Below are 288358 nucleotides of genomic sequence, written 5' to 3'. Positions count from 1 at the left end.
CACGCTACGGTCATCATTCCATAACATACAGAGACAACTTGTAGGCAACTCTTTGAGTCAAGATACACATTTAGTCAACTGCCTTTTTGGAAAAATCCTTCTTCTCTTTCTGAGGTTGGGGAATAATGAAATAATTCATTTCAAATAATATAAGGCAATATACTTTGACAAAGGGTTGTGAGTAATGATGCAAAAGTCAACTGACATCTATTTGGAGCTTAGCAAAAATAAGCCAAGTAATTGATGTGTTTGAAGTTCCTACGTAAGTAGAGGACTAACATTTACATCAATGGATGGAAGTCATCTTGCCACGGTAAGAAAAAAAGAAAGAAGAAGTAAAGAATAACCATTTGTTGAGAGCCATTATGAGTTGAACAACTGTAATTTATGTAGACTGTCATTTACCTTTCATAACAATTCTATGGTGAAAAGACTTGTCTCCATTTTAGGAATGATGAAAGAAAATGACATCCAAAGAACTTAACTGACTGGCCAGTGCTCCATAGCTATGACAGACTGAGCCACCAGCGAGCAAAACTGTCCATGTTCTTTACACAATGTGTGTGTGTTAGTCACTCAGTCATGTCCGACTCTTTGCGACCCCATAGACTGTAACCCGTCAGGCTCCTCTGCTCATGGATTTCTCCAGGCAAAAATACTGGAGTGGGTAGCCATTTCTTTCTCCAGGAGATCTTCCTCACCCAGGGATGGAACGTCGGTCTCCCACATTGCAGGCAGATTCTTTACTGTTTGAGCCACCAGGGAAGCCCACTTTACATTTAATGTTAACCTGCAAATAGACCAAGCTATTACATACCCATGGACATTAACTTTGAAATAAGTTTAAAAATTATTAATTTGGGTGTTAAGAATGTACAGTGTGTTTTGATATAGAAGTATCCTTGTAAATGACAGACTGGAAGATCAGTTTGCAAGCAATTAATGAAACCAAAATTTCATATAAATGCTTAATCGCTGCTGCATTAATTGTTGGTGATTTTGCTTTTCTTTACTTTCTTGGATTAGGTGTTTGGGTTTGTTGTGGGAGAAGGAAAGCAAAAAACTGCAATTTATAACTCCAGGTATTAGCCAGGGACTATCTGATTGCAAGAAACAAAAAACATTTAAATTAGTTTCAGGCAAGTAGGAGGAACAAGAGCAATGAGGCTCAGATGGGAAGCGAGCAGAAACAGACATTCTTACCCTCCAACACTGAGGGGGTCACTGCTAGCCTTTGCTCTGCTCTGTGAGGTTGCTTCTTTCTTCTCTCTCTCAGGGTAATTTTCTCTGCCTCTCCATACTCAGGGGAAAAAATGCCCTACTTTATATCATGTCCCAGTTCAAATACATCCTTAAAAAAGCAACCTCTGAATAGGTTAGTAAATACTCTCCGGAATATCTGGTTCACTGGAAGCTTGTATTTATTTTCTGCTCCAGCAGCAGAAAGGGACTCTCCAAATTCTCAGAGCATCAATGTGTGTCTTAGTCTGCTCAGGCTGTTATAATGAAAAGCTACAGACTGCCTGCCTTAAACAACAAACATTTATGTCTCACAGTCTTGAAAGCTGGGAAGTCCAAGATTAAGGTGTTGATAGATTTGAAAGATGGTAGACATCTGCCTTCTGTGACATCCATGTCTTCCTATGGACGAGAGAGAGATCTGGCATCTTTATCTTCCCGTAAAGACACTAAATCCCATCTTGGAGATCCACCCTCATGACCTCATATAAATCTCATAACTTTCCCAAAGTCTCACCTCCAAATACCCTCACACCTGACCCTCACGGGTCAGGACATCAACCTGTGGATTTGAGGGTGAGACAAATATTCAGTCCATGACAACTTGTGCCACCATCGCCTTGGCTCTCAGGCACACACACCCCCACCACCATCACCAGCGTCCCCACATTTCCTAGCCCTCTTTCTGATCTTTATCCTGCTGCTAGCACTATTTCTAGAAGTGAAATAGATCTTCATTAACCAATATTAACCAATAGATCTTCATTAACCAATATTAACCAAAAAAAGCTTCAGGAAGAGTTGTTGGCCAAAGACCTTTGGAGAAGAGTAGTCTGGGCCCTGCAAGTTCTAACAGCATCTGCACATCTCCTGGAGGGGTCCCTGATGGATGAATCTCCAAAAGCAGCATTCTTTGGGCAGACTTGGGGATACCCGTTTTGGATTCTATTTCAGGTACAATCATCAGACACAGTGCCATGGAAAAACTTCTTTCTTCTAAACATCAGTTAAAAAGCCTGCAGGATCTGAGTAAATGACCCCTAAATTCTATAGTTCTGTGACATGGACACTATACCAGTTTGGCCATTCCTCCATTTATTATCATTTAAAGTCAACATAAATATACTTGATGCTTAAGCTACATTTTCTCCCATATTCCAAGTTACTTTACCTATTTCTGAACTTATGCTGTACACTTATTTTTAGTTCTTCAAAAACCACGATCAATCACAAAGTTGTGTTGCTTGTATGAGTTCGCCTCTGGTTCTAGCACTCCAGGGGATTCATTTATTCATTCATTCTTTCAACCACTGCTTAGTGAGCACTTCTGCCAGGCATAAGGAAAAGTGCCAGACATACCAGGCCCTCACAACAAGCTGAACCTCAAGAAAACTGATCACCACAAAACAGCAGCAAAGAATACTAGCAGCTTCTATGAAGGCTAACAATATGTCAGGCTAAAATATCTTTAGAGAACAGGGAGAAAATATAACTGATGTTTGTCAAGTACCTCTGTGGCTGAGAAAGCTGAGTCCTTACCAGACTCAAAGCAGCTTCATTAAGCTGTCTTCAGACAATTAACAATGTCACAAAGAACTCATATACAAACATGCAGAAAGGGAATGGGGAGGGGAGCGGTGACGGAGAGGAACTGGTGATTGGTTAGTTCCTAACTTCTATGCGCTTCCATTTTTATTTTCTTGCTAGGAGTGCAGAGGGGTGTGGTGGAGACGGAAAGCATGTCAGACATCTGTCATTCATTATGTGAAAAGTGAAAGTGTTAGTCGCTCAGTTGTGTCTGACTCTTTGTGACTCCATGGACTCTAGCCTGCCAGGCTCCTCTGTCCATGGAATTCTCCAGGCAAGAATACGGGAGTGGGTTGCCATGCCCTCTTCCAGATCTTCCCAACCCAGAGATCGAACCCAGGTCACCCATATTGCAGGTGGATTCTTCACTGTCTGAGCCACCAGGGAAGCCCAAGAATACTGGAGTGGGTGCTCTATACCTTCTCCAGGGGATCTTCCTGACCCAGAAATCAAACTGGGGTCTCCCACATGGAGGGTGGATTCTTTACCAGCTGAGCTACCAGGGAAAGCACACTGTAACAAGGATGGTTCCCTGAAGTCCTAGCCAGCTAGCCAGCTGTGCAGGGTCTTCCTGGGCATTTCATGAACACACATCACCATCATAAGCACAGGTCCAATAACAGAGACCTGTGCTTCACGTGATTGAATTTTTCCCTCCCTGTATTAGTCAGACTTCTCCAGAGAAACAGAAATTGAATATATACATTTTTTCAGAGACAGAGACAGACTGATTTATTTTGAAGAATCCACTCAAACAATTATTGGAGGCTGAGAAACCCCCAAAACCTGTCCTCTATAAGCCCTGGAGACTCAGGAAAGCCAGTGAGGTCATTCAGTCTGAGCCTAAAGGCCAGAAAATAAGGACAGTCAATGATGTAAATCCCAGTCCAAGGGCAGGGAAAAGATGAGATGAGATGTCCCAGCTCCACAGCAAGGCAGGAGAAAAGTGGCATATCCTCCTCCCCTACCTTTTGTTCTCCTGGACAGACTGAATGACAGCCACCCACACTCAGGAGGGCAGTGTTCTTTACTGCATCCATTGACTTGAGTGCTAATCTCATCATAGAAACACTCCAGACACACCCAGAACTAATGTTTAATATGCTCTTTGGGCATCCTGTAGGCCCCGCAAACTGACACAGAAAACTAACCATCACATCACCTAACACATCTCTATGGGTTTGTATTCTACGTGAATACTTTATAAGGAGGGCTAAGGTGAGATGGGGCCCAGAGTAATTACAGAAATGTGAAATAAAAGCAGCCATAGGCTTCCCACAAGCCAAAAATGTGCCAGAAACCTAATTAAGGAACAAGAAGGAAGATCTGCCAGGCTCTGCTTCTCTTTCCTAATATCTTCATGTTCCCGTCTCCTCTCCATTCCCATGCTGCCATCTTGACTCATTGAAACTGGGGTTCCCCGTGGGCCTCCCTCAAGTTATGTTTTCTGTTCTTCAATCCTATTTTCAAAACTTAGATTATCTTCCCCTACTGAGTCCATCACAATCCTCCTGTCTCAGAAATCTGATTCTGTCCATATCAAATATGTGGACCTGGCATTCAAAGTTTCCTGTTCTCCATTCCCGTCAAACTGGTCTCACTCCTACACATGGCATGCTCACTCCTGCCTCTCTGCCATACTCCTCTTCTTGAACACTTGACTACCTTACCATCACAAGCTTGAATCTTTCTGTCCTTTCTACTCCCTGCACGAAAATCAACTGTGACCACTCTGGCCTTCCCCAGTTGAAGGTCCTTTCACTGAACACCTCCAATGCTGTATCAAACAATTTTGCAAGTTATGATGTATTTTAGCATCTTTTAATCTTGTCTTTCCAGTTAGACTGTCAATATCTGGCACTACACGTGTGATATAAACTCTATAGGTTTTCAAGAAGTGAAAGAATAAATGATCATACAGGCCATATCATCTATCTTATTTATCCTCACATATTGAAGTCACCCAAGGTAAGTACCAATGTTTAATCCAAAAGCATTTATTAAATGGTTTCCAATTATAGCACCTGGAAGAGTCCTGGAGTAATAATAATGTAGGCAAACTCATGCCTTCACAGAGCAGAGCACATGAGTAAGAAAGATGGCATCAAAAGTATAAATAGTTAGCTGAACAATCTGGATATATAGAAGATGATAAGACAGCTGCCATGTACAAGCCAAGGACTCACTCAAGCAGGAGAGTGGATTTTAGGGCAGTAAGATGAAGGCAGAGAGCAAGAAGTGTCAATGGATTAATAATGAAGAAGGGCATAGAGAAAATTGTCCATATTTCAGTTTGGACAAGAGAAGGGGTAAAGTAATAAAGAAAACAGGCAAAAGATGTATAGGCAACCAGAGACCCATTTAGCCCTGTCTCCAAAATGAGACTATGTGCCTGTCAAGAGTTGGAGCAGGGGCTTGTTTGTTAATTTGTTGATTCTAACTCTAAGTATCAGCATATATATAGTATCTATTCATTGTTTCCAGGTGTTCTGTGTGGGTTCTCTTGGTGATTCATTGGTTCATTTACCATTTTATTAGGTACTTACTGTTGGTTAGATTTCCTGCCAGGTGATGTTAAAGCATACAAGACACTGGGCTGGCCCTTCAAGTGAAAATAAGACTGACAAACAGGAAGAAAAATGATACTGCAAGAAGAGAATCAGAGTCCTCATGGGTGGGGCAAGAGTAACCCTTCAAGTGTCCAGAGAAAGAAGAGCCAGCTTCGGAAGCAGCTGCTGTTGTGGAAATTGTTCTACGCAATTTCTAAGAGTTGTTCAAGCCAGCTTTTTAAAATGAGTTTAAGGTGTACATTTCAGTTTTACACTTTATTCTAAGTGGTATCCAGATAACAATAACAACAAATACTTAGATAGCACTTACCGTCTGCCAGGATGTACTTTACATGCTCTTCAAATGTTCATTGATTGAATCTTCTCATAACCCTGTGATGAGATAAATACTATCTTCAGCCACATTTTAAAGGTGAGGAAACCAAAGAAGAGTTAAGACCCTTGTCCAACCAAGGTCACAGAGATTGGCCATGGTGGAACTAGCACTCACAGTGCGGAGCTGGGCTCCAGAATCCATGTTCATGAGCAATACATTTAAGGCAATATCACACATGGACATGGAATACATCCCAAACACTACTTAAATCAAAGGTGATTGTACAATCAACGGGTCCTAAAAATCCAAGAACTCTGTACTTTTATTGTGTTACATTGAATTGGGATAGGAATTTGGCTTGATTTAGCAAATATTTATTTAGCTGTGGCGGATTAAGAGATGAGCAAGATGCAGTCACTCTCCTTAAGGAGGTCAATATGTAGTGGGAGACACAGATAAGCAAACAGCTTTTCACAGCGCACTGTGCTAAGTGCTGTAGTAGTATTTCTATTGTGTCAACAAAGCTTGTGGGCTGCTGAAGACAAAGGGATTAATGCTGTCCGCCAGGTTTCACAGAGGCGGTAACCACTGAGCTGAGGCTTCACAGAAGAAAGACTGCACTCAAGTGGGGGGGGCCACGCATGGGACAAAGGACCTTCCAGGGACGGCTGTGCAGAGAGCTGATAAGGAGTGATCATAAAACGGTACCATCGCAGTCCCTAAATTCTGCTTTGGCCTCGCCAGTCCTTTTCCTCAAGATCTCTCAGGGTATATGTGCACAATAAAGGCAAAATCAGGCCAGCTAATATTTCCTACTTAGTTTCCTGACTCCCCTTCCCTGCATCTTAGTAAAAACTCTGAGAAGCTGAGACCCATGGAAAATGCCTTTAAGTCAGAATGGCTGAAACGCCCTAGAATCGCAACACAGCAGAGAAGGCCTGCTTTACTTCACCCCAAACCCAAAGTGTCTGTCTCATGACTCTGGCTGGAGAAAAAGTCAATCCTGAATATAGTGCAGAGTAAAAGGAGCCAGACACAGAGAGCGGGACACAAGGACTTGGGTGGTGGGAGACACACAGAGAGGGGAGCCTCCCAGGCCTTCAACAACTCCAGCCAAGGAAGGGGAAGCCGGGGATGCAGGAAGGAACGGGAGAGAGAACCGGGCTGCGGCAACGAGTGGCCTCAGTGCCCGTGTCCACTCCTGCCTTGTGAGAGCCTCCCAATTGTTCACAATACATGCACTGCTGCTTTTATTTTATTTTTTAAATAGAGTGTACTAAACTCTTCAGCCACTGGCAGTTCTTATAAGGGACTGATGAGAGCACCCACTCCTCCCTAGAAGGAGAATGAGGGTAGTGAGGGGGAGGCTGTGAGAGCAACACATCACATCACACGGAGGCCTCAGGTCCCACCGTGGGTTCAGGGCATGGGTCTAACCGCACTGTGCAGAGCATCCGGCTCATGGGGAAGAGTTAAAGCAATGAGGTCACGTCCCTCTGACAGACTCAGTTTCTCCATGTGAAAGTGAAAGACATTGTTTTGGCATCTCAGTCGGCAGCACTGATTTCTGACATCCTAACAATTTCTGCTCACAGTTGGGGTGACAGAGAAGGCTTAAAGCACGGGATTTCCCTTCCCACCCCTGTGGCCATAGGCTTGTTACAGACCTCCCCAGCCCTCTTGAGAGAGAGACCTCAGTAAGATGGCAGTGATGCCTGCCCCGCAGGGTGGGTGGGATGAGTCAATGAGAGAAGGTCAAGGGCCTCACCAGGAGCCTGGCCCACGAAACTCACTGGTGGTTCCTCTATGAGGACCATCCTTGCCCACCTATTCTATGGGCATGGACATAATTAATGTTATTTATCATAGGATCAACGCAGGATTGAAAACTAACTCCATGTATTTTGAAGCAAAATGAGTTTAATACAGGGACCGAGGGGTTTATAAAACCACTGAAAAGAGTGAGAGATGTCTAGAGCAACCCAGAAACCTAGCATGGGGCCTGCTAACTCAAAGGCACAACTAGAGCCACAGCCCAGAGTCTAATCTGAAGCCCCTAGTGCAGCAGGAAGCAGGAAAATGGACATGAGGAGCAGCACTCAGAGATGAGACACGAGATCAAGAAGGGGCCACGACCCGCACTGCTTCTTGACAACCAGTTAAGAGGGGATCGGAAGTCAATGCAGGAAACCCACGGTCTGGCTGGTCATTAAGACAGTGGGGATCCAAAGGAAGCCCAGCTCTCTTCTTCCAAATTTCCTGGGAGAACTTCTTAAGTGGAACTTAACTTTTAGGCAGACTTTTAGCTGCAAGGGAGGCTGAGAAATATAGTTTCAAAGTAGACAACCATGTGCCAAGCCAAAACTCTGATTATAAAAGAAGGAACACAACTGTGGAATTCAGTACACAATGGGAGGATGAGACATGTGAGAGCGGAGAAGAATATCACTGAAGACCCAGGGCAAAGAAAGAGGAATCAGCAAGAACAACTGGGTAACTGCTACAGAGTAGGGTAAGAAGGACTCTATAAAGCAAGCTAGAAACCAGATATCTGACATTGCCTAGAAGCTAAAATAGAGACCACTTCTGACTTTCCACATTTCCCCCCTTTAGAACAATGAAAACTTATGATCCTTTCTTAAATGTTCCTCTTCCCCTGAAATCCCCAAATCCCGTTTAAAGTCTCATTAACATGTCACTCTTAGATAAAACCTCATTGACTGAGTCTGAAGAAAAACAGAGATCCCCTCCTCAAAAACCTGCTCCACACGGAGCTAGTTCCAACAAAGCCGTATATGTTATCTACTTAGGTTCAATTAATGCACAAAGGAGGGATTAATAGTTACCTGTCACTAGGTTTTATGAATTTCTCTTTTAAATGCACATTTATTGTTATTGTTAGTAGTAGAAGTAATAGTAGTAGTATTCAAGATGTACTCCTTAAATCAAGAAGGCATTTACTAATTGAGCAGCAGGAGAGAAAGCAGACAACAGGTGATAATTACACATTTATCAGAAAACATTTTATATCTCAAAGTGCAGCCTCTGATGGCTGCAGCCAATTTCTCTGCTCATGCCCAGGGTGCAGGGAAGGGTTCTAGTTCTTTACTGTAAAAACAGGGTGGCAGAAACTAACAAAATAGACAGTATTGTTTTGTTTTGTTTTTGCACTCATGTCCCTAGACAGAAGCATGCATTTCTCACATTTGCTTTCTCAAGGCCTTTATTGTCTGAGCTTCCTGTTAGAAAAATCAAGCTAGTGATAGCAGACCCATGCTATCCCATCAGAATACTGAAAGCTGTGTATTACAGTACCAGGCAGAGAAGTGAGGGCCAGACAACAGGCATAATAGGAAAATATTAACACCCAAAGAAATCGATAGTAAGCGGCAGGCCATCACCACTGCAGAGCCCAGGCTACGTCTACAAAACAAAGACACCAGTATCATTGACAGAGCTTCACAAGCAAGAAAACCAAAGAGGCTGAGGGCACACAGAGATGATAGAAAGAGGCTGACGAAAGCCAGCTTTGTCCCTCCCAGCTCAGCCAGGGCGCTTACCGGGTCTCTCTAATTTAAATCAAGTCTGCATCACTAGACACAAGCTTAGCTTGGACACTGAAAGAACAGTTTTGAGCGAAACTGTGTGAACAAAGAAAGCTGGATCCATCAAACAGATAAACATGTTCAGAGTCTTTGATCTATTTTTTGTGCATGCTCTGTGTGCATTATCAACCATAACATCTATTGATAACTCCCTTCTTTGCCGGAGCAGAAGGGGCAAGAAGAGAATGTCTTTCGGAAGCACAGAAGATGAACTTTAGGGTTGGTCCTTAAGGGCTTTCTAGACTCCCTTGACCCTTCAACGCATTTAAGAGGTAGCAGTCAAGAGAAAGATCAGCAAGCAGATAAACAAACAAGGTTAAGGATGAGTGATTCTTCTGCTGGGCCTTGAACATGTACCAACAGAGAAATTATGCTGGAATATTTCCAAATCATTAGACAGTGCATTTCGAAAGATGTAGATACAGAGCACAGATACATAACCTCCACTCACATTAAACCGTGTGCTAGAGAAGGCAGGCTATCACTTGCAGAGAGATTGATCTGAAAGTCTCCATCAAGGTAATTACTCCAAGAAAAGAAAAATCCACCTTACCCCTATCCTCCTGCCTGGAACCGATGTCAAACCTTTTAAGAGACAGAGGACACATCTTAATCACATGGAGAAGATGGAATAGTATTTATAAATATACACACTTAACTGAAGTCACAAAGTAGGAAACTCTAAGGTAATTCAAGTAAAACAAAATACCTTTGCCTTAAGATCTATATAAATAAAAATATAAAACTTTACGGGAGGACATAAAAGAAGACGCACCCCACTGAAATAAATGGAGAGATATGCCATATTGCTAGGTAGGAAGACTCAATGTTGTAACAAAAAATGCCAATTCTTTCTAAATTAATCTATAAATTCACTGCAATCTCAAGCAAAATCCCAAGAGTTCCTTTCATAGAACTGACTAGCTGATTCTCTAGATGTCTAAGAGAAAATGTACCAGAGGAATACAAAATATTTTTAATTAATTAAATGTGTGACTGCGTGCTCAGTGATGTCCAACTATTTGCAACCCCATGGACTGTTACAAATGGAGCCTGCAAGGCTCCTCTATCCGTGGAATTTTCCAGGCAAGAACACTGGAGTGGGTTGCCATTTCCTCCTCCAGGGGATCTTCTCAACCCAAGGATCAATCTTGCATCTCCTGCACTGGCAGGTAGATTCTTTACCACTGGGCCACCTGGGAAGCCCTAATTAATTAAAATAAGCAATGCAGGAGACCCCGATTCGATTCCTGGGTCAGGAAGATCCCCTGGAGAAGGGACAGGCTACCCACTCCAGTATTCTTGGGCTTCCCTGGTGGTTCAGATGGTAAAGAAGCCGCCTGCAATGTGGGAGACCTGGGTTCGATCCCTGGATTGGGAAGAGCCCCTGGAGGAGGGCATAGTTACCCACTCCAGTATTCTTGCCTGGAGAATCCCCATGGACAGAGGAGCCTGGTGGGCTACAGTCCTTGGGGGCACAAAGAGCCAGACACAATTGAGGACTAAGCACACACACACATGCTAATTAAAACAGTGCATAATTAGCACAGGAAAGTCACCTAGAACAATGAATTAGAATAATGTAAGGAATATCTGCTGAATATGTGTATATGGGGTTTTATTTTAAATTAATTGGGAAAAGAGACTAAATGGTATAAATACAATTTAATACCCATCTAGAAAATACAGGACCAATCCCTACTTCATAACATATAAGTTCCAAATGAATTTTAAAAACCAATTAGACATTATCAGAAAAGCACAGAAGGCACAAAATTTGGAAGAAAAAAATAAATTGACAAGTATAACTATGTAAATCATTAAAAAATACTGTAAAATAAAAAAGACAAGGAAGAGACCAGAAGAAAATATCTGGAACATGTAACAGAAGAAGGGATAATATTCACAATGTATGAATATATTGTACAAATTAGTAAGAAAAAAGAGGGAGAGCACTATAGTCAAATGGGCTTCCCAGCTGGCTCAGTGGTAAAGATCCAGCTGCCGATGCAGCAGATACAGGAGACGTGGGTTGGATCGCTGGGTGGGAAAGATCCCCTGAAGGAGAAAATGGCAACCCACTCTAGTATTCTCGCCTGGAAAATCCCATGGACAGAGGAGCTTGGTGGGCTGTAGTCCATGGGGTGGCAAAGAGTCAGACATGACTTAGCGATTGGGCACACACATGCATGCAGTATAGTCAAATGGACAAAAAGCCTGAAAGTCAACCACAGCAAACACCAGGGAAAGAAGCTCCCTTGGCTCCTCTCTTACTCCCCACCTCACATACAAATCATCATCAAGTTCTCTTCCTCCAGCCCCAGCACCGCTACTCTAGTTCACACTCGCAGCAACTCTCTCCCTTCTACCATGACAGCCTCTCATTTAACCCCCGTGAATCTATGCTCCTTCCAATCAGTCTCCACACTGAAGCTGGGCTGAGCTTGACGAAACATGTGCCACCTTCGTGCCTGAATCCCAGCATCCATTACTTCAGGGCCGAGAGCCAAGACCTCCCCGGCATCTACTCTGCCCCACAAAGTCTGGCTTCTTACCTACCGCTTACTTTCTCAGTGTGCATGCTCCTTCCTATCACAAAGGCTCCAATCAAGCTACTCAGCTGCTCTGGATCCCTCCTTCCCCCTCATCCCCATCTTATTTGAAATCTAAACTCAGTATCATCACTTCCCCAGTGAAACCTTTTCTGACATCCTAGATTAAGCCCTCGTTCCCTAATAAATGGTCTCCTATATATACCTCTGCTTTATGGTACTTGTCACATTTGAAGTACTATATTCAGTTACATGATCCTTTAATTAATGTCTCTCTCCTGCAGTAGGCTGTAAGCTCCATGAGGGGAGGGACTACATGTGTTTTCATTCATCATGGTATGCCACGGCCTAGAACTTAATAGGTGTTTGGCAAATAATGTTGACTCGATCGATTTTCACACACACAAAAATGTATTTACATAGATGGGTGTCTGTGATTTATGTTTGTGTCATATATAAAGTGCTAGAACAACACTGTAAATCAACTATACTTCAGTTTTTTTTTTTTTTTAAGGGCTGGAAAAGTAAGCATTACGTTTTAGCAGATTTTTCCACTGGCAATTTTTAGGGATTTTTTTTTAACCTCATTTGAACTTTCAATAGTATCTACTGGACTTCTCTGGTGGCTCAGATGGTAAAGAATCTGCCAGCAATGCAGGAGACCTGGGTTCAATCCCTGGGTTAGGAAGATCCCCTGAAGAAGGGAATGGCAACCCACTCCAGTATTCTTGCCTGGAGAATTCCATGGATAGAGGAGCCTGGTGGGCTACAGTTCATGCGGTCACAGAGACATGACTGAATGACTCACACACATACTGCAGTTAGAGGCTAAGAACATTAAGTTATTGCCATTTGGAAAAGACATCCTTAAAGGTAAAAATTAAAGCTCTATCACTATATAGCAGCTGGGAAACTTTAAAATACACTAAACCTGAGATAATGATGACTGTATTCCTTTATTTTTTACTTTATGTTAGATGGCCAAAGAGCCACTTGTCCAGCAACTCAAACATCTACACCTGCAGAGTTTTCAGGCCACTGGATCATTTACTAGCGTGGCTTCATTTCTGTGACTTAAGTTTTTGCCCACACTTGTTGTTGTTGTTGTTTTGCTATTGTTATTATTAGGCTTTTTTAATTCAGTGAATCCACTTTAATTACTTACTGCAAATACCACCCACTTACCTGGCAAAAGAGACTTCTCATTCTGTTTGAAAAAGCGGCCTAATTAGCAATACTGCCAACAAGAAACAAGAAGGAAGAGGGTGGAACAGGCGTTGGGAAGAATAAGAGAAAGGAGTTTGAACAGTCGAAGGAAGGGGCTCTAGAAAGGCAAAGACCACCCTGATTTCTGAGTGACTGGCAGGTCTCTGGAAGACGATAGGTCTCAAATAATTGCCAGGTGGAACCAGGAAAGATGTTAATTGACTTCCATGAGTACAGCCTCTTTTCACCTTTGCAGAGTTACTCAGGGTAATTGCAAGGCAGCTGTGGGCTACCCTCTTCTGAATCCATCTCTATAGGATCCCAGCAAGGGAATGGGTTGTGACAGATGAGAGTTAATGAAATGAGAAATTTCAAATTAAAAGTTTTAGACTTTGTCTTCAGCCTTTGTAGGATTTCATTCCCCTTGAAACACTGAGCACTGTCAGGCACTGGATCACATTTTGACAAAATTAAACCCATGGACCAGTTTTAAACCTTGGAGAACCCTTAGAAATCCAAACATTTGCTCTGATTTTTAGAGCTATTATGAAATTATTACAAATTTCACCCCCAAAATTAATAATAAGTGACACTCCATGAGCATAATTACATTGTTCATCTTTCCATAATCCATAATTCCTCTGCGTGTAATAACATGTGAGCAGGCCTTCTTGTAACCCAGCTGCTTCACATAATTGCTTGCTGTCCTACTGAGAAAAACTTTTAATAAATGACACATTAAGCAAAAGAGTGCAACTCTGTTCTCATAGCTACAAAATCAGAAATGGTTTTCCCCTAGAATTGAATCCAATGATTGTCTCTCCCTTTTTACAACAGCATTGGGTGGCTGAGGAGGAGAGAAGATTCAAGTATTTCACTTAGAACCCCCACAGTTCTTTATCATACTACCAGGACTTTGCCACTAATTGAAGAAATATATAACATGTGTCTTTCCTTCAGCGGCTCTTATTTCCTTAATAGACTTTTTTTTTAGCAACTTTAAGAAATGTTTCCCTTTGAAATACAGCATCGCATAATGGGCCCCATCTGGAATGGCAACTTTGCACACAAACTAAAAAACTGGAAGATGAAAAACTCTTTTTTTTTTTTGTCTTTGTCTAGAGTGAATAATTGCAATTAACTACTGCAATCTCTATATGTTACTACCATAGAAAATGAGCAAGATTTCCCAATGACTAGGGACTTGAAATTTTGAAAGGGCTGATATCCAATGAGATAATCTAGTAAATTTTATTTATTCAAACTGGAAGCATTTTGCTTTCTGTTTAGTTCCATTTTACCTTCATTTTTTTTTTTTTTTGATAGTTTGACTTTTCAAAAAACATCCATTTGGAATAACATCTGAACTTTCTAATCTCCTTCTTCAAATTTGAATGAATTACTTACTGAAATACAATCATTTTTCTTTAAGTCAACATAGCATGCAGAATTTCAAGGGAAAAAAATGACCTCTGAAATTTTGTATCCTAGTGCTGGGAAAAATGAAGAGCTGAATAAATAAGGGGAAGGATTCAAGACTTATGGAAGGAAAATATTATATTAAAACAGCACTGCTGAATCTCTTCATTCAGGAACAGTTTCCTAGGTCTGCACTCAAAGAAGCATGAGAAGTCCAGGCATAATTTAAAACACTGAACACTCCCGTAATGCATGAAAGCTGGGGCTCAACAATGGAAGGCTATGTATTAAAACCAAAGATGAGGGTTGCAAGGAAGCTGTAGATATATAATGAGGTGATTATTATCTTAAAAGCAAATCGAAAAGGGATTCCTATAGTCCTGTGTGGGAAAGGGCCCCAAATTTCTAATTATGTCAGTGGGATAAAATGCTAGTTGCGTTAAGTGAAATCCTTCATCCCAGCTTTGGCAGATACTCAAAGTTAGGGTCACATTGTTGCCACTTCAACACAATTTGTGTTTGCTTTGTCTTTCTCTGCCACCAGTGGGACCAACTCTGGAGGATTGTTTCAGGCTTAAGCAGCCAGTTCAACCCTTTCCTTTAGTTCTATGTTATGACATGATTCCAAATCAACTGTTTTTTAATCCATTTTTGGCAGACTTTTGTCCCCCAAGAAATTAAGGCAAGGTATGTTCCTTGGCAAATGAAAAAAAGAGGGTTAGTTCTAATTAAAAACAGAACAGGAAACTGACTCAAAAGCATCAGGTTATGAATTCTCCCTGTCATTCTATCTGAAGTCCTTTGTAAACCTAGGCATCATCCATGACAACCAGAATAAGAAGTCTTCTCATTCTTCCTGAGCGTTTCTATCAAACAGTCTTGGGACTGCTGACTGCTGAAATGTAAATCCTATTACAATGCCCTAATGTAGAAATAGCAAATGTCTTCCAAGATAAAACAACGAGTTCTAAGCTCAAGAAGCAGTAAAAGGAAACTATCAGTATTTTCAGACCTCAAAGGACTATGTATCTTTTGAAGATAATGACATTTTGGACACAAAAATAACTACTTTACAACAGAAATCTCTGATATCCAATCTGCCTCTGTCAACATATGTTTAGAGCCAATGCCTGCTGCTTATTTCATTAAATCACTATAAATCTGGGATTGGACTCACCATACTGTTACACTGTAATGCCTTTTTCTAAAGCGTAATGTTCCCCATAAGTGTTTACTTTCATTCTTTATTCTAGCCCTCTAACTTATTCCCCTATTTAAGACAATTATCCATGACAATAAGAATTGCCTGATGGTGTAATTTTGTAATCCAGGAATATACGGGATCATGCAAAAGTTTTACAGTTAACTTCAGGAGATGAGATCAAAGACTCAGCCATAACACTCTGCAACTGAACAAACAGCCATCACCCCAGAAATAAGGTAATAAGTACCTTGGCAACATGGAAGGCTTAACATGTAAAAAATTCCTTCATCTGTGTGTGGCTGGGATCCTCCCAAGATGTTGTCCAGCTGCCAGAATCCACAGGCCAAAATATTACCTTTCCCAAAACAAGGGGTGGATCCCAAAGGGTTCCTTTGAAGACATAGATATTATCCCTTGAGGGTGACCTGCCAAGTCATTCAAACTCAAGTTCCCACTTAACAGAGGTGACCCCCAGTAAAAGTAATGCTCCAGAGCGTGCTTTCAGGATAGGTAAAACCAGAATCTCTGTAATTAACATTTGTCAATGTTTCCTTGGAGAAGAAAAGAATTAGATAAATACACTCTGAATTTTCATAACAGAAAGTGGAACTGGTCTGATTTCTGCCCACCCACCCACCGCATAAACAACTGAGAAACAGGGCACCATTAGTAAGCTCCCCGTGGGCTTGATTAAAGGCACGCTGCACTTCTCCTAAAACCTCATATCATGACACACTTTCCGGCAAACCCTGAACCCTGTCATTACCCTCCTTAGTTCAACAACACTCAGAAACCTTGGTCCGCAGGACGTTGTCATGTTTCACAAAGGGCCACACTGTGTCTCCAATTCCTACTCTCTTCGTGGCTCATTTATATGCTCTGCGTGTGCATTTTGATTTTCAGAACATGACTCATGCCACTTAAGTTTCTCTGCGAACCTACAAATGCAGACAAGGAGTAATGGGTTGGCTGATTAGAAGTGAAAGAAGATGTCCTTCATCCCCCGGACAATATGACTTTTTAAAGAAAGCGCTAAGTGACTTCCTGGCTGACCTAGATCAATAGGATGTGACATTTGAGAAAGGACAGGAATCGTGGGTGTTCTCCTTACATTATTTTTAGACAGATGATCATTTTTTTTTTTTCAAACAGAAATAAAGCTTTTTTTTTTCCCGCTTTTCTCTCAATAGAATAGCAGAGCAACATAGGATGTCAGAGCTCAGCTAGATCTTCAAGACAATTGTGTCCAATCTAAAGCTTTCATAAGTGACCTATTTAAAGTTATAGTCAAAACATATTGGACACATCTTTAAAAAAAAAAAAGAACATACGGGGCATGATTTTGTTATCAGTGTTCAGCCCTGATGGGGTCAAGGATTTAGGTAATATGTAAATATTTTACACTTTTGGAAGGAGATGAAGATAATTTGTTCTCTGGATTCACTTAGGAAGATGTTTTCATTGTTTGAAAGAGCGCCATGTGGAAGAGGGGAGCCCCACCCACCATCAGGGCTGGGAGGGGGGGTGTCCTGCTTGAGATGAGGAAAGGAAATTTGTTATTTGACTCCCCTAAGGGCTTAGGGGGGAAAGGAAATGGCAACCCACTCCAGTAATTTGCCTGGAGAATCCCACAGACAGAGGAGCCTGGCAGGCTACAGTCCATGGGGTCGGACACGACTTAGCGACTAAACCACCACCACCAAGGGGTTATAGATGTGGGGTGTCCAGAGGTAGATGGAAGTGAGGAGGGGGAGGAAAAACAGGGCTTCAAAAACAAGCTCTCAATCTCCCCTGAAAAGAGGTGGTTACTTCAGACAACGCCTCCTGAGCTGATTCACACTGTCTTCACTGTGGCCATGTGAACTCAGTCCCCCTGCACACCCACCGCACTCTCACCCAAGCCAGCAAAATCTACTGGCATATCTGGGATGGATAATGATTGCTGAGATCAGTGAGGAGCTGAGTTTCTCAGTGCTGCCCAGATTAAGCAGCAAACAGACTTCCTGTAAGATATGGAAACCCAAGGACAGAGGAACCAGAGGAAACCTGGGGAGCCTGCAGAAATCTTGCAGGCTTAGGATGACTGGGGCCACCCCTGCTGCAAAGCTGGAGATGGAGGGAAACAGATCCGATCTAGACAAGGAGAGAAATTCCAGCTACTTCTAGATTATACTTTTTTGCTCTCTCAACATTTACACAGCATGTATGTATTTCTTACATGCATATTTTGTATACATTCTTGCCTGGAGAATCCCAGGGACAGGGGAGCCTGGTGGGCTGCCGTCTATGGGGTCGCACAGAGTCAGACACGACTGAAGCGACTTAGCAGCAGCAGCAGCAGGTGTGAGTCTCTACATGTCTAAGAGAAAAAATTGGGGGTAGTATATGACCCCAAATATGAGCTCACTGCTCTATTTCATTTTCTTCCCCCTGGCTAGGAGAGTCACCAATTTTAGACAAATCTGCTAAAACTTGGGTGAAAATCCTGGACCCTGCAGAGAGAACTTGGCTTGTCGTCAACAGCCCTGACTGTCCTGGACTGGAATGCTCTGATGTCATAGCAGTCATAAAACTCTTTGTTCTTTTATTGTTTTGACGTGTGTTTTTATGCCTTTCAAGGGACTTCCACATCTATGAGGCCATCTCATACTGATGACATTCCTGCGAGATAGACAGACAGGTATTATTGTAACTCGGTCACTCTCCTGCCGTTGGTCATGGTTCTTGATGGAAGCCACCATGTCCCACAGCAGGGAAAGCAACCCCATCATTTTCTGGTCCTCTTGGAAAAGTCCACCAAGGCTGAAGATGTGGCCACACTTTGCAAGTGGCTAAAGGAGTCCTGAGAAAAGGGCAGCCTGCCCAGATGGGTGCACCCCAACAGCTCTGTCTGGCAGGGGTGGGTGAGCTAGGGATGAGAGCTGGCCTCCGGTAGGGTCACTTTCTCCTTCTGAGTCTATTAGGATCCCCAGAGTACAAACCCTTAGGGGGACAAGCATGAGTCTTGACTGTCTTCACTCCACCTTGTCCACAGCAATGTAATGGGACTGGAACGAGAAAGGGGGACGCCTCTCCTCTGCTTGGAGCGCTTTCTTTGATGAAGCAGCAAGAAAGCAAAAATCTCCAAATTTCAGGGAAAGACACATACACTCTTTTTTTTTTTATCCTAGCTGGTGATGGTCAAGTTTATGTATGCCAAATGGCTGGATTATTTCATGGCCAGATGAGTCATATTATCTTTTTCAATACGTTTTATGTTAACAGCATGAGGTTTTAAAACAACATAGAGAGTTATCAGTCTAGCACCTGGTACACAGTACAAGTTTATTAAATGCCATCTATTGTAATTACATGCAGAAGATCTACAACAGAGAATATAAATTGGTACATCTGTTGAAATGGCTAGATTTGCCACATAGTACATAAGTGCCTAGGCCTGTATAGATAAGGCTAACGGCTTTAAATGTGCAAGACAAAAGTCCTGTCTGCCCAGAAACAGGGTAAGCCAAGCATGAACGGAGAGACCAACATGAGCAAAATTACCATCAAGCTTTCTCCACCAATCAGCCACTGCAAGTGTTCTTGTAAGCAGAAGAGCATCTTTACCTGGCACTCAGAGGTGCACTAGTTCATTAGAATGAGGGAAGCAGTGTTACTGAATCCAATATGCCTATTGACATTTGTTTAGTAATCTCCCTTATCACACACAATTTCAAAGGCAAGAGCCTAAAATGATTTTTAAATGTATCCAATTCACAGCCAAGTGAAAATGTTTCTGTACCAAGAATAATCTTACATTAAACTTTTTTTCAGCAGCCTAAATTTATCCAGTGGGAATTCTTTTTTTTTTCTTTTTAAGATGCTATTCTATTCAACTTTTAAAAATGAAGTATCTGATTCTAAAGTGAAAACTGTATTTAATCAAAGATGGGACACAGTGTCCTTGGCTTAATTATTCTTTGGAAATTGAACACCTTTACAGGCTTAACAGGTTGCAAGAGAAACAAATTGCAGAAACTGTATTCCAGGTATAATGGCCTGGATACACTGATTCTGTCTGACCTGATAAAACCCTAGGGAACTCACGTTGCACTGCTATTGCTCCTGTGTTGAAGCGGCACGTGGTGTAATAGTCAGTGATAATGTACCACATGCCCACACACATAAGGAGAATTAAAAGCATGGATAAAGTGATAACACTTCACAATTGCATGACACTTTGCTTCATAACCCCCTGTAATATCTATCCCTCCGTTTTATTCTTTATCAGCCCTGGGAGGGACCAGTAAGTAGAATTCAGGTGAGAGAGATTGTGATCATGACCACCAGCTTATAGGTGGTAAAGCAAAGACTTGAATCCTCCCTTTCCAAAGTACTTCATTTTCCTAGTGAATGTTGAGACCCAGTGGGCAGGAGGTGCAACAGCTGTCCTTACGGAAACTGCCTCATAAAAAAAGAGAAGGACAATGGATGGATGAATGATAGTCAAATTCAGTTGGAGCCCTGACCATGTTTTTAAGACATCAGAGTGACCTGGGACAAGGGCCTGAAACACCCAACACCTCCAGTTTTCCACTCTCAAGAGGGAATGTGAATCCTGGTTCTATCTTATGAAGTTGTAAGCAAAGAAGGAGCCAATGAATAGGAAGCTATTTTAAAAGACATTAACCTTTTTCAAGAGACATTAACTCTTGCTCCTTGGAAGAAAAGCTATGACAAACATAGACAGCATATTAAAAAGCAGAGACATTACTTTGCCAACCAAGGTCCGTACAGTCAAAGCTATGGTTTTTCCAGTAGTCATGTATGTATGTGAGAGTTGGACCATCAAGAAGACTGAGTGCTGAAGAACTGATGCTTCTGAACTGTGGTGTTGGAGAAGACTCTTGAGAGTCCCTTGGACCACAAGGAGATCAAACCAGTTGATTCTAAAGGAAATCAGTGCTGAATATCCATTGGAAGGACTGATGCTGAAGCTAAAGCTCCAATACTTTGGCCACCTGATGCGAAGAGCGGACTCATTGGAAAAGACCCTGATGCTGGAAAAGGTTGAAGGCGGGAGGAGAAGGAGATGACAGAGGATGAAATGGTTCAATGGCATCACCAACTCAATGGACATGAGTTTGAGCAAGCTCTGGGAGATGGTGAGAACAAGAAAGTCTGGCATTACAAAGAGTCAGACATGACTGAGTCACTGAACAACAACTCTTTTCAAAATGTGGTAATAGAAATAATTTTTTAAATAAGGTATATTGCAAGTTAACAGAAACACTTGGATTGAATGAATGCACTAAAATCTCTCAGGTCCAAAATAAATAAAACTACAAGGACATACCCCCTTAAAAAAATCTATGAGGTCCAGTGTGCTGCTGGCTATTGAGATGACTCCAGGAGTCAAAAGTGAGGTGGACAGCTGCTTTCTGGTCTGCCTGACTTCCATTTCCCTTCAGATCATAAAAGACACAGATTTACTTTGGGATATGTCTCCCACCAGACACAGACAACAGAGGAGCTTCACTGAGGGACTCACTTTCCTAGGACCAAGTCATACTCCATGGGAATTAGAGCTGTGAGCCAAGGAACATGGTGCCCATGATCACTCAGAGCTCATTCACGCCAGGGCAGGCAGTGAACGAAGTGGCTTGGAAGTGGCTTCCCACCTGCTATATTCCTGGAGCTCCTGGCTACTCGGCCTGCCCTTCCTGGTTCTTCAGCCTCCCCTTTAATTCTGGAAACACTTTCAGATCCTTGCACCTCTCGTTATTATTGGTTTTTCCTGAGTTGGCTCACGTTGGTCTCAGTTACTTGCAAACAAAATACCTTAACTGTGAAAGCAGCAACACAGATCTGCGTGGCCAGAAGAAGGTGAAAGAGGAGAGGAAATCAATAAAATCAACCCATTTGATCACCTATTAATCTATTGCACTAGGAAAGGCAGAGAAGACTAACCAGGTAAATGAGTCAATTGCTATACAGCCATCATACTTTAAAATCTCCCTTTATCCTCTTTTGGTAAGTCAATAAAAGTTGAAAAGTTCAAGCCAAAAATAAAAACACTGGTATGGTTACAATAAAAATTAGTTTTAAAAGCAAATTATGTCACATGCATATTCTACCAAGTTGTTTTTAATGCCACCCTGTAAATAGTACTGTTTAGCACTCATTTATAGAAAATATCCTAGTATTTCATGTTAATGAAGTTCTTAACTTTTGTACGAAAGTTACTCTCTTCAAGACCTAGTTTTTGCTAAAGTGTATTTGATGGCACTGTATCACCACGAAATCAAATCACAAGAACGTGCTGCACTGCAAAGTCTTCATAAATGTTCTGATGAATATCTAGAGATATTTCTACAAAAGAATGTTTAATATTAGGAATATCAAATGTGAAAGGGAAATTCTAATAAAGAAAATAGTCAATAAAATCACCAGTCTCATTTAGTATCACATTTTCTTCGCATCTAAACACTGACTTGGTTCCAATATTCCGTGTTTCAAGAAATCTTCTGTTCTGATAACTACTGCTATTTGACAAATCACTCTAAGACTTAAAGGTGTAAAAAAATCCATTGTATGATGCTCAGAGACTCTTTGGGTCAGGAACTCAGAGAGTGTGTAGCAGGGACAGCTTGAGTCTCCCCCTTTATGTTCAGGACCTGAGCTGGAAGGACTTAATGGCTGGGGGTGCTGAGTAGCTGAGGGGTACTCAGCACCTAGGGGCTAGAATGCTGCGGAGGTGACTCTGTCACATGTCCACTGCTGGTGCTGACCACTGTCAACCAGAGCGCCTACAAGCTGCCTGCCCATGTGGCCTGGGCTTCCTCAAAACATGGTGACCTCAGGGGTAACTGGAGGCTCAGGACTTTTTACATGATGTCCCAGCACACAGGGTGGAGCTGAATCTCCTCTTTTGGCCCAGTCTCAGAAGTTCTATGGCATCATTTCTTCTGTGCACTGTATCGGTTATGAATGAGTCACAACCCATTTAAGGAGAAGACATCCACGCCTACTGTAAATGGGACGAGTATCGATGTCTCAGCTCAGAAGAGCATGTGGGATGGGAGATACTGTGTGGCCACCCTTGGAAGATACAATCTGCCACGTCTTCAGAGATCCCTCATTTCCAGCTAGGAACAAGGTATCCCTCTCTCAATTCCCATAATGTTCCATTTTCAATTTGATGCTGGCCAATTTCCATCTTATAAATGTCATAGACATGTTTCATCTTCACCTCTCCTCTACGAGCATCTAGGGTCTTCTTTGCTTTTTTGTTTCTTCACGGTGCCTAACAGAGCTCCTGGCACTTAGTATGCGCACAAAGTTTATTGAAGAAATATACATAACTAGTCTCAGGTATGATTATTTTATACAGGAGATATAAGTGCTTTTGGAAGGAAGGAAAGAAGTAAGAGGGGGGAGGTGGGGAGGGAGGGAAAGGAGGAAGATGTAGGAAAATTGGTAGACATAATTGTTTGAAGTGGCTCCCTCATTCTCAGAACATTTAAATTGTTGCATTTTTAAAGTTTCCAAAGGAGAAAAGATCCAGTCTTCCACCTTTTATGTACATCAGCTATGCAGATGAAGATCCCCTGGAGAAAACACACGATCATGCTGACAGGCTTCCTTTAAAACCCATGACCTTGAAACTCAATGCTGCCAGCAACTGTGCAGCGCTTTCCTCATTCATTCATATCTCTGCTTTCCCGGACATCTGATTCACACCTTCTCCCCTCTCCTCAACATCAACATCTTCTCCTACAGCCTCATTCTCAGTCGATGACCTTCTTACTTCTCTGAAACAACAGAGCAATTCAAAGAGAGTCCCCATCCACCCCTCACCCTCTCATGTTCCTGGTACCAGCCTCTGCTCATAGGCCCTCTGCCTTCCATGGATGGACCATCCATGCCCCATTCTAAAGCCAGTCCCTCTGCTCTAACACTGGATTCTGTTTCCTCCCACCCCAGTGCCCCCTGAAATCCATCCCTCTGCCCACTATATAGACAACTCCATCAGCACATTAAGATGCTATTATTTCCCCCATCTTAAAATAATGCTTCTCTTGACCACCCTTCTTCCATCAACCCAATAGCTTTCTTCCCTTCCTAAAAAAGAAATCACTTCAAAAAATTGTTTATACTCACCATTTCATCTTTATCTCCATATTCTCTCTTAAATTAATCTTAATGAAGTGTTCATCCTCCCTACCCCATGAAAACTACTGTTGTCAAGGTTACCATGGACCATCTCAGTACTAAAGCCAATTTCTCATTCTCAATCCCCATATTGCTTGACCCACCAGCAACATTTGATGTGGGTGACCTTCTCTTCTCCTTCATTTACTTTCTTTATTTGTTTTCCAAAACACTACATTTCCTCCTACCCCACCCCAACCCATGACCTCCTTGAAACTCCTGTATCTCCTCTCTTGGTTCCTTCTCCTCTTCTTTACCTATTAATGTTGGGTGCCCAAGCTCAGACCTTGAATTCTTCTCTATCTACCCACATTGCTTTGTTAAGCTTTTAGCTCATAGCTCATCATGTGTATGTGGGGAATTACTTCCACAGTATCCTTCCACTAGAATGCTGCCAAACTCCAGACTCAACATCTCTACCTGAGACATCTAAAGGACACCTGTTCTCAACATGCCCAGCTTTGAGGTCCAAGATCACCTCCCATTCCATTGCTCCTGCAGTCTTTCCCATCTCGGATGATGGCAACTCCAATTATTAAGTTGCTTATAGCAAAAACACCAAAACCATTCTTGGCTTCTTTTTCTCTTATATTCCATGTCCATTACATCAGGAAGTCATGTATCCAGACTATGAGCACTTTTCTTCACTACTCGAAGCCACCATCATCCCTCAACCTGGTGATTAAAATTGCCTTCTTATTGGTCTCCCACTCTATCTCACACCCACCAACTGCCTGTTCTCAACAATGCCACCAAAATGATTAGTTAAAATGTAAGCCATAGCAAGTTTCTCCTCTGGTTAAAGCTTTGCAATCCCTTGCCCCACTTCGATCAGAGGGAAAGCCAGAGTCCGAACAACGACAGACAAGCTACTACATGGTTTGACTCCTGGTTACTTCTGTGACTTCACCTTTTATTGTTCTTCTACTCCCTCACTGGTCTTCCACCTCATATTAAACATTCCAAGCATGCTCCTACGTTAAGGCCTTTGCCTTGGCTTGTCCCTCTTTGTGGGCTGCTCTTCTTTCAAATATCTACATAGCTTAGTCCTTTATTGCCTGTAAGTCTTTACTATCAGTGAGTCCACTTAGAACATTCTATTAAACCTGCAGTGACCTGCCCCCAGTATTCCCCAACCTTCCTACTGTGCTGTTTCCCATACCACTTATCATCTAATAGATCATGTAATTGACACATTTATCATTTATAATACTTACTGCTGGTTCTCTATCCCTCCCCCTTAAGGCTCATAAGCTCAGGGACTTTTGTCTATTTTGCTCATGGACGTGCCCTCCCAAGCCTTCAGAACATCATCTGGCACTTAGTAGGTGCTCAATGAGTAATTTTTGAGCAAACAAATAATCTGAGGACAAAAATCTACACAGAAATGGAGTAGAAAGGAACTTACAAGGTATGATTTTTAGGGACATGATGGGGGTTCTCTTGTCCCAAAGTAGCTTTCCCACAACAATACCAAGGCATTACTGTCCTCTACTCTCTGTCCTACAAGTCCTAATTAGATTCAGTAATTATTAGTCCAGAATAGTGAACCAAATAGCTAAAACACATGTTTATCATGAAATGCTGGTAGGAGCTCAGAGAAAACTTGGATTGAGGTTGGCAAAGAGGTGAGGAAGATGGGAGACAGCGTGATGAAGTCAAAGGCCACTGAGCCTGGGAAAAGATACACAATCTTCTCGCCTCATCTGAAAAGTTGAAAGAATATACTATGATCACTACGTTTCATTCATGCCATGGAATAAACAATCACTGGACAGGAAATCAGACTGGGAGATTCACATTCTAGCTTTCTCACTTAGAAGACTGAGAAAACTATCTAACTTCCCCTCCACCCTGAATAATGAGCAGCATGAAGGCCCTCAGAACCTGAAAGATAATATTCAGGGTATATCCTTGGAAAAGATGTTGAAGAGTTTGGGAAGCACATGGACAAACATGACTGCCTCCATCATGAAGCCCATGTCTGTCATGTGAATGTGGCTGTGACAAACACAGTCTTCATCTTCTTTAGAATGCTCTAGTGTTCCACAGAGGGCACATAATGTGGAAAAGAGGAAAGATGCTGTTATTTGGTCATTCGTTTATTATCGATCACTTTGGTGAACACCTAGAAGTAAACATGTCCCAACAGACATTTGTTGCAAAGGAGACGCAGGTCACTACTGTAAAATCCAGCCAGGCCAACATCCTGGGGTCCTCTTGAGGTTCACGGGTATCTGGACCACATGTTCATATCACCACGGTACAGCCAAAGCAAGTCAGTTCAGCCAGATTTTCATTCAGATCCAATTTACTTTCTCACCTAAACAAGGTCTCAAGTAGTCACTAATACAGCTGGTTTATATTGTTATTGTTCAGTCACTAAGTCGTATCTAACTCTTAGTGACTGCAGCACACCAGGCTCCTCTGTCCTCCACTATGTCCTGGAGTTGGCTCAAATTCATGTCCATTGTGTCAGCGATGTCCATCTAACCATCTCATCCTCTGCCACCCCCTTTTCCTCCTGCCTTCAATCTTTCCCAACATTAGAGTCTTTTCCAATGAATTGGCTCTTCTAATCAGGGGGCCAAAGTATTGGAGCTTCGGCTTCAACAACATTCCTTCTAATGAATATTCAAGGTTGATTTCCTTTAGAAATGACTGGTTTGATCTCTTTGCTGTCCAAGGGACTCTCAAGAGTCTTCTCCAGTAACACAATTCAAAAGCATCAATTCTTTGGCTCTCAGCCTTCTTTATGGCCCAATTCTTACATCCATACATGACTACTGGAAAAACCATAGCTTTGACTACACGGACCTTTTCAGTAAAGTGATGTCTCTGCTTTTTAATATGCTGTCTAGGTTGGTCATAGCTTTTCTTCCAAGGAGCAAGCATCTTTTAATTTCATGGCTGCAGGCACCGTCTGCAGTGATTTTGGAGCCCAAGAAAATAAAATCTGCCACTTCCACAGATGAACCACCCACCCCTCAGGTCAGAAGGCATCCAATATGCTACTGGGGAAGAGCGGAGGGCAATTATTAATACCTCCAATAAGAATGAAGAAGCTGAGCCAAAGCAGGAACATTTTTCTTGACACTCAGCTGTGGATATGTCTGGTGGTGAAAGTAAATTCTGATGCTGTAAAAAAACAATATTGCATAGGAACATGGAATGTTAGGTCCCTGAATCAAGGTAAACTAGATGTGGTCAAGCAATAGATGGCAAGAGTGAACATCAACATCTTAGGAATCAGTGAACTAAAATGGACTGGCAAATTTAATTCAGATGACCATTATATCTACTACTGTAGGCAAGAATCCCTTAGAAGAAATGGAGTAGCCACTATAGTTAACAAACAAGTCTGAAATGCAGTACTTGGGTGCAATCTCAAAAATGACAGAATAATCTTGGTTCATTTCCAAGGCAAACCATTCTATATTACAGTAATTCAAGTCTATACCCAACCACTGATGCTGACGAAGCTGAAGTTGACCAGTTCTATGAAAACCTATGACACCTTCTGGAACTAACACCAAAAAAAGATGTCCTTTTCATCACAGAGGATTGGAATGTAAAAGTAGGAAGTCAAAAAATACCCAGAATAACAGGCAAATTTAGCCTTGGAGTACAAAATGAAGCAGGGCAAAGGCTAATAAAGATTTGTCAAGAAAATATGCTGGTCATAGCAAACACCCTTTTCCAAAAATGCAATAGACAACTCTACACATGGACATCACCAGATGGTCGATACTGAAATTAGATTGAGTATGTTCTTTTCAGCCAAAGATGGAGAAGCTCTATATAGTCAGTAAGAATAAGACCTGGAGCTGACTGTGGCTCAGATCATGCGTTTTTTATTGCAAAATTCAGGCCTAAATTGAAGAAGTAGGGAAAACCACTAGGCCATTCAAGTATGACCTGAATCAAATCCCTTATGATTATACAGTGAAGGTGATGAATATATTCAAGGGATTAGGTCTCATGCCTAAAGAACTATGGAGGGAGTTTCATAACATTGTACAGGAGGCAGTAACCAAAACCATCCCAAAGAAAAAGAAAGGCAAGAAGGCAAAGCTGGTTTATACTCTCCCCCAATTCTTCATGGGCTGCATCACTTTCAGAGTAGCAACAGACAAGCGGTACCCTCATACACATTCTCCCTCTCGCTTCCCCATTCTTCCTCCTCCCTCCCCGGCCTGCCTCCTTCCCTTTCCAAAAACTGGCTTAGAAACCAGCACAGCATTATTTGCAGAATCAAGAAACTAGAGTGCTACTAATTGAAAAGAAACCAGATCCCACCAAGTGCCTACGGTGTGACTGCATGTGCATCAAGTTCAAACCCCAGCAACGCTCGTGGATGATGTGAGAGGTCAAAACTGTAGTTTACTAGGTAGGGGCTGTGACTGGGAGCTCTGAGCTCTCTCCATTTGGGTGCCAGTATACTATAATGTACTTTTCTGTATGTTTATTCTGTGATGGTGGTTTAGTTACTAAGTCATGTCCAACTCTTGCGACCCATGGACTGCAGCCTGCCAGGCTCCTCTGTCCATGGCATTCTCCAAGCAAGAATACTGGAGTAGGTTGCCATTGCCTTCTCCAGGGGATCTTCCCGACCCAGGGATGGAACCCAGGTCTCCCACATTGCAGGCAGATTCTTTACCAACTAAGCTACAATTTGACTATAGAATAAATGTTTATTCTACGTCATTTAAAAAACAAACTGTGAGGCATTTCTGGGGGAACAAACTCCATTTCATCAGTAAGACCCAGTTCAATCACACTAAAATGAATACTGTGTTCAATCCATTCCAAAACTGAGCATAGAAAAAAAGTCACAGAAGTGAAAAAAAAAAATCTATTACACCATCACATATTTAAATAACAGCATGAATGCTTATAATATTCCAGTATCAAATTATTCAAATATCTCAAACAGCAAATCTCAAATATTCATATTAATATGGTAACTATTGCCTAAAATACTAGATATATGCAACACATGAGTTTAATTAGCATTTGAAATTTTTGACAAAGCCAATGCATGGTCTGAGAGCAAAGGAGAAACTGAATTCTAATAGATCTTCTGAGGTATATTGCTCAGAAAAATCCCACATTCTAACATTTCAACAAAAATTGTAATATAGGACCCACGTTCTCAGCCCAGATTCTGGACCAGTGAGTACAGGGGACTGCCTCTGCTGCAGTAGAAGAGACCATCTGCTCAGGGTAGCTGATAAGCCCCACAAGAAAGGAGGATGCAAGGAGAAACTCACCAAGTAGGCAATTTCATACCCTCCTCCTCCCCACCCCAAGGGTGGGAAGAAATGAGTGCAGGTTGAGATACCAAAAATAGTCCAACTCTATCCTCATGGAAGGAAACAGCAGGTCTAAACTTCCTCACTTACGGATAACAAGATGTAATTAATAAATCTGAAAGCAACTTTGGGCTTCCCTGGTGGCTCAGCGGTAAAGAACCTGCCTGCCAAAGCAAGACACATAAGAGACGCAAGTTCAATCCCTAGGTCAGGAAGATCCCCTCGAGGAGGAAAGGGCAACCCACTCTGGTATTCTTGCCTGAGAAACTCCATGGACAGAGGAGCCTGACAGGCTACGGTTCATCGGGTCACAAAAGAGTCGGACACAACTTAGCAACTATACAACAACAACAACAAAAGTACCTTTAAATGAGGTGTGTGCTAAGTCACTTTAGTCATGCCTGACTTTTCGCAACCCCATGGACTGTAGCCCCACAGGCTCTTCTGTCCATGGGATTCTCCAGGCAAGAATAATGGAGTGAGTTGCCATGCCCTTCTCCAGGGGATCCTTTCAACCCAGGGATCGAACCCATGTCTCTTACATCCCCTGCACTAGCAGGCAGTTTCTTTACCACTAGCTAAATGTCATGGTTATTGCTGAAAGTACACTTTATAAGCCAAAGAAAACTGTGTTAGCCCATGTCACAGGCTCAGCTTCACATAGAAGTGACTGAACCCCAGTGCTGCTTCTTCCTATTATTTTCCATGTGCCCCATGTTATACTGGGCTTGCCAGGTGGCTCTAGTGGTAAAGAACCCACCTGCTAATGCTGGAGACACAAGAGACCTGGCTTCGATCCCTGGGTCAGGAAGATCCCTTGGAGAAGGGAGTGGCAACCCACTCCAATATTCTTGCCTGGAGAATCCCATGGACAGAGGAGCCTGGGGGGCTATAGTCCATGGGGTCACAAAGAGTCGGACACAACTGAGTGACTTAGCAGGCATGCCTGTTATATCAGACTTTACATCTAAGAACTAGTTAAGGCACATGACTACCCCAAAATGTGCGTGATTATGCTCACTGTACATGGGAAGTAACTGACTTGAGTTTGAAAATTTAAGGATCGTGCCCATGGGTACTAAGCGGTGGGTCCTCTCCTTCTGTGGGACACACCAGCCACTCTGCCTGGCTGCAGCCTCAGCACCACTGTTTTAGGAAAATGATGCAGAGGCACAAAGGAGCAAGGAGCTCCACGTGCAGGGGGGTGGAGAGCATGTTCGTGGGGATGGTTAAACCAGGTGTCTCCACGGGGCCTGCAGGAGCAGCTGCTCAGGAGAAAACTGATGATTCTTTCAAGGACTGTTTCCCTGCCATGAGACTGGCACCTGCACCAAGGAAGGATCAGGCTGCCGCTGCCTGCCTGAGGACCTCCACTCCAAACTGCTGGGTGCAGGGCCTCAACGCAGTTAGACAAACTCCTACATTGCTTCAAGGGACCAACCTGTGTGCCAGTCGCTCAGTCGTGTGTTCGACTCTTTGCGACCATGGACTGCAGGCCTCCAGGCTTCTCTGTCCATGGGATTCTCCAGGCAAGAATACTGGAGTGGGTTGCCATTTCCTTCTCCGGGGATCTTCCCGACCCAGAGATTGGACCCAGGTCTCCCACACTGCAGGCAGACTCTTTATAGTTTGAGCCCTCAGGGAAGTCTAGATAAACTCCTACACTGCTTCAAGGGACCAACCTAGAATACAGTACATGTGCCCTGGCGGAGCCCAGAGAGGCCAACTTGTCTACTGGGAAAGAGATCAGGTTATGAGAGGGCAATGGCTGAAAGTCAGGGACGGGAACAAAGGAAAGACCGTGTGACATCATGGTTACAAGTCAGCCTCGGATGGACTCGGCCCTGCTCCCTCAGCTACAGCTGCACCCACACAGGCGAGATGCTGGAACTCTGCACCCCTCGGGTTGGCCATAGGCAAAATGAAAAAAACAGAATTATCTCAGAGGCTTATTGTAAAGTGTGAATAAGCATATGTATGCAAAGTATTTAAAACACCTGCTACATACAAAATGCTACCTAAGTTTTAGATGTTTATTAATAGGGATCATCAATAATAGGTAATATAAAAGTTAAGGCAGATTTGGAAGCCTAGAAATACACATACTTTGGTTGTTTTGATTTGTTTTTCTAACTTATCAAGGGAGAAAATAAACAGGGATGCTCAGAAGTAGTATTACTTGAGCAATATGAAATTGCTGATATTCAGCCAATTTTTTGTGCCTATGCAATAGCAATTTCATGTAGCTTGAGTTATGATTAATAGGAGAACTAAAAAGTTTTCTTTTCTGGTCATTGAAGTGTCTGGACCTGCCTTGAACATAAGACTAAGAACTGCATGGGGATCTGTGGACCCTAGGCTCATACTCCTTACCCTCAGGATAAGTGTGCACAGTGTGCATATACACTCACTGGCAAAAATACGTGCAATCGGCCACAGATGCCTTGGGAGACACTTTCCTCTCATCTGAGCTTTCCACTGGGCAGTGGAGACTGAGGAAGCTCAAAGGCATTAACAGTGGTATCCAGGCTAGCTGACGGGCTTTTCTCAAAGTAGTTATATTTATACAATTTTTAAGTTCAAGGGAATGCCAGAAGACCTCCTTCTGTCACAAATTCCAGTCCATCGCTGAGAGTGTGGTGGATAAAAGGTAAATACTCAGCCTGTTTCAATGTGAACAGTTTTGTTTTTTTTTAAATATCCATCCATAAAGGTATAAAATAAATACAAAGTCTTTTTCTCCAACCTTCAATAATTGATACCATCCCAAAATAAATAGTCTTAAGAGTTTCTTAGGTATTTAACCAGAAAAAAGTGTTGTTTTTACCAATATTTATGTTGATGCTTTTGAGAATTTTCACAAATGGGATCTTACCATGCATGCCGCTCTTCTGCTTATTTCAAGATGGACGTGGACATCATCCCACTGTGGACACAGGGAACCATCCTGGAGGATGGGAGGAGTGACTCTGAAGAGTCAGACGGACCCGCATGTCTGTTTGGGAAACAGGTGTCTGTTGGGGAAACAGTTGTCAGTTGAGGAAACAGTTGGTCGTGTTATGAGAACAGTGACAGTCCTGTCATAAAATTAGCTAGAAGCTTCAAAGGCCAGAAGAAAAGAGATCTACCTGTGGAAAAATCTAACTGCATAGATGTGCCCCTAATATTTTTTAAACAAAAAAGTTCCTATTCATGACCTTTTTTATCCTCCCAGTCCTTAGTTATTAAAAATGGTGCTGTAGTACTATCTTTGGCTCAGGGATGCACTCTTTTTTTTTAAACCACCTGTTTCTTTGCTGGACATTCCAGTTATTAGAAAATGAACCCTAAAATTGATTAAATATCCAGCACTCTTTGAGTTCAAAGAATTGGTCATAATTTATAATTTTAGAGTCAGCAAGACAAATAAACACGCAAAACGATGTGCTCTCACGTTGTAAGACACTGCCAGTTAAGCATGTCTACATGTATCATGGGTGGACTTAACAGATTCAACAGACAAAATACAGGGAGCCCAGTCAAACTTACTTTCAGATAAGCAATGAATACTTTTTTTTGTATAAATTTGTCTCATGTAATATCTGGGCATAATTATATTTAAAAAGTATTCATTATTTACCTTGAATTCAAACTTAACTGGTGCCCTGTATTTATGTGATAACCATACTTCAGAGTTTCTTCCTGCAGCTACAATTGTCCAATTCCTGTGGCCATAGGATTTTATTCCAAGACCCTCTAGCATTGGAACATTATTTAACCATGATGGAGAATTCTAGAGAGTCCCAGAGCTGCTCCTTCCTGCCATTACCCCATTCAGGACTATGTCAGACATTTGCATCCATCTCATAAAGACTGTGCCTCAATCACAGACCCATGAGGAAACAAGCAGATGTTTGGATCCTCTCATATCAGAAAGAGAGAGAGAGAACCAGAGTAAAGAAGAATGAACATCTCCACTGTCTAAAAAAATGTGTCATCAGAAAACCAGCTAAACCAGCAGGGCTGCTTTGTGACCTCACTTCCTTGGGCCACAATTCTCTCCAATATAAAAAGAAGCCATTAGACTGGAATTCTTCAGGCTACATGTAACACAAAATATAATACTATTGCATTTTGTTTAATGCAAACGCTAGCCTTTTATTATTCAACCCACAATTGAAGTTTCTTTTATATGTACATATTTTTCATAACTTTGTCAAATTGTTGGTTTATCTTTGAAGCTTTTAGAGTAGCCCAAGTGGGCAGGTTTCCATAGACAGATCATGTTGCCCCTCAATTAATTATTCATCAATTCGACCATGTGAGCTGGGGCGCAAGCAATGTATCCATTTATTTTGAGACTTTAACTACCAGTTTGGATTAGCCATGTTGCTCATCAACTGAGTTCAACCGGTTGATAAAGAGAGTAAACAGAAACCGGTCACAGGATGTAGATTTGACTCCAATGTTAACCCGTGAAAAGCAGTGATTAAGAGAGGGGAGAATGTGGAGTAAAAGGGAAGCAGAAATGGTAAAGGAAAACGGGAAGAAATGGCTGAGATAGGCTGGACAGGGAGAAAGCCAACTGTTCTCCAGACTCCTAATCCAGGTCGTTTCCTATTAGGCAATTATTTTAATAACCCAGATAAAACAGAATCATAGTACATTTATCATTCTGCAACTTCTTTTTCATGCCACTATACTTCCTGAAGATTTTTTTCATGTTAGCACTTACAGAGCTACTTCACTGTGTTCACTACTGCATCCAGTGTCAATTTTAAAATACACCACAGTTTATTTAGACCCCTACTAAGCCGCTTACCTTTACGGCTATTATAAACAATGCCGCCGTAAATATCCTTGTTCGTTCTTTCTCATGCGTATTCAAGAGGCTTTCTTCAGTGTAACTTCTGAAAAGTAGAATTTCCAGGTCAAGGAAAAGGAACAACTTTAATTTAAATAGACACTGCCAATTTGGAAAATGTCTGTAGGATAATAATTTGTCTTCTGGGAGGGGACTGGGACTGGTGCCACAGCCAAAAGGAATTTTCACCTTATCTGGAATGCTTTAATTATTTTTTAAACGAAGGGAATGAGTTCACTTATTAATTATACAATGAAAAAATAAATTTTAAAAAGAGATTTTGGATACGAACACATCCACATCTTAAATAACCTTGAGAATCAGAGAGATTCAATCAACCTGCTCATCCTGTCAGGGTCCCATGAGGGGCAGTGCGTGTGGGGTGGGAGGGGAATAGCTGCCCTATTGAAAGGAGGCCAAGCTTGCTAGATACCCTTACACACACAAACACAGAAATAAACACGCAGTCAAAACGGAACCCTTGATCAGGCCAAACACTTGGCTGCTGCACCTAAATCTGGTACAAGTTGCACTCCTTGGGGTTGGGGGTTTCTGAGAGAGCCAACAATGAGTATTTCCCGACTCATGCTCTGAATATGAATAATTTAAACACAGAATTAATGGAGAAGCCAAAATGTCTTAATTGAGTTGATTTTTTGTAGGTTTGAGGATGCAGATTCTACATGCGGGCAGGGGTCCTACTGAGAGTGATCCTCAGAACCAGGCAGACTTACTCACCAGTAGGGGTGTGTCTGGAGCTTGCAGTGGGCCTGTCCCATGTCACTGTGCCAGTCAATGAGGGTCCCAGCAGCACTCAGAGGACACATTCAAATCTGGATAATCCCAAGAGAATCCATCAGAAGGGTGAGCAGGGAAAGTATTCTGAGCTGAGGAAGAGCACTGTCCGAAGTTGGTGCCCCAGGAAAAGGGCTCTGAAAGAGATTTAGCAAACAGGAAGTTTAGTGGGGCTTACACTCAAGAGCTATGCCTGTTGCGGAGGGGAAGAAGTGGAGCTGGGCCAGAGAGGTGCTGAATCCCTAAGAAGTGTCATCTAAAGCCTCATCTGACCCAGAGACTGGGATGAGCCTTCCCAGATGTCCTGCTTGATTGACGCAAGGAAGCTGGGCTTTTACCCTCATCACACACGATGCAGGCTGCCTGTGGGAGTGGAGTGTGACCTGCAGACAGCATGACCTGTGGCTCTCTGTGTTGTTGTTCTTGTTTAGTCATGTCTGGTTCTTTTGAGACTCCATAGACTATAGCCTACCAGGCTTCTCTGTCCATGGGATTTCCCAGGCAAGAATACTGGAGTGGGTTGCCGTTTCCTTCTCCAGGGGATCTTCCTGACTCAGGGATCGAACCTCCATCTTTTGCATTGGCAGGTGAATTCTTTACCACTGAGCCACCAGAGAAGCCCTTCTGTTGCTCTCTTTAGGGGAAACTAATTCCCAGAGAGGCTTCATCTCAGAGGCACAAGTCACTCCCATTCTCAGAAGCCGGGAGAATGAGCTCCTCTTAAAGGGGATCCTGCAGAGTCCCCATCGTACTCACTAGGGTTCAGTGCTGAGCCACCTGGATCCACTGTCTTCAATAGTAAAATCTGGGAACAGCTTCTCCAGGATTCTGGCTGGCCTGTTTTTCTGGGTCAAGTTACCAGAGGAAAGTTAGTGACATGAATTCCAGCTCCTGTTGCTGCAGCTGCTCTCCAGGTAACAGATACACACCATCCCGCCACTCTGCTCCTCGTTTTAGATTTCGCTCCCCCTCGGCTAGCCCCTCTGTTGGTCTAACCTGGTGGGGTCATCCTGGCCCTCAGCAGCAAGATGATCTGAGCCCCTGGTCACTATGCCCTTCTCAGACTACGGATACTCCTTCATCCACTTATTCTTAAAGTGGGCAAGGGGGTTCCAAGAGACACCCCAGTATGTTATAGCAGCCCTACCTCCTGATCATTAGGGTCAAGTACTCCTACTGGGATGGAAACTAGTTCCCTTGCTTGATAGACTTTGGCACAAAGGTCAGTCAGTATGATAGAACTTAAGAGCTTAATGGGACACCCAACTGGATTTCCTGATAGAAATGTTCTCCCTCTGGAAATCAAACCCCCAAAGCCTAGAAATGCAGTAACCCAAGTGCAGGAAGCACAAATTCCCTAAGAGGGTCACTGAGAGTGATATAAGCAGAGCCACACCCACTTCTACGCCTAGGTTCCAGATTCACGGTTGCTACTGTGGACACTGCGCTCTATAATAGTTGTTGATGTAGGGTATATACTGTGTCCTAGGGGATGATGCCAATCCTCACAGTTTAACATCTCTAAGCTGGATCTGCGTTAAGAAGCTATTTACACAGACAACAATTTCTGGATGATGCAGCATGTAATGAGGTCAGCAGATTCCAAGGTCATGTGCCCACAGCCACACCTCCTGGTCTATAACCAGGCTCTTCAGTTCACAGAAGCCCTGTGGCAGGGGATCCAGCACTCTCTAAGTCCTCTGTCACGCAGATGCTTTCAGGCAATTTCGTATCTGCTGTGCATGCTGATTCAGTCAAGACCGACAGCTGCTCCTTCCAAGATCGGAGGGGTCTGATGTATTGACTTGCCACCAAGTGGCTGGTGGGCCTCTACAGGGGACGGTGTCAAATCAGCAGCTCAGTTCTCATCTCTGCTCCTAGAAAGCTGGGCTTTCAGCAGTGGCAAACCAGCCTTGATGAGAGGAAGCCCATGCTGTTGAGTCAATGCACAGCTTTCATTCCTAATACCGTGGCATGAAGCGCATTTTGCCAGTACTGAGTATCCATTCAAGGATTGAATTCAGCTGGATAAGTCACTTCTTCAACTTGGTTGTTTAGTGCCTCTTCCATGGTTAATACATGCTTTCTGTTGAGCATTAATATCTGATATAAAGTCTGTCACACACCATGCTCCAGCCCATGGATGCTTCACAGGCTTCTTCCCCAGATCTCATGGTCCTTAATTCTCCAATCTTCCTCTTTCCAGGCCTTGATCAATCAGATATTTGTTGTTACTTTGGGCTATTTCTCTTTCCATGCGTGAGTGAGTGCAGGCTCAGTTGTGTCCCACTCTTTGCAACCCATGGACTGTAGCCTACCAGGCTCCTCTGTCCATGGGATTTCCCAGGCAAAAGTACTGGAGTGGGCTGCCATTTCCTACTCTAGGGGATCTTCCCAACCCAGGGATTGAACCCGCATCTCCTGTGTCTCCTGCATTGGCAGGCGAATTCTTTACCGCTGAGCCAGCTGGGAAGCCCTCTCCTTCTATACATAGTGGCAGATCAGATATATCTCTTAAATCTCTGTTGGGAGAATTTCCCTTCACTCTTTCTTTCAGGGCCATCCCTGAATGGAACTGTAAGAGAGCAGCCCACTTTCAGTTTATACTCACATAAAAAGCCAATCCATCTATGAACCAGTGTGACCTTTTACCTTCAACATCAGATGGTCACAGGCATCTCGTTGGAGGAGTTCACAGAGAGAATCTGACCTCCAGTTGACCAGAGAGCTGGACTTAGGCAATGGGAAGCTCCCCACCTCCTGCCCCTCCTTGGAATGTACATGCTGCCCATCATTTCCACAGTTGGAGCCATTTTCACAGGCACAGCCTTGAGAGATCAATGTGTTGTTGAGATCCTCTGGATAGTATACGTGGCTGAACTCAGTTAAGGCCTCCATATAAACTTCAGGATTCTGCCTGGAGATCTACTGGTCTTGACAAGCCTTCTATGTAAATTCCCTTGCTTGTGAAAACTGCCACCTTCCAATCTGGAGTGGTATGCCTCTTTCTTCTCTTTCCTTGCCCTGCCTGTTAGGGTGCTAGTTTGCTCATCAATAGCCCTTCTCATGCCCTGTAGCCATAGATGTGAACTGAGGCCTCAGTGGAAGGATGGGAGGGGAAATACACCAGGCGACCTGCTCATGTGGTTTCTGTGCCCCTGTCCCTGCTTGTGCCCTCTCCCTGATGTAGCCCTTCCACTTGGCCATAAATTACAGTTGGGAGTGTAAGATCACACAATGCAGTGGGTCTGACAGAGGTGTAAGGACCTCATGGATGTAGACCAGCCTCCTGGAGCTTAGAGCAGGGTGGACAAGGTTAGAGAGTAGATTTACAGGCAAACAGAAGGCATCGGGCATCCCCAAACCATGCCCACCCCAGGGGCAGAGCCTTGTGGGACCAGCAGAACTTGTTCTCAGTGGGTAACTCATTGCAAGTTATTCTTCCCAAACTGACCAATCAGCAAAGCATCTGATTTGCTGGAGTAGACTCCCTGGAGTAGACTGGGTAAAGAGTCAGACAGAGGTCAGAAATCTGCTTAGAGGAAACCTATTCCAGTGGAAACCCAGAGTAGGACTAGAATGTCTGTTGTGATAGGTCTGGATTTCAAGCCCAGAAGAACTAAGTGCAGGCTACAAGGAAGAGGTCAAATTAACAACTAGAATGTTCCATCTCCACCGTTAGCCAATAACACTTTCTTTCAGTGAAGTTGAAAACATGCTAGAAGCCTGTGCATCCAGAAAGACTGCCGCTAGCCACATGTGGTTACTGATCCCTGACATGTGGCTAGTGTGATAGAGGAACTAAATGGTTTGATTTTATCATAACTAATCTAAATGTAAATGGCCACACATGGCTAGGAGCCATAAGAAAACACAGAGGCAGCCTTGACGCTAGCAATAAAGACCTTTAGCAGCTCAATCAGACAGGGTCCTATGGAACTAATGAAGCCACTGGACGCTTTACCTAAATCCCTTGAACTTGATGTAGCAGAGCTTTTTTGGCCTGGGGTATGGAATAAGCTTTGAAGTCTTTCAGGCCTCAGCCACACTAACCAGCTGTGTGATTACAGGCAGGCTGCTTTATCCTTGACTCAATTTCCTCCCCTATGAAAAGAGAATCATAAGGCTGTTGTGAGTAGGAAATGAGAGGACATCTGAAAGGTACCTGGTTCTCAGGGGTCATTTCACTAATATGTCTTCTGATAGCAGCCACCAGCCTCAACTCTCTCCTATGCCTCCTGTTTCTCTTTAGCAAGACCCCAGCACATCAGCTCTGTTCTTCGGCCAGAGCCTGCCATCCCACTGTGGAAGGGTGAAATATGCAAGGTTCTGCACTGCAGACACTCGCATTTACTGATCTCAGAGAATCAGGTCGTGGGTGACCCAAGAGTATAAGATGGAAGGCAATGCGGTTACTTTGGCAGGGGTGGGGGTGGGGTTATTCTATTATCTCACAAACATGGCATTTCCTTCCAACACCATCCCAATGATTTGAACAACAAAATTGCCTAATAGAAATCAGCAGCCTCACTGCATCAGTGGAAGTGAGATTCTCACCTATTTTTGCTGCCAGCTCTTCAGAGTAAAAGTCTAAGATGAGAGGATGGAATTTGAAGTTGAGGGCCCTTATCTGGGAATTACGTAATTCCCGCAGGGCCAGCAGCCAGAAGCCAATTTTGGCAACTGACCAGGGCTTACTAGAAGCCTGTCCCGCCCGCCTCTGTTTGTGTGGCTGTTTGGCGCATTGCTTTTGTTTTGGTTTGGGATGTTGTGAGTGACATTTGGAGCCTGAGTGTTCTCAGGTCTGCCTTTTCGCCTGTTGTGCGAGGAGAGAGAAGCTCTTCCTTTGTTTGTGGAGCTCAGCTGATGCTCTTGTTTTCTCTGTGGCAGGAGGGGCCTCGAAGTTCAGGAGTTCAAATTTTAATCCAGCTCTGCTCTGGGTCCTGCTGATGAATTTACGTTTTAATTTTTCATCCGCGGCTCGGCACCAGACATCACATAAATAAATGAATGCATAAATAAAATTCATGAAGTCGGGCTGGGGATTTGAAGCTGAGAGGTCTTGCTGCGTTTCAGGGACGAGTTTGAACATCAGAGCCTCCTCGTCCTGTTATTAATAACTATGCAGAACCCTGTAACGAAGGGACAAAGTAGGTCAGTCCCAGCTGCAGCAAAACAGAACAGCGGAGGAATTATCAAAGAAATTAAAAAGCCTGCATGGCCACCGCAAAGCACACTTTTATAGGCTTTCTTCTGGTGATAATCCTGTGAGTCAAACTCATGGCAGTGGATTGACTTTTCACCCTTTTCAAAACAGCAGCAATTCACCAGCATTCAAGGTTTGTGTGGAAAAGGGCGGCGAGCATGTGAAAATTAAAAGCATAGAAACTTAGAGAAGCTTCCACCCCAGTCTAATGTTATTCTTACATCACTTTTTGCTCTTTCTTGGGGTTCTGTCTTCCTGTATAAAATAATAAAATAATTTCAGTTTTCTCTCAACTCCAAAAAGTCATTTTGTACTTGTCTAGGGGAAAAAAAAACACACCCATATTTGGATAGAATTAGCCAACGTTTCTTCAGATTACCCGCATTTAAGTAGTTCTGGCAGTTTGCAAATCTTTGGAAAGATGAAGAAAAAGGGTTTGGTAATCTGTCATCTTAAAATAAGCTAAAGTCAAATCCCTGGAGATAAAGAAAAAGTGGGATTAATTAAAGTCCCAGTGTCTTAAAAGACAAACGGAATGAGTGAAGACCTAGAGCGAACAAAAGGAAAGAAGAAATTACATCCTAAGCAGATTATGGGTTTTCCGCTTCAGAGGTTTTCCTCCAAGAAAAGTCCCACATTAGAAAACATATTCTCACAGAAGTTGTCTTAGCTGACCGATGCAGAGGATCCAAGTCCATCTTCTGGGCTGAGAGGAAGCAAGCACTGTCCTCTCTGGTTCTAAAAATGCAGGTGAAGCAAGGGGCCATGTACCCGACTTGCTGCACCTGGACAGTACTTGTAAATTCCCTTCTCACTCATCTCCTTTTTCACCTCCATTCAGAGGGCCACCTGGGGAGGAAACCCACCTCTAAATAGATACCCAGAAAAAGCAAATAACAGTGCTTCTACAAAAACATCTCTGCTAAGGACATGGGAACCAGTGCCCTGTTGTATATTTGCCCAACAGGCAGGATGGTCTGAGTTTCTTTTGCCCAAAGAGAAGGTGCCTGCACTGTTCCCTTCCTCTACCTCCCCATCCCCACCCAGGTATCTGATAGCTCTATGCAATCAAGCAGCTTATGCAGCACATAACACTAGCGTCATTATTTATAACACCTCTGCAAGATTCTTCTGCCTCCCAATGTCACTTCAGAGGGGAAAAAAAATCCTTAAAGAGGAAAGGAGAGAACTAGGGCAGGTGGTTAGGAGCCATGCCTGCTGAGCAGCAAAATAGCCCTTCTCACCTGTGTTGCCGTCCTTGGGGACTAACATACATACATATATAGATATATACATATATATGTGTATATATATAGAGGGAGAGACACACACACACATGCAGCCCCTCCCCTGAATTAACCATCATAAGTGAGGGGCATGTCCTTTGAGAGCATTGGCTCCGCCCCTGGGCAGCTTCCTGTCTCTAGAGGCCAGCCCGGATGGTACAATCCTGGGCCAAGTCAGAAGCAGATCCTGTTTCAGCTTCTTCCAGATGCACAGTCTTGAGCAAATTACATAACCTCTTTGAGCCTTCTTTCTTCATGTGTGGATAATAATACCTAGTTCACAGAGTTGATGTGATGTGCATTAGAGTGAAAAAAATAGCAGGGTTGGTAAGAATGACCATACCCCCCCCCATTCCCAGCAGTCCCACTCAGGAGAGTGAAGACAAGTCTCCCTATCTCCACCCTGAAGCATTTAGGAGTCTTCAGGCCCTGGGTTCATGTCACTTTCTGAAAGTGAAAGTCACTCAGTCATGTCCGACTCTGCGACCTCATGGACTACACAGTCCATGGAATTCTCCAGGCCAGAATACTGGAGAGGGTAGCCGCTCCTTTCTCCAGGGGATCTTCCCAACCCAGGGATCAAACCCAGGTCTCCTGTACAGCAGGCAGATTCTTTACCAGCTGAGCCACCAGGGAAGCCTGAGGGTTCATGAGGCCCTGAGTTCAGTCACTTTCTCCTTTGGTGGATACAACAGCACATGAACACGCTGAATTCATCTCCTGCCACCCCTGTAACAGCTAACTCGTCCATGCTAAGCGGTGAATAGAGAATAATCAAAGAAAGAGAATAAAAGAAGAAAACATGCAAGATGTGTTTCAGGATGGGTGTCTCTCCTTTATCTTGAGTTGGAGACTGGAAGATACCTGGGTGGTAGTCAGAGACTAGGTGGTCCTGGAGAGTCGCCAATGACCCACCCATTCAGTGCCTGGTAGATATTTAAAGCAAGCAAAATTTTTTACATTTTTGAAAAGGGTGTTGACTTTTGAATCAAATTCAGTGTGGTTCAACAACATTCTCTCCCTTGACCTGTGTTGTCCTTGGGGGGAAGTGAAGGTTGCCTTTAGTGCCTTTAGCTGGAGATTCACAGAAGTGGGGGATTTTGTTTCCTTAACTCCAGGCATTATAGGTGTTTGCACGCAGGCATGGATGAGCCAAGGCAGCTGCACTGGACTCGCTTAACCTGCATATTCCCCCAATGAATGCTTGACTCTAGCCAACTAGCATCACATAAAATGAAGCCAAACAGTTTTTTGATGACAGGTTGGGGAAAAAAAAAGAGGAGTGGTATTGGTTTTAAAATATGTTTCCTTCACTATTAAGAGTTCTTCCCTTTGCTTTTATCTCAGGTGAAATGACTGTCCTCTCATTATAAAACTGCAGGAGAGTGGGAAGCAAAAGGAAATAAACTTCTGGTAAAATAAGTATTGCAGTGGCTTCCCCCACCACACCCCCCCCGCCATAGCTGTGATAGAAGAAATGAAATACCTTTTACAATTTCCTCAAATTATAACTCTGAGGAGGTTCACTTGACCCATTGAAAACGGTACCCCACTCTGCACACCCCGCATTCCAGCTCTGAAGGGACTAATCAGCTGATAGCATTCCAGTCATCACACTGGGAATGGTGTGACTTTGTAGGGAGCCCAGTGGCATGATTTTACCCTGTGCTGTCTGGCCTTTCTTTAGTGTGTACTGAATGAGAGAACAGTTGACAGAGGAGTTTCCCTCCTCGGTGTGACCTCTGGGGGCTTCTTGACTTCCTAACAAGGCTTGCAGAGAGGTCACACCACAAGATTGAAGAAGCTGGGTACCACAGTCTCTGGCAGTTCTCCCCATTTGCAGAAGGAACACACATCCTTACCATTCTGCATGTTTGCCACTGAGTTCTCTGCACCCTCTCCAGGCAGATCCGGCTGTTGTCAGTGAACACTGATGAGAATACCAAAGCCCAAACCTGAATTTCTGCTAAACAAGAATCCATCTTTGCAGGGTTGGGAGGCCCCAGTCTCAGGAGCCAGATGAGCCTGCCTGATTTAGAGGCACTACCAACCTGATCCTTTAAATTGTTTCCTAGCAGAATGTAACCAGCTCTTTTGAAAGTCAGTCTGACTATAATTTGCTACTAATTGTAGTTTAAAATGAGCTGCTCTGGGCCCAGCTGATAGCCAAGCATAAATTCAAGTGGCTGCTCTCAGGATGTCCTTGGATTAAGGGGAGCTTGAGTATTCTCACAACTTGAGCTTCTGGAAACTGGATCGTTTCCATGTCTACCATATATATCACTCTACTCATCAAATTAAGGTAACCCCTAGACAATGGGAAAGCTAAGAATTATTTGGACAGTGTTTAAATTTCATCAAAGAACACCATCACAGTGGTGAACTGTACATATGCTTCTATTATACATGACTTCTGCTGGCTGCCCATCTTCTAAGTTTTTTTATTGTTCCTTGAACCACTTACTCCTTAGGGCGATATTTGCAAAGTGTGGTCTATGGAGCACCCTGGCTTCTTGCAAAAATGCAGCTCCCTAAGCCCTCTGGAACTATCCTATGGAATCAGAACTTGGGTGTGTGGTGGGGGACAAGTCCCAGGAATCCTCATTTAAAATAAGATCCCTGAAGGGGGTGATGCACACTCAAGTTTGAGAACCACTGTCTTATAGACAGATCAGGCTGGTTCATCATTGGGAGTTTTTAAGTCAAAAAACTGAGTGCTGATGGGAGTAAAATTGAAACCTAGAGGACAGTGTGGCATAGAGGTGCTAGGATGAGCCCCTATAACTCCCTCCAACCCCATTATCATTCCAACTCTTGTCACACCTCGACCTTGGGCACTGAAGTCCCAGGCTGAGCCGGCTGAGTCAAGATCACAGACCACCTGTCAGGGTTCTCCAACATTTGGTTTTGATCTCCTCCTCTCTCTCAAGCACACACCACTCCAGTCAGGCTGGTGGCCTCTCTTGTCCTCAGGGCAGCCGTCTTCATGCCAGTCCCCAGGTCTTTGCTCATCGGGTCTCCCTTTGCCACACATAAGGTCTCACTCTGCCCTGTGATAATCCCAGCCCCACATAGCCCTCCTCACTCCATAGGAACCTCTTCTGTCCATTTCAGAACACTTTCATCTCTCCATCCTCTGAAACTTTACTTCCCTTAAAACCAGTCTGGGTTTTTTTTTAATCTTTTCAATTATCACTTAATTATGATATTTGTATAAGAATTCATCTTGCCAGCTAGATTTTGAAATTCTCTAGGCAAGGAAACTATTATTCTTTTCACTATTTCCCTCGGTTTTTAGCACTGAGCACAAAGTGAGCATAAGTGCAAATCTAATAAACTCTTGTGAAAGTACTGATTGATGGAATAACACCTCCCTGGCTGCCTAGAGGATTATGTGATAATTTTAGCCACCACGACCCCCCTATAATGTCTGGCCCCAGTCATCACCAGCTGAATCAGTGGCGCTGCAGGGGACACTAAAGCGCAAGAAACACGCACGAAGAGGAGACCACTCAACCGGGCACTGTTTACTAGGCACCAACTCTATGCCAGCCATTGGGTTGGGTACTGAGAACGTAGTGATCAGTAAAACGTTCTCTTTATGGAGTTCTGGCCCTCAGGGTGGAGATAATTATTCAGGTGATCATAAAAGTCAATATAAGAAGACAACATGATACATATTAGAAGACAAGGATATATGTGGGTTCTGAAAGCAAGATGCAAGAGGACCTGAACTTCCCCGTGGGATCAGAAGCCAGGGCATCATACTGGAATGAGAACTCTGAGCCTCCAGGTTAAAACTGTGAAATCTCCCCACATTCTCCACCTCCCCTAGAAATTCAAGTAACACGACCTTCCCTTTGGGGGCATCCAAACAAACACATGCCTGCATCCCTGTGGCTGAATTGTGACTGTCCAGTGAGTCATCTGCCAGTATTTGGCTACATTCCTAGAATTCTCCTTGGACTTTCTGGCAGGAAAATGGGTACAATAGAGTCCTACTAAAAGCACACTGTGAAGATTAAGGAATAACTGTAATGCATTTGAGCTCCTGGAAACATAAAGCAATCATGGCCCCAAGCTAGCAGAGATTTATGCCCAAATTTCTTCACCAATCAACCTCAGAAAAATGTGAAGGAATGAGGCACAAGGGCTCTGTGTGTCTGCATATGTGTGTGTGTGCACACATGCGTTTGTACACGTGTGCGTGTGTGTACATCTAATAAATAAAACTCAGCTGCACCTTTCAGCTGCTCTCTTGTGACCTTCTGTGGTTACAACAAAGGGACATTTCGAGGGTTCCACAAAAGAATTCTCTCAGGGAAATCTGGCCTCCTAATAGATGGCAGAGAGTATTGTTTAATCCTGAATAGCTTTGTCAGCAATAGGCAAATTCAACAAGACAGTTACCCTGAAAACTCAGTGTGTAGAAAAAGCAATAACATATGGAGACAGAAAAGTGTTTTTATTATCTTTCTCCGGAGCTTGCATAACATGTGCTACATGTCGCTCTCTCGAGAGCATGTGGGAAGATAGAAGGGTTGGGGGGGCCCCAGGGAGTCAAGCAGGCCACTTAATATAGCCCTATTCAGTCAGGTGGCTGTGTTATGCAAACTCACACATTGAAAACATTCTTTTCAACCTTTAAAACATGACATTCAAAATACCATTGTAATAAGACCTGGAAGATTTAAATAGATAATGCCTCTGATTTAATTTAACAAAAAACAAAACACTTTCAAAAACTAAATCTATTCTAGGAACACCTTTGATTAAATCTGACTTGCTTTTCATAGCCATTTGACTATTAATCAAACTGTAAAAGATAACTATTTTTACAAATATATGCTTTCCTGGTCCATCTAGATGTCTTTCTTTCTAATACTCAAATATTTCACATTTACAAGACAATTTAATAAGAAGAAGATGTGCTTACATTTTGCTTTCTATGTGTCCAGCAACTTCCAGAATCTTTGGGTATCTTGACTCATTTACTACTTGCAACAGCTCTCTAAGGAAGATGTGAACTTTACTTTCATTCATAGATGAAGAAATTGAGGCACAGAGAGGTTAAGCAGCTTACCCTCCATCACAGAGCTGACAAATAATAAAGTCAGCATTTGAATCCAGGCATGTGGATGCCAGCATCCATGTTCTTACCCTCTCTGCCATATTCTCTTTCTAAGGCTTATTAGGAAGAGAGATGGCTGGCAGTAACTGCAATTGTCTTGGAACAGGTTGGAAAAATAGAGTATTTCTTGAGGCCTTCCATAGGTTAATTTTTAAAACTCTTGTTTAGCTAGATGGTTAATGATAAGGTGGCCACAAGTTATCAGCAAACTAAATATCATAAATGAACTACGGATGGCTCATTCGTACCACTTAAGTCAGAATATGCAATGAAAGCAAGGAGGAGGAAATGTTTGAGAAAACTGTCTTCAGAGAAAAAAAGCAATAAGTTAAAATTGACTCCCGGAGGTAAAAAGACTCTACTCTTTGCAATTTACCCAAGTGCTTGGAGGTGACTTACAATTCCCAGCCTCCGCTCAGATCCGAGTTTAAAAGTGCTTCTTTTAGCAGCTCTTGCAGGATAAATTATGACTTCAAAGTAGAAATGTCTCCATTCACAAAATGGGTCACTGACAAGAGCTCTAGGGTATGAAGAAGCTATAACAAGCAAAGAAATATGGCAACAAGAAAAATGAATTTTTAGCCCAGATTCTGCTTCCACTTATCTCTTTCACACTTTATTACAGTGAGCCTCATTCTCCCTCCCATCACAGTGGGAGGAGCACAGGAAAGGGAGTAGACTCAATTAAAGCCCAAGGGTCTGGTCCACACAGAACGATGCTGGGAACAGTAGAGGCATCATGTATGTCTCCCAAGGCCTGGGTGGCTTTTGCAGAGAGAGCTGCTGGCCTGAGGCTGCATCATCGTGGTTGACGGAGACTTGAAGACCAAGCCTGGGGCTGGGAGCCTGGGCCAAGTACAACACAGAAAAACCCTAAGGAAGCTTCCCATGAAGTCTGTCTGAGACAAGAGATTCCAGGTCAGTTGAGGATCCGTACTGGCCTGCAGTTCTTGCTGTGTAACGCTGGCCACCTCCACATCAGGATGGACAGGAACAGCCAGCGTCGACATTTTTCAATTGCACACACGGAAATAGCTTTAGAAGTGCCAGTGTCTACAGTGTGGGTCTCTGGGCTTTATCTCTTTCCAGCCTGGCACTGCAGCTCTTTCTGAGCATTGGAGCATAGCTAGAATTCACACCAGTTGGCTGAGGTGCTGACAGCTCATCTAGATCTTACCATTGTCCTCCTTTACCCTCCCAGGGCAAGAACTTTCTCTTATCCCAATGCCCAAGAAAGAAAATTTGTTGAAACAGAGCTCCATTTCATGGACGTCTTGGTTCAGAGAGAATTTGTGAGAATTCCCAAGAAACCATGTCCTGCCTGTTGATGTCACTCTGTGAAAATCGTAACCACCTGCAGACCGGGCTTTGTGCCAAGCACTTTAGTTCATCCTCACCTCTAACCTGGGAAAGAGATATTTTTGTTCCTGTTTCAAAGATGAGGAAACAAGGCACAAAAGGGTCATGGTGTACCCTGCCCTAAAAGGTGCAAGGGGCAGGGGTCAAATCGAGAATTTGCTCTGAAGTGGTACATTTCTTCCAAGACATGCCGAATGCACTCCCCCACCTTGCTCTGCTTCCCCCTTGCCACACCCCTGCTTTTCTCCAGCCAAGGTACCTGCCTCAATGTCACTGGGTAAGGCAGTGGAAAGAAAACATGATCTGATCAGTGAGTCAGTTTTGCAAGGCAACTGGTGTGATGGGAAAAACCTTCTCTTACAACTAAGAAGAGGACTTCCTTGGTGGGACAGTGGCCAATGCAGGAGACACAGGTTCGATCCCTGGTCTGGGAAGATTCCACGTGCTGCAGAGCAACTCAGACTGTGCCACAACTACTGAGCCCACACTCTAGGGCCCACAAGCTGCAATGACTGAAGCCCACGTGCTCTAGAGCCACACACCACAACTACTGAACCCACGTGCTCTAGAGCCACACACCACAACTACTGAACCCACGTGCTCTAGAGCCACACACCACAACTACTGAACCCACGTGCTCTAGAGCCACACACCACATCTACGGAACCCACATGCTCTAGAGCCACACACCACAACTACCGAACCCACGTGCTCTAGAGCCACACACCACAACTACTGAACCCACGTGCTCTAGAGCCACACACCACAACTACAAAACCCACATGCTGCACTTACTGAAGCCCTCTCACCCAGAGCCCGTGCTCTGCAACAAGAGAAGCCACCGCAGTGAGAAGCCTACGCACCACAACAAAGTGTAGCCCCTACTAACTGCAACTAGAGAAAGCCCGTGCACAGCGATAAAGACCCAGTGCAACCAGAAACAAATAAATAAAATGTTTAGAAAAAGAACTAAGAAGACACTTCTCCAAAGAAGACATCCAGATGGTCAAAAAGCACATGAAAACATGGTCAACATCACTAATTATTAGAGAAAAGTGAAAGGGTTAGTTACTTAGTCATGTCCGACTTTTGTGACCCCATGGACTGTAGCCTGCCAGGTTCCTCTGTCCATGGGATTCTCCAGGCAAGAATATTGGAATGGGTAGCCATTTCCTTCTCCAGGGGATCTTCCCAACCCAGGGATCAAACCTGGGTGTCCTGCATTGCAGGCAGATTCTTTATTATCTGAGCCAAGAGGGAAGCCCACACACTTATTAGAGAAATGCAAATCAAAATTACAATGAGGTGTCACCTCATACCAGTTAGAATGGCCATCATCCAAAGTCTACAAACAATAAATGCTGGAGAGGATGTGGAGAAAAGTGAAGCCTCTTGCACTGCTGGTGGAAATGTAAATTGATAGAGCCACTATGAAGACCAGTATGGAGGTTCCACAAAGAACTAAAAATACAACTACCATAGGATCCAGCAGTCCTACTCTTAGGAATATACTCCCACTTCTGGATAAAACCATAATTTTAAAAGGTATTTAATACATACACCCCAATATTCATTGCAGCACTATTTACAATAGCCAGGACATGGAAGCAACCTAAATGTCCATGAACAGAGGAACTGATAAAGATTTGGTACCTACATACAATGGAATATTACTCAGTCACAAAAAAGAAAGAATACCATGTGCAACAACATGGATGGACGTAGAGATTATCATACGAAACGAAGTAAGCCAGGCAAAGACAAATATCATGTAATATCACGCATATGTGGAATCTAATTTTGAAGAAATGATACAAATAAACTTATTTACAAAAAGAAATAGACACAGATTTCAAAAACAAACATGGTTACCAAAGGGGAAACATGGCAGGGGGGTATAAACTAGGAGTTTGTGATTAACACACACACTACTATATGTAAGACACATAACCAACAAGGACCTACTGAATAGCGCGAGGAACTCTGCTCAATATTCTGTAATGACCTATATGAGTAAAGAATCTAAAAAAGAACGGATATATGTATAACTGAATCACTTTGCTGTACACCTGAAACTAATACATTATAAATCAACTATTCTCCAATACGAAGTTTTAAAAAGGAAAGCAAATCAATAAAATGAGATTTGGGGGAAAAAAAAAAAGAAAAGGGAGGGAAGAGTCTGTTAGCATGACTTAATATTTCCCTTCCCGTCATCCTACCTCCTCCCTCCACTTTCGTGGTAAACTAAGAAACAATACAAAGTCAACATTTCAACTCTTCCTGCAATCTCGATTTAGCCAGAAAAACATTGAAAACAGATCCAGCTCTCTGGGAACAGAATATTGACAAGAAAGAGTGGAAAGAGTTAGCTGGGAGCCCAGTGAGGGGGAAAACTGGATGCATCAGGAGAAACAAAAATGAAAACAAGAGTGAGTTCTTTTATCTCTACTAATACACAGTGTCAAGATACAGATGGAGAAAAACATATGGGGAAAGATAAACAAGAAAAGTAAAGAAAGAGGAATATTTTTGTAACTGTGTCTCTTCCGTGTCTTCAGCCACTGGCAGTCAGAGCTGATGATCTGGTCTTGGTTGTATGACACTGGCCAAGACCCTGCCTGTTTCTGGCTTTCATTTCCCAGTTCTAGTCAAGCTACAATCCAAACAAACATTCCATCTGTTCTTCAATCCACTGGCACCTACCCATCCTAAACTGCTCCTACACTTTATGTCCATGACATAGAAAGAAGCAAAAGGGAAGGACGAAAACCACTATACTTCAGTTCAGTTCAGTCGCTCAGTTGTGTCCGACTCTTTGCGACCCCATGAACCGCAGCACAGCAGGCCTCCCTGTCCGTCACCAACTCCCGGAATATTCGTCACCTTCTTTCTTGTTCGAAGAAAGACTTTTATTTAATACTCAGGAAATAATTTAACAGTCACCTTTACATATTAACACACACACAAATGCTTTCCCTGTGCTTTTTGAAAAATTTTGCTTGTACTGACATTCAAAAAATAAATGAGTAGGTGATAAACGGTAAAATTACTACTACTGGGGTTCAATTCTGCCATCATTAACTATAGTCAGGCAGGATACAGACAGAGCTGACTAGGCATGTGGACTTGTCAAAAATAATGCAAATTTCACTTTCAGGAAGAGCACAAATCATTTCCTGCAAAGAAAACCATGACTGGGGGACTTATCTTACCTTTTTCTCTCTTTCTAGAAATTAGGAAACATTCTAGGCACAATTTTCAAGTCTGAGGACACATCTTCAGAGTACATCCTCGCTTAGCCATGAGACCATCACCCACAGTTTCTGTTAAATACACACACTGTAAAGGAGACAGGCATAACCATGGCGCTTTGTATCAAAGTGAGTCTCTCTACAGTTAATTGGAACTTTGAAAATTCTCTGAACTCTGTGATTAATTTTTGATGAGAGCAGAAAACTCAAAAAACGGTAGATAATGTCCATACACTCTACCTTCACCTACAAGATGCGACGTGGAGAAACACAAGGAGTCGCTGATAACCTCCTGTGACATGTTCTTTATTTAATGCACTCAGCTACTTAATTAGTATGCCAATATCAATCTTTAAAAGAGCTGTGTGCAAAGTCAGCAGGGGGTCTGAGTCCTGATGTTATTTTTCCCACAGCTGAATAAATGATTTTCCCTACCACCACCACACTCGTAGGCTTGTCCTTATTAGTATGTATGAAATGAGTGGAATACGCATCGGGAGATTTATACTATAGCATACCCAACTTAATTAATAAGAAAGGGAGCCAACTTTGAGAGGAGGAAGTACAGGTTCACAGGTTCCTGTACTTTGGTGTGATTAATAATATAAATCCATCATAAGAAGACTCGAAATGTGCCTTGTGCATTTTCTCTATTTATTAACCAAACTTCAGTAACTTACAGATGTTCAGGTGCTATGATTCTCAGGTAGAGTTTGCAATTTAGTCATAATATATCCTTAGCATCCCTACCCCACATCCAACTCACTCATTCAGGGAATAGTAAGTGAGTGGCCACCTTGGCCACTGTGCTGTGTACCGGGGACAGAGAAATGAACAGGAAGAACCAGATTTTTAGGTAACTTTCAGGTAAGTAGAAGAGTGCATGCAAGCTCAGCTGCATCCGACTCTCTGTGACCCCATGGACTGCAGCCAGCCAGGCTCCTCTGTCCATGGAGACAAGGATATAAAAAAATGTGATCCAGGGAGGGGGGCTGTCTGAAGGGAGATGTATGTATAAATTGCTAAAAAAAAAAAAAAAAAAAAGCCTCAGACAATGGCACTAGGGAAAATGGAGCATAGAGGGAAGGCAGCTGGAGAAAGTTTCACAAAGGAGTAACGATTTGAAGGACACGTGTCCATCTCGGCCCTTGATGCCATGGAGGCAGGATTAAGTCTTGTCCGCCAGTGTATGCCCTGCACCTAGCACAGAGCATGTGCACAATAAGATGTTCTAAATGAGCCAACTGTAAGTTAGAGTAAGTCTACCAGGCATAGAAGGATGTGACAGCATCTCAGAGCAGGTACACAGGCAAGGATCAAACAGTTCTTGTATGGTCTGAGAATCACAAATAACTTGTTACAATGGAGAATGTGGTTTGAGTGAGGAAGCGATGAAAAGTGGGACTGGGAAGGGATGATAAAAATCCTCGCTTATAAAACTGGGTAAAATAAATGGCCACCTTCCAAGAATTTTTACTCCACTAAAACCCAGAGGCAAATCAGAGCTCATGTCAACCTTATACATAAATAAAACCAAATACCAGCAGCGCCTCGATAGCCATCCTGTGTTGTTCCTTGACCTGTTCACACGGCCAGAAGAAAACAGAGTCAGGAATCTCAACAACAAAAGCGTATTTCTTTCAGTTTGGAATAATGAAAAAGTTCTGGAGATGGATAGTGTCGCTGGTTGCACAACAATGTGGATGCACTTAGTGTCACTGAATTGTACACTGAAAATGATTTAAATGGTGAATTTTATGCTATGTATATTTTACCACAAGAAAAAAATATTTTTTGAGTACCAACCATGCACAATACACACAGATTTTATCTAGAATTTTGGTAATGGTTTGACACCAAGCTCACTGCAGTTAATTCATTATTTTTTATTGAGACACACAATCCTAAAGGAAATTAACCCTAAATATTCATTGGAAGGACTGGAGCTAAAGCTGAAGCTCCAATATTTTGACTACCTGATGTGAAGAACTGACTTATTGGAAAAGACCCTGATGCTGGGAAAGATTGAGGGCAGGAGGAGAAGGGGACGACAGAGGATGAGATGGCTGGATAGCATCACTGACTCAGTGGACATGAGTTTGAGCAAAATCTGGGAGATAGTGAAGGACAGGGAAGCCTGGTGTGCTGTAGTCCATGGGATCACAAAGAGTCAGACACAACTGAGCGACTGAACAACAACAACATACACACAAGCCTGAAGTATACAGTTCAATGCATTTTTTATATGTGAACACACCAGTATCCAGATAAAGTTCCCACAGCAAGGTGTAGACCACTGCCAGCACTCCAGAAGGCTCTCCCCTCTCCCCAGGCACTCTCCACGAAGCTAACTGCAATCCTGATTTCCAGTTGAAAAACCTTTTTTCTTCCTTTGAATACACTTGTTCATCCCTCACTTTTTCCTGATTTTACTCTGTAGATTTTTGTGCCAATTGTTGACACTGACACTGTTGAGTTTTCTATTACAGTATAATGAGTCATCACAAACTTATTGACTTAAAACAACACAAATGTATTCTCTCTCAAAGCCCAGGGGTCGAAAGTCCAGGCTTGCGTTAGATGGGCCCTTTGGGCTTCCCTGGTAGCTCAGCTGGTAAAGAATCCACCTGCAATGCAGAAGACCCCGGTTCAATTCCTGGGTCGGGAAGATCCGCTGGAGAAGGGATAGGCTACCCACTCCAGTATTCTTGGGCTTCCCTTGTGGCTCAGATGGTAAAGAATCCACACGCAATGTGGGAGACCTGGGTTTGATCCCTGGGTCGGGAAGATTCCCTGCAGATGGGAAAGGCTACCCACTCCAGTATTCTGGCCTGGACTGTATAATCCACGTGGTTGAAAAGAGTAGGACATGACCGAGTGACTTTCACTTTCACTTTGCTCGGGACATTGCCAGGTGTAGTCAAGATGTAGACCAGGGCTGCTGTCCGCGTGGAGGTGCGGTGGCTGCTTGGTGGCTGCTTGGTGGCTGACTTCATTTCTTACAGCTGAATTCCTGAGGCTCCTGGTTTCTTACAAAGTGTCAGCCAGGGATGGCTCTTAGTTCTTAGCTCCTAGAGATCACCCTCAGGCCCTAGCCATAGGGCTTTCTCCCTTTCCAACAGGGCGCCTTCCTTCTTCAAGGCCAGGAGAATAAAGCTGCTGCTGCTCCTTCTCATCTCTTGTAAGGGCTCACCGGATTAGCTTACTCTCAGTCAAGAGCATTTCCCTTTTTGATTCAGTCAAAAATCAGCTGATATGGAGCATTAACCACATGCTCAAAACCTCTTTTGCCATAAAACATAACATAATGATGGGAGTAGTATCCCATGCCACTCACAGCCCCATCCACACTTGGGGAAGGGACTGTCTATGGCATACACACCAAGGGTAGGAGACTTGGGGCTGTCTGAGAATTCTGCCTGCCACAGCTGCTTTTCAAGTCATCTCACCTAACGGATAAGGCAATGAAATAATTATTTTTCTGTGTAAGACAGGACAGAAAACACAAAGGAAAGGAAAATGAAAAGTGTAATGCCATTTGCTATTATGGTATATATATATATATATATAATCACGCTTAGCACTTTAGTAAATCTGCTTCCGGGATTTTCCTAAGCATTATCAATATACATATATGGGTACTTATAGAAGGGAGATCTCACTGTGTAGACTGTTAGCTATTTAAATTGAGTTTTCAGGCTGGTTCTTCACTGTGCTCGTGGAGGCCTATTTTCATCTTCTGGGTTTTAACATACATTGCTGAGCAGCCCTACATTTATCTATGCAATATACTTGTATATATACGTATATACATATAATTCTAAATGCTGCCAAGCCAGAATGTGCAACAAATCAGCAAAGTATCTAAAAATGTCTTTCTTTCCAGGGGGCAAACATAGAGCAAATGGTCCAGGAAGCATCTTCTTCAGCTTACGGGTTTGCCCAACAGAGTTTTATTGATTGGTACAGGGGTCCCAACCTTTTTGGCACCAGGGACAAGTTTCACGGGAGATAACGTTTCCCCGGCTTGGGGGGTGGGGTAGTGGGTGGGGACAGTTCCAGCAGTCATGTGAGCCATGGGGAGTGACAGGTGAAGCTTCACTCACTGGCCTACACTCACCTCCTGCTGTGGCGCCCAGTTCCTAACAGGCTGTAGTCCAGTACCCAAGTAAGGCCCCTGGGATGGCAGGAAGTGCAATGAATGAGCAGGTCAATGAGGTATGATAGAACTCATTTCTTACTAATTATTTTTCTATTTTTCAACCTGTAGTGGTAACTGGGCTTTCATATAATAGGACCACTTAAGGCCATCGGCACATAGCTTGGCTGAGGTGACTCATCTTGGCCACAAAATAGTGAAGGTGATGTGTGTCGTGCCAGGGCATGACGAGAACAGCTCCGTGACTGGTGACGTTGGCTTCACCAGCTCTGTGACTGTGTGAGCTGCTTCAAGATGACAGCTGTGTCAGCAGGGTCCCTGGACGGCTAGCAGAGCACGCCCTCCCCTGTAAGCTCACACGGCACAGGGAACTGAATGTTGGGGACTTCCCTGGTGGTCCAGTGGTTAGGATTCCGCACTCCCAACGCAAGGGACTGGGGTTCGATCCCTGGTCAGGGAACTAGATCCCACATGCCACAGTAAAGAGTTTAAGTGTCACAACTACAGATCGTGAGTGTCACAAATAAGACCGAGTATAGCCAAATAAATAAATGAATTTTTAAAAACAGAAATTAAATGCTGTATGAAGCCACTAAGGGTTGTTTCTTACTGCAGCATAATCTAGCCTTACCTGAATAATAAAAAAGGTAAAATGTGAGAAGAACTTTTTTATTTTTATACATTGGAGCAGACTCAAGCTCATGCCTATTAAAATACCTCTCTCACTAACTTGCATTCTGATGTGTTTTTGTTCCAACGGAAGGGAGTAGGTAAAGGAAACATGACAGGTGCACACAGGAGCCTGTCCTCAGGGTGAATGTCTTCCTTCACGTGTGACTTGGTAGAAAAAAAAGCTGAGAACAGCAGATTATCACACTGGGGCTGGCAGGAGGAAGGGCTGAAGTGCCTGTTCCCCTCAGTGAGTGTGTACCCACTGCTAATTTGTCAGCTTAGTTAGGATCTGAAAATGAATGTATCTCAACACATATCCAAGCTGTGAAAGTCTAATTCCACCAGCATTCACCCTTCAAAGTAGGACAACATAAAAAATTACTTTAAAAATACATGAGTAAGTCTTTATGTACACTTAATTCGCCCTTTGAAGTTATGTCTAATTTAATTAGCAAAGGGTAGAGTCTTCTACGGAGAAGGCAATGGCACCCCACTCCAGTACTCTTGCCTGGAAAATCCCATGGACGGAGGAGCCTGAGAGGCTGCAGTCCGTGGGGTCGCTAAGAGTCGGGCACGACTGAACAACTTCACTTTCACTTTTCACTTTCATGCATTGGAGAAGGAAATGGCAACCCACTCTAGTGTTCTTGCCTGGAGAATCCCAGGGACAGGGGAGCCTGGTGGGCTGCCGTCTATGGGGTCGCAGAGTCGGACACGACTGAAGCGACTTAGCAGCAGCAGCAGAGTCTTCTAACTTACTGCTGTGGCCAGTTACAATTCCAGGTGGTCAAGACAGGTATGAATCATGATATTTGCTATTAATATAAAAAGAAAACAGGTACAAACAAAAACCCAGAGCAAAACCAGTTCTTTTTAACATAATGAGGAGAAATGAAATTTTTAGCAGAAAGCAAAAAGAATGCTTTTAGACAAACTACAGTCTAGATTCTGGTCAGGTGGCACAGTATTGTATTGGACAATGACCTCACCGCCTGCCCCCAGCATCCATCCCCTCTCTTTGACTCATCTTTCTGATTTTTTCCCATGAGCCCTTGTGCTTTGAAGGAGTGAATGGGCCCTGCTCCTATGAGGTATGTAGCTGAAGCCTAAAATAATCAGTGTGATCCCCTTCCCTGGCTACAGTAATGGCTCAGGTAGGGATGGACAATATGGGAGTCAGTAAGACCGGGGGAGATGCTTCCTGCACCTTCCAAGAGAGAAGCATCCTTGCCCTTTTCTGCGAGCTTCTGAATATGACCATCTCTCTGTTTCCAAGGATACATGTGAAAGTAAGCATCCTATGAATTTGTCAGCAGCCCAACTACCACCACGAGGCAAGACCAGCCCCAGGATAAATCCACCATACTGGTGGGCAAAGAAAAGAAGTGGCGAGAAACCTGATGATGTTAATGAACCACTGAATTAAAGAATCCCTCAGAGTTCTGTCCTACCTGTAGGCTGCCAGCTATACAGACCAACGGATATGCTTCTAATGTTTCCTTAAGCCAGCTTTTGTTGGGCTTTTGAGTCCTTGTATCTAACACACACTTAAACAAATATAATTACAAATTGATTGGAAACCCAGCTGCCTGAAGACCTAGATGGAACCCAAAACTCAGAAAGTAGTTGCCCATTTCAAAGCAATGCCTTTAAGCAGAAAAGTCTAAGCTTCCTAAGATGACAGATCATAGTAAGTCACTCTTGCAGTTCCAATTATTTTGAACAAAATGGTAAACTGTGAATAATTTTAGACAGGGTCTTTCTAGTGGCTTTTGAGTAAAAGGATATGATCAGAAAGGGAATAAGAGATTTAAAAAAAAAAGAATATATATCTGGCAATAAAAACAACACATTTTGCTTACTGTATGTCTGGCAGTATCCTAGGCATAAGACAAATTAACTCACTTACTCTTCATAATAATTGCATAATACTATTGCATTTATCTCCATTTTTCAGAGAAGAAAACAGAAACATCAGAGGTTAAGCATGGTGCCCCCGTCCCAGGTCCCATAGTTCATAAGAGCTGCAACTCAAGGGCTTCCCTGGTGGCTCAATGGTAAAGAATCCACCTGCCAATGCAAGAGACATGGGTTCGATCCCTGGCCCAGAAAGATTCTACATGCCTTGGAGCAATTAAACCCATGTGCCCCAACTACTGAACCTGTGCTCTAGAGCCCAGGAACTGCAATTACTGAAGCGGGTGCACCGTCGAGCCCGCAATGAGAGAAGCCACTGCAAGGAGAAGCCCACGCACTGCCGTGAAGAGTAGCCCAAACTCACTGCAACCAAAGAAAAGTCCATGCAGCAACAAAGACCCAACACAGCCAAAATAAATAAATAAATAAATTTTTAAATGCTGCAACTCAAGCCAGAGGTTGGCTCCAGTGCTGGCCCATCACCCTCTGCTGCTCTTGCCTTTTCAGTCCCTAATTTAAAGCTTTCATTGAGATTTCCCACTAGGATCCTGGGTGTTCTCTGCGTACCCTTTGTTTGTAACTTCCTTTGAAACTCAGCATGAGACATAACTAGGGTTCATCTGAATGAAGCACGATGTTCAGACAGGGACATACCTGGCAGAGCTAAGTGGACAGGGTTTGAAGTGATTCATGCCAAGGAATTAGGTAAACAGAGGGAGTTCTCCTGCCAGTTACTTGCACAGACTTCGCCACCACCTACTAACCTGTTGATGTCACTGAGAGCCAAAGTTTTTCTCTGTAAACAGTTCTGACCTCTCTTTCTCACTCCTCTTTACAGACAAGGATATGAGGACAAAAAAGCACCTATTTGGAAGAGGATTTTTTTTTGCTTACATGGTAACCATGTTAGTTAAATCTAATCCAGCTATAAAAGTTAACAAAACAAAATAATGCATTAAAATGTCTGATGGTAGAAATGGATGCTCTTATTGTTTTCATTGTACATGTAAACCATGAACTCCATGAGTTACATGAGATAGTCTTTATTAAGCTCTTTCTGCATCATCAGTAATGCTGGGTAAGGGACTAGAGAAAACAACAAAACATGTCTGTGGATGGTTACTCTTTTAAAATATTCACTTACTTTTTTTTCTCTTTGTTTCTCATTTTATCCCAGTAAACCTCTCCCACCCCACCCCATTCCAACACCAGATCAGATCTCCATTCATTCAAGAGAAGCACACAATAGAGGAGAAAACAGGGCAAACCACAAGCTTTTGTGTCTTTGTTTTGTAAAAGCCCCAACCTATGGGGAGAGATTCTCTATTCATATCCTGAAGAAATAAGAATGGAGCCATTCCTCTCAACTCTCCCAGTTCCCGGGGCTTGGGGAAGCGTAGAAGAGGCGAGGCCCAGGACCCGTCCCAAGGGCAGAGAGCTGCGCCTTGCATTAAGCAGCCCTCTAGGAAGGCTGCCAGCCCCCAGAGGGATGGCTACATTGTGCACACTGACAGAAATATAAGCAGCCTTCATGAAGATTCCTGGGCTCCCAGCATGACATGGGAACAGCAGACCATTAAAGCTGAGGACAGAGGCGACAGGCTCTCAGGCTTACCCTGTCTGGAGTGCTAACAGAGGGCCCAGTGTCCCCTGCCTCCCCAATCCTCAGCTCTGCGGAAGCTCCCAGAACCGTGGCACAGTGCCAGAGGAGGGGTGAGAGAAGCCCACGGAGAACTAAAATTTAGTTGTGTTTTGCTTGTTGGCTCGTTTTTCCACAGGCTTCCCAGAATGGGCACATCATAGTCAGTTCTCAAGTTGAGCTACAGAAAGTGAGAAGTATTACTTGTAAAGCAGAGTTCGGGGTGTGGACCCTGTGGCTGCTAAAGAGAATGCAATACCCTGCCCTAAGAGTTTATAATCTTCTAGTACCCAGAATACTGAGACAAGATGAATCTGAGACCAACAAACACAGAACATAGCTTACATGATACAATGTGGGGTAGGAGATGTGATTTGGAGCTAGGGACCCAAAAGAAGCTCTCTGGAGAGGGTGGGTAGCTGACACGGTAACTCAGCAGAGGGTGTCACAGCGGGATGTGCAGGGCTGGGGGCAGGCTCTCCAGGCCATGGGGCAGAAGGAGCCAGGATGGAGAGTGAGCATATATATTCGACAGTGACAATGAAAAGGAGATAATCTAACCAAATAAGTTGAGGGAATAGTGGATAACTAGAAAAATAAAGGTGGGAAGTCCTGTAGAAGGTCTTGAGAGCCTGGCTCAAGTCTATACAACACAGGCAACAAAAGTCTCCAACTAGACTGTGAAATCGTTTTTTAAAAATTATATTCTAAGGACTTCCATGGTGGGCCAGTGGTTAAGAATCCACCTTGCAATGCAGGGGACATGGCTTCAATCCCTCGTGGATGAACTAAGATCCCACCTGCAGCAGTGCAACTAAGCCCGTGCACCATAGCTACTGAGCTCGTGCACTGCAGTGAGAGATCCCGCATGACGCAACTAAGACGCAATGCGATCAAATACATAAATGAATATTTTAAGATTTATATTTTAAGATGAACATGAAATTGATACAAAAGATTATTAATAGCCAAAACGGGGCTTCCCTGGTGGCTCAGCAGTAAAGCATCTGCCTGCAATGCAGGAGACATAAGAGATGCAGGTTCAATCCCTCCACTCCAGTATCCTTGTCTGGGAAATCCCATGGACAGAGGAGCCTGGCAGGATACAGTCCATGGGGTCACAAAGAGTCGGACACAACTGAAGCGACTTAGCACACACAAGTAATATTACAGGCCCAAATCGTGTAATACATTCTGGCTTGCTATTTGAAGCTGCTGTTCACCTCAGTCCCACTGGAAATGGGTTGTCTTGGTTTGGGCTTGGAAAAGAATTACAGGAGTGAAGAGAAAACAAGTGTTTCCATCCTCAGAATGTTTCATTCTTGTAACGTTCAAGCTGCTGCTGTTTTATGTCTTCTGACACTTTGACGCACTGCTGCACAAGGCGGCTATGAACACAAACAGAGCTAATTGCAGGAACAAAGCCACCTCAGAGTGCTCGCATCTGTTAGTTCTGGGAAGGAAGAGAGAATTCATACAGAAACAAGCAAGATTTGTGCAAAAATTACCTCTGGAACATGAAATATCTTCAAAAGGATTCAAGGAATTGCTTCAAAAAATAGCAGAGTCTTTAGAAGGAGAGTCCCGGGTTCAAATCCTGATCAGCCACTTAAAGACCACATATAGCCTTGAGTATGTTACTTCCAAGACTGGTCCTTAGGACCTCGGGAAAATTAGAAACAGGTGTCCCTCTAGGCAGATGAAAATCCCAAGAAGGCAGAAGGCCCATTTTCAACCCACAGCCTCCCACTCACATGACTAGGTACCCACATGCAAGGAGCAATCCACACAGCTGTACATAGTGGCTCTATGACCCAAAATCTCAGAATTTTCATTTCCTCTTTGTCTGCTGAAAGAATCTTATGGGGCTGTTTGGAGGATTATATTGCTACAGAGCAAACACAGAAAGTGTGCTGCACATCAAAGGAAACTATTAGCAAGGTGAAAAGGCAGCCTTCAGAATGGGAGAAAATAATAGCAAATGAAGCAACTGACAAACAACTAATCTCAAAAATATACAAGCAACTCCTACAGCTCAACTCCAGAAAAATAAATGACCCAATCAAAAAATGGGCCAAAGAACTAAATAGACATTTCTCCAAAGAAGACATACAGAGGGCTAACAAACACATGAAAAGATGCTCAACATCACTCATTATCAGAGAAATGCAAATCAAAACCACTATGAGGTACTATTTCATGCCAGTCAGAATGGCTGCGATCCAAAAGTCTACAAGCAATAAATGCTGGAGAGGGTGTGGAGAAAAGGGAACCCTCTTACACTGTTGGTGGGAATGCAAACTAGTACAGCCACTATGGAGAAGAGTGTGGAGATTCCTTAAAAAACTGGAAATAGAACTGCCTTATGATCCAGCAATTCCACTGCTGGGCATACACACTGAGGAAACCAGAAGGGAAAGAGACACGTGTACCCCAATGTTCATCGCAGCACTGTTTATAATAGCCAGGACATGGAAGCAACCTAGATGTCCATCAGCAGATGAATGGATAAGAAAGCTGTGGTACATATACACAATGGAGTATTACTCAGCCATTAAAAAGAATACATTTGAATCAGTTCTAATGAGGTGGATGAAACTGGAGCCTATTATACAGAGTGAAGTAAGCCAGAAAGAAAAACACCAATACAGTATACTAACGCATATATATGGAATTTAGAAAGATGGTAACAATAACCCTGTGTACGAGACAGCAAAAGAGACACTGATGTATAGAACAGTCTTATGGACTCTGTTGGAGAGGGAGAGGGTGGGAAGATTTGGGAGAATGGCATTGAAACATGTATAATATCATGTATGAAACGAGTTGACAGTCCAGGTTCGATGCACAATACTGGATGCTTGGGGCTGGTGCACTGGGATGACCCAGAGGGATGGTATGGGGAGGGAGGAGGGAGGAGGGTTCAGGATGGGGAGCACATGTATACCTGTGGCGGATTCATTTAGATGTTTGGCAAAACTAATACAATATTGTAAAGTTTAAAAATAAAATAAAATTAAACTAAAAAAAAAAGTGTGCTGCAAGTCTTTACTATTATTATTAATTTTTATTCATCTAAATCTTTCCTATGTTAGGGCAGAGGAGAGCAAACTAACCAGCCCACCACCTGCTTTTCTACAGTTGGACAGGTAAGAATTGTTCTTATAATTTTCAGTGGTCAGAAACAAAAGAAGAATACTTTCTGACATGAAAATCATTGCTGTTTAGTAGCTAAGTCATGTCCAACTCTGCAACCCCATGAACTGTGGCCTGTCAGGCTCCTCTGCCCATGGGATTCTCCAGGCAAGAATACTGGAGTGGATAGACATTCCCTCCTTCAGGGGATCTTCCCAACCCAGGGAGCAAACCCATGTCTCCTACTCGGCAGGTGGATTCTTTACCACTGAGCTATATGAGAAGCCCTGCCAAATATAGCCCTATTATATTTCAGCCCTGCCTGAAAGTGATATGAAATACAAATCATATTGTCCATAAGTAAAGTTCTCCTGGAACACAGCCACTCTCATTCAAGTCTATAATGTTGACAGCTGCTTTTATAGTCCAGCAGCAGAGTTTAGAAGTAGTATCAGAGACGGTAGGAACCATAAAGCCCAAACTATATTTTCTCTCTGGTCCTTTACAGAAAGGATATGCTGACCCCCAATTTATGCTGTTTTTTTTTTTTCATCTGTTCCAGGATTTGCTCTTCAATTATTCCCAAGGATTAGAATTAAATCAAAATGATTTTTCAAATTCTGGAGCACCAGTTGAATATCATGTTGAAAAAGAAGCATTCTTCTTATCTTTCAAAACACTGTCACCTCTTTTCATGGGTAATGACAACGTGCTTAACATTAATTCGCCTTCTGATACACAAAGATAGCTGCAGCATTGTGTTGGAGTCAGAGCAAACATGTGCCCATAGTGGCTGCCTAAGGGTTCACTATATGTTAAACAGGTTCACGTTTGAAACCTATTTTATAGTCTACACAGGCAGGTGCCAAGCAAACTTCAGCTGCCACATGATGTCAACATCTATATAATCAAAGCGAAAAAAAATTCAACTGATCGTTGAGATGCCTTATTTGGTGTTTCCAGATATTTGGGAACATCTGGATAACTAACAACATGTTTCACTGTTCATCTGGATTAGGCAATCAGCCTATTTCAGCTAATGAGAAGAGCCAAATAGTATCAATAGCTGTACTCTAGACATGAACATTGGAGAAGGCAATGGCACCCCACTCCAGTACTCTTGCCTGGAAAATCCCATGGGCGGAGGAGCCTGAGAGGCTGCAGTCCATGGGGTCGCTAAGAGTCGGTCACGACTGAGCGACTTCACTTTCACTTTTCACTTTCCTGCATTGGAGAAGGAAATGGCAACCCACTCCAGTGTTCTTGCCTGGAGAATCCCAGGGACGGGGGGCCTGGTGGGCTGCCGTCTCTGGGGTCGCACAGAGTCGGACACGACTGAAGCGACTTAGCAGCAGCAGCAGCAGACACTAACATGGGGAAAGAACCCACTCTCTCCCCAGCTTTTCCGAGATAAGATTCCTGTTTGGCATCATCCTTTTAGTGCATTCACTATTTCCCCCTTTGTTTCTCACCTTCTTTCCAGATCCTTTTTATTTATTGACCTTGACTTTCTTTCTAGCACAACCTCTACTGCAAAACTTTTAGAGTATCATCTTCTTTTCCCATCTTCAGTCCCTTTTATCCCAAGAACAAAAACGACTGGCTTCATAATAATTGAAATTAGCCATTCAAACCCAGAGTTCAAATCTCTGAAGGTGTACATGGCTTCTCACCTGCCAGAGACTGTTTTGTGTCCAGCTGACCAGACTTCATCCATGGAAGGATCCAAGGTCATAGAGACAGCCTTTCATTTACCCATTCATACTTTTTCTATTATTTTCATATGATGTTTAATAGTCTGTTCCATGTTGTAAGTGTATGTAATACCTCTATGATATAAAACAGGCTTCTCTGGGCCACTTATTCCCAATTATGGCAATTACACCCTTTCCTTGACTTTGGCTATTTCAGGAGGTGGTAAGGGTCTACACTGGCCCACAGTCTTCTTTTGTGATAACATGGACCTTGCCAAGACAAACGCAACCCTCTCCCACTGCTCCCCTAAATTCTTGATTGATGCTCTGCCTTTATGAAGTCTTGCTGTGAACACAGCATTTAATCCATGACGCTCCTGTCAGGATGCCTTTTGCACATTCCCAGGGAGAGCTTTTGCATCTCCAAACAACACTGTAGGGTTAGCTGTAGCTCCAGATCACATAAACAGGGATAGTAGCTGCAAAACTGCGAATTTTATTGTCTTTGCTCCTAAGTTGCCAACTTCATGTTTAAAGAAAAAGAGCAACAGAAGGAAAATTGAAAATAATTTTTAAATAATTATTGCATGACTTCTGAAGGTGGTGAGGTGTGTTACGTTGATACAAACACTTGGTTTCACTTCTGCTTAAAGATCGCTATGAAAAATACCATTTTCCTGAAATCCTCTATATTTAAAGAAGAAAAAAAATGATGCTTACAATGCTAAATTGGTCAGCTTAATTTTAATGTGGACCAAGATCATAGAAAACACTAAATACAAAACTCCTAGAAGAATGTAAACAGTGATGATGAAATAGCAACCAATCTGGTTGTATGACAGGAAACTCAAGGAAGACCAGTTTAACTTGCAGGTAAAATTACATTACAAATTATGCCATTACAAAACATTTCTGTATAGCTAAATTGCCTTCCAACACTTACTAAAGTCAGACTCCTACCCACTAAAGTCAGACCCCACTGAAACATAATCTAGGTGCCTGTGGAGTTGTGTGTGTGAGCAGACAGAGTGGAAAATAAGAACAAGCAAACAGCAGCAATGCTAATATCAGTAATAGCAGCAGCTAAACAATGGAAATGGTAAAACTGTGGAATTTGACCTAATTCTTGATGGAGCAATGACTCTGATTGATAACAATTAAAACGCATCAATATTTCAAGAAGACTTTTGATTCAACTCCCATAAGAAAATGTCCTCCATGTGTAAGTTCAGGACTGTTCTGGACTATGTCATTACTCCTATTTAGATAATACCCTCGAATCACAGTCCCGCCCCCAGGATAGTTATCAGGAGTTCAGTGCCCACATGTAGATTGCATGCTTTGAAGAATGTCCCCAAACTACATGACTCAAGAAGTCAATCTAGTTGTGATCAAAGCTGTAAAGAAAAGCCAGCTCCAAGAAAAATTTAGGTCAGTATTTAAACCGTCGATTTTTAAACTAAAAGATGGTTCCCATCTGAAAAAAGAATCGTGTTAAAGGGAGGTCAATAGTTGAGAATTTAATTTGTATTAAAAACAGACCTAAAAGAATTATAGGTCCAATTAGTAAACTGGGTCTCAGTTCACATTTCTGTTTCCAGTGTAATGATGTATTTATTTAACTACCTTCAGACATTCTTTGCACTTGGAAAACAACAGATTTCTATAAACTATTGATGATCCTTCAAAGAAATAAAAGAATAATATGTAACTTTCTTTTCCTATGTGCACCATGTCTCTGTTCCTGCTGCCTCAAATGAACCCTGGTGCCATCAGTTAAACCAAGCTGCTTCATTTACTCACTATTCCATGTTCTGGGCAGTGTGCTCAGTGCTGCTGCTGCTGCTGCTGCTGCTGCTGCTGCTGCTGCTAAGTCACTTCAGTCATGTCCGATTCTGTGCGACCTCATAGACGGCCTCCTACCAGGCTCCCCCGTCCCTAGTATTCTCCAGGCAAGAACACTGGAGTGGGCTGCCATTTCCTTCTCCAATGTATGAAAGTGAAAAGTGAAAGTCAAGTCGCTCAGTCGTGTCCGACTCTTCGCGACCCCATAGACTGCAGCCCACCAGGCTCCTCTGTCCATGGGATTTTCCAGGCAAGGGTACTGGAGTGGGGTGCCATCACCTTCTCTGGTGCTCAGTGCTAGGGATTTAGAATTAAAAGGCACAGACCCTGCTTTTCCGGATCTCACAAATAAAACAGCCACTATGATAATAGTGTGATACAGATCAACAGGGCAGCCCAGCCCTGGGGTAGTGGAAGGAGGAAGGTGGTGGTGGGATGGGTGGAGTAAACAGGCTTTTTCCAGGAATTAAGAAGCAGGAAATAGTGACAGATTTTATTTTCTTGGACTGTATAATCACTGCAGACAGTGAATGCAGCCACGAAATTAAAAGATACTTGCTCCTTGGAAGAAAAGCTATGACAAAGCTAGACAGCATATGCAAAAGCAGAGACATCACTTTGCCAACAAAGGTCCTTCTAGTCAAAGTTACACTTTTTCCAGTAGTCATGTACAGAGAGTTGGACCATTAAGAAGGCTGAGTGCTGAAGAACTGATGCTTTCCCACTGTGGTGCTGAAGAAGACACTGGAGAGTCCCTTGGACTACAAGGAGATCAAACCAGTCAGTCCTAAAGGAAGTCAATCCTGAATACTCATCAGAAGGACTGATGCTCAAGCTGAAACTCCAATATTTTGCCCACCTGATGCGAAAAGCCAACTCATTAGAAAAGACCCTAACGCTGGGAAAGATTGAAAGCAGGAGAAAGGGACGACAGAGGATGAGGTGGTTGGACGGCATCACCCACTCAAGGGACATGAGTTTGAGCAAACTCAGGGAGATAGTGAAGGACAGGGAAGCCTGGCGTGCTGCAGTCCATGAGTCACAAAGAGCTGGACACGACTCAGTGACTGAACAAGAACAACAGGAAGCATGAACTATGCTGGAAAGGGGGTAGGGTTAAGAGACATTGAGGGAAGGCTGGGAACATGGTGGGAGACACCCAATAACACTCTTCAACTTATACTTCTGATTTTCCCCCTCTACTAACAATACCCTAGGCTATAATGTATTCTTTTAAGATCTGTGTTAATACGTATAGGTGCGGCACATTCACTCCAAACGTTGTTATTATTTTGGCATCTCAGTATGTCCTCCTTGCCTATGGGGAGGAGATCAGTTCCAGGATCCCCTCAGACAAGAAGACACCCAAATCCAGGGATGCTTGAGTCCCTTACACAAAATGGCATAGTTACTTCGGCTCTTCCTAGGACACTGAGGGCCAACCATCCTTTATTTATCTTTTTCTCTATTTACAGACATTTAAACCATTTCCATTGTTCGGGTATTATTTCTGCTGTTAAAACAATGCTGCTGTAAACATTCCTGCCACTCCTCCTTATCCACTTGTGAGAGATGTTATATAAGTAACACATCCAGAAGGGAAAATGTTAAGTTTTAGCACATGTAAAAATTCAAATTTACTAGATAATTCCAGAATGTTTTCCAAAATGGTTGTATTCCCCCTTCATTGGTATATTGTTTGCCCACACTTTCTCCAATCCTAATGTCATTTTTTAATTATGATCAATAATAAACAGCATATCACTTTTGTTTCAATTTGTAGAATTCTGGTCATTGATGAAGTTGAATCTTTTTTTTCAATACCTGTTTATTCTTTTTGAATTTCTTTTGATAATGATCTGCTTACAACCTTTACAGACTTCTACTTTTTAGTCTTTTTCTTATTGATTTATAGACATTTTTATAAACTATATTCTGAATATCAATTCAGTCTTTGTTATATGATATATATTCCTTCTCCTCGTCCATTTTAACTTCAGAATGTTTCATATTATTTTTTATCTATATATTTTTCTTCACCGTTGTTCTTTAAAATGAACCTGTTTAATAAGTCATATATCCATTAAAGTTAGATCACTGGAAAACATACACACATATATTTTGGCCTCACTGTCAGAGAATCTTGTTAAAGATTCAAATTATTTTTAGCATTACTAAACTTATGAAGCAGAAGTGCCCTTCATAAAAGAGTTCTAACTGTACCATGAATAAGACATCTCAACATTTAGTAAAGTGATTTTCCCTAAAGCTTAATCACTATATTTTCAGCATATAGTTAAAATGCGCCTATTTATTTGCAGTAATTTTCAAAAAATCTTCATATTCTTTTTACATTAATACATTAATTTTCAGCGGGTTAATGACATCTGCTTGAGAAAAAATCCAATATTTAATTTTTCTTAGAATGTGGCTAATTTGACTTTCTGAATCAAAATGTAACAAGTTCCCATACTGAATTAATTTTTCATATACCACATCAGTGGTTCTTTTTAGCACACTTGATCTTAGCCAAAATGGCAAGAAATGATCATCATGGTTCTTTTTAAATGGCATATGTTAGCACTGAGTTCATTTGATTAATATGTAACAAGTATATAGACCTGAAGAAATCAAATTTTCTGGCATTAAGCAAAAATGAAGTAAAATACTGCAGATAACAGAATCTTTCAATTTCCCTGGCAGTGTTTAAACAGTGCTTTTTAAAGGCTGTCTAAAAGATTATCACACTGGAAATGTCTACAGACCCTCCCTCAAGGAAATAGATGCAAGTAAGTGACACAGAATAATCAACATGAAATTTAACCTTTAGAATGAGGAGAATTGGTCAAGATATATTTTCAGTTCCCAATTAGTCACAATGTAAAGTAAATCCACAGGAAGTGTTAATTTTCAGTCTGTATTTCAGACCCCTTTGTCCACTGAGTCTCTTGTGAGAACTACTTAAAAGACGCAAAACACACGTGGTGGGTGGGTGGAAGGAATGTGCTTCGTTTTATCTTTGTTAGTGTACCAGTTTCTTTTAAAGGCTCTTCTGAAGAGCATAAGGAGCTCAAAAAGAGTGAACAAGCACAAGGCAGATAAAGACTACATATAGGATCGTTAGTTCCTGAAACATTAAGTTTTAAAGCAGTATTAGGTATACTTGTATCTAGAATTGAAGAACTAGTTAACAACATCTGTGGGAGGGCTTGAACACCAGGCATCACTATGCTCTGCTTCACTCAGTTAAGATTTATATTTACAGATGGCCACTGGCCACACAAAAAGATGTTCGCCATCACTCACCTTCAGAGAAATGCACATCAAAACCACCATGAGCTGGCACCTCACACCTCACACAGTCAGAGTGGCTGTTACCAAAAAGGCCACAAATAACAAAGGCGAGGATGTGAAGACAAGAAAACCCTTTTACACTATTGGTGGGAATGTAAATTGATGCAGCCAGTATGGCAAACAGTATGGAGGTTCCTCAAACAGAACCAAAAAACAGAACTACCATATGATCAAGGAATTCTACTCCTGGGTATATATCTGAAGAAAATGAATGAAAGCACTAATTTGAAAAGAAACATGCACCCCAAAGGTCATAGCAGCATAACTAAGATATGGAAGCAACCCAAGTGCCTGTCAACAGATAAACAGTAGATGTATACATACATACATATATACACACAGTGGAATACTACTCAGCCATCAAAAATGAATTCTGCCATTTGCAAAAACGGAGATGGATCTCAAGTATATAATGCTTAGTGAAATAAGTCAGAGAAAGACAAATACTGTGTTATCACTTACCTATGGAATTTAAAAAATAAAACAAATGAATGAATGTAACAACACAAAACACTCACAGATATAGAGAGCTAACTAAGGGTTACCAGTGGGGAGAGGGAGGGGTGAGAAGCCAGATAAGGGCAGGAAATTAAGAGGCACCAACTACTACGTACAAAATAAATAAGCTACAGGGATACATTGTACACCACAGCGAATATAGCCAACGTGTTATAACAATTTTGCTACTGCTACTGCTAAGTCGCTTCAGTCGTGTCCGACTCTGTGCGACTCTAGACGGCATCCCACCAGGCTCCCCTGTCCCTGGGATTCTCCAGGCAAGAACACTGGAGTGGGTTGCCATTTCCTTCTCCAATGCATGAAAGTGAAAAGTGAAAGGGAAGCTGCTCAGATCGCGAAGTCACTTCTCGATCCCATCGACTGCAGCCTACCAGGCTCTTCCATCCATGGGATTTTCCAGGCAACAGTACTGGAGTGGGGTGCCATTGCCTGCTCCGATAACAATATTAGATAGAGTATAATCTATAAAAAACATTGAATAATTATGCTGTACACCTGAAACCAACATTGTAAATCAACTATACTTTTTAAATTTAAAAAAAGATTTGAACTTAAAACATAAAATTGTATTATTTATGTTGAGATAAAGCTTGGATGGCAAGAAAGAGATGCATGGCTGAAAGTTTCTTAGAATGCCAGATTAAATAAAGAGCTGGGCAGACTCAGTTTCTCTTCAGTGTTTCCAACTGAGAAATGACTCTGTAACAACCTGTGATGGCCTTTCCTCTGCCATCTTCTAGAGGCTTCTTGCTTAAATACCTCTTTCTCCTCTTTAGGATACATTTCCTCAAAATATCTAGCTACCACAGGGGCATACACTGCTGTGAAAATACATAGCTAATTCATGCTACTCTGAGGGGCTCTCAGGTTCCAAAACTATATAGAGAGAGGGAGCTGTGGAAAGAGCGTGCCGCAGGCCTGCAATTGTGGGTCTGTTCTGTTAAGGTTGAACACATTTTTTACCCATCCTCAATAGAACAGCCAGCTCTATGCCAACCCTTGACTGAACTAACTTACCACTTCAGCACGTTCGGTGGTTTTCTGAAGAAGTCAGCCCAGCAGCTCTATATCCCAGCTCTAGGCCTCCCCCTGTCAAGGCAGCTATCTCTCTGAGTTTCCACTTTCTTATCTCTGAATCCCCTGTCACACTGCCTTTCAGCTCTGAGGCGCAGAGCAAGGTCAGTCAATGTCAAGTACCTGTTTGGCAGAAGGAGTGCTCCTGGAATCCAGCTCCAGTCAGTGCATGGGCTGACTGCATTCGTGTCCCAAGCAGGTCGAGGAAGCAGTGCTTCTGCCATCGCTGGAGGCCGTGTAGGCAGATGGCGAGGCCACAAGGTGGACGAGGGCTGCTCACTTGCGTGGGATTGTGTGAAAGCAAGAGACAAAGCTTTGTGATCTTCAGCTCCTGAAATTCGGGAGTTTACCTTCTACTGCTGCATCATCTGGGTACGGGCTTGAAATGCACACTGTCAGACCCCACCCCTGGCCTGCTAACTTGGAAAATCTGGAGATGGAGCCCAGGAATCTGTGTTGTAACAAGCTCTCGAGGTGATTTTGACGTACTCTCAAGTTGGATAACCATTGCATAGACATCCTGACTGATCCAATCCAGCACGTAGTGAGTATGGGAGAAATGATATTGGTTAAGGCACATGACTGGAGACAAACCACCTATTCAGTTCAGTTCAGTCACTCAGTTGTGTCCAACTCTTTGAGACCCCATGGAGTTTTACCACACCAGGCACACCAGGCTTCGCTGTCCATCACCAACTCCTGGAGCTTGCTCAAACTCATGTCCATAGAGTCGGTGATGCCATCCTACCATCTCATCCTCTGTTGTCCCCTTTTCCTCCCATCTTCAATCTTTCCCAGCATCAGGATCTTTTCCAAGTAGTCAGTTCTTCATATCAGGTGGTGAAGTATTGGAGTTTCAGCCTCTGCATCAGTCCTTCCAATGAATATTTAGAACTGATTTCCTTTAGGATGGACTGGTTGGATCTCCCTGCTGTCCAAGGGACTCTCAAGAATCTTTTTCAACACCACAGTTCAAAAGCATCAATTCTTTGGTGCTCAGCTTTCCTTATAGTCCAACTCTCACATCCATACATGACTACTGGAAAAACCATAGCTTTGACTAGATGGACCTTTGTCAGCAAAGTAATGTCTCTGCTTTTTAATATTCTATCTAGGTTGGTCATAGCTTTTCTTCCAAGGAGCAAGTGTCTTTTAATTTCATGGCTGCAGTCATCATCTGCAGTGATTTTGGAGCCCCCAAAAATAAAGTTTCTCACTGTTACCATTGTTTCCCCATCTATTTGCCATGAAGTGATGGGACTGGATGCCATGATCTTAGTTTTTTGAATGTTGAGTTTTAAGCTATCTTTTTCACTCTTTTCTTTCACTTTCATCAAGAGGCTCTTTAGTTCTTCTTCGCTTTCTGCTATAAGGGTGGTGTCATCTGCATATCTGAGGTTATTGATATCTGATTATTGATTATTTGATATTGATTATTAAGGTTACTGATCTTTCTCCTGAAATATCAAGAAGCAACAGTTAGAACCAGACATGGGACAACAGACTGGTTCCAAATTGGGAAAGGAGTATGTCAAGGCTATATATTGTCACCTTGTTTATTTAACTTATATGCAGAGTACATCATGTAAAATGCAGGGTTGGATGAAGCACAAGCTGGAATCAATATTTCCAGGAGAAATATCAATAACCTCAGATACATGGATGACACTATCCTTATGGCAGAAGGTGAAGAAGAACTAAAGAGCCTCTTGATGAAAACCAGCTATTACAACTAAGTAAAAACACTCCGGGTTATATTCCTCACAACAAAATATGTGGGTTATATTTTATAAATGGAATCTTGATTCCCAGTTAATACGTGCTCCTTCCTCTATTTGGAAATGAAGATGCAGGAATTCTTAAGATTCTCCAGAACTTAGGATGTCATAATCCCATTGCAAAAGTCAAGTTTATCATTATGTGTGCATGCTTAGTCACTCAGTCATGTCTGACTCTTTGCGACCCTGTGGATTGCATCCCAGCAGGCTCCTCTGTCCATGGGGATTCTCCAGGCAAGAATACTGGAGTGCATTGCCATGCTCTCCTCCAAGGGATCTTCCCAACCCAGGGATCAAACTCAGGCCTCTCGCATGGCAGGCGGATTCTTTATCATCTGAGCCACCAGGGAAGGCCTTTATGAGTATAATCAAGTTGATATGTGAGACCCCTTGGTAAAATGTGGAAATGAAATCCCCTAAGTTTATAAACATTTCATAAACAGTTATGCAACACAGCTGAAATTACCAAATAGTAAACTCATAAGAAAAGCTGCAGTTGTATGGTGTTTCAGAATTTTGGCTGTCTAGCTTTCACGACAAAGTGCGAGTGTGCGTGTCTCTTTCAGTGAGGCTGACCTTCTTTGATAATACTTAAATTTAACTATGAGATTTATTTTTACTTTTTCCTTCTCACCTTTTCTTTGTTCATTAATGTCTGTTCAGACTTTACATCTTGTTTTGGCTGCACCATTGCTTTAGGTGCTGGAATAAGCAGCCTGTGATTCTCAACTGAAAAAAAGCAAGTTTTACGTGCTTAGGCTGAGCCATGAATCTATCTTGGAAATTTTTAAATAGCCTAAAATCTTTACACTATGTTGTACAGAGCCTATGGTTTTGATTCCAAGATGATAATTTCTCACTTATCATGCCCAGCCTCATTAATTTGATGTGACAATCCATTTTTCTCTTAAAAGTACTGAATAACACATACTTATTTGTCCTTATTAAAAATGAATTACAGCAAATTTTGTTTGAAGAATTTGCTGGCACCCATGGAGATTTCCTGAAGATCAACAGAATCAGATTTAAAAACCACATTTCTGAGGACACTGAAACTTAACCATTCTTAAGTAGCACGCACAAGAGCAAAGAACAATGGAATTTTCTCAAGGACTCTTTAAGAATTAAAGGACAATTTTGTACTCTTATTTGGAATGTTTGATGCTAGTGGGAATAGGAATGTTTCTATTTCATCTGTGCTAAGGAATTTTCTCTTTTTAAAGTATTGAAAAAAAAGTCATAAAGCTATGACTGTCACATTTCCATCATTATTCTCAAAATGTTGGACAGAATCCCCAGCTAACAAATGGGTTTTTATAACATCTTTGAAACCCTATTTTGCAAGTCCTTAAAAACCCATGTTTTCTCAACTTGGAGTTTCATATCACTTGCAGATTCCATTCATCAATCATTTAACAAACACATTTGCCCTCTCTTACTTTAGATATTTTTCTATTTTATCTTATTTCCCATGCCCATCCCTCCCTTCTATAAGCAGCCATTCTGATACATCTTGGAGAAGGAAATGACAACCCACTCCAGTATTTCTGCCTGGGAAATAACAGATAGAGTAGCTTGGCGCACTGCAGTCCATGGGGTCGCAAAAGAGGTGGACATAACTTAGTGACTAAACAACAACAATCCATGCCTATCCCTCCTTTCTATAAGCAGCCATTCTGAGATGTTTAATGTATGCCTTTTTAATTGTATCCTGCAGAATATGCATTGCTGTTCTGCATATATGTGCTATTTTTTAAGTGGCCTTGTATTATACATCAAATTTTCTTTCACCTCACTACCACTCAACACCATGTTTTCAGATATTCTTGGGCTTCCCTGGTGGCTCACATGATAAAAAAAAATCCGCCTGCAATGCAGGAGACCTGGGTGCCTGGGTTGGGAAGATCCCCTGGAGGAAGTCATGGCAACCCACTGCAGTATTCTTGCCTGGAGAATCCCCATGGACAGAGGGGCCTGGCAGGCTACAGTCCGCAGGGTCACAGAGTCGGACTTGACTGAGCAATTAAGCAAACACAAGGCCATATACAGAGTCAGTCTACTCTTCCCAATTCTTGTATATTAATGGTGGAGCCTTTTTTCTAGTTATAGTCTTTCTAGTATAAAGGGTCAAGCAAGAAAACTCATGGTTCCTGCTTCCACAGAGCCTGCATTTTACTTGGGAGAGTAGACTTCAAGGAAATAAACACACATGGTACGGTAAAGTGTTCATCATTCATTTTTTTCAATATGTATTTATCAAATGCCTTCATGTGATAAACATAATGTGAAGCCCTAAGAGAATGAGAGAGAAGAGACACTTGCTCTCATGAAGCTTACGTTCCAGAGGATTAGCCAAGACTTGCAGATGGTGGTCAGGATTTAAGGTCAATGGCAAATGGTTAAATGGTTCTCTGCAACAGAATGATATGATGACATTTGTATCTTTATTCCAGGTGCAGTATTAGGAATAATAGATTAGAGGGAACCAAGATGGGATGCATGGTCCTCCCTGGTGGATCAGGTGGTAAAGAATCTGCCTTCAGTGCAAGAGACCTGGGCTCGATCCCTGGGTCAGGAAGATCCCCTAGAGGAGGAAATGGCAACCCACGCCAGTATTCTTGCCTGGAGAATTCCATGGACAGAGAAGCCTGGCTGGCTACAGTCCATGTAGTCGCAAAGAGTCGGACACGACTGAGTGATCAACACACACACACAAGATGGGCTTCAGAGAAACTAGTTAGGAGGCTGTTGCAGCTAAACAGTTTAGGAAACGACAGCGGCTTCAATGGGTGTGGTGGCAGTAGAACAGGAAAGAAGAGAGGGATGTGACATGTTGGAGCTAGAAGACAACATTTGCAAATGAATTAACTGAGAGGTGAGGAAGAATCAAGGAGGATCCTTGGTCTCTAGTCTGAAAAGTGAGATGAGGAAGACTGAGTGCAACCCGAGATTGGTGAGAAAAGCAAAGCCCTATCTGGGTCGTGCTTGTGTGGCATCTAAGTGGAGGCGTCAAGCAGCAGTTGAGTGTGTCAATCTGATTTCCAGAGCAGAGCTATGGACTGAAGATGCATACTCAGGAGTCATCACATATGAATGGTCTTTAAAATCATAGGAATAAAGACAGAAGAAAAAAAAACAGGAGGTGGGTATTATAAAGCCCAAATGAATCCCAACATTTAGAGACTGGATGGAGGAGGAAAAGGTCAGCAGGAAGTGATAACAGAGCACTCAAGGGGTCTCCTGTGTTGGAGCCACTTAGATGCCTACATGTTTCCCCAACGAATGCCTTGAGCCCAAGTTGTTTTGGTGGAGAGCTGGGGAAGGATGCTATAGTTGTTGTTATTCAGTTGCTCAGTCATGTCTGACTCTTTCCGACCCCATGGATTGCAGCACATCGGGCTTCCCTGTTTATCATCTCCCAGAGTTGGCTCAAATTCATGTCCATTGAGTCAGTGATGCCATCCAACCACCTCATCCTCTGCTGCCCCCTTCTCCTCCTGCCCTCAATATTTCCTGCATCAGGGTCTTGTCCAATGAATCAGCTGTTCCCATTAGGTGGCTTAAGTGTTAGAGCTTCAGCTTCAGCTTCAGCATCAGTCCTTCCAGTGAATATTCAGGGTTGATTTCCTTTAGGATTGACTGGTTGGATCTTCCTGCTGTCTAAGGGACTCTCAAGAGTCAGAATTCTCCAGCACCACAGTTCGAAAGCATCAATTCTTCAGCACTGAGCCTTCTTTATGGTCCAACTCTCACATCCATACCTGACTACTGGAAAAACCATAGCTTTGACTATATGGACCTTTGTCAGCAAAGTGATGCCTCTGCTTTTTAATATGCTATCAAGGTTTGTCATAGCTTTTCTTCCAAGGAGCAAGCATTTTTTTTAAATTTCATGGTTGCAGTCACTGTCCACAGTGATTCTGGAACCCAAGAAAATAAAATCTGCCACTGTGTCCATTTTTTCCGCATCTATTTGCCAGGAAGTGATGGTACTGGATGCCATGATCTTAGTTTTTTGAATGCTGAGTTTCAAACCAGCTTCTTCACTCTCCTCTGTCACCTTCATCAAAATGTTCTTTAGCTCCTCTTTGCTTGGAGAGTGGTATATAAGGAGTAAGTGACAGTTAGGAAGCAGAGATGGTGCATGCAGACAAATCTTTCAAGAACGTGGGAATAAGGGGACAAAAGAAGGCAGAGGGATATCTGGGAGGGAATTCTGGGTTGACAAAAGGACTTATTTAGGTGGATAAGACTTGAGCATGATTAGAACATGTCACACAGATGCACAGGATAATTGAAAGCAGAAAGCTGCTGAAAGTCTGGAGTTGGAACCCATGCCCATGGGTAGAATCAGGCTGCTGGGGAGGGGAGCTGTAGCTCCTGTTGGATGGTACCTGTCGCACACCTTGCCCTGGGTGCTACTAATGGACAAAATGCGATAAGAGGAGAGGCCAGCTTGAGAGCTCTGCTTGAATGCGTTTCACAACAAGCAGAGGAAAAGGGGCCTCCCTGAAAAGCAATTTGCTCAAAGGTCACTGTCAGAGAAACTAGGCCTCAAAATGAGAAGATGTCTATAGAACCCGGCAGAGAATCTGATTTTACATTGTCGCAGGGCCAATCTGGGTAGGAAGGGGCTGTCTGGTAGAAGCCAGTGACCCTCTTCTGTCTGGGAGGAGACAATAACAGGCCTTGACAAGAACCCAGAGAAACCATGCAGCCATTCCTTGTGTCTGTCAAAAAGCTGAAAGCTCCCTTCTTTTTCCAGCTTAAAGAGACATACAGAGCAGAAGACAGACTGTCCAGGGTAAATAAAACTCAGGACCATCAGAACGAGCAGGCAGAATGATGAGCCCAGTGGATGGCGGTCTGAAAACACCTGAACCCCTTCCAGCATTCGCTGGGCGCAGACCAGGAGGAAGTTCCCTCTAAGGCCTTACCTATGAGTCTGAGAGGACCTGTGAGCACATTTTCACTTAGACCTTCGAAAAGACCACACACAAACTAAACAGGATTTAATAGCAGCTAAAGGACAGGTGCAAATATATCTAAATGTATTTCTTTCTTTAAATCGTAGGCTCAAGAGTACAACTGTTAATTTTCCTAGGCATAACATTCATAGCGTTCTGGCACCTTCTGCATTGACTTCTTATACACAGTAATAAATTTACTGAATCACATCCTGTTTTTCTGATCTTTATGCCATGGAGAGGTAGGTGGAACACAAAGCCATAAACAAGAGGCCGACACTGACCTGGGGCAGCAGTGTGGTGGGCAGGGTAGCCCAGAGGAGCTAAGCACTCCTGCAGGGCTGGGCTCTCAAACTCCAGCTCATAAAATAGCATTGCCGGAAGTAAACATAGGCGCAGTATACTGAGTTGTGAAGAGCGCTCACTTGGGAATCAGGTTTTCAGTGCTGGCCACTACTCCCACTGTGGTATAACACACTGCCAATAGGAAGTAGCCTGCCTCCTGCCCATAGTGACCTGGGCCAAGTTACTAAACTCCCTATCATCTCATCGGTAAAGAACCTGCAGTTACTCGGGAACTTTTAAGGTCTATCCCAGTTTTAAAAATCCCTTGACCTGATATATTAACCAGGGTTAGTTGGGTTTCAAGTGACAGAGGCAGACCTCAAACAGACTTAAATAAAAGGGGAGAATTATTGGTTCACATAACTAACTGCAAAGCTACTGACAGCCCACTAAGCACCTTCTGAGAAATGGAAAGAAGGACTCCTGTGTGAGGATGTGGCTCGACAGGCCTTTGGGTGAAAACAACAACAAAGAGAACAACAACAACAAAAAGATGGCCCTTCCTCTAGGTAGATGCCGACTGGCTCCCAGACCCACAGGATGGACTAAGGCCCCCTTCCTTGCTTTGGCTGGGAACCCTTTGCAATTCACAAGTTCTCTACAATGACCCCAAATCCAAAGAGAATCTGGTGTCAAGGCCAGCTCACCAAGGGACTCAAACACTGTCACCAGGACTGAGTCTCACTTATTCTTCCTGGCTCTGCTTGCCTTTGATTGAACCCATTCCTCTGCACGTACGCATGTGAGAGGAGATAAATGTGGAAGCACACTGTCATGTGCTGATTTCTGGATCTGAAGGTGGGGAGGTGCCATCAAACCACGTGGACTGAGAAAGCAGAGGAACTCGGTGTGCTGTTCCTAGAGAAAGGGCATGGATGCTGCTGAGCTGGGAAAAATAATCCTTGGACTTTTATGCAACTCAAGAATTTTTAATCAGCTCACCAAGTAGTCTTCAAAGAGTTGAGCAGCTCCTCAACTTATTACATCAGCAGAAAGCTTGAAATGATGCCAGCTGATGCCAACAATAGTGAGGTGAACCTGGTATATTTGTGCATCGCTGGGGCCATCATTAATTGGCACAAGGCTTTGGAAAGCTATTGAACAATTTTAATCAATAAGAATAAAAACTGCTTGTATCATCTGGCCCTTAGCAATGCCTTTGAAAACTTATCCAAGAGAACTAACTCAAATTTAAAAATGCACTGCATGAAAATGTTTACTCAACATTATCTATGTAAGTAAGTATGTAATCTATGTATCTATGCATGTAAGTCGGAAATGGCTTAGATGTCAACCACAGGGGAACAGATAAGTAAATTCCAACACAACATAATTCCAACTGAATGAAATATTGAGAAGCCATTAAAGTGACAATATGAAGCATATATAACAAGTTTGATAAGTGAAAGAAGGTATGTAATAAATTATAAGTTGTTTTAGACTTAACTGACATGTTAGCTGTAGTGTTCTACTATTTTAGAATAAGAAGATATTAACTGTCTTAGTCAGCTTGAGCTGCCATGACAAAATACCAGACTGAGTGGCCTAAAAAGAAATCACTTATTTGCTCACAGTTTGGAGGCCAGAAGTCCAAGATCAAGGTTCCTACAGGGTTTATAGGGTTTGGCTTCTGGTGATATCTCTTCTTCCGACTTGCAGAGGGCCACCTTCTCAGGCTGTTCTCAGATGGTGAAGACAGAGAGAGAGGAGGTAAGGGTGGGGACACCAGGTACCTCTCTGGTGTCTCTTCTTGCATGCATGCTCAGTCCCTCAGTTGTGTCCAACTCTTTTGTGACCCCCATGGGCTATAGCCCACCAGGCTCATCTGTCTACAGGATTCTCCAAGCAAGATCACTGGAATGAGCTACAATTTCCTCCTCCAGGTAATCTTCCTGACCCAGAGATCAAACCCACATCTCCTGCGGCTCCTGCATTGTCGGGTGAATTCTTTACCACTGAGCCACCTGTCTCTTCTTACAAGGGCATTAATCCCATAAAAGTAGGCCCTGCCTTTATGGCTTCAATTTACCTTAATTATTTCCTAATTCCAAATACAGCCGCCCTGAGGGCTAGGGCTTCAGCATATAAATTTTGGGGACATGGACATTCAATTCATAATAATATCATCCCCTCCATCCCACACCTAAATGCTTCTTCCCCAATTATGTCTTCTATTATCAGTTCTCAGGTACAAGGACATTCTAGACTTTTTTCTTTAAAAAAAAAAAAAAATCTATAGACTTACAGGTTTTATAAAGAAAGAAAGAAAGTGAAGTCGCTCATTTGTGTCCGACTCTGTGCTACCCCATAGACGGCATGGGATTCTCCAGGCAAGAGTACTGGAGTGGGGTGCCATTTCCTTCTCCAGGGGATCTTCCTAACCCAGGGATCAAACCCAGGTCTCCCACATTGCAGGCAGACGCTTTACCCTCTGAGCCATTAATTCTAACCAGTTTTTAAATCCTGTGTGTAGACCTCTTCAACTTGTTTTTTATAAAATATGTCTGGGTGAATTCTCAGAGTGGTATACAAGTAGCTAGCTACTATATTATTTTTAACTGCTGCATGGTATTCTAAAATATGATTACCTGATCCTATCAGCTATTTTAAATAACTGCCACCATATTGATAAACATTTAAGTCGTTTCTAGGATATTTCCTGATTACAGTCTACCCTGCAATAAAAAACTTTTGTACCTGCCTCTCTGTGCACAAAGGTGAAAGAATATTTCTCTAGCAGAGATAGCCAGAAGCTGAACTGCTGGATCATGGAATATACACATTATCAATTTTAATAGACACTGTCAAACAGTCCTCCAAGGCAGCTATCCTAATTTACATTCTCACTAGTAATTTATGAGGCTGCTTGAACATACTTGTCACCATGTGAGAGTATCAAACTTTAATATTCTCTGCCAAGCAGATGAGTACAAAGTCATCTTATTGTTTAAATCTGTACTTCTCCGATTAATGTGAAGTCGAGCATCCTCTGGGATATATATCGGCCAATTGCATTCCTTCCAAAGTTCTGCTTTTTTGTTTTGTCCATTTCTTCTTATCAAATTATTTATCACTTTCTTACTCTCAATTTGTCTGGCTCCTTTATATGTACTATATCCTTTTCTGTTAGTTAGACGGCAGATACTGTCTCCCAATTTGCCATTTGCCTTTTAATTTATATACTTTGAAAATGGTCAAAATTTCTGATTTTTTCGCTTAGAGGTCTTGCTCTCAGGGTCATAGAAGGCCTTTCTGTCCTAAGATCAGTCATGCTCTCTTACATGCTCATCCAGCTCTCTAACATTTGTGTATGTTTTGCTTTTAGCTCTCTAATCCATCTCGAATTTATTTTTGAAAGTGGTGTGAGGTAGGAACTAATGCTACTATTGTCTGAATGGACAGCCGGTTGTTCGCGTGTAGAGACTTGACTCTTTTTGTTAGAAGCTCAAGCTCTAAAAAGAGAAAACACTTGTGCCTCGCTGTTTCTGGATGCAGCTCAAGAGGAAAATGTACTGGTGTGTAAGGACATTCCCAACACGGCCCAGAAGAACAAGACCACACCCTTGCAAGCACAGACCCCAGGGTGCATCCATTCCTCATGCAACTAACACAGGTTAAATAGGTGATACTTCAGTAAGGCTAAACATTAAACCTGAATTGCTGCTGCTGCTAAGTCACTTCAGTCATGTCCGACTCTGTGCAACCCCTTAGACGGCAGCCCACCAGGCTCCCCCGTCCATGGGAGTTTCCAGGCAAGAGTACTGGAGTAGGTTGCCATTTCCTTCTCCGAAACCTGAATTGAGAGCCGACTAAAATATCAATGCCTCTCAAAAGGACACCAATGTTTCTATAAATCAAATTATCAATCCCTGCTTTATCTCTTTTACAATTAAGATTTTCCTTTAATTTGGTTTTGATTGACTGAGCACACATTTAAACAATTTTCTGAAATGGTGTTAGGGGCAGATTCACCAGAAGATGACACAAGTTACAATCAGGCTCTATCTCATCAAGTGAGCAGCAGCATTAAACACCACACACCTCAAGAATGTTTTGGACTTCCCTGTGTTTCTCGAAAGGGTTGACACAAGGAACCAGCTGTATATAACTCACACCCTTCCTTGGCCTGACTGCCCAGTGCAGCTGGTGGCTGCCACCAAAGGCCTGGCTCTGAATGCTGCCTCAGCCACATCGCAACTACCAGACACTGGCCATGTTTTCACTGGTCTCTTTGCTTCATCTGTTGAATGGGGATAATAACACTACTCAGATATTAGAATTATCATAAAGACAAAATGGGCTAGTACCCACAAAGCTCTTAGAAAAGTCTCCAGCAAGACCAGTGTTCTACAACAGAGGAAGATTTCAGACCTGCTGCTTTCATGATGCCCCACTCAATTTTCTCCTTTTTAAACTGTGTGTTGTCAGATTCACTTCTCTTTTCCATGATCAGGACTTCCTTGTTTACTTTCAAAAATAGTCTTTGTCCCAAATGTATTGTCGAGGCAAGTTGGGAAATGTCTTTGCTGCCAGCCTGAGGAGGAAAGCACCTTGATCCCCACACGCAGCTAGATCCCAGGGGATGTGTGATCCAGCCCCAGACCCTTCCATAGTCACCCCAGCTCCAGGTCCCAGGACCCCTGCTCCCTCATGACACTGCAAGTATCTTGCCATGTTTACTGTCCAGGACCTTTTCATGAGAGGCACTTTGCTAAGAGATTTCAGGTATCTATCCCAGATTTTAAAAAACTAAGGCTCAGGATCTCTGGGGTCACCTAGGTGTCCTGGGTCCCACCCCAGTGCTCTTTTACCACCCAGGCTTTCTCCCCCTCTCATAGAGGCCCTCATTTTATAGAATCCAGGCTTCAGTGTTAATTCAGAGGCTCCCCTGTCAACCCCACCCTGGGGGATGATCAATTTGGGGGGAACCTCTGTATGTTTGGGGCTCTACCCTAAAACCTAAGAATAGCCTTAAAGCACCCAGGGTCCTTTGGTATGCCATATTAGGGGAGAACCAGTGGTGGAAAGATTAGTCACAGAAGAGGCTGAGAACACAGGGGCACTACACATTCTGCGGAAGTTCTGGAATGAGACAAGGACAATAAAGGGAAATATGGATGGGAGGAGAGCAGGGGAGACCCAACCACTAAGACCCAAGAAAGAAATGCTGGGAGGAAGAGCCAATATTGGACAACAACGAAGAGTAATAGAGATGGCCAGCATGGTGGATACAGTTCCCCAGATCTAGAAGGCAGCCCCTCTGATGTTGGCAGAGGCAAGATGCTCCATATACCAAAAGATAAGGCGTCCCAAACCAGGCTCATAAGCACTGTGCAAATATTTAATTTTTAAAATAACAATATACAGGGAAGAGATCAAGTTTGCAGAGCTCATTTCCCCCACAAACACATCAAAAATCCATCCACCAGAGATACAGAAAACGAAGCTATAATTACCTAAGGGGGAAGAGTGTGCGTGTGTGCAAAGTCACTTCAGTAGTGTCCAGCTATTTGCAACCCAATGGACTGTAGCCAACCAGGCACCTCTATCCATGAGATTCTCCAGGCAAGAATACTGGAGTGGGTCATCCATGCCCTCCTCCAGGGGGTCTTCCTGACCCAGGGATGGAACCCGCATCTTTTATGTCTCCTGCACTGGCAGGCAGGTTCTTTACTACCATCACCACTTGGGAAAGGGATAAATATGTAATTTCAATTAACAGATACACACTACTATATATAAAATAAACACCAAGGACTTACCATAGCACAGGGAACTATCAGATCAGATCAGATCAGTCGCTCAGTCATGTCTGACTCTTCCCAACCCCATGAATCGCAGCACGCCAGGCCTCCCTGTCCATCACCAACTCCTGGAGTTCACTCAGACTCACGTCCATCAAGTCAGTGATGCCATCCAGCCATCTCATCTTCCGTCGTCCCCTTCCCCTCCTGCCCCCAATCCCTCCCAGCTTCAGAGTCTTTTCCAATGAGTAAACTCTTCGCATGAGGTGGCCAAAGTACTGCAGTTTCAGCTTTAGCATCATTCCTTCCAAAGAAATCCCAAGGCTGATCTCCTTCAGAATGGACTGGTTGGATCTCCTTGCAGTCCAAGGGACTCTCAAGAGTCTTCTCCAACACCACAGTTCAAAAGCATCAATTCTTCAGTGCTCAGCCTTCTTCACAGTCCAAATCTCACATCCATACATGACCACAGGAAAAACCATAGCCTTAACTAGACGGACCTTTGTTGGCAAAGTAATGTCTCTGCTTTTGAATATGCTATCTAGGTTGGTCATAACTTTCCTTCCAAGGAGTAAGCGTCTTTTAATTTCATGGCTGCAGTCACAATATGCAGTGATTTTCGAGCCCAGAAAAATAAAGTCTGACACTGTTTCCACTGTTTCCCCATCTATTTCCCATGAAGTGATGGGACCAGATGCCATGATCTTCGTTTTCTGAAGGTTGAGCTTTAAGCCAACTTTTTCACTCTCCACTTTCACTTTCATCAAGAGGCTTTTGAGTTCCTCTTCACTTTCTGCCATAAGGGTGGTGTCATCTGCATATCTGAGGTTATTGATATTTCTCCCGGCAATCTTGATTCCAGCTTGTGTTTCTTCCAGTCCAGCGTTTCTCATGATGTACTCTGCATATAAGTTAAATAAACAGGGTGACAATATACAGCCTTGACGTACTCCTTTTCCTATTTGGAACCAGTCTGTTGTTCCCTGTCCAGTTCTAACTGTTGCTTCCGGACCTGCAAACAGATTTCTCAAGACGCAGGTCAGGTGGTCTGGTATTCCCATCTCTTTCAGAATTTTCCACAGTTTATTGTGATCCACACAGTCAAAGGCTTTGGCATAGTCAATAAAGCAGAAATAGATGTTTTTCTGGAACTCTCTTGCTTTTTCCATGATCCAGCGGATGTTGGCAATTTGATCTCTGCTTCCTTGTCCTTTTCTAAAACCAGCTTGAAAATCAGGAAGTTCATGGTTCACATATTGCTGAAGCCTGGCTTAGAGAATTTTGAGCATTACTTTACTAGCGTGTGAGATGAGTGCAATTGTGCAGTCGTTTGAGCATTCTTTGGCATTGCCTTTCTTTGGGATTGGAATGAAAACTGACCTTTTCCAGTCCTGTGGCCACTGCTGAGTTTTCCAAATTGGCTGGCATATTGAGTGCAGCACTTTCACAGCATCATCTTTCAGGATTTGGAATAGCTCAACTGGAATTCTATCACCTCCACTAGCTTTGTTCGTAGTGATGCTTTCTAAGGCCTACTTGACTTCACATTCCAGGATGTCTGGCTCTAGGTCAGTGATCACACCATTGTGAGTATCTGGGTGGTGAAGATCTGTTTTGTACAGTTCTTCTGTGTATTCTTGCCATCTCTTCTTAATAGCTTCTGCTTCTGTTAGGTCCATACCATTTCTGTCCTTGATCGAGCCCATCTTTGCATGAAAAGAAATAGAGGAAAACAACAGAATGGGAAAGACTAGAGATCTCTTCAAGAAAATCAGAGATACCAAAGGAACAGGGAACTATAGTCAATATCTTATAATAACCTACAATGGAAAAGAATCTTCAAAGAATAAATAATATGCATAATTGAATCACTTTGCTGTACACCTGAAATATTGTAAATCATCTATACTTCAATCAAAAAATACAAGCTAAAAAGATACATTTACCTGTAGAGCAATTCTCACTGAAAACAAACTAGAGACTGGAAAACTCTTTTGCCACCAAGGTTGTGAAGAAAAATCCACACAGAGTCAAGGAGGAAGGGGAGAGAAGCTATTGATCACAGGAACCTTGCTCCTTGGAGTGGATACAGAAAAGGAGGGGATTACATAGACTCAGAGATCATCCCCAGGGAGTGAGGTGTTCAAACCACAGAGTGGGCACGCTAGCCCTAGATGCTGACCCTGGGAAGATGAATCCCCTTAGCTGGTCTGAAAGGGGAGCTCACAGGAGGGCTGGAAGAGAACTTGTGATGAGTGCTCATATGCTTGCTTACTCCCAGGAACAAGGCTGAGGAAGCAGACTGATACTTCGTGGGCTCCAACTGGTTTCCTGAAACCATCCCAGCACCTGCCCTGTCCCCTCTAGCTCTAGATTACAGCGCCCCACCAGGGTGAAGCCTGCCATTTCCAGAAGGAGTGCAAACTCAGGGGAGACAGAGCTGGCTCAGATCTAGTTCTGCCTCTGAACATGCGAGGGCAGCCAGTACTGCTGTTCACGAAGGCAATGGATAAGGAAACATCTGGAATTTTGACTGGCACACCGAGACCAACCCATCGGGCTCCCTGGATCACATCTGGCACCTGCTCTGGGTCCTCAGGCTTCAGCACTGCTTCCCTCTGGGGCAAAAGGACCACTGCCTCGAGATGGGAGAACACACGCTCCGCAGGAACAGAATCAGCTCTGACCTGACCCTCAGGGCTGCTCTTCCAGCATCTTGGGCTCTCCCCGTGCCCCTAACAGGGCACGGATAGCCACTGGGCGCAGGAGAAGACCTGGTTCATACCTGGGCCTGGCACTACCCCTCCACCTCCAGCCCCACTCCCACCAAGGCAGCAATTGCCAGCACACCCTGGGGAAAGACATGACTTGTGTTCAACTCAGACCCAGCTTTCCCACCACAGCCACGGGGCAGACAGAGACTTCATAAGAGCGTTCCCTCACAAGGACATCCCTTCAAGACAGGGATAAGTAACCGGTTCCTCTAATTTCATAGAGATAGAGAAAGTTAAACATAATAAGAAAACAGAGGATTTGCTATAAACAAAAGGAAAAAAACCCTAAAGACAATTAATGAAACAGATGAATAATTTACCAGATAAAGAGTTCAAAGCATTCATAATGAGAATGCTAACGGAACTTGAGAAAAGAATAGATGAACAGATGAAAAGTGTAGCAAAGAAATACGAAACAGCTGGAGCTGAAGAATATGATACCCGAAATGAAAAACACACCAGAAGAAACAACCAGCAGAATAGGGGACACAGAAGAACACGTGAGTGATTTGGAAGACAGAACAATGAAAACCACTCAAAGCAGTAAAAAGAAAGCAAATTTGTAAAAACGAAGATACTTAAAAGGACCTCTATGTCAACATCATACTAAAATTCACATATTAAGGGTGTCAAAAGGAGAAGAAAGAGAGTAAGAGGTTGAAAATGTATTTGATTAAATTATGGCTGAAAACTTCTCAACCCCAAAGACATCCAGGTACAGGAAGTACAGAGGGTCCCAAACAAGATGAACCCAAAGAGACCCACAACCAGACATACATGCAAGACCAGAAGCCATAAAATTCCTAAAAGAAAACATAGGACATCTTTTGACATAAATTGAAAATTTTCCAGGGGCTCTTTCTCTGAAGACTGACTCATTGCAAAAGACTCTGATGCTGAGAAATATTGAGGGCAGGAGGACAAGGGGGTGTCAGAGAATGAGATGGTTAGATGGCATCACTGACTCAATGGACATGAATTTGAGCAAATTCTAGGAGACAGTGAAGGACAGGGAAGCCTGGTGTGCTGCAGTCCAAGGGGTCACAAAGAGTCAGACACAACCGAGTGACTGAACAATAGCAACAATTGAAGAGAAAGGGGGAAAAAAGAAAAAATAAACAAATGGGACCCAATTAAGCTTTAAAGCTTTTGCACAGTGGTGAAAACCATTGACACAATTAAAAGACAGCCTACTAAATGGGAGAAAATATTTGCTATTGACAGGACCGAAAAGGGATATCCAAATACAGAAACAGCTCATACAATTCAACTGAAAAAAAAAAAAAGATAGGCAGAAGACCTGAATAGCTAGTTTTTGGAAGAAGACATACTGATGGCAACAGGCAAATGAAAAATTATTCAATGTCACTAATCATTAAAGAATGGCAAATCAAAACCAAAAGTGAAATATCAGCTCACACCTGTTAAAATGGCTATCTTCAAAAAGACCATAAATTATCAATGTTGGTGAGGATACAGAGAAGGAACCTTTGTACACTGTTGGTAGGCACCTAAATTGGTGCAACCACTATGGGAAATGGTATAAAGCCTCCTCAAAAATTGAAAATAGAACTACCATATGATTGAGCATTTCCACTCCTAGGTATAGATTCAAAGAAAACAAAAACACTAATTTGAAAAGATGCATGCACCCAATGTTCACAGCAGCATTATTTACAACAGCCAAGATATGGAAGCGACTTTAGTGTCCATCAGCAGATGAATACATAAAGAACCTGTGACATATATATGTAATGGAATATTAACAAGCCAGAAGAAAGAGTGAAAAGTTGCCATTTGCAACCACATGGATCTGGTAGGAATTGTGCTCAGTGAAATAAGTCAGACACAGAAAGACAAATACTATATGTTATTATTTGCATGTTGTAGATCAAAGATGAAGCAAATTAATCATTATAATAAAACTAAAATGGACTTACAGAGAATAAACCAGTGTCTTTCAGTGTAGAGAGGAAAGGGAGAGGGGCAAGATAGGGGTAGGGGATTAAAAGATACATATGACTACATATAAAATAAACTACAAGGACATATTGTACAGCACAGGGAATATAGCCAATGTTTTATATTAACTTTAAATTGAGTACATGGTAAAAGAATATGGGATCACCATGTTGTACAGTTGAAACTAATATTGTAAATTAACTATAATTCAATAAAAGAAAATAATAAACAGTAGTTTTATATGTTATATATATTTAATAAACTACATGTATCTTATATACATATACATATTAAGGCTATCGTTTTTCCAGTAGTCATGTATGGATGTGAGAGTTGGACTATAAAGAAAGCTGAGTGCCAGACAATTGATGCTTTTGAACTGTGGTGTTGGAGAAGACTCTTGAGAGTCCCCTGGACTGCAAGGAGATCCAACCAGTCCATCCTAAAGGAGATCAGTCCTGGGTGTTCATTGGAGGAACTGATGTTGGAGCTGAAACTCCAATACTTTGGCCACCTGATGCGAAGAGCTGACTCATTGGAAAAGACCCTGACGCTGGGAAAGATTGAAGGCAGGAGGAGAAGGGGACGACAGAGGATGAGATGGCTGGATGGCATCACCGACTCAATGGACATGAGTTTGGGTAAACTCCGGGAGTTGGTGACGGACAGGGAGGCCTGGTGTGCTGCGGTTCGTGGGGTCCCAAAGAGCGGAACATGACTGAGCGACTGAACTGAACTGATTAATATAATATTTTAATGCACATGCTTATTTTTATGCATGTGGTATATGTATGTATGTGGACATTATTTGAAGACAAAATTATAAAAGATCACGTGAGAACTTCTCGAAACATGAGACCAAAACCAAGGGCTCTGCTGGGCACTCCTTTATATAAGCCTGCCTGGAAGACAGTAAGCATGAAATTTCCTAGAACTCAGCTAAACCTGGAAGGGAGGTTTTTAGGAATTAAATACTTGGGTTCCCCCACAGTCCCTTTGTTAAAGCCCTAACCCTCAGTGGAGCTCTATTTGAAGAGGTAACTCGGGTTAAATGAGGTCATAAGATTGGGACCCTGACCCAATAAGATTAGTGTCTTTATAAGATGAGACTTGAGAGTTCACCATCTCTGTTCTCTGCTCACACATCCCCAGGAAAGGCCATGCAGGGACACAGTGAGAGGGAAACATCGGCAAGCCGGGAAGACAGTTCTCACCAGAAACCAAACCAGCCAGAACCTTGATTTCCTATTTCTAGCCTCCAGAATCAGGAGAAAACATACTTTTATTGTGTAAGACATCTGGTCTGTGACATTTTATTATGGCCGCCCAAGCTAATACTAAGGCCCAAAGGGAGGCTGTGATGTGAGGCCAGCTGTCCTTTACCTCTTGGCCTTTGAAAGTGACCATCTGAAGTAACCAGCAAGTAGTAGCCAGAAACAGCCTCATCATCATACCAGGTATTTCTCATTCAGGACCTTCTAGCTCAGTATGCCCTACTTCTACTCTGACCACCAAACAGCAGCACTGTATTAAGAGCAAAAAACAAAAATGTACCAAGTGCTGCCTACTGTAACATTAGACAGAGAAACTGCTAAAGGGAACTATGTATTTTGGAGCATTTCTCCAAAGAGACCTACTCACTTTGCTTTAAAAGTTACCTAGTACAGTCCCTGCAACCAGTGGTTCTAACATGATGACAATACACCTGGTAAGGTGTGGCTGTTCATTCAGTTACTCAACAAATAGGGATTGCATTTCTAGGATGTGGCAGGCACTGTTATAAGTGCTGGGGATACACTGGTACATGAAAGTCTGTTCCTGCCCTACTGAAGCTTAGTCTGAGTGGCAGGAAATAGACACTAAGTGTTAGTCACTCAGTCGTGTCAGTCCCTTTTCGACCTTATGGACTGTAGCCCTCCAGGCTCCTCGGTCCACGGTGATTCTCCAGGCAAGAATACTGCAGTGGGTTGCCATGCCCTCCTCCAGGGGATCTTCCCAACCCAGAGATTGAACCCAGGTATCCTTCACTGCAGGCAGATTCTTTGCCATCTGAGCCACCAGGGAAGCCCAGGTGGACGCTAAACCAATAAGCAAGTAAATACATACATGGTCACAGGGCAATAAAGGACATGAGGAAAATCAAGTAGGGTAAGGGGTATCAGAGGAAGTATAATAGGTTGAGGATTTGTAACATTATATATGGTGGTCAGGGATGCCTGACATTGGAGCCAAGACTTGAAGAAGGAGTGAGCACAAGGGATATATTAAGAAACAGTGTTTCTGGTGGAGAAACAAGCATAGGGCGAGATGTGGAGGGAGAGAGGAGGCTAAGAGGAGCTGAGGAGGACAGGTAGAGAGCAGACCACCAGGCATGGGTTTTGACTTTCACCCTGAGGAGATGGGAGAGAAACCAGTGGATGGTTTGGAGCAGAGGAGTGGCCAGACTTTACTGAAAGCATTAACTTAATGGATCTTTCTGATGGCCATGTGGAGATTAGACTGTAGGGTACAGAGTATGGCACATTCAGGAGTGGGAAGACCAGTTAAGAGGAGACTCCAGATGGCAACGATGGTGGCATGGACCAGTGTGATAATGGCGGAAAGGAGAAGTTGTCAGACTCTGGATACATTCTGAAGGCAGAGCCAACAAGGTCTGCTGATGAACTGGGTGAAAAACATGGGAGAACGAGAAGAGTCCAGATGACTCTCAGCTGCAGGGCCTGAGCAGCTGGAAGGATGACGATGACCTAATGTGATCCACAGAGAGCAAGCTGATAACAAAGGCATCATGGAATCTGATTCACCGTCCTTCAATAACGCATCAGTAGAATCCTGGGAGCACAAGGATGACTCTCTCTCCATGTGAGTGGTCAATACTCCCTCAGCTCAGTGGCTCAGTCGTGTCTGACTCTTCGCGACCCCATGAATCGCAGCATGCCAGGCCTCCCTGTCCATCACCAACTCCTGGAGTTCACTCAGACTCACATCCATCAAGTCAATGATGCCATCCAGCCATCTCATCCTCTGTCGTCCCCCTCTCCTCCTGCCCCCAATCCCTCCCAGCATCAGAGTCTTTTCCATTGAGTCAGCTCTTTGCATCAGGTGGCCAAAGTACTGCAGTTTCAGCTTTAGCATCATTCCTTCCAAAGAACACCCAGGGCTGATCTCCTTCAGAATGGACTGGTTGGATCTCCTTGCAGTCCAGGGGACTCTGAAGAGTCTTCTCCAACACCACAGTTCAAAAGCATCAAGTCTGCGGTGCTCAGCTTTCTTCACAGTCCAATTCTCACATCCATACATGACCACAGGAAAAACCATAGCCTTGACTAGACGGACCTTTGTTGGCAAAGTAATGTCTCTGCTTTTGAATATGCTATCTAGGTTGGTCATAACTTTCCTTCCAAGGAGTAAGCGTCTTTTAATTTCATGGCTGCAGTCACCATATGCAGTGATTTTCGAGCCCAGAAAAATAAAGTCTGACACTGTTTCCACTGTTTCCCCATCTATTTCCCATGAAGTGATGGGACCAGATGCCATGATCTTCGTTTTCTGAAGGTTGAGCTTTAAGCCAACTTTTTCACTCCCCACTTTCACTTTCATTAAGAGGCTTTTGAGTTCCTCTTCACTTTCTGCCATAAGGGTGGTGTCATCTGCATATCTGAGGTTATTGATATTTCTCCCGGCAATCTTGATTCCAGCTTGTGTTTCTTCCAATCCAGCTTTTCTCATGATGTACTCTGCATATAAGTTAAATAAACAGGGTGACAATATACAGCCTTGATGTACTCCTTTTCCTATTTGGAACCAGTCTGTTGTTCCATGTCCAGTTCTAACTGTTGCTTCCGGACCTGCAAACAGATTTCTCAAGACGCAGGTCAGGTGGTCTGGTATTCCCATCTCTTTCAGAATTTTCCACAGTTTATTGTGATCCACACAGTCAAAGGCTTTGGCATAGTCAATAAAGCAGAAATAGATGTTTTTCTGGAACTCTCTTGCTTTTTCCATGATCCAGCGAATGTTGGCATTTGATCTCTGCTTCCTTGTCCTTTTCTAAAACCAGCTTGAAAATCAGGAAGTTCATGGTTCACATATTGCTGAAGCCTGGCTTGGAGAATTTTGAGCATTACTTTACTAGCGTGTGAGATGAGTGCAATTGTGTAGTCGTTTGAGCATTCTTTGGCATTGCCTTTCTTTGGGATTGGAATGAAAACTGACCTTTTCCAGTCCTGTGGCCACTGCTGAGTTTTTCAAATTGGCTGGCATATTGAGTGCAGCACTTTCAAAGCATCATCTTTCAGGATTTGGAATAGCTCAACTGGAATTCTATCACCTCCACTAGCTTTGTTCGTAGTGATGCTTTCTAAGGCCTACTTGACTTCACATTCCAGGATGTCTGGCTCTAGGTCAGTGATCACACTATTGTGATTATCTGGGTGGTAAAGATCTTTTTTGTACAGTTCTTCTGTGTACTCTTGCCATCTCTTCTTAATATCTTCTGCTTCTGTTAGGTCCATACCATTTCTGTCTTTTATTGAGCCCATCTTTGCATGAAAAGAAATAGAGGAAAACAACAGAATGGGAAAGACTAGCAATCTCTTCAAGAAAATCAGAGATACCAAAGGAACAGGGAACTATAGTCAATATCTTATAATAACCTACAATGGAAAAGAATCTTTAAAGAATAAATAATATGCATAATTGAATCACTTTGCTGTACACCTGAAATATTGTAAATCATCTATACTTCAATCAAAAAATACAAGCTAAAAAGATACATTTACCTGTAGAGCAATTCTCACTGAAAACAAACTAGAGACTGGAAAACTCTTTTGCCACCAAGGTTGTGAAGAAAAATCCACACAGAGTCAAGGAGGAAGGGGAGAGAAGCTATTGATCACAGGAACCTTGCTCCTTGGAGTGGATACAGAAAAGGAGGGGATTACATAGACTCAGAGATCATCCCCAGGGAGTGAGGTGTTCAAACCACAGAGTGGGCACGCTAGCCCTAGATGCTGACCCTGGGAAGATGAGTCCCCTTAGCTGGTCTGAAAGGGGAGCTCACAGGAGGGCTGTAAGAGAACTTGTGACGAGTGCTCATATGCTTGCTTACTCCCAGGAACAAGGCTGAGGAAGCAGACTGATACTTTGTGGGCTCTGGCTGGTTTCCTGAAACCATCCCAGAACCTGCCCTGTCCCCTCTAGCTCTAGATTACAGCCCCCCACCAGGGTGAAGCCTGCCATTTCCAGAAGGAGTGCAAACTCAGGGGAGACAGAGCTGGCTCAGATCTAGTTCTGCCTCTGAACATGCGAGGGCAGCCAGTTCTGCTGTTCACGAAGGCAATGGATGAGGAAACATCTGGAATTTTGACTGGCACACCGAGACCAACCCATCGGGCTCCCTGGATCATATCTGGGGCCTGCTCTGGGTCCTCAGGCTTCAGCACTGCTTCCCTCTGGGGCAAAAGGACCACTGCCTCGAGATGGGAGAACACACGCTCCGCAGGAACAGAATCAGCTCTGACCTGACCCTCAGGGCTGCTCTTCCAGCATCTTGGGCTCTCCCCGTACCCCTAACAGGGCACGGATAGCCACTGGGCGCAGGAGAAGACCTGGTTCATACCTGGGCCTGGCACTACCCCTCCACCTCCAGCCCCACTCCCACCAAGGCAGCAATTGCCAGCACACCCTGGGGAAAGACATGACTTGTGTTCAACTCAGACCCAGCTTTCCCACCACAGCCACGGGGCAGACAGAAACTTCATAAGAGCGTTCCCTCACAAGGACATCCCTTCAAGACAGGGATAAGTAACCGGTTCCTCTAATTTCATAAAGATAGAGAAAGTTAAACATAATAAGAAAACAGAGGATTTGCTATAAACAAAAGGAAAAAAACCCTAAAGACAATTAATGAAACAGATGAATAATTTACCAGATAAAGAGTTCAAAGCATTCATAATGAGAATGCTAACGGAACTTGAGAAAAGAATAGATGAACAGATGAAAAGTGTAGCAAAGAAATACGAAACAGCTGGAGCTGAAGAATATGATACCCGAAATGAAAAACACACTAGAAGAAACGACCAGCAGAATAGGGGACACAGAAGAACACGTGAGTGATTTGGAAGACAGAACAATGAAAACCACTCAAAGCAGTAAAAAGAAAGCAAATTTGTAAAAACGAAGATACTTAAAAGGACCTCTATGTCAACATCATACTAAAATTCACATATTAAGGGTGTCAAAAGGAGAAGAAAGAGAGTAAGAGGTTGAAAATGTATTTGATTAAATTATGGCTGAAAACTTCTCAACCCCAAAGACATCCAGGTACAGGAAGTACAGAGGGTCCCAAACAAGATGAACCCAAAGAGACCCACAATCAGACATACATGCAAGACCAGAAGCCATAAAATTCCTAGAAGAAAACATAGGACATCTTTTGACATAAATTGAAAAATTTCCAGGGGCTCTTTCTCTGAAGACTGACTCATTGCAAAAGACTCTGATGCTGAGAAATATTGAGGGCAGGAGGACAAGGGGGTGTCAGAGAATGAGATGGTTAGATGGCATCACTGACTCAATGGACATGAATTTGAGCAAATTCTAGGAGACAGTGAAGGACAGGGAAGCCTGGTGTGCTGCAGTCCAAGGGGTCACAAAGAGTCAGACACAACCGAGTGACTGAACAATAGCAACAATTGAAGAGAAAGGGGGAAAAAAGAAAAAATAAACAAATGGGACCCAATTAAGCTTTAAAGCTTTTGCACAGTGGTGAAAACCATTGACACAATTAAAAGACAGCCTACTAAATGGGAGAAAATATTTGCTATTGACAGGACCGAAAAGGGATATCCAAATACAGAAACAGCTCATACAATTCAACTGAAAAAAAAAAAAGAAGATAGGCAGAAGACCTGAATAGCTAGTTTTTGGAAGAAGACATACTGATGGCAACAGGCAAATGAAAAATTATTCAACGTCACTAATCATTAAAGAACGGCAAATCAAAACCAAAATGAAATATCAGCTCACACCTGTTAAAATGGCTATCTTCAAAAAGACCATAAATTATCAATGTTGGTGAGGATACAGAGAAGGAACCTTTGTACACTGTTGGTAGGCACCTAAATTGGTGCAACCACTATGGGAAATGGTATAAAGCCTCCTCAAAAATTGAAAATAGAACTACCATATGATTGAGCATTTCCACTCCTAGGTACAGATTCAAAGAAAACAAAAACACTAATTTGAAAAGATGCATGCACCCAATGTTCACAGCAGCATTATTTACAACAGCCAAGATATGGAAGCGACTTTAGTGTCCATCAGCAGATGAATACATAAAGAACCTGTGACATATATATGTAATGGAATATTAACAAGCCAGAAAAAAGAGTGAAAAGTTGCCATTTGCAACCACATGGATCTGGTAGGAATTATGCTCAGTGAAATAAGTCAGACACAGAAAGACAAATACTATATGTTATTATTTGCATGTTGCATATCAAAGATGAAGCAAATTAACCAATATAATACAACTAAAATGGACTTACAGAGAACAAACCAGTGTCTTTCAGTGTAGAGAGGGAAGGGAGAGGGGCAAGATAGGGGTAGGGGATTAAAAGATACATATGACTACATATAAAATAAACTACAAGGACATATTGTACAGCACAGGGAATATAGCCAATATTTTATATTAACTTTAAATTGAGTACATGGTAAAAGAATATGGGATCACCATGTTGTACAGTTGAAACTAATATTGTAAATTAACTATAGTTCAATAAAAGAAAATAATAAACAGTAGTTTTATATGTTATATGTATTTAATAAACTACATGTCTTATATACATATACATATTAAGGCTATCGTTTTTCCAGTAGTCATGTATGGATGTGAGAGTTGGACTATAAAGAAAGCTAAGCGCTAGAGAATTGATGCTTTTGAACTGTGGTGTTGGAGAAGACTCTTGAGAGTCCCCTGGACTGCAAGGAGATCCAACCAGTCCATCCTAAAGGAGATTAGTCCTGGGTGTTCATTGGAGGAACTGATGTTGGAGCTGAAACTCCAATACTTTGGCCACCTGATGTGAAGAGCTGACTCATTGGAAAAGACCCTGACGCTGGGAGAGATTGAAGGCAGGAGGAGAAGGGAACGACAGAGGATGAGATGGCTGGATGGCATCACTGACTCAATGGACATGAGTTTGGGTAAACGCCGGGAGTTGGTGATGGACAGGGAGGCCTGGCGTGCTGCGGTTCGTGGGGTCCCAAAGAGCGGAACATGACTGAGCGACTGAACTGAACTGATTAATATAATATTTTAATGCACATGCTTATTTTTATGCATGTGGTATATGTATGTATGTGGACATTATTTGAAGACAAAATTATAAAAGATCACGTGAGAACTTCTCGAAACGTGAGACCAAAACCCAAGGGCTCTGCTGGGCACTCCTTTATATAAGCCTGCCTGGAAGACAGTAAGCATGAAATTTCCTAGAACTCAACTAAACCTGGAAGGGAGGTTTTTAGGAATTAAATACTTGGGTTCCCCCAGAGTCCCTTTGTTAAAGCCCTAACCCTCAGTGGAGCTCTATTTGGAGAGGTAACTCGGGTTAAATGAGATCATAAGATTGGGACCCTGACCCAATAAGATTAGTGTCTTTATAAGATGAGACTTGAGAGTTCACCGTCTGTTCTCTGCTCACACATCTCCAGGAAAGGCCATGCAGGGACACAGTGAGAGGGAAACATTGGCAAGCCGGGAAGACAGTTCTCACCAGAAACCAAACCAGCCAGAACCTTGATTTCCTATTTCTAGCCTCCAGAATCAGGAGAAAACATACTTTTATTGTGTAAGACATCTGGTCTGTGACATTTTATTATGGCCGCCCAAGCTAATACTAAGGCCCAAAGGGAGGCTGTGATGTGAGGCCAGCTGTCCTTTACCTCTTGGCCTTTGAAAGTGACCATCTGAAGTAACCAGCAAGTAGTAGCCAGAAACAGCCTCATCATCATACCAGGTATTTCTCATTCAGGACCTTCTAGCTCAGTATGCCCTACTTCTACTCTGACCACCAAACAGCAGCACTGTATTAAGAGCAAAAAACAAAAATGTACCAAGTGCTGCCTACTGTAACATTAGACAGAGAAACTGCTAAAGGGAACTATGTATTTTGGAGCATTTCTCCAAAGAGACCTACTCACTTTGCTTTAAATTTACCTAGTACAGTCCCTGCAACCAGTGGTTCTAACATGATGACAATACACCTGGTAAGGTGTGGCTGTTCATTCAGTTACTCAATAGGGATTGCATTTCTAGGATGTGGCAGGCACTGTTATAAGTGCTGGGGATACACTGGTACATGAAAGTCTGTTCCTGCCCTACTGAAGCTTAGTCTGAGTGGCAGGAAATAGACACTAAGTGTTAGTCACTCAGTCGTGTCAGTCCCTTTTCGACCTTATGGACTGTAGCCCTCCAGGCTCCTCTGTCCACGGTGATTCTCCAGGCAAGAATACTGCAGTGGGTTGCCATGCCCTCCTCCAGGGGATCTTCCCAACCCAGAGATTGAACCCAGGTATCCTTCACTGCAGGCAGATTCTTTGCCATCTGAGCCACCAGGGAAGCCCAGGTGGACGCTAAACCAATAAGCAAGTAAATACATACACGGTCACAGGGCAATAATGGCCATGAGGAAAATGAAGTAGGGTAAGGGGTATCAGAGGAAGTATAATGGGTTGAGGATTTGTAACATTATATATGGTGGTCAGGGATGCCTGACATTGGAGCAAAGACTTGAAGAAGAAGTGAGCACAAGGGATATATTAAGAAACAGTGTTTCTGGTGGAGAAACAAGCATAGGGCGAGATGTGGAGGGAGAGAGGAGGCTAAGAGGAGCTGAGGAGGACAGGTAGAGAGCAGACCACCAGGCATGGGTTTTGACTTTCACCCTGAGGAGATGGGAGAGAAACCAGTGGATGGTTTGGAGCAGAGGAGTGGCCAGACTTTACTGAAAGCATTAACTTAATGGATCTTTCTGATGGCCATGTGGAGATTAGACTGTAGGGTACAGAGTATGGCACATTCAGGAGTGGGAAGACCAGTTAAGAGGAGACTCCAGATGGCAACGATGGTGGCATGGACCAGTGTGATAATGGCGGAAAGGAGAAGTTGTCAGACTCTGGATACATTCTGAAGGCAGAGCCAACAAGGTCTGCTGATGAACTGGGTGAAAAACATGGGAGAACGAGAAGAGTCCAGATGACTCTCAGCTGCAGGGCCTGAGCAGCTGGAAGGATGACGATGACCTAATGTGATCCACAGAGAGCAAGCTGATAACAAAGGCATCATGGAATCTGATTCACCGTCCTTCAATAACGCATCAGTAGAATCCTGGGAGCACAAGGATGACTCTCTCTCCATGTGAGTGGTCAATACTCCCTCAGCTCAGTGGCTCAGTCGTGTCTGACTCTTCGCGACCCCATGAATCGCAGCATGCCAGGCCTCCCTGTCCATCACCAACTCCTGGAGTTCACTCAGACTCACATCCATCAAGTCAATGATGCCATCCAGCCATCTCATCCTCTGTCGTCCCCCTCTCCTCCTGCCCCCAATCCCTCCCAACATCAGAGTCTTTTCTGATGAGTCAGCTCTTCACATCAGGTGGCCAAAGTACTGGAGTTTCAGCTTTAGCACCATTCCTTCCAAAGAACACCCAGGGCTGATCTCCTTCAGAATGGACTGGTTGGATCTCCTTGCAGTCCAAGGGACTCTCAAGAGTCTTCTCCAACACCACAGTTCAAAAGCATCAAGTCTTTGGCGCTCAGCTTTCTTCACCGTCCAACTCTCACATCCATACATGACCAAAACCATAGCCTTGACTAGACGGACCTTTGTTGGCAAAGTAATGTCTCTGCTTTTGAATATGCTATCTAGGTTGCTCATAACTTTCCTTCCAAGGAGTAAGGGTCTTTTAATTTCATGGCTGCAATCACCATCTGCAGTGATTTTGGAGCCCCAAAAAATAAAGTCTGATACTGTTTCCACTGTTTATACAACATTATTTTTATATTATTGTTAATATTATGTAATATTATTATTACAGTTTACACAGTGTGTTTTATAAGAAAAATAGCTAAACAGCTTTCTCCTCTCCTTCTCCCAAAAAGGTGACCAGAAAATGTATTGACTAAAGAAAACTGAAAGTGAAACTCGCTCAGTCATGTCCAACTCTTTGTGACCCCATGGACAGTAGCATGCCAGGCTCCTCTGTCCACGGAATTCTCCAGGTCAGAATACTGGAGTGGGTAGCTGTTCCCTTCTCCAGGGGATCTTCCCAACCCAGGAATCAAACTAGGGTTTCCTGCATTGTAGGTGGATTCTTTACAACTGAGATAGACTAATTCAAGGCAAAAGGGATAACTGCCCAAGGCAAGGGACTCTGACAAAATGATGTTGACACCAGGTTGTAATAATACAAAAATCTATGCTTGCAATCTTGTTCGCAGGGTGGAGAAGGGTACAGAAATGAGGAGGAGGAGAGGAGAGTTAGGGCCTTTCAAAAGTTTGCTTAAACAAGAAAGAGGCTGTAAAGGGCCATTTGGTGAACGGAAATGACTCAATCGCTTTGAAGCATGGAGAGAAAGGGAGAGGAGCTAGGAGGAAATCGACATGTGTGTTTTTATAAGTCTTAATAATACAATTCATGACACAATATTTCTTAAGAAAACGGATGGGTAGGTTTTCAGTTCAAATGTTAAAATGGAGCATTCTAGTTTAAATTAATAAGCACCTGGTTATGAATAAAGGTATATTTAAGAGGTTTCACAAAGAACATGACATCAATTGTTCTACTTGTCTTAAATTCTGAAGTACCAATTAAGCGCTAGTACCGTGTGACTGAGTCATCTGAAACTCTGGGGAAGTGCTGAAGAGTATGCTATTTATTTTAAAAGGTAATATTTAAGCTCATTTCCACCAAAAACTTATCTCTGGAAACATTAGTAAATAGAGCTAGTTACATGTTGTCAGTGTTTTATAGGACTATTAACTAGAGACTTGCCCAGGTACAAAATCCAAAGTCAGCCTAAGACTTTAGGAAACCATGCGTATATTTTATAAGTACAGAGGAGTTTTTGGAGGATCATTTTGTATTCAAAGACATCATTTTTTTTATACCTCATTTAAAAATCTACGTTAGATCCGAGTATATCATTTTTTTAAAGTGCTTTCATTGTCCGCAATTATCCAGCCTAAGTTTGACATTTAAAACAGCTGTCTTCTGTTTTAAGATTTTGATGTTAAAACAAACAAAATACCCTTGGTTTTCTCCATCTCTCTAGTTATAAAATTTATCTTAAATACACATTCATCATAAACAGCCTGGAAAAAAATCTTTCAGTTGATATCAATTCAGTGTTTTCTCACATAATCTAAAAACTAGATTTGGAATGAATTTGAACCTATTAATAATTTGATATTAAGCTAAGCACAGGCCAGTGTAGAGCTTCCAGAGGCCTTCCACTACCTGGAAGCAAAGGCTTTGAAAACAATTCTCAAAAAATAAGTTATTTTACTTTTCATCATTCTTTTGGCTAAACAGCAAATTTCAAAGTAGTGTTTCATCATCTGGTTTATCTGGTTATGAAAATTTTAAATTATACTTAGCAAACTGAATTTTTAAACAAACGCATATTTAAAGCAGATACTTTTTAAAATCTAAACAGTAGGAGGAGGGATAATTAAAAGAAGTTAGGTTAGAACAGAAAGACGAAAATAAGGTCAGACATAGCTTTGGCTCTGTGTTACATAACTAAACACTTTGATTAAATGTAAAGAGCTCTTGTGAGGGACAAAAACAGAGTTCTGGTTAGTTAACATTTATTGTTCATTCATGGCCTTATTTCTAATCTACCATTCTCTTCACTTCCCAAACAATGATTCAATATCAGGAGAGAATGGAGGTCAAGCGGCCCTCTGGGACAGTGGCACAATTGTTACACACGGAGAGGGTGCCACCCGTGAAGCTATTCACGATGGGCAGACAGTAAATCACTGTTAGCAGACTCCAGCCTGCTGGGACAGCAGTCCCCAGAGATGTTCTTACATCGTCCCCGGGGGATTCAAACTACAGTTTTATCTCATTTCACCAGTGGTCTTTTAGGGTTACATTTCTATTCCTATTGCACCTCATTTTCAAGCATCTTGTTTTGTAACCGTGGTATTTACTCACCACTCACATCTGTAAACCCTTTTATCCTCATTCAAAAAACAAGTCAGACATCATACACTGAAAGTTCTATGATGGGGGGGAAAGCCTAGATTTTGTTAATCTTGAAAACTGAAATCTCAAAATAATTTTCTTGTTTCCCGCCCCCCTTTTTAAGTGGTGCTTAAAAGTGGTCCCATCCAACCATCTATTTCTTTTCCAATTGAATCCCTGAAAAAGAACTCTCTGCTTTCACTAATTCACCCTGTCTTTTAGGTACCAGGCCCCTACTGTCTGCTAGGTGCTAGAGGTATACGAGAAATGAAAGATATGTAGTCCTATGACTCAAAGAGTTTGTGATCTGACAGGAAAGAGAAGCATTCAATAAGCTACTGGACCAAAAATTACCTCTAGCTGTGACAGATGGACTGATTGGGCAGGGTACTTTAAGGACTCATAGTGGAGGGGTTATGATGCCTTCTGGAGTATCAGGAAAGTCTGTTTCGAGCAGAAACACGTGGGCTGAAACTTGAAGGATGGGTAGGAGTTAGCCAGGTAAAGAGGGGAAGATGATAGTGTTGCAGAGTAGGTGTGTAGTTACAAAGCAGCTTGGAACTTTCCACACCAGTGATCCTGTGAGGGAAGAAGGGCATGGGAGCCTGGCAGAGAGATGAGAGCAGAGAGGTAGGCTAGAAGTGAGTCCTGTACAGGCTTGAAGGTCCTATTAAGGTTTGGGGACATCACAGTGTTTTAAGCCAGGGAGTGATGTGATCAGATACGCAACTTTCACAGATCGATTTAGCTACAATGTGGAGGACAAGAGTGAACAGGATATTATTTATGTTAATTTGGGGGAAAACCCCACCAAAAATATTTCTCTATATACTGGTTCTGGGTACATATGCTCTATATATAAGTATAGAAAAGGAACTATAAAGATGCACAGGAAACTCAAGACCATGAGTAATATGAAGAAGTGGAAAGACAGTGTTGATTCTATGGACACTAAGCTTTATATACTATGTTTCATTCCTTGCAATAAAGACAAGAAACAAATATGAAAGAATATGAACAGTTGCTAATTCTGGGATGGTAAAAACTGGAATGTTTTATTATTCCTCAAAATTTTCTGTATCTTTCAATGGCCTCAAATGTTTAAAAACAAAAAAAAAAAGGAGGCAGGAGGAGAACCAGGAGAGAGCAAAGCCTATTTCCCAAAGGAAGGAGTGGTCGTGTGCATGGCTGCTAAGACTTCAAATACAATAAAAACTTTAAAATGTCCACTGGATTTACTGTCATGGATGTCACTGAAGACATAAGCAAAAGCCCTGGCAATGGAGCGCTGGGAATAGAAGCCAGACAGGAACGACAAATAAGAGAGAGGACAATGGCAATGGTGATCATCAACAATCCTTCATCTTTGGAAGAGAGGAGAGAATACTGAAAAGCGCAGAAGACACAAGGAAGGCTTGTTTCTAAGATGAGAGAGACTAAAGCCTGTTTATATGTAGTTGGGGAGATGCAGAGGAGATGAAGACAGTGGGGCAGAATTTCTGAGACTGTGTAAATGATCTGAAAACAGGTGGAGAGTTTGGCCTCAGATTGGAGAAGGGAACTGCCTTCACCCTAAGAGGAGATAAGCAGGAAATGATAGGTACAGAAGCAAGAAGCACCCACGCGACGGACTCTTTTTCAGGGAAGTAGAAGACACTGAGGGTGAACTATCCAATTAGGGGGAAAAGTTACAGACTAACACAAAGAAAGGGAAGATGATGATGAAGCAGCTTCACGAAGCAAGTCAGGTTCACGACAGAGTGTACAGCCTGCTTAGATGTGTGCTTGAAATGTTTTTCTAGTAGGTTTCAGCTGCCAGAACCAAGAGCAGAGAAGGAAGGTATTTTTGTAATTTAGGACTGGTTTTCACTCAGATGGGCGTGACCAAAAGAAAGAGGAGTCAGGGAGTTGAAAGTGTTCACCAGAGAGACAGTTATTATGAAGCTCTCCTGGACACAGAGGGGAATGAAAGAAGCAGGGACTGGATGGATGGAAAGAATGGCAGAAGGCTTCCTGCAATTAGGGTGAGTGTGAGGAGGTGCGTAGGCAAGTAAGCTGGAAGGAGAGTCCATTGTGATTAAAGAGAGGATGTCAGAATTAGTTATTTAGAACCTGGAGCCTCTTCTGATAATAATGAAGTCCTGGAGTGGGAGGTAGAGGTGAGGAAGAACAAAGGACAGAGTAGATGAGGAAGGCAAAAAGCTGAGAATGCAGAGGCATGGTTAGGTGGATGCTCACACTGCCATGAATGGTGACAGGTGGTGGGACAGGTAAGAGGACAGTAAGCCTGGTGCTAAAATCTTGAGTAGGGTAAAACAAAGTCTGTGGATAATAGTACCAATGTATTCACAGGGCACAGCCTCCAAAGCTCTGAGAGTTTTGGGGAGAAGGAAGAATGGTCTGACAAGCACCAAAGACACTAATTTCCCTTCATGATACTAACTTCACTTTGTGATAACGGCCTATTTGTACAAACTGTACTCCTCATGTAACTTCCAGGAACACCCACATGGAGTTGAGCAATAAGTAAGCACCAGCAGACATTTCGGAGAAGGCAATGGCACCCTACTCCAGTATTCTTGCCTGGAAAATCCCATGGTCGGAGGAGCCTGGTAGGCTGCAGCCCATGGGGTCGCTAAGAGTCGGACACGACTGAGTGACTTCACTTTCACTTTCATGCATTGGAGAAGGAAATGGCAACCCACTCTCCAGCTTGGAGAGTCCCACTGATGGTGGAGCCTGGCGGGCTGCCGTCTATAGGGTCACACAGAGTTGGACACGACTGAAGTGACTTAGCAGCAGCAGTAGCAGCAGCAGCAGACATTTCCTCCAAATTCACTACTCCATTCTGTGGTAAAGCTGCTGTAGTTTAGTCGCTAAGTTGTGTGCCTTTGTGACCCCCTCAGACTGTAGCCCGCCAGGCTCCTCTGTTCATGGGACTTGCCAGGCAAGAATACTAGAGAGGGCTGCCATTTCCTTCTCAGGGGAATCTTCCCAGACCCAGGGATGGGACCCACCACCTCCCACATTGACATGTGAGTTATTTACTACTCAGCCACCAGGGAGGCCAGTGGTATAGCAGAGATCAGATCAAATAACTAGATGTGATCTTTAAAAGAATCCTGAGTTCACATTTTCATTTCCTCTTCCTACATCATACTTTTTCCAGGTGATATGGGGGAAAGCAGGTGTGGTCTTTTGAGCACTGAAGAGGAATTACGATGGACTAGCTCCCAGCACTGACACAAAGCAAGCCCCTTCTTTCCTCCGCCTCCGTCTGACCCCTGTAAAACGGTGGTGGGAGGTTTGAAGTGGAGGATGGCAAGGATGACAATCATGCTAGTTAATCTTTATAGATGCTAGTTAACCTTTATCTCTACACCCCTGCCGTTTACACTCTCCATCTCATTTAATTCACACAATCCCTGGGAAGAAAGTAATAGCGAATCCCCATTAACAAGTGAATCCACTGCTCCAGAAAAATTAGTGACTGCCCCCAAGGTCACCACCAGCTAGTAAGTTACCTAAAAACAGCTGGCCTCCAGAGACTAAGGCTGTTCTCACTCCAGGCCACTTAACTACCAAACAGTCCAGGGTTTCTTCTAGTCCTAACGCTTGGTGATTTTTTAACTCCCATTAACTTTCTTTCCCTGAAGGGACAGGGTAGACAGCAGACTTCAAAGGCTCTGGAAAGGCAGCGGTTTTACTTAAAAGTTAAGGCAGACTTCTGGGAGTCAGTCAGCGCAGCGCAGAAGGGGAAATGACGTCATGAGGTTTCTCAGGGCAGCTCCCCATAGGTGCTCCCCCGAGGGCTTCAGGCAGCGACACAATAGCTGGCTTTTCTGCCAGCTCCCAGGGAGCATCTCTCCCCTGGCAGGTGGAAATGTCATCTCACCTGGTCAGGACGACGGGTGCCTAATTGGATGGTGAGACTTCAGATCTAGTCCTTGCCAGGAAGATTCTGGGCGGTATTTCTCAGCCACGCAAAAAGTTAACTCAAATTCTTTTCTTCCTGTATTCTCTAATTTTAAATTACGTAAATTTAATCTCTTGCTTCTTGGCTCAGCGTTACTGCAAATTAAACATGCAAGTATTAATAATGAAAATAATTTCCCTTTAAAAACATATCTTGAAAGTCGATGTGGGGCATTTCCAATATATCCATAAAACAAACAAGACAGTTTAATTGTTTGTTTCTCCAAGGGAAGAAGCTAAACCAGGAATTAATTTGGTTCAGCCTGTGAAACAATTCGTTTGCTCTGCCTCATTCTGCCAATTTAAGAACTTTTCCCAGACACAATTAGCATGTAAACCAGGGGCAGAAAAGGAAGAAGGGGCCTCGGCGATCCGGCCCGGATGGAGACTGCCGGCGGAGAACCCCGGGGACGTCTTGGGCCAGACATGAGGGACCGCGCCGGGGACGCACAGACGAGCTCGGGATTGAACGTCGAAATCAAGGGCGTTCAATAGTCACGGCAGAGGATTGAGCGGTCACGGCTAGCCGGGACCCTTCCCCCGGGTCCGGACCGGATTCGAAAGGGATGTCCGCGAGCCAGTCGCCACCCGGGCCGCAGAAGTGCGCAGACAAGACCACGGCCCCTTAGCCCCAGCCGCTCCTGAGCTGGCGCCTCGTGCGGCTGGGGCTGCGCGCGCACCTACGGCCGCAGCACCCCACCCCCCACCACCGCGGATCTCTGGCGGCTTTTGCCTGCGAAAGGTGGGGATAGCGGCCCCTGCTGGCATCTTTGGCGAACAGCAGGGAGACGGACCTTTTCCCCTCAAACCATTTTCCTCACCTTTTCTAAATGGTTTGTGGACAATATTTATACTGTTGTCACGAGTGCATTTATTTTATTCTTCATGAGCCTTCATTAGCATGCTTGTGCGTATTTTAGTTGCCCGTACGAAAGGCAAAAAAAATGGGGGAAGGCGGTCTTATTAGTGGCCCTAGCCCCAATTAGGCAGCAGCAGCCCCAATTAGGGAACAGGTACAGTTTCTAATGCATTTATTTAAGGGAACTCGGCCTAAGGGGGACTGAGACCCTGATCGTCCCAGTGCTTTCCTCGGCCGACCCCATAACTAGTAAATATTGATCCGAGAACTGCTTGGCCGCCAGCGCGAACCAAGTGAGAAGCCCCCTGGGTGCGGGGGCCAACGTGCTCCTTTGCGGTCTTTTCGGCCAGCAGGCAGGGAGCGCGCAACGGCCGGGCCAGGGGGACGTCGTGTGGCCTGCCCAGTGGGCACAAGCCTTGTAACTGTAGGACTTTTGGGCTACTGAACTTTCAAGCGGAGGAAGACTGTGTCTGCCACTCTCCTCCTGATGATAACACAAAAGCGCCTTGGAAGAAGTTGCGATTTAGTTATTCCATGAAGCTGTTGGATACTCATTGGAATTGTGTGTTATTTCTGAAGTTTACAGAATTATTTCTAAGAACAGTGTACAGACGTTCTAAGTTTAAAAGCAGATCGTCGCCACCAGCATTTCTTGCACTATAGTTAATTTGCTTACTTAACATGCTTTATTACCGTGTGTTGTTTGTACGTTAACTAATAGCTGAGTTCATATCGTCGAAGTGTATTTTTAAGTGTACCGGTTTCTATCCAACTCATCTGGGTGCGCAGAGCGTCCGTCACTTCTGGAATTTACCTCTTGATATAGTAATCAGAAAGGCTCGCCGTTCACTTACCCTCATCCTTTAAAACTTTTCCATTTAAAAAAATCGATGAACAAATCCTTTCTTGTAACTTGCTCCTGCACTACGTCTATTTTTATTTATTTTTTTGATTTGGCAGGGCTCGGCAATGCTGTCCGAGATTCCTCCCCCCCCCCCCCCCCCCAGCAAGAGCAAATGCGGGGGTGAGGGGAGGCACGGGCTGGGCTTCTGCGGGTGTCGCCCCCGCCGGGACCTCCACCGAACGCGCCGCGGGCGGGCAATAGTGGTGGAAGGAAGCGGCGCTGACCAGTCGGTCCAAGGCTCCACCTGCGGCCACTGCGCGTAGTTTCTCCCTCTCTCCGCCTCGCTCGCTCCGGTTCACACACAGAGACCGCAGCCCTCCTTTGGGTCGGAGAAGACGCCAGCCAAAGTAGGCGGGGTTGCAAGAGAGTCCGCTTTGCGCAATCCAGTCCGGGACTTGGCTCCGCCCTGGAGCGGCGGCCTCTCCAGTGACAGAGGAGTAGTGAGCGGCACGGGGTGAGGCTGCAGCCAACTCCGCTCCCCGCGCACTTACCCAGGCGCTCCGGCCGCAGCAGCAGCGCTTCTCCGCGGAGCCGACCGCCCGCGATGCCAGCTTAGGAGCGGCGGTAGCGTCCAGCACCGCCACACCCGCGGCGTAGCGCTCCCGGTTGTGAAGCGGAGCTAGAGCGCGCACCCCTGCCCCAGCCCCCACCCCGCCCCCCCACCCTGAAATGACTTGTTAATCGGCGCAAACACCAGCGAAGGGACTCGCCGGAGTGGAATCCAAGTGAAATTTGGATTTGGAGAAGAGTTTCTTGAACATTTCCTCCTTTCTTGTTGGTTTTTTCTTTCTTTTTTCATCTCCCCTTCTCCGCCTGTCATTGGAAATGAATACGGCGCGTTTGCATCCCAGAAAGTAGTCGCTGCGACTGTACCCCCACAGAGACAAGCACCCATGTAGGAATGACAAAGGCTTGCGAAGGAAAGCGCAGCTCGCGGCCCGGAGAGATCCCCTCGATAATGGATTACTAAATGGGATACACGCTGTACCAGTCCGCTCCGAGCCCCGGCCGCCTGCCCGTCGATGCACCGAAAAGGTACGGCTGGGGCGCCCTGGTGCGCCCCACCTCCCGGGCGGTTCCGCTCCCTCCTGCGGGTCCCGGGGCCGCGGTCCGCACACCGTGTCGGCTTTGTGGTGCTTGCGTTTTATTTTGTCTTGTGTCTGTCTTCCGAGCGTTGCCCGGCCCTGGGGGAGCAGTCGCGAGCCCTGTCCGCCGCTCCTCTCTGCCCTGCGCCCCAGAGACCTCCGGGCTTCGCGTTATGAGCTTCCCCACTCGCGTCGCGCACACGCCAGGCGCCGCCCGGGACCCCAACCGCGCGGATAGCTGCCTGGCCCTGGGAGGTGTGTGCAGTATCCCTGGGGGGTCGTCCTCACTTTCGGGCCAGCGGGCAGCAGAGAGGCCAAGAAAGGGTGAGATTCTCGGAAGCGCCCGGTCCTGGTGCGAAGGCAGGGGAAGGGGTTCTACCCTCGAGGGCTAGAGGAGGTTCGGTCCAAGAGCGCTGTTTTCGCTCGACACTAGGTTTGGGTTCGAGGTGGGAGGAGGGGTTCCACAGACACGGAGAGATTGGGGGTGGGGGGCAAAGAGAGTCTTTTGTTGTCGGCGCGGGGTCTGGGCTGGGCTCAGTGGAGTGCGGGAAACTTGTAATGGCCCTGGCACCCGCGCACCCTGCCACTTGGTGACATCCCGGCTCCCGCGGCCGCTGGGCACCAGAGGTTCCGGGCTTTGTTTGCTCGAATGAGTGGCCTCCTCCTGGTGTGGCGCGGCTTCCCCGCCCTGGGTCCTATTCCCCGCCGCAGCTCCCTCCTGGGCGGCGAAGACAGCATCTGTAGCGTCTGCGTCCCTCTCGGGCACAGAACCCCGTGCCGGGGGCTGGCGCCCGCTGCTCCCTCTTCCAAATACTACGTGGTCCCTCTTCGGAAAGGAGGTGTCCCGGGAGGGGGAAGGGTGGGAAGACCTGGCTAGAAATGGCTCAGTACTTGCTAACCAGACGAGACCTCTGCAGGGGCCCGGGGTTCTCGATTGTCCGGACTACTTGCTGCGTGTAGAGCGCTGCCTCGCTGGCAGTGGGGCGCTCCGCTGCCAACCCAGCCCGACAGCGCCCACCCACTCTGCATGACCCCGCTGGGATGGGAAGTGTTTCTCCCCCGTCTCCCAGATGCTCTGCTTTTTTTCTCGGCTCCCCACCGTATTACACGGTGCATAGCAGGATCCCGTAGTCCGTTCCCTCCTTCCACGACCGGAACGGTACAGGGGGAGCCAGGGAGCAGTCTTAGACTTGTGGGTATCGGGAAAGGAAACAGGATTCCGCTGTCTTTCCCGCTCCCTCGCCGCCACCACCCTCCGCCCAGCGTCTCCTCCTCTTCTTCTTCTTTTTTTTTTTTTTTTTTTTCCCTGCACGGGGTCACTCGACCAGGCACTTCTGGAAACTTTCTCTGAAGGCCAGGGAATGGGCGGGGGGAGGGCACGACCGATTTCGGGCTCAGCACGTGCACCCCGCGGGAAAACGAACCCCCAGGGAGGTGGACAGACTGCCCAGGATATGGCTAGGAGGCAGGAGCCAGGAGCCAACCCTTCGGAGAGTGGCACCCCGGCCGATGGTCAGCTTGGTTGGGGTCGCGGTGCGGCACTTGCTGGACTGGTCTCTCAAGCAGTCGAACAAGGGGAGGGCGTGGGGAGGGGCGAGAAGGGGAAGTTTCCCAGCAGGACTCGGAAGCTGGTCCGGCCACTGTGGACAGCGGCTGGCGCGAGGGTGCGTGTGGACACCGGCCGGGGATCGCTGGCTCCAAGCGCAGCATCTCCAGTGTCCTGCACCCAGCTCGCCGTTTTCCAGCCGGCGGGTGTTCAGGGAGGAGCAGAGCCGGGAGTCAGGTGTGCGTGGAGCCAGGGAGGCCTCGCTGTTTTCGCAGCCAAGGCAAACACTTCCAAGGGGCCTCCCCCTACCTGTTTTGCAAGGAGCAGCCCCTCCAGCCAGTCCGCGTCGGTCCTTGGGAGAAAGGCGGCTGCTTAGTGAATCTGGTGACCAGAGACGATCACGGTGGGATCGTGGGATCGCTCTCTGCTTGGGCTGGATGGAAATTAAGTAGCAGCTGAGTGTGATCCATGAAAGGTTGAAAACACAGGCGTGTGAAAACACACACGTACAGACACAGACTCTCTAACATGTACGCCCAACTTTCTTTGCCTCCAATCTGAAAAGACGTTTAACGCAGTGGCAGTGTCCTGCCAGCAGGTCTCAGGAAAGCTATTTAATGCCCCCCAGCGCTGACTCTTAAGTCTTTCCGGGTAGGAAGGTCGAGTGCCTTTGCCTTGCCTTTCTCTAATCCTGATAATTGTCTGGTCGTCTACATACCTCTTGGGCATTAAGTCCACAAACTGCCACTCTGATGACAGTGAGACGATTGTTGGTTCCAGATAATATGAATCTTTATTAAGATTTTTTCCCCCCAAAGTAAAGATGCTGGTACATATTTCTGAATGGAACATCTGATTTTTCACACCCTTTCCAAATGACTACAGAGGTCAAGATTGCAAGTATTTTGTATGGTTCTTTAATACCCTTTTAGTCTGCATGGAGCAGTTTTTATAGTAAGCTTTGATTAAACTACTCCAGGCATCAGAGTTAATTATTAACCTAACCTTAAATATAGTGGCAACACTGTGTGTCTCCACCTATTAACCTAAACTATCTGTTAAAAAAAATTGCACTATTTGAATTTGGCTTACCCATGCTTGTTTATATGGTAACTTTTATTTGACTCTTGAGTAACCACTACTCTCTATTATTATTTTGGTTTTAGGACCTTCTTAAATGAGGTGCTTTGCAAGCCTATCTGAAAGCAGAAATGAATAACCATCAGATTTAAACCTTTTTTGTGTTAGGCATTCTAGTTCATTTTTCTTATTTACACTGTTTGATGGCAATCTTCCCTAAGTGTTCTGTTTTGCAGTTATTACCCTTTAGAGATGGGCCACAGTCTCATAATGCATTTAATGTTCAACAGACACCTAAGATCGTTATCTCAGGGGCTACTTGCAGAGTATACTCATTGGATAAAACCATCTAAGTTTAAATAAGTTAAAATTTCATAAGAACCAGTATAGAAACTCAAGTAAATGTTGAATGAGTAAAGGAAAGAAACAGTCCCAAATGGGTCACGTGTCTCCCCTTGAAGGCGACCTGGGCACATTTTTTTCCCTGCAGTGAAAAAGAAAAAAAAATCTGTGCCTTTAAGTAAGTGGTTATAATAAAGTGGCGGTAAGTGCAACTCTTTATTTACACACACAGACACACACACACAAACATACACCCCTCAAGTTCTTTCAAAGTCTAGTGACTGCTTTTCCCATCATTAAAAAAATATAGCATTTGCATTTCGAGGAGGTGGATAACATCGCCAGCCAAGTGTGTTGAATCAGAAGGATGGCAAGAATTAGGAAGACTGTTATCATCATTGAATACAAATAAGACACCCAAATTAAGAACTTGTATTAAATTCAGAATAAATCTTCCTGCTTTTAAAGGCAAATGGGTAGTTGCATTCCTTTAGGAAATGGAAGGAAAAATACTGTTTTGGACAAGGAGGTAAGTCAGATACTTAAGGTTGTGTACACAGTGCTTCAGCTCTCTTCTGAGCAGGACAAAAGAGTAATGATGGGAGAAAAAGTTTTTTTTAGAACTAGATTGCCAAGAGCTAATATATTCTCCCATCATATTTGTTTGCAGAAAGGAATCACAGAACAAGCCAAACTAATTGCAAATGCTTTAATTAGGCATCTGCCATTTGCAGCAGTAGAAAGTCTAGGAAAATCTGCACAAATCCCTGCACTGCCTTCCGCCCTCCACACACACTTAAAGTTCATCGCCCTCCTCCCAGAGTGAGTGTTCCTGGGTGTTCACATCTCCAGGGGAAGCCTGGAAGCCTCCTGTTGGGACCTCCCAGTGTCCCCCACTCTCTTGGGGTGCCCTGGAGCCAAGTTGTCTCTGAGAGATTTCTATTCCAGAGTGAAGGCTTTTCTCCTCTGCCTTAAAATGTGCTGCAAGAGCAACTGAGCTATTTCTCTACTGGCAACCACACAGCTGCCTCTTGGGGATATGGGAAGGGAGGGAAGGGAGGGAGGCATTTAATCCCTTTGAAATGGGCAAGTAAGATGTCATACCACACAAACCTCAAGGGGGGAAGGGAGTTGAGCATACTTCTTAGCCTGGGACTATTACAGTATAGTTTATACACAAGGGTAGGGTATACACTCATTTGCAAGCAGATGAGTGCTTGTAAAACCTTTTTATTAGAATAATTCTAATTACACTAATGGAGAATGTCATATATAACTATCAATATTCTGATCTTTCCCAAATAACCCCTTCAGCACAGATCTTTCTCCTCCACATATGCCTTTCTTATCATCTTTTCCATTTTGGTAAATGGCAGTTCTAGCCTCTGAGTTGCTTAGGCCAAGAAACTCGAGGGTTATCCTCGACTGGCCTCTCTCTGATGTCATCACCTGTTCTCACTGCCATGTTGTTGGCCCCACCTGCAGAGAGCGTGCAGACTCCTTCCAGGTCTTCCACTTCAGTGGCCCTCACACTGGCCAAACCCCTGTCTCCATCTGCCTGCCGGGGGATCTACCGGGCTAGCCTCCCGGCTACTCTCCCACCTTTGGTCTATGTCCCCTACAGTCTTTTCTCAACACAGCAGCCAAAGTGATAAATATTTTTAAAAGCAAAATCTCATCAGCTTACGTGTTCTCAAATGCTTTCCCATCTTATTCCATCAAAGCCAGAGTCCTTCCTATGATCTTTGTGGACCCACATGATCTGCACTGGGGCCCCCACCTTTCTGACCTCCACTCTTCCTTGGGGTCACTTGAGCATACCCTCTCCCAATCTGGCCCTTTGCAGGGTCTTGCCCTTTCAAGGCTTGGGGCATGCCTTTGCCCAGAGAGCTGCAGAATTTGCTTCTCCTCTCCTCCTGCAGGTTCTCTGCTCACATGTCGCTATCTCAGTGAAGCCTTGCCTGATCATCTTTCTTACTTCACCATTTTTCCCCCAACACTCCCTAACCCAGTGGACAGCCTCAGGGTTTTGTTTTTTTTTTTTTTCCCTTAGGACTTTTCACATCCTGACAGACTGTCGGTTGTCCCCATTTATTTTCTGTCTTCCGCTGGAACATAACGCCACAAGGGTAGACATTCTCATGTCTCATTGCTGTCTCCAGCACCAACACCTGTGCCTGTCACATCACAGGCCTTTCATAACAAGTACTTGTTGAATGAATGAAGAGGGAATCGTTTTGTGAACAGCCAATCTTTTTCACCTGCTCCTGTTTCTGTGTGTCCATCAAATGAGACGTCTCTCTGCCTTGATGAGTGTGTGTGTGTGTGTGTGTGTGTAGCACTGTCTTCCATGTACACAGGTGATGTGCCTCATATACCATCAGTGGATCATCCCTTTGTGATTGTTTTCCCAGTCTTGGTGATGGATTGGAGCCTGCCCGTTCCCACACTCGCGCCCATCAGTCCCCGTTCTGTAGTTCAGAGCGCACATCTGTGGGACACCTGGTTGAAGCTGAAGGGACTGTGAGTTAGGTAGAATCAACCTTCTAAAAAACAGAGCTAAGAAGACAGCCAGCACTTATGGGGCTTGAGCTTTTGACCCTGGACTCATTTGTTCTGCATTCTAACCGCTGGCCCCAGAACCTTCTTGCCTTTTAGGAGTTTTCTCGGAGTAGTTTTTAAAATTCAAGTTTCCATCAGGAGGAATAAGCATGCACATTAACTAACTCACATTTCTGCCCGGTCCCAGTGCAGTGATGACTATTGTTGAAGATCCTGTGCTTGAAGTCAGATGACCTGAGTTCCGGGCTCATTACCACGGACAAGCCCCTTAACTCTTTTGAAGGTCAATATTTTAAATAAAAACTGTAAAGAGTAAAAATGCATGCTTTCTATCTAGTAGAAGTATAGGGAGAATAATACAAAATCATGAGTGTGATTGTATTTGGTAAAATATAAAATGCACTGTGGTTTGACAAGTTTGATGCTAACTCCCTTCTCATCTCCAGAGACCCCAGGCCTAGCAGAGACCCTGCTTCATTGTCGTTTATAGAACAAAAGAAAGATTATACCTTGTGGATATCATTTTAATGTTAACCACATGATGAAATTAAATAAGGTCCTCAGACTTACTGAAAATAATCTAGGTAGTGTATGGATGGCAAATTTATGAATCAGATGCCAACCGTTTCAACTAGTGATTGTTTTCAATGTGACCATTAAATTAGGCAAGGTCATAGGAGTATCACTCTGCCAGGCGTTATTTTTTTTTTAAGTAAGGGCATTTTTTTGCTCAGGTAAGTTTTAAATAGTTCACATCAGTGAAAGCATTAGGACCTCCCTGGTGGTTCCGTGGTTAAGATTCCTTGCTGCCAGTGTGGGGGGTGGGGTGGGGCATGGGTTCCATCCCTGGTCATGGAGCCGAGATGCCACAAGCTGTGAGGCACCACCAAAAGATAAACAAACAAAACTACAGACAAAATAAAATGAAAGCATTAATGTAGAACAGACACACCAGGGTAAAGTTTTGATCTCTGGTATATACTGCTATCTTCCCCATCAAATGCGGGGCAAATTCATTAGGTTTTGTGGTGTAAAATCTCTAAAAATGTGGAGGGACTGTAGACAGCTTGCGAGGTGATGCAGAGGTCACAGTCTTAGGCAGACACAACACAGATTTGCATACCCCCCCTTTTTTTTTTGCCATTTACAAATAGCCGTGACTTTGAGGAAGTTACATCTCTTGTCTCAGTTTCCATTTGTCAATGCTGGTGGTGTTATTGTTGTTGAGGAGAGGAAATACGACAACATCTGTAAGATTCATGGCACAATGCCTGACACTACACACACTCATTAAATATGAGGTGTTATTTTTATTTGGGTGACAGTTGTCATGGAGAGTGCCCTGGTGGGGAGAGGACCAAAGGAAACGGCCTTTCACATCTGCAACATGAAGAGAGGATGCAAAGGAAATGACCTTTGGACTAGAAAGGAACATTCACACCATAAGCTGGCCACGATGTCAGGGGTTCTAAGCAGAGGAGTGTGTGAAAGGGTCACTTGCGTGAGAAGAAGAGCTGGGATCCTTTGCCTAACTTTGGAAGTGGAAACATCATACCCAAAACAGGGAAGAAGAAAACACTATACAAGTAAAACAATAGCAAACAGCTATTTATATCTGTTTATCTGTATATCAACCAAGTACCCAAAGGGCAGTTGTTTTTAAAAAATGATAGCTTTCACTTACTACCACTGTAAAAGTAAAATACACACACAGCCTGTATCCACTAAGGAATCTGAGAGCACCCATATTTAGAATCTGAGAGCTGCCCATAATGACCATTCAGGGATGAGCTGAGTTGACCCCAAGGACCACACACGTGTCACAGAGGAGAAGCTTGGCTGTCAATCAACTCCTCCAAGAAGCTATGGCTGGGATCTGCATGAGTTTCTTCATGGTGGACATATACTTGCCAGATGACTCTTCCATGGCCAAACCTGACATAGGGACAGTTCGGGAGTGCCTGAATCTCCATGCCGAAGCAAACCACTACTTTCCCACAAGGTGGCACAGTGGTAAAGAATCCACCTCCAATGCAGGAGACACAGGTTTGATCCCTGGGTCGGGAAGATCCCTTGGAGAAGGAAATGGCAACCCACTCCAGTATTTTTGCCGGGGAAATCCCATGGACAGAGGAGCCTGGTGGGCTACAGTCTATGGGGTCGCAAAGAGTTGGACTAACTTGGAGACTGAGCGCACCTTTCCCACCAAATGCAGAAAATAGTCAGCTGACCCCAGTGGAGACAGGGATTACGCTACTGCTGATATGCTGATACACAACCTGAAATTTGATTCAAACGATAGCCATAGATGTCCTTATCAGTGAGAAGACTCTGACTCCTCAAGAGCATAGCAAAAGGGGCAATAAATTGTTATTATCACTCCAGTTCCCTGAAGGAGTAAGAATCCCTCCACGCTTAGAATTACAGTTATTTTCATCTAGGACAAAATTTTTCTCTTAAATTTTGTAAGCGGAAAGAGGATGTACAGAGAGCAGAATAAATCAGCAATCCACAGGCCCCAAAGACTGAAGGACCAGCTCCCGCGGAGCAGCCTGTGCGATGACTGGTGCTTTGAGAATGTTGTTAGTATAGATGTTTCCACATTCAGCCTTCAGACCTGAGGATTTCATTTAGTATGACTCAGCACTTTTGAGTGGCTTTCAACTAACCTATAATTGCCATCTGCAGAAACTTTAATTCAAAGAATCCAAGCCAATTTGAAAACCTTAGCCGATGAATTTCTAAAACTGATGTTATTTATCCCTCTCTTACCCCTTCTGCCCTCACACGTGTTTAAGACCAAGCCTTTGTCCATGGTTTGATTTGAAGCATTTATAGAAGAGAACAGCATCTGGCATCAAAACACAATGAAAACACACCACTGGAAAATAAGCATTTGAGGGACTGGGAAATAAAGAATCTATTATGGTTTCATGTTATATGAGAGTTTTAAAGACAAGCTATCTGTGGATCCATTCTTTTTTCCTTTTTCTTATTCCTGAGTCTTTTTTTTTCAGGAGCATATTCAATCTTTTCATTAATATTGCAGCGATTCCAGTGCTCCCCCGACTCCTGCCCCCGAGACTCTTACTGCCCTTGAATGAGGAAACTAAGAGAATACTGATGGAGCTGGTGAATGAAAAGGTTCCTTTCCTGAACATGGAATGCTTTATGAAAAAAATTGCACTCCGTAAAAGACACTCACAACAGTCCAGCGACTGTCTCTCCTTTTTACCCAAGAGCCACTTGACTTCATTCACGTATTTTGGTATATGAATGCATTTGTTCTTAGGCCTCAGAAACCCAGGTGGAAAACCAGCCTATAAAGCCTTGCATTATTCTAAAAATGTGAGCTCTGAGTTACTTTAAGAACGTTTTCTGTAGAGTGAGCACTAAACAGAAAACAAACTGTTGACAGCATTCTAAACTGGAGTCTACGTAGCAGGATGGCAGTTGGGTGGATTTTTATAAATACTCGCTAATGGTTTCCGAGATGGATTCTGTGCTAATTCTTCTCACATCATGAATGATGGCCCTAGCTAGACACTGTTGCTGAGATCTTCATCTATTAATCATGGAGGCTGCTTTCTTATTCGGTTGCCATAGTTTCAGGGCCTCAGATAGAGTTGGGGTGTCTTGGGAAAGGTTTGAGATAGACTAGGCTTGCGAGCCTCGCAGTGATTTTGGCAGCCATGGTCTTCTGAAAGCACTGAAAACAACTTCTCGTATAATTCAGCATTGGATTAAAAGAGGCGACTTCTGAGAGTGTCTCTCTGGACCTTGTTATGTGCGCATCCAGCTGATATTTACTCCAGGACCTGTCTCTCACTCAGTCTTGCTGGTAAAGAATTACGGTCCAGGGGCTGGTGGCACTTTCATCCTTGGACAAGCCAAAGGGTGCAAACCCTTCGTTAGGCTGTTCCTACACATGGAGGTAAATGAGGCCAGTCCTGACTTCACTCACATTTCAGTCTCATAATTGGGTTTCGGCTCTGCAGATGGCTAAATAAATAAAGTGACCTCAGGAGTGTTGAATGTTGTGCTTTGGTATGGCCATGTGAGCATTCAGTGCTTTCCTTCAGGTTTCCCCTTAATTTTTTCAGGTTCGACATACATTACTGAAGGGCTAGGGACCATTTGACTGCGTTTTGCAACACTGGCCCAGAGGTCTACTGCTTTGCCAGTTCTTGAGTGTATGAGCGATTTTTTTTCTTCCTGTAATTATAATATCTTACTATGTCAGAGTGATAAGGAAAAGCTCTCCAGTTGTGGCCATAGTGTGTGAGTGACCCAGTCAAGAGAAGATGTGGAGGAGTAAATTGCTACAAGAGGGAGATACACTCCATAATTTATGGGCTTTGTGTGCAGTGGAGAACACAGCTTTCCTTTGTTAGGTAAATCTGGCCTCATATGACAGATACGGGTACATGTCTTCACATTTTAGTTCCCATATTCCAAGTGGACTTTCAAGGATTCCTACCCATCTAAGCCCAGCCATTTCATTCCTTTGTAGATTAAAACATAAAACTGTCTCACACTTGAAGCACACAGCACTGGATTCAGGACATGCAACACAGCATATGAAAATCCAGGTGGGTTCAGAAGAAGCAAACCTTGCATTCATTATAAATGGGCTTAATCTAGAAAATTAGTCATTTTTTTAAAAAACTAGGAAATGACAGGGCAAGCTTCAAAGCAGCCGTTTTAAATTTCCACAGATCCGGCCTGCCAAAATTTTTACTTAAGATCAACAAGCATTTGTAATGCACGTGCCTATTAAATTGACCCCTCCCTTACTCAGCCACACTCAGTGATTGATTTTAGAGGCCAATAATTTGAAGTAAATGAAAAGGATAACATGGCCTTAATTGCTACTGGCTTCACCAGGCTTCTGGGCACCAGAATTCCTTGTGGAGAAACACTTTTAAGTGTCACAGCAGTTTTTGATCATGTGGTCTGGCTTACCCATAGGCCGCAATTATCCCCCAGCCCTTCCCCACCTCCCTCCAACATCTCTGGAGAAGCAAAGAAAACATGCATATGTAAATTCAGTCTTACGGACTATTGATTATTTGGTAGGGTCAGAAAATAGGTCCTGCTCCTTCTATGGTATTCTTACGAGATAGTTGTTGTTGTTTTTAAAAAAGGCATAGAGTGGGAAGGACAAAGGGATTCATATTTCAGATCAGAAACTTTTTCTGCTCCAAGGAGAGTTTCTGGGAATTGACTTTGCTGTCCTCTCGACAATCCAAGATGTGATTACTCTTCAGTATCCGGTCAGACACAACATCGCACACCGGAGCCTGAAGAAAAGTCACAGGGCTTTTGTGAGGCTGTCAGTCAAATACAATGTAGACTTTAATTAACCTTAATTAATGATTTCTGATTACAGATTTTTTTTTTTTTTGGTGCCTCCAAGGCATCAATACCTTGGAGGCTGCATTCTGTTGGAACATTTTCAGACAGCAGTGACTTGAACATGCTTCCATTATCTTGCCATGCAGACTACATGAGGTTCTTTATGAGAAACATGATTCTGTATCATTCGCAGAATGGTCATGTAAAGAATGAAATATCACTTGGGGGAGAGTTCAAACTGATAAGTGGTGCAAAGTGTTTTTAATCTTTAGAGGAACCATTTTTTATTTTAACTTAACAAATTTGTTGATATTTACTGGCACCTAGCTGGATTTGAGGCCATGCTTTACAAAAATAGAATGAGACTTTAAGTGGTGGTGCCCCAGGTCTTTCAAATGAAAGCCATTGTATGCTGGTGGTGCTGGATCAAGTGGTATTTCCTTTGTCTGCTGAAAAGAATCCGCTTGCTACTGCAAGAGGCTTGGGTTTGATCCCTCGATTGGGAAGATCCCCTGGAGAAGGAAATGGCTACCCACTCCAGTATTCTTGCTTGGAGAATTCCATGGACAGAGGAGCCTGGTGGGCTCTAGTCCACCGAGTCACAAAGAGTCGGACACAACTTGGCAACTAAACAACAACAACAAAATACTCTTTCTTGAGTGCTAACCATAGTGATTGAAACACTTACAAGCACTGGAGAAACTGGCCTTACTTTTGGTTTATTTGGAGGGAATGATGCTGAAGCTGAAACTCCAGTACTTTGGCCACCTCATGCGAAGAGTTGACTCATTGGAAAAGACTCTGATGCTGGGAGGGATCAGGGGCAGGAGGAGAAGGGGACGACAGAGGATGAGATGGCTGGATGGCATCACCGACTCGATGGATGTGAATCTGAGTGAACTCCGGGAGTTGGTGATGGACAGGGAGGCCTGGCGTGCTGCGATTCATGGGGTCGCAAAGAGTCGGACACAACTGAGCGACTGAACTGAGCTGAACTGAACTTTTCCTTGTGTCATGAGTTTTGGGACAGATGTCAAGTAACTGAACTATAATGTTAACACACTATTTACATTCAACTTTTAACCAGAGGGCCTAATGAAAGTTAGGTATAATATATTAATGCCAACTTATGAGTTAAGTTTCTGTGTGAATAATCACTTTGCAGCTTATCTGAAACTCTTAATAGCATATAACCTATCTGGTTGAGTATAATTTGTGCTTATGAATTATAAATGCCTAGCTTTTACAATTAAGCTTACCAATCTAGAAGCATCTTTAATGAGAAATTACCTAAATTAAATTGACTGATACTATTTGCTGTACTGTGTTCTAGGGTAGTGATTACCTAAAATATAGGCAAGATGGTTGCCCCCCTGCATGCAATAGGGTTTTACTTTTAACAGAAGTAAAGTCAACCCAGTGTCATGATCCCATGTTTGCCCAAAGAAGAGAATATGCTACTGGTATCATCTAGAAAGCAGAGTAGTTTCCTATATAGCCAAGGGGAAGGCAACATCTTTTGGATACTTTTCTCTTTTAAAGGGATGTTTGGCTTACAGGGAAAAGTTTTCTATTAAAAAGGCAACTTTTATCTACAAGATGTTTCCGCTCATTTGTGATGAGGGGAAGTTCAACATGTTGAATATGCTGATTAATTAATTCTCCTGGGAGATCATGGAGGGTGGAGCTTTCGTTTTCATATTTTGCCCTGTCCAGAAACAAGACGTGTTAATACTACTCAAACACATCCGTTCCCAAGAATGAAAAGGACAACGTCACTGCCAGTACTGTTAGAAAACAGCCACTTCCAGTTCCCCAAGCAGATCCTACCACACGCCAGGTGTGCCAGAGGAGGCTTTGAAATGTTGTGAATAGCTTGACATTATCACGTTGTTATTGAGATGCAAATTCTCCAGCACAACTTGCAAAGGTTTTCAACATAGGCAATGTCTATTCTTGCTTATTGTCAATGGAACCCAGTCTTCACTGGAGGGCTTATTCTAATAAAAGTAATCACAGTGCATCTGCAGTGTTTCATCGTTTCTCACTGCCTATGTTTCAAGAGCTCGACATACCTTCCTGGAATGGTATCTTGCAGGGAGAGGACAGACTGACTTTGCAACAGTGAGGTGCACACCCAGGACTGGTCTGCCCAGGAAGAATCTTGCTGCTCAGATTTAGAAGTCAGGCTTACCAATGGTGATCAGCATCAACAGTATTTAACAGTGTTATTACTATTAATAAAGACCTCATTATACAGTCCTTATATTTTTCTAAGTATGTTTACAAACATTGCCTCGTTTAATATCATTACAGCCTAGGTTAGGCAGGGCGGGTATTATTATGCCCAATTTAAAGATGAGATAACTGAGGTTCAGAGAGGTCAAATCATTGGCCTAACAGTATACGCCTCTGGGAAGGGAAGGGCTTGAGACAAGGTCTGAAGCCTTCTGAAACTGAGTTTACGCTCTATGACATTGTACAGCTGAATACTTTAAAAAGAATTTGGAAATAATTTAGTCTTCCAACAGAAGATGTTTTCACATTATGCCTACTATGCAGATTGACTCCTGCCACAGAAAAACCTTAGAAGTAGCTTTCCGAGGACTCCACCCAAGGGTTCAGGACCTATACTCCTGCTTCTTGATGCATGCAAATGCAGCTCTTTGTCTCCAGCAGCTCGTAGGACCTTGAGTGTGTCATCCAAAAAGACATCATTTGGAAAATGGAGGATGTTGTTATTTAGGATTCTAGCCCTGTTTGATAGTAGGAATAAAAACAAAGGTGGAAACTTTGACCCTGGTGCAGGGTACAACTGGAGGGACAGAGGACTCAACCAGATATTCCTGCAGGAATATCCTCCTGGGGCTTGCAGCCTGTACCTATGAAACAGAAACATGCTTTTAGTGAGGAATAAAGTAGACCGCATGGCTCAACATAAATGGATTTTCCCTCCAACCAAGGTCATTTGACTCCTCTGGTCCACACTGCTGGATGCAGTGAAAGCATCAGGTCCATTTAATTCAGCAGATACATATTTAGCACCTATTCTAGGCAAGTTCTAGATACTGCAGAGACAAAGTGATGACCTAGTTCAGAATCTATTGATCGATTGTGGCATAACCACTCAGGGCCTAGACAGCATATTAAAAAGCACAGACATCACTTTGCCAACAGAGGTCCATATAGTCAAAACTATGGTTTTCCCAATAGTCATGTACAGATGTGAGAGCTGGACCATAAAGATGTCTGAGGGCCGAAGAATTGATGCTTTTGAACTATGGAGTTGGAGTACTCTTGAGAGTCCCTTGGACAGCAAGATCAAACCAGTCAATCCTAAAGGAAATCAACCCTGAATATTCAATGGAAGGACTGATGCTGAAACTGAAGCTAATACTTTGGCCACCTGATGCAAAGAGCCAACTCACTGGAAAAGACTCTGATGCTAGGAAAGATTGAAGACAGAAGAAGGGGGTGACAGAGGATGAGATGGTTGGATGGCATCCCTGACTCAATGGACATGAATTTGAGCAAACTCCGGGAGATACTGAAGGACAGGGAAGCCTGGCATGTTGCAGTTCATGAGGTTGCAAAGAGTTGGACATGGACATAGCGACTGAACAACAGCACTCAAGGCCAGACATTGGGCCCACATACTATCCAGGAAGGTAGATGTGCAAAAAAAAATACTACAGTGTCTGAGGGCTGACTGTTCTCCATGTCCAAAGCAGTCTGGTAAGGATGCTGAGGACAGAAAGGAGTGCTCTGTCAAGTCTGGGAGGAAGCATTTGAGCTGCACCTAAGGAGTGGACAAGATTTGGGCACCTAGTTGGCAAGGGGCAGAGGAGCAGTGGGGCTAAGAGAGAGGCAGGAGCAAAGGCCAGAGGCAGAGAAATCCAAGATTTGGCCGCAGAGCAGCATGGGAAACTCCTGGTGACGGGGGATGTGGCCTGGAAGCCCCACAGACAGAAAGAAGGATGGAGAACAGCCCATGGAGGTCTCGGCCCTGCTTAAGAGGTAGGACTCCAAACTGCGGGCAATTAAAGCTTTTCAGCCAAATGTTGATGTCATCAGACACGTGTTTTGGAAATATAAATCTGCTCATGCTGTGAGTGGAAAAAAGGAAATGGATTCTGGGTGCATTGACAAAGTTTAGCCTTCAGGACTTAGGGGCCAGTTGGACGTGTGGGGTAAGGGGGTGAAGGAGTGAAAAAAATGGTTCCAAGATGTCACATCTGGGGAGCTGAGTGGATAGTGGTGACATTGGCTAAGACAGGCCAGGTTTACAGACAAAAATTGTTCATTTTTAACGGCTATCAGAAACCATATGTAAATGACACATAAGAAGCCAAACAGCAAAGCCTGGGACTTAAGTTCTATTGTGCTCATACCCAGCTCTGTAAAATGAGTGCTAAAGATTCTCAAATTAAGAGCACTTAAACTGTTGCATTTGGTCTGGCAGCTGGTACCACTTTCTCCAACATTAGGGAGGTTAATACCATGAGCCGAGGTGGATAATAATGAGAAAGACTGAAGCACCATCCAGCGCATCTATAAAGACTGGCTGCAAAGTGCAGGGCAAGCAAGAAGCTTGTGATTCACTCATGGAAGAATCAAGGCCTGCATCGAGCCACCTGTTTCCTATTTTTTCCATTCTGAACAGTATGCAAGTCTTTGAATTCTGAAATTCAATGTACATGTGTTCACCCCTTCCTTCCCTCCCTCCTCTCCACCCCGCTGTGGGCATATTTATATGAGTGTTTATCTCTTAAGTTGCCTTGTGCAACTGAAATGTTACAGGTGACGTAATTCACAAAACACAAATAACACCTAAATTGTGTTGGTTATTTAATAAGACAGTGTTAGCATACAGCTAGGCCTTTTCTGCTGCATGGTGCTAAAATTGAACACTGCTTATGTAGCAGAAGAAAAAAATGTGTTGAGTAATATTTTATTTAGGAAGAAACCAACCTTCAACTCATAGGTGAACGACACATTACAGATTTCATTTTATGGTTTCAACCTTTGGATAAGTACTGATACCATATAGTTGTCCACAAGAGTCCTCCAATGCCTTTAATGGTGGAAAATAACTAATGTTTATGCTATAAAAAGGAACCCTAAAAAGATGGATATTCTGTCTTTACCCTTCACATTGCATTTTTATTTCAGAGGTTTCTGAATAAAACTTGTAACAGAAGAGTTTTATTCTCTAATAAAGTTTTGTTTGTTATTTTAAAAAGAGGTTGAATAACGGAAGTGAAACAAAACAGGACTAGAAACATCGAGCATCTTCAGGAGGGTTTAACAAATTAGTGAGTTTCTAGAAGGGAGACAACATTTATGAAGTTATTTCCTTTGAAGTCTTCTTTTAAAGGCACATGCAGATTAAACATTAAGGAATGATTCGATGATTTTTTGCTTTTCACTGGGACGCCATATTTGAGCTGTTGTCTATTGTGCGAGGCCAAAAGACTGCCTGTGTAGGCTGCCTTGTTTCTAACTTGTAGGCTGCCCTCTAGTGTTACTTAATCTCAGCACACCCACTTTTGTTCAGATCCCAGGCAAGGTGAAAAAACATACAAATCTTAGCAGCTAGTTAGCAGCTAACCTAGCCCACCTAGACACTGTCTCCAAATACAGTGTTAAAAAGTTTGATGCCTGGTTTGAAACGTGGTAAACACATTTAAGTATGCCCATCCCCAAAGCTCTTGATAGCAAAGAGGACAAAGTTGTGTGGAAAACACACACACTGATGACTGGGAACGGAAGTCCGACTCCCTTACAAAGTTAATCATCGGACAAGAAGTTTTAGGACTACATTATCCAATTAATTTCACTGATATTTTTCTTTTATGTCATGCAAAAGAGCAATATACGATAACTTAAGCTCTGTCAAATAAGTCAACAAGACCTTCTTTAACAAGTTTAACTAAAATTACAAATGTCAAGAAAGAATTTTCAACCACCCCTGGGTGGGAGATGTTTGACCACAGCGACTCACCTCAGAGTTTCTGGCATAATTAGCCCTCAGGGAAAGGTTCTCTAACTTCAGTACACTATCCTATTACAGACCTTCAAAGAGTGCATTTCAGCACTTTATAGATTATCCTCTGAAGATATTAAGAAGAGAAGCACGCACTGCAGCCTAAACCATGGCATTAAGTCCTTTCTGACAGTAGCGCCAGCTCTGCTTTTTCTCGGATGAAGAGTAAGCATGCTCCAGAGTCGGCAGTAAGTGGAGAGTAAATTTCAGTCTTGGTGGCTATATTTTGCATGTGTAACCCTGGCATTCTCAGTGAGTTATGGAGGTAACCTTACAACGTTCTGGGTGCATCGAGCTGATAGAAGCAGAGTGATGGACACGAATTTGATAGAAATGCTGACTGATGACAATGATGATGATAATGTCCCTAAAGTTTGAGACTAAGATCAGGAAGAATAACTGAGATCCCATTACTGCTGGAAACACACAGAATGAAGCTGAGGGTTAAAAGTGAATTTAGGAGTCAACTTTTCTTCTAGATGGGTATCATGACGAAGGAGTTAAAAGTCTGAACCCTGGAGTTTCCTGTTCTGTTGGCTGTGAGAACTTGGGAAAGTCACTTCACCTCTCTGTGCCTTGTTTTCCTCATCTGTAAAATGGGAATACTAATAGTACCAACCTCATGAAGCAATTCTGATGACTAAATCAGACGATATGTACCAGAAGAATGTCTGGTATATAATAAGCACTCAGTAAGAATGATCTGGGTCTTCCCCAGTGGCTCAGTGGTAAAGAATCTGCCTGCAATGCAGGAACCACAGGAGATGTGGGTTGGATTCCTGGATTGGGAAGATCCCCTGGAGGTGGGCATGGTGACCCACTCCAGTATTCTTGCCTGGAGAATCCCATGGATGGAGGAGCCTGGTGAGCTACTGTCCATAGGGTCGCAAAGAGTTGGACACATCTAAAACAACTTAGGACACACAAAAATTATCTATTATAATTTGACACCAAATTCTCCCAATGGAATTGGTGAAATTCAGTGCTTCATGTCACTGGGAGGGCATAGTTGACATTGTAAGTTAAAACTGAGAAGACAAGATGATGACAAGATGACAGCGTCCAGATGAGTCTTTCTCTCTGCTTCTGTTGCTGTCTCTTTTTCTATGTACTTTTGTGTGTCGGGGCGTGATTTTAAATGGTTGATTGAATAATCCTTCATTTCTTCACTTCATTTAGGAAATATTTTAGTGCGTACCTACAATATGCATCCAGCTATATTATATATTAGTTCCTAGGGATGAGAAGTTAGGTGAATACGTTTTCCTCCCATCTTAATTGTTCTTCGTTGGGTCTGGTGTTCCGCAGGTGGCCTGTATTTATCAGGCTTATGCCACAAACCTTCCTGCACTCTGGGAACAGACTATGTAGGAACTCCAAGGCAGTAATACTGAGGGCTTTTCTCACTGAGGGAGTTTTCTGTGTTAGATTGTAGTCAGGATTATGTTTGGAATCACAATATTCCAGAGAGGGCTCAGAGGTCTCTGTTTCTCTAACCTGACTCAAAAATCAATGTGTAAATACAAAAAGTTTATACTTTATACAACAAAACTTTAAGATATATATGGCATTAAGTACCTACTCCAGTAAACTGAAAATGTCAAATTGATCCACTGGCTTTAAGTGGCTGTTTTTCACAAAACCCAAAAAACTGAGCACTGAACCGCAGAGTAGATGGATTAAAAAGTGAATCCCCAGTCCAGCCCAGTCTTCACCCCCGCTTCCCTGAGGCGCACCGAGAAGACCGAAAGGAGGCTGGGTGGTTAAAGCATAGACACAAGGGCCATGCTGCTCATTAGCTCTCAAGCAGACGCCAAGTTACTTCTGGCTCTATCCATTCAAAGTACTTACTCCAGTGGGCAAAGCCTAATTCACAAATAAGAGAGTTGCCGGTCAGCAGTTAGGTAATGTGTTGGCGGCAGGGTACTTCCTGAGACAGATAATGGAGATGTTGGCCCCTCCTCCCCTGTGGCAGAGTGGACTCTGTGTTTGGTATTCACCCAAACACAGAACCATCTGACAGCTGTTTGGTGTTTCCTGTGAAATGGACTTGGGCCCTGGCCAGATGCTAGTGGACAGATGTTCACAACACAAACCTGTCACCAAATAGGCGCTAATTGGTGCCCTCCTAATGATCTGAACAAATAAGGCAGGAATGGGCTGGATCTGCCGTGACCCTCTTGGGGCCCATGCCTACCTTTCCCGGCTTGTGGACGAGGCTTTGTTGGGAAACCCGGCTCTCTCCAGCCTCAGGATTTGGGGTTCCTGGACCCTGTGATATAATACCTCCACAGGGATAGTCAGTGTCTGCTTTGTGTGTACGGAGGTCTGTACGTAGGTACTTAGAATTGAAACCTTTCTAGAAAGTGGGCAGATCAGGTTGTTTAGACTACATCACTCACCAAGGCAAGTCTTAAGGGTGGAGAATTTTCTCCACAAATTTGGTTTCTGTGCCGTAGTTTTTGATACTTTACAAAAATCATTACCTTCATGGGAATCCTCAAACAGAATGTGTGCGCTCATTTCACACCTCTGGTTTACCTGGTTAGCTGCAGCGTAATTTTGTTCAAATGTTTTGGATAAAATGGTTTTTAAAAAACTAAGTTAGTTGAAAGTGAGTATTTCAGGGTCAAACTGGTTTGACAAAGCCTCATTCATAATTAGGTGGAGTTGTTCCTACTTGTACAGACTACAATTAACTGTCTTTGATTTCAACAGTTCAACTGTCTTTTAAGTGCTGGGGGCCCTTTTTGAATAGGAATTCTCCACTCTCTTCTCTCTATTTTGCAAGTTGGGAACAAACTAACTCCTGGCTTGTTAATAACAGAATGTTACCTATCTTGAGACTGACAAATAATTCTTTATATAAGGCAGGATGTGGTGGTGCAGTGAAGAATCCGCCTGCCAATGTAGGAGACATATTGGATCCCTGAGTCAGAAACATCCCCTGGAGAAGGAAATGGCAACCCACTCCAGTATTCTTGCCTGGGAAATCCCATGGACAGAAGGGCCTGGTGGGCTACAGTCCACGGGGTCACAAAGAGTTGGACATGACTGAGCACATCAAGAAGGAGGAGGCAGGATGTAGTTTTATAATAAGTGATTTAGAACATCTTTTTCTGATTTTACTGTTCATTGCTTGTTTTCCCCGGATTCAGATTGTATACTGATGAGTACTCAGAATAGAGACCCTCCCTAACTCTTGAAACGCAGTAGCCCACTCCCTAACATTAAAGCCTTCTTTCCCCCACCCTTTTCCAGAACTAAAGATCTAAGAAAGACTCATCTTTCACCCAGATCTTTCTAAAACATGCCCTATACTAACCCAACTAAAGAGGCTGGGCTATTCTGCTAGTCCTTTCTATAGCTGTTTATTATATAGAGAGAGAGAGAAAGAGAGAAACTTGGTTGAGTGTGGGAAAATATCCTATTATTGTATTCATCCTGGTTGAAATTCTCTAGTTTTTTTCCTCTAACATCTTATCCTCCGGATTGCTCTGGACCAAAACTATACTCCCTTCCTTTCCATTCTTTAGCATAGCTCCTGCTCCCTTGAATGAAAGGCAGCTCAACTAAAGCAGCTAGAATATGCCCAGCAACCGGTGCTGGGTCCTATTGAGCCCATTGTCTGCTCCCAGTACTGTGGAGCCAAATCTCATTTGATAGCACAGTGTGTTCTAGGAATTCCACTTCATCAGTACAACAGACCTTCTCTAATGCTCGCCTCTTTCCCCATTTGCCACTGTCACCGGCAGCGCCACACAGCCCCGAGGCCGACAATTATAATTCACTTCTCTCCAAGGCTCCGCTCACCCTCATTGGCAGGGACCACGAGGCATCAGCTGCCATATTAAGCAGACGCTAATGACACCGAGTGTGATCAGCTACAGCAGTCGACGTGATGGTGCGTTTAAGATTTAATCCCTTTGAGGGACTGAACTTGAAGTTCAGAGGTGGTCTCCCTATAGTGGTTACCCGGAGGTTCATAAGAAACCTGGCTAAAATTACAGTTGGATTTTCAAGTACTTAACGGTCAGTGAGGTGGCTGGCTGTGTGTGTTTAAATTGAACATATTTTAAAAAAAAAGACTTCCCAATACAGTCACAAAAAATGAGCCTGATACACAGTTGCATAATGTGTTATTTGAATGTACTGTATGCATTTATAATCTACAGTTTTCAAAGCAGTTTGCAAACTCATAATATTGTCCTCATTTTCCCAATGGAGATGCGTCCTTTGGTGCCTCACAAGGATTCTTGGGAAGAAGGGATGCTCTTGAGAGTCCACTCCCCCTGCATCCTCGTCTGCCAGGAAGAAGCTCTCCTCCTGGAGACAGGGTCTCCATCATTTCTTATTTATCCCTACATCCTATCCACATACAATTTTACCCTTTCAACTTTCTAGTGGATTTTGGCAAGGAATACACTGGATGAAAATGTTTTCATTTTTGTCACCTCTGGCAGCATATGGCACCACTTATGAAATAATTTTCTATTGGCTGCATAAAACTGCCCTTTTAATAACACTTCCTGGGGACTTTTCTGGTGGTGCAGTGGCTAAAACTCCACACTCCCAACCCAGGGAGCCCGGGTTCAATCCTTCACCAGGGAACTAGATCCCACATGCCTTAACAAAGATTGAAGAGCCCATGTGTCACACCTAAAACCTGGCATAGCCAAATAAATAAATAAAATATTTTTTAAAATAACACTTGCTGTAAGTAAGCGTGAGTATAAGCGATTATCTGCCACTGATAGAAAAGCCTTTGAGAGAGGATGGGAGTGGCCCCTGAATGATAGGCGCAAATGCCCCTCCCATCAGTGCCGAGTGCTAAGTTGCTTCAGTCGTGTCCACCTCTTTGTGACCCTGTGGACTGTAGCCCTCCAGGCTCCCCTGTCCACAGAGGGTTTCTAGACAAGCATACTGGAGCAGGTTGCTATTTTCTTCACTACAGGATCTTCCCGACCCAGGGATCGAACCCCAGTCTCTCATGTCTCCTGCATGGGCAGACGGGTTCTTTATCACTAGCTCCACCTGGGAAGCCTGGCCCCACCTAAAATGGAGACCAGCTCACCTGCTCACCTTCTCACCTTCCAACTCCTCAGGAGCTTACCTGACTTGCTCCAGGGCCCTAAGCAACTGAGCTGAGAGATGGGGAAGAGCACCATCCTAACAAGCCCAGCCTGGGAGAATTTCACTTCGTACCAAGTCAGTAATGGGCCCAGACAGTGACCCAGTAATTAGTGCAAGGCTGTCAACGCTCTTTTATATCTGCCATCTCATTTGACTCTCACAATACTCTATGGCACCTGTCTTTGCCTTGGTTTGGAAAAAGAGAAGAAACCTCCTCTTGAATAAAAAGACAGTCTGTGTAAAGTTAGATGTGCTTATTGTTTGGTCCAACTCTTGTGCTTTGTAATCTTCAGCTTGGCAAAGTGAAACATGTTGAAAAGGATGGTTGGCTACAGAATCCTTTTTTAAACAGAAATGTGAACATCAGAGGAAACCTGGGGCCAGGACTACGGTTATTTGACAGGTTCCGGGAAATTTTCAAGAGTAGGAACAAAGACCGTGGCTCACCTCGAGGTGCTCTCCAGGTTAATCAGTAATTCTTTGACTGTTGTCAGTGACATGCAGTGTGTGGTGGTGGCCTGCCTACGTTTTCTTATCATTATTTTTTTTTCAGGTTCATGTAGATCACTGAGTCAGGCTCTACGGACAGAATCCCGTGACGGACTCTAAGGAGAGTCCTTCTGGCAAACATCAGGCAGGTATTTTTAAAGCCCTGTGTGAGCTGTCAGAAAGTTGATGGCTCCTGATACTTTGTCAGTTCAGACATTCTAATTCCTTAGAGGGATTACTGATGTTGTTGTAGCATGTCTGTATTTAATTGCAAAGAGGAAGCTGATAGAGCAAGCTTGCTCTGATTACATCCTCCAAGATAACCTATTCTATCTGAATCCAATAACCAGGTCAAAACTTAGGGCTGGGTGGGAGGGAAATGACTTTAGCCAAAAAAGCACATGCCCGAGAGAACAGAGGCATCATGTCAGTCGTCACTGGCAGAGAGGCTGGAGCTTGGGTGCAGAGTCAAAGTTCATCACTCACTGGGCTGTGTGACCTCAGAAAAAAGTCAGCCTCCCTGTGCCTCAGTTCACTCCTCTGTATAATGGAATACTAATGGTGTCTGCTTCAGGGTTGCTGTGAGGATTAAATGAGTCAATATGTGTAAATTGCCTTAAGGGTCTATTATATAGTAAGCAGTAATAGTGAAAGTCACTCAGTCGTGTCCGACTCTTTGCAACTCCATGGACTATACAATCCATGGAACTCTCCAGGCCAGAATACTGGAGTGGGTAGCCTTTCCCTTCTGGGGGATCTTCCCAAGTAGATAAGTGATTTTTTGGTTTTTGGTTTTTTTTTGTTTTTTTTTTTTTGCTATTTTTGCATCACCACCACCCAAATCTTGTTTATATAAGCATACTGATGAGGCATAAGCTACAAAGAGTGTGTGTGTGTATTCTGTATCCCATTCACACGCTATAGAATGTGATATAGAATTGAATTGACACAAATGACAACATGAGCAAGTTTGCCCTTTGTGGCCTGGCCTGCCTCATCCGCTTCAGCACCGTCCCTACACCCAAGGTCCCTGTTCTGCCCCTCCCCACCCTACCTCCCTCCTTCAGATTCTTTCACCCACGTTCTCTTCGGTCATGGGCCGTCTCTCATCTAAGTGACATTGTATGAACTCCATAAAGCCACTCAACTTTGAGGTCCCCGAGAACAGAGATTATACCCTAATCATTTTCGCATTCAGTTACTTGTTGAATGAGCTAATTGATGCTGATATTTTAAATATTAAGCTAACCCGAGACCTCTTTTGATGATACTGGATAGCTGACCAAAGGTGAGAATTTTCGGCATGATGTTTTTGGGGAAACTAGGTTACAGAAGACCTACCTACCTAACCAGAATCGCCAGGGTGAAGGCCTAGGGAGCAACAGGAGTCAAGTGTCCCTCAGATGTTTGTGAGGATCTGCCATTTGGAGAGAAGGCAATGGCACCCCACTCCAGTACTCTTGCCTGGAAAATCTCATGGGCGGAGAAGCCTGGTAGGCTGCAATCCATGGGGTCGCTAAGAGTCGGGCACGACTGAGCGACTTCACTTTCACTTTTCACTTTCATGCATTGGAGAAGGAAATGGCAACCCAGTCCAATATTCTTGCCTGGAGAATCCCAGGGACAGAGGAGCCTAATGGGCTGCCATCTATGGGGTCGCACAGAGTCGGCCACGACTGAAGCGACTTAGCAGCAGCAGCAGCAGCAGCCCGTTTGAGGAGCCCTGATTTAGTGAACTGTTCTAAGAATAATGTTCCTTGTGGTGTGAGAGGATTAGAGTCAAACTTCCCTCCCAGGGTTTGCTGCAGATGTCATATATGTGTTTACACAGGGTGAAGTCCCTGGTAAACTTAAGGCACTCTTCTTACTGTTAGATTCTGAGTCCCTGGGAGCTGTGATGGTGCTCAGGCCACAGGGCCCAGAAATGTCTGCTAGGCACATGACATACCAGCCCTTCAAAGGCTGGTCATTGGAGAGAATCCTTTGCTTTTGCTATGATTCAGTAAACCCACTTGAAGCCAAGATTTCAAGCCCATGGAGCCGGACATGGGGTTCTCTGGATCATCGATATTGTTAACATTAGCACTTTTTATTAGAGTATCATTTCACAGAGCTGGTTTCAAATTCAAGAACTAGAAGGTAGAGTAATGGTGTCAGATAACCTCGGAGGGGATCATTCTCTTGGTAATCTGTCCTTTCTTAAAAATAATTCAGATACTGCTGACAGCATGAAGTTTGTGACTAACCTTCAGTAGATACATTTGTTTTGCTTTTAAAACATGGTTAAAGTGGGTTAGACACAGTCATAGAAGGAAATATCGGGAAATTAATTACCTGAAATAACTGAGGGATATTTATAAGAACATCTCTATTTAAAACGCCTTTAAAAATAAATAAACTGTTAACCATGGACCCCTTTCTATATAAACCCTAAAGAGAGAGAGTTCCTTATCATCTGTCTGTACAAAGCTAGGATCCATCACTGAGTTACACATGATCATAAGATGCCTGTTGAGAAGGCTTATGACCGTCCACAGCCATCCCACCCTGAATGCACCTGATCTTGTCTGGTATTGGAAGCAAAACAGGGTTGGGCCTGGTTAGTACTTGGATGGGAGAAGACCCATGACCAAGGAAACCAGTGAACCAAGTGACCTTGAATGTTTGCCGTGACCAGTCCCAAAGGTCATGGCATTGACCTTTGGCAAGAAGCATTTATGATAGTGGATGAATATTGGTTAAGAGTTCTGGTTATTGTGTGTATACTTTTATATGCTCTGATAATTTATAATTTACACACAGAATAAGTGACATGAGGGAAAACTCTCTTGCCCACTTCATATAAATGGTGCATCCCATTGGTCAGCAGAAGAGATTCTGTGAACAAGAACTGGATATCCATGCCTCATTGAAAGTGAAGTGAAGTGAAAGTCGTTCAGTCGTGTCCAACTCTTTGAGACCCCATGGACTATGCAGTCCATGGAATTCTCCAGGCCAGAATACTGGAGTGGGTAGCCTTTCCCTTCTCCAGCAGATCTTCCCAACCCAGGAATCGAACCAGGGTCTCCTGCATTGCAGGCAGATTCTTTATCAACTGAGCTATCAGGGAAACCCTGAGGAGTATAATTTATCACTTTTTTTTTTTTTTTTATCATTTTTATTTCCTGTCTCCAGTTTCTATCTCTTTACATTTTATTTCTCTGGTCAGTGTTGGCAGAGGTGACAAGAAAATTAACCTCTCTAACCCCCAATGAGAGGTTAAGCAAAATGGGTCACAGGGGGTTCCAGCTGGAGCCCTGCTGGGTCAGCTCCCCATCCTTATCCTCTCCTTCTGAATGTCACAAGGGTTTCACGGTAGTCTGGGCTCCTCCGGGAAATACACATAATCACCAAGATCCTTCTGCTTCTTATCTCTCTCCAGGCTTTAGCCTGAATCATGTTCTAGTACCTGAGATACTAGATGTGGGATGGCACAAAACAATGTATCCTATCGTTAAGGCTAACCTCTCAGACTCCAAGGGAAACTTTTATTTCTTGATATAGTCCTCAAATAGAGGCTTATAAAGTATCCTCTTACTAGGCCCTTATATTAAGGGAGTATAGCATGTGATACCCACCCCCCCCTAATTTTCAGAGACATTTAAGAGATGATTTATCAGATCTATTTTCTTATTTGCTTATAATGACTTTTAATTGTATTTTTAGTTGATTCATCAAGAGCTTGAAAAGTGCTTATTTGGTCTTCCCATCAGTTAGTTCTGAGAGCCTTTAAATTCATGGTTTACAATACTGTATCTATAAGATAATGCTTTAGTTATTGTACATGTTTTTCTAGAAGAACTGCCAACAGAGAATGCCAGGCCTGCCCCATTATTGCCTTCATTTTCAAGACAGCATTCATGTAAGAACAGAGTTTTAAATTGTTTCGGATAGTGACAAAAACCCGTTTGGTTATGAACCATGGATCATAGAATGGAACTGTGCAGAGCAGTAGTGTCTTAAGGTGAACTGAAGCTGTATAAGCAAAGAGAATAGAATTGCCTTTGTATATCTTCTGTTGACTTGGTAAAATCTGTGAGCAAGCCTGTTTGTTCCCTGGCCTCAGTTTTCCCATGGAAAGGGGAGTTTTTTGGAAATATATCTTAAAACCCTTTATTTGGCTGAAGAAGCTGTATTAATGAAAAATGTATTATTTAAGCATAGCAGTAGCTTTTGGGTAGTGTGTGTGTGTGCATGTGTGTGTGTGTGTGTGTGAATGTGTTCAGACGTGTCTGACTCTTTGTGACCCCATGGACTGTAGCCCACCAGGCTCCTCTGTCCATGGGATTCTCCAAGCAAGAATACTGGAATGGGTTGCCATTTCCTAGTCCAGGGGATCTTCTCAACCCAGGGATTGAACCCACGTCTCCTGTACCTCCTGCTTTGGCAGGCAGATTCTTTGCCACTGCACCATCTGTATATACCATTATGTCTCTAGATTAAATTGAACAAAATGTAAAACAGATAGTAGGAGGCCAGCTTTATGATTCTTGACCATCAAAAAAACCTAAAGATGTATTAGCAGCCCACAGCAACCCTCCAGAACCCATTTTTCAAAGCAGTCTGTGTTAGAATGACACACACAGTTTCTGCCCTGCGTGGCAGGAGCTTGAAACTTTTCTCCACACACACCCCAAAGGAGTTTTCTGCTCCAATGTGACAATAAGTGTGATATTTACTGAAATACCCCAGGAGCCTTGAGAACCATTGTTGAGCTGACCTGGACATGGCAGCTCAGTAGGCACCATAGGGAGTGTGCCAATCCTCCTTGGAAGCAAGAACTAAGGTTCATAAATCAAATCTCAAGTATGGAAAAGAAAGTTGTCAAGGCGGTGAAGGCTTCATAACTGGCTCTCACTGTTCTGTAGTGCCCAGCTGTGCTGATGCCCACAGAGCTTTGGGACCAATTCAAGACCAGTCAGCCACCAGCTAGACAGTTAAGTCCAGGGCTGCCAGATATCCCTGCCTGCAGGTGTGAATGTAAGTGATAGGGTAGATGGTCTTACACAATAACTATGATAGCCATGGGGCCAGTGTCTTCCAGGACAAAAGGTATGTATGTCCAGGGATAAAGTTTAGCCTTTTTGGAGATGGCATTGATCTATAGCCCCTCAAAGTGCTTTTCATTTCTCCCAAAGAATAGTGTATGTATTGCAAGGTTCTGGGTGGAATATAATTAATAGCATTGAATTGTGTTCCCTCCTTGTTTGCAGAATACTTTACATTCATGGTGTTGACTCAAGGGATCATTCGGCTTCTTTTACTAAATATCAGATGTATAGGTGTTTACATCACTGGATTTTCTTCTCTGGTTTAGATCCAAAGACATTATTAGTCAGTCTGAATGCTTGCTTCTTGGTACTACTGTTATGAATAAAAGCTTCTGTTACAGAGGCTTCATCAAGAGATAAAACAAAGGCCTTTTCTTAATCAGCATATGACTTAACAGAATACCAGTCAAACAGTTTAATAATGAGAAAAAATAAATGCTTTTAAAACTTAGATTGGCTGGTGTTTGAGGAATTAATTCCTAAGTCTTAACTTCATGTTTGAATATTGAAAAAATAAACAAACATAAATGGAGCACCTTTAGAGGGTTTAGCACCTTGGATTCCTTAACTGCGGGTCCAATTGGGATGACCAAAAGGAAAAGGATCAAAGCAAATATTTCCAGAAAATTGAATGTGAGGTTTTTCAGCCATATCAGGGCTCGACCTCACTAGGATATTTGGTACACATGTCCATTTCTTTAATGCCAGTAGAATAAAAAGGATAGATTTTTTTTTAAAGCTAATAGTTTCTTTTTTTTCCAAAATCCTTTTCAATGTCTTTATAGAGTAGCAGGAAAAACTGATGCAGAGGCAGCAAACAGAATGACTTAATGGAAATCAGGCAACAAACCTAAGGAAAAAAGTAGGTTTGGAACTGAAAATAAATTGAACACATAACACCTCTCCATTCTGTTCCCTTTTCTTTTTGTTTTTCATGAGAATCTATATTTATGGAAAAGTCAGCTGATTGCTTATCAAGTTGAAGCTTGTGTTTGTTCAGACTAGCGATAATGAGCAATAAAAAGAGGTGGGCATGGCTAACACACAGGGAGATGGAATCAGGGAAAATGGGTCCACTCGGGATGTGAGTTTTGAAAGCTCTTTAATTCTCCCTTGTGCTGTGGTGGTCACTGGAAGAGGTTAGGATAAGGATCTGTGTAATAGGATAAGGATCTTTGTAATTGGATGGGGGCTTCCCAGGCAGTCTGGATAGTCTTCCGGCTGCAGGCAAGAACTATCAGTCATCATCTACTTCCAGCCCTGTGATCCAGTTGACAGGTGACCTATAGCCTTGCTTCTGGAAGTGTGGCCAAGAGACCAGCAGAATTAGCATCACCTGCAAGCTTATCAGAACTGCAGGTGCTCAGCCCTCCCTATGCCACCCTCACCCCTGGCCAGACTGACTGGAGAGGAGTCTCCGCTGTGACAGTGGCACTCGATGATGTTTCAGAGCTACTGGCCTAAAGGATATGAGGACACAGTGGAATGTGGGGTGCAAAAATGGGGGTCTTAGAAAAGGGAGGAACAATTTTAGCTCGCCAGCTAACTACATTGTAGGGATGTGATGGTATTTATTGGTAATATATATCTTTCAGGATGTAAAGCAGAGTGTCTTGAGGAAGTTGTTAACTTGGACTTTGACGTACTTGCACCCATGGAGTCATGAGGGCCCAATATTTGTCTAATAGCCCCAAGGCCACGTGAGCAAACAAAAGTGAGGTCAAAGCACTGGACGATAAGAAGACTGATGCTAATCTCCATGATCTTTAGGATTATGGCTGTTATTAGGTTCCAGAGCTTTGACTCTAAGAAACAAGACTCCTCCCTTGGTTTCCAGCAGGTACTTATTACTGAAATGACTTATTATTTTATTAAAACTTCCTGCATCCAAAATGCTTTCCAGCCCTTTAAAGACAATCTTCGTCATCATAATAACCTCGCTGGGTAACTCAGCACTGTGTTCACTGATTCTAAGTCAAATGAGGATTTCTGCCATCACTTCCACAATTTTGCTGGACAGAGGAACCAGATGAGGCTGTGAAGATGTCAGGAGAAAGCGATGTGCCCCTCTTTAGAGCAGTCTGTCACCACATCCAAATAGCCTCTTCACGCCCACATGGAGAGACGAGGTCAGACCTTCTCTCTTGCCCTCCCACTCTGGGCCACCATTTTCTAGAGCAATCAAGTGATTAGGTGGTATATGAATACACCTCTTCCACAGTTTCTTGTAACAGTGGAGGGTGAGGCTGCAGATAAACGCTTGCCACTTCACCTTATATGTCAAAGTCTAAAAGCAATAAATATAGCACTAGAGAAATATTGACTAGAAATGACGATATCACAGTAATTGCAGATCTATTTTTTTGTCCTTGCAACATTTTGATGTAATTATCTCAGTCCTGTTTGGCAGGCAGAATCCATTCTGACAGTCACAGGAGGTCTCTCCAGGGAGGTACACAAGGAAACTCCACATTGCATCCATACCCTGGTACTGCCTGGCCCCAAGCTCAGCAAGGCGATTCCTCAGTGAGCTCACGAACAAACTCTGAAAAGAAAGGGCCACCCCTAGTGACAAAGGTTGGAAGAAATGCCTTCAACAGTAATAAACCAGAAGTGTAAACATGTTCCTGGAAGAAGGACTAAAGTCTATTTCCAGCTTTTCCGATAGACAAATCATTTTTTGGAAACACTAGGGACCAAAGAGAATTCTCTTTTCTTCCCCATCTCTACCAAGGTGCATTTACTCTGCATGATAAATTCAGCGGAGGATACTGACATCCTCAAAGACTGACCAAGTGGATTTCAGGAGCTGCCCAAAACGTTAAAGAGTTTCATGACAAGAGAAGGAGAAGATAAATTCAGCAGAGGATACTGACATCATCAAAGACTGACCAAATGGATTTCAGGAGCTGCCCAAAACGTTAGAGTTTCATGACAAGAGAAGGAAAAGAGAGAATCTACGAAGTTTACTACAAATGGGAAAAGCGTTAGTTGGGTACGGATCTGACCACACTGGAGACTCCACCAAGAGTGTGGGGGCTTAACCGCATTATCTACACACATCTGTTCGCTTTATTGTAGTGTCCCATTTCCTTTTTCTTCTTCCAGCCTAAACTCATGTCAGTAGTGGGGGCAGTATCTCTGCTGGCTAGTCTAGGTGTAACAGCCCTGGGAAGGCAGCAAACTAGTTGCATTATAAACCTTTGGAGAAGATCAAAAAGTTACCAGACGTTGTCCAGTCTTGACCACTTAGAATTAGGAAATGAAATTCTTAGTCTTATTTAAAAGGTTAGTAAGTCCAGAGGTTAAGGAGAAGCTTTGTTTTTAGATTAGTGGGTAATGTTATATATAGTATTCTGTAGTAGAGGTTCAAGAGTAATGAGAATTACTCTAGGAAGAAAGACGTATTGTCAGCAGAAGATAGGTCAAGAGAAAAACAAGAGGCTGAGACCCATCTCCAATTGCAAAGATGATCTCAGAAAAGGGGTTCTGAATGGGAGAGAACCTCTCCTGACCTGGGTCAACTGGTACTGGGGCTCCATGTGTAGGAAGGTACAGGGGAAGGGGGTCTTACCGAACCAAGGGAACTTGTACTGCTAAGTCACTTCAGTCGTGTCCGACTCTTAGCGACCCCATGGACTGCAGCCTACCAGGCTCCTCCATCCATGGGATTTTCCAGGCAAAAGTACTGGAGTGGGGTGCCATTGCCTTCTCTGAGGGAACTTGTAAGAACTTTCTAAAAACATGAAGTAAAAGTTAACTAGTTATGAAATACAAAGGCCAGACTTCTACGGCTTAAACGAATTCAGGTATAGTCATAACTGAAAAACCAATCACAACCCCTAATAGTTGAAAAATGAAATTGGCATCATCTTGAAAGGAAAAAGCTAGTATTTTCAGAGCTTAGGGGGGAAAAAAAACCTTTATCTTCATGATATGCTGCGTGGGCTTTGTGAGTATTCAAATAGACCGACCACAGAATCTCAGTGTTGTAAGTGGAAAATGATCCTATCTCCGACAGCACAAAAAAAAGTCAGGGAAATGTTTCAAGTGGTGCTGAAGCCACAGGCTCTGGAGTAAAGGAAGCAGTTTCCAGCCTAAAGGAGTGAAGAGATGGAGAAGTGAATGAAGCAGAACCGAGCAGAAGAGGCTCTGACACCCTCACTTCCTTGCTCCTGGAAGCGTCAGCCACAGACGCTTCCTGTTTCTCCAAGCATGACGCAGGAACCAACTACCCTCCCAGCAGCAGGGACAGAATTTCCAGAAAACATGGGGAAGAAATGGAGTGGGCAAATCCCCATGCATTTCCCAAGATACAACATGTGTTTCTACATGGGAGAAATTGGATAAGAAAGCATCTTGAAAAAGTTAAAAGTTTCTTCTGCCCTAGATATCCATTCATGTATAAGATGTTACCAAGTTCCTCTAACTATTAATTAGCATTTGAACTTACAGTGACAACAATGTGAGCTTGGTACTGACAGGAGGAACTTGTGTGGGTTTAGCATAGCATCACACACAGTAATTTATCCTTTATTTAGTTACATTAGTCCAGGGTTGCTACCTTTTAAGAGTTCCACTTTCAAATGTCCTGGAATACTAGTTATCACTTAAAATATATATATAATAATAATTTTGGTGACTCTACCTTCCCCCTCCCCCACACACAATAATCACAGTAGGGCTTCTGAAAACAAACACAAGTTTAGATCAAAGACCTGCAGGATGAATCTGGATTCTTATTTTGAATATGTAACACACACTAGACACAGTGATCATCGCTAATCAGCATTCTTCGTAGCCAGGCTGGCATGTGATTCAACTGTTTGTGTGTTTGCCCCCAACCTGGACCACCCATCGACACTGATCCACATGAATGCTATCAAGCAACTGCAGCTCGAGAAAGACATGATCCTGATCTGCCCCAGTTAGAATCAGGGTTGGCAGTGGGGGAGGTGGGCACAGCCACCTCTCCTGTAAGCCATTTTCATTGTCATCTTCCTATTAATGTGCTTATGAATTTTATTGTCTTGGGATGGATCGAGAGCCTTCAGTGTTGTTAAAGGAAACTATTACTTACACAAGACTTTTTCCTGTCTGCTTTCTGTTGTGCAGAAATATACTGTCGTCTAAATGCCAGAAGATACTGATCTGAAGAATTTGTTGGCTGGTATGGGTGCCAGTCAGATGAGAATAAACTGCCAGGGAAGACACAAGTACAAATGTTAACTTGGGCCAAGTTTGTTTTTCTCTCTCTCTCTCACTCTTGACATTAGGTATGTGACACACAACGTCAGTCTCTGAAACAGGAGGGATGTCTGATCACAAGCAAACAGGGACTCTTGGGACAAAACTCTAGTGTCCCCTCATGCCCCACCCCCTTATCTTGCCATATCCTGGTTCTGACAGTGACACATTAGCAAGATCTGTGCCAAAGATGGGGGAATTCATTTCTTTTGCTTCAGGGAACAACAAGGGGCCAGCCTCTTCTAGTAGAGGTGAAACAGAGCCATAGCCAGACAGTAGGGGATCTTCGTGAACACCTGCAGCAGGAGTTCATCCAGGGATGGAGGGCACAGGCAGGGCACAGGGCAGGAAATGGCCTCTGTGCTGCAGTGAGTGGTGATGACGCAGTCCAGTTTGGCCTGCACTTACTATAATAATTGTTCACTCACCTACTTTACAAGTGGTGTTTGAACTGATGGTGAATCAAAAGAATGATAATGGATACTTTTCCCAATCAAAATATAATAGATGTATGTATGTGTATATGTATGTGTGTGTGTGGCAACCCACTCCAGTATTCTTGCCTGGAGAATCCCATGGACAGAGGAGCCTGGTGGGCTACAGTCCATGGGGTTGCAAAGAGTCGGGCATGACTGAGCGATTAACACACACACACAAAGCAATTAAACATCCTGCTTATATGGCCTACCTGTATTTATTCCCATATGCCAACTCATATACTTCTGTGGGTTTTTAAAAAATATCTTTCCTAATATTTTTTTCTAAATATACCAGAATTTCCAAGAAGGTAAAAATATGACTATTGTTAATAATAGCAACAATCATTAACAACCAATATATATTTTAATCCATGCTATTTGTTCACGTAATCTGTATAGCACCCTTAAAGGTACTTGTGACTATGATCCCCATTTTTCAGTTAAATGAGTTGAGATTCTAAAGAGTAAAAGGATGTTTCCCTAGGTCACACAACAGGAAATCAGCAGTGCTAGGTGTCCAAGCCCAGACTGGACTGATGGCAAAACCCACTGACTCAAACACTGTCTTACATGTGAGGCTTGTGGAAGTTTCTCTGTGAAGTATCACTGTCTTTGGGCAAGTCATTTAACCTCTCCAGAAGCCTGTTCTTCAGGAAGAAGGCTTCTTCCCTGCAGCAGAGGTACTGGATTAGATGTTTTCTGTGGTTTTAGTTTCTATTTATTGTTGTTCAGTTGCTCAGTCATGTCCAATTCTTTGTGACCCCATGAACTGCAGCACACCAGGCTTCCCTGTCCTTCACCACCTCCTGGAGTTTGCTCAAACTCATGTCCATTGAGTCAGTGATGCCATCCACCCATCTCATTCTCTGTTGTCCCCGTCTCCTCTTTCCCTCAGTCTTTCCCAGCATCAGGGTCTTTTCCAATGGGTTGGCTCTTCACATCAGATGGCCAAAGTATTAGAGCTTCAGCTTCAGCATCAGTCCCTCCAATGAACATTCAGGACTGATTTCCTTTAGGATTGACCAGTTTGATCTCCTTGCTGTCCAAGGGACTCTCAAGAGTCTTCTTCAGCACCACAGTTCAAAAGCATCAATTCCTTGGCACTCAGCCTTCTTTATGGTCCAACTCTCACATCCGTACATGACTACTATAGATTCCATTATGGTACATAACTTCTATTACCATCTTACATATGAAATGCACTTATTATGAACACAAGCTGTAGTTTCCTATCAGTTGGTCTCTGAGTGAGCGTGTGTGTGTATGTCATGGTTGCCAAAAGATTTTCATCAAAAGCAAAGGAGTCAACATCCCTACCTTCTAACTGCTGCTCAAGCTGCTTCTGGCTAGGTAGGTATTCCGAATACTGGGCTGCTCTTATTATGGACTCGAGTTTTTTAGGAACGCCTATTCTTTTTCACACAGGCTAATACACTGTCTTGCCTCTCCTAATAGCCCATGAGTCTTGAACTTGGAGCCAGAAAAGTACTGCCTTTGTAAAGCACAAAAGAACACCAGTTTGGGTGTTGTGTTTTTTTTTTTTTTTTTAATCACACAAGGCCTGAATAGAAAGCTCTTGAGCCATTCAGAGGCTGCTTGCATTGTACGGCTGCTCCTTGACTGCTGAGAACAGGGCCCCGCTGACAGTGCGCTACCTGAAGGAGACGCCGCTCAGGAGTTGCAGGACCTGGGATTTCTGCCAGTGTCCTCGGAACACAGAGGGCCTTTTTCTTGGTCCAACCCCGATAAGCATTTTGCAGTTTGTTTCTGGTCATGGCCTGCCAGCCAGCATTTGTTGCACAATTTTGTTGTCACCCTGTCTTCCCAATGTGCTGACACTTGGGGACTTTTTCTTTTCCTGTTTCGGTCCCACCTCCGTGAAATGTACAGCGAGACTTTGATTGGTCATAGTCCATGCCCAGTTAGCAATGCATCACTGTGTGAGCTGAGTTCCCAGGACTCGGCCTCCCTAGGACAATGTCTCTTTCTTCCCCCAAGCTGATGGTAAATATCTGGACGGCCTCATCTATTTAAAACCAGCCAAGCAGGCATTCTATTGCAGAGAGAGGATTCTTTTGTTTGTAAGTAAACAATGGACCTGATCTTCCTTACTAAAATTAAATTCCAATCACTCTTAAAATAATACCAAAAAACAAATCTGATTGCAATAGTGGGGTGGAGGAAGAGGAAGGCAAATTTACTGGTGCTGGTTGCTGTTCCCCCATGCTGCCTACAGTGAGTTTTCTAAGTGATGATTCTGGAGAATTCTTTAATGCAGAGGAAATGACTGTGTTCCCTGCAGGTAGACAGGGCTGAGTGAACTCAAAGCCAGACAGGCATCTTTATTTGAAATCATTTCCTTTGGGATATACAGGATTGAGTTAATTGAGTTATTTAGTGTCAGCATTTCATTTTTAAATAGTATTTTTTAGTGCCCAAAATGATTACCGTATCTTCTTATTTTTGAATGATGCAGAAGTCCCCTGCTGTCAGTAGTCTCTGTATAGGAAAATCCAGACTGGAGAACAATCAAGGGAGTGGGTGTAACCTGTTTCACAAAATCATTATAGGAGGAGTCTTCAGCAGTTCTGCTCCCATAGCTACAACATGACTTTTTTAAAAGCTGAACATTCGTTGAAAGGTGCTACATACGTATTTCCAAATTCTGCTTCAGCTCAGCATCAGCCCCACACTTCAGGGTGTATGGGCCCCCTGAACCTAGTAGGATATCAATATGTACAGTGATGCTTTATGACTCCAGCTGAGCCCCAGCTGACAGGCTGCTCTCGTTAGCTCCCTTGGGTTGACGGCAGCCGTTATTCCTGGTTTACATTCCCATCTAATACTCGAAACATCTTCGATCCAATTACCTGTGTTTCTGATTGGATACAAAGTCAGGATAACCGAGATATTACCTGGATCACAGTTTCACCTTGTTCAGAATCCAGTGATCACGTGCCTACCACAGATCTCCTGCTGCTCACTCATATGTGCTCACAACAGCATCCTACTGCCACGGGCTTTTGCTCATCACTGCAGTTTCTATTCATCTCCACCCAGATCCTTCCTGTCCTCTCCCTCTAACCATCGCAGAGCCAACTTTGCATTTGTGCAGACTTGCAGTTCTGCACCCCCCAGCTACCCAGCTTCCCTGTTTCCTGACAAGGTCAAGACCTGATTACTTGTTCTGACTTTAGCCTCCCTGCCCCTCCCACCCCTGACCCCCTGTGCTCACAGCCATCCTGCCACCAAGTTGCCCTTCTTCCTTCTTCAGGCCACCCTAGTCCCTGCTCTTGACACAATGTCTGTGCTTTTCTTTGGACTCTCATCTCCTTATAACAGTACATGTGTTTGTATGATGCTGAGTGCTTTTTCCCTCCTGGCTGTGTGGCCTGATTTGTTGTTGTTTAGTCGCTAAGTCATGTCCAACTCTTTGTGACCCACGGACTGTAGCCCGTCACACTCCTCTGTTCATGGGATTTCCCAGCCAAGAATACTGGAGTAGGTTGCCATTTCCTTCTCCAGGGCATCTTCCCGAACCCAAGTATCAAACCTGGGTCTCCTGCATTGGCAGGTGGATCCTTTACTGTTGAATCACCATGGAAGCCCTGTGGCCTGATTTACCTACAGGTAAATATGAGTAAGGTAATTCCAAGGCTAGAAAGCTGAAGAGGTGAATTTCTTCAGTTGCTCTTCATGGAGTTATATCTCCGGTTAGGTTTCAGTAATCTTCTAAACAGGCCCTTTGTTATAAGAGTAGAAAGTCTATCTGCTCATTCAGTAACTACATGCCCAGCACAAGCTCAGCACTGGGTGTGAGTGGTAAATGAAAAGACCATGATCTGCGGATTTAGGAGCTCACAGCCTAGTGGCCACAAAAGATGAACCCAACCAGTGAGCAAGTGAGTTCACTGCCCATGACTGCCTGTGGTCAGCAGTGTGAAGGGAAAGAAGGGGGTTCCATGAAAAAGATCAAGGTGATAAGGAGGGGTGTCGGGAACCCACATAGACGGTTTGGTCACAGAAGTCTTGAAGGAGGTAGCACTGGAACAAAGACCTGGAGGAGAAGGAGCAAGCCAGAGGAGATAGAGGGATGAGCTCTCCAGGTTGACAGAACCACAGGTAAAAACAGCGCCATGCAAGAAGGAACTTTAGGATATGTACAGACCCTTGAAGCTGGCTTGACTGGAATGTGTTGAAGGAGGGAGCAGGGCTCCCAGGAGCTGAGTGTACAGGTCTGTGGGTTCAGGAAGTCTGTATTTTGTTCCAAGTGCAATGGAAGCAGTGAAGAGGGTGATGAAAACCTGACTCATACTCCATACCCCATCAGCAGAAAGAGGGTGACTACAGAGGTGGACAGGAGGGAGGAAATTCTAGCTGTGTAGAAGAATCAACAAGGCTGGCAGAGACAGAGCCACTGGATTCCAGAGTTAGTCTCTGATGGCCTTTGCGAGGGCCACTTTGGCGTAGTTCCAGGTCGGGGGGACACATACCTCTGTGAGTGATGGAGGTTGGGATGTTTACAGGTGGGTCAGAGCTGTACTCACCCTGGTGAGGGGTCTGGCAACAAAGGTTAAGGCCTTTAAGGGAAGGGCAGAGGGAGAGAAAGGTTTGTTTGGAGTAGGGAGACAGGAGTGCCTATGGCCATGTCAGTAGGTTGGAAGAAGCAAAACTTCCAGAGAAAGGGCAAAGAGATGGCAGCCTCCTTGGGGAGGGTGGAGAGAATGAATCCGGAACAGGGGCAGGCGAGTATTGAAGCAAGTGGAGACTGGAAAGAGGGAAGCCTGGGGGGGTGTGAGAAAGGGAAGAGAGAGTCCAATGGCCACCTGGCCTTGGTTTCATGCCCCCAGTAGCAAGTGGGAGGATTGAAGCTGAAGCTCTAATCTTTGGCCACCTGATGTGAAGAGCCAACTCATTGGAAAAGACCCTGATGCTGGAAAAGATTGAAGGCAGGAGAAGAAGGGGGTAACAGAGGATGAGATGGCTTGACGGCATCACCAACTCAGTGGACATGAATTTGAGCAAACTCCAGGAGATGGTGAAGGACAGGGAAGCCTGGTGTGCTGCAGTTCATGGGATCATAGTCAGACACAACTTAGCGACTGAACAACAACAAAACAAAGGAAGTAGGGCCTCCACCTAGACAGGGGAAGAGGTAGGAAGGGTCTGGAATCTTAACTGCCTCGCCAATCCAGAGAGGGGCAGCTTTCGAGCAAGAGAAAGGACTGGAGAGCATGGAGCAGCATTGCTAAATTTGTTTTGCAGCCGCTGCAAACAGCTATGTACAATTTTTCTCCAGCAGTATTGCTTCACTCCAGAGAAAAGCAGCTGATGTACTTTGAAAAGATTTTCAATAACAAGGGCTTTCTAAATAACTTTCAGCTTAACCAGGAAATCATTCAACCAGCACTGCCCCCCCTCCCTCAAGTATTCCAGTTAGTCAAAGTTTCACTGAGACATGTCAGCAGTGAAAAATGCAGAAGGCATCTAAGTAGGAACTGACTGAAAAGGCGTAAGAAATCACAGAGCAACAATGGCCAGTCTCTTTAAAGGCTAGCCGTTTCAAACCTGCCATCTCCAACGCATAAGGGTACCATAGGTTCAAAAGGGGAAAAAGAAAAGAAAGAAATCCACAGCTCAGAGTAGAAAGACTGTCCATTTGGAGTATTTCAAGACACATGTGTTTATTTTGTGGACCTGGCATTCTTCAATAATAACTTCAAAATTAACCACTAGCTCTGCACAGTCTGCATGAACAGCCAGAGGGATTCAGATGGCCAAAAGGTTACTAAGTAGGTGTGACACAGGATTTATCTAAAAACGTTCCTGTAAAAATGTGTACTGTGCAGGCCGGAGCCCAGTTAAGGTGTGCTGGTGAGCTGTTGGCAGAGGGCATGGAGAAACCCGATCCTGCACTTTGTAAATTATAAACTGTTTACACTTGTCATCTCTGTCTGGGACACTTTAACAATTGGCTTATGTGTGACAGAGCGTGCAGAGCCAGCGGCATCAGAGTAACCGCATCCAGGGGCATTCTGAGTGACGTCTGCTGCAGCTTGGGGGAAGATCACAAGGCGCCGTGATGTGACAGGGGTGACGACCTTTACTGCCAGGCTGTGGGTGCCTTCAGGAAAGTAACGCTGTAAATGTTTCCAGGGGCAAAGCAGGGCCTTTCCACAGGCTGCCTGGGCCAGGCATGCAGGTTCCTCAGACCATTCTGAGGAACCCGAGTGTCTCCCACACTAGCCTCCAGGTCCCACAATTCTCCAAGCTGGAAAGGTCAGCTGGAAAAGGCAGGATTTATAATATCAAACTATAGTCATTTGAGGACTTCTCTGGTGGTCCAGTGGTTAAAAATCTGCCTTGCAATGCAAAGGACATGAGTTCTATCCCTGGTTGGGGAACTAAGATCCCTCCTGTGGGCAGTTAAGCCCATGAACCGCAGGTGGAGAGTCCGTGAGCTGCAACGAAAGCTCCCACATAACACAAAAATCCGACACAGCCTAATTAATTATTTTTTTGAGGAAAGGAGACACAGAGGTGGACTGGCCAGCGGGATCTCAACAGCCTGGGGACCAGGGACCTAGAGACACCTCCTGGTGCCCAGGGGGAAAAAAGTCATCGAGTCATGTCTATTTGACCCACAAAATTGTAGGAAGAATTGTTTTTTAAAAAATTTGTCCCCTAGTTTTCTCCATTCTGCTGCTGCTGCTGCTAAGTCGCGTCAGTCATGTCCGACCCTGTGCGACCCCATAGATGGCAGCCCATTAGGCTCCTCTGTCCCTGGGATTCTCCAGGCAAGAATACTGGACTGGGTTGCCATTTCCTTCTCCAATGCTTGAAAGTGAAAAGTGAAAGTGAAGTCCCTCAGTCGTGCTCGACTCTTAGCGACCCCATGGACTGCAGCCTACCAGGCTCCTCCGTCCATGGGATTTTCCAGGCAAGAGTACTGGAGTGGGTTGCCATTGCCTTCTCCGTTCTCCACTCTAGACCCTCCCATTTCTGACCCCCAGTCTCCAGTACAGTGCTCTGCACCTAAACTAATAGGCACTTATTAAATGTTTAACAAACTTAAGATTCAGGAAATGACTATGATCAGAGGGCAGTATATGTAGTAGTTAAGAGGAAGCTTTGGAGTCAGCTTGCCCAGGGTTCAAATCCAGTGTGTGACCCTGGGAAGTCTCCTGGCCTGTAAAATGGGGATAATAATAGCATGTGTCTGGAGATGTTGTGAGGATTAAATGAGTCATTACACACAAAGAGTGCTGAGCCTGGTGCATGGTAAACACAATAAAATGTTATTATTTTGCAAAACAAAATTCTTCTTGGGCAGAGGGAACCCTTCTGAAATATACCACCTATAATAAAGGTAAACATGTATTTTTGGTCACTGATTAAGAAAGATTGTACAACTTTTGCGTTTTCATTATCCTGTTCCTAAAGGTAAAATTCTCTGATTAACTTGAGATTTTTACTCTTCAGAAGACCAAAGGGTCTTAAATAAAGTTATATACAATTTTATCTTTTAAAAAAGTCAATATGAGCCTTTTTAAAAAATAAGTTAAGCTTCTAAAATAATTTTTCCTCTTAAAAAAAAAAAAACTTAGCAGATTCTCTTTGGAAACAGATTCACATCTAGATTGCCAAATTTCACTCTTAATACGGTATGGAACAGCTGAGTTGTAATTTTTTAACCTCCCAGAACACACACATTTGTGATGGGAACATGGGAAAGGACATTTATCTTTTCAGCTGCATGAAAATGAAACCCACAATACTTGAGTGAACTAAACGAAAAGTATATTTTAAAAATTAAGACCATGTGTAACAGGGAGTGTCTATATAACTACAACATTGAAATTCGTACAGTTAGGCTATTATAATGTCCTTTACCAGTTGCTGGAAGCAGTCATGCCTTTTATATTAGAATGAAAGCAATGAAAATTTTCATTCTAAGGTATTCAGGATTTACATTTAGCTCAAATGGATGTGCAGCCATATTGAATCAGAAGCACCTTGTAATTAGGAAAACAAAAGCACTGAAAGAAAAGGGGGAAATGCGGATTTTAAATGCTCACTTAATCCCTAGTTTTAGGCCATACAACAGCTCTCTCATGGATGTCTCTCCAGATACCAAAATAACAGGTTGAAATATAAAGTTGTCCATGAATCACTATTCACACTAACTAGGTTCTTTGTTCACACTCGCCAGATTATTTTTCAGTTTTGTTGATGTTTTGTTTTAATGGCTGCAGTTAATAACCACCCTTAGAGACTGTCTATGTGCCCACCTAGTACGTGGCAGAGCTCGGATTATTATGATGAAGGCAGTTTTACAATCAGAATCCATTAGTTAATTTAACACAGAGCAAAAACTCATTTGTCTCCTTCAGTGCAATTCATACTGAGAGTGACACAGGGTCAGGCCTTATCTGGTGGAGGGGGACAGCGAAATTAAAGTCCATGGGTCCCGGCCCTTCACAGCGGTGGGATGGGTGATTATCAGGATGGATATAATTGTACAGCCGCAGCAGTCCCCCACAATACACTGGCTATCCGCCCAGCACAAAGGTTTAGATCCTTAATTTGTTGCCAGCCAGAACATCTATGAAGGAGCTATGTATTTTCGTGCACCATCAGTCACAACTATGCTGCTGTTTGCATTTTGGAAGCTTGGCAGCTGTCAAGCTCCTGCCTAGTTTTTGGCCAGAAAGATAGTACGCAGGGCTGTGGAAAGGCTTTTAGTGGCAGAAGTGCACCTCTGCCCGGGTCCTATCTCAGGCTCATTAGCTGAGTGGATATTTGAGCCTTGTTTCAAAGGTGTACTTCGATACACAGTCATCTGTTTCATTAAGTTAATTTACCTGAGCAGGCTTTCTTGATAATCAGCTCAATGATAATACAGCCTCTGCGGTATCCGCTCAATTCTAAAGACAAACGATGAGATGAGGTGAGAGGACTGATGTGCAGGGTACTGGGGTCTGCATACATGCACTTGCCTTTCATGGGACATTTCCAGAAATTCACATCGTGTCCCTAAGCAAGCAAGAACCGTGGCAGGAAGTTTACCACGGCTTGGTATTCGCTTTTGGTTTCAAAGGATGAAGCTGGAAAATGAGAACGAGAGCATGTGCTATGTTAATCGCTTAAGAATAGTATCCAATTGTTAAGAAAGGAAATGAAGAAAGGAAAGGGAAGCAGTAAAAAAAAAAGGGGGGGGGGGCTATGCTTTTGTTGATTAGGTGTTTAACCTCCAGTGATCCTGGAGAGAGTAAATTGCTTTAAGCTAAATTCACTTAAATGATATGGCCTAAAGGAAATGATATCTCCAACTTATGTCCTGTAAGAAGCTGTTAATTAAAAATCCACATTTCCCTCCCCCTCCCTTTGTTGGTTCTCTAAGTTGTTCATTTTTAATAAGCTTTTGCTTTGTGGTATTTAGACCTGAGTGTTATTATATTAATGACACTTGAGTTGGATTTCAGCCTGTCAGACAGATTAGTTGAGAGCTGTTTGGATGTTAAAATTTAATCTTATCTAAGGTTTTGTGGTCTCAGGGTTGACTTTTAACTGAAAGTGCTCACCAACTTTCACACCATGCAGTTAACAGACCATCTAAGACTAATCATTAGACTTCATTAGAACCACAACTGGTTGACAAGGACAGATGAAACAGTCCATGTTCCCTACCCCTTTCTCCTAGCACGGAGCGAGAATATCGGCTCTCAGGAGAAAGATGGAGAAGAATTCCTTCTCCAACCTCATTTATACTTTCATCTTCCCCTGACCTGCTGATTATAAAAGATCACTTTCTGACAGTGCTTTGGTGAGAAACATTTTTCCCTCCATATAGAAAAAATAAATTAAAAAACCTTATATTTCCATGCATTGGATCATTCTAAACAGTTTATTTTTATTGAGCAAGTCCCAAATCCATTTGTTTAACCTGGCAATAATCATCTTTTGGCCACATTCAATCTTCTTTAGCCAACATATTGGAAGATCCAACTCCACCCATTTCTAGGGCAGAAATGGTCAACTGCTTTGTTCTGATGACAAAATGTTGAAAGCCAAGTATGACTGTGAAGAATTAACCTCTGTTTGAATGATATTTTTCTGGTAGGAGCTTGAAGCAACAATTTAAACTTCATTGTCAGGAGTAGATAAAATAAATATCATCGTTTCACACCCAGGGGAATCTGGGCCAGCTACCTCTTTCCCAGTTCTTATTTCATTGTCCATGTAATTGAATAAAATATATACTCTAATGTAATATTAAGATCACAGATTTAATAATACAGGACTTGGGGAATGCAAAATTTACTTTTCTCAAGATAACAATTTCTTTCACGTGCTGGGCATTACATGCACTTAAGCTGTGCTTTCAGCAGTGTAACTAGGTCAGGGATTTCGTATACTATGGAGGTGTTCCTGTCATTATGTGAATACCAGTGTCTTACATTTCATGTGTATTTCAAGAGCCTGTATTTGCAAATAGAAAGGCCAAGCCTGTGTTAGTCTGCTGCTGTGTGTTACCAGGGCATGCATACATAATAGGGTTTCTGAGGCCAGTTTGCATGAAAGTCTTTTAAAAAGGAGGTTGGGTTCAGTCTATAGTAACTGCTTCATGGCTCCAATCCATTATGAACGGAAATAAGCAGGTAAATCTAAGCCTTTCTGGAAAAACTCAAATGTGTGGCATTTGTATTTGGACTTTACCTTGCAGTTTGTGTTATTGACATATGTCTCCCCCATAAATTGGAAATCCTCTGGGGACAGATATTGTGTATTTGATTATTCATTCATTGATGCATTTATCTATCCACCAAACCTTTGTTATTTTGTTAGCCCTTGCCTGCTGGGTTCACTGTCCCGTGGTGTGGGCAGATCAGTAAACAAATAATGTCAGTTTGACTGTTATGATAGAACTCCTTCAAGTGGAAGAAAGAAGAGAGACATTAGTGATTAACTGTCAGTGGGGATCAGGAAAGACCTCACAGAGGAGGTGATGTTTGAAGAGTGTCTTAGGGAAGGGAGGAATTCCCAAGGCAGAAAAAAGAATGGGATGGAGAAGTAGGCTGGGTTAGGGGGATGGCAATGAAGAAAATATTGGGCGGGGGGGGAAATCCCCCTTCCCTCATAGATTAGTTGGTAAAGAATCTGCCTGCAATGCAGGAGACCCCGGTTCAATTCCTGGGTTGGAAAGATCCGCTGCAGAGGGGAAAGGCTACCCACTCCAGTATTCTAGCCTGGAGAATTCCATGGACTATATAGTCCATGGGGTCTCAAAGATCAGACATGACTGAGTGACTTTCATCAGTAGAGGGGAGAGCAGTGCAAGACAGATACAAAGGATGGATAGATGAGGAGAAAAGAAGGCAAAGAAAAACCAATAATGGCCAATTCAATTAACTGAATTGTGAGAGATTCTCATCCTATTGTTAGGAGCCGTTCAGTAAAACCCTGGTGTATATTCTTAATCCTGGGCACAGGTAGGAAAGCTAAGGTACTAGGGCAGGACCCCTCACCAAGGAATACTAGGCGAGAAGATTCCAGAAAGAAATCTTAAAAAAAAAAAAAAATTTTTTTTTCTTAATCATTTTGGCCTTGCTGTGCATGTCAGGATCTTAGCTCCCTGGTCAGGGACCAACCCTGCACTTACTGCAGTGCAAGCACATAGTCTTACCACTGGACTGCCAGGGAAGTCCCCTTCAGAAAGGTTCTTAGGGCTGCTTCCTTCTCAAGTTCTTATACATCAGCCAGCCCTCATCAGTATACTAGCCACAGTACCTTGCTCATCAATATAGACAATAAATACTCAATGTATTGTCTGTCGTAAAAGGGTTTTCTCCTTTGTGGTGTTTGTAAAGTAGCTGGAAAGAGGGTTGTGAGCCTAGGAGATAATGACTAACACCAAGGACCATAGGCTCCTCCTCCTTTTCATGTCATGGCCCCATGCATCCAAAAAAGTACAGCACCCCCTCCCCTGAAGAAGTCATTAAACCACCACGACAGTCTGGTTAAGCACCACACTGCATTTGCCTTCTTCTCAGAATGGCAGCGATGCATAAGTGAATCCAAATGTGGGTGACTCCAAGGCAAGACACAGAAGGTTATACGCGGTTGGGAAGTTTGGGGAAAAGAGGCAAAATAGAAACTACAGTGAGGAAGTATTTTTAGGAAACGTGTGATATATAAGTACAGTATACAAAATTCAAAACGCTGAAAAATGAAGATAGAGCTTCCATATGCCAACCACAAACACAAAGGGGAATGGAGAAGAAAATGGAGGCATATATTAAACACCTCTTCAGGGGCCAAGGGCTTTTAGTCCTAAAAATAACCAGATGAAGAGAAAGTATTACTATCCACTTTACAGGAAGCTTACAGATATTAAATAGCCCACCCAAGTCCACAGAGCCATGAATAGAAGGAATCAGCTGGAAGCCCACTATAATTACCTGAAAGTGGAGGAATCCTTAGTGCCTAGGACATGCCTGGCACACAGTAGGTGCTCAGCAAATCTTTTCTGAAACAGCCCAGACTTCTAAGCCTTTGTTTATGGCCTGGGCAAGGTTGAGTCAGTCACAGAGACAAACTTATACATTCTCCTGGGATAAAGAACTGCCTTGAAAGACAAGGGGGCAGACGTTCAATAGAAATAAATCACAAAGTAACAGCAGTAAAAACTAACAAGATTAGGACAATGAGGAGTTAAAGAGAGAGTACTGTCTAGAATGTTACCCAAAATATTTTTTTCTTATACTAGTATAAAAATGTTGTCATTGCAACAATAGCCAAGACAAAGCATAGAACATCTGACCCCTAAAGAATAGCTTCTAAAAATTAAGTATGTGTGTGTGTGTGTATGTGTGTGTATGTGTGTGTGTCTTTATATGAGTACAAGTAGTCATACACACATTCTATTGAGGTTAGAAACCTGTGAAAATAAGTAGATACACTGAAAGCTGTCTTTAACCTTAGCTGTAGCATTTGCTAGTGGAAACTCTGTAATAACTGTTGTGTTTTTGGTGGTGGCCATGATTTCTGTTCAAAGTTCTGACAGCTGCCCTCTTGATATTTATGTGTTTCTTGTTAGGGAGCCCAAGATGCACAACTGTGAGCTTGTAATGAGGGAAAGAAGACAATACAAATAACATGAAAAGGGGAGATGAATTGGTTATCGCCAGAGAGACAAATCACATATTCTATGCTGCTTTAATTGGAAAACAGTTCTTTTCAGGGGGTTACTTTCTCTTCAGCTGAGATAATTAAGTCTGGGCTGACACTGGTGACCAGCTCCTGATGATATATAGTCACTTACTAACAATGCAGCAATCAGTAATCAAAATTTATATTTCTCAGGTTACCAGGGCACTGTCGAAAAGAAAAGCCGTCCTGATAAGGCTGCGAGATAGGCTTCTAATCCAGTGTTCACGTGGCCTCTACTCCGTAGCATCTGGGTGGGTTAATTAGATCTGCTTTATTTCAACTCTTGTCATAGAAGAGAACGTACCTATTGTCTGTGTTTACATTAGAAATATTTTGCAAGCCCCGTGCTAGAAAAGAAGTTTCTGCAGGGCTCCCTGTAATTTTGAATGGATTAAATTATATTTTGCTAGTGGTTTGGCATGAGGGTGGGTGGGCACGAAATACACTTGGATATTTGAAAAGCCACTCCATGTGGCTGGCACAAATACAAGTTCTCTGAATCATGATTAATTATCCCTGGCTGAAGCTGAAGGCATTGCAATGAAAGGGATTCAGATTGTAATTTGGAAGCCATTTGTGTTTATATCAGCAGTTCCCAAACTTGTCTGCTCACTTGAGTCACCTGGGGATCTACCAAAATTTCCGAAGTCCAGGTCACACCCCCAGGTCAACTCAGTCACAATCTCTGGGTGTAAGACACAGGCATCCTTAATGTTTAAAGCTTTCCAGGTGACTCCAGTGTACAGGCAAGTGTGGAAAGCACTGTTTTATGCCCACAGTGTGGTCTATTTTCACATTTAGCTGTGGATAGGGCTTCCCAGGTGGCTCAGTGGTAAAGAATCCGCCTGCCAATGCAGGAGACACAGGAGAAGCGGGTTTGATTACTGGGTTGGAAATAGCCCCTGGAGGAGGAAATGCCAACCCACTCCAGTATTCTTGCCTGGGGAATTCCATGGGCAGAGGAGCCTGATGGACTACAGTCCACAGGGTTGCAAAGAGTTAGACAAGACCGAGCATGCATGCACAGGGCAGCAGGTACTGGTGGAGTGTGGAAAAGAGAACATTCGTGTTCCAATAGGCAGCCCTTGCCTCCAAGGTTCAAGTTGGAGTTGAAATTCAAATCAGAAACTACTGTCTCCCACTGAGAGACATAGAGCCCCAAGAAGAGCAGTATGTGACCCACCTGGCAGGAGAAGCAACTCAGTGATTGAAATGGACTCTCAGGAGAATGGAAACCAAGGAAGGAAGCAATCAGCCTTGGCCCCCATCTCAGCCCCGAGCTCAGTGTTTGCTGAGTAAACAAGCAAGAAGAGGAGCAAGGAGGAGGCTGTCCCTCGTAGCTGCCCTCCTGCAGACGGATGCTGCGGAAGGGTGAAGGACACTTTTCACCCAACATGTCCCGTGGGTACAGTGGGTACCTTGCCACTCATCCCCCATCGCTCTTCTCATGAAGTTTCATTCTTTCTCTAGTCAGTGACCCCTCTTCTCTCGGAGAAGGCATTCTGGGAGAGTCTCTGGTGATCGTTCACAGAAGAGAACATTCATTCCACTTGTAAAAAACTGGGCATCCTCTGGAGATGCTTTGGAAGCAGCCTTTGCCATGGGATGTGAATGCCAGGAAAGGGCAATCATGCCAGAGAACATGTGGCCAGGAGCTGCCCAGAAGGGAACAAGCAAAACATCAGCTCCCATACACAGCCCTGTAACCTTGCTTACAGAAAGTAAAATTTTAAATATGAAGGGCATTTGCTTTGAGTTCATCTGATGCTTGGTATTCCACTTCATCACGTCCTGCCTTTCTGACTTGGTTACATTTTTATTTGAAAGTTAATAAATTAGGCAGCCATTCATATGGCGCACAGGGGGTGGTTGTGGTGTTACGTAAACGACCAGCCACCGTATATATTCATCTGTGTCACAGATGGAGTTACAACCGCCGACCCTACAGAGCCTATAAATGTACCTCACCCTCCTCCTGTATTCTAGAACATTACCACTGGCTGAACATGCTGTGAGGGGACGGGATCCTGGGGAAAACTGTGGGAATTGGCAGGTAGCAGCAGGCCTGTGTTCCAGGTTTGCCTTTGGAGACACAGATTTTAAAAAATAACTAGTTCTGTTCCAAAAATGAAACACATACATAAGGGAAAAAATTGGGGAAAAAAAAACATAAAAGGACACAGCATAAAAAGTGAGTTTTTCCCCACATCTGACCCCCAGTCCTTCCCACTCTCAGAGACAGCCACTGTGGTTGCATATGTAACCAAGCTGAAATATTCACCACAGTTTTAAAAAATTAGTCAGTCTGACTTGTGTGTCAGTTTTCACTTAAAATTTTGCCCCTTTTACAAATGCTACAGAACGCAATGCACTGATATATAAAAATAGTCAAAGCCACTTGGGATCAATATCAGCAAATATTTAACAAGTGCTTTCAGTGTACAAAACATTGCCTAAGCAAGCCATTTCAAATGAGGATTTCACACATATATATTTCCTAGTGTTCTGGTGTATAATCAACTAATCTAATTTAATGTCTTGGTACTAAACCCTTTTCTCAGAAACCAAGATCAACCCTTCCTTGCCCCCCACCTCTACCCTCTCATTCATCTTCTCATCCTTTCACAGGCTCTTTGATTGGAGATCTGTTTTAAGGCCAGACATCTGAGTGGGTGGTTCATTCATGGCCAGAGTACTATCTCTCATACCTTCTCCAGATGGACTGGCTCAAGGATCTAATAGTCCCCAAAGAAATACAACTTTTCCAAGTTGAAGAAGAGGAGCTGCAGAGTTTTGTGCTCAAAGACACATACGTGTTGGAGGATGGGAGATGGTCCATGACAGAGCTGATGTCCCCATCCACCTCTCGTCTGCAGAGGGGGAAACACCCCCCAACTCTGTATCCCACGGGAGCATTCTGGGCTGACTGAAAATGGGAGACCCTCAGCCCCCTCTGACTCCAGCCAGCAACATCTGTATGTCTTCTCTCCAGCTGGCTGGCCCAGCTGCTGTGTTGTCAGGAGAAAGTTATGAGTCACTGGTAAGGGATTTGAGACAAGAGCAGAGTTAAATCATCTCTTGGGGTCTGTGTGTCATTGGCAATTGAGCCTTAGTAACAAGCCAGTGGATGACATGCATCCCTAGGAAGGCCACACACCAGAGCTTAACTGTATCCCACACTTCAGGACTTTCCGTGAGCCTTACAGAGATGGAAGAGGCTGGGCAGTATGCACACGGAATATTCCCAGCCCAAAAGGCTTCTGGTCATTAGGTTGTGACCATCTCTCTCCTTGCATATACTTTTTGGCTACTAACCCGCAGCCTCTACAAGCTGCTCAAACTGGGATCCTGAATGAATGAAGCCTGGTCAAAGCCCAACAACATCCTCTTTGGTCCTCTGATTGCTGGCACGTTATTTCATCTTAAGAGCTTAAGTCAACAGGAGGATTGCGCTGGACCACCTGTGGTTTTCTGCTGTAAGCAGTGCTTCCTCAGTATGTGGGAGGAAGGACTTATCAGAGGATCCAAGAATCATCAACAATCAGCCTCTCTACTGGGACCTTCAATGTCTAGTCTAGCCCCACATCCGATGTCTGACTCCATGCACAATATTCCTTCCGTCCCAGCATTCCTCCGGCCTTCTGGTCCCTTAGGGGAGCCAGTCCATGTTTGCGTTACTAGGACTACGAGAAAGTTCCTCCTTATTTTCAGCAGAAATTATCTCCTCATAATTTCTGTCCACTGATCTTAGTTCTACCCTCATAACTGTCTTCTAGGTTTTCCTTCAGATATCTCAAAATACCTCTCCTTGCCCCTTGCATCTCTTTTCTTTGTTTTTAACACTGATCTGTCAGAAACTGTTCTGACACTCTTCCTTGGATTAACATTTATTCATTATTCAATGAATAATTGTTGGGAATTCACTGTTCCTGGATGTGGAGATACCGTGATTAACAAAAATCAAATTTGCCCATACAAAGCTCACATTCTCATGGAGGGAAGGGACAGACAGAAACAAATAAGAATATAAATGTAGGAACATCAATGAGGGACAAATCCATTACAGAGATTTAGAACAAAGGGATAGAAGAAAGGCACTGGCCTGTTTTCAGGGTCAGGGAAAGCCTGTTGAAGGATATGGCATTTCAACTGAGTTCTGAAGGACAGAAGTGAACCAGCTATGTAAAGACTGGGATAGGGGAAGATTATTCTAGGAGCTGCTGCTGCTGCTGCTGCTAAGTCGCTTCAGTCATGCCTGACTCTGTGTGACCCCATAGACAGCAGCCCACGAGGCTCTCCCGTCCCTGGGATTCTCCAGGCAAGAACACTGGAGATTCTAGGAGCCGGGAGCAGCAAATCTAGAAGCAGGAGTGAGAGAGCTGTGCATTTGAGGAAATCCAAACTGAGAGGTTAGAGTAAAGTGGGCCATGGTGGGATGGAACAAGACTGGGTCTGGGAGATGGGTGACGCCATTTGCACCCAGGATAGAGGGTTTCAGCTCTGTTGTAAATGCAATAAGGAACTACTAGAGTTTTAGGCAGAGGAGGACATGATCTGATCCATGTTTTTAAAAGACTGTCTGTTGCTGTATGGAGAGTGAAAAGGTGGAGAACCAAGTGGAAGCAGGGAGTTTAATTAGGAAGCTACTGCAGTAGTCCAGGCAGGAGCTGACGGTGGGTTAGATGATCATAGGTTGTACACAGAGAAGAGGAAGATTCAACAGGTGTTTTGGTTGTAGAATCAACGTCGTTGTTGTTGAGTCACCAAGTCATGTCTGACTCTTTTGAGACCCCAGCCTGCCAGGCTCCTCTGTCCATGGGACTTCCCAGGCAAGAATACTGGAGTGAGTTGCTATTTCCTTCTCCAGGGGGTCTTCCCAACCCAGGGATTGAACCCTCGTCTCCTGCTTTGGCAGGTAGGTTCTTTACCACCGAGCCACCGGGGAACCTGGATGTTACCTCTCAGTGCTGTGAACTCTCATCATTTCCTTTTACATGCTTTCTACTTTGCTACAGCTGCTCGTGTACTATCTTCTGTAGTAGTCGTGGGGCTCCTCAAGGGCAGAACCCGCAACTGACCTATGACGGGGGTCTCCCCTGCCACCCCTGCACAGGGCCTTGGTTGCTCATATCAGACTCCTGAGGGAATGAAGGGATGAGTGAGTGAGTCAAGGTGGAACCAACAAAGGCAGTTTCTTATTTTACCTTCAGTGCCTACACACTTGTATGATATTTTCCTCATGCCTCGTGTTCCTACTGGTAACCCCCAAAACATTAAAGAAATAATCCATGATGTACAAAAGCTATGCTCCTTTGAAGTAAAATGATTTGCAAAACATAGGAAAATGACGAATCACGACCCTCAACCTTCAAATACACCTTCTGTGTGAGTAGAGGGGGAGGCATCCGAATGCCCCTCACTTCCAGATGAGGCAGCAGTGCCCGGGGGGCAGGGATCATCTTGCCCTCCTGCTCTGGAGCACCTTGCTCCCTCCTCACTGAAGATTCGGGAGGAGATTCAGCCTTTCCTGTCTCAGAGCTGCTGGAAAGGACCGATTATTAAATCGATTAACACGAGGAGCACACTGCCTGTTCTCGCCTAACACTTCGGAATGACTTTTCTGTGTTTGCTCTTCGGAGAGATGACAATTGTGTTAACTGAGCAGGAAGACTAGTGCTATTAGGGTAGGAAATCATTCTGCTTTAGACTTCACTTTAGTTATTCAAAGTGAACCAGTGGACTCTCCCTTTCAAGAAGTTCATGCGTTATGCCCTCTCCTTGTGTTTCATGGCTGTGTTTTTTTCCATCTCACTCTCAGACCTTAGAATCCTCACCAGGGAAAGCCTGGGTGACCCAGAGGCACCTCTGTGCTTTCCAGTAACCAGGCAATGAGGAGCTTTCAGAACCATCAGTGTATTTCCTTCACCTCCTCCACTTCCTCCCCTGAAAGGTGAGCCTGCACGTGCAGGGTTCCTGGGTGACCAGCTGCCCCGGCACTCCTGCTGGGCTCAGCCCAGGTCACATATTCGCTTTCTCTCTGATTTATCACATCCCTTTCGTCTAACCCTCAGCACTTTAATTTGGTTTCTGCCTGTCACCCTCAAGCTTATTGAATAATTTCACTTTTCCTCCTGATTCTGGTCTCTCTCACAGAGATGGTAATTATACCGATTTGTCTGCTGGGCTATTAATTACAGGAATTGTGGCTTATTTATTTATTTTTAGACTCAGAGGCTAATTGCTGATGGCCATGTGCTGTTTTCCGCCCCCAGATAATTTGGACTGCAGTGATTAACCTGGTGTCCAGGTTACCTGCTATTAACCATCTGCCTCCATTTTATCCCAGAGTTAGAACTGATTACCATTGCGCCCAATGCCTAGCATCCCTTCCATGAGGAAGAAAGGAGAGAACAGTGTGTAGAGGAGCCCCTCAGACAGGAGGGCAGGAGAGTATGACTTCCTCCTCTGCCGCCCTGCCCATTGCCCAAGATAAGAATTGTCCTCCCAAAATATTTTTGAAATTTAGCATCTTCATTGTATTCATTAATCCTGCAACCTAGTAGTATTCTCCATGAAAAGAGAATCGCAGGTAACGCAGGTTCAATCCCCTGGGTTGGGAAGACCCCCTGGAGGAGGGCATGGCAACCCACTCCAGTATTCTTGCCTGGAGAATCCCGTGGACAGAGGAGCCCGGCAGGCTACAGTCCATTGGGTTGCAAAAGAGTTGGACATGACTGAGTGACTTAGCATGCATGCACATTTAACAAAGCAGAGGGCAGGCCCTGCCAGCCCACAGTTCCCACTGATTACAGGGACTGGAGAAAGCCATTACCAGCGTAATTCCATGGGGAAGAGAAAAATTACAGGCTGAAGACAATCCTTTGGAGAAACCACCACCAAATGCACAAAAAAAGCCTTTGAGGTCTTTCCATTTGGGCTTCCCTCATAGCTCAGTTGGTAAAGAATCCACCTGCAATGCAGGAGACCCCGGTTCAATTCCTGGGTTAGGAAGATCTGCTGGAAAAGGGGTAGGCTACCTACTCCAGTATTCTTGGGCTTCCCTGGTGGCTCAGCTGGTAAAGAATCTGCCTGCAATGAGGGAGACCTGGGTTCGATTGCTGGGTTGGGAAGATCCCCTGGAGAAGGGAAAGGCTACCCACTCCAGTATTCTGGCCTGGAGAATTCAATAAACTATACAGTCCATGGGATCCCAAAGAGTCTGACACGACTCAGTGTTTAACTCAGAGAGGAAGGAGTACGGCACTGCCTGAGGTTGGCTGTTCAATGGGAGGAACGTCCTCGCCAGGTGAGCCTGTCACCTTCTGCTACTGCTGGATGTCACCACTCGCTCACGAGAGCCTTGGAGCCCATCTCTACCAAGATCAGCCCTGCTCTGTGAGCATCACTTATCTGCGCAAGCCTGCTCAGTCCCTGTTATGGCTGGGAGCCTGGAAGCCTGTCACGATGAGCACAGAACAGAGGAAATTGAGACTAGATGACTCCGTCAGCAGTTCCTAATCTCGGAATTATTCTTGCAAGCAAAGTATAACAAGATATACAGTTTTTTCAAAAAATGAAATCAGATTGCATTTTTTAAATTCTGTGAGAATCTCACAATACATCTAGGGATAATCAGAGTGCTCCATGAGTGGGTACATGCGTGCTCAGTTGCTCAATCATGTCTGACCCTTTGTGACCCTCATGGACTGTAGCCCGCCAGGCTTCTCTGTCCATGGGATTCTCCAGGCAAGAATACTGGACTGGGTTGCCATTTCCCTCTCTAGGGGATCTTACTGACCCAGGGATCGAATCCTCATCTTCTGCATTGGCAGGCAGATTCTGCTCTAAAAGATCACCTTCCCCCCGCCCCCCGCCTTTTTTTTTTCCTATTTTTAAATCTCTTCAAGACAGAGGAATATAATTCTATAGTCTCTTTATCAAAACCTTTGAAACAGATATGCGTCAGAAAATTAAAAATTTTTAAGATTTCAGAAAGGTAACTTGGGACATATCTCCCAGTGCAGGCCTTATCTAGTAATCAGCTTATTAGTGTTTTTGCAGTGAAATGTATAAATATTCATCCTAAGAGAGATAGAGTGTCATGCCACTGGAGGTCAAGTTTTGTCACCAAATGAATAGAAAAAAAACAACTCTTGATTTGGGGCGGGGGCATTGTTATTGTTTTGTAATTACAAATAAAGGATTATATACCTGTATTTCAAACACTGATTTGCCTGTCTTTCTATAAACTAAGGGAGAAAGGAGGCATTTTTAAAACCAGCTCCCACCACCAAAATACTTCAACTGGATGCTGACCGCCTTCATCTCAGTGGACGGGATTTCAGATGGTTCTGTGCACTGACCTTTAGGTCACCTATATAAGGAATCGAGTCACTAAGTGGTAGAAGCATTCAGACAAACTCATGATTTCCTGGAACTGACTCTCAGTGGCCTTAAGGAAGCCTATTTTCAGGATGTTTAGAAACAGTTCTTCATTTTGAAGGTAGGATTTCACATTAAAAACAAATGAACACTTAAGGGAGTGGGTAAGTAGTAAATAGTACTCTTTCGACCCCAATCCAAACTGATCCTGCCCTAAGTAAATCAAGCTGGACTAATGAGTCACTTTCATATGTGTAAAGAACATGAACAAAGCCAGTAAAGATATTTATTTCAGAAAAGTGCAGCGATATCTACCAGATACCATAATAACCTGAAATAGGCTTAAATGTATGGCTTTGCAATTTCCCTCTAGTTTAATGGGACATAAAGTGGACTATTTTTCTCCTTTTCATAAATGAAATGAATGTCCTAAAGAATATAAGAGAATTATGGAAATTCAAGAGACAATGCTTTCATCTCATTTCTGTTCTGGATGTGTCTGCACACAGAGAGACAAATAGTCCGCTGTGTATGGAGATTTCTACTGCTGATAAGTACTGGTCAGCAATATCATGCTGTGTGATGAACAGATCCTGAAATTATAGCAGGTCTAAAATCAGAAGCTTGTAGTCAGATATAAACTCTACTTTGGGTTTCCAGGGTACTGGGAGAGCATCAGAGTTCATTGAAAGAGACAAGAAATACAATGAAAGATGGCACGCAGTAAACACCAGAAAATCTATTTCAAAAGCTTAGTTTAAGGAAATGATTTTTACTCCGTGATCTTAAACTCCTTACCAAAAACAGCAGTAAAAATGTATAGGATTCTGTCGGTTTCAGTCTTTTGTGCTTGGTGATACTGTTATTTGGGACTGTTATTCAGAGCTCAAAAGGAGAAACTTGCAAGTTGTTCTTAATTCTCTCTCATGTCTACGGTGGACTTTCACTCCAAAATCGGGAATGACCACAATCCCTCAGCCACCTGAGCCTCAGAGGTATGGCTGGGAGATTCTGCTTTCTGTAAATTATACTGAGACCAAACACAGGAGTGATTACAAGGGAGAATCATCCTGACAAAGGGCAGCCATTGCTCCGTTTTGATTTAAATCAGCTCAGGGTTTTGACAAAGGTTCATGGAAAACTCCAGTCAGTAATATCCTTCATTTGTTCCCTTTAAAATTACTCTGCAAATATCTTTCTAAGGGCTGGCCAAAATTGCCTTCAATTTAGGCATGTTAGTTTTGCCCTCTTTCATTTTTAATGAAATCACAAATGTGTAGAAAACCAGGGAGAGTAATATGACAATAACTCACATACTCAGCACCTTGAAAGAATAAACACCAATATTCTCAGCTCTTCCCTCAGAGTTCCCCCCGACACCACTTTTTCTTCTTCTGTCATATTCTTAGAAGGAAAAAATAATCAGATACCAGAGCTACATTATGAGCTACGTTCTTTAAACTGAACTTTGGGTGAAGTTAAAAAAAAAAAACTCCATTCATTACTTCAGACAAATATTTGAAATTCCTTAAGCAGAGAGTGAAATGGCCCCATTTGAAAGCATCTGAAAGTCTGATCAGCATGGGTTCACCCATTTCAATGCCCTGCTCTCCAGACCGGGCCCTTCGACCGGAAATGTCCTTTGACCTGCTTCTCCTCTAGCCCCCACCATCCACGGTGAACAGTCGTGCAACCTGCCAAGGCTTTCTCCAAACAGAGGTCTCGCTGAGCATCCCGCCCACGTTCCTCTACAACACCTGCACCCTCCAGATAGTATTCTCCCCAACAGAATTTTAATTTCTTTTGTAAAAATGATTGTCTAGGAGTTCTATTTTTGGACAATGATCTAGAACTGTCGGGCCCACCTACTAGGACAGCAAGGTCCTGAGGAGGCGAAGAGATCTAGTTTTTTCCATCTCTGGCTGAGACACAGCATCCAGCACAGAGCCTGGCTCCTGGCAGAAAGCAGGGAACCAGTAAGAGGGAGAGCGAGTGATGGAAGTAATGAACATCAGGCAGAAAGCCAAGGAGAAATGAATGAGCCTTGGCTTCCTTTCCGAAAGCCATGTAACACAGGGACAGAGCTCGGGGCTGGCGTCCGGAGTCCTCAATGGCTGCTCAGCATTGCCAGTTCTCAGCTGCACGACATTTGCCAAAATGATCTCACTTCTCAGGGCCTCAGTTTCCTCAACAGCAAAACAAAGCAGGTATCTGTTCCTATCTCTGGAGCAGATGTTTGAGGGCAGCAATATTACAAAAAATCGAGAAGCACAGAGATGGCAGGGAGCTAGGGTGTGATGTGGGTAAACATGGTTGGGATGGTGGCAGCTTTCTGAGATCAAGGGAGCCTGCCACAGTCTTTTCTGCATAGATTGCCAAGATCATGCCTGTAACTGCGGAGCCCTAACGAGTCACGAGACTGTATCTTAAACAGCCAAGAAACGTGCATTAAATACACCGCCTCAAGCATTGATGGGGTGGGGAGAGCCTTGGTAGAAAGGAAGAAAATGATCATAACAAAGACTTCATCACCTGAAAGACCAGACTTTCCTTCTCTCCTCCAAAGTATCATAGGTTTACAACCAACCTTTATTTTTCTTAAAAAAAAAAAAATTTTTTCCTAAAAGGACTTCTGAATTCACAGCTGTTTTCCTGCTCCTTTGTGACAGTGGTTTCAGATCTAAAATAGGACACCTATTAAACACAGTCGATATTTATTACCGTACTCCACTGAATGCCATCATCCTTCTCCAAAATGTGTTGAAGTTCGGTCTGTGCCACTTCCCTTTCCCCTGACATGGGAGCTTTTATGTCTCTGTTAATGGCTGAGAAGAGGAGGAGAAAAAGATCAGATGCTTTACTTGAAGGCTAGAGCTGTTTTTCTCATGGGCATAAAACTTGTATCCTCACGCAACATCGCCCAGCAGGTGGCCAACATGACCTGTGAAGACTGCGTACAGTAGACATTTCAACCAGACCAGCAGGTCCCAGTTGTCCCTACCTCCATGTGGGAGGGGTTCTTCTGTGGCCATCCCTATCATGCTGCAGCCCGTGGAACAGGGAGGCCCAGGCCAGGGAAGGACACCTGCCATTTAAACACTTTGATTCTTGAACTGTCCCCTTGATACAGGAATAACCTTCAATCTCCAGCATTCAGCAAACTGGATTTTCTGTACTGACATCCGCTCCCCACCTTTTCTCTGAGCAGAGGTTCCCTACTTGGACTTAAAGAGTGTCCAAATCTATTTATCCTCTCAGCTCCTGAAACAGGCAGCTTTGTTTTCACCCTTCATCACAGACAATGTTCTCCATGATGTATTTATTTTAAAACATCACTCTTGAGGGAGCTGCCAGCAAGCAAGTGGTTCTACTTAACAAAGAGGTGTCACGAGCTCATCTATACCTCCTAAAACTGTGGTCGAGAAGCATTTGAATCTTTCTACTACCTTCAGCCTGCAATCACCAGGCCATAAAGCAGAATGAGCCTTTGCGTGCCTACACGTTTGCAAGTGCCTGTGTACTCCTTTTAGAGATTTTTTTTTATTATTACTGAAGCCATTAGGGACTTTCAGCCACTCTGTCCACCTAAGCACAGATGTATCAACCTATATCCAACTGTGATCATTAGGTGCAGTTTCCATTTATGCCAGCCTCTCTCTCTTTCCAACCTTCTGTCTGTTCCCCTTTCTTTGACATGCTAGGAAGGACATCCACTTTGGCATCACATAGCCCTGGCTCAACCCAGGTGGTGCTAATGGTAAAGAATTCACCTGCCAATGCAGAAGATGCAAGAGACACAGGTTTGATCCCTGGGTGGGGAAGATCCCCTGGAGGAGGAAATGGCACTCCACTTCAGTATTCTTGCCTGAAAAGTCCCACAGACAGAGGAGCCTGGCAGGCTATAGTCCATGGGGTAACAAAGAGTCAGACATGACTGAGCGACTATGCATGAGCCCTGTCTTGGTTTCCTGGCTTTCCCCTTTTACTGATGGGCTGTAAATATTGACTGGACACGTTACTTATCCTTTTGAGCCTCAGTTTCCTTGTCTGCACAATGGAGAGCACATGGCCTGTCTCTCTGGATTGCTGTGATATTTAATTAAAATAACAAACATGTGTGTCACACATAGAAGGTGCTCAATAAACTTTCACTTCCACCCCACCCTTCACCAGTGTCCACACCAATGTTTTCCTTTGCATTTGTGAGAGTGCTATGATTCACATTTTTAAAATCACACAATGTGAGCTGTGCCGTGTGAGACAGACTCTCCCTCCAGAGAAGAAGCTTAGGGGCCGGAAGGAGGAGGGGAGGGATGGAGGGAAGGAAAAGGAGGAGAGAACTGCTTCTCCTACTGAAGACATAGAGCTCCAGCCATTAATCTGGGAATTCAAAGAATCCCAAGAAAACCTGTTAAAAGGCAATTTTTAGTATCTCAACTGAAGAATGAGCAGATGTTTGTGGAGGGCTACCATTTTCTATGTGCGTTATCTCACAATCTTGAGAAGCGATTTTAGCCACTTTCGTGATGAGAAATCCAAAGCTCAGAGATCTTCAGCATCTCTCCAGAGGTCCCAACCCATGAATGGAGCAAAGGCATTCAAGTCCTGTGTTCCTGCCCTCTGCTCCCACTGCCTCCCTAGGATTATTAACCATCATTTCATTTCAAGCAAAAGCTTTTATGCCAGATTCACTTCAGATTTTTTCAAGATAGTCATGTTGTAAAGACAAAGATGAAGAGGTCAGAAAGCTGGGCAATAAAAATGAAAATGTCATCCTTAGAGTAAAACCTGACTAAACTCCAAATGTGACTCAATTGTAACAACAGCGATCTCCTCAACCAGGTCAGAACTAGCTATGGGCCTTGAACTTTGTCCTGATGTTAACCGTAGGCAGCGTCATGGTTCTTTTGCCCCAGCTTGAGGAACTTTCCACAGTTGGTATGTTGTCTATTGCAGTCCTCAAGGAGCAAAGTTGAAGAGAGCCTGTTCCATTCCTCCCGTTTGCCACATACAGAACCAGTGACACAATATGGCCCCTAGAGTTTCCAAACCATATGCAATTTAGGGGCAACCAGGAAAGGATACTGGCTTCCCTGGTAACAGTTGGTAAAGAATCCGCCTGCAATACAGGAGACCCCAGTGCAATTCCTGGGTCAGGAAGATCCCCTGGAGAAGGGAAAGGCTACCCACTCCAGTATTCTGGCCTGGAGAATTCCAAGGACTGTATAGTCCATGGGGTCATGAAGAGTCAGACACGACTGAGTGACTTTCACTTTCAGGAAAGAATACAGAAAAAACCCAGCCCTATTCTCTTTGGAAAGAGCATCCTCTAGGTGCATGGAGTTTGTTCTGTTCCCACCTCTGTGGTCATCTCAGAGGGGGGCTAACACAATCACCGCAGAGCCCAGCTGCCTCTCCTGCTGTCTGGAGCCCCAGTGCCCACCCTGCCTAGACTCCGACTCCCGTCCCAGCCCCACACCTCCACAAGGTGTCCGTGGCCTCGCAGCATCCAATTCAGGGTCACTGCATGCACTGTCCTCCCAAATCACCATCACGTACTGGCAGAATCACCTAGAATTGTAACTGCTCTAGTCTCAGAGCTCAGAGCAGTTTTCATAGGCCATTATATTTTATATCCCTTCACTGTACAGGTGAGGAAAGTAGGAGTCAGCGCGGCTCTGAGATTTACCCAGCATCACACCTTCCATCTATTAATGATGGAGTGAACTAATGATTACCTTTTAAACTTCCTATGACATTAGTAGAAAATGTGCTTTTAAAAAGAAACGTTAGCAAATGCTTTTCTTCACAGAAAAAAAAAAAGGGCTACTACCATCATTTCCTTTTTATTTCTAGGCTATACTTAAGAGTTATCACAAGAGCATTTTGCATTTGCAAGTTTCCAGATAAATTATTTTCTCATATTACCACTTACTATTAAAATGTTCACTGGTTACCAACATTCCGGAAGAATGGTTGTAACAAATCAGATGCAAGCTGTATCCATATAGCCAAGTCCAGGTACAATGATGCTACAGCTGAACACATAGATAGTATGTGGAACAGCCCACTTGGGTCTTTAAAAACAGCAATGCCCATTGACTTGCATGTATCAACAATAACTGGGGTTTCTATTTACCCCCCACCCTCGTCGTACAGAAGTCATCATGTCAGTAAAAGCATGAAGTGAAGGGGATGTCACAAGAACCAGAAATGGTTATGAAGTCAAAGAATGAGGTCACAAGTGGTCACATCTTTCTTCTTATTAATCAGGTTAATTTCACAAGTGCCACATGACTGAGAAGCCATGATAAGCCCACCCAGCCAGGAAACTGCTCACTTTGCCCAATGCTAGTTCCAATCCTCTACCCACTACTCCCCAGATCCTGCCCCAGAAAATTCTACTTGGGCTCACAAACTTGTAGGATTTGGACAAACTGACTCACAGAGAAGAAAAACACTAAATTAGTTGCCAACATTTAGGGGGAAAAAAAAAATAGGAGATTTAACATACAACTTTAGCTTTCTGGCTTCTTAAGGAAAAGAAGAACTCAGAGAGCTGGCTTTGCGGGCCAACACTGCAGCAGGCCAGCACTCCAGAGCCATGTGGCTGCTGTCCACAGGAGAGGGGCCAGCCCTCCCCCAGGGGAAACGTTCCCACCATTGTCTTTAGAATGTCTTTTTTACCCATTAACTTCGTCTGCCTATTCTTAAGGTTTTCCAGTGAATTTTGCGGGTTAGAAAAGTGTTGGAATATCATGTTTTAGGGATGGTATATTTTACAGGGGTCATTTCTCTTCGGGCTAAGAATAATGGAAGACTGAGACAATGTAGATGGAAAATTCAAGCGTAATAAGCTTATTTTTGAAGTAAATGTGTTTGTTTAGAATCCTCATATTGATACTCTTCCCAGGATCTAATATTCTGGGTAGCTGATCAAGTCTAAATCATTTTCAGCCTATACAAGCACAGTCACAGAGAGGGAAATTAACAAGAGTCTACAGATGCCTATAAATATCCTATATGTTGTTGTTTAGTTGCTCAGTTGTGTCCTTCTCTTTGCAACTCCATGGACTGTAGCCCACCAGGCTCCTCTCTCCATGGAATTTCCCAGGAAGGAATACTGGAGTGGGTTGCCATTTCCTTCTCCAGGGGATCTTCCTGACTCAGGGATCAAACCTGTGTCTCCTGCTTGGCAGGCAGATTCTCTACCACTGTGCCACCTGGGAAGCCCCATCCTATACTTTACAGAGTTTCCCGATCACTTAAACAACCCCATAGCAGCAACTCAGCTAGCTCAAGATGTTGAAAAGCAGTGGAGAGTTCTTATTTGTTTTTATTCTCCTGGGCTAGTACAAGTCTGTATGCTATGGTCTTAGCAGAGAAACTCAGCCCGTGTTCAACAGGATAGAAAATGACAATGTTATTGAATTGGGATTTCTCCACAAAGTCATTGTTTCAACAGGAAAATATATTGTCTACTTATTTACAAGGGTTAGAGCCCAAAGTTCTGTATAAAGGGAATGATACATCAAAACCTCAGCTGAAGAAAATTATGAAGCATTCATGTGGACTAGCCAAGATTAACCGGGACTGCCAGAACACTTTCACCCATATGATGTACATGTTAAAAACCTGATGATATGATGAGAGGAAGACACATAAAACAGATATTTTTCCTGGTATAGAGCCCTCCTGTAAACCTGGAGATGTTTAAATAACCCATCTCAACCATGATCGGGGCAAGGTTTAAGGATTGGGGAAAAAAAGCCATTGGATTGCATAATAGATTTCCTCTTCATGCATTGCTCTTCCTGCCAGCATCTGGGTTTGAGAGTGTTGCATCAATCCATGGAATCGTTAAGATGGAAAAAATTAAAATTGGGAGACAGATTAAAATAGTGGGACTTTGTCTCATTAGCTGAAGGACATCTGTACAAAGATGGATGTAATTGTGGGAGGATACAGACTCCTTTGTCATGTCAAGAAAAGTTAATCTTTAAAAGGATACAGATATTCTCAAAGATTTCTAAAGGAATGAGAACCGGTTGTTGAGTCTCCATTATTCTTCCGCGTTGTGCTGCAAACTCTCAGAGGTGAAGGCTTCTGTACAATACTATGATATTGCTCTTGAGCCCTTGGTAAAGGTTGCCACTTCCTCTTACCCGAATACTTTCTGATTGGGGTCTGCTTTATGTTTTACTTACTCCTGTGATTGATTTCTCCTCCTTAATGTTACACTGAACAGAAGCCCTGACAAGCCAAATCAGGGCATCTCAGAGCTTCTCTTTGGGTTTAGATTCTCCAGAATAGGAAGAACTGGCAAATGAATGAATGGCTAGAGCAGTGCTTTTCACCTGTCTGTAAATACACATTTGCATCTCTGGGTAATGGACTGCCCTGTGAACAAGTAATTATTTAAAGTTTAATTTTAACCTACACATCAGAAATGGAGATATGGAATGGCTTAGGCTTTTCTCTCAACCTCTCTCCCTCTTTGATTTTCAAGGTAAGGCAAATTAATTAATGTGCACTTTTCGATTGAACAAATGATTAAGACCCAGCTGTGTCTGTGAAATTATCAGTTGTGATGCAACACTTGGGGCTTGTTATGCTTTTTTTGGCATGAAGAACAGACACACAGGTATCTAATATTCAGTGTGTTCCAAAAAGCGTCAGTTAGCAGTTTGTTTGCCAAATTAACTTTCAAAGACATGTAAGTTGCTAAGTTTGACTTTATTACACCCAAATCTTAAATGATTGATGGAATCATTCACTACTGTGAAATAACTTTGTTCAAAAAAGACAATCTTTGGCAGGCTACTTCAAAGACTTTACAAAGATAAAAAGATATCCCCATTTTACATTAATTTCCCTGATAGATCAACAGTTATTTGAAATATGCCTGGGAATTATGCAATAGGTTCTATCTTACGACTTTCCTTTCACTGTATCCGGCAGCCCCACGTGGGAGTGTTTCTACTTCTAATGATTTAGGAGATTTTTTTCCTACACATAAAGAGCATCTTTAAGAAAATGCAGATGGGTAGAACAGTATATCTGGCATTTTTATTCACTACCATTTCACCACATGGCAGCATCTGACACTAAAATATACAAAGATAGGGTTTTTTCAGAGTCAACAATACTATTCAGGATGTGGTTTCAGATGCTGCCTGTAACATTCTCCACAGAGACTGAAAGGATCCATTTCTTTCTTTTTAAACATAGATTGTGTGACTTTATTTATGTCTAAGGTCACTATAGAATTACTGTAGAATTACATAACCAGGAGTGAAAATCTCAACTAAGGGGTCAAGGGGGTAATGGAAATCATTGAACTGGGCCAGTACAGGTGTTGGGGGTCAGGTGGGGTGGTGGTGTTTGTGGCTGAGAGCATAATGCTTGAAGGAAACTGTCATTTAGGTCAGTATGTCGGATATTCTGATTTTTCTAAAGAAAGGTAGGAACCTTCTAATTTTTCAATATTGGGGAACTATTTCAAAATTCTGAAAGATCCTGGGGTGGCCACACAGAACATGTCTGGGGATGGCATGTCGCTCTAAACCTGCTGAGAAGAAAAAAATATATGCATTTACATTAAAAGGGGAAAAAAAGCATTCTCAATTATCCACATTTTTCAGAATGTCATTTCGTGATTGTGAAATAGTCACACATAATGGCCTCATGATGGCTCAGGGCAAAAGAACCAAGACTCTGAGTCACTGGTTTGGGAGAAATTTTGCAAAAGGGCTCCTATGCATGAGGGAGGAGGGTGCAGTGAGTGATAAGACACAGGTTCCTTCTGCAAAATACCATCACGAGTGTATCCACCATGAGAAAGAACACAGAGGCCCCTTTCTCTAAAATTTATCTTCAAGGCCATTTGATTTTATGGAGTGGAATAAAACTGACTTGCAAAAAAAGAGAAAAGAATAAAAATCCCTTCTTTGCTCTTTGGCAGGGTGAAGTAGAGAAGTAAAGTCTCCCCGCTGAACTACTATGAGGTCAGAAGCCTTGCTGCTATATTTCACACTGCTACACTGTGCTGGGGCTGCTTTCCCAGAAGATTCTGAGCCAATCAGTATTTCGCATGGCAACTGTAAGTATCCACCTCTCTCTCACTCTGTCCATGGGCACTTGTGCCTGTTTCAACCGGCAAAAGACACACATTAAACATTTCATAGAAGAGGAGACTTGTTAGTCACTTAAACTTGTGTGGATGGCATGCATGTGTGCGTGCTAAGTTGCTTCAGTCGTGTCCAACTCTTTGCGACCCCATGGACTGTAGCCCTCCAGGCTCCTCTGTCCATGAGATTCTCCAGGCAACAGTACTGGAGTGGGTTGCCATGCCCTCCTCCAGGGGATCTTCCCCACCCAGGGAGTGCCACCTGGGACGGTGGATAATTCAAGTCTAGTCAAACTGGTGGGATGACTGTTCTATGACTCCAATAAACGAGGTTGCGGAGACATACTTGTGTGAGGATTTGAAACAGCCCTCAGTACCTCCAATGAAGTCTGAGTTACTACAAGGAGGCTGTGATCACACCTAGAAACCAGCTGCGGGAGAACATCACGGTCTTCTGGGTGTTGCCAGGACTGCACATTTTCATGGGGTAACGAATACAGAGGCATTGTTACAACAGAAAAGAAGACTGGGACAAAAATTAACTTTTGTTTAGACTCAGAAGTATATCATTGCAAGACTTAAAGTGCTTCTGAATTCCCAGCGGACCTGGTTTAACTGTTCATAACTTTCTTTTGATCTCTGCTTCAATATCAAGGGTAGAAAGCACCATGATGAAAAGGTCAGTTGACTCCTCAAAAGAGGACAATTCTACCTGCGTGTGGAATGAAATAGACAATTAACTACTTTTTTTCCTTTTCTCCAAAAGATAAAATATTTTATCACAGTAAAGGGGAAAGCATTTTACCCAAATATCTATCTTCACAGTAGTTATCCTCAAACACTGAAAAGGTATTTGACAGTAATATTATGATACTAACGCCGTCCACCCAGCTTTCTGCCAGACGGTCTAGGTTGTAAAAAGAAGTAATTTTACATGAAGGTGAGGTGGCAAGGCTTTACACCTCTAATTAAGAACAAAAGTTACGGTATGACTAAGGACCAGACTGTGTAGTTTGAAATCATCATTCTTGAAGTGGCGTGTGTGCATGCCAAGTCGCCTTAGTCGTATCCAACTCTTTTGTGACCCCATGGACTGTAACCCACCAGGCTCCTCTGTCCATGGGGATTCTCCAGGCAAGAACACTGGAGTGGCTTGCCATTTCCTTCCTCCACCTAACTCAAGGTACTAAACCTTAATAAGCATTTATCTCCATTTGAGGTAAGTATTCTATCTTTGGTGCCCCTGTGCAGAAGAGACTCCAGGAGAAAAAATGAATAAATAAATAAGAAAGAGACCCCAAATATGTTGCTGAAAACCATACTTCAGTGGACACCCAAATCTTTGACAGGACAGAGACAGGAATTAATTGTTTTAGCAACTTCCTTGGTGAATGGGTAGATAAAATTTCAGAGCAGTGGAAGGGAAAGTACAAGATAATCCCATACCAAGTATGGTTGTAAGTAAGTCTCTAAGAGTGAGTCAGACTCAGAGGCTACAGGGGTTTAAGGTGTGTGGGTCAGAGCATTAATCTATGAATGGATTTTGAGTCATTATTTATATTCCTCTCACCCCCCAAAACAACTGCCTTTTAAATGTGACTCATCTTTTTCCCACCTTGGTTTCTCTGAAGGACTGCCAGTGCTCTGGAGATCATAGGTTTAAAGGCAGAGAGATTTTTGAGATGTAGGTATTTCCAAAGGTCAGGTATTATTACAAATTGCCTATTCTCCACTGAGGAGAACTGCAGAAAAGGAGAAATACACTCACTGACTCTGCAGGTCAGGGAAAATTCCAGATCACCCGACTGGCTACACTCAGTTTGACCCTGTCCTGTCAAAGTCCCCATTTCTGTGAGATTAGCCAATTGCTTAACTTGAGAGTGAACTTCCCACAGTTCCTAGAATGCCAGCCGACCTAGCGGAGCTGCCTTCAATAGTAGATTATTCCAGCTGGACGCCTGTGGAGACTGTATTTTCCTTCTGGCTCCTGGACGAGGGCTCTTGCCTCCAGACCACATTGCCTTTGTGGTGATTGATGGGAAGGCTGCTTTGAAATAGTTTTGTCCGGAGACAAGATCTTTGGCAGACTGCCCCTCAGGCTTAGCACTCTAAAGAAGATGAAAAGAAAACTGGGCAAGAAAAGAGCACCTTCATGTAAAGGGTTCACTGGCAAGTTTAACCCCCCAGAAAGAGGGACAAGTCAGAAAGACTGACACTCGGAAATCTAAGCCCAGGCTTATTAGCATCAGGAAATGAAACTGTAACTCAATTATCCTTAAAGAGCACTTTTCTATCACAACATTTCCTAAAATAACAGACCTGCGTGGAAATGGAAAATGGTGGCATGGTTGGACTTCAATATGGTTTTGTTCTGCGGCCACCCCCTTCCGCCCGCCCCGGCCCTGTCAATTCTTGGCTTGAGTTCCTCTTCCCTCTCTTGCCCCATGTCCTCTTTTCACAGATACAAAACAGTATCCGGTGTTTGTGGGCCACAAGCCAGGACGGAACACCACGCAGAGGCACAGGCTGGACATCCAAATGATCGTGATCATGAACAGAACCCTCTACATTGCTGCCAGGTGAGCCCCCTTTCCCCCGTGTTTGCCTTTGGAGCATCCAACGGGCCTAATACCTAAATGTCCACACTCTGCCTCATAGTAAAGATCCTGACATTCCCAAAGAGAGTGTTACTTCATTTAAAGGCTACTTTCATTTGTCAATCAACCATTCTTTCAAGACTTTCTGTGTCCTTTTAACTTCATGAAGTGGATTTGGATAGAAATAATTGCATATTTTGGAGTTTAAACTCAATCATATGGTTTATCTTGAACATTGTGTATATACATATATATGTATATACACACATACAGTATACACAGATATTTACTCAAGCATAGCATAAAGTGTTCTCTCCTTGATACTTGCTAAATTAAGTTGAATGTGTCAACATGTATCAAATTAAGTTGAATGTATCTGTGGGTGGGTGTATGTTAAACCTGTATTTTTGCAGATAATATATAGTATATATTATTACTTTAGCAGAATGGCAGCAGCCACCCAGTAGAAGTTTTTGATAGGGATCTAGTTCAGAAAATACTCATCCACTGGGGAAATGTTATTCAAACAGACCATGTCTTAAGGATGAATGGCCTGGTAAGACTACTACCCAGACAGGGATCATATGGATTTAGGTTTTGTTTCAACTCTACTCTTAACTTACCTGGACCACAACTTCTCTGGCTGTCCAGTGTCCTCTGTTAAATAAGAGACTAGAGTAGAGACTAGAGTAGAATTTCTTAATGGTGTCCCCTGGGATTCTAAAAATACATGATCCCCCATTGGGGACAGGGGTTGTGGCTTATTCAAAATATTTCTAAATAAACAGCAACAAGGAGCACTATCTTGTGGGGGTCCACTGTGGTATAACCTGGGTCTAGACTGATCATTTTACACTGGGAAGGAGAAATAGAGATTATGTTTGTAGTACCTGTCTGGCTGTGAACACAAGTAAAGTAAATAATAACAGTGCTGGTTCCTTCAAAGCACTTAGATGTTCTGAAAATACAAGCTATACAATGTAAAGTTAAAAAACACTGGCTAGATTAAAATATCCTATGAGTACCCTACATTTTGGTCACAGGGAACAATGCCAAAGCACTTTCTAAAAATTCTACTTCACAGACACTGAGTACATACTTATTGTATGTGCTATATAAATTGAAAATATAGTTGTAAGTTCTTTATAAATGTTAATTCATTCAATCCTGGGGCAAAAAAAAAAAAAAACCCTTTGAGCTAGAGCTGTTTTCATCCCCATGTATACCAGGAAGAAACCAAAGTGCACAAAGGTGGAATGACTGGGTCAGAACGACACGGGCAGGATTTGAACTGGAATAGTCTTTCTCTAGAGTCTAGGCCACTACTGTCTGTGCTCTGCAGCCTACTGAGCCATGGAAGGCCTACTTGTCCTGGTAATAACCTTCTAATAGCTTTTCCCCAAGAACAGTAGCCACTGTGGGTATTCATTAAAAACATTCCAATGAGTCCCCAGTAGCCACCTCTCTGGGAGAGTATTCAGTTCAGTTCAGTTCAGTCACTCAGTCATGTCTGACTCTTTGCGACCCCATGAATTGCAGCACACCAGGCCTCCCTGTCCATCACCAACTCCCGGAATTCACCCAAACTCATGTCCATTGAGTTGGTGATGCCATCCAGCCATCTCATCCTCTGTCATCCCCTTCTCCTCCTGCCCCCAATTCCTCCCAACATCAGGGTCTTTTCCAATGAGTCAACTCTTCGCATGCAGTGGCCAAAGTATTGGAGTTTCAGCTTCAGCATCAGTCCTTCCAATGAACACCAGGACTGATCTCCTTTAGGATGGACTGCTTGGATCTCCTTGCAGTCCAAGGGACTCTCAAGAGTCTTCTCCAACACCACAGTTCAAAAGCATCAATTTTTCGGCACTCAGCCTTCTTCACAGTCCAACTCTCACATCCATACATGACCACTGGAAAGTATTAGCTCCCTCTTAAATACCATTTTCAGTTTCCTAAATGTAACAGGGATGGAAGATTACATTTGTACCCAGTTAGCTAAAGGCTGTTCAAAACAAATGATTAAACATTATATCTGTGAGAAATAGGCTGACTCAAGAATCTTCTATGAATTTTTCACTTTGCAAGCCAGTCTTTAGGGGAAAAGAAACATAACCAACGACCTGATGACTTTAACTTGGCTGTGAAACAGTCCAAGGGGCACCAGAGTTAGGAACAAGGTGCTGTGCAGACTTTAAAGTGACCAATATTAACACTTTGTTAAAACCAAGACTGTTTCATCCTAACTCCTGACCCCAAGAAAAGAAGAAAGGAAAGAAGGAAACAAAGGAGAAACACATTCACTTTTGTAACACTATAAGACAGACTCATCTTTGGTTAAAGGTCAAATCTTGACCTTGGTTAAAAGTCAAATCTGTAACAGCTAGTATTGACATGTTGGTTTTCACTTTGTGCAGTCACTTCCCTGGAGTACGCACCCCTGGAAAAATTCCTAAATGATTTCTGTGGTTTGCATATTTAGGGTCTCTCCTCTCTCTTAAATTTCACATATCCCAACAGAGCCCCAAGAGATCCACGTTCCCAGGCAGCCACTAACATGATTTAAAGTGAAATCCTTCCCCAGACTCAAGTCATGCCAACATAGTTCAGTGGTGCTCACTGGAGAGGGGAAGAGGAAGTCCTAGGATTGAGTCAGTTTGTGTTCAAGTAACTGAGTTCAGTAAGAGCAGCGTACAAACCCGGGATGCACACACGGTGCTGGGGAAAACCCCCTGACCCTTGATATGTGGTTTAGCATAATGCATCGTTCTGTGTGTTGGGCACTGTGATCTCTTGGAGACTGAAAAATATTGCCACTGTCCAAAGGAGATTTCATTCATAGAATTTTTATTTTTAAAAGGCTCCCCAGTTCTTCTAGACAATGGGTGTCAGCTATCAGAAGCCATGTCCCCAGCCAGAACCCAGGGACTGAGTGAAGCTTGATGAGCAACGCCCCTTTTCAGTTCTGCTTTATTATTATCCATTTTGTAAATTCTTTTTTTGTTGTTTAATCTTTGAACTGCTAATTAACATAAACAGGCCATGCCAAAGGGGTGGCGGGGGGGGCGGTGGCAATCAAGAGCTTTCTGAGGAATTGCCAGTGCATATTAATCAGATGTTAATTTACAGTTCATATGTTCAGCTCCTACTTAAAGTTTTAAGGAGAGGCAGGGCCAGAAAAAATCTAGAGTCATCTCAAAGCTGATACCAAAGTAATAGGCAATTCCACTCCAATAATGAACCTGACCCACAGCACCGCCAATAAAGTCAAACAAGCAATAAAGGAATGCCATAAAACTGCCTCGGAATTAAAGGGCAGAGCAGTTCTGGCACCCTACTGGAGTCTGAAGAACTTTCCAATTCAGCAATTTACAAAACAGGCTCCTCTCTCTCTCCCTCACCACTCTTACACACACATACACACTCACACACACTCACAAGGGCAAGGGAATTTTATAGGCCAACTGCCTTACCCCCTCCTTTTACTTTCATAGGAGAAAGCCTGTTTTTATTTCTGTTTTTCACTGTTGTTCTTTCCCTAAAAGTAGTAGCAAACAGATTTCCAAAGAACTGGGGGGAAAAATGGAAGTGAATCCTGACAGCAGAATTCACTTTTTTCTTTCTCTTTTCTTTCTCTTTTCTTTCTTCCCTTCTCCCCTTTCCCTTTCTTTTAAGTAATGAAGGGCCCTGAATGTCTGCATGGGAGCCTTGAGGTCTTGCTTTAAAGCTGTGGGTAATTTTCCAGCCCCAGGACTTCCTGCATTTTAGAAAAAGTCAATGTTATTTCAAGGGAAAACGAGCTGTTTTGCTTTCCCTCACTAGCCCCCCATCTCCTCAGTTGAATGTAGCGCTTTTCTTTTCTTTCTTCTGAATTCCAGACAAAAACGCCCTTGTACTCAGCTCACACAGAAGGGGATGTTTAAATATAGCCCCACACCTGAGCTGCTCATTCTGTTTCTCCCCTTCCAAGGGGAGATTGGCAGCAAATCGTAAAGACAACCAAGTTCTCAGCAAAACAGGAAGGTGAACAGAAGCAAGAAATGTAAACTTTAGCTCAAGTACACCTTAACCTTAATTGACCATCACTGTGTGAAAAAGAGTGGCTTCTGGAAATAATTTTACCTTTATCGTCTTGCGTCTTGTCAATCAAATCATCAAAGGTAAAGCTGAAAATATGTTTTTGAAAAAATGATGGAGATAGACGTTAGCTTTTTGTTAGCTCTCTTGATGAACAACTGTAGCATGTTGAATACCAAGTGAAAGGCCATGCAAACCCATCTGTGTGCTAGTTTGGAAGCCTATTTAACTTTCAGACATCTCCCACCTAAACTACGTACGTACATACAGATGTTATTGTTACTGGATGCAAGAGACTACTGGAAAGTTTTCATAAAAGGTGGCAAGATGCCATGATTTCTCTGAAGGTGCTGAATGTGTTCCTGAAGCATCTCTTAGAAGCTGAACCCTCCCCTTCTTCTTGCCCTCGGATCTTGTTTTTAATAACATGGATGTGGATTTATCTGCCTTGAATGAGACATGGACTCATTCAGGAGAAAATGCATTGGCTTGACTCTTGCATCTAACATTCTCTTAATTCTTTGTTTATAGGGACCATATTTATACTGTTGATATAGACACCTCACACACAGAAGAAATTTATTGTAGCAAAGTAAGTAGTTTTAAAACATTCTTTCAGAAATGAAGATCTTAGGATGGGTCTTGGAGAGAATATGTATTGTAAATGCATTGATTGAGATGACATGGCTTAGAATAATTGGGAACATTTTATGAAATTCTAATTTGGGGATGAGTTACGGCTTAATATGAAATGGTTGTGTACTTCATATTTTATTCATCAATTACATGCACATAAACACACTGGAATTTTAGGTAATTCCTAAATTCTTTGGATAAAATATTGGATGTTTGTCCAGGAAAAGATCAGTTTCCATACGTAAACTTTTGTCCCACAAGTGTTTCACTGTTTCCATATCTTGCAATATTACGTTTGACTCAACTGTTGTGGTTCAGGAATTTGATCATTATCCATTTCAGGCAGATATAAAATATAACCTATGCTTTCTTATAACTCCACATGGAGGTATTTTAAGTTAATAAAGTCTGCCCCAGAGGTAGATGATCCCTTCAACACATGAATTTATGTGAAGGAGTATAACCTGAATTAAATCTTTGTCCACCTAAAGTGAATGTCCCCTTTATGTTTAAGAAAATGACTTCCATATTTTAAGGAAAAGGCCTGCTTTATGGAAACTGATTTATCAAGTGAAAGGAAAGGGCAAGGACATGTATTTTATCAAAATGAGCATAATTTAGCAAGTTAATGTGGATATTTTATGTGAAATTTCCACACTGTTGTTTATTCTTCTTTCCTTTCTCCTTCATCTTTTTCTCAAAGAGAAGATCGTTTTGTAGTCTAATGAATAGATAGGGGTTCAAAATTAAATGAACATTTCCATTTCTAATCTTTTGTTGTTATGGTGAATTAATCATGGAGAAAGGGTGTGGAAAGCTTTTAATAAATATATGTTTAGCTTCTAGTCTCCCCCAGGGAACTCTTATTTCTAAAATCAAATGCAACAACCTCTGGGCTCTAATTGATTTCTTTCTTGATCCCTGCAGAAACTGACATGGAAATCTAGACAGGCTGATGTAGACACATGCAGAATGAAGGGAAAACATAAGGTAGGCAATTTTCATTTCTTCTGCAGCTGCCACTTTGGGTTAAGTTCTTGACTGTTATCTCCAGCCGCAGACCGTGATGTGGAATGGCTCACGCTAGTCCCTTTTCCCCCAGTAATTGCTTCTTCCATCAACTTATTGAAGGCTTTAATTTGCAAAAAACAGTTTGCTTTTAATGTGATGAAACAGTATGACAGCTGCTAGGGCTGCATCATGAACTATTTAGGGGGCACCAGGGACTTTGGACCCCAAACTGGCTTGTGCTGAGTCTTCTGAGCACACTTGTTGGGAGCCTGCCTCGTGGTCCACAGCCCTCAGAAAGTCTGCAGCAAAGTCCAGAAAGGCTGCCGCAGACCCAAGGGGTCTGCGCCTCCGGCCACAGAGCAGCATAAAACACACTCCAGCGGGGGACCTCGTGCATCAAGGGACTCTGGAGCCTCTGGCATTAAAATTAATGTGACGGGATGCTTCTATGTCCTGGCTTGCCTTCCTTTGGTGGCACAAACACACACCTCCTGTTCTTATTTACTGTTGAAAAGCAGTTGTTACTATCAGCATCACCTTGGGGGTAAAAACACCGGGACTTTTCCCAGGAGAACACCCCGGCCACCTGCATTTTCACCTTGCTCTCAGCACATCATGGCCCACGGTTGAATGGGTTTCTACCCTGAACTGGACACCCACAAGTTTGAACTGTTTTTCAGGATGAGTGTCACAACTTTATTAAAGTTCTGCTGAAGAAAAATGATGATACTTTGTTCGTCTGTGGAACTAATGCCTTCAACCCTTCCTGCAGAAACTATAAGGTAAATGTTGTTCTGTCTGTTGGAACCACACAGCCTGGAGGTATTTCATAATTTACTGCGATTGTGCCTGCAGTCACCTAAGAGGGTTAATTCAACACCACCTGGGTTCCTCTTGCTTGTTCCGCTTAATGTAGTGCTCCACATGACTGATCCTGAGCAGGCTTCTAAGCTTCCTGTTTGTTCAGGATTGACTGACGTGGCTTTAAAGAGCCGACCCGGCAAAGTACGTTTCTGTTAAGACCCTATTCTCTATTGTTCAGAATGTCAGCCTGTGTACCCCACAGACCATGTGGATTTCCTCTCTCTCCCTTTCTCCTCTTCCCTCCCACCCCACCATCTCCTCTCTGAGCACAAAAGCACACTTATACTGTGAACGATTTCTATTTTAAAAGGGATCTCAAAAGCATGCCATTGGAAACTGTAGACATTCCTCTAGGTAAGATTTTCAAGAACACAGGAATTTAATTCCATTCAGAACTCAGCTGACTTGACCATGGTCTGACTTATCTTGGCCTTCATACAAAGGGGAAAAAGATTAACCCTTGCAGCATTAATAAATCAAGTTAGTTCATCTGCTAATGGTGTCACTGCAGGAGTGGAGGTAAAAATGACCTGAGGTCTTGACCCCACATCTTTACCTTTGCTTGTCCCTCTTCCTGCAATAGTCTCTTGTTCAGCAAAGACGTGCTGAGTTCCTCCCATGACTAGGAATTGACACTGTAAAGATAGATATGAGGCGTCCATTCTTAGTGAAGCCAGACAGGGAGAAGAAAACTTCAATCCATGGGTTTGCTGCCATGGTGGCATAATACAGAGCATGATGGAAGCATCGCAGAAAAGTGCTTACTTCAGCCCGAGATGAGGAGTCAGGGAAAGCTTCCAGAAGGAGGTGGACAACCCCTCTCTTTGAGTACTCCCTCCTGTTGTCGGGACACATGGAACATGAATACCCCAGCCCAAGAGAAACCCGAGCATCTGTGATTGCCCAGAACCTGACATAGTGTCTCCAAACGGTGTTCAGTTCATTTTTTGTTGGGTAAACAGTGAATGAGATAATGCCTAACCTCAGTCTTAAAGAAGTAACCCAATGAAGGGAGCGGGGCATTCCAGGTAGGGGAACGGCATGAACAAAGGCATGGAGTAAGAAACCATCTACTGAGCTTGAGAAACTTCATTTGGTGCCAAAGTGTTGGGCCGTGAAGTGACAAGTGACAATCAACAAGAGTCTGCAGAGGTAGGTGGCCCCAGGGATGAAGGGAAGAGAAGAGATTCAGGAAATACTGAAGTGACCAAAACCAGGAGGATTTATGTTGTTGTTGTGCGGTAGAAACCAACACAGCACTGTAAGGCAATTATCCTCCTATTTAAAAAAAAACAAAAGGAGGATTTACTAATTAATAAGAAGCACAGGATAAAGAGAGAGAGGAGTTAAGAACTACTGTGAGACCATCTCCTGGTTGGGTGGCTGGGGCGGCCATCAATGTGGACAGGGAGGACAGAAGAGCGGTGGGGTGGTGAGATCGTGGGGGGTTCCATTTTGCATATGCTGAGTGTGCCTGGCACCACGGATGGCAATGCCTACCGGACATGAATAGAGATCTCTAACAAAAAGATGGACGGCTCAGCCTTGATTTAGGGAGAGACACGGGGATGTCTAGATTTGGGTTCACCAGCATAAAGTAAAACCTTAGGGATGAGAAAAGAAATGATGGGCTGCTGTCAGGACCAGAGGGCTCACCAGCCTGGGTTGGACAGTCTTAAAAGACTTTGCCTTAGCAAGAGAGAGGGAGAATCTATTTTACCCTCATGCTCATCTTCCACGTATGTCTGGAAATGGGCACCAGCAAGGCCAGCATTAGAGTGAGGCAAGGGAGGCACTCCGATCAGGCGCAACATGCGAGGGCGCACCAAAAACAATTCCGTAATGGGGCTTCCCGGGCGTCAGTGGTGAGCAATCTGCCTTGCAACGCAAGAGACATGGGCTGAATCCCTGGTGCAGGAAGATCCCACACGCTATGGAGCAACCATGTACCACAACTACTGAGGCCGTGAGCCGCAACAAGAGAGGCCACTGCAGGGAGACGTGCACACTGCAACTAGAGACTGCCCCCTCCCCCTGGCTCTTAGTAAATAGAGAAAGCCCACTTCCAGCAGCTAGGACCCACCAGAGCCAATAAATAAGTAAATGATTTTTTTTTAATTTAGTAATCAAGATCCATGATATTTTCAATGTGGTATTTTTATAAGTCTAAACTAATGCCAAAAATGTCAAAGTGTTAGTCACTCAGTTGTGTCTGACTCTTTGCAACTTCATGGACTGTAGCCCACCAGGCTCCTCTGTCCATGGAATTCTCCAGGCAAGAATACTGGAGTAGGCAGCCATTCCCTTCTCCAGCAGATCTTCCCAACCCAGGGATCGAACCTGGGTCTCCTGCTTTGCAAGCAGATTCTTTACCATCTGAGCCACCAGGGAAGCAGAGGATGAGATGGTTGGATGGCATCACTGACTCAATAAACATGAGTTTGGGCAAACTCCAGGAGATGGTGAAAGACAGGGAAGCCTAGTATTCTGCAGTCCATGGGGTCACAAAGTTGGACATGACTTAATGACTGAACAACAACAATGCAAAAAAATACTATCACTAGATATTAAAATTTCACATAATGACAGGAGCTAATTCAGGTGGTAAGAGGCAGCCCATCAAGTCAAACATTCAGCCAGTAACGGTATACTGGAGCTCTGACTTTAATTCTGCCACTTAATATTCCATCCCTGTGTGTCATTGTTTAGGACTCATTAAGATGAATGCTTTGAACAAATCCAAACGAATTCCCTAGCTGGAGACCTATCTCCTATGACAAATTACAGGTTTCCTTGGCACTGTGTTACCCAGCCTGCAAGGGATCCAGCTCCTTCTTCCCGCACGTGTTCCATTCCCCAGGGTGCTCCACCTCTAAGAGGTGCCTTCACCTCCCCCTTGTTCTAGCCACACCTGCTGAGACATGTTCCAGGAGCCCAGGGCCTCTCAGGAACAACAGACAGGATATACCTAGCACAGAGAATGGCAGTGAGAACTCTTGGCATTGCTCAGAAAAGTGTTTTTAGAATCTCTGGGCAGACTGGGACTTTCCCGAGGACATGGGACATAATGTATTTGGGTTCAGAGAAAATGGACAGTCTGTCTCATAAGTGCTTTTTAATCACTAGATCAGGACCAAAGGGTCAAAGCAAAAACAATAGCCAGTCTTCCACTGAAAGACCCAAATCACAGAGTTCAGAAGCATCAAGTGAAACTTTGAAGCAGGAAGGTGACAAAATTTTGGTCTCTGCTTCTGCATCATGCCCTGACTTCCACAAGTTTTATAACAGAAGTAAGCTGAATATATTAGAGAGATTAGAGCCCCAAATAAGATTATCCAGGGAAGAATTCTGAAGACTGTCCATTATAAATCTACAACTACACTCCATACCTTTTCCCTCCTGTTTTCTAAACCTCTTGAACTTCTGCACAAGTCAGGCTGGTTCTTAGTATAATTATCTCTACCCCACGGTGATTTAATTTCCCAGGGGCTGTTGTTAAGTCTGAGATTCGATGATTGCTACAAGGATTAGTTCTTACTTCAGGGAAAGAGGATTTCACCATGGCATTGTCTTGTGTCTGGACCTTTCCAAGTTCACAAACCAATACATTAATTCCTCATTGCTTCCCGCCCGTGACTAGCTATAGCTGTGGCCACTTTTTTAGAAGTAGGTACATTTAAAAAAATATATCCCCCTCATATATTATTGTTTCCCCAGGGGCAGGATTACAGCCTGCAACTGCTTGGGATAACGGCATTTCTGTTGCAAACGAAATATATATATATATATATATATACACACACACACACACACACACACACACACATATATATATATGTATAGCGGGTATCGCTCTGAATCCTTGTCACAGACTGCAAAGTCTGTCGCAGTTCAATAAGAAGCTCTTGTTGGGATAAAATATTAGGAAAAGACTTTCATAAAAATGTGCCGGGGAAGAGTACATTTGCTTTAAAGGGTGTCTAACTTGAACATCTTTCTCCTAAAAATGTATTTTTAACACAACTGCTTCATGTGATTCTCAGCCACAGTTTAAACAAGCATTATGGCTTTGATGTGGGAGATCCCAAAGTGGTTGCACATAGAAAAGGCCTGTCCTATCCTTGAAAAGTTTCTGTGGGTTGAGGGCAAAGAGCACAAATGATTGGACTATACTAGCGACTGCTCAGTAAGGATCTCACACTTTCCTCCTGGGCAGCAACTCCAGGCACCTTGATTTAAGGCACTTCGATTTTAGTGCTAAAGAGCACTTTACAGATCCCTCCTCAGTGCTGTCTTGGGTTTGTCTTCTTTCCATTTTCATATATGGAGTCAAACCATGCCACTGCCAGATGATAAACAAAATACCCTAAAACCATAAAGAAGACTGAAATACAGAGGAGTCAGAACATTAGTACTGTGGAAGATATCACTGTTTGGTCTCTGTGATGCTGAGATTTAAATGCTAGGAAGTTCTCATGGTGTCAAAAAGGGAGGGTGGGAGGAACCCCTGAATTATTGGTCTAGATGGGCCAAGCACTGACAGTTGGCTGATCAACAGAGGTTCATTACTTGCTCACATCACAGTCAAGTGTGGGTCAGTCAGAGAGTTTCTATTCTGAGAGGTTATTCAGAAAGCCAGCTCCATCCTGCTTATATGTCTGCCATCTCCTGCAATCTCTTAGGATCTTGCAATTCTCCACTGGGGATCCAGTGAAGAAGATGGAAAGAGAAGGGAAGAATGTGGACAGAGAGCAAGAGTGGAGGATCTGGGGAGGTTTTCAGGGGCAAGACCTAGAGGCGGGGCAGAGCCTAATACTCACACCCCACTGGCCAGAGCTCAGTCATGTGATCGTGCCTGACTGCAAGGGAGGATGGGAAATGTAGTTTAGTGTGATATGGAGGAAAGGGAAATTAATTTGTTGAACAGCTAGTAAGGCTTTACCTCACCTGCAAATGCCTATGAGCCAGGTAGGTAACTTGTAAGAGTGAAGCAAGCAGGATGTCAGTACAATCTATGGGTAAAGGGGTCTTGGTGCTAGAGACTATATGCCGATCTGAAGAAAATGGCAGGGGTGGCCGTTATTCAACTGTACCTTCCTGCCACTTGGCTAAGAAGGGCCTGAATTGACTTACCCACATGTTCAAAAGACAAAAGAAATCCAAGTTTTCATAAGCAATCTGCCTTTTTAAAAGAGAATTAGTTTTCCTTTTTCTTTTTCTGAACATACTCAGATGACCAAACAGGCAGGCTAGTAATAACCTCTAGCATACAGGAACAAGCCTGGGCTGGGCACAAGGAGATGGGAGTCAAGTGGCAACCACACTGCTCATATCCGGGGCCCATGGGAGCCTCTCAGCTTCTGGGCCTCTCTTTCTCATCTCCACAATCTGAGGGTCAGACATGTTTCTGAAGTAGGTGCAAAGGCCACCTGAGCTCTGCTTGCACCTGTGTTTTTGTTCATGCTTGCTGATGCCATACTATTTAGCAGGTAACCTGAGAAAGAATTCCAGAGTCTTCTCCTAGAACTTAACCCACAAAGGCAAGACTCCTCTGGCAAAACAAAACCAAAATTGAGGTCATTCTCTGTAGAGTTCATGACTTAGCAGATAATTCTAGGGGACAGGGGAATATGTTTTCCTGGTGAATACCTCAGAAATCCCTTTTCCAAGGAGAAAGATGCTTATTTCTCTAGCATTACAGGAGGATATGGGAATCTCTTTATTGTCATGGTTCTGAGTCAAGCAGACATGACTGATTCTTCTGACTCTCCTAGCTACAGAATCTTGGTCAAGTGACTTAATCTCTCTCAACATCAGCTTCCCCATCTGAAACTAAAAGACCTAACCTTAGAGAGTATTTGAGTATTATTTGCACCAGGCATAAAAATTGCTCAAAAAAGTAAGTGCTTTGTAAATATTAGTTGCTGTTATTACTGTCAGTTGTTGTTTCTAATTTAGTCCTATTATTTCATTTAGATGGATACTTTGGAGCCTGTGGGTGATGAATTTAGTGGAATGGCCAGATGCCCTTACGATGCCAAACATGCCAATATCGCACTGTTTGCAGGTAAATGACCTGATTTCCTGATTTCTCCTCATTGCATTTGTTTTCATGGGCTCAGCCTGTGGCTCTGGAGGATTTGCAGAGTCACAGTTGTACTTTGATTTTCTGGTGACTACTGTAACTAAGAAAGCCTTTTCCATTTGAAATCATATGGAAATTGTACTTTTGTTTTTTTATTGCTGTTCAGTCACTCAGTTGTCTCCAACTCTTTGCGAACTCGTGGACTGCAACATGCCAGGCTTCCCTGTCCTTTACTATCTCCTGGAGTTTGCTCAAACTCGTGTCCATTGAGTCAGGGATGCCATCCAACCATCTCGTCCTCTGTCGTCCCCTTCTCCTCAGGCCTTCAATCTTTCCCAGCATCAGGGTCATTTCCAATGAGTTGGCTCTTCACATCAAGTGGCCAAAGTATTGGAGCTTCAGCTTGAGCATCTGTTCTTCCAGTGAATATTCAGGGTAGATTCCTTTAGGATTGACTGGTTTGATCTCCTTGCTTTTTCTTTTTTCTCTCCTCACTTCTTAAGACAAGTCTTTGCCATGCTTACCCATGCTTCTCTGCCTTTAGAAAGAGTAACAACTTTGCACTGAACATGCGACATACTGGTTAGGGCGTGTCTGGGCTGAAGTAATAGAAAATCCCACCTCAAACCCCCAGTGTGAACTGAGTATTTAAGGTGGGGTAGACTTTGGGGTTGCTTTGATTCAACAACTCATTCATCTCATCCAGGACACAGGTCCTTTTCATTTCTCTGCTCAGTTTTCTTTCTTTCTCTGAGGGAGACTGGCTGTTCTCACAGTCATAGGATGCTGTTGGGTCTTAATTAGGGCTACATATCCTTTTGTCTGGGCTTCTCAGGTGGTGCTAGTGGTAAAGAACTCACATGCCAATGCAGGACACTTAAGAGACATGGGTTTGATCCCTGGGTTTTGAAGATTCCCCTGGAAGAGGGCATGGCAACTGACTCCAGTATTCTAGCCTGGAGAATCCCCTGGACAGAGGAGCCTGGCAGGCTACAGTCCATAAGGTTGCATAGAGTTGGACGTGACTGAAGCAACTTAGCACATAAACGCATCCCCTTGTCTACATATAGAAGGGAGAAGGAAAGAGGTGAAAGGAAGCTTCTATAAGCTCTTTTGGTTACCAGCGCATCTTCTCAAATATCATGACCTCATGAGCTTACATGCCTATCTCTGATAAAACTGTAGTGGCCAAAGGGATGATACTGATGATCAGAGGCTGACCAACACTCCCCATTGCTACTCCTTCCTTCCACTGCAAAGGATATAGAATGAAAGCAAATAAGCCATGACTTTCAGATGGGGATTTTTGTGTATGTATGTGGGTGTTTTATTGATAATTAGAAATTTATTTAGGAATTCATTGCCAGCTGTGCTCGTTGAGGTGGGTGCAGGGAGAAGTATTGGTATAGGAGCTCCTCCAAAGGTAGAGCATTCCTAGCAAGCAGCCTTGTAAGAAACACGAAGTCATGTAAACCTATTTGTAAGCATGGGTAGGGGCAAGGCCACTAAGAGTGCTTGAGGATTATATTCCTAAGTGCCTAACTTCTACTGCAGCACTTTTCTGACACTTAGTAATAGAGTAATGGAGGTTGTGGACTGCAGTGGAGAATGTAAATTTAATAAGGAAAAAGAGGCACCCCAAGGTAGAAAGAGGAGAATGAGCAGAGTGTTTTCCGAGGCCACCAACCTTCCAAGAGCAAGCCCCATGAAACCATCCTGTGGCTGCCACTCCTCCTCCCCGGAAGGTGTATCTGAATCCATGTTCACTGAAATGCTTGAAAGCTCTTAAAACTTCCACCATTATAAACAGAAGATACTTGTTGCCCCTGAATAGTTGTCATATTACCTAGAGTGACAAAATAGTACTCTATTTTACGAGTAAAAGTTCTGGCAAGATATCCAGTTTAAAATGTAAAACAAAGAGTATGGAGGAGTGTTCAACAGCAGTAACCACATACCCACACACACACATACCCCCCACTGTCCTCTCCTCCTCAGGTATATCCATATGACCCGGAGCTATGATTCTATAAGAAAAATTGTGATTTTTGCAGACGCATGTGTATCAGTAGAAAGGTTTGCCATCTGCAGCCAAAATCTAATCCAGAAGGTCAACACGTACAGATATATGACTGCCAATAATGTAGATATGAAGACAGCTCTACCTGAAACTGAGCAAATACCAGTTAAGACCAAAGAAAGTGAAAGTGAAAGAAAGTAAAGTCGCTCAGTCGTGTCCGACTCTTTGCGATCCCATGGACTGTAGTCTACCAGGCTTCTCTGTCCATGGGATTTTCCAGGCAAGAGTACTGGAGTGGGTTGTCACTGCCTTCTCCAGGGGATCTTCCTGACCCAGGGATCGAACCCAGGTCTCCTGCATTGCAGGCAGACGCTTTACCCTCTGAACCACTGGGGACCAAAAGTAGACCTCAAAGACTTTGCTTAGGTATGTTTATTTAAAACAGAACCATATGCTTATCCCACAAGCGTTAGAGCTTAAAGAGAACTGTGATGTATATAAGCCACTTCTGAAGATGCTCTGGAAACCACAATTAATGAAGACAGGTAACCCATTAAAGCTGAGCCAAGGAAGCTATTTATATTTATATTGAATATAATTATTGTTTCCATTTCACCTACACAGATTTTACTATTCCAGAACAGCCCATTTGATTATCTGTGTAAAGAATGCTTGCTAATCCAGGAAAAGAACCACAAATTTTAAGGATTTCATCTTCAATCATCTTGTCTCTCTTTTGCCTTGGATGTATCCTCAAGCAGAAGTCCCAAAGAGTATGAATTCTTAAAGAAAAGTCCAGTTTGAACTCATCATCATCCCTTCCCTCTCTTTATTTTGGCTTCTTGTATATCAGAATGTTCTCAGTTTGAGACTTTGGAAATACTGAAACAAGTATCTCTTAAATGGAAAGCTAGATCAGTAGGAGTTAGTGGCTCTCCTGATTGAGGTAAAGAGGAGCACAGACTCAAAAAGGATACACATACCAATCTTCTTTTTTTTTCTTTTTTTTAATCGGAGTATGATTATATGTAGCAATTTAGTCAGCTCTTTTTTGCTTACAAATCCTCTTTCTTCAACTTCCCTCACTTGCTTAGGCTGCGGACTTTCTTCTGCTTGCACTTAAATTTTTCTGGTGATACAATCAGCGTCTCTCTTTCCCGGGGCTCCTACCTAATCCAGTTTACCACGGTATGGTGGTGGCTGCAGTGTCCAAGGGGCCTTGGCCTTGAGATTTCAGTCAAGGTCCATCTAATGGAGTGAAGCAAACAACATTTTTCATTTACCCTGTTCCCTGAGCTGCTGCTGCTTAGAAATTGCCATGCAATTTAAAAATGAAAAATGTTTCATCTCGTGATCCCAGTTTAAAATGGTTAGGAATGTGGGCCAAGTATTTTCCTAGAGACTCTTGGATTTGTCTCAGTTGTCCTCTTATTTGCCTGATATAGGAAAGCCAGGTGGGGGATGTCTCTATTATTCCCCCGTGCCCACCATCTTGCTCCAACCCTATTCTCCTCTCCTCTTTCTCTTCAAAGATGGAAAACTATACTCTGCTACAGTGACAGACTTCCTTGCCATTGATGCAGTCATCTACCGGAGTCTTGGAGACAGCCCAACCCTACGGACCGTCAAGCATGATTCAAAGTGGTTAAAAGGTGAACAAACAATTAAAAAAAGAAAGGAGGTGTGGTGGGGGAGATGTATATCTTGAAGGAGATTTAGCGTCTGAATGGTCCAGATTGTAGTTTCATTTTAGTAATGGCTTCTCACGGACAGGAAGGTGGAAATTGCATCTCTTGCCCCGAGTTGATTTATTACCTCCCCTTTTCACTTCCCATGAGTTTCTGGAGTATTATCAAAACTACCAACACCACTATAATAGAATACATTACATTCATCTTTCCTGCTTCAAGCTCTCATTTCAAAGTCCCACATAAAACCAACTAAACAAAACACTTCATTCATAGAAGGGAACGGGGAATTAGAGGTGGTGGGGAACAGGAAAAAAGCTGTTCACAACCCGAATGAGTCAAGGTTGACAAGGCAATGTGTACAAAATCTATTCTGTAGTATGAGCCTTGTATTGTAGAAAATAAAATTACAGAGATATGCAAAACTCATTTATTCTTCATTGTTCATTGCAACTGCTTCTGGAAGATTAAATCTGTAGGCTTAAATGCTTTTGGAAATCATTAAGCACTTGCATGTGTAAAGTCACTAGAAACAGTTAGTGTTAACCAAATGTCTAATGGCCCTACGATTTTATTTCATAACATGTCTTTGGTTGCAACTGATTGCAGTTCTTTTCACTCTGTGTGACACGCCCCCAATTAAAGTGCCCATTTGTCCACAGAACCGTATTTTGTCCAAGCGGTAGATTATGGAGACTACATCTACTTCTTCTTTAGGGAAATAGCGGTGGAGTACAACAGCATGGGAAAGGTAAGAGGGGAGGATGCCTTAATATGGGGCCAATGTGGTTATGAATGGCTTTGAAACAAAACCATAAATCTAAGGACAAGGTCATCGTTTTGAGAAGACCCAGCAAAGACTGGTGGAAGTGAAACATTTTGCTTCCTTGAACCCCTATATGCTTTTTCTGATTAGTAACAGAATACAGGGAAACCTCTTAAATACATTGAAAACATAATAAACAGATGAGTTTCAAGTATCTTAAGAAAGATGTGGTTTCCAGGTCTACTCATCAAGTTTTTTTGTTTTGATTTGTTTTAAGCTGAGCTGCTCTACAGAGAGAAAGTAACTATTCAATACCTATAAGCAACCCCAGGGTCTCGACTGTATTCATTGCAAAAAAGCAATAGAAGACTTAGGGGATGTCTATTTCGATTATTTTTTACCAGAGAGTGGATCAAGACCACTGAGTTGGAGGGCACAAATTCAATACCAGGGTGGCTTGCACAGTTAGAGGAATTCAGAGCATGAGAGGCAGAGCCCAGAGGCAGCCAGGGAGGATGGCAGAGATGGCGCATACAAAGTACGCTTTTGTTTGAGGAAATAAAAAGCTAAGCAGTCTGTATGGAAATGAGTGTATGTGCCTGGGAGCTGATCCCCTGAAGGATTTATAGTTCTGTATTAAATGCCACAGCCTTATCTTTCAAAACATGCTGTTCCAATGCTGAGTTTTTCCCTTTTTTTTTTTTTTTGCCACTGATTTTAGAAACACAGGATTAAATTAAGCATCTTGTTGTTCTGTTTCTATTTTTCTAAGAAAGGTAAATTCTACCAAGATCTCCATGAAAAGTAAGTGCATTTTGTCTTCTCCGTGTTTTCCCCCTGCAGGTAGTTTTCCCAAGGGTGGCTCAGGTCTGTAAGAATGACATGGGAGGGTCTCAGAGAGTGCTGGAGAAGCAGTGGACTTCTTTCCTGAAGGCTCGCCTCAATTGCTCCGTTCCCGGGGACTCCCATTTTTATTTCAACATCCTGCAGGCAGTTACCGATGTGATTCGTATTCATGGCCGTGATGTTGTCCTGGCAACCTTCTCCACACCTTATAACAGGTAACCATGTCCTGGCGGTGCGGACTTCATCGGTCCTTCCCGGCTTCCTTTTCCCAAGGGGTTCTTGTCTAATACACAAGATTTGCAACTGATGGAAACACTGCCATTCACTATAACTGTAACGCTCAGTTTTCATCCACAAATGGTCAGTATAAGTGCTGTTAGAGAATTTTGGAGAAAGTAATGAGATAAATTATTCCAATATCTTTTCAGATGTCTGGGATAGAAACACTATTCATGTGTTATTTCTCAATCCCTCTAGTTATCTTGAAAAGTGAATACCGTTGCCTTCTTTTTACACTTGAGGAAACCGAGTTCAATTCTACTCTCTGGTCCAGGTAGTCCACAGATAGAAGCAGCAGCTTTGGCATTCAAGAATGTTCCTCTTTTCTAGGTCACCTAACCTTTTATTTGACTTTTAATATTTCTATGATTAGATCAGTAATTTTTGAAAAATACTGGATATGTATTAAAATGCTACAGGGTGAAATTTAGGAAGTAGATGAGTCCATCTTGCATCCCACCTGGTTATCATCCTGTTTGAGGAACCAGAATCCCAACCACAGCACCACTGTCTGATTCTGGAGGGGTTTATTGAGGATTTAGGTTTCATCAATAAACCTCAATAAAAGGAGTTAGTGGTTCAGTACTAAAGAATCCACCTGCAATGCAAGTGATGCAGGTTTGATCCCTGGGCCTGGAAGATCCTTTGGAGAAAGAAATGGCAACGCACTCCAGTATTCTTGCCTGGGAAATCCCATGGACAGAGGACCCTAGTGGCCTACAGTCCATGGGGTCACAAGAGATGGACATGACTGAGCGACACCACCACCACCTCCATTGAGGATTTACAAGTCATCAAACATTGTACTGAGAAATACTGAGTCTCAGCCCATTCATTCCTATTTTTGTATTTATTTAAGCTAAGACACTGAGCTATTAAATGACACACTAAAAACTGTCCCTGGAGCAGTGGACACATGTGGAGACTAACGCATAGAGGAAGAGGGACGCTGTGTTCCCTGGTACTCGGCTCTCCCAGCCCTAGCACTGTCCTGTGGAAATGATCTTCACTCTGGCCGTGGCCAAGAAATTGAAGTACATGTACTAGACTATGTACAATTCTGCCTGTTCTCTCTGATCTTCTGCTCAATCTTCTGATCTTCAAGACAATACACTGTCTTGTTTTGGATTATACTTTTTACAAAGACTTTGAAGAACCTGGTGAATGGCTAGATGATAGGAACATACATGATGAGACTGAAGGACAGCAGCTAGGAAAAAATGCCCAAGAACTGGGTAAAGTCCACAACAGAGCAAGCTGAAAGATGAAATAACGTTCCTCAATTATACAGAGGGCGAGAATCGAGCATCCCCCATTGAAGACAGAAAACATAAACCTGTATTGCAGCAAGTATTTAGTTAGGTTTAAGTAAGTTGTGACCATTTTTAGACTTGAGAATTTTTAGACTTGAGAATAGAAAAGATGTAAAAATTCAGGCCTTAACTGCTTGTACTTTGGAACCCATGTATCTAGGAGTGTTGAAAAAGAAGACTGTTCTGGAACATAGGAATGTAAGTGCCAGTGGAATTTCAGAGCACATTTCTAATTTTTTTTAATGTTTTTTGAGAAAATGAATTACGTTGTGATTATAACAAAGTAGGAGATTCCTAAATATTACACAAACTCCATTTAAAGAATTTTCTTTAAAGGTCCCTAGGAGACATTCAATAAGTGCATGCTAATGCAGTCTCAGAAACCATATTTGGTCAGTAAGATCAGAAAATGGCAAAAGTATGCAGACCAGTCTTCATCTATAAATGATAGTCCCTCTCTGATTACTCCCTCTGGTTTCATCCCTTTCCACCCCATTCTCCACACATTCCCACTCCATCATGTCAGGTTGTCTCAAATCCTTTAGGGGCTCCTCTTGCCCTGAAGATAAAGCCCAGCTCCCTTGTTGGCATGGCATGGAAGCCCATCATGGTCAGCTCCTCCTCCAGTGCAGAGGGTTGACTGAACCACTCACACCCTGCTGTCTTGCCCAGCCTGCTCCCCCAACCTGTCTGCTTGCCCACTGAGCCCCTGGGCATGCTCCAAGGCTCAGTTCCAATCACATTCCCTGGAACTCTGCATGTGCCTTTCATATATACTGCCTTTACCAGATGGTCTTGGAAAAGTTGCTGTTGTTATTATTATTATCACTGCTGCTGTTGCTTGCTGCCACACTGAATTATGAATCAGCTGAGAGCACAATTTGTTATTTACTGAGCATTCACTGCTTGAGATTGGGGATTCCATAAATATATGTTGAATGAACAGAAGATGGGAATAAAGGGAGGGGATAAAGTAGGGAAGAAAAAAGAAAGGATTTTACACATGATTCTAACATTAGGAAGATTATAAACCCTAGGGTATCTTTAGCAATTATGAAGTGCCTCATAAAATACTTCCAAATTTATCCTATTTTTCTTAATATTTAAAGTAAATGTGTACACCTTTTTTAGGAGAGCAAGATGTGAAAAGAGTCTTACAAAATTAAATAATGTTAGGGGCGCTAAAGTTTCAAAACAAATGGAGATCACTGTCTTATTATAGACTTAATATTGTGAATAATACACACATACACACACACACACGCTACATACTTTAAAATTCATCCTGCCACTCTGTTTTAAATAAGCTTTCTAATCCTCCCCCATTTCTCACTTTCTTAGTAATACTTCAATAATTATTTTGTGAAATTAAAGGTGGCATAAAATTCTCCTAATCATACATGCAGTGTTTTCCATAGCTTTTCGACATGTGCAAAATCCAGGCCAAATCATTCTCTCTGCCCTGTATGAAGCTGATGCTGCCAAGCGCCTGTGTCTTGCCCTGGGTGCTTCTGTGTGCAGTGACCCACTATCTCAAAGCCTGATTCAAACTGTTGGCCAGCCAGTGCCTGAAATTTATTTGATCAAAATCAAGGAACAACCATAGAAACAAACACAGGTTCAAGTAGTGTACCTAGATGAATGAATAATTCATGTCTTCTCACCATTGATGAAAAACAACCCCAAAGTCCTTCCAGGAGTGCCAGGCAAGAATGTAATTATAGGTAGAGATTACTGATGTTATTATTTAGCACTTAATCGAGCATTTTATTTGCAAAGCATTGGTGCTTTAGAGATTTAAACTGTTTAGTCTTATGCAAATAAACAGGAAGTAAAATTGGCAGTGTCCAGTGATTAACATAAAATATGTTTGGGTTCCTCACACATACATTCTCACTACTGACGTCCTTGACTTGAGGAGCCAAATTCAGAGAAGGAATATGTGGACAGCAGGGACACTTTTACTTCAAACTTTTACCAGTATCAGAGATGCAGAATGTTGTCCAAACATTTTATCTTTGGTTTAAAGACTGGTAATTAATTTCAGGGAATTCATGAAACTTGAAAATTACCAGGTCAACCATTCCTCCTTTATAAACAAAAGCAGTGCCAGACACAAGACCAAAAAAGGGTTTTTTTCCCTATGATTTTGCTTTAACTAGCCCTTTCTTTAAGACCAGTGAGGCAAATCTGATTCACTGGAACAGTCTCCTTATGCACTAGGGTCCCTTACATTTATACTGTTCAGAGTATGAACACTAAATTTCAACTGCCAGCACTAGGGAAGTTTCTTTGGTGTATGTTTTCCAAACTGCATGTGGAACTGTTGCACAAGTAACACTTTGTATGAAATGTCCCATCGCAGCATCCCTGGATCTGCAGTGTGTGCCTATGACATGCATGACATCGCCAATGTCTTTACTGGGAGATTCAAAGAACAGAAGTCTCCAGATTCCACATGGACACCAGTTCCTGATGAACGCGTGCCTAAGCCCAGGTACATGCCCATGTTTATCAGGCTCTTTTAAATTTCCAGAAGTGGTGCAGTTAGCTCCCATGATGAGTATCTTGGGCTTCCCAGGTGGCACTAGTGGTAAAGAACTCTCCTGCCAATGCAGGAGACATAAGAGACATGGGTTCGATCCCTGGGTTGGGAAGATCCCCTGGAGGAGGGCATGGCAACTCACTCCAGTATTCTTGTCTGGAGAATCCCATAGACAAAGGAGCCCAGAGGACTGCAGTCCACAGGGCCACAGAGAGTCAGACACAACTGAAGCAACTTAGCACACACGCAATGAGCATCTTATCAACTGCACACCAGGGCCTTCCATGCGGGCAGATACAAATGCCAACACAAAAGAAAGGCCTATGAGGCCATTTACCTTCATTCCTTTAGCCAAAACGCCAAATTACCCAAGTTATATTCAAAACAGTGACTCTCTAGTCTTTCACTTAGACTATATAATCTGTGGATTATCCACTGTAATCCTTGGATGACAGGAGCCATCTGCCCCAGCAGCCCCAGTGGTCTATAGCTGAGGAAACTGAGGCCCAGAGAGGTACAGAGTGTGTTGTGCAAGCTCACCGATCTGGGGAGATGACTTCCACCACTCCTCCCTGCTTCCCTTCAGTTTCACGGAGACCCATGTCTTTCAGCCTTAATAAAATGTAAAATATAAACAGTGTTCGCTGGATTCTGTGACTAGACTGAATCACAGCTAATCCTGAGCTAAGGGCAGGTAGGGATCAGCAGGTGCAGTGGGCCATTATTAGGATGTCTCTGGTCTGAGGGTTCTAGTCTGTTTGGGGTCTGGATATACCGTGGGTTCCCTCGTCCTCAAAACATGCCCCAAAAGTGCCTTTATGGGGAACCTATTGTCCAGAGACAATCTAGAGACTTTTGGTCCTGTGTAATTTCCATCAAATCTACACACTAAACCAGTCCAATACTTTGTCCACCTGATATGAACAGCCAACTCATTGGAAAAGACCATGATGCTGGGAAATATTGAGAGCAGGATAAGGGGGCAACAGAGGATGGGATAGTTGGATGGCATCACTGACTCAACAGATGTGAGTTTGAGCAAACTCCAGGAGATGGTGAAGGACAGAGAAGCCTAGCATGCTTGCAGTCTGTGGGGTCACAAAGAGTCGGACACAACTGAGTGACTGAACAACAAACCAGTTCATTCATTTCTCTAACTGGGACAGGATGAAACCCTCTCCCAGCCCTGTGCCTGCCCTCTTTATGTTTCACACGCGGCATACCTCCCTTTGTTGCTCAGTCACTCAGTCGTGTCTGACTCCTACAGCATTTGAAACCTACATTATGAATATACAGAAACATACCTGTGTGTTAGCTTCCTCCACTTAATCTGTGGAAGGAAACCCAATGTCTTTTAAACTTTTTTGGTTTCCAACTCTTTCCTCCAACATCCAATTCCATCCCCCCAAAAGTACCTAACCCAATTCACTGAATTGAACAACCTTAGATAATATGAATCACTGTACCCAGGGCAGAAACCCCTATGATCCATCCTTTTTCATCCCCTGAACTATCTGGTATGTGCCTTCTCTGTTACTAAAGGAGAACAGGCTAATTGTAAAAAACATACTCTGGCAACCTCAGGCGAATTCTCAAAGGCTCTAAGTCAGATGGATTCTCTAAAGGAGTGTTGACTACCTTCCAGGCAAGCAGGACGCATACTTTAAGTGACTTTCCACTGGTCATCGTTCCGCACGCTGGCCTGTCTCTCTTACAGACAGCAGGATGCTTTCCCTGGCTGGCTGGGTTAGTGCCATGAAAGCATGTGCCCAGGGCTAGATCCTGCCAGTGCTGTCAGGGTCCACTTTTCCCTCCTGCACCAGAGGGGCAGCCAGGAGTCTGGACAAGACTGGCGCTAATGTCTCCCTGATCTGACTTTGCTGAGATGTCCCTTGACTCCTGAAACCATGTCATTTCTTCTAGAAACCAATCTTCAGTGTCATTGTTCAGCGTGTTTTAAAATGACTTTTCAGACAAGAATTTCAGTGTAATTGGCTTTTCATGCCTACCCAAATCAAATGAAAGCAATAAAAAAACAAAAGGTTCCCTGACCTCCTGGTAATGAGAATGGGTTATACTGAGTCTAGCAGGTAGGTTCAATGGTAAAGAATCCACCTGCCAAGCAGGAGATGCAGGAGGGTTATACTGAGTCTAGCAGGTAGGTTCAGTGGTAAAGAATCCACCTGCCAAGCAGGAGATGCAGGAGGGTTATACTGAGTCTAGCAGGTAGGTTCAGTGGTAAAGAATCCACCTGCCAAGCAGGAGATGCAGGAGGGTTATACTGAGTCTAGCAGGTAGGTTCAGTGGTAAAGAATCCACCTGCCAAGCAGGAGATGCAGGTTCAGTCCCTGGGTTGGGAAGATCCCCTGGAGGAGGAAATGGCAACCCATTCCAGTATTCTTGTCTGAGAAATCCCATGGACAGAGGAGCCTGGTGGCCTACAATCCGTGGGGTCGCAAAAGAGACGGACACGGCTTAGCAACTAAACCACCACAAAGCAGGTTTCATAAGGCCAGCAACTTTCTGAACACCTTTGTTTTCTACATTTGTGAAAAAGTCAGCCCAGTTGTCTCCTTCTGTGGAACAAATGCCTCCAGAACTCCTAGCAGGGTTTTAAGACAGGCAGAGCAGTCCCAGGGACGTGCAAACGTCTCACTTGTTTCGAAACTCTCACTTGTTTCGAGTTCCATCACTGTGTGGTTTGTTTGTGTTTCTGGCGGGGAAACCCGGCTCCTCTCAGCCAAGGCTGAACCGTCCTGGCTCGGGCTTCTCTATGGAGCGCGGAGGCGGCCCCGAGGCAATCTAAGCATATTTTTTGGTGGCATTATGCATTGTTCAGCTTCCTATTCTCAGCCTCCAATCTATTCTCCCTCATGCGAGTTGCATAGAGAAGCAGTTCATTCAAAGAATTTGCCATAAAGCGTGATAGAAGCTCACTCCCTTTGTTTCTTTGTAGGCCAGGCTGCTGCGCCGGCTCCACCTCCTTAGAAAAATACACCACCTCCAATGAATTTCCTGACGACACCTTGAATTTCATCAAAACGCACCCGCTCATGGATGAGGCCGTGCCGTCCATCATCAACAGGCCATGGTTCCTAAGGACGATGGTCAGGTGGGTGTGAGGCAAACCGCATCCTTACTGGATTTCCCCTGTTCCCGCCCATGATCATTGGACCTGTCATTGGTGGATCATGATTTGAAGTGCCATGAACCCCTTCTGTCATCCTGGCCCGGGTTCAGTTCTGAAGTCCTGGGCAGTTGGGTGGATGCCACCAAACCCCCATAACCACATTCCCAGTGAAAACACAGTTCAGAGAGTTTCAGGCTAACTGGACCCAGACCAACAATTAGAGGAAGCAAAGATGTCTCCTTTACCTTAGCTGGTTAATTCCACGTGTGTTCAAGTAGAGGAGCGTGAAGACAATCAGTCAATGGATGTACACACCTGTTTGTTTGCTGTGGTTGCAAAACATACTGCAGATTCCATCTGAGCACTGTCTCTGAATTGTTAGCTGTCACAGCAGGCCTCCTTGACAGCTCAAACAGTAAAGAATCTGTCTACAGTGCAGGAGAACTGGGTTCAATCCCTGGGTCAGGAAGACCCACTGGAGAAGGGCATGGCAACCCACTCCAGTATTCTTGCCTGGAGAATCCCATGGACAAAGGAGCCTGGCAGGCTACAGTCCATGGGGTCGCAAAGAGTCAGACACCACTGAAGCAACTTGGCACGCACAAAATACTATAATGGTTCTTGCCCATAAGATGGAAACCATGGTACCTAACTTGCAGAAGAGTCCATGTTTTCCCGTTCCTGCCACACTGCTTAAAGAGAAAAGGGTTTCCATGGACTGTTGAACTGCTCTGGGATTTTAGAGAAGATGCCATGTAAGACTTACCTAAGAGGCTGATAAGGACTAACGCTCTTTACCTTTGGCTTTAAATGAATTTTGTTTGGCTTATATACCCTTTTATTTATTAACAGTGCCATTCGCACTCTACCCCTTCCCCCCTATCCTTCAGAATTCTCAGCCCCTCTGTACACAATCCAAAATCTTCCCAACCTGACGTTTTGTTGACAAGACTTGGCACCTCAGAGGAAGAGTGTGGAAAAATGGTAGCCAGGGCTTTTCTTTTCAGTATTCAGTGAAGCGTTCGTGGTTAGTGCGAAACATTCAATGAGTTCACTTATTTCTTCTCCTCTTCATAGGAGACATCAGTCTCTCCTTGTTGCTCATGGAAGGGATAATTGCTGAGTGGTTTCAGATGGTGTGGCTACGTATTTATTATGTAACTTGGCCTCTGCACATACATACCTCTCTCCTCCCCTTGGAGCCATACTAATGCTCTACATATGGAAATAAAGGAGCAGAACAGCTTGAGAGCATTATTTATATGCATATATTTTTCTTGAGGTTCTTACTAGAAAGCTCGATCGCAATTGTTTGAAGTGGAAAAGGGGGACACGTTAATGAAAGACCAACAAAGATGTAAAAACTGTGATCCTGTCATTTTAGATACCGCCTGACCAAAATCGCGGTGGACACCGCTGCTGGCCCGTATCAGAACCACACTGTGGTTTTCCTGGGATCGGAGAAGGGAATCATCTTGAAGTTCTTGGCCAGGACAGGAAACAGTGGTTTCCTAAATGACAGCCTTTTCCTGGAGGAGATGAGCGTTTACAATCCTGAAAAGTGCGTGGAATGTTTGGTTCTTTTCCTAGTACTTATTTGTCACGTTATTATCTTTTCCATTCAGAGAAAGCATGGTAGACTTAGATTTTATGCATTTTAGGTGACTTTTAGCATTATTTGTAAAAATCCTTTCATACATTAAAAGCATTATTTCCTCCTTGCTGCTAATGTGTGCGTTTATACAGGTAAACACATATATTGTGTATTTATGTGTATGTATGTGGGTGCACACATAAGGATCCATTGCTTCTTCAGTTAGATCAGATGAAGAGACCTAATCTCATAGGCTGGGGGCGGGGAGGTGGCGGGGAGGTGGCAGGTGGTGGCAGGAAGAAAAGAACTAACCCAAAAGAGACTACGAATGCCTTAGACTATCCTGCCTTAAAAATGTAGGTGCAGCTATGACGGAGTAGAAGACAAGAGGATCATGGGCATGCAGCTGGACAAAGCCAGCAGCTTCCTGTATGTTGCATTCTCCACTTGTGTGATCAAGGTTCCCCTTGGCCGGTGTGAGCGGCATGGCAAGTGTAAAAAGTACGTATTTGCCTCATTGATCATCGGATGTTCACGGTGCTTAGGGAAGAGTCCTAGGTAAGCTCACAGTCATTCTCTTCCTGCAGAACCTGTATTGCTTCCAGAGACCCCTACTGTGGGTGGGTAAAGGAAGCAGGTGCGTGTGCCCATCTGTCGCCCAGCAGCAGGTAAGGAGCCCGAGGCATGGGAGAGTTTAAAGTGGCCTAAACGTAGGCTTGATTGTGCTCACACACAGCACTGCCGCTCGGCCTTCTGTGCACATACCTCATCATTGTGCCTGCCGGCCGTTCTCCTTCCTTTCCCCATTTCATAGAATACCCCAACATCATACGTGGCAGACTTCCAATTGATTAATCATCTATCCTCAGACTGAGTAAAAACAGAGAAAAACAACACAGTGGACTTTAAGTATTCCCTGAGGAGAGGGACAAGAGGGTATATGCCTTGATCATCACAGTACAAGAACGGCAGAGAAAGGGAGCAAGAGGGTACCGATTAGGTTAGTGATGTGGCCTGTCCCAGCCATAGCAAAACTGGCTCCTGTAATTGACCATCCAGGGCTGAGAAGAAACTGCAGGGCATTTGTTAATAAGCAATGCATTTGTGCTGCAAGCATGTGTACACATCCAATAAACCTTTCTCCCGCACCACAGAACAGCTGACCCTATTCCTCATTAGGGAGTCAATCAATTCTTGGCATTTCTCCAGCAGATCAGCTAGATCAAGCCAGTCTACCACGCATGTGATTTTGGTGCTGAGAATTGTTACCCTGACTTCCAGTGCTTGGATGGTGTCAGTTCAAAGGCTTTATGCTTTTACTTCTGTGGATTTGAAATCCAAAATAACATTTGGAGAAATATTCAGTGCATGTCCTCGACAGGTTATGGCATTTCAAGGAAGATGCCAGATGCCAGCACAGTTCTTTCGTAGTCATTTCTTCACTTCCCCCAATCCACCAGGCAAAAGGAATTGTCCTCCCAACACAATGGGAGAGCCCCCTCTCCCATTTGAGAATACCAAGTTAAACAGATAGAAGGACAGCTGATTGACCACCACCTGCATAATTTGAGGGAAAGTATTCCCATAACAGAGCTGATGAAAACTGTAAAGTCTGACCTGGAAATCTGGCTAATGCAAAGGGTTGACTCACCATGCAGTATTAGATCAGCTTTGCAAGTAGCAATATTGACAGACTACAGGGTGAGAGCTTTATAGCTTTTCACGGGGACCTTGAAGTGAAGGAGGAAGGATCACAGAAGTGCACAGTGAGGGAAGCTGAGAAATGGCCTATCTCCTTTCTTTAGTCAAGGTGTAACAAAGGTAATAAGACTGAATTTTAAGAATCATTTTTAAGTCAGCATGAGAACTCAACTGTTCAAAACATGTGCAACTCTCCTTGGAACGTGGCCTCAGGACCGGGTGAATCCTGGCTTTCATTACAGCTAGAAATCTTTATCCTTTGAGGCTGAATTTGATTTTTGACACAGCTTAAAAACACTAGAAATGAACACAGCAGATTATTAGATCAAGGTGTGACTGTCAAAGTAGTTTTCCGAGATGGTTCATAAATAAACTCTGAAGGCAGTTGCAAAATCAGAGTTTTGAGTATGTTGCAGAAAGAAGAGCAGAGTTCCCCCCAAAAAAACAAGACTCCTTTGGACTATTCCAGTGTGTTTATTTAAAAATCAAATTAGATACTATTAAGATCAGTTCTTTTGGGGTATAGAGTTTATGCAGCCCAAAGGTGACCTGCTGCTGCTGCTAAGTCCCTTCAGTCGTGTCCGACTCTGTGTGACCCATAGACGGCAGCCCACCAGGCTTCCCTGTCCCTGGGATTCTCCAGGCAAGAACACTGGAGTGGGTTGCCATTTCCTTCTCCCATGCATGAAAGTAAAAAGTGAAAGTTAAGTCGCTCAGTCATGTCCGACTCTTAGCGACCCCATGGACTGCAGCCTACCAGGCTCCTCCGTCTATGGATTTTCCAGGCAAGAGTACTGGACTGGGGTGCCATTGCCTTCTCCAAAAGTGACCTAGTGGACTTGAAAGAAGAGTGAACCTGTAGAGGAGCATGACAGCAATACTCCTGAAGACTGGATGTGGGGCCAGGTGTGAACAAAATACCCACAGAGTCTCAGCAAAACACACCACCGTGTTCTGTGTCCTCTCAGAGGCCCACTTATAGCCACCGACCGCTGTGAACACTTTGCTATACAAAGTTATTTCTAAACAAAGAAATAGATAAAGGTCTAGGAAGGCAAGAGTTGGGGTGAAAGAGAAAGGGAGAGAGGAAAACGCTTTTCTTAAGGTATAGACTTCTATATCACATCAGGATGTTGGTTAACATTTAAACTTTTCAGATGTTTCAAAAATGCTCAGGGCATTAGCAGCAAAGAGTGATATAGGTAATCCACAAACTTGTTTACCCCTTGAATAAAACCTGAATTGACTGCCCAAACCATGGCTTCTCCTTGGAGATTCACAAAGGACTCATTTCTATAAACTTCGGAGATAAATTTTCAAGCTGTTTTATCTACTTCTTTTTATACCTGGCACTCAGTTTTTCAAACTGTGTTAGTTGCTTTAGTGAAATTTAAGATGCATGCTGGAATAAAGACTCATATCATTGAATCTGTTTCTATCTTCTCCTTCCTTCCTTTTGAAGACTGACTTTTGAACAGGACATAGAGCGTGGCAATACCGATGGCCTGGGGGATTGTCACAGTAAGTGGAGTTTTTTTATCCATGCTTGTTTGGGGATATTTAGTCGATAAAAGATGCTTTTATAGAATGGCCTAGAAACATGACCCCACATGTGAAATTGAGTGCAGCTGCCTCTAAAACATGCAAAAATAACATAAATCACCTTCTAAATATCAGAGAAAATAGTGTCTTTTGAAGCCAGAGTTGTCAGTGCTGTTGCTGAAAATGCTGGCACCTAGCTCGTTATCATAAATGCGAAACAAATTCACTCTTGAGGATGAACCTGTAGCAGCACAGTCAGCTGTATCAGCATTTCCATTTAAAAACCAGTTTTACCAACACAACACTGTAAAGCAATTTTCTTCCAATTAAAGAATAAAAAACTATTTTAAAAAAAGCCAAAACACCACTAGTCTTGTCTTTAAAAATACAATATTGGCATAATCTTTAGACAAATGATTAAAAAGGTTGATCACTGAACTCTGTTTTTTTAGTTGAATGGGACTATTTACTTTTCTTGAACATATCGATGAACAAAAGTAATTATTTTTTAATTAGACTTATGTTTATTACCATTTGCAATAAAAACAAATATTCAGAAAGAACACACTAAGTACAAAGTGATTCCAAATACCCTTTTTATAAGAACTGACCTACTAGGCTAAATCTCAGGGTGCATTTCAAAAGTTATTCAGTTCAGTCGCTCAGTCAGGTTCGACTCTTTTCGACCCCATGAACCACAGCACACCAGGCCTCCCTGTCCATCACCAACTCCCAGAGTTTACCCAAACTCATACCATTGAGTCGGTGATGCCATCCAACCATCTCGTCTTGTCATCCCCTTCTCCTCCCGCCTTCAATCTTTCCCAGCATCAGGGTCTTTTCAAATGAGTCAGCTCTTCGCATCAGGTGGCCAGAGTATTGGAGTTTCAGCTTCAACATCAGTCCTTCCAGTGAACACTCAGGACTGATCTCCTTTAGGATGGACTGGTTGGATGTTAATATTTTAGTTAGAACTTTATATAAAGGATCCTAGTCAAAACTCTGCCCAGCTGTTCAGTGATCTGATTAATATCCATATTCTCTTGAAAATGCTTTATTAACACTAATTTAGAAAATAATGCCATACCCTTGAAAAATGTTTAGTTTGCCATGTTTCAAAACGTTATATGTGATGAATTTTCAAGAAGCTTGTATTCAGAATGGCACCAGAAATAGCTCCTAGGGGAATGAAACTGTATTACTTCTGATACTTGATTCGATAATGAAAATCATGGATATAACTCTCCATCTTTGAGCCATGAGTCCTGAAATGACAGACTCTAAGGTGCCATTTAATACCTTTTCTGGAGAAGAGACATAATTAAATAAAGAGGGCTACAGACAGCCTCATTTCCAAATTCTTGGTCATATATATTTTTGGTTTGCAAATATATATTGGCAAAAGCTCCTTCCTTTGTCTTTTTCTTACTACGTCCTCACACACAACATCTGAATTAAGAAGTAGACATAGGAGACAGTGGCATCCCCGAAAGATCTGTTAGGTGTGTACAGCGAAACAATGTGATGTTTGACTGGTGGACCTTAGTCAAGTTGGCGCTTTCCAGTGCCATTTTTAGGGAAGCAGGCTTTGGTCTGTATGTGTGTCTATGTGAGTGAACTTAATTAGCTGACGTCAGTGAATATTTTCTTCATATTTTTATGAGTTGATGATAAAGGCATCTGTAGAAAAAACAGGGGTATCGATATGGATTGAATAGGTGCACACATGAAACGTGGGGACGTGTTACGGGCTCTCTGAGGCGTCAACGACACCAGCAGGTTCACACCGCACCCGGGTCCCAGGGCGGGGCTCAGGGCAGGCCTTCAGGTCCGAGGCCGGAGATTCACCCTTCAGTCTCGTGTTCCCCATAACCTGACACGCATTCCCATTGAGGCATATAGGGTGCCTGCTCCAGGCAGGGTAGTGACTTTTCCAGCGCTGTCTCTCGTCCTGGGCGCTCACTGGAGCGCGACTACTTCTGTTAGTTGTTCCCTAGTCACATAGGCATTCACAGGACTTAGACATCTGGTGCACGGTGACTCTCGCACAGAAGTTGCAGGGGAAATGAGGAAACCATAAAGAGCCAGTATCAGAGGCTGAGGAGCAGGCTGAGTGACCCAGTGACATGACCCAGATACACAGCACATATATACATGCGTGCACACACACAAACAGGATGTTGTCTCTATGTGTGATTTTTATTTTTGTTCATTTCCTAACTTAAACCCCTGCTGAGGTCAGAACATTGTGATATCGGACAGTTCCTCACAGGACAGTTGGGAGGATGAAATGAGAGAGACGATAAAGAACAATTGCTTCGTAAGTGTGGTCCAGAAGTGACTCATCTTACCCATGTACAAGTCCCTCCTGATGGAGCACGGCTTATGTATAATCGCAGTTACCCTTCTCTGCACTCACGCTTGCTTTTTCTCTGCCTCTTGGCAACAAAGGCATGACTTTGAGGAAGCCCACTTGGTAAAGAGACACAGGGATATGAAACTGAACCAAATATGAAGCATCTTCCGTAACCAGCAGAAACTAAAAAGCACTTTCTTAGTCTAGGCCTTGTGTGTTAGCGCAGCTCTGTATCAGCTCATTCCCACTGGTTACAAAAGTCACATTGAGCAGAGTGTTAAACGTTAAGTAACTCACTCCTCCCTTTTGTCTTTCAGATTCCTTCGTGGCACTGAATGGTAAGGAAGATGTTACTGATAATTTAATAGCAATGGAAATCTATTTGTGAAATCCTATTTCACTAACCCTCTTGAGTATTTCCGAATCTTATGTTTCTTTTTCAATTAACTTTTAAATTCTCATTATTTTTTATAGACATTTCAACTCCTCTACCAGATCATGAAATGTCTTACAACACAGTATATGGTCAGTTTATGGTTTTGCTTTGTTTTCTTATTCTTCGAGCCACTCATCCTGTGGTAGTTTCGAGTTTTCATTCCTAAACATCATGGACCAGATCCTTTGCTACTTCAGGGCCCCAATTCACTAAAATTATTCATAGCTTTCATGATGCTTCAAAAATTTCTCTACATATATGAGACAACTGACGTGTGAGAATGAGTCTTACATTTTTAATCCACATAACATGAAATATGCCAACCTTAGGGAATTTGGTGAATGCATTTAATGAGTTCTTGAGGGAGAAGAAATTGCTTTTGGACATAAGTACATCCAAGATAAAAGAACAGTGCTTATAAGTAATAGGCCACAGCTCCTTACCTGATAGATGGTACCATTCCTCAAAATGCTGACTTTCAGAACAACATCCTCTGCAGGAAAACCCATACAGAATGCAGATACCAAGTTCTTAACAGGCAAAACTTTACAATATAGCCATCAAAATTTAATCATACATGGAGTATGAATTTGTAGACCTATCATCAGTGATTATTTCTTTAAATGTATATAAGGAAGAGTTACGCAGTCGAAATGATGTGCAAACAGGATCTATCCCATTGTTCCTCCTCTGAAATACAGACAGTACACTAAATAAAGCCCGTAAGTCCATAAACAGATATTCTGAGCTCTTTATAAGGAAAGTTAATATGTAGTTGAAATGTTCCAGTTCCTTTTCTCAAAGCTGCCCCAAATGTTTATTAAGGTAAACTATTCATGTGGGGTTTTTTTTAAAGATAATGAACAGCACATATGTAATGGCAAATTTAAACTTCTGTATTATAACGGGGACTACAAATTTCATTGATATGCAGACATTTTATCAGTTTTATGTTTTGAAATACGTAACAGTAACAGCTCCAGGTCAGTCTTTCAATGTCGAGGTAGGTAACAGAGGAAGAGAACAAAAGAAAGGAAAGAAAAAAGAGGGGGGGAAAAGAAAGCAAGGTAGATTTAGGATTCAGAAAAACAGCTCCTAATGGCTAGAAATGTGTTTAACAGCTCTGTGGAAACTGTCATTCCTGTGTCTAACTAGCATCAATAAAACACCTCTTTGAAAGTCGTAAAGTTTATCTTATAAATGGCGGCTGTACAGATACAGAAAACAACACCCAGTCTCTCCTGTCATGAAGTGAGGCAGTGTGGAGTCAGTGAGCCCACTGAATTCATCCACCTTTAACCTTCTCTCATCTCCGATTCAAGCCGGAATACTGAACTCCAGCAACTGGGAGAAACATTCCTCAGGAGGCGAGTGTCATGTAGCTCAGTGTGCCCTTCAGAAAGAGAACCCAGTTAGCATCTGCTCTTTTCAATATCATACTTTGCAATCATTTCCTGTAATTGAATAATATTTATCAGATATTGAGAAATTCAGGTCTTAAATCTACTTGAACCAGCAGCCTCCCCAGCATTCATCAGTCGGACTAAGGTCAACTTTAACTCCCAGGTAGTTTCTCATATAGATAGAATAATTAAAGCATGGGATGCTCTTGATGAATAAAAAGTACTCTTCGATTTATGGACCCCTCTTCCTGCCTTTACAAAAGGAAAGGAACTTATTAATTCCTCCACATTAACACTTTAAAGGACAATCCCCATTCGCTCCATCAGTGGTTTCTGTGATGACACTAAGAAGAGTTGGAATTTTCCTTTCAGCTAATAATTCTGTTCATTTCAGGCCCAGTCTCTCCAGTGTAAAGTGGTCAGATGATTAACTGACCATCAAAATGAGGGCTGGTTCAGTCAGTACTTACAAAAGCACAGGAGACTTTCTTTACACCAACTACTGCAAAAGATGCTTATTTTGGAGCTAATAAACCTAGAAGAGATTTAATTCATTCATTTGCAGATAGCTGCATGGGGCCTACTATGTGCCAGGCACTGGACTAGCTACTCTTTTTGTACCATCAAAAAAAAAACAAATAGCTGTTTTCATGAGCCCAGATATAAACAAGGAAGCCAACCCCAAAGTCCAAGGTGCACCCACTGTGTCTAGCCATGTCCTTTACATGTCCCATAACACTGAAGCTCCGTGGCTGAGTACAGACTCATAGAGTGACCCACAGAACAAGAACTGCCTAACTCTGAAAAAAAGAATCATTCAATAACCCATGCAAACTCTGCGTGGTAGAAGCTCTCTGCAATACCAAGTACATATACAAGAACCCCTTTTTAGTGAATTGGACCCTGATTGTCTTCCTTCTCTCATCCTCTCTTGTATTGATTTAGTGCCTCCTCTGTGTCTAATTGGCTACCATCACTGTTAATAGGTTAGAGTAGTTTGAAGGGTCTCTAACCTCTGGAATTATTAATACAAAAACTTGTAGATATAGAGAAACAATATGATGCATACTGGAGTTAACTTTTAAAATCTATTTCTTTGTATATTGTAAGAATAATACATAATTAGCTCCACTGATTAAAATTATGACTTTTCGTATTGGATTAACAAGACCAAATTATAGGTTCCAAATTGTTGACCTGTAATACCATATCCACAAATGATTGCCTATTTTTGTTGCATGATTTTGGTTACAGAGTCTCTTAGGGAATGCACAAAAACAATATAGCCCATAGAACCAGACTCTAAGAAGAAACATAGGTGACACCTATTTAACAGCTGGAGAGGTCGTAATAACAAGGTCATAATAATACACTTCTTTGACTTCAAGTGAAGGACGGCTGCTTACGGGTGCTTTCACATGGTAGTTCTAAAATTCCTGAGAATCAGGCACTGCTTTCTCAGACTACCGCTTCCACCAGTGACACACACTGTCTGTCCTCGAGCATACGTTTCAGAGATTACAAGCCTCACGCTGCTCTGTTTTTTTCTTCCATTTGAGTATACACGATGCATGGTTTCTCTAGATTTACATGGAGAAAACGGAGATGTGGTGGGTATTAAACTAACATTTCAGCAATAGGCAGAAGCTGATTTCTCACATTTGCGTGCAACATTTTCCTACCTAACTACCATCTGGTCCACACTAATTTCCTCTCATAGCCATAGCTTTCCGTTACCAATGACTTTTCCATGTATTTGCAGCATATGGTCCAGGAACTCTTTTCTATAGAGAATATGTCCCTTAGGCATATATTTCCCCTAGATTACCGTATTAAGAAATGTTCTCCCTAAACCATACTTATGGCATTACCATAAAATTGCCCCTTGAACACAGTTAAATTGAAAGTGCTCAAAATGCATATCAATTCAGGTAAAAGAAGTTCTTGCTACTTGGAGGAAAGGCTTCAGTTTTCCTCCCCTCTCTTTCTGACTCACTACTAAGCTATTTCTCACTGTTTGGGTGCTGAAGTCTCTCTTAGGTTGACAGCATGTTTCATGAGAGCATGGTTAATTCAACAGCAGAAAATAGAGGCTATATTTTAGACCTCAATATAAGCATAAAGGAAGTAAAAGAAAGTCTGTATTTCCAATTCCAGGTTATTAATTTTCCGACTCATGTTCTCTTATCAGTATTGGGAGATGAAATGTGAAACCCAGAAATGTAAAAAACAAAAAATCTAGATGCAAGCATTCTTGAGTTTTAAATGAACATGTTTTTAGCAGTTGGATATGAACTAGACTCTTTGTAGCAAAGCAGATATTTGAAGCTGTGTAGAAGCCAAACAAGCCCTACACAGAAAGAGGCCTCTTAAATGTTACCAAAGCTTTGTGGTAACATTTTAAATGTAGAGCTCCCAGGGAAATCCTATAGCTTAGATACCCACTTGGCTTGCTTGCTTTTCCCTGCTTTATTCACACACACACGTTATATATATAACCATGTATGTATATGGTTACATGGTCTGTAATTTACAGTATTAAAGTCTCCTGAAACTCCAACCTGCGATAATAATTGTGAAAAAGAAGAATGCAGTGCATTCACTAGAATCTTTCTTTCTGGTGGCTGGCATTTTATTTATCACATGTGTGGTGATCACAGCCTGAGGATGGAGTCACTTGTGAAATCTGTCCTACTTTCTACCAAAGCCATCAACTACACATTCACAGTAGTTCCCTGATGTCTTTTTAAAAATTGTTCAAGAGGTTGCTTCTACAGGTAAGATGGTTTAATAAGCCAAAGACTCCACTTGAAAATCATAGAGAGGTTATTTTTTATTTCCACCAGAGAGAACGGGTAGTGGGGCTTCTTTAAATCATTGTGACAGTTTAGATCAAAGCGCCAGATGCGATCTGCATTTAACCTTGTGGGATGATGGAAAGGAAGGCTTAGAAATGTATTCACAGGAAATGTCCAATTTCTGCCATAACTCCCAACCTGGCCATCCTTCTTCTGGCATTATCCTGCAGTAGGCGACTCTGGATCTCAGAAAGCTCTCCCTTTCTAGTCTGAATCGTATCAGTCATGGTGGCCTCAAAACCCACCTCTCACCGGTATGAGTCAGGAGACCAAGAAACTTAACTTGGTTTGAGTAAGACACAAAAGGCAAAGCCATAACAAGCAGAACAGTTAAGCCCTGTATTCCAGGCAGGAGGGCTGGAGCAGCTCCCTTTAGAAAGCAGAATGCCTGTGAGGCTGCACTGCAAGCAAATACTAGACACATACTCCATGGGAAAGGCTCGGGGCAGCTGAGTTGTCTGTGACAGGGCACACACTCAGCCACTACCATACACTGGCCCCATCATCATGAATGTTACCCCCAGAGTGGACACATTCTGCCTTAGTGCTGCTATGGGAATACCAAGGGACTCTGATATTTCCTGAGCACCTACCATGTGTCAGACACTGCTAGGTACTTTCAGCATGATGCCACTGTAGCCTCCAAACACTGGAGGCCTCTGTTTTGTGCACAAGGAAAATGAAGGCCCAGGGAGGTTAAGTGATTCCCTCAGCTCACCCAGCCAGCAGCAGAGACAAGACCCTCTAACTGCAAGTTCAAGGGCTCTCCTGCCGAATCCTACCACCAGCCTTATTATGTCTAGGGCAATCCCCTTTGAGTCTTTTACCGCCAGTTCGGGTGTCCCACCTCCTGGCCTCTGAGCAAAGAAAAAGCAGGCGTCTCCGGTGATGTCTTCCCTAACTGTATTTGTGATGAAAACAGGGCACTCCAGTTCCCTCCTGCCCAGCACCACCACGTCCGATTCGGCGGCTCAAGAGGGGTATGAGTCTAGGGGAGGAATGATGGACTGGAAGGAGTCACCCGACAGCACAGACTCTTTGGGGGCAGTGTCTTCCCATAATCACCAAGACAAGAAGGGTAAGGCCTTGGAAGCACCTCTTCCTCTGCGGGGAGAGGGAGGGCGGAGTGGGGAGGACCGTGTAGCTGCTTCCAGCTGAACCGCAGCAGCGTTTAAGGAACGGACCTCCAACACACGCTGACGGAAAGTGTCTCAGAAAAGACTGCAACCCAATCCTCCGTGCTAGACTTGATCCGAAATGATTCCCCAACCAAGGAGAAACCACACAAAACAAATAACACATCCTCTCAGCTTCCTCCACCCAAGAGAGGCATGGCTTGGCCCAAAGTGGACGCTGGCTCCTAAAGTCCCCTTCTACTCCTCTTAGCTCATCCAGTGATTTTTGGATCCTCTTTTTCCCCCCATAATAAGATGGAATGCAATGCGGGCTTTGGCAAGTACATGTAATTGCAGTCAAAGCCCCTTTAATCATGAATGGAGAAGTAGCCGAGTGAAGTCTTTTCTGGCTGGTCCCATCCCTCACCCTTACAGGGGGCCGAATCTCAACAGAGCCGAGGTTCTGAGACGCACTTGATTGCCCTTAGAGGACAACAGCTAAAACAAAAAATATGTTATTTAATCAAGCAGAATTGCTATGCATTTAAAATGGAAAGGAAGCCACGCTAAATGAAAGGGACTCTACTGTGAACTGTCCTAAATTCTCCCCGGCTTTCTTTGCTAGAGACTAGAGACAGGAAATGTCATCTCTTTTCTCGCCATTTGCTGCTTCTGGTAACACATCCTACTTTAGTTGCAGCTGCAACCAAAGAGGCCTTTACTTGTCCAAAAAACAGTCCTGTAAATCAGAGACTGAAAAGCTCAGTTATGTTGTGAGCTGTTTCTCCCCATTCAGCATTGTTTACTTCTATATGTTTTCAAGAGTTTCATCCAAGCGGGGGTTTGAGTGTCGAGGGCAGACCAGCTCTGGTGACCTTTGGAAGACAGTCTCAGTGTCCTCCCCCACAGGTTTCTGTATACATACTTCCATCTCTGCTTTTAGAGAATGTTTGCTTAGGAGACTCACGCTAAATTTTCATCCTTTTCTTTTTTTTTCTGGAGGCTCCTCTCCTGAGAATGCTGTACACTCAGCCGCTACATGCCAAGCCCACATAGGACGATGCAACCCTTTTAACTTGTGAACTTACTCCCTTAGTCGATTTTATTATTCTCCTGTAACTTCTTACTGCTAATATGTCCTGCCCCAATATTTTTTTTAAAGAAGCTGGTGTCTCGGCAGCCACTTAAGTTGGTGGGATCCCTGCTCTTCACCACCTCAAGACAGCACCAGATCCGTTTGTAACAGGGCAGAACTACCACCGCAGGCTATACCAGCCCTAACATGTGCCATTATTTGTTTTGTGTGGCTCTCGACCACAGATGTGTTAGTCTTGGCCGACTACTCAAGAAGAGACAACACAGTAAAAATCACATTGTGTTTGCCTACTGCGACTTTCTGAAAAACCAAACAGCCTTTCCAGTAAAGCACTAAATATGTCAACCAAATATCTAGCAGTTGGTTATAGTCATTTCCTCCTCACTTCCCCGAGACGGATGGCGAGAATTTTCTCCAGTCGTTAACTCTCCCAGGGGATGGAGGTTATCAAAGAGTCCAATTAACACTTTGACAGATCATTTGAAAATTCGGCATTGTTCATTCTCTTGGGTCTTCTTATGAATATTGACAAAGCTGGAAGCAGTCTACCGATTGTCAAACAATGGTGGCAGAGGTGATTGCATGGGTGTTTAACATGATCACTGTTCTCGTGCTATTAACTCTTTGCCTTGCCCTGTCAAACTGGAGCTTCGTTTTTTGACAACTGATTATGTATTTGATGGGGCAACGACAACGAGTTGTTATGCCGAAATTTAAAAAATAAAAATGTGATGTAGCTTAATGTTCCTTTTGCCATGATTTTTTATGATTTTGATTTCCATTTTGCTCTGAAGTGTTTTTTTTTTTTTCTGTTGAATGTTCATGATTTATTTCCAACTTTAATGTTCATGATTTATTTCCAACTTTTCTTTGGTTTCGCCAAGCGCTATGTGGTATGACTTGGTGATGGCGTGACTCTGTTGGAAAAGTCTTGTTTCTTTTCTGACTCATGATGACGTCCTTTAACTTGACCCAATCTGTGATCCCCTTGCTTCTTTTCATTCCCTGATGTGGGCGCCTTAATGATGTCACATCCGTGCGTGTAGCATCTCCTGGGATGCGAGAGTTTCATGGGTTTTCTGCAGGCCTCTGGTGGGTCCTCTTTTCACTGGGCTGATTGTCTCATGGGAATGTGACATTTGTGTGCCCTGGCTTTAGGAGCTAAATATACTCTGGAATTGTTTCTAAAATACCACACATTTCCCCGCTAAGCAGAAAATGGTATCTGCTGACCAGTTAGCTGAAGAGGAATCAAGTGTCTGGTGCCCTTTTTACTTTGGCTGCTGTGGGGGGAAAAAGCCCGTGAGCAGATGAGCCCAGAGCTCTGCTCTGCAGAAATGCTGAGCACTACTGGGCTGGTCCCCTCCTGGTCTCACCTCATCTTCCAAACAGTTCTGCATTTCCAGAGTATGTTTGCTTGCCTTTTTCTTTCTTTTCCTCGCTGTGTCTTTCGTCTTGATTTAATTCTGTGCGTCCCCCACATTCTGTCAAAGCCCCGTTCCTCACCTTGCAATCTAACCCTCTTCTGCTACCATTGTTCTCAGCCTCCCCTTTTCAAAATATTAATAATAGATGCCAGCCCTCTGCCCCTCTGCGGACCGTTCCAAGGCTCTTTCCTTCTACACTGGGGGGTAGCATTCCAACACTGTTTGTGTATACACAGTCATGCTAACAAAGTGTGAGAAGAGACCCGCAAAGCACACAGAAGCATTATCACAGAAAATGAAGTAATTTTCTCTCTCAGTAACTGGCCTTGCCCTTCATTACCCTGCTGGCCTTGTCTAATGTCACTTGTCCTTGTTGCTTTTCTTTAAAATTGCCTGATATCTTTCAAGCCCTAGATTCATTAGGAAAAAACACAGCCAGCTGCCCTGTTTTATCTCTGGCTCCCTAGATGTCTGGAGCCTCTACTAGCCAGCCCTTTAATCACCAAGCTGATAAATTAGAAGCAGCCCTGGCTACTTCTTTCTTGGTTTTGCCACATTTAAAAATATATATTATTTACTCATCCTATAACTATTGAGGTGGTAATGGGTAGTTACAAAGAGGCTCTAACTACCTATGAATAAGAAAGAAAATCCAGTTTATTTTTAGATTTGGCTTGTCTCCCCTCACCACCCCACCCCCCCTTCCCACAGCAAAAGAAATGAGAGCTTTCTTTTCTAGGTTAAGCAATAGTGAGAAGTAATAGCCACTCTTGTGCCTCGTTTCTGACCCAAAGTAACAGTCCTCTAAAACCTTATTTCCAAGAAGACTGCAAGATAGGTGAGGGGAGTAGCCATGGACAGCTCTGCCAAGAGAGCTGTGGAGCATAAATGTCCAGTGGACACATGGACCACTGCCCCAAGGACACAGGAATAAACCAGATTAGAAGGAAATCTCCTTCAGAGTTTATTTTCTAGAGTTCTCATGAGCTCTCAGCAAGCTGATGAAATAGTCGATATGTAGAAAAATGTTCCCATTGGATTGGAAGTGCCAGAGCTGTAGTATGCATATATATTTTGGGAAATCTTTGAAACAAGTTATTATCACATTATTATATTTAGTCAAGAAGATGTGCTCAATTCAGACCAGGAAAAGATGTAGAAACAGAATTTAAATTAGAGATCAAATGAATAATTTAAACTAAAATGTACAGCAAATGCTGAATATATTTTAATCAATGTACAAGCTGTTTTGTAAGCAATTTTTAGTCTGGGAAATAATATTCCAGTAAGATTCAAAAGGTCTATAAAGGATGCTGAGTATACTGTCCACACTTTCTAACAATCCTGAATGGAACTGCATAAATCATAGAGTTTATCAACAATCCTCTTTATATCCAATTCTTTATTCCTCAAGTACATCATCGCCTCCAAGGAGGACAGGTCACATCTTACAAGAGATGATTTAAATGACTCAGAGACATCATGGCCTTCAACACCCAATCATATGGTGGAAAGTTAACACCCGTGTCATTTCTCCTTCCATCTTCTTAGTTATGTCAACACAAAAGTCTGTTTGGTGCTTTAACAACTCCAGAAACTCACTACTATCCTTTTGAGAAGAAAGAACAGGCTTTAGATGGCTTTGCCATGCAGCTGAAGCTAGCTGGAACTCACTCTGTTTTACTTTCAGTTAATTTGATTTGGGGGCTTCCCAGGTGGCTCAGTGGTAAAGAATCCACCTGCCAAGGCAGGAGACACAGGAGACTCAAGTTCAATCTTAGGTCAGGGAGATCCCCTGGAGTGGGAGCTGGCAACCCACTCCAGTATTCTTGCCTGGAGAATCCCATGGATGGAAGAGTCTGGTGAGCTATAGTCCATGGGGTCAAAAAGAGTCAGACACAACTTAGCGACTGAGCATGCAGTTTTATTTCTGTGGTTACCTTCTAGTTATGAAAAGTGACACTTTTTTAATGATATAAACTTTCCACCTGAAACAAATTTTAAAGGCAATGTAAATAAAATACTAAGTAAATGCTGATGTAGGAAGTAGAGGGATACAGGAATACTAAAAGTAAATAACACTGTATGTGAGACTCCTTGATTTGCAGCACTTAGCTGATGACTAAACTGTGGGTCGGAGAAGGCAATGGCAAGCCACTCCAGTACTGTTGCCTAGAAAATCCCGGGGATGGGGTCGCACAGAGTCGGACATGACCGAAGCGACTTAGCAGCAGCAGCAGCAAACTGTGGGTAACTCTGGCCTGGAGCAATTAACAGAGTACAGTGAGGATGAAATTACCACCAAAACTGTGCTTCTGGCATTTGGAAGAACAAGATTGAATGAGGGTGCTACCTTCTACTGGCTGGGCCCTGACCACTTCAATTATACAATCTAGTGCTCTTCTGATTTCTCTTCCAACTACAGAGCTTTGTGATTAGAGATGAGAAGTTTGGTCAAGTAGGAATCGAGAGCACGATGGATTTCGACTAAAAAGAAATTAGTCATCCTAGGCTTGTTAAGCATCTGGCGAGATGCTTTCCAGACCAGCAGTGAGCATCCAAGTATAGACAACAGCTCGTTACTTCCCTAATGCGGCCCAGGGACAGTTTACCTCTAGCACTTACACTTTTCCAAGATCTGTAAGGACTCTTGTGCTACAGCGCATCCCGTTGGCCTGGCAATAACCTTTACTTGACCTTTTCTTTGCCTTTTCTCTCTTTCAAACTTTACCTACTGTGAGTCCCAAACCCTAGAGTCAGAGTTTCCTCATGAACAGACTAAGAAACCCCATTTTCAGAGAGCATGTTTGGTAACAGAGTCTAGCCCAATTGCTTCTGCATTTAACAATCTGTAATGCTTAAAATGCCAACAAAGGTCCATATAGTCAAAGCTATGGTTTTCAGGTAATCATGTAATGTACACATGTGAGAGTTGGATCATAAAGAAGGCTAAGTGCCACGAAGACCCTTGAGAGTCCCTTGGACAGCAAGGAAATCAAACCGTTCAGTCCTAAAGGAAATCAACACAGAATGTTCACTGGAAGGCCTGATGCTAAAGCTGAGGCTCCAATACTTTGGCCACCTGATGTAAAGAGCCAACTCATTGGAAAAGACCTTGATGCTGGGAAAGACTGAAGGCAAAAGGAGAAGGGGCAGCAGAGGACGAGACGGTTAGATAGGATCGCCGACTCAATGGACAAGAATCTGAGGAAACTCCAGGACACAGTGGAGGACAGAGGAGTCCATGGGGTGGCAAAGAGTCAGACATGACTTAGTGACTGAACAACAATGCTTAAAATCTAATGGATGAAGGTTTTAAAACATCTTATTTCTCCCAGTGAGGAAAGAGATCTCTTGGCTCCTAGCAAGTCATATGCAGGTGATCATATATACACAGAAAATTATTGCTGATGAAGGTAATAAAGGCAGAAAAATAAGCATCTTTTCCTGACTCGTAAACTTGGACTGCATTTTTTTCTGCCATTTCTTCAGTAACATTAACATAACAAAAATGTTTTCTGAGGAGTCGTCAAGCAAAATTTATTACTGGCTCCACTGCACAGTATTGGATGCCAATAAGGAGTTAGAGGCTAAACTAGAGACAGACAGAGTTCCTGTCCAAGAAATATCAAACCGCCAGACAGATGAAGCACACACAGACACAAAAATGCACCAAAAAGCCTTTACGACCACTATTATCCTTGTTCACAAGGCAAAGTGGTGCACAGCAGATTTAGAAAAAGGTATTAGACAACTGAAGACAACTTGGCTGAACACATCAAGGACACAGCACTTGGAAACACTTTCCCAGCCCCTTTTCTTTAGTCGTCCCCCTCAGTACCAGTATTATAGCAGTCATACACCACTTGCCAGGGAGGATGAGGGCAAGGAGGTGTCTTTGGTACAGAGCTCATATTTAAAATTTTTGTGGAAATGCTGGCAAAGTTGGGCTCTTTTTGAACACTCTGAGCTTTATTTAAAAAAAAAAAAAGCTCGACAGTAATTTTCATAGTTTTTATTAATAAAACCTATAGTACCACAGCCATTTTTAAATGTGATAGAACAGGACAGTCTTGGAAGCAAAAGGGGTTAAGAGGGGTTCTGTTTGACGGGGAGGGAGCTGCCAGTGGGGAGACAAAGGGCTGCAACTTCCTCTTAACAATCAACAGCTAACCTAGCCAGGTGGGAGCATGCCTGGTGAGGGTCAAGGAGATGGGGGACTGGTGGCTGTTTTCCCCACAATGCTTTTGAGTAAGACTTCACTTATTTCTGGTTTTGAGAGGGAGAGGAAAGGCATCCTTCAAAATTCATAAGAAATTTGGCATCTACGTTGTTGCTGATAAAGAAAAATACAGTTCATGAAATGCAGTCCATTCGTATAGTTTTAAATTTGTAAATTGTGCTATACCTGCCCCTTAAAGATTTATTATCATTGTTATTATGCTCTGTTAAACTATTTTAATCTCCAAAAGTTTAGAGTGAGTCTGAAGAATAGTCATGGGTAACCAATAGATGTACATCAGCTGAGGGTGGAAGAGTAGGGTTGCTACATTAAATACAGAGTACCCAGTTAAATGTGAATTTGACAAACCATGAATAATTCCTTAGTATAAGTGTGCCCCACCTGTTTCATGGGACATGCTTACACTAAAACATTATTACTTACCTGAAGTTGAAATTTAACCAAGAGTTCTGCATATTGATTTGCGACCTTGGCAATTCTATTGAAGAGGCTGCTGATAATTTATTCAGTAAGTATATAAGATTTAATCTCTAGTCTACATCTGCCCTTTAACTCTTAGGAAATTTATAGTAACCTACATAAGAGCAATTAAAGTTAACAACTTCATTCTGGGAAAAAATATTTTCATTATATCTAATTCCAAAAGTTGTATGTGTGTTTGGATATTAGGGTAATTGAAAAAGTTATCACTAAAAGTAAGCTTTCAAGGGTCACTTTTAAGTGAAGAAGACTCAGAAATCAAATTGTTCCTAAACAAAGGCAAGATTAAAACCACTGTTTCTAATTTTAATTTAACCTCAGGTTTTTTATCAACTATTATGTAACTATATGGGTTTTTTTTTTCCTATAATTATTTGGATGCCCTTTTTTTTTTCATTTCTCATTTACATGACTTTGAAGGAGATGAACTAGAATCCAGAAAGCACTAGAAAATAATAGTAAATTTCACAGTTAATTTAACAGAAAATGTAATAATGGTGACACTAACCCTAGTCGCAAAGAAAGGCATGCATTTCAGTCCCTCAGTCGTGAGCGGCTTTTTGCAGCCCTCTGTCCATAGGATTCTCCAGGCAAGAATACTAGAGTGGGTTGCCATTTCCTCCTTCAGGGGATTTTTCCAACCCAGGGACTGAACCCAAGTCTCTTGCAGGTCTTGCGCTGGCAGGCAGATTCTTTACCTCTGAGCCACCTGGGAGGCCCCAGAGATGTAGTAAGTTAACTACACTTTAGTAACATTAACCCTAGCTTGGTTGTAAAGAACCTGCCTGCAATGCAGGAGACCCAGGTTCAATTCCTGGATCGGGAAAATCTCCTGGAGAAGGAAATGGCCACCCACTCCAGTACTCTTGCCTGGAGAATCCATGGACAGAGGAGCCTGGCGGGCTACAGTCCATGGAGCCACAAGAGTCAGAGACTCTTAGCGACTAAACCACAAACCCTAGTATCAAAGAAAGGGAAAACAGCAACTTTCCTTCATTTCTTTCTTCATGCATTCAAAACATTCAGCAAACATGTGTGCTAAAAGGGAGCCTTCTGCTGAGTGCTATACTACAGGCTGATCTGATTCATGGAGGCTATACACAAGGAGCCTGCAGGTTAGCAAGGGGTACCCACAGGTGGCCTCTTGGCTAGCAGTGGGGCATGGCAAAGGCTGAGAGTTCAGAGAAGCACATAAAGGGTCAGAAAGGGAACTGAGATTGAAATGCTAGTCTGCAACCTTAAAAGTCATGCTCAGGGGTTTTGGCTTTACCTGTAGGCAGTGGGTGGGAGGGAGGGAAATACAGAGATCAAAGAGACTGACAGATGATAGATAAATAATAAATTGATTATTCAGTCCTATAGATTGTTAATTACACATACACAATATGTTTGGAAAATAGAATTTTGCGTCAGTTTTGAATCTATAGTGTTTTTCTGTATATCACTGGCATTTTCTACAGCTGTTTCATGCCAAACTAAGACCTCTGTGCTGGTAAAGCTGAGCCCCAGACTCCGCCTTCTGTGTCAGTGGGTAGAACATTGGGGTGCAGGGCACACGCCAGACTTCATCCAGAACAGATTTTGAAATGGCGGGGGAGGGCAGGGGGAGACTGAGAAAGAAATGATAATATAATTCAGGGTGCCACCATTTGGGGCTTCCCAGGTGGCACTAGTGGTAAAGAACCCACCTGCCAATGCTAACTTTTACTAAATTAATATTTCTTTGTCACCTGCCAGAAAAGGAATCTATTGGTAGTCTCTGACATTTCTTTGAGGCACCAAGGAAAATGATCTATTGTGAGCCAGCCAGGCACTGGGCTCTCTACTGGACGACCTGGAAGGTTCCCTGCGAGCATGGGTGTTTGGGGGTGGGGCAGCAGGATACCCACGTGGTCAGCTGTAATTGTTCTTTCAGCCGCACAGGCAGAGATGTAGATTTGACCTAATTAATTTTGTATCCTCTTGACAACTTGCTAAATTTATCTGGGGTCTTGATGAGATTATTGTGGAAAGGGTAGAAGGAAAAGAAGTTAAATGTCAGCCACGTAGAAAGCTGTTTCATCTCCCTGCCTGCCTGAAAGTGCACACCAATATTTGAATTTTCTTTTCTAGAAATACCAATTGAACCTTTTATCTTCACTTAACATCATTTTCTCAAAAAAAAAAAAAAAAAGGACTCAAATTATGATTAGAGAGACTTTTTTATTTTAAAATCAGCAACTTAAATCTTGGGGTGTTAAAAAAAAAAATCAGTTCACCTCTAAAAGTGCTACTTACTTTAATCTGTAGCTACTTTTTTAAGCCACATCACCCTTGACATGAATTCATTTGCCTCACCCTTTTCCTTCAATCTTTTTCCCCCTTTCTCTCCTATCTTTTGCACAAAAACACACACAAGTGACAAAGTTTTCTGACAGCTTAATGGAACTTTCAAGGACTACAGGGACTAGGTTAGGCATGATCGTATTAACTGAACATCTGGTGTAGTTAAAAATGTGCTCTTTAATTGGCTCAACTGCACTGTGCTCAGCTAAAATTTGTTTTGTCCTCACAATCAAATTGGGAAGAGTCAGTGTGTATTTTGGAGCACGTATATTAATGGGAAAATAATACTAGCTTTGTCTCAGAACTCTTTCTGATAGCCTTGTTTCTTGGAGTTAAAAAAAAAAATGCTTGTTATATACAGGTTTGACTTTGCAAACCTCACTGCTCCACAGACAAAGTAGTCTAGCAAGGGCAAAATGGTGGAAACAGGGAAATTTCTTGAGGATAGCCTCTCTTTTCTTGACATTATACATGAGAATGGCCTCAAAAGCTGCAAGAGTTGCTCAGAATACATAATTCATGCCATTGCTATAGAAGGAAAGAGGATGGAAGCGCTGTATCCACTCGGGGGTTGCAGGGAGACACAGGCTATGCAAGTCATAATAGGTAAAGTCCTGCCAAGCGTGTGACTGTGCTGCAGGCCTGAGCAGACCCACAAGAACCCCATCAGACACCAGTCTCCCAGCACTTCAGTCACAGAAAGACTCTAGAGTCAACCACTGAAACACAGCTGGGTAAATTCACATATATTGGGTACAGAGAACACGGGCTCTTCATAGGTGTCAGAAAGCTAATTACGGGTTGTATGAAGGTTTGTCATCCTTAATTAGTATTTCTTAAGCTCTTGTAAGTCTATAGTTGGGTGTTATCTTTGTAAAGAGATTCCTTTTTAATGTGACAATAGGAATTTCCCACTGCAATTATTTTTAAAATTTGTGTTTTTAAAAAAGATGCACTCTTTTTCAAATATGTATCTGCAATTAGATTTCTTCACTGAAGGCAGGCGCAGCCATTAGGAACTGTATAGAGATAATGAAAGTTCAGTACAATCACCACAGACAGCGCTCATTAGGAGAGAAAATGATGTCAAGAAATTTACAGGGCAGCACACTGCGTTACGCCTAACCTTTTGGACATATTAGAGCCTGTCATTTCCAGCCCTACAGCCTCTTGTTATTCATAAATAATAGATAACACTGGACACAATCATCTGACATTTGTTAAGGTAATAAATATACCCTAAGTGCTGACGGGTCTTGCACTCCGTGATTTAAAAGCACACAGCAGAAATTTAATGTAACTTAAAATGTCTTATATAATTCTATGGGTTTGCAGATTCAGTTCACCTCAGCAGATGTGTAACCACCGAGCTCTGCTGAGTGCACGTTGTAAAGCAGGACCTTCATTTGAGGAACAGAACATGAGCTCAGGTCCCCTACTTCTATCCAGAAAAGAAAGGAAAAGAATCTTCCTGGGTTTTTTATTCTCTTGTCTGATCGTGGCGAGGTAAGGGGAAAGATCCCCTGAACCAGATGTCCCTTGATGGCTGTGCATTGTTTGAGGAGATGTCAAGGTGACATGGGATGCAAGCTTTAAGGGAGGATGCTCTACGCAACTATTTGGTAGTGAGCTCCTACCAAGCTTCTCTTTCCTTTGTCCCCGAGACCCAGTCCTGACTGGGCTCTCTAGGACCATCCACTAACTGAAGGCCCCTGGGACAGAGATGGGGAGCATGAGAAATTCCTGCGACTTTATAGTGGGGCAAATAAAGAGACAGTGGGCATTTTGCCAGCAGCTTCTGGCTCCAGCAGAAGGGTTGATTCTGTTACAGAAGTAGTGGTACAGCATTTTAGGCCATACGTCAAGCTTTTGTCAGGTACCAAGGGGAAAGTGTTAGGGATGTATTGTTCTCACCAATAAAATCACATCAATTTTGTATCCTTTGTCAGAATATGGCAACTGCAAGAAAATGTCATACACAAGACCCACTAAAGATTCATACTTTCGTGAACATCAAGGAAGATTGCATTATTATTTTTTTTATTTTACAAATAATTTAGCAAGTCTGGCTACACATTGCCTCAGTGCTGTCTGGGGTTGGATTTCAAAGTGAAACACTTTGATGTTGTTCTCTGGAATATTATTCCTATCATTTAGGGCAGTGCCTCTCAAGCTTTAGCGAATGTATGAATCATCTGGAGGCCTTGTTAAAACACAGATTTCTGAACCCAATCTCCAGAGATTCTGATTCAAAAGTTCTAGTAGGACCCAAGAATTTGTATTTTCAACAGGTTACTAATACGGAGTCACCCTAATTTAGGACACTTTTCAAATTGTATGGGCTATCTTATTTAAGGTCTCTCTCCAAGATTCTGTTATATTTTTAAATCCTTATTTCTCCATTCTTGGTTAACACACTTGAACCCAAAGTGTTGCATCAAAACAGTTTATCTGGGACCACACAGAAAGCAGGTAACTTATCAGTTGGAAACACTCACCTTACATTATTAATTGAGCATTAAATGTGTCCTGCACAGTGCTAAATGCTTTACATGAATTCGTTTATTCAATCTATTTAGTCTATCCACAACACCCATCTCAGAGTCAATACTACTGGGGCTTAGAGAGATTGAGTGACTTGCCCAGGAACACAACTAGTTAGTTATAGATTCAAGACTGATACCCAGGTCTTTATGATCTCAAGATTTACATTCTTAACCAATAATACCCAAAATCATCTATAACCCAGATTCCATGAACTATATTCCCAGTAAGTTTAAGTTTTAAGAGTATTCAAACAAACCTGTCTCCTTAACAGTAAGTTTAAGAGTATTTAAACAAACCTGTTTCCTCAAATTTGTTTTATCTTTGCATTGCAGAGAAAAAAAATCAGAGTGCTGCAAAAAATTCCAAAGAATGACCCAAATTCCACAATTTTATAAGACGATCTACTTCCTTATTTTGTAGCCTTGATGTCTCTTAAGAGAGCAAAGAAAGATGGAACCGGGAAGCTGGAAAACAGAAATGCTTTGTCTGGTTTCCAAAACTTTAGATGTTGGGTTTCTAGTCTTCCAAGAAAGAAAACCTCAAATAGAAGGAAAGTAAACCATGCAAATTCTGCTTAAAACTTGGCCCATCTGAAATAGTCATTACCTTTACAAAGACAGTGAGAGTCTCAGCACATGGAACCACAGGTCAACATTCCAAAGCATGGCTTTTAAAAATGATCTGATCATGACCCCCATTCTAGACCTCATCTCTGCTCTGGGTGCAGTCCTCCCAGGGGCAGGGCCGAGTCTAAAATAGTGGGGCCGAGGAGGAGGAGCCAACCAAGCACTCCCACTGGCACGGAGGGGAAAATGAAGCTTTATGCTCATCCTCCCTTTTCCTCCTGCAATGGCATGGCCACAACAAATAATGCATCAGTTTCAGAGGTGATAGGACTGGAAGTGGATTCATCCGCAGACGACCACAGGCAGCATCATTTCAATATGGGAGTTTTAAAATAGCCTCTGAACGGAGGATATTAAACAGCCAGGAAGCTGTCTCTACTGTGGCGTGGTCAGTCATTAACTTGATACCTCTGGAAGACAGACCATGGCCTCTTCCAGTACCTAATCTTTGGCCTGCCAGGGGGGAAAAAAACGATTTGAAAATAAAATAAAAAGGGAAAGTTTGAGTTGTAAACTCTGAGCCCATTTCCATGGCTGCTGGTGGTTCCATTTATTCCTAAGCCATCTGGTTCGCATTATGCCGTGTAAGACTAGGAGAAGGCTGCTTCCTGCCGAGATAACCACAGAGAGCTCCCCCTGCACTTTCCGTGTGGTCATCTCCATGGGCCGGGGTGTGGCTCTGAGAATAAATTATCTGCAGTTAGGTTTTTCCCCTATTTGTTTTTTTCTCTCTTTGCAGGGATTACAGCGGGTCCTCTGTGGTTAGCGGCCGCGATGCTTGGCCCGTGACTCGTTCATTCATTCATGCTGCCTTGCAGGACTCTGAGGCTGGCATTTTGGTGCACTTAAGATTTTCAAACAAGAAAAATTGGGTTGTTGGATTCCATTCACCCAAGTTGTTATGAGGATTTCAAGGAAATTACAGGCTTGTCTTACTATAAAGCAGAAGCAAGAGTCTATTTTTAGGGGATCCCACTCCGGAGCTTTTCTTGGTATTTTGCCATCTTTCTTAGCTCTCAGGCCCAACACGAGCCCCGCTCAGGCTCAGTGGTGGAAGAAATGTCCATCCTCCTTTTTGCCTCTGCATATTTCTCTAAAGGACACAGAGAGGCTTTGTTGTCTTTGTGGTCAGCGGGTCCGCTTCACACAGATGCCTATTAATCACTTCACTGTGGAGACAGACACATCCATCATATCGCAGCAGCTCCGAAACAGGCAGTCCAGTGAACAGGGGTGAGAGGGGAAAGTGTGCACTTAACCATTTCAAGGTTCTGATAGTAGAAGGTCTCATGTACTTAGCAAGGTAACTGGAGTGGGGATGGGTAAGGCTTTTCCTTTGGTACTTAGTTTAACAGGTGCGAGAGTAAATTTATTTCTCTTTGTTTGGCTTCATTTCTTTGATAGGACAGGTAACATCTCCCAGCCATGTCTGTATGGTGCAGGGGATAAGTATAGTTGAAGACAGAGTCTTATTTTAATAACAGTGATAATAAATTCAAGTAGGCTGGCTGTGCTTTTGATGCAAAGGTACTGACTCTTGGAAGCCTGTAGTTTCTCAATAATGGATTCAGTGTGGAACAGAATAAGCTGAAAGTCAGTTTTCTTAGGCAAGAAGACCCTTGAAATCAGAGGTAAATTAATCGGTAATTTTCCTTCCAAATGGACATGTCTTCTAAACATCTTTTTTAGACTTTCAAGGCTTTTCACAGCCTGTTTCCAAATGGGGTTCAGCTCTCACTCCTATCTTCCCCTCCAAGTACTCATTCAGGCATGCACTCATTTACTATTTATTTAACAGCTATTTACTGAGCACCTGTATGCCTGGGGGTGCAGCGGAGCAGAAAATCTCTCCTTCCTGGATCTGTCTGGAGCAATTTAGGTGTAAAAAACAGAGCATCATAAGTGATGACTTTAGGGGAGAGAGGTGCAGAGGTCCAGGAACCCTTAACAGAAGGAAGAGCTAAACTGGCTTGAGGGAATTGGAGACAGTTTCTTCAGGTCAGCTGAGACCTGGAGGAGGTCAGAAGGCTGGGAGGTGAGCAGGGGTTTTCTGGGCAGAGGGAGCAGCCTGTGTGAAAGCCCAGAAGCAATGAGAATGCAGCAGAGAGGTGGTGCCTAGAGCTAAGAGGCTAGAAGGCACCTGGACCACTGGCCATCACTGAACACAGCCTGCTCTTTCCTCCCCTCCATGCCTGGGTTCTTGTTGCTCTCTCCACTTGGGTTGACATCCCATGCACTTGAAGTCTTAGCTCAAACGCCAGCTCCTATATAAAGCCTTTGCCCATCCGTATTAGGTAGAAGCAATCATCTCATGATGCTTCTGGGCTTTGGATGTAGTTCATATGCACACACCTATCTTCTCCCGTACTGGATCACAGACTTTGTGCCTCCTTCATCTTTGTCCCCCCAAAGCCCACCAAGGGACTTTCATCCATGCTCAGTAATTGCTTGCTGAAGGCAGCCACAAGGTGCATTTGGTCAAAACCTTGTTAGTCCAGGAGAGGACAGTCAAGGCGCCAACAACATCACAATCCAGCCCTGAGTTAGGAGAGTATCTTTTCTGAGGCATGTTGTTCCCAAGCCTGGCGCTGGGCATCCTGTGCAGACTAGAGGCAATGGTAGAGAATCTTCGAGCTACCAAAAACCATTGTTTAAATAAGGAACTTGATGTTTGACATTTCAAAGTGCATGGACATCATCATCATAGGAAAAATCAGAACTGTGTTGGGTTTCCTCTTATTTTGCCATTTATAACTGCTCTTATTGTGAATTACATATTGTAGGGCCTGGAGGGTGGGGTTGTTCATAATCTTTTCAGCCTCTAAAGAGCTTCACACTGCCCCTCTGAGACCTCCTTCCAGCAGCCTCTGAAAACTCTCTCAGCTCAGAAAAAAAAAAGAGTGGAGATTCTATTCTTTCTCAGTTCTGCCAATTTAAGGCATGATTTCAGAGAAATCTTTGGGCCATTGTGTGTCTAGCTTCCTGCAATAGGAAGGTGGAAAGAATAACCATTTAGCACCTCATGACTAGTGAGAAATAGCTGGTGGTTAATGAATCAATGCAAAGGGTTTCTCAGATACTCTTTTCATTACTAATGCCCCATTTTCAACTGGCGAGAGCAGAAGGCCCAGGGGTCGGTAGAGGAAGGTATTCCAACAGCCCAGGGTGGAAAAGGCATCACCCTACAAAGGCCCTTCTACTTGCCTAGGGTTTCCGCGCCACTCCTGAAGCAATGATGTTCCTCCAACCCTAACCCTGAGCCCTTTGCAAAGACGCATTGGTTTTGTATTAGCTGATTTCACTGGAGCACTCAGTTGTTACAAATAACCCATTTACCTTTATCCTCTCTTTTGGAATTATCCCAGAACAAATATCTTTTTACTTTAAAAATAGTTTATCCTATTATTATTTTGAATACATATTGAGCACCTTTATAGATTTCTTTCATCTAATGGTTGTTAGTATGATTATATTCTGTTATATGGGGATATTCTGTGATTTCAGAAGCAAATCACTTCAAAGATGACCCACCAAGTTTAGAAGTTTATTTAAAATCTGTCTCTAAATGTGTTGCAAACCCATTTATTTAATAATTACTCAGTAAGTGCTCGACCAAGAGCCCTGGGGATGGTGAGGATTATAAACACATATAAAATATGTACCCTACCCTCAAGGAGCTGATTATAGGATTATTACCCCACTAGGAATCTAACTCGGAGAAGGCAATGGCACCCCACTCCAGTACTCTTGCCTGGAAAATCCCATGGACGGAGGAGCCTGGTGGGCTGCAGTCCATGGGGTCGCTAAGAGTCGGACATGACTGAACAACTTCACTTTCACTTTTCACTTTCATGCATTGGAGAAGGAAATGGCAACCCACTCCAGTGCTCTTGCCTGGAGAATCCCAGGGACGGGGGAGCCTGGTGGGCTGCCGTCTATGGGGTCGCACAGAGTCAGACACGACTGAAGCGACTTAGCAGCAGCAGCAGCAGCAGCAGGAGTCTAACTAGTAATATGCATGAGTCCTAAGTCATTTCAGTAATGTCAGACTCTTTGCAACCCCATGCACTATAGCCCACCAGGCTCTTCTGTCCAAGGGATTCTCTAGGCAAGAATACTGGAGTGATTGCCAAGCCCTCCTCCAGGGGATCTTCTCAACCCAGGGATCAAACCTGCGTCTCTTTACATCTCCTGCACTGGCAGGAAGGTTCTTTACCACTAGTGCCACCTGGGAAGCCCAACTATTAATATAATCACTGTGTTTTGCTCAACATTTCCCACTGTTGTTGTTTCACTTATTTCAAAATTCAGGGCCTACAGGCAATCCTGAAACAGAGGTACATGTTCCCTGATGTTGCCTCAACATATCAACCTTTTGGCAACATTTGCAAAGCCCAAGGATTGGAGCTGGGAAGAACACGTCTGCCCCTCCTCTGGGAGACCCATAGCAAATAGAATCTAATGGCAAAGCTGTGACTGTCACTCTTAAGCCCTCCGTGAGCTACTAACCCCCCATCTCTCTTTGGTGGCTTCCTCTGATCTTTAGATGTGTCCAGCAAACTGCTGTACTTAAGCTCTTTCTTAATCATTATTTCAACTGATTCTTATAACTACGCAGTAAGGCATTAAAATTAAGGGTGTTTACCCCACATTACAGATGGAAAAAACTGAGGCCCAGAGACATTGTCACTTGCTTAATGGTCACCCAGCAGTAAGTGGGAGCAAGATCTCTAGTGTTAACACTACCCTCAGCCTGACTGACAGGTCTGGTGTGTTCAAGTCTTCACAATGACCATCTGTACAAAGCTGATTTAATCATTTCCACAGATGCTGCTGTGCCCTTTTCTTATGATATAATCAGAAAGCTTTAAGTTTGGAAGGCATCTTCCAAAAATAACTTTTCACGTCTTATCTTCTTGACTTTGCTTTCAAGTTAATCTCTGATCTGTTTCTAACTTTGGACATGGGGTTTCTGATTTTGCACAAGCAGAGGAGGGAAGCCACCTGTTTCAAGGTAGCTATCTCAAAGCCCAAGAAATGCAGAAAGGTTTTTAAAGACACTATTTACATAACAAAATGAGCCAAAGAAAGCTGTCTGAGACTATTTTTCTCAAAGGTCAGACCCTGCTTGATTTGTTAAACAACCAAAACCTGAACTCAAATGTCATGCACTAAAAGAGTCTTTCCCAGTGAAAGAGCAAATGGGGTCCAAGAGACTCGGATAGTTAAGCATCTTCAGACAAGAAAGACTATTTGGGAGCTAAAAGCAAAGTTAAGAAGAAGCAATGTATATACTTTAAACTTTTGCAGTTTTCCCAATTAAACAATAAATGAAACAAATGGATTGCTCTAGCCTTCTTCTATGATCCTCTTAAACTTAGATGGTAATTTAAATTGTAAATTGACAGTCAATTGTAGATCACTACCTATCACAAGTATGAATTTATTGGGGAGCCCCCATAAATACAGTTGCCAGAAGGGGCCCAAGAAATGCCCACTGCTATGAAACAATCTACCTAATATCTGTATTGGGGGGGCCTAGCCTGTGTTACACCCCACTGACATCACCAAGTCAATAAGTGAAATTAAGCCCATTTTATTCACAGGTGTACATTTCTGTGCCATCATATGTAGGTGGTTAAAAATGATGCTTAGTAGAACACTATGCAAAACCAAAGTTGAAAGAAAATTGGTTGCTATAACAAGGAAATGCAAATTTAAGGAAGAAATTCTCATTAGCGCAGTTACTTGGTATTACAACATATTTGGATGCAAGACACCCCACTGTTTGGGGAGCTCCACAGCCTAAAAAGGTGTGAGTTTTAGCTGAATTTCCTGCTGGTTTTTTGCCTCTCAGTTTCTACCCTTTAAAAGTTCATGAAGATAAATCGTGAAATATTTGACAAGTGTCACATTTGGAAATTAGTCAGTGTCTGATCGTATTTTCCCTGGGTGAGTTTCCCCCCTTACCCTTCAACACCAAGGGCATTTGTTTAATCACAGAATCTTTGTTTCTCAAGAGATATTTGGTGTTTCTATAATATTTATTCCCCACCTGCAGTTGCAATCCTTTGTCACAGGACAGTCATTTCCACAGCAACCAACTGTGATGTCACGATTGAGGGGATGAGGACAGTACACAAAGAGAAAGAGAATGCTTTCTTCTCCAGGCTAAGTTTTCTGAGTTTTAAAACCATTGCTTCACCAATCAAAATATTGTAACAGAAAAACCCCATGACAAAGCTGCATTTCCTCAGGGTCTCGGGTGTCACACACAAAGCATTTCAACAGAAGTGTAAGGGTTGTGTGTTGTGGGTTTGGGAAAGGGTAGAGATTTTTATTTCATTTTATTCTCATTCTGTACTACTGATATCTGCCAGTAAAATACATTAAACATATTCCAGAAAGAGTTGATTTAGTTGATGAAAAATGTGTCTCCTGAGACCAGAGAAGGTACATTTTCTGTCTTACTATCATTTCCATAATAGGAACAATGTTTACATTTCCTCAGCCTATGTTAGAGCCTCTAATGTATTCATGTTCTTTCACTCTCCAGAGGCAGGAATTGAGGTATTTGAGATTTTATTTTTTCAGCTACTGCATCAAGCACTTAAGATCTGACAATTGTGATGTGTATTCTCACTTGGCTTTAAAAAATAAAAGCTTCAGTGTTTGCATTTGATTAGAGTCTCTCAGCTTGGTGGCTGATTAAGCAGGAACAGGGAAAGCCACTTTCTTCAGAAACACAGCATCTTGGTTAATGTAGTGTAAGATTATTGACAGGCAGAGTCACATAATTTTTATTAAATTGAAGAGATTAGCTCTGCTGAAGAATCTCACCGTGACAGCAAACTCTAGCTGTAATAATGAGACCTGACACTTCTCAAACCCACTACAGGACCCCAAATGGTCTCTACTTTGAAATATTCTTTCAGCTCAAGTAGAGGAAGAGCTTCATTCAAATATTCAGCTTATTTACCTAAAATTGAGTTTTTTTACATGGGTTCTTTGTTTTGGGAGAAGTGATGCAAAATCAGCATAAACATTTGTAATCTATGGGCTTTAGCTACTCTCTTTCATTATAAATGATACCCACTGTCTTTCTCCCTGTTGCTTGAAATGCTAACCTAGCTGTTCTCCAGACAGAGGCCATGGGGCCCACCAGGAAGTAAGTCATCAGCAAACTCCCTGGAAGCCTGGAGCATTGTGCCATTTGTTTATTTAACATGCATAAAAGTATTGCCTATTTCCCCAGACACAGAATACCTCACTGGCACTTTTATGATGGGGAAGATTGAAAAAAAGATGAAAAGGGAAAAAGGATTAGATTTTGGAAAGGAAAAAACCGCCATATTCCACGGACTGAACCAACTTAGAGCCCATACTTGGAAAGAGGGGAATGCACCTTTCCAAAACACAAAGAAGACAATAAGGGAAGTCAGTTTACATCCTGGGGGGTGGGGCGGGGAGGATTAATGAGTTAATGTTTGGCAAGAGGGAGCCTCAAAGACAAGTTCTGCAGAGGTGCCATTGTCACTTATTACTGTTATTAATTAACAGGGTGAATGCCAAACAAAATTAAGCCTCGGGGTCTGCTCTCATTTCTTCACACCATATGCGATGTCTTTTGCAGGAGTGATTCGGGAGAGCTATCTCAAAGGCCACGACCAGCTCGTTCCTGTCACCCTCCTGGCCATCGCGGTCATTCTGGCTTTTGTCATGGGGGCCGTGTTCTCGGGCATCATCGTCTACTGCGTCTGCGATCACCGGCGCAAAGACGTGTCCTCCGTGCAGCGCAAGGAGAAGGAGCTCACCCACTCGCGCCGCGGCTCCATGAGCAGCGTCACCAAGCTCAGTGGCCTCTTCGGGGACACCCAGTCCAAAGACCCCAAGCCAGAGGCCATCCTCACGCCACTCATGCACAACGGCAAGCTCGCCACTCCCAGCAACACCGCCAAGATGCTCATCAAGGCCGATCAGCACCACCTGGACCTGGCCGCCCTGCCCACCCCGGAGTCCACGCCAACGCTGCAGCAGAAACGCAAGCCCAGCCGTGGCAGCCGCGAGTGGGAACGGAATCAGAACCTCATCAACGCCTGCACCAAGGACATGCCCCCCATGGGCTCCCCAGTGATCCCCACTGACCTGCCCCTGCGGGCCTCCCCCAGCCACATCCCCAGCGTGGTTGTGCTGCCCACCACGCGGCAGGGCTACCAGCACGAGTACGTGGACCAGCCCAAAATGAGCGAGGTGGCACAGATGGCTCTGGAGGACCAGGCGGCCACCCTGGAGTATAAGACCATCAAGGAACATCTCAGCAGCAAGAGTCCCAACCATGGGGTGAACCTGGTGGAGAACCTGGACAGCCTGCCCCCCAAAGTCCCCCAGCGGGAGGCCTCCCTGGGCCCTCCCGGAGCCTCCCTGTCGCAGAACGGCCTGAGCAAGCGGCTGGAGATGCGCCCCTCCTCGTCCTACGGGCTGGACTATAAGAGGAGCTACCCCACGAACTCGCTCACCAGAAGCCATCAGGCCGCCACCCTCAAAAGAAACAATACTAACTCCTCCAATTCCTCCCACCTCTCCAGGAACCAGAGCTTTGGCCGGGGAGACAACCCGCCCCCTGCCCCACAGAGGGTGGACTCCATCCAGGCGCACAGCTCGCCGCAGCCCTCAGGCCAGGCCGTGACTGTGTCGAGGCAGCCCAGCCTCAACAGCGCCTACAACTCACTGACCCGGGCAGGGCTGAAGCGCACGCCCTCGCTAAAGCCGGACGTGCCCCCCAAACCCTCCTTTGCCCCTCTTTCCACATCCATGAAGCCCAACGACGCGTGTACATAATCCCCGGGGTGGGGAGGGGGCAGGTGTCGAACCAGCAGGAAAAGGCGAGGCGCCCGCCCGCTCAGCTCGGCAAGGTTCTCCATGGCTGAGTACCCACCCGACCAAGACGGCCGCGGCGGCGCCCGGGACTCTGAGTCCCTCCCTGGGACGCAGTGGGGGCGAAGGGACTGTCGACAATTGGGCCGTGCGGTTCGGTGAAGGTTCACGACGAAGGACTCACCTCCATTTTTCTTCCTTCACTCTTCCCCCACGCCCTGCAACAGGCTGGACTCACGAAAGACTTCAATCAGCATCACAAACATGAGCCAAAAGCACACATACCCACCCCTCCACCCACGCCTACTGTGTGCGTCTGCACGCGCGCACACACACACACACACACACACACACACACACACACACACACACGGATAGCAACGGCAACATCGTGTCCATGACTGCACGGGGCGCTGCCCAACTGGGCTAGCGCTCCCACCTGCAAAACACATTTTTTAAAAATGAGAATTAAAAAGACAAAAAAAAAGAATTCATTGATAATTCTAACTCAGACTTTAACAATGGCAGAAGTTTACTATGCGCAGATACTGTGAAATGCCCACCAGTTACAGCTTTCTGTTATAACAGATGAATGCCATGCTGGGCAACTATGTCATAGATTTCTGCTCCTCTCTTTTAATGAAATAACGTGACCGTTAACGCAAGTAACTCTTTATTTATTGTTCACATTTTTTTTTTCCCTTAAGGAAAGGACTCTTCCACATACCATCCTCTGAACAGCTCTTCAGAAAGCCCCCTTGATAGTTAAAACTATTTAACGTGAAATCCATTAACTGGAATAATTGAGTTTCTTTATTTTTACAATAAATTCACTGAGTAAATAAGTCGGAGCTGGAATTCTGAGCTTTGTGTTTGGACTGTCTGATCTCTAGCTAAAGAAAAAACACTTAAGAGGGGAATATTTATTTAAATCTACCAGCTTAATTTTCTGGTCAGGTCCCTGGCCTATAACATGCAAAAGAATAATTTGTTTAAAAGTCCTTCCAGATCCTAACTTAAAGCAACCAGGAGAGGAACTTTGAGAATGGCACTTCATGTCCCATTGCTGCCAACATAGCTTTGTCAGGGGTTCCTACTTTCTGTGAAGGCACCAGCTTGTGAAACACCATCTCATTTTACCTTGCATGTGAGACAGCAAACAAAATCTACCACTGGTGTGAACTAATTAATATGCTGGCTGCTACCTTGCATAAATTAATGGTTTGATCACACAGGTTTTTCGTGGGGTTACATCTGTGAATAGCCTGTTTTCCACATGTAAATTTGTGCCTTACACCCTGAGTTGTGTACACTTGTAAACTGTCATTATGATAATCTTTTCCCTCTTTTGAAATAAATGCAGATATTTATTTGATCCTCCCTCCTCCCACCCCCACTGCAGTCCTCTGGAAGATTAGCATCCAGCTGAGGGAAGGAGGATGCAGTAGTGATGGTTATAGGGGAGCCGGGTGGTACCACAGCCCGATTCACACTTCCATCTAGTGGTGCCAACCCCAACCACCCTTTGGCCATTCTGCCAAGCATGGATCCCAGTGTTGTGGGTGGCAAATCCTCTTTCTTCCTCCAGAGCTCCCTGCTTCCCTTGTATTCTCAGATCATTTCAACATGATGATGTCCTCATTAGCCAGCAGAAAAGGGACTAATGTCCCAGTCCTCATTTCTGCTGTGTCCACTGCCAGGAGAACACGCTGTGTAAGGTTGGGCAGGCACCTGGGGGAAGTCTCCAAGCCATGTGCTAGGCACACACGTGCAGTGCACACAAAGAAATACCATGGAAATAGATGCAGGCAGGCTGGTCCCTGCTGTGATTAATGAGTAACTCCAAGTACAAGGCCAACCACAATGGATGCTGCAAAAACGTTGACTGGGGCAAAAGGTTTTTAGTTTTTTTTATTTCACTATCCTTTTGTGGCTGTTGTTTGTAGGGGGAGGGGGTGGGGTGTGTGTTTTTCCCCTTGGTTTTCATTAGCTCAAGCACACACAAGGGACTTTTGTTTACTTACTCTATTGCAAAGAACTGTCAACATATTGTAAACTGTGAGCATTGTTGTTGGTTGTTATTGTTTTTTTAAACCGCTAAACAGTACACCTAGTGGCCTCTTTGTCTCGTTTTCATTTCCAGTTCAATCTCTGGGTTTAGTTTTGTCTTAAAAAGGAAACTTCTGAAAAAGACGATCGGGGATAACTTTGAATTGGCTAGTGAAGAGTGGTACCTCCATAATCAGAGTGAGACCCGGGTGTGCAGCCAGAACTCATGCACGACCTTCTTATTCCAGACACCCCTTCAGTTTTGCTCTCGTTGGGGACAGGTTTTTGTTGTTCTTGTGTTGTTATGCTTTTGTTTTGTTAATGGAATCCATATTCACATCCTGTGAACTCTGTGCCCTGAAACCATGAAACTTCGCTGCAAAGAGAGATATTGTCTCTTTCCGTCTATTTTCTTTAGAAATGGGGAACTTAGGAAGATGATGGGTATAATCACCCTGCTGCCTTCTTCCCCAAGCTTCACTCCCACCAGAAATGAGGTGCAGCACCCACCTACTCTCTCTGGTCCCCATGTGCGGGCATCAATGCCTCAGCTGTGTTACAGAGACCCGTGTCTGCCTCCACCCCTCCCTGCCTCCCACAACCCATCACTCATGGTGTTAACCCTAAAATGCCCACAGGTATTGAGGTGGTCTTCTGCATTGAAGTATTTTTCCCGTTTTCTTTTGTTCCCCACAGCGTGTGGGGGGAGGGTCCCTAAACCTGAGTGTGCCTTTGCTCTCCACCCTTGCTAGACACTGGTAGATGCAACCAACTCAGATTTATATTTGTTGTAAAGTTGTAAAAATATTGTGATGTCACCAATTTTCCTTCCATCTCCACATCCCCTAACATCTGATTCATGACTTAATGTATGTTGTAAAAAAGTAAAAAAAAGAAGAGAAAAAAAGGGAAAAAAGACAAAAAGGCAAGGAAAAGGCTCTTTATTACTTAAAAGTAATAAAACAAGACTGTTCTGCATTCTCTTTTGTGTCCTGAATGCTTTTGTTTATCTCGTAATTTCCTCCGTTCTCGCCCCTCCCCTTTTGGGCTCGGATGCTTCTCTTTCCATCTCTATTTGGCTTCCAAAGCATAAATCACAATGTAGTTAGGCCCATTTGTTTGCAGTACCCACACCCTGCTCCCCAAATTATTGATGTGTTTTCTCTGCCTGCACCCAGCCCGGAGCAGGATTGGAGCAGAAGCCACCAGTAATTAAAAGGCAGAGCACACGTTGACTCCCTCGATTCATTTTATGCATTTTCTTTTTATGGGCTTGTTCATCATCAAACATTTATGGTAGGCTTGATAGTTTAAGAGATCAAGGCTAGGATTTTAGTATGTAAGGTCCACTAAAAATAGATCTTTGCACAGATGTGACTTCAGCCTTTTTACATATTAATAAGGTAGAGGGTGCCAGATTTTACTCCTTGTTAGCATCTATCTCTTATAAGCCAGAAGACACGGATGGAGGTATATTGCAGTACAGCACTTGGTTTTTATTTTGCAGGGTAGCATTTTGAAATGCCTAGATCAGGTTTTTTCCCCCTTGTGTAGTATTTTTAAAACAGTTATTTAAATAAGTCTTCAGCTGTAGTATTGTACTGTTGACCTTCTGAAATTATTTTTTTCAAGTGTTTTGGGTCAGTTTGAGTGTGAAAAGCTGTGGTTGGACCTCAGTTTACACCCCTCAGTGGTCTGGTCACCTTTTGCTAAGTTATTTCCAATTGTTTTACTTGAATCCCACCCACAGGGCCAAGTGCTATCAGGCGCAAAGTTGACTAGAATATAGTCTCTGCCTCCTCATTTATAAGGAGGGGTGGACATGGCCTCTAAGACTGGGAGATGGGAACAAAGTGCTGAGGGCAAGGCCCAGAGATCTGGGGCTCTGCATATGAGCTGGTCCTTATAGAATCAGTTCTCTGGACGTCTAACCCAGACGGAAGGGCTAACTTGTACAAAGGTGCCAAGGCCGCTGTGACTGCAACACAGAAAGTTTAGGGAACCTTGAGCGGGATCTGTGAAAGAGCCTGGCCAGAGCAGGGCTGGGAAAAGGGGTCAGACCAGGAGAGGCCTGTGTACCAGGGGCAGGATTCTAGCTGATGGGCAGTGGAGCGCATTAGAAGTCTGTGAAGCTGCACGCACATGTGTTTGTGTTTAGAAAGCTACCTGGCAGTAATGTGCAAAATGGACTGGTTCAGGAAGAGGCTGCTGACTGTCGGGCGGTGTGCCAAGCGGCATGCCAAGTTGGTAGGAGCAATGCATGAAAACCCCACATCCAGTTTTGGATTCTTTTGGAAACAGAACTGACTCAGCTCTGTGACCATTCCTTCCTTGGCTGGTCAGAAGAGCTTCCTTCTCCTTCTGTGACTGACAGGTTTGTCCTGTCCAGTTATACCCAAATGTCAAATGCAGAGAATGACCAACAGCTTGTCTGACCCTTCTGTTTTAAAAAATGAGGAAGCTGTAGTCCGCTGAGTAAAAGGATTTGCCCATGATCTAAAGCTGGTGGTAGAACACTCTACCAAGCACAAATTTATTGCCTTTTACTATTCAGTTCAGTTCAGCCACTCAGTCATGTCCAACTATTTGCAACCCCATGAACTGCAGCGCGCCAGGCTTCCCTGTCCATTACCAACTCCCAGAGCTTACTCAAACTCATGTCCATCGAGTTGGTGATGTCATCCAACCATCTCATCCTCTGTCATCCTCTTCTCCCACCTTCAATCTTTCCCAGCATCATGGTCTTTTCCAATGAGTCAGTTCTTCGCATCAGGTGGTCAAAGTATTGGAGTTTCAGCTTCAGCATCAGTCCTTCCAATGAATATTCAGGACTGATTTCCTTTAGGATGGACTGGTTGGATCTCCTTGCAGTCCACGGGACTCTCTAGAGTCTTCTCCAACACCACAGTTCAAAAGGATCAATTTTTCAGTGCTCAGCTTTCTTTATGGTCGAACTCTCACATCTATACATGACTACTGGAAAAACCATAGCTTTGACTAGAGAGACCTTTGTTGGCAATGTCTCTGCTTTTTAGTATGCTGTCTAGGTTGGTCATAGTCTTTTAATTTCATGGCTTAGTCACCATCCACAGTGATTTTGGAACCCAAGAAAATAAAATCTGCCACCATTTCCCTTTTTTCCCCTTCTATTTGCCATGAAGTGATGGGACCAGATGCCATGATCTTAGTTTTCTGAATGTTGAATTTTAAGCCAGTTTTTTTACTCTCCTCTTTCACCTTCATCATTAGAGTAATACTAGCTTAAAAGACATGACACCTACTACTCCCAAACTGCATCTCCAAATTACTCAGCCATCCTTCTGGAAGTCATTTGGACATACCTCACTCTTCCCCAGCTGAGCATCCCAAATTCCTTCATCCAGGTTGAGGCAAAGGGAAAGGCTGAGGTTCAGACCACACTGACAAGTAGGTAGACAGGTCCTGCCTACCATGCAACCTGAAACTTGAGATGGTGACTTTCACTGAAGCTGGCTTTGTTCTGGTGGTGAAGAGGTGACCAAGGCTGACCAGATGCAGCCTATATTTTAGCTGCATTTTAGGCCCTGGGGATGTCCCTGCTCAGACCTGAGATGTGCATCAGGTAACCCAGCTTTTTAATTATGTTTCCTTGCTTGCCTGTTATAGGGTTGGTGGCTTCTGCCAAAAGTTTTTAGACAGCCAGCTCCCAGGAGTGGCTGTCCCAATACAGGCCAAGTATTTCATGGGGCCAGGCTAGGTATTTCATGGGGCCAGAGTTGGTGTCTTAGACCTGCCTGCTTCCCTTAAGTACAATGTCAAGCAAGCACAAACTTGTCTCATTGTTCAGTCTTGTAAGTTGGCAGAAGACATACAAGACTCACAGAATCACAGGGCCTAGGTTTGACTGCCAGAACAAAAGCTCTTTCCAGAAAAGTCATTCAGTAAGTGAAATAGAAGTTGTCAGAAGGGCACCTACAGTTTCAGGACCCTGGGATATTTTGCATGAGGGAAAGGGGTGAGGGAGATTTCAAAGAACCCTTTAGTAACAAAATAGCACAATCAAGAGCTTAATCCTTGTCCAGGCTGAACACTGTGACAGCTGGGTGTTTGGACTCAGTAACCCTTAGAAACCTGCATCTCACGCCCATCTTAAACCCAGGTGGTGACGTGTCTCTTGTACAGAATTGGGAAGGAAGGCTCACAATTATTGATCGGCCCTGCCAGACAGATGGGGATCTTCAATATTCCATTTAGACTATTGTGTATCCTCAGCTCTAACCCCTAGGGGATGCCTGGAGGTGGGGGTGGTTAACCTCAACAGAGGGTTAGGGCTGAACTGATGCACAGTAGATATGACTGGGCAGAAAAACGTGCAGATGTCCCTCTGGCAAATGGAAATGAAATCTGAGCCAATCCAGAGAGGCAGCTGAGTGGTGGGGAGTTCCCCAACCCCCTCGGTAAACACATCCCTGCACACATGTGCACACAGCTGCTGTGACAAGGCTTTTCCCTCCTTGGTCTAAAACCAAACCTGGCACAGGGGTCAGAACCAGTGCCCACTGGACGTGGACCCTTTGGGAAGGCTTCCTCCCCTTTCCTGATAAAACATGCGTTCCATCTCAGTACTTTGTGGTCAAAAGTGAACACTCATAAGGGGCTTCCAGGTGGCTCAGCAGTAAAAGAATCCACATGCAGTGCAGGAGACTCGGGTTCAATCCCTGGTCTGGGAACAGGAAATGGCAATCCACTCCAGTACTCTTGCCTGGAGAATCCCGTGGACACAGGAGCCTGGCGGACTGCAACCCATGGGGTCACCAAGAGTCAGACATGACTGAGTGACTGAGCGTGCGCACACAGTCATAAACCATAGTCACAGGAGTGGGAGCCAAGACCTTTGTAGAGGGGCCTGGACACGGGTCACTGGCAGCCCACAGGCACTGGCCGTTTTTTTATTCTTCCTAATCTGCTTCAAATAGGAGATTCTCTCTTGAGAATCACTAACATCAAGTGATTGGTCCCACATTATTGGTCCCACTGACAGAGCTGCAATAATGGTTCAAATAAGGGGATGTTAATGAAGGCGAAAGTAGGACACCATGAAATTGAAGGCATTTTTCTCATTGATGATTTTCAGTTTAAAAAAAAAAAAACAAAAAAACAGATGAAGGTGACATTGGACACAACACCAGTGCCAGGCAACCAACACGAAAAGAAACTCTGGCAGGATTCCCAGGGGTCTCCTAGGATGAGAAAGATGATGAAAACTCTGTCTGAGAACCAAACGCTCTCTTTTATCCTGTTCATCATGACACCTGCCCTGACCACGTTACAGGGTGATGAGAAAGTGGGTGATCTCAACAAACTTCTTTCTTAGATATGGACACTGAACATTTTGCAGGCCTGATCTGTGTCAGCGCAGAAGCACAAATTTCAAAAATAAGGCTAATGCTTGCTTCATAAACGATGAAATGTGGAATGGCACCAACCCAAAAGTAGCAGGTCTTCTGATTGCTGATGAAAATGACAATTTACACTGGGGGCATTTTATAGTCTGCAGACATAATCTTATCCATTATATCATTAGATCCTCATAGCAGCCTGGTGGGGTGGGCAGCCACATATATGATTATCTTCATTTTACAGAAATTGGACTTTGGAGACAAGGGATGTTACTTGAGCAGTGATTGACATTAAAAAATATGCAGTCATGTTTCTAAAACCTGTGTGTTGACATCATCCCTTCAGCTCTCTCGGGGACACCTCAGGTTACACAATTATTCTGCTTCACCAAAGGGGAAAAGCCTCCCACAGCATTTCCCAGGAGAGATGGTTACAACAATAAAAGTCCCCAAAATAAAGGCGAGGTGCACACGTTCTATTTTGAGGGCATTGTGCTCTAATATTTTTCCATCATTAAAGAACACATCTCTTCCTTCCTGCGTCTGCAAAGTCCTGATGCCAGCCAGGTTATAAGGAACTATCCACAAAGCAAGAAAAGAAAGAGCTGAAGCCAAATTCCCTGACCTCCCTTCTGGAGACGTACCCTGCCACTTCAGGGGCGGTGACGCGGGCTGCCTCAGTGGAAAAAAAGGATGAAAGGCCCGGCTGTTATAGCTTCTTCTTCCTATCCGAACCCCAAGAGCACAAGAGAAATATAAGAAGCTTAAGAGAACGCAGGATTAATTCGGAACACAGAAGAAGAAATGTCCCCTATGTTGAAGGGTAAAGATTCTGCTTACCCTTCCTTTCATAGAAGAATGAGGAGAAGTAAGAATAGAGGAAGAGGTAAGTAAGAAATAGCCAAGCTGGGGGACTGCCCTGGTGGGATAGTGGTTAAGAATCTGTGCTCCCAATGCAGGGGGCCTGGGTTCAATTCCTAGTCAGGGAACCAGATCCCACATGTCACAACTAAAAAAATGATACTGCATGCTGCAATTAGGGCTTCTCAGGTGGCGCTAGTGGTAAAGAACCCACCTGCCAATTCAGGAGACATAAGAGACGTGAAAGATGCAAATTTGACCCCTGGGTCAGGAAGATCCCCTGGAAGAGGGCATGGCAACCCAGTCCAGTATTCCTGCCTGGAGAATCCCATGGACAGAGGAGCCTGGCGGGCTGTGGTCCATAAGGTAGCACAGAGTCCGATATGACTGAAGCGACTTAGCATGCACGCATGACGAAATTAAGACCCAGACTAAACAAAAAAATAAATAAATGGTTTTCTTTAAAAAAAGAAATATCCCTGTTGACTTCTCACGTAAGCCCCTTTGGCCACTTCGGCAGTATGGATATCAGCTAAACAATTCGACTCCATCTCTGATGTCAGTGGTGGGATGATTCAGTTGAGCACCTAGACAATTCTCCCAATAGGAGACAGAAGATAGAGATGGCCTCCACCCAGGTACCCATCTTCCTCTGTCACATCACTGCCCATGGCCACCTGGAGTTCATAGGGTACGTGGTGCACAGGGTCAGGCCCATCTCGTCCGGAACGGGTGGCTGGCCTCCCTCCTGCCCTGGGGGCAGCGTGACCCAGCCAGTCACCATGCAAGGCTGTTCTCCAGCACTCTGAAGAAGCCGGCATCTTCACTCACCTCCTGACTCATAACCTCAGACAGATTCCACTTGGAGGGAGAGGAAAATCACCCTTCTTTACCCCACTGTTCTCTTTCTGCTTGGTTGATGGCTTGCCATTTGTTTGTTTACCAGTTAAAACCCTGTTCCCAGCCCACAAGCCTTTTCTCAGTACACAACTATGCTTTCAATAAAGACGAAGGCTTGGCTGGCACCGCCTTTGGTAGCTCTGGTACAAAATATATACATAATTCCAACTGCTGCGGGGTGCTGTTTACTTAATTATGTACTCAAAAAACAGAATGACCTTTGAAGCAATTAACTTTCCCTGATCTAAAGGGTCTGAATCAATAACTGGTTGACTTTGTCAAGGAAGTTTTCTATTCCAAAGTGTGTATTCCAGGACAATACGGGCTGCAGTTGTTGTGAAGACGTGCCTCCTCCATTCCTGGGGAAAGAGTACATTTCTTTTGTGAAATAAAGTTGTCCATAGAAGTCTGACTAGGTGCGGGCTGATTCAAATTCTTATTGGTGTTTAATTTTAAGAACCAAAGATGTGTCCCTCTCTGCTTCCAGGGAGAAGGCCTGTGATCACATTTCTGTCTTGGGGAGAAAAGATAATGTGTTAGACTTACATGAATGAATAGAAACAGGTAAATACTCATATTTCCTTCTGACTTTGTAATTTAAACAGTGTAAGTCAGTAGGGAAGGGCTGTAATTGGAGCCAGAGTAAAGTGAGGCGAAAATTACTAGGTGTTAGAACATCTGCCTCTCATTTTAATTAGGTGACTGTAATAGCAAGATCAAAAACTTTTCCTTGTCACTCAATCTGTTGAGCTTTCTAATTGAGAAACCAAAGGGCTTGTTTTGTCCTCAGGAAAGAGTGACCCAAAAAGATCCTCTCTAATTACCTGGCCAGAGCAGCTGAAGAGCCTGGGCCCAGGGACAGAGCAGGGCTCAGTAGGGGTGGTGTCAGGAGGATGAGATGCCCCACAAAGGCCAGCCCCTGGGGGCTTTTAGGGACAGTCAGCCCTCATTTGGTGACTTAGAGTTCTCACTTCTCACAAGGCAAAGCAGCTGAGAAGAAAGCGCCTCGCACTGTAAGTCTGTGGGCCTACTCTGAGCCAGCCTCCCCAGTTGTGGGGTGGTCATTCAAACTCTTGGCATCTTCCCCTTCCCATCTTCGAAGTGGACAATGATGGTGCCCCTGTCTACTTTGCAGGAGCGTGTTAAAGTCACCCAAGGTGAATGTTTACTGGTACTTACAAAACGCGAAATCCTACTGCATTCTTCTTCCCCAACTTGGCATCCAAAATGAGATCCTAGTCCTTTAAATCTTCTGATTAAATAAATGACTTTGAGTCCCCATCCTGCTGATAATGGAAACGTCTCTTTTTTCTCTCTCCCCTAAACACTACTTATCTGAAAACAAAAGCAGCCAGCCGGACCTGGTTAAACAAAAGCGCTGCCTGGCCCAAGAGAGCCCAGGCTCTTTCTTACTGATGCGGCCATCTCAGCCACATGACGCCTGCTCAGAGGCCAGGGGCTCCCCAGCCTGCAGTTCTGTTCTCCTCCTCCATTCCTAGATGGCTGGCTGGGGAGAACTGGTAGTCCTATCACTGAATCCTGCCTTTGCTGCTCCCAAGACTCTTCCTCTCTGCTTGGCCCCAGTGCAGTCTCTGGGCTAGACAGCCTGGCCTCCAGAATAGGCTCCAGAATGCACTGCAAGGAACACAGCTGCAAGTTCACTCACAGCCTTGGGTGTTGAGGCAATGTTCATGGCATCCTATGATGCCTGGTGGCCCTGGACCACCTGTCCGCTATGGTGACTTGTTGTTGTTCAGTTGCTCAGTCGTATCCGACTCTTTGCGACCCCACGGACTGCAGCATGCCAGGCTTCCCTGTCCATCACCAACTCCTGGAGCTTGCTCAAACTCAGGTCTGTCAAGTCAGTGATGCCATCCAACCATCTCATCCTCTGTCGTCCCCTTCTCCTCCTGTCTTCAATCTTTCCCAGCATCAGGGTCTTTTCCAATGAGTCTTGTACTTTCTTCCAACACCCTCATAGCCTCATTCCCTGAGCACACCTCCAGTGCTGCCCTGTCCAGGTCCAAAGCATTTCCAATCTCAGCTCCAGTTGGCCTGGATGGAAGAACTGCTCACTCAGTCCCCAGCCCATCCCTGTGCCACATCCCAAGGGTTTGTGACATTTTTTTTCAAGGGAAAAACTGCTTTGTTACCCCTGTAAAGCATTATACCAGAAATATCAGTGAGAGTCATTATCATGTATCTCGTGGTGCTGAAAGATATAGTTCGACATCCTTCTGTTGGAGAAGATGAAATCATAAGTGGTGGCTCAATAATACACTGCTTGTCCGTGTCTAGAGCTGAGGGCAGGAAGCAGGCGTCCCAATTCCTAATTCACTGCCTGACACCATACGCTGCGAAGTACGGATTTAACTTCTGAAAAAAAGTAACAGCTGAACTTGGAGGCTGAAAAAAAAGACAGAAGTTCATTTCACTCTCATATAAAAGCCCCCAAACACACGATCCAGCAGCTCTGCAATTTTCAACATGCTCTGTCTTTCTTTGGATCTGAGAAGCTCTTCTAATTGTGCCGTTTTCTCAGTCAACAGGAAGAGCACAGGAGAGTAGAAGGCACGCTGGAGCATTCCCAGCCATTTTTAAGAGCTCATCCCAATAGTTGCAAGAAGTCTTCAGCACATCCCAGGGACAGGAATGTAACTGCACATCGACACAAGTGATGGCAACTAGGAAATGTAGACTTCAGAGGCTTGTGCTCAGCGAAAACTCAGAAGTGTGCTGGGACTTTAAAAAAGAAGAAGGGACTTCCCTGGTGGTCTAGTGGCTAAGACTCTGTGCTCCCAATTCAACAGGCCCGGGTTCAATCCCTAGTCAGGGAACTAGATCCCACATGCCACAACTAAGACCAGGGGGAAATGAGATGTAATCAACCATGAATTGCTACATCAACACTTGGTTTAGGTACCGTGCATCCACCAAGCCTTCTATGAGTTCTCACGCAGAAGTGGGCTTTCCTTCTCTTGTCCCCCAAGGCAGCCTGTGCATACAAGCTTCTCATTTGTACCACAAACCCATTGGAAAGATTTACTTCTCCATTAGACTGTTAACACACCAAAGGGCAGGAACTGAATCTTTTTCACCTTTGTAAGTCCACAGTCGACAATTGAGCCTGATAAATTGGAGGTACACAAGAAATTATTTGCTAAACTAAGTTATCATCAGAGATAAGACAGTTAGAGTTGAGTCTCCACACACATCCACGCAGGAACAAAGTTACTGCTAGCAGTTGCCATGGTTGTCATAACAGCAGTAGCACTGATTACACACTCACCAGGTACCAGATCCTGGGTTATGTGTTTTCCCAACTTTAGCTCACTGAATCCTCACAAGAACCCTGCCTTTGTCAGTGCCATATGACAGATAAGCTAAGTGAAGCACAAACAAATTAAAGAACCTCCGTACTCACTGAGCTGGCGATGGGTCGATGACCCCCATAGCCAGTGCTTTTAATTATCTTATGTCTTATTAGGTGAGGTGGGCTAGGAGATTCTTTTCTAACATGATAAAGAGTGCTTATCAGACACCAGGGCTTCCTGGGTAGCTCGGTTAGTAAAAATAATCCACCTGCAATGCAGGAGAACCCAGTTTGATTCCTGGGAAGGGACAGGCTACCCACTCCAGTATTCTTGGGCTTCTCTGGTGGCTCAGATGGTAAAGAATCCACCTGCAATGCAGAAGACCTGGGTTCGATCCCTGGGTCACAAAGATCCCCTAGAGGAGGACACAGCAACTCACTCCAGTATTCTTGCCTGGAGAATCCCATGGACAGAGAAGCCTGGCGGGCTACAGTCAGTGGGGTCGCAAAGAATTGGACATGACTGAGCGACTTACACACACACATCAGACACCAAGAGACAGCCAACTCTGCAGGAAGCTAAGTGATTAATGACACAAGGGATGGGAGTCAGACTAATCCCTCAGCAACACTCTTCCAACAGTACAGACAACACTGAGCAGCCCATCCCGCAGCTACGCCATATGCTCACGCCCACGCCAGTGCTGCGGGGACACTGGTCCTATTTTCCAAAGGGCTTTTGCGTGTGAGATGAAGTTAGCAACTGCAATTTCACATGTCCAAAACAAACAAATCTTCTAATAGCCTAAACCCAGAAGCCTCATGAGAGCCCCACCCCAGTACCCACTCAAATACTTACATTGTCTGCAAAATCACAGTAAGAACTAGTCACGCAGTGATAGCGGAATAGAAATCAGAGATTACCCCAGACGGCAGAGTGGGCATGAGGGGACAGTGAGCCGGTGATGACCCTGAGACACACAAGCACGTCAGCCGTGGACACCAAGCACATGCATGCTGAATACTAGGGAGAAGGAGGTGGGAGAGGGAGGGAGGGAAAGATGACGGGAGAGGAAGAAAGGATGGCATGAAGAAAGGAGGCAGGTTCGCTTCTCTTTTTTGATGTTCTATGTAAGTAGTGAGAAGAATCTCCTAAAACCATCGTAGAGTTTGTTTTTGTTTTTTTTTTTTAAAGCAACTAGAGTCTGGGGGTGGGGGGCGGGCGGAGGGGTTGGGAGACATGATTTGGAGGGGAAAAGACAACGAGATTTGATTCCACAGACACTTCAGAAATAATGGCATAATCTTATCCGTTTTCAGCAAATACAATCTGAAGCATTCAAGCCTTTGATAAAGGTGTATCACCTTCATTGGTGCAGCAAACTGCAGATTAAGCTTTTTTTTTTTTTAAATGCTGTTCAAATTGCCGGTAGAGCAACCTTTTATGAGATATGATGGTTCAAACAATTTTGCAAAGAGCAGAAGACAAAGAATACGTTTTTACACTGAACTGGTTTCCTAGGAAACACTGAAAAAAATGTAATAGGATATCTTTTAGAGGTAGTTCAAGGACCAGGGCTCTTCTTTACTTTTTTTTTTTTTTTTTTTTTTTGAGCCGTGTTTAATATCTGCCTCTTCCTCTCTCTGCAGTGGGGGCTAGGAGGGTAGAACAAGCTCTCTCATACCCAGAAGCCCAAGAGTCCTCTCATTAACTGAGTGCCCACTCTACACAAAGGAAAAATATTTGAGCCAAGTTGAGCCTTCATTACTCTCTGCAGCAATGTGAAGAAATTAAAGGGATAGAACTTGAATCTTTTGCTCTACCATTAAAAAAAGAAAATCTCCAAATCCCAACTAAGAAATTAAGCAGAGGGGAAAGCCAACCCACTCTTTTTCAAATCACATCTAAATTAATCTGTTTCAAGGTCTTCAAATACCATTTATTTTAGGTTCATTTTTACTCTGGCTCTTCATCCGTCTCTCTGATGTGCCAGCATAGGCAAGCTGACAGAGTGAGCCTGAATTAGCAGGCTCACACATTTCCCAAGTTCAGACACAAGATCAACCAGGGTCTTGAGGAGGCAAAGGAGCTCTGGGTGAAGAGTTGGGAGAATCCACAGGTCAGGAGCCTTTCAAGGGGCATGGGGTGGTTTGCAATGACACCTTCGCTGGCCCTCATTTCCATCAGTCATCACTCATGTCAAGCGGAAGTCAAAATAGGAAAAGTGAAGGAACATCTGGGCTGTGTGGGAAGGAGTTACATTTGATTTTAAAATAAATAAGGTATCAAAGCTTCAAGTTTCACTTATTCAAAAACTGGAGGCAAAAATGTTGGCTTAAAGAAGTTTCGGATCTTTTTGTGGGTGGGCAAAGGGGAGAAGGGGACGCAGCCTCATAAGAACTTCCTCACTTAGGGGTGCCCTCACCCCAGTGCCTCCTTCAAAGACCTGCAGAGAGCCCAGAGAAGGCAGTGGGGTAGGGGGATGGTGGGTGCTGGTGGAGCCCCTTCCAGCATCAGCGGGCCACCTACACCCCACCTTTCTTCACATCCCCTGAGTCGGGGTAAGGGTGACACTCTGGGAGGAAACCTCTTCAAGCTGAAAACAACACGACTGTTTCCCTTTCAGGATCTTTGAGGAGAACTGGTGCGAGAGTCTTGAGGATCATCCACACAGAGTAACTGCCTTTGCAAACAGGATAGTGTGACGGCTTCCCCAGGGAAAGGGAAGGACCCAGAATCTGAAGCCTTTTCACTAAGATAAGAAACTGTAGGATGCTCAACAAAAGCAAGCCGACATGCACAATGCTTATCCTTAAGATTTCATGGGACTCAACTCGTGCTAAAAGGCATGGCAGGCCCCAGAGGGGACCCTACAACCCCACTCTATAATTTTTAAATGCAGATTGAATTGGTTTATAGTAAATATAAAGAACCACATTGCTCACTCACTTCAGTCATATCCGACTCTCTGTGATCCTACTGACTCTAGCCCACCAGGCTCCTCCATCCATGGGATTCTCCAGGCAAGAATACTGGAGTAGGTTGCCATTTCCTTCTCCAGGGGCTCCTCCTGACCCAAGAACCTCATTTGAAGGTGGGAAATTTGATTTTAATAGAGCTTATGGGGATACATGGGCAGGGGACAAAGCAGCCCTCCCATCTGCCTTCGTACATGGAAGAGGCAGGTGCAAATGAATGGAGGCCACACACGGTAGCCTTGGGTAGTGTAGACATTTAGATGTCCTGCTTGTTTGCTTCTTTTTTCCTGATAATAGCATCCTACTTTCCTTTGGAGAGCTAATTCCCCCTTTGTAATGGTCTTGATGGGACCATACGTTAAGGTTGTTTGTCCTCCTCTAAACAAGAGGATGGCCAACTCATTGGAAAAGACCCTGATGGGAAAGACTGTAGGGCAGAAGGAGAAGAGGGCATCAGAGGATGAGATGGTTGGATGGCATCACTGACGCCATGAACATGAACTTGGGCAAACTCCGGGAAATGGTGAGGGACGGGGAGGCCTGGTGTGCTGTGGTCCATGGGGTCACAAAGAGTCGGACGACTAGGCAACTGAACACCAACAGCAACCAGGAGGTAGACAGGTGACCCAAGCTAGACCAAAGCCTTCTTCCCAGAATCTCAAGGAGAAGGACGTTCTCCGTAGTCGGCACTGATGCCTGAACAAAAGGAACATCACCAGATGCACCCTTGAAAGTCCATCACTATGATGTACCTCCACAGCTGCCAGCGGTTTCAGATGTCCACAGTAAAATACCCCTGTGCTATAAAGTCTAGGATAAGTGCAGTTTGAAGGGGAGAGCATGTGCTGGTACACGTGGTGAAACAGGAAGAAGAAACCACTATATGAGCCCTCCATCTACAGCAAGTGGGCCTACAGGCTGCGTCAGTCAGCTGTATCATCCTGGAAGGCCTCTTGGAAGGCATGTTGAATAAAGGCAGTGTCTAGTCAGCTTTGCTGAATCATGGGGCTGGGACACTGAGCCTTCTGGACAAAGCATACAACTTGGGGACCAAACTAACATGACATGTAGCCGTCATTGTTGTTTAGCCACTAGGTTGTGCCCAACTCTTTGTGACCCCATGGACTGTCATCCACCAGGTTCCTCTGTCTGTGGGATTTTCCAGGCAAGAATCCTGCCCATACTGGGCTGTGCTTAGTGCTCAGTAGTGTCTGACTTTTTGAGACCTCATGGACTGTAGCCGGCCAGGCTTCTCTGTCCGTGGGTTGCCATTTCCTTCCCAGGGGATCTTCCCAAGCCAGGATCAAATTCATGTCTCCTGCACTGGCAGGCAGATTCTTTACCACTGTGCCACCTGGGAAGCCCCAAATGACATAGAGTCAATTAAGTAAAGCAGGAGTTTGTTAACAGGATAGAAGGGTATCACAAATCCCAGGTGCAAGCGTTCATTGGTCCACATGAAGGCCCAGTCCCCAAAACTAGAAAGTCAAGAAGCAGGGTGCTCTCTGTGTCTCAGGGGCCCCTCAGTCTCTGGTGCCCCGTCTTAGTTTATTGGCAGAGATTGCCCTGCCAATCTCTGACTCTCTTCACACAGATCAAAAGCGGGCACTCCACAAAGGCACATGAGCCCCCAACGCACATGACTTCTGGATTCAAACACTTGGCAAGATTGACCACACTGAGTGTGGGGACTCGTGAGCCTTGGGACTCATGGCTGAAGCCCACAGCTGGGGTGGGCCGTGTCAGTGGAGGCCCAGCAGCCATCCTCTCCGGCCAGATCAGAGCCTTGCTGCATTCCCTGGAGCCTCTGTGCTGATTTGGGAGTTAGCTGCCCACTGAAGAATGTCTTGGGTACCACCTAAGGATAGAAGGAAGGAGCATAGTCTGATTTTGCAGTTCGATGATCATTATTTTTAAGTTTGGGGAAAATTGCTCAGCCTTTCTGAGCCCAAATTTCCTCATTTTTAAAAAGTAAGTTTTTAGGAAAGAATTAAATCAGATAATTTAAGAAAATGCTGGCACACAACAATTTCCAATAAACAGCATCCATCTATCCCCCCTTGCCTTGCTGCACGGGGGGATCAGAGGACAGGGGCCTTTCTCCTATGATTTTTGCATGGCCCTGAGGTTTCAGACACGGGTAGGGACTGCTGGCTTTTCCTTAGCCTTTGTGAGGGTCTGTTTCGACTGTAAATACAAGTTCGTTGGGCTTGCTCTAACATCCCGACTCTGCATGTGAAGGCTGAGTGGCAATGCTGTAAGCAGTCTCTGGGCCCTGATTGTGTTTGAACAAACATGACATCCCATGTGGTTAATGGGACTCCACAGGTGCTCGGTATGTTTTTACTCTTTAAACGTTAAAAACGGAAATAGAGTTTTCCCGGGATATCAGAGCCCCAGATATCAGATGAAGAGGGAGATTCTCAACAAGTGCCTGGTATTCAGAGATGGGGGCCAGTAGGGGAGGGATGGGACATTGAATAATAAAGTCTCTCCTCTTGGCTAGGCCTCACTCTGCTTTAGTGTTAGGTTGACAAGCATTGTGGCCTAATTCTAATGACCACATGGAAACAGAGGCCTTTCCCCAAAACATCTGTCAGAAAATCTGAAACTGATTCATTAGTGAGCAAACACTGATTACACATCATTCTCTGGCTGCTATTCTAGTGGCTGGAAAAGTGGGCAAGATCTGGTGATGTGGGGCCCAAGGAGAGACCAGAGGAGGGGCCCCCACCCGGATTGTGGGGCTGGAGGGGGCTTCGAGAGGGCTTCCTGGAGGAGGTGGCCCCCAAGCTGGGTCTTCAAAGATGAGTAGGAATGAGCTGAGTGAGTGGGGCTGACAGTTGGATCTCACGGTGGTGGCATAGAGGGGTTGTTCCATGAGAAAGAGACAGCATGTCTTAACAAAGGCCCAGCAGAATAAAGCTCATGGAGAAATCCGCAAGCACACAAGTCTTCAAATCTAAGACAGACACATTTCTTCAGATGCTTAGGTCTCTGAAGTTAGCACGCATTACACAGTCAATGTCTACACACAATACTGTTTTTCCCTTGGCAGCCTCTTCCTCTTGTATACACACATACACACACACACACATGCACACACCCACACACACACACGCACACACCCACACATACATTGTAACCGGTGTTAACAATCTGACATGCGCTCTCACATACTATCTCTTTGGCAGGATTCTTTTCAAATATGGAATCTATCTATATTTCCACTATCCATATACTGCGGCTGCTGCTAAGTCGCTTCAGTTGTGTCCGACTCTGTGCGACCCCATAGACGGCAGCCCACCAGGCTCCCCCGTTCCTGGTATTCTCCAGGCAAGAACACTGGAGTGGGTTGCCATTTCCTTCTCCAATGCATGAAAGTGAAAAGTGAAAGTGAAGTCGCTCAGTCGTGTCCGACTCTGAGCGACCCCATGGACTGCAGCCTACCAGGCTCCTCCATCCATGGAATTTTCCAGGCAAGAGTACTGGAGTGGGGTGCCATTGCCTTCTCCATCCATATACTGCTAATCGCAGTAATTACATTCACTAGATCTTCAAGTGAATAGTGATATTGGACTTCACAATATTTTAAACTTGGTAGATCGCAATATGTATTTACTTGTTCCCATGTCAACAAGGCTAAAATACATAAACTGGAAGCTCTATCATTAAAAATTGACATTATTTTGATTTATTAGATTCCCAGAAATTGGGTTACTATTTTAAAAGTGAAAGTTGCTCAATTGAGTCTGACTCTTTGTGACCATGGGTAGCCTTTCCCTTCTCCAGGGGATCTTCCCAACCCAGGGATCAAACCCAGATCTCCCACACTGCAGGCGGATTCTTTACCAGCTGAGCCACCAGGGAAGTCCACGAATACTGGAGTGGGTAGCCTTTCCCTTCTCCAGGGGATCTTCCCAACCCAGGGATCGAACCCAGGTCTCCCATACTGCAGGCAGATTCTTTCCCAGCTGAGCTACCAGGGAAGCCTATATTAAAAGTTGTGCGTATTTTGGTATTAATGATTATTTCTAAAAATTACTCAGAATTGAGCCTCTAATTCACAATAACACTAATGTCTTACCTTGGGGTGCTATAACAAAATACTGTAATTTAGGTGGCTTATAAATAACAGATCAGGTGCCAGAATGATCAGGTTCTGATGAGGAGCCTCTTCCGGTGCTGACCTCCAGCTCCGTGTTATAGGCGCACCTGGCAGAGAGCAGAGAGAGGGCACAGCTCGCTGGTGACCCTGACAAGAACATGAATCCTGGATGAGAAGACTCATCTGGAGCCCTTCTAACCCTAATTATTTCCCAAAGGCCCCATATTCTAAAACTACCACATCACGGGGCATAAGGTTTTGACATAGGAACTTTCAGTTCAGTTCAGGAACTTTGGGGGGACACAAATGTTCAGCTCATAACAACCAATCACAAAGGTAGTTCTCCTTCTCCCCACACCGTGACCACCCTTGTAAGGTCTCTGTCTTTTTAAGTTGGGTCGATCTTGTGGGCAAAAAGGTTCATTGCTTTTAGTGTCCCTGAATACTGGTAAAATTTTAAGTGTACACCCTGCGTGCATGCTAAATTGCTTCAGTCATGTCTGACTCTATGAGAGCCTATGGACTGTAGCCTGCCAGGCTCCTCTGTCCATGGGATTCTCCAGGCAAGAATACTGGAGTGGGTTGCCATGCTACACTCCTCCAGGGAATCTTTCCAACCCAAGGGTCGAACCCATGTCTCTTAGGTTTCCTGCACTGGCAGGTGGATTCTCTACCACTAGTGCCACCTGAGAAGTACCAGGTATAACCTATAGTAAATAATAAATCCTTTATATCAGGGCTTCTCAACTTCAACGGTATTAACACTGGGTTGGAGAACTCTGTGTTATGTGAGGCTGTCCTGTGCATTGGGATATCGGTAGCTCCCTGCCCTCTGTTACACACTGTAGCACTTGGCCCTTAGTTGCAGCTACCAAAAAAAAACAATAATGCCTCCACACATTGCCAAACATACCTTGGGGTCATATCACCTCTCTTGACAACTGCCACTCCATGTCACTGATAGTGGTTCTGCTTCTGTGATTGAACCCAGAGTGTGGTCATCATATTTATCATACACTGTCTTCTGGATCTCTTTCCTTGTTCTCTTCTATTCATCAATCTTTGTATTTGTGTCAGTACTATGCCTGCATTAGTTATGGTAGTTTTAAAGCAGGTAAAGCGAAACCATCATACTGTTCTCTTGTCAACCTTTCCTCAGCATTTATCACGTATTTATTCACCTACATATGATGTAGCCATCTCTGACCGGGAACAACGTCCCATTGAAGCCATTCTGTATAGAATGGGTTTTTAAACCAGAGTTCCTGACCCCCTTGAAGTTGTATGTAAAATTACGTGTGTACATGTGTGTCTTTGTGTGTTTCCAGAGAAGCTATGGACAGAGGAGCCTGGTGGGCTGTGCAGTCCATGGGGTCGCTAAGAGTTGGACACGACTGAGAGACTTCACTTTCACTTTTCACTTTCATGCACTGGAGAAGGAAATGGCAACCCACTCTAGTGTTCTTGTCTGGAGAATCCCAGGGACGGGGAAGCCTGGTGGGCTGCGGTCTATGGGGTTGCACAGAGTCGGACACGACTGAAGTGACTTAGCAGCAGAGATGCTATGAAAGGTGGTCACTCTGAAGCGTAATATTTTTCTAATCACCCTACCTTTTCAGAATCTCCTACAAAGCACATGGCAGGCAAGTCAGGGAGATCCATCCACAGTAAAGATGGATGCAGGAGGGCTTCTTCCCTGGTGGCTCAGTGGTAAAGAATCCACTTGCCAATGCAGGAGACACGGGTTCAATCCATAAGTTGGGCAGATCCCACATGCCAAGGAGCGGCTAGGCCCGTGCACCACAACTTTTGAGTCTATGCTCCAGAGCCCAGGAACCACAACTACTGAGCCCATGTGCCACAACTCCTGAAGCCCTTACAGCCCTAAAGCCCAAGCTTCGCAACAAGAGAAGCCACTGCACTGAGAAGCCATCACACCACAACTAGAGAGTAGCCACCCCTCACCACAACTAGAAAAAAGCCCAAGTAGCAATGAAGACCCAGCACAGCCCAAGAAAATACAAAAAATAAACAAAACACAAGAAGATGGATGCAGGGGCCTTCCCTGGAGATCCAGTGGTCCCAGGTGACTTGGTGGTTAAGAACCTGCCTTGCAATGGAGAAGATTTGCAGATTTGATCCCTGGTCAGGGAACTCAGACCCCACATACCACAGGGCCACTACTGATCCCACGTGCCACAGTGAAAGATTCCTCATGATGAAACAAAGACTCCACGTGCTGCAACTGAGACACAATACAGCCAAATATATACATACATATTGTTTAAAAAAAAGATCAATGCCTTGCATGCACAGAACCTATTCTCTGAAATTTGTGACAGGTGCTCCAGTGAAGAGACAAGTCAACAGACTTTACTCCAGTGAGGGATGATGTAAGCAGTGACACTGCCTCACAAGTGTGACCAAGAATCCAGGGTGTGCATTGGAGGAAGGCAGGAGCATACACCCACAGATGGGGTGGGAAACCTCTGGTGTTAGCAAGGCTGTCGTGGAGCAACATACGAACACCGTATCATGTCCTCATCTCCCATTTATTATTTATGTCCCACCTGCTTCCAAAAGGATGTGACACGGCTTTCAGTGAAAAGCACAGATATGAAAGAATCATGCAGCCTCTACAACTAAACTCAGGAGGTGAGAGCCAAGAAGGCAAAAAGGCAAAAGAAGGAGGCAGTCTGTAGAATAATTGTATCAGGAAGCACTGGCTTCACTCTGAACTTCCTGTCCTCCAAGAGAGAAAAAAGAAGGCAAACACAATGGTATATCGTTTCCTTTAGTTCGTAACAGGAAACAGACCATCAGGAGAGGCGTTAGCCATCTCCTGGGAATTCTGGCCCTTTTGGCCAGAGGAGACCTAAGGAAGGGGAGGAGAATGGAGGTGAGTCCCTCCCTGAACATCCGGCTCCTGCAGGGATGACATGTGTCCATCTAAAAAGGGCTGTTTCTGCCATCTAAAGAAAAGATGCCCTCGTCAAACTGTTCATTCTGCTCATCAAATATTTACTGAACAACAGACTGGTTCCAAATTGGGAAAGGAGTATGTCAAGGCTGTACATTGTCACCCTGCTTATTTAACTTATATGTAGAGTACATCATGCAAAATGTCGAGCTGGATGAAGAACAAGCTGGAATCAAGACTGCTGGGAGAAATATCAATAACCTCAGATATGCAGATAACATCACCCTTATGGCAGAAAGTGAAGACCTAAAGAGCCTTTTGATGAAAGTGAAAGTGAAAAAGTTGGCTTAAAACTCAACATTCAGAAAACTAAAAACATGGCATCTGGTCCCATCACTTCACAGCAAATAGATGGGGAAAAAATGGGAACAGTGACAGACTTTATTTTGGGGGGCCCCAAAATCACTTCAGAGGGTGACTGCAACCATGAAATTAAAAGACGCTTGATCCTTGGAAGAAAAACTATGACCAACCTAGACAGCATATTAAAAAGCAGAGACATTACTTTGCCAACAAAGGTCCATTTAGTCAAAGCTATGGTTTTCCCAGTAGTCATGTGTAGATGAGAGAATCGGACTATAAAGAAAGCTGAGCACCAAAGAATTGATACTTTTGGACTGTGGTGTTGGAGAAGACTCTTGAGAGTCCCTTGGACTGCAAGGAGATCCAACCAGTTCATCCTAAAGGAAATCAGTCCTGAGTGTTCATTGGAAGGACTGATGCTGAAGCTGAAACTCCAATACTTTGGCCACCTAACTTGAAGAACTGACTCATTGGAAAAGACCATGATGCTGGGAAAGACTGAAGGCAGGAGGAGTAGGGGACAACAGAGGATGAGATAGTTGGATGCCATCACTGAATCAATGGACATGAGTTTGAGTAAGCTCCGGGAGTTGGTGATGGACAGGAAGCCTGGCATGCTGCAGTCCATTGGGTTTTAAAAAGTCAGACACAACTGAGTGACTAAACTGAACTGAGCTCTGGCCAGACTCCAGACTAACAGTTTAACGTTGAGAATAAGAACCTGGTGCCTTCGTTCAAGGATCTCATGGTCAGGGAAGGTAGATGTGAGCAAATAATTAGAATGAAACTCGATATGTGTCCCGAAAGACAGATGACCATCAACATGGAAACACAGAAGAGAGACATGAACTTTACTTGAGGAAGGCCAGCGTTCCAGAAACTAGGAGGAGGGAACAGGAGGCTTCCCACCTGAGGGTCTCCTACAGGCAGAGGAAGTACAGAGATGGGCAACCAGTTTTATAGGAAAGGAGCAGGGTGGCACACCTAGGGTGTGGAGTGCATGCTCATGGCAGAACAAGAGGAGGCTTGACATTTTGGCTGCAGTTAAATCATGAAGGGCCTTTTATGTGAGGCTAAGGAATCTGGGGCTTGGCATGAGAACCATCAAAGATGTTTAAGCAGGGAGCGACGAATTCAGATCATGGGTTTCCTCTATTTGCTTAAGATCCTCAAAGCCCACAAGGCTGATGGAGAGTCTAAAACTGGCCAACAAAACCTCACCTGAAGCAACCAAGAACCAAAACGAGGGCATTGCCTGCAAGCTCGGTGTTCTTCTGCAAAGCAGAACTGCGTGTACTTCCTCATAAAACAGATAACCAGGGACTCTGGCTCAGTGATCCTGCTTAGGCATAACCAAGAAGAGGTGTCACATCAGCAGCAGGGAGCTACTTCCAAGAATAAATCTAGGCATTTTGGAAGAAAAAAAGAAAAGCCGAATTGGGAACCGTCTAAAAACTGTTTTTTGGAGAAAGACACGTAGGTACTTTCCACTCCTCTGTGTAGTTAAAAGAACAAAAGCAATAGCCTGTTCCCCCTTCGTGCAGCAGCTTCCAGTGGGACAAAAAGCCAAATGCAACGCAGCTGAAGGAGGGATGGGAGCCCAGACTGGGTTAGAGCCAACACTGGGGTTCTAGGCAGAGCCCAGTGGTTCTGGAGGCATGTGGACAGGAAATACACCTGTTCTAAAAGTGTAGGGGGTTACCTAGGAAGCCAAGAAGAGGCAAGATGTCACAGAGCACAGGTCTCCCTGCTCTTTGCAGGGAGAGAGATGGGGCCACTCATCTCTTCCACCTCTGACAATGACCACATTCCCTGCTCCTCGCTGGCCAGCCTCCCCTTGAGAGCCCACCGTCCTTCACTGGGAGAGCCACTCTACAGATGAGCTCACAGCATGCGTTCTAAGCCCAAGGAATCTGATGGGACAAGGACTTATTTCCACAGTTTGAACAGACAAGTAATTTATGATCCCAGGGACCCTGAAGTAGGAGCAGGCTGCATTCCAGTCATGACACTCTCATTTTGTGACTATGAAGACCTCACTGAATAGATCCTGAGCATTAATTGTGACCCACTATTTGATATAGTAAGTCCTTCCTCAGGGCTCTGTGATGTCGTAAGTTTGTTTGCTTTTTTAAATTCCAAAATGATGTTATTTGTCCTCTGTTCTTTCTGAGAAGCAGCCTGTCATAGTCTCCCATGGCTTTATGAGAGGTCCCAGACAGCTTTGCCAATGACTGTTCAACACCTCAGAGCTCCCAAAATCCCTTGCAGAGATGCTGCTCGGAGCCTTAGCCTCAGCCAGTAAATACAAAATTGCTTGCTTCTCCAAGCCTGCTTCCTTTACCGTCTGACCCCCATTTGGGCTGAGATGCCTGGATACCGTTTTGAAAAATGGCTACTGTAAAAGGATGCGTGCTAAGTTGCTTCAGTTGTGTCTGACTCTTTATGACCCCATGGACTGTAGCCTGCCAGACTCCTCTGTCCATGGGATTCTACAGGCAAGAATACTGAAGTGGGTTGCCATTTCCTCCTCCAGTGGATATTTCCAACCCAAGGATTGAACCCATGTATCCTGTAGCTCCTGAATTGCAGGCAGATTCTTTACCACTGAGCCACCAGGGAAGCCCTGTAAAAGGATAGTGCTTCATTATAGGAAAAACTTAAGCGTTCTCCCCAAACTGGTGAACTCAATATAGTTTCTGGTTAGGACCCATCCTCCTTTTAGCAACCTTATCTCATTCAGCACTGACCCCACACTCTCCAGGGCTCAGGGTCTTCTTTTCCTCTTGAATCCTTTACCCAGATTTGACTCTTACCAGTTTCCATGTTCCAGATCTTCCCTGAAGCCCAGCCTTCCACCAAAACACCCTGTGTCTCACCTCCTTACACCCTGAACTCTAACCCATCTAATGGTGGAGTGGCGCTGCTGTGAAAGCGCCTTCCGACGGCAGACTGCGGGAGAGGCTGTTTCCACCCTAGAGCACACCTTTAGTGCCTGTGCTGCTCTGCACCCCTCTCCCATGCTCTCAGCTTCCCTTTGCAGAACCTCATCTCCCCATCGTGTGCCATCTTAACAGGACGTTCGCTCAGGATGACCCGATCTGTCAGGAACAAGAGGTGCACACGGGACCATTCCAGGCCAATCTGGCTTTCCTTGGCAGAAGTGACCTAAGGATAACTCAACAGCTGGAACCGGCGGACCCAAAAGCAGGGCTCTGTGCGCTGGCTATCCAGAGCTCCATGCCTGCCCTGTTTCCTTTCTTGTCCTTTCTCCGGCCTGAATAATTACCCAGGAAAAGTCAGGCCACACCTCAGCATTTTTATTCTCTCTTAGATTCGGTTGCAAGGCACAAACCCCTAATCCCATTTCTTATCTGAAGGAATGGTCAACTGTGGACATTTTAAGAAAAGGAAGCCTTGGAAGAGACTATTTCAGACAAAGTGGCCTCAGGAGAGGTTGGGTGTGTTCCTTGACAAAAGAGAAAATGCCAGTGGATGTTTCTGGTGTAGCCTAGCCTCTCCACCAGCAGATTCCGTTAAGGGGATGATCAAAGTGCTGTGGGTGACATTTGACATGTGCCAAGACCTTGGCATGAGGATCCCACTTGTTTTCTGGTCATGGGGGATGACTCTGCCCTCAAAGCCTGGCTGGGCCCTTTCTGGAGCCCTCCTAAGGATGACACCCCAGGACACGGCGGGCAGCTGCGTTTTTGCGGCATCCTTGCCAGCAGTGCAGGCCCAGCTTAAACTGGAGGACATCCCCACAAGGAGCCCAGGAGGAAGCCAACTCCCCCCCCTCCGCCCACCACCCCCGAGGAGGCTCTGGCTCCTGGCTCCCATCCTCCTAGACCAAAGGGGGAGAAATTAAATCAGCTGTGCTCAGAGACAGACTCCCAGGAAGCAAAGAACACCCCAACTTCAGGATCAGGTCCTTCCACCAGCCCCTTCCAGTCTCATATAAGTAAAACTCCACTTCGACACCCAATCCCACAATGTTCTTTTCCACTTTTTTTTCCCCCATAAAGTAGGCCCTTCACATCATGTAAGCACAGACCCCAACGAAACCTGGCTCTATCCCCAGTGGGATACAAACAGAGGAAAGAGCAATGAAAAAAGGAAACTCATCAGTGGGAGTTCTCTGCACAGAAGAAATAGAAGAGAATGGTAAGCAGGGTGTAGCAGGACCCGCCCTTCTTTCTATATCACAGGGAGATGTCCCTCAGTACTTCATGGGGACTGTGGGCAAGCAGAGAAATATGCATGATGGTCCCTGGGGCCAAAGGAATTAGAGGCCAATGCAGAAGGGCCGGGCACTACCAGGTAACCAGGAAACAGGTGCTTCCTCTCTGGAAGGGGCACCGCACCCGTCTTCCTCGGCAGGAGCTCACTCTGAACTCAGCAGGACACTTTACTGAAAGAAAGGTAGCCTACAGCAGACTCGGTGAACAGACAGGAAGAAGCGGCTTTATTTAACTAGCATGGTTCCTTGTCCCAGACACACTTGGGGCTGGGAGAACAGACCTCAGAGTTTAGGTCTTCAGAGGATGTCCCCCACGGACAGTCCCACAGAAGCGGTGTTTTGTTCTTATCCAGAACAGCTGCCAGTTTATGCTGTGCTCCCGTGAGAATCAGAAAAATAAGGAAGTTCCCTCCTTCTGTCTTGATGGTGCGCCAGGCAGACAATGGTTCGTGCCTGATTGCTGGCTAGGTGAGTGGGGCACACCTGGAATTCTAGTCCCCCCACCCACCGGCTCCCTAATGCTCCCTGCTCTGGGGGGCCCGAGTAGGGCCCCTGTCCCCAGGAGCCTCCATCCGTCTTCTCCTGCAGCCCTTCTCTGAGCCCTGCTGCTTCCCATCCCCTGCCTCTATCTGTTTGGAGTCCACTTTCCCCATGGCCTTCCCCAGTAGCTCAGCTGGTAAGAATCTGCCTGCAATGCAGGAGACCCTGATTCGATTCCTGGGTCGGGAAGATCCCCTGGGGAAAGGATAAGCTACCCATTCCAGTATTCTTGGACTTCCCTGGTAGCTCAGCTGGTAAAGAATGTGCCCACATGTAGGAGAACTGGGTTCAATCCCTGGGTTGGGAAGATCCCCTGGAGAAGGGAATGGCAACCCACTCCAGTATTCTTGCCTGGAGAATCCCTAGTGGGCTACAGTCCATGGGGTCACAAAGAGTTGGACACAACTGAGAGACTAACACTTTCACTTTCCCCACGGGAGACAAGTCTGCAGGCCTTCAGGAGTTATGTGAGGTGGTGCCCCTTTTCCTCTGCTTTCAGAGGCTGCAGAGTGGACAGAAAAGGACTCTGTCTCTGGTACAACAGGAACCTCGTTTAGTTTCTCCACCATGATGGCTCAGGTCACCTTATGACTACCTAGGAGCAGACAACTTCACCCAGTAAGAATCTGCTTTCTCCTGAAGTCAATAAAATATAGCTTCATGTAAAGTATGCTTATTTTTTTTCAATTAATAATAGTTTGGGTCTAGTCTCAGAGAAAAATAATCCTGGCACTACTATCTTCAAGAAAATGGAGCCATCTCCAGTTTCATCTTGATATGAAATCCCCTACCTACAGACACAGACGGAGGGGAAGTTGCAGTATGTGACACTACAACATGTTTCTCAGGCTCAGCAGAAAAATAAATCTCTAGTCCCTTTGATCTTTTTTTTTACTTATTTGGCTGTGCTGGATCTTAGCTGAGGTACTCGGCATCTTCAGTTGCAGCATGTGAACTCTTAGTTGTGGCATATGGGATCTAGTTTCCTGACCAGGGATCTAACCCAGGACCCCAACGCTGGGAATGTGGAGTCTTAGCCACTGACACCACCGGACCTTTAGTCCCTTTTATACACCAGTGATTCGCTTTGTTCTACTGCTTCCCTGGAAAAGTTACTCTCTCTGTTACTGAATATATGAAACATGTATTATGGAGGACGAAATTTATAAGGTAGTTATCAGTTAGCTATTGCTACAATAATGTTGCATTAACTCACAGGCCTATGACCAGAAGCATGTATTTCTCCCCCTGAAGATCAGCCTGGGTTCAGCTGGACTTTACACCAACCTGCAGGCTGGGTCCAGGTCTCGCCACAGGTTTTCCACCCTCCTTGGTCCAGCAGCTTTTTGAAACATGTTGTTCTCATGGTTAAAAAAAAAAAAAAAGTGGGAGTGCAAGCTCAACCATGAAAACACATTTCAAGCCTCCACTTACATCATGTCTGCTTATATGCCAACAGCCATAGCAAGTTGCATGGCCAAGATAAAACTAACTAGGGCAAGCCCAGGATCAGAAGGGCAGAAAAACATATTCTGCCTCTCATAGAAGGAACATGGGAAATGGCACACAGTAAGGGGTGAAGAACTGAGAAGCCAGCTACCATAAGGAGGGAGGGTAAAGGGAAGGATGGCAAAAGAAATAATATTTTTAGAGATCTATTTTGTGCCAGGTATTGTCCTACATGTTTCAGGCATAAGAAGCCTATATTATAAATAGAAGACTGACATCTAGATGGGAACGCTGGTGAGCAACTGAGCCTAGATTCACACACGGGTCCAACAGACCCCAGACTCTGCCAAGGGTTAGAGAGCTGGAGACAGCAACCTCTGTCTTACTCTTGCAGGACCACAGATTGATGCTGAGCAAGGAAAGAGGTAAATAAACGGTGATCTTTTCAAACCCAGGCTTCTCCCAAAGAGCCTGAAGCAGGAACATTGTGTCTGAAGTAATAATTGGAGTCCAGTGGCTGAGTCTTTCATCATTTAGACTGCAGATTCACTGCTTGCTCATTCTAATACTCTTGCAGGCATTGAAGTTAGTCCTAGACTGTATGAGTCATACAATCTTGCCCTAAATTCTCTGCTATAAAGGGGTCAGGAGTTATTTTCAAGTTACAAGTTCAGACTTTTACATGTTCTAATTGCTTTCTTACATTTGACTCATGTGTTAATGCAGAAGATAGTATCGGAGGAACAGGATAACGTTATCAGACAGCATTCACAGGTGTAGCTGCGAGTCTCTAGGATGCTCTTAGGGAGAACAAAGCAGGTCACAGAAGTGCAGGGATCTGGTGGTAAGTTAGTTGGTGCTGGATAAATATTTGCCAAAAAAAATTTATCCATCAACAAAGATTATCTACCTGTGCAGTACAGCTTATTGTACCATGGGTGCTGGTGACTGGAAGGATGTTTAGAGTTCGTCTAAACCGCCAGTGGGCTTCCCTGATGGCTCAGACAGTGAAGAATCTGCCTGCAATGTAGTAAACTCTGGTTTGATCCCAGGGTGGGGAAGATCCCCTGGAGAAGGGGACAGCTACCCACTCCAGCATTCTTGCCTGGAGAATTCCATGGACAGAGGAGACTGGTGAGCTATAGTTCATGGGGTCGCAAAGAGTTAGACATGACTGAGTGAATATGCTACCATTCAAAGAGAAACACTACCTCTGAGGCTTTTTTCCAACCTGCTTTCTCACTCTTGTCCTTTTAAACATTGAATGACATTCTGATGGTTCTTCCATATTACTGATGACTTGGGCTCATGTGTTACAACCTTCCCTGATCCACAAGTCCCACCATTCTCCTGGAGAATTTGGGTACAACTGTGAAGACCACGTAGTACCCAAGCTTTGCAGCTCCCAACTCTGTCAACACTAGCAGCCTTACTCTTCCTCACATCCATCCATCTCCATTACTCAGGCTTTAAACCTAGGGCATCACCCTCACCACATTTTCAAACTGCCGATCAGAGCCAATGGTAAGTCATGAAGGCAATTTAGTGAGCTGTAGCATTTTTACTGGAGAAGGAAATGGCAACCCACTCCAGTGTTCTTGCCTGGAGAATACCAGGGACGGGGGAGCCTGGTGGGCTGCTATCTATGGGGCTGCACAGAGTCGGACACAACTGAAGTGACTTAGCAGCAGCAGCAGCAGCATTTTTACAAAATGGAAAAGAAAACATCCAAGATCATTGCATGTAATAAGGGCATATCTCAAGAAACTTTTGCTTGAATTATACGTACTTGATAGGCATACAGAACTGTGGTGTCAGATTTTTTTTCCTGAGAGTTATGGTCAAAAAAGTTTAAGAAATACTTCCCTTGGCTTTTTCATTCACAGAACATTCCATTTTTAAAATATCACTGTCTCATGCTGCTGCTACTGCTGCTAAGTCACTTCAGTCGTGTCCGACTCTGTGTGACCCCATTGACGGCAGCCCACCAGGCTCCCCTGTCCCTGGGATTCTCCAGGCAAGAACACTGGAGTGGGTTGCCATTTCCTTCTCCAATTCATGAAAGTGAAAAGGGAAAGTGAAGTCACTCAGTCATGTCCAACTCTTCGCGACCCCATGGACTGCAGCCTACCAGGCTCCTCCATCCATGGAATTTTCCAGGCAAGAGTACTGGAGTGGGGTGCCACTGCCTTCTCTGATCACTCTCTCATAGCCACCAGTTATTATACCTCGCTCTCTACTCTTCATACACTCATTGCTGCAACTCTTGTTTCCATGTGACCCATGAGCATGGCAGGTAAGAAACTTAAGAACAGGAATAATGCCCCATTGAAAATCTCCTAGTCCATCCTGTCCCCTCTGAAACACACACACACACAATACTGTACCACACACACATATAAACTGTCTAGTGCCCATAGGGTGTGTGTGCATGCTCACACTTGAATGGAAATTGACACAGAAGGTGAGTTTCACACATGAGCTGATATGGAACAGAATAGACACCACATGTGGTTATGGAAGGTGATCAGAAGCACGAACATGGGAGTTTGCAGAAATCTTAGGCAAGGAGGTATGGACTTAGAATTGAATTAACTTCATGAAATTAATTCAAGATGCAGGGAGATTTCACCTGTTACCTGAGTCATAACCCAGAAGAAAAAAAAAAAGCCCAATGTTAAAAACTCAAGCCATAATCTAAACTTTGAATCAATGTAGATTGCAAGTTCAAATTTTCCCTTGGGCCACTGGATATAGCAGGACTTCTCAACCTTGGGTACTATAGACATTTTGGGTTGGATAATTTTTTATTGGGGAAAAGGGGGGCAGCACCTCTGGCCTCCACCTACTAGATGCCAATAGCTTACTCCTTCCCCACTTGTGACCACTGAAACTGTCTCAGACACTGCCAACTGATCCCTGTGGGTAAATTCACCCCAACTGAGAACCACTGTTATATGATGACGGTACTAAAAACAATGTCATGAAGTGTCTCATGGGTGATAAGCTCCTCTCCAGGCATGATTTCTTCTGGCCCATATAGCAGACCTGGAGGCCAGGCCTGCTGGTAAGACAGGCCCCACAGGAACGTACCATTGCCCCACTGCCTGGGGCACCTCAGTGCTCGTGGAATCTCAGCCTCAGTCTTTCCACTCTGAAGCAGAGAATCTGTGACTTCATGTAGTCGAGTCAATCACAAAATGAGCCACTCCTTACCCTATTCTCAGTCTTCCGACAATGTTAAGATGAGAATCAAAATACCAGGAAATGACACTGTTTATGGGAATCTAAATCAGTGAAGCCACTATGGAGAGTGGTATGGAGGTTCCTTAAAAAACTAGAACCAGAGCTACCATATGATCTAATAATTCCACTGCTAGGCATATATCCAAGCAAAACTCTCATTCAAAAAGACTCATGCACCCCAATGTTCATAGCAGCGCTATTTACAACAGTCAGGACACAGAAGCAACCTAAGTGTCCATAGACAGATGAATGAATAAAGATGTGGTGTGTATATATATATATACACACATATACAATGAAACATTTCACAGTCACAAAAACAAATGAAATTATGCTATTTGCAGCAATATGGAAGGACCTAAAGATTATCAGAGTAAGTGAAGTAAGTCAGACAAAGAGAGATATATGAGACAGATTATATGTGGAATCTAAAAAAATAATACAAATGAACTTATTTACAAAACACAAATAGATTCACAGATTTAGAAAACAAATTTATGGTTACCAAAGGAGATGGGGGAGCAGAGATAAAGAAGAGTTTGGGATTAATATATATACCCTATTTTATACAAAACAGATAACCAACAAAGTCCTACTGTATAGCACAGAGGACTACATTCAATATCTTGTAATAATCAATAATTAAAAAGAATCTGAAAAAGAATATGTATACACATATATGTTGTATGTATATATATATATGGGCTTCCCTGGTGGCACAGTGGTAAAAAAAATCCACCTGCAATACAGGAGATGTGGGTTTGACCCTGATCCGGGAAGATCCCCTGGAGAAGGAAATGGCAACCCACTCCAGTATTCTTCTCTGGGAAATGCCATGGACAGAGAAGCCTACAGAGGCGGGCTACAGTTCATGGGGTTGCAAAGAATTGGACATGATTTAAGTGACTGTGGCTCAGATCATGAACTCCTTATTGCCAAATTCAGACTTAAATTGAAGAAAGTGGGGAAAACCACTAGACCATTCAGGTATGACCTAAATCAAATCCCTTACGATTATACAGTGGACGTGAGAAATAGATTTAAGGGACTAGATCTGATAGCCAAAGTGCCTGATGAACTATGGAATGAGGTTCGTGACATTGTACAGGAGACAGGGATCAAGACCATCCCCATGGAAAAGAAATGCCAAAAAGCAAAATGGCTGCCTGGGGAGGTCTTACAAATATGTGTGAAAAGAAGAGAAGCGAAAAGCAAAGGAGAAAAGCAGATATAAGCATCTGAATGCAGAGTTCCAAAGAATAGCAAGGAGAGATAAGAAAGCCTTCCTCAGTGATCAATGCAAAGATATAGAGGAAAACAACAGAGTGGGAAAAACTAGAGATCTCTTCAAGAAAATTAGAGATACCAAGGGAACATTTCATGAAAAGATGGGCTTGATAAAGGACAGAAATGGTATGGACCTAACAGAAGCAGAAAATATTAAGAAGAGGTGGTAAGAATACACAGAAGAACCGTACAAAAAAGATCTTCAAGACCCAGATAATCACGATGGTGTGATCACTCACCTAGAGCCAGACATCCTGGAACGTGAAGTCAAGTGGGCCTTAGAAAGCATCACTACAAACAAAGCTAGTGGAGGTGATGGAATTCCAGTGGAGCTATTTCAAATCCTGAATGATGATGCTGTGAAAGTGCTGCACTCAATATGCCAGCAAATTTGGAAAACTCAGCAGTGGCCACAGGACTGGAAAAGGTCAGTTTTCATTCCAATCCCAAAGAAAGGCAATGCCAAAGAATGCTCAAACTACCGCACAATTGCACTCATCTCACATGCTAGTAAAGTAATGCTCAAAACTCTCCAAGCCAGGCTTCAGCAATACATGAACCGTGAACTTCCAGATGTTCAAGCTGGTTTTAGAAAAGGCAGAGGAACCAGAGATCAAATTGCCAACGTCTGCTGGATCATGGAAAAAGCAAGAGAGTTCCAGAAAAACATCTATTTCTGCTTTATTGACTATGCCAAAGCCTTTGACTGTGTGGATCACAATAAACTGTGGAAAATTCTTAAGGTGATAGGAACACTAGACCACCTGACCTGCCTCTTGAGAAACCTATATGCAGGTCAGGAAGCAACAATTAGAACTGGACATGGAACAACAGACTGGTTCCAAATAGGAAAAGGAGTATATCAAGGCTGTATATTGCCACCCTGCTTATTTAACTTCTATGCAGAGTACATCATGAGAAACGCTGGGCTGGAAGAAGCACAAGCTGGAATCAAGATTGCCGGGAGAAATATCAATAACCTCAGATATGCAGATGACACCACCCTTATGGCAGAAAGTGAAGAGGAACTAAAAAGCCTCTTGATGAGAGTGAAAGTGGAGAGTGAAAAAGTTGGCTTAAAGCTCAACATTCAGAAAAGGAAGATCATGGCATCTGGTCCCATCACTTAATGGGAAATACATGGGGAAATAGTGGAAACAGTGGCTGACTTTATTTTTTGGGGCTCCAAAATCATTGCAGATGGTGATTGCAGCCATGAAATTAAAAGACGCTTACTCCTTGGAAGGAAAGTTATAACCAACCTAGATAGCATATTGAAAAGCAGAGATATTACTTTGCCAACAAAGGTCCATCTAGTCAAGGCTATGGTTTTTCCAGTGGTCATGTATGGATGTGAGAGTTGGACTGTGAAGAAAGCTGAGTGCCGAAAAATTGATGCTTTTGAACTGTGGTGTTGGAGAAGACTCTTGAGAGTCCCTTGGACTGCAAGTAGATCCAACCAGTCCATTCTAAAGGAGATCAGTCCTGGATGTTCTTTGGAAGGAATGATGCTAAAGCTGAAACTCCAATACTTTGGCCACCTCATGCAAAGAGTTGACTCATTGGAAAAGACACTGATGCTGGGAGTGATTGGGGGCAGGAGGAGAAGGGGACAACAGAGGATGAGATGGCTGGATGGCATCACCGACTCAATGGACATGAGTTTGGGTGAACTCCAGGAGTTGGTGATGGACAGGGAGGCCTGGTGTGCTGCAGTTCATGGGGTCTCAAAGAGTCGGACATGACTGAGCGACTGAAATGAACTGAACTGAACTAAGAGACTGAACAATAATATATGTAAAAGCCTCTTGATGAAAGTGAAAGTGGAGAGTGAAAAAGTTGGCTTAAAGCTCAACATTCAGAAAAGGAAGATCATGGCATCTGGCCCCATCACTTCATGGGAAATAGATGGGGAAACAGTGGAAACAGTGGCTGACTTTATTTTGGGGGGCTCCAAAATCACTGCAGATGGTGACTGCAGCCATGAAATTAAAAGATGCTTACTCCTTTGAAGAAAAGTTATGATCAACCTAGATAGCATATTGAAAAGCAGAGACATTACTTTGCCAACAAAGGTTCATCTAGTCAAGGCTATGGTTTTTCCAGTGGTCATGTATGGATGTGAGAGTTGGACTGTGAAGAAGGCTGAGTGCCGAAGAATTGATGCTTTTGAACTGTGGTGTTGGAGAAGACTCTTGAGAGTCCCTTGGACTGCAAGGAGATCTAACCAGTCCATTCTGAAGGAGATCAGCCCTGGGATTTCTTTGGAAGGAATGATGCTAAAGCTGAAACTCCAGTACTTTGGCCACCTCATGTGAAGAGTTGACTCATTGGAAAAGACTCTGATGCTGGTAGGGATTGGGGGCAGGAGGAGAAGGGGATAACAGAGGATGAGATGGCTGGATGGCATCACTGACTCGATGGACATGAGTCTGGGTGAACTCTGGGAGTTGGTGATGGACAGGGAGGCCTGGCGTGCTGCGATTCATGGGGTCGCAAAGAGTCAGACACGACTGAGTGACTGAACTGAACTAAACTGAACTGAATCACTTTGCTACATATCCACAACTAACACAACATTTTAAATTAATTACACTTCAGGTTAAAAAAAAAAAAAAAAACAGGAAATATGACACTGAAAGTGCTTTGGGGAGCCAAGTTTGTACATTTCCCTTCTGCTGTGAATCAACACAGATCATCATCAGCATCATTCACAGAAAGATGAGGCCCAGAGAAAAGAAGTAACTTCCCCTATCTTGAACATGCATTGGGGTGCCCCTGCTCTGGGCTTCCTCTGACCCAGAGACAGGACTCTAGGTCTGTCTGCCAATTACAGTCCTCATCTGTCTGCATCCCAATTCCAAATTCCTGGGAGCAAGTCACAGTGGGGCCTTCAGGATGGTGGCACTGAGAAACTCCAGAGGGCACTATTCATGCAGACCATCGAACTCCTATGGCACCTGGTTTCCTAGTATGAATAGGGCTTCAGAGGGCACCCCAAGGATGAAGAGCAAATCTCAAGGTGGTAACAAACTGGGCAGGCACCCCAAAAGGTGTCTACTGAAGTGACCTCCAGCAAGTCACCAGATGTCTTGGGGTTTCAACTCCCTCATCTCAACTTGGCAGTTTTAAAACATGGCCCTCCAGTTCCTCGCCACTCTTCCCACTGAGAGGTCCAGGCCTCTGTGCCTCCCCTGCAATCTGGGCTTTGTGACAGCTGAGCCAGCAGAATCTAGCACAAATTCTGCTATGCCAGTGTCTGAACCCAGGCCTTTTAAAAAAACAACAGAATTTCACTCTATGTCTCTTGGGATACTCATTGTCAGGACCCAGCCACCATGCTGTGAGGAAATCCAACTAGCCCCTGGAGAAGCCCAGTGGAATGGCCAGCACCACTTGGCCAGCCAGGTGAGTGAGCCATCTTAGAAATTCATCCTACAGCTTCCCATCAAATTGTCTCAGCTTATCCCTCGTGGAGCAGAGGCGAGCCTGCCCCACAGGGCACTGCTCAGATTGCAGACTCATGTGGTGAGGACCTGATTATTGGTGTTTTGGGCCCGTGTTTGGGCTGGGCTGAGATGCAGCAATGACCCAGAGCCCTTACATATTCTCAGCCTTCCTCGTGGAAGCGTTACAGCACTCGAATGAGAGAGAAAGCATGAAAACTGAAAATTCTCGATAAACTCAAGAGTGTCAGCACAGCTTTTATTTTGTATTATTCCAAGGTAAATAGGCAGCAATGCTGTGGTTGTCTCAGCCAAGTCAGCTTTGGCCCGAGTTCAGGGAAGAGGAGGTGGTTGCAAAGGGTAGCAAGTACAGAAGGTAGGATGGAGCAGGAGCGGGTGTGGAGAAGGAACACAGGCCAGGATGAGACGGGATGCTGCCGTTTATCATCTCAGGGCTCAAGGTGACCTGGGGAGGCTGTCTGAGACCCTTCCTCCAGCAGATACATGAAGAATATCGATCTTCTTTTAAAGGTGCTGTGAGGAAACAAATGTCAGTGTCTAACAGTAAGTTTGAGTTATTCTGTACTCTCTGTCAGGAAACTCGAAACCAAGTCCCTCTGGTTTCCTTTTGGACCCATACCTTTGGATTATGGTGTCAGTTACATTATGGAGCAAAACTAGAAAGTCTGAAGGGGAAATAATTCAGAGAGAGGAGCCAAAAAATCAGCCTGGTTCAGTGGGCACCTGTGCCTTCAAGGACGTCCTTGGCCACAGTGAGTCTGGCCCAGAGAGTGCTTCCAAAAGTCTCAATCTCTGCAAAGGGTGGTTATATGGCTATCTTTTTAAAAAATATTTTCCTTATCTTTTTAAAGTCTATTTCACACACTGAGCAGAAATCTGGTAATCCAAGTCCCAATTTAATGATGGAAATCAATAACTTACTTTGTACATCAAGGTGTAAAAACCACCAAAGAGATCTTTCTGAATCAAATTCAATGCCTGGTTGTTGCCCTTCAGTTTTTCTCCTTTGAGATTCAGTTAGGCCTGAGTTTGGCGGAAATGGCCTTTGACTTTCCTACAACCCTGGATCTGCTGAAAAGCTGAAGAGGAGTGAGTTGCAGCCGAATATGTTCTGGAAATCAAACCCAACGTCAGCAGCGGTGCTCCTGCAGCCAGGTTAGGACTCTGTAAAGTCAAGACGAAGCAAATGGACTTACTCACAAAATAGAAACAGATTCACAGACTTCAAAAACAGACTTATGGTTCCCAAAGGGGAAAGGTAGGGGGTAAATTAGGAGTTTGGGATTAATATATACATATATAGTATATATACATACTACTACTATATATAGATAACTGATACTTCCCTCCTGGTCCAGTGGTTAAGACTCTGCACTTCCAATGCAGGGGGTCGGGGAATTAAGATCCTGCATGCCACATGGCATGGTCAAAAAATAAAGACAAAAACAGATAATCAACAAGGACCTAATGTATAACACAGGGAACTCTACTCAGTACATTCTAATAACCTATATAGGAAAAGAATCGGAAAAAGAATGGGTATATGTGTAACTGAATCACTTTGCTATATACCTGAAACTAACACAACACTGTAAATCAACTATACTCCAATATAAAATAAAAATTTAAATTTAAAAAGACAGAAGCCAACTTGGTAAATAGCGCTGAAAATGAAAGGAAAATAAATTGAGTTTTGAAGACACTATCTGAGGTTCGTGCTCAGCCATACCCAAAACCAGCCCTACCCCTGTGCAGTGTAGCCTGAGAAGTGAAGTTGCTCAGCCGTGTGTGACTCTTTGCGATCCCATACACTGCAGCCTACCAGGCTCCTCTGTCCGTGGAATTTTCCAGGCATGATTACTAGAGGGGGTTGCCATTTCCTTCTCCAGCAGATCTTCCCGACCTGGGGGTCGAACCCAGGTCTCCCACATTGCAGGCAGATGATTTACCCTCTGAGCCACCAGGGAAGTGAGCCACCAGGGAAGTGCAGTGTAGCCTACAAGAATCAATACCTTCTGGTTTTGCTGAAAACTCTTTGAGCAGGTTCTTGTGTCCCTTGCAATTAAGAGCCCTAACCAGGGTTTCCCTGGTGGCTCAGTGATAAAGAACCTCTTTGCCAATGCTGGAGACACGGGTTCGATTCCTGGTCTGGGAAGATCCCACATACCACAGAAAAGCTAAGCCCGTGCACCACAGCTACTGAACCAGTGCTTTAGAGTCTAGGCGTGCAACTCCTGAGCCCACACACCTAGAGCCTGTGCTCCTCACCAAGAGCAGCCACCACAACGAGAAGCCCATGCACCACGGCTGGAGAGAGGCCCCTGCTCTCTGCAACTAGAAAAAAGCCCATGGAACAATGAAGACCCGGCACAGCCAAAAAGATAATAAATAAATTAAAATTAACAGAATTTAAAGAAAGAGCCCTAACCAATTAACACACACACAAAAAATTTCCTGAGATGACTGAGGCAGGAAAACCACATGGTGAATAGGTCTCTCTGCCCAAATATTATAAAGACCCCCATTCCAGCGGGAGCTCTTTTATTTTGCCTTCTGGCCACCTTGTCTGGGCCAGAAAAGGGCACTGGTAGGAGACCCTTGGGCTTCCACTTTATTTTCCTTCTCAGTGCTGGGCCTCCTGCTCCTCATATCACATCAATTCACCTGCTTTCATTCTCTCTCTCAATCTCTAGCCTCGCCACCCCCTTCTCTCCTCTCTTTCTTTCTCCAGTTAGTTTGGACCACAGCAACGCATGCTCATGAAAGAGTCTGCGGGTTTCAAGTAATAAGATACAGGGGATTAAAGTTCTGGAAAACGTACAGCTGCATTCAAGCCAGCTCATAAAACCCGACAAGGCAGCAGAGGGCACAAGCTGCCCCCAGGTGGGTCCACTTTTACTCTAAGCACCAGACCCATGAAGGAGCAGGAGAGCAGCCACCCCACCCCACTCCGAAAGTGCTGTGACTACAACAACCTCGCTCTCCATATTTTGGGGAAATGTTTCATTTAAAAATATTCTATCCCAAAATATACAAGCAGCTCATGCAGCTCAATATAAAAAAATAAAAAATGGGTGGAAGACCTAAATAGACATTTCTCAAAAGAAGACACACAGATGGCCAAGAGTCACATGAAAAGATGCTCAACATCATTCATTATTAGAGAAATGCAAATCAAAACTACAGTGAGGTATCACTTTATACCAGTTAGAATGCTGCTAAGTCGCTTCAGTCGTGTCCAACTCTGTGTGACCCCATAGACGGCAGCCCACCAGGCTCCCCCGTCCCTGGGATTCTCCAGGCAAGAATACTGGAGTGGATTGCCATTTCCTTCTCCAATGCATGAAAGTGAAAAGTGAAAGTGATGTCGCTCAGTCGTGTCCAACTCTTAACGACCCCATGGACTGCAGCCTACCAGGCTCCTCCGTCCATGCGATTTTCCAGGCAAGAATTCCATCGCCTTCTCCATCAGTTAGAATGGCCATCATCAAAAAAGTCTATGATTAATAAATGCTGGAGAGGGTGTGGAGAAAAGAGAATGCTTTTGCACTATTGGTGGGAATGTAAACTGATATAGTCGCTATGGATAACAGGATGGAGGTTCCTTTAAAAACTAGGAATAAAACCACCCTATGACCCAGCAATCCCACTCCTGGGCACACACCCTGAGAAAACCATAACTCAAAAAAAAAAAAAAAAAAAAAACGTACCCCAATGTTCACTGCAGCACTTTTTACAATAACTAGGACCTGGAAGCAACCTAGATGTCCATCGACAGATGAATGAATAAAGAAGATGTGGTACATATAGACAATGGGATATTACTCAGCCACAAAAAGGAATGAAATTGGGTCATTTGTAGTGATGCGGATGGACCAAGGGTCTTTCATAAAGAAGGAAGTGCATCAGAAAAAAGAACAAATATTGTATATCAATGTATATGTATGGGATCTAGAAAAATGGTACAGATGAACCTATTTCCAGGGCAGGAATAGAGACGCAGATGCAGAGAACAGAATGTGGACTCAGGAGGCGAGGGGAAGCGCGAGGCGAATTGGGAGATTAGGATTGACAATACAGCAGTGATGACGGTTTAGTTGTTAAGTTGTGCCCAACTCTTAGTGATCCCCATGGACTGTAGACCATCAGTTTCTTCCGTCCATGGAATTCTCCAGGCAAGAATACTGGAGTGGGTAGCCATTTCCTTCTCCAGGGGACCTTCCCAACCCAGGGAAGGGTTCATCTCCTGCACTCCAGACAGTCTCCTGCATCTCAAGCAATTCTTGACCTCTGAGCCACCAGGGAAGCCTGTACGTGTATACATATACATTACCATGGGTAAAACGGACGGCTGGTGGGAACCTGCTAAAGCACAGGGATCCCAGCTCAGAGCTCTGTGATGACCTACAGGGGTGGGGTGGGGGTCAGGTGGAGGGAGGTCTAAGAGGGAGGGGTATATGTATATGCATAGCTGATTCACTTTGCTGTAGCACAGAAACTAACACAACATTGTAAAGCAATTATACTCTGATAAAAAAATATATATTCTACCTTGTGACCAAACCACGTATCCCGATTTGGGGTTCTGGAAGCATGGCTACTGCTCACATGGCAACAACCGAGCAGTCTGAGTTCTCAGGAAACACACCTCTCATGACAGATAGGCTCCGCCCCAGTGGCACTCAGGGCCTGTGTAGTCACTGCCCTTTCCAACACTAGGGCAAGGGGTGGGCGCTGGCAGATTCCAGCTCTTAGGACCCCAAGTACAGACAGCCCCATGCAGAGGAGGAAAGCGTTCTTGGTCCCCCTGGGCCTTGACTGCCATAGTCTGGCCCTTGGATGATTTATACAGGCCACACAAATACTTTTTATTCCAATTATCCTAATTTAAGGACATTTTAGAAAACTATATAACTAGAAAGTAACTTGATGGATATGATTGCCTGAGAGGTGGCCAAAATACAAATGAGTCAAGTCAAAATATAAAATAAATAATAGCTCAGTGATCTACTGTAATGACAAAAAATCATAAAGGTGGCAGAGAAAGGAAAGACATTTAGCAAACTCTGCCCTTTGTTGTCGCTCTAATGTCTTCAGAGGAGTCTGTTTCTCTGGACCACGTTTCTTCAGAGTATTGTCTTGTTTTTCTTGCCTTCAACCCTCACCCACTTCCCTACAGAGCAGAGAAATGTCATATTTGGCTACGTAAGAACAGTGACCAGGCTACTGGGCTTACAGGAATCTCTCCGCTCTGCTGAAAAAACAACACATTGCATGATGAAGTGTGCCCCAGCAGTGGCTGCTCTTGTTCAGTCACTCAGTCGTGTCTGACTCTTTGCGACCCCATGGACTACAGCACGCCAGGCTTCCCTGTCCTTCACTATTCCCCAGAGTTGGCTCAAACTCACGTCCATCAAGTGAGTGATGCCGTCAAACCATCTCATGCTCTGTTGCCCTCTTCTGGTCTTGCCCTCAATCTGTCCCACCATCAGGGTCTTTTCCAGTGCGTTGGCTCTTCACATCAGGTGACCAAAGTATTGAAGCTTCAGCTTCAGCATCAGTCCTTCCAATGAATATTCAGGGCTTATTTCCTTCAGAATGGACTGGTTGGATCTCCTTGCAGTCCAAGGGGCTCTCAAAAGTCTGCTCCAACACCACAGTTCAGAAGCATCAATTCTTTGGCACTCAGTTGTCTTTACGGTCCAACTCTCACATCCATACATGACCACTGGAAAAACCATAGCTTGGACTAGATGGATCTTTGTCAACAAAGTAATGTCTCTGCTTTTTAATATGCTGTCTAGATTTGTCATAGCTTTTCTTCCAAGGAGCAAGTGTCTTTTAATTTCATGACTGCAGTCACCATCTGCAGTGATTTTGGAGCCCAGGAAAATAAAACCTGCCACTGTTTCCATTTTTTCTCCATCTATTTGCCATGAAGTGATGGGACCAGATGCCATGATTTTAGTTTTTTGAATGTTGTTTTAAGCCAACTTTTTCACTCTCCTCTTTCACCTTCATCAAGAAGTTCTTTAGTTCCTCTCTGCTTTCTGCCATTAGGGTGGTGTCATCTGCATATCTGAGGTTATTGATATTTCTCCCGGCAATCTTGATTCCAGCTTGAGCTTCATCCAGCCTGGCATTTCACATGATGTACCCTGCATAGAAATTCAACAACAAGGTGACACTATACAGCCTTGATGTACTCCTTTCCCAATTTTGAGCCCTAGTGATTAGGTGATCCTAGTACACACTTCACATGCAGACTTCACACTGGGGCACAAGATAAAAGGCTCATCTGCTCACAACTTTATTCTGACTGTGGTTCAACATTTTTTAAACTTGTACGAAATGAAGAACGGTGCTGGGTGCAGTGGTGGAAGAGGAGGAGTGGGGGGTGTGCAGGGGAGACTACACTCTCCACGCTCGGTGTTCACAGGAGGAACAATGGCCAAGCCACACAACCTATTGCATCCACAATTTTCTAGCCTAGTGTGGTCAGCTTCCAGTTGTCCCTTCTATGGACTCTGTACCTGCATCTCTAATCTACACATATTGCTAAGCTAGGCAAAAGAAACTCAGTCCATAGCAATACATTTGGGGGAAAAAATAGACTTGGAGTCTTGGAACTAGTTGTTCACCCTGCAGGATGCACCAGAAGTCAAGCCAGGAGCCTGAATTTCAACGTCAGAAAATCTGGAATCAAGTCTTGATCATCTGTCTTATTGGCTGCATGATGTTAGTTGACTCATTTCTTAGGTCGTTAGCCCCAGTTTCCTCATTTTATAAAGGTAGAGGGCTTGTGGTTCAGTGGTAAAGAATCCGCCTGCCAGTGCAGGAGACACAGGTTCAATCCCTGGTCTGGGAAGATCCTACATGCCATGGAGCAACTAAGCTCGTGCACCACAACTATTGAGCCTCTGCTCTAGAGCCTGGGAACTGCAACTACTGAGCCCATGCGCCATAATTACTGAAGCCCACAGAGTCTAGAACTTGTGTTCCACTACAAAGGAAGCCACCACAATGAGAAGCTGTGCAGCGCCACTAGAGCGTAGCCCTACTCACTACAACGAGAGAAAAGCCAGTGCAGCAACGAAGACCCAGCACAGCCAAAAATAAACAGTTTTTTAAAAAAAACGTAGACTACCACCCCAATCTCTCCAAGTCCTTGTGACAACTCAGATGGATTAATTCACATAAAGCAGTTGGCTCATGGTTGACAAATACTGACTGTTCATTCCCTGGTTCCTCACCCTCCTTCCTTCCCGTGGAAAGCCCATGGGAGGAAGAAGAGGGGCTGCCAGGAGGCGGCTGGCGGGACCCTGAGATGTGGGTTTTGCAGGCAGAAAGCTGCAGCTCTATTCTCTCGCCCCGGCCCCTCCAGCCCTAAAGACAGGGCCACTTTGTTGTGTTCTCAGGGAAACCAGCTCCTTTCACACCATCTGGCTTTGGAGGACAGAACCTAACAGGGGAGACGGGTCAGGCAAGGGCAGAGAATGCTGGGCTAAGACACACGGCCAAGGCTGTGCTTCCTAGTGGGCCCTGCCCAGGGCCTCTCCTTTGCCAGGGGCTACATTCTGGATTTTCCCTCTCGTGGATGCTCTCTCCAACACACCAGCCTGTTTGGCAATCAAACTCCCAGTGATGGGCTAGACTGTTGGTGGGTCACACGGCTTGGATGTCATCCCAGACTCTGTGCAGTCTGGATGGATGGTCTGCCACAGCCACGATGTGGGGCATCTGATTCAACTGTAGAGAGGAGACATTTAGATGCTTTGTCTCCTTTATTATTATTTTAAAAATGAATATAATGTCACTACCAAAAAATGGAGCAGAAAATTGAAAAGTTTCCCGAGATAACCACTGTAAGTGAATTTTATCTGCAAGCATTTCAATTCTCCCTTGTTACAAACTATATTACTGTCACTCTGATTTCTCATAAACCATTTTCTCTCAATATAACAATGCATCTGGCAAGTGGCTGCAATAAGGGACATCCTGAGACCATCCAAGGCTACAGGTTCTGGAGGAACCCCAAGTTCTGGAGGTAAAGGTGGAGCCTCTCTGAAGGGTGGTGCTGGCCACATCTACATATGTCCCAGGTTCAAGTGTGACCTTCAGAGCCCAGTGCTAGTGAGGTGCATCGCACACTGTCAGAAGCCAAACAGCTGCCCCTTTCTTGAACTCAAAAACTTAGCAGACAGGAGGAGTAGAGATTTCAGGCTGCAGATTTCTGCAATCACAGGATGACAGGCAAAAACAGGTACAGAAAACAGACTTAAAGAAGCATCTCTGTACTGTGTTCCATTAATACACCCTGAGTATTTCTCTCCAATGGCAAGGCTTCTCAAGGGGTGTCCATTCTGCGCACCTATGCATTTTGCAAAGGGGTGGAGTGGGGTTCATAATGACTCCATATTGCTATGAATTAAAGTACTATTTAATTAGTACATTGAGCATTTAAACAACTTCTTTATGATGCATAATTGATAACGTTTTGGGTACACAGCTTTGCTGAGTCACTTTAAAAGTTTCAAGGCCTCGGATGACAACTACACTTTCTCCTGGCACTCGGCAGCCTGCCACGTGCTCTTTCGGGGCCTGTTCCACTAAAGAGGGTAGCAGTTCTGGGAGCTCCCAGGTTGGTGACTTTCAAAGCAAAAACAGCTGCCTCGCAGCTGCTGAGAAGCCAGGGCAAGTCCTTGTCTTCCTGCTGCCAACTCAGGAGGGAAAGACAGCAGCAGGTGTGGAAAGCAGACCTCATCCTCCAGGAGCCAACAGAGCAGAAAGGAGTGGCCGGCTGAAGTGCACCGCAGCAGGGGTGAGGGGAGGGCTCCCCCCACGGCTATGCCTCCAGCCACAGAGTCAGGGAGATGTGAACACCTGGATGGGCTGACTTCCTGTCGGGAAATCTCCCTGGCTGCCTTCACCAGTCACAAGTCTGCAGCCCAGGTAGGCTGAGTTGACAGAAAATCTGAGCCTGGGGCAAGTTCATCTTTGAGGCTGTGTGAGTTTGCTTGTTGCTGCTGTTCAGTCACTGAATCGTGTCTGACTCTTTGCGACCCCATGGACTGCAGCACGTCAGGCTCCTCTGTTTGGAGTCTGCTCAACTCCCGGAGCTTGCTCAAATTCATGTTCATTGAGTCGGTAATGCCATCCAGCCATCTCATCCTCTGTTGTCTCCTTCTCCTCCTGCCTTCAATCTTTCCCAGCATCAGGGTCTTTTCAAATGAGTCGGCTCTTCTCATTAGGTGGCCAAAGTATTGAAGCTTTAGCTTCAGCATCAGTCCTTCCAATGAATATTCAGGACTGATTTCCTTTAGAATGGACTGGTTGGATCTCCTTGCAGTCCAAGAGACTCTCAAGAGTCTTCTCCACCACCACAGTTCAAAAGCATCAATTCTTCGGTGCTCAGCTTTCTTTATAGTCCAACTCTCACATCCATACATGACTACTGGAAAAACCACAGCTTTGACTAGATGGACCTTTGTTGGCAAAGTAATGTGTCTGCTTTCTGATATGCTGTCTAGGTTTGTCATAGCTTTTCTTCCCAGGAGCAAGCGTCTTTAAATTTCATGACTGCAGTCACCAACTGCAGTGGTTTGGAGCCCAAGAAAATAAAGTTTGTCCCTGTTTCCTTTAGTGTTCTAGGGCTGCTATAAAACTGTACTGCAGATGAAGTGGCTCAAACAACAGAAACTTACTTCCTCACAACTCTTGGGGCTAGAAATCTGAGATCAAGATGCCACCAGGGTCAGTCTCCTCTGAGGCCCCCTGCTTTCACTTGTAAGTGACCACCTTCTCCTGTGTCTTGATACGATCTTTGCCCTCATAGGTCTGCACCTCAAGGCTTTTATTAGGCCGCACATCATTAGGACCCAACTCATGACCTCTTTTTATATTAAGTACATTTCCAAAGATCCTACAAATACAGTCACATTCAGGAGGTTAGGATTTTAATGTCTGAATTTGAAGGGGAACAAAACTCAGCACGGGCTTCCCTTGTGGTTCAGCTGGTAAAGAATCAGCCTGCAATGCAAGAGACCTGGGTTTGATCCCTGGGTTGGGGAGATCCCCTGGAGAAGGGAAAGGCTACCCACTCCAGTATTCTTGCCTAGAGAATTCCATGGACCATACAGTCCATGAGGTCGCAAAGAGTCGGACACAACTAAGTGATTTTCACTTCACTTCAAAACTCAGCACATAACAAAAGCCTTCTCTCCTAGATTTCCTCTCACTCTGTTGTATGACCCTCACCTGAGCTTCTTCCTGTGCTTTGTCTGAATCCAAACACTAACTGGATGCTGTTGGGACTGACCATGGGAGCTGATGGAGAAGAGAGACATTAGCTAGGCCAGTATGATTCCCCTTCTCTCAAGAATATAAACACAAAATCTGGAGAGAGGCTGCCCACTGGTCGGGGAAGGCGAGAGAACATGCATGAACAGGAGCTGGTGAACCACGCAGGCTGAAGATGACTTCTGACTCCGCTGCTGGAAGCCTTTGAGCCACTGGGGACACAGGAACGCCTCCCAGACCCAGTCGCCCAGAGCAATATCCACACTGGAGTTTGGGTTCTGAGGTTTCTGAACAATTACACAAGGATCCAGAAAATAAAACCCCTTGTTTGAGCTGATGTTGCTATGTATCTACCTCTCACAATGGCAACAAAAGATACATCCAGGATAGTATAGATATAATACAAAACAAATATGTAATTTTTAACTTTCTGGTAGCCATATTAAAAAATGTAAAAGAAGTCAGTAAAATTTAAATAAATATTTTATCTAACTGATTAAGTTCAAAATATTATTTCAACATGTAATCAATATAAAAAAGGTTAATGAGAATGTATGTGCATATATTTATAATGTCCACTCCAGGGTTTCCTGGAGAATCCCATGGACAGAGGGGCTGGCAGGCTACAGTCCACAGGGTCACAAAGAGCCAGACATGACTAAGCACAGCACATATATATAATGTATTATACACAGAGACACACACACACACACACACTCTGGACTATGCAATTCTAACGCACAATCCCAGTTGGGGCCTCCAACCCTACCAAGTACATAGGTAAAGCCATTACACGGATTGCTCAGGTCCTAAATTTGGCTTTTTCTTTATTGTCTCAGTTGAGTGATTCTGTTTCTCTAGAATCCCATCTAGAGTGGAGCACAAGGACATATTTACTTAGGAGCTTATGGAGCACCCTTGCTTTTAGATTTGGAAATAAGAGAAATATTGAGATGATTTGCAGTCTGGGATAAAATACCAGGGATTCAGCGTCATGCGAATTTATCCAGCTTGCACCACGGAGGTAGGCAACCCTGGAAATAGGGCGTCCAGGTCTGTCTGTTAAGAAAGCTGCGGCAGGACTTCCTTGGTGGTTCAGGGGTTAAGACTCTGCACTTCCAAAGCAGGGGACACAGGTTTGACCCCTGGTTGGGGAAGTTCCACATGCCGTGCAGTACAGCCAAAAATAAAAATGAGGGAACCCTCCTACACCATTAGTGGGAATGTAAATTGCCACAACCACTACAGAGAACAGTATGGAGGTTCCTCAAAAAACTAAAAAAGGTCCACCGTATGACCCAGCAATCCCACTCCTGAGCATATACCCGGAGAAAGCCATAATTCAAAAAGATGCATGCACTCCAATGTGCGTTGCAGCATCAAACTAAATGCCTATCAATAGAGGAAAGGAGAAGGAAGATGTAGTACATAAATACAAGGGAAAATTAGCCATAAAAAGTACCAAAACACTGTAATTTGCAGAGGTGTGGATAGACCTAGAGACTATCATACGGAGTGAAGTCAGAGAAGCAAACATGGTGTACTATCTCTTATATGTGGAATCTAGAAAAATGTTAGAGATGAACCAAAGCAGAAGAGAGACACAGATGCAGAGGACAAACATATGGATACCAAGGAAGGGGGCTGGTGCGATGAACTGGGAGGTCGGGAGTGACACATACACACCACTATGTATAAAACAGGTAACTAGTGAGAAACCACTGTACAGCACAAGCAACTCTACCCAGCGCTCTGCAGGGACCTAATGGGAAGGAGACCTGAAAAAAGTGGATATGTGTATACGTAACTGATTCCCAAGCAGAAACTAACACAACACTGTAAGGCAAAAGTGGGAAAGTGTCAGTCGCTCAGTCATGTCCTACTCTTTTGCAACCCCATGGACTGCAGCCCTCCAGGTTCCTCATCCATGGCATTCTCCAGGCAAGAATACTGGAGTGGGTATTCTTCTCCCATGTCCTTCTCCAGGGGATCTTCCTGACCCAGGGGTCAAACCCAGGTCTCTTGCAATGTAGGCAGATTTTTTTTACCATCTGTGCCACTAAGGCAACTATACTCCAATAAAAGTTAAAAATTAAAAAAAAAAATATTGGTAAAGGGTAAAGAAAATTAAACAACATGTATTTGAGTCCTCAAAAATGTTATTTACATATATTTTATTTCTTAATAAATTTTATCATAAAAAATAAAGTGCTAAGTTAAAAAGAATAGCAGAAAGAACTCCTGTATACATTTTATCCAGATTCCCCAACTGATAACATCTTTCAAAAAAAAAGAAAGCGATGGTAGAGTGGACTCTGTTATCCCCTTCCCCCTTACAGATGAGGACAATGAAGCTGAGAGGTGACATGACTTATTGAAGGTCACTCACTAGTGGGTCGGAGAAGGCAATGGCACCCCACTCCAGTACTCTTGCCTGGAAAATCCCATGGACGGAGGAGCCTGGTAGGCTGCAGTCCATGGGGTCGCTGAGGGTTGGACATGACTGAGTGACTTCACTTTCACTTTTCACTTTCATGCATTGGAGAAGGAAATGGCAACCCACTCCAATGTTGTTGCCTGGAGAATCCCAGGGACGGGGGAGCCTGGTGGGCTGCTGTCTATGGGGTCGCACAGAGTCGGACACGACTGAAGTGACTCAGCAGCAGCAGCAGCACTAGTGGGTAGTAAGAGCCAAGACACAACCCAGTTCCCTCTAATTCCCAAAGTGGTACTGTTCATGCTACCCAAGGTTCCAGGGACTTGGGTTTAAAAAATAAGTGTTTTAGTGGCAAGTGTTGTTGTTATTGGTGTAGTAGCAGATCATTCAGGTCCTAAGCTCAAGCACTTTGTCCATGGGATACCCTTCTACCTCACAATGAGCAAGTGATCCCAGTACTGGGAGAGACTCTGATTACTTTACTCTCGTGCTCTGTTGAGAAGCCTGGGGTCAGGCCAGCCTGGTGTTTTGAGTGGGAAGGTGTTGAGTGGGAAGCCAAAGCTATTCTCCGTGATGGGCGGAGCCAGGTGAGTAAGATGGTGTCTGTTACAGCTCAGAGTGTCTGGGAACAATGGTGCCCTCCCAAGCTCTGGGATCTGCCCTCGGGATGCCACACCACCTGTGCAACAATCCTCCTCCCCCCTCCAGTCTCTGGAACTGCTCGTGTCTTAGACCCAGCCCAGGACTCCTGATCCCTCAAATGTATTAATAGACTCACCTGTGTGGGTCTGAGTTTAATTATACTTGTCTGGCAAGGGATTTGGGGAGATTTAATTTAAGGCTGGTGTTGAATGCTTTTAAATTATGTTAAATTTTCTGAGGCACCCAGGTGCAACACACATCTTTTATAAATTACAGAGCAAATGCTGTGGAGGCTGGGTGCACAGAAGGGCCAAGGATCAGAACAGATCCCCAGAGGATGAGATATATTTCTGGCAACAAGGAAGAGCTTAACGCACACCTCTCATTATTGTTAATGGGAGCTGGGTGTTCAGCTCATTCTCTGGACACCCGTACCATGTAAATTTAGCTCTTGGAATTCAGTTGCTCACAGCTCCCTGCCCGCCCGGTAGCACTGAGCCCTGGTGAAATGTGTGTCAAGTTCTTCAAAACAATTATTGCTGCTAGAGGAAAAATGATCAGCCAAGTACTCAGATGTTAACATTCCTCAGAGCTGGAAATGGAAATGAGTTCTGGAAATGTCTGCTTTCTGTTTAAAATGAATCTGTAGACATCTCAGAGGCTGTGTGTAAAAATGGGAGGAGGGATTTTTAACAGATGATAATGAGCTTGGGAGGGCGCTGGCAAGGTGTAGAGGCCAGAGCAATGATCTGCGGGTCACAGTCGTAGAGTTTTTGCCATGGCTCTGCTGTGTGACCTTGGGTGAGGTGCTCAACCTCTCTGGTCTCCTTCTAGGAGTCTAACTCACAAAGGTGTTCAGACAAATGATATATGTTAGAATCTAAATAATGATGCAAATCATTGGGAAGAGTGCTTGAAGACTCATCAAGTGTGATTGAAATCCTCCCAAATGAGCAAGGGAGCAAGAAATCAAAATGAACCCTCCTGTGCAAAGGTGTGCCCCCTTCACTCCTGGGGTCATGGTGGCCCAGATCCTACTGATTCCTGGACAGAGAGATGATTTGGGGGAAGAGTCCAAGGATAGGATTGAAGACCCCTCTACCAAGAAGATTCCACTTGCACTTAGAACTAGAAAATTCTGACAGCGACCCCAAGGCATGGACAGGAAATATATTTTAAATTTTATTTATTTATTTGGCTGCACTGGGTCTTAGTTGTGGCACATGGGATCTTTAATTACAGATGTGAACTCTTAGTAGTAGCATGTGGGATCCAGTTCCCTGACCAGGGATCAAACCTGGGCTCCTGCACTGGGAGCACAGAATCTTAGCCACTGGACCACCAGGGCAGTTCCTGGACAGGAAATCAACAGGGGGCTCTTTACGTCGTCTCAGTTTTGGTTAAGATCCCAGAGGCAGAGAAGTATGAGAGAACACTAGGAGTCAAGGAAGCTCCAGTCCAAAGTGGGGTGCTCGACCATTACGCAGGCCACTTCGAAGATGTGTCCACCAGCCATCATCTGCCCAGAGCTGAAGGAAGCTTCCAGGTTTTCTTTGGACAGG

At 43.8% G+C, this 288358-nt stretch overlaps 1 protein-coding gene and 1 long non-coding RNA gene across 4 annotated transcripts; one reads left to right on the top strand and one right to left on the bottom strand.

The window, feature by feature from the left end:
• Positions 1–5698: 5698 nt before the first annotated feature.
• On the bottom strand, positions 5699–35123 carry LOC113896614. Its single transcript, XR_003512060.1, has 4 exons — positions 34788–35123; positions 34008–34095; positions 32082–32220; positions 5699–5768 (listed from the first exon to the last, which is right to left on the bottom strand). It is a non-coding gene; the product is annotated as an uncharacterized LOC113896614 (long non-coding RNA).
• A 72810-nt stretch (positions 35124–107933) lies between these two features.
• On the top strand, positions 107934–237176 carry SEMA6A (semaphorin 6A). Of its 3 annotated transcripts, XM_027546936.1 has the most exons (20): positions 107934–108696; positions 173677–173814; positions 176303–176420; positions 181044–181104; positions 182076–182138; positions 182840–182941; positions 189000–189090; positions 192661–192780; positions 193479–193567; positions 194426–194643; positions 198386–198517; positions 201522–201677; positions 203080–203256; positions 203650–203790; positions 203877–203957; positions 206453–206511; positions 209206–209226; positions 209363–209413; positions 214508–214663; positions 235078–237176. In XM_027546936.1, exons 2-20 carry the CDS (start codon positions 173715–173717, stop codon positions 236280–236282), a joined length of 3141 nt encoding a protein of 1046 aa, XP_027402737.1. In that variant the 5' UTR covers positions 107934–108696; positions 173677–173714; the 3' UTR covers positions 236283–237176. The 3 variants fall into 3 exon arrangements, with proteins under 3 accessions (XP_027402737.1, XP_027402738.1, XP_027402739.1); XM_027546937.1 differs by lacking the exon at positions 209363–209413 and having other exon boundaries at positions 108047–108696; XM_027546938.1 differs by lacking the exons at positions 209363–209413; positions 214508–214663 and having other exon boundaries at positions 108054–108696.
• The last annotated feature ends 51182 nt before the right edge of the window (positions 237177–288358 follow it).

The sequence above is a fragment of the Bos indicus x Bos taurus genome, chromosome 7, assembly GCF_003369695.1.
Source record: "Bos indicus x Bos taurus breed Angus x Brahman F1 hybrid chromosome 7, Bos_hybrid_MaternalHap_v2.0, whole genome shotgun sequence".
NCBI lineage: Eukaryota > Metazoa > Chordata > Mammalia > Artiodactyla > Bovidae > Bos > Bos indicus x Bos taurus.
This window is presented reverse-complemented; position numbering and strand designations above follow the sequence as displayed.

Coding starts and splice junctions, on each gene's coding strand:
- SEMA6A (XM_027546936.1), top strand. CDS start 173,715: ATGAGGTCAGAAGCCTTGCTGCTATATTTCACACTGCTACACTGTGCT. Junction 203,257..203,649: donor AGCGTTTACAATCCTGAAAA/GTGCGTGGAATG, acceptor TTAAAAATGTAG/GTGCAGCTATGACGGAGTAG. Junction 214,664..235,077: donor TAATCACCAAGACAAGAAGG/GTAAGGCCTTGG, acceptor TGTCTTTTGCAG/GAGTGATTCGGGAGAGCTAT.